Below are 285,839 nucleotides of genomic sequence, written 5' to 3'. Positions count from 1 at the left end.
ATTCACTCAAAAATGGTGCCAAAGTGTTGCAAACGATCCCCTGAAAGCTTTTTTGGTGGAAACAGATGGGTTTTTATCATGGGAAAAAGAATTAGCCCTCGACGTCTGAACAACTTTTTTTGAAAAAATCCCTAAGCCGCGCGGTCACAATTTCAGCAAAAATCTGACGTTCTGCAATTCACTCAAAAATGGTGCCAAAGTGTTGCAAACGATCTTTTGAAAGCTTTTTTGGTGGAAACAGATGGGTTTTTACTATGGGAAACAGAATTAGCCCTCGACGTCTGAACAACTTTTTTTGAAAAAATCCCTAAGCCGCGCGGTCACAATTTCAGCAAAAATCTGACGTTCTGCAATTCACTCAAAAATGGTGCCAAAGTGTTGCAAACGATCCCCTGAAAGCTTATTCGGTGGAAACAGATGGGTTTTTACTATGGGAAACAGAATTAGCCCTCGACGTGTGAACAACTTTTTTTGAAAAAATCCCTAAGCCGCGCGGTCACAATTTCATGAAAAATCTGACGTTCTGCAATTCACTCAAAAATGGTGCCAAAGTGTTGCAAACGATCCCCTGAAAGCTTTTTCGGTGGAAACAGATGGGTTTTTACTATGAGAAACAGAATTAGCCCTCGACGTGTGAAAAACTTTTTTTGAAAAAATCCCTAAGCCGCGCGGTCACAATTTCAACAAAAATCTGACGTTCTGCAATTCACTCAAAAATGCTGCCAAAGTGTTGCAAACGATCTCCGGATAGCTTTTTCGGTGGAAACAGATGGGTTTTTATCATGGGAAAAAGAATTAGCCCTCGACATCTGAACAACTATTTTTGAAAAAATCCCTAAGCCGCGCGGTCACAATTTCAGCAAAAATCTGACGTTCTGCAATTCACTCAAAAATGGTGCCAAAGTGTTGCAAACGATCCCCTGAAAGCTTATTCGGTGGAAACAGATGGGTTTTTACTATGGGAAACAGAATTAGCCCTCGACGTGTGAACAACTTTTTTTGAAAAAATCCCTAAGCCTCGCGGTCACAATTTCATGAAAAATCTGACGTTCTGCAATTCACTCAAAAATGGTGCCAAAGTGTTGCAAACGATCCCCTGAAAGCTTTTTCGTTGGAAACAGATGGGTTTTTACTATGAGAAACTGAATTAGCCCTCGACGTGTGAACAACTTTTTTTGAAAAAATCCCTAAGCCGCGCGGTCACAATTTCAGCAAAAATCTGACGTTCTGCAATTCACTCAAAAATGGTGCCAAAGTGTTGCAAACGATCCCCTGAAAGGTTTTTCGGTGGAAACAGATGGGTTTTTATCATGGGAAACAAAATTAGCTCTCGACGTCTGAACAACTTTTTTTGAAAAGATCCCTAAGCCGCGCGGTCGCAATTTCAGCAAAAATCTGACGTTCTGCAATTCACTCAAAAATGGTGCCAAAGTGTTGCAAACGATCGCCTGAAAGCTTTTTCGGTGGAAACAGATGGGTTTTTATCATGGGAAACAAAATTAGCCCTCGACGTCTGAACAACTTTTTTTGAAAAAATCCCTAAGCCGCGCGGTCACAATTTCAGCAAAAATCTGACGTTCTGCAATTCACTCAAAAATGGTGCCAAAGTGTTGCAAACGATCCCCTGAAAGCTTTTTCGGTGGAAACAGATGGGTTTTTACTATGAGAAACAGAATTAGCCCTCGACGTGTGAAAAACTTTTTTTGAAAAAATCCCTAAGCCGCGCGGTCACAATTTCAACAAAAATCTGACGTTCTGCAATTCACTCAAAAATGGTGCCAAAGTGTTGCAAACGATCTCCGGATAGCTTTTTCGGTGGAAACAGATGGGTTTTTATCATGGGAAAAAGAATTAGCCCTCGACATCTGAACAACTATTTTTGAAAAAATCCCTAAGCCGCGCGGTCACAATTTCAGCAAAAATCTGACGTTCTGCAATTCACTCAAAAATGGTGCCAAAGTGTTGCAAACGATCCCCTGAAAGCTTATTCGCTGGAAACAGATGGGTTTTTACTATGGGAAACAGAATTAGCCCTCGACGTCTGAACAACTTTTTTTGAAAAAATCCCTAAGCCGCGCGGTCACAATTTCATCAAAAATCTGACGTTCTGCAATTCACTCAAAAATGGTGCCAAAGTGTTGCAAACGATCCCCTGAAAGCTTTTTCGGTGGAAACAGATGGGTTTTTACTATGAGAAACAGAATTAGCCCTCGACGTGTGAACAACTTTTTTTGAAAAAATCCCTAAGCCGCGCGGTCACAATTTCAGCAAAAATCTGACGTTCTGCAATTCACTCAAAAATGGTGCCAAAGTGTTGCAAACGATCCCCTGAAAGCTTTTTTGGTGGAAACAGATGGGTTTTTATCATGGGAAAAAGAATTAGCCCTCGACGTCTGAACAACTTTTTTGAAAAAATCCCTAAGCCGCGCGGTCACAATTTCAGCAAAAATCTGACGTTCTGCAATTCACTCAAAAATGGTGCCAAAGTGTTGCAAACGATCTCTTGAAAGCTTTTTTGGTGGAAACAGATGGGTTTTTACTATGGGAAACAGAATTAGCCCTCGACGTCTGAACAACTTTTTTTGAAAAAATCCCTAAGCCGCGCGGTCACAATTTCAGCAAAAATCTGACGTTCTGCAATTCACTCAAAAATGGTGCCAAAGTGTTGCAAACGATCCCCTGAAAGGTTTTTCGGTGGAAACAGATGGGTTTTTATCATGGGAAACAAAATTAGCTCTCGACGTCTGAACAACTTTTTTTGAAAAGATCCCTAAGCCGCGCGGTCGCAATTTCAGCAAAAATCTGACGTTCTGCAATTCACTCAAAAATGGTGCCAAAGTGTTGCAAACGATCGCCTGAAAGCTTTTTCGGTGGAAACAGATGGGTTTTTATCATGGGAAACAAAATTAGCCCTCGACGTCTGAACAACTTTTTTTGAAAAAATCCCTAAGCCGCGCGGTCACAATTTCAGCAAAAATCTGACGTTCTGCAATTCACTAAAAAATGGTGCCAGTGTTGCAAACGATCCCCTGAAAGATTTTCGGTGGAAACAGATGGGTTTTTATCATGGGATAAAGAATTAGCCCTCGACGTCTGAACAACTTTTTTTGAAAAAATCCCTAAGCCGCGCGGTCACAATTTCAGCAAAAATCTGACGTTCTGCAATTCACTCAAAAATGGTGCCAAAGTGTTGCAAACGATCGCCTGAAAGCTTTTTCGGTGGAAACAGATGGGTTTTTATCATGGGAAACAAAATTAGCCCTCGACGTCTGAACAACTTTTTTTGAAAAAATCCCTAAGCCGCGCGGTCACAATTTCAGCAAAAATCTGACGTTCTGCAATTCACTAAAAAATGGTGCCAGTGTTGCAAACGATCCCCTGAAAGATTTTCGGTGGAAACAGATGGGTTTTTATCATGGGATAAAGAATTAGCCCTCGACGTCTGAACAACTTTTTTTGAAAAAATCCCTAAGCCGCGCGGTCACAATTTCAGCAAAAATCTGACGTTCTGCAATTCACTCAAAAATGGTGCCAAAGTGTTGCAAACGATCCCCTGAAAGCTTTTTCGGTGGAAACAGATGGGTTTTTACTATGAGAAACAGAATTAGCCCTCGACGTGTGAACAACTTTTTTTGACAAAATCCCTAAGCCGCGCGGTCACAATTTCAACAAAAATCTGACGTTCTGCAATTCACTCAAAAATGGTGCCAAAGTGTTGCAAACGATCCCCTGAAAGCTTTTTCGGTGGAAACAGATGGGTTTTTACTATGAGAAACAGAATTAGCCCTCGACGTGTGAACAACTTTTTTTGAAAAAATCCCTAAGCCGCGCGGTCACAATTTCAACAAAAATCTGACGTTCTGCAATTCACTCAAAAATGGTGCCAAAGTGTTGTAAACGATCTCCGGATAGCTTTTTCGGTGGAAACAGATGGGTTTTTATCATGGGAAAAAGAATTAGCCCTCGACATCTGAACAACTATTTTTGAAAAAATCCCTAAGCCGCGCAGTCACAATTTCACCAAAAATCTGACGTTCTGCAATTCACTCTAAAATGGTGCCAAAGTGTTGCAAACGATCCCCTGAAAGCTTTTTTGGTGGAAACAGATGGGTTTTTACTATGGGAAACAGAATTAGCCCTCGACGTCTGAACAACTTTTTTTGAAAAAATCCCTAAGCCGCGCGGTCACAATTTCAGCAAAAATCTGACGTTCTGCAATTCACTCAAAAATGGTGCCAAAGTGTTGCAAACGATCCCCTGAAAGGTTTTTCGGTGGAAACAGATGGGTTTTTATCATGGGAAACAAAATTAGCTCTCGACGTCTGAACAACTTTTTTTGAAAAGATCCCTAAGCCGCGCGGTCGCAATTTCAGCAAAAATCTGACGTTCTGCAATTCACTCAAAAATGGTGCCAAAGTGTTGCAAACGATCGCCTGAAAGCTTTTTCGGTGGAAACAGATGGGTTTTTATCATGGGAAACAAAATTAGCCCTCGACGTCTGAACAACTTTTTTTGAAAAAATCCCTAAGCCGCGCGGTCACAATTTCAGCAAAAATCTGACGTTCTGCAATTCACTAAAAAATGGTGCCAGTGTTGCAAACGATCCCCTGAAAGATTTTCGGTGGAAACAGATGGGTTTTTATCATGGGATAAAGAATTAGCCCTCGACGTCTGAACAACTTTTTTTGAAAAAATCCCTAAGCCGCGCGGTCACAATTTCAGCAAAAATCTGACGTTCTGCAATTCACTCAAAAATGGTGCCAAAGTGTTGCAAACGATCGCCTGAAAGCTTTTTCGGTGGAAACAGATGGGTTTTTATCATGGGAAACAAAATTAGCCCTCGACGTCTGAACAACTTTTTTTGAAAAAATCCCTAAGCCGCGCGGTCACAATTTCAGCAAAAATCTGACGTTCTGCAATTCACTAAAAAATGGTGCCAGTGTTGCAAACGATCCCCTGAAAGATTTTCGGTGGAAACAGATGGGTTTTTATCATGGGATAAAGAATTAGCCCTCGACGTCTGAACAACTTTTTTTGAAAAAATCCCTAAGCCGCGCGGTCACAATTTCAGCAAAAATCTGACGTTCTGCAATTCACTCAAAAATGGTGCCAAAGTGTTGCAAACGATCCCCTGAAAGCTTTTTCGGTGGAAACAGATGGGTTTTTACTATGAGAAACAGAATTAGCCCTCGACGTGTGAACAACTTTTTTTGACAAAATCCCTAAGCCGCGCGGTCACAATTTCAACAAAAATCTGACGTTCTGCAATTCACTCAAAAATGGTGCCAAAGTGTTGCAAACGATCCCCTGAAAGCTTTTTCGGTGGAAACAGATGGGTTTTTACTATGAGAAACAGAATTAGCCCTCGACGTGTGAACAACTTTTTTTGAAAAAATCCCTAAGCCGCGCGGTCACAATTTCAACAAAAATCTGACGTTCTGCAATTCACTCAAAAATGGTGCCAAAGTGTTGTAAACGATCTCCGGATAGCTTTTTCGGTGGAAACAGATGGGTTTTTATCATGGGAAAAAGAATTAGCCCTCGACATCTGAACAACTATTTTTGAAAAAATCCCTAAGCCGCGCAGTCACAATTTCACCAAAAATCTGACGTTCTGCAATTCACTCTAAAATGGTGCCAAAGTGTTGCAAACGATCCCCTGAAAGCTTTTTCGGTGGAAACAGATGGGTTTTTACTATGAGAAACAGAATTAGCCCTCGACGTGTGAACAACTTTTTTTGAAAAAATCCCTAAGCCGCGCGGTCACAATTTCAGCAGAAATCTGACGTTCTGCAATTCACTCAAAAATAGTGCCAAACATTTGCAAACGATCCCCTGAAAGCTTTTTCGGTGGAAACAGATGGGTTTTAATCATGGGAAACAGAATTAGCCCTCGACGTCTGAACAACTTTTTTTGAAAAAATCCCTAAGCCGCGCGGTCACAATTTCATCAAAAATCTGACATTCTGCAATTCACTCAAAAATCGTGCCAAACTTTTGCAAACGATCCCCTGAAAACTTTTTCGGTGGAAACAGATGGGTTTTTACTATGAGAAACAGAATTTGCCCTCGACGTCTGAACAACTTTTTTTGAAAAAATCCCTAAGCCGCGCGGTCACAATTTCAGCAAAAATCTGACGTTCTGCAATTCACTCAAAAATGGTGCCAAACATTTGCAAACGATCCCCTGAAAGCTTTTTCGGTGGAAACAGATGGGTTTTTATCATGGGAAACAGAATTAGCCCTCGACGTCTGAACAACTTTTTTTGAAAAAATCCCTAAGCCGCGCGGTCACAATTTCACCAAAAATCTGACGTTCTGCAATTCACTAAAAAATGGTGCCAGTGTTGCAAACGATCCCCTGAAAGATTTTCGGTGGAAACAGATGGGTTTTTATCATGGGATAAAGAATTAGCCCTCGACGTCTGAACAACTTTTTTTGAAAAAATCCCTAAGCCGCGCGGTCACAATTTCAGCAAAAATCTGACGTTCTGCAATTCACTCAAAAATGGTGCCAAAGTGTTGCAAACGATCCCCTGAAAGCTTTTTCGGTGGAAACAGATGGGTTTTTACTATGAGAAACAGAATTAGCCCTCGACGTGTGAACAACTTTTTTTGACAAAATCCCTAAGCCGCGCGGTCACAATTTCAACAAAAATCTGACGTTCTGCAATTCACTCAAAAATGGTGCCAAAGTGTTGCAAACGATCCCCTGAAAGCTTTTTCGGTGGAAACAGATGGGTTTTTACTATGAGAAACAGAATTAGCCCTCGACGTGTGAACAACTTTTTTTGAAAAAATCCCTAAGCCGCGCGGTCACAATTTCAACAAAAATCTGACGTTCTGCAATTCACTCAAAAATGGTGCCAAAGTGTTGTAAACGATCTCCGGATAGCTTTTTCGGTGGAAACAGATGGGTTTTTATCATGGGAAAAAGAATTAGCCCTCGACATCTGAACAACTATTTTTGAAAAAATCCCTAAGCCGCGCAGTCACAATTTCACCAAAAATCTGACGTTCTGCAATTCACTCTAAAATGGTGCCAAAGTGTTGCAAACGATCCCCTGAAAGCTTTTTTGGTGGAAACAGATGGGTTTTTACTATGGGAAACAGAATTAGCCCTCGACGTCTGAACAACTTTTTTTGAAAAAATCCCTAAGCCGCGCGGTCACAATTTCAGCAAAAATCTGACGTTCTGCAATTCACTCAAAAATGGTGCCAAAGTGTTGCAAACGATCCCCTGAAAGGTTTTTCGGTGGAAACAGATGGGTTTTTATCATGGGAAACAAAATTAGCTCTCGACGTCTGAACAACTTTTTTTGAAAAGATCCCTAAGCCGCGCGGTCGCAATTTCAGCAAAAATCTGACGTTCTGCAATTCACTCAAAAATGGTGCCAAAGTGTTGCAAACGATCGCCTGAAAGCTTTTTCGGTGGAAACAGATGGGTTTTTATCATGGGAAACAAAATTAGCCCTCGACGTCTGAACAACTTTTTTTGAAAAAATCCCTAAGCCGCGCGGTCACAATTTCAGCAAAAATCTGACGTTCTGCAATTCACTAAAAAATGGTGCCAGTGTTGCAAACGATCCCCTGAAAGATTTTCGGTGGAAACAGATGGGTTTTTATCATGGGATAAAGAATTAGCCCTCGACGTCTGAACAACTTTTTTTGAAAAAATCCCTAAGCCGCGCGGTCACAATTTCAGCAAAAATCTGACGTTCTGCAATTCACTCAAAAATGGTGCCAAAGTGTTGCAAACGATCGCCTGAAAGCTTTTTCGGTGGAAACAGATGGGTTTTTATCATGGGAAACAAAATTAGCCCTCGACGTCTGAACAACTTTTTTTGAAAAAATCCCTAAGCCGCGCGGTCACAATTTCAGCAAAAATCTGACGTTCTGCAATTCACTAAAAAATGGTGCCAGTGTTGCAAACGATCCCCTGAAAGATTTTCGGTGGAAACAGATGGCTTTTTATCATGGGATAAAGAATTAGCCCTCGACGTCTGAACAACTTTTTTTGAAAAAATCCCTAAGCCGCGCGGTCACAATTTCAGCAAAAATCTGACGTTCTGCAATTCACTCAAAAATGGTGCCAAAGTGTTGCAAACGATCCCCTGAAAGCTTTTTCGGTGGAAACAGATGGGTTTTTACTATGAGAAACAGAATTAGCCCTCGACGTGTGAACAACTTTTTTTGACAAAATCCCTAAGCCGCGCGGTCACAATTTCAACAAAAATCTGACGTTCTGCAATTCACTCAAAAATGGTGCCAAAGTGTTGCAAACGATCCCCTGAAAGCTTTTTCGGTGGAAACAGATGGGTTTTTACTATGAGAAACAGAATTAGCCCTCGACGTGTGAACAACTTTTTTTGAAAAAATCCCTAAGCCGCGCGGTCACAATTTCAACAAAAATCTGACGTTCTGCAATTCACTCAAAAATGGTGCCAAAGTGTTGTAAACGATCTCCGGATAGCTTTTTCGGTGGAAACAGATGGGTTTTTATCATGGGAAAAAGAATTAGCCCTCGACATCTGAACAACTATTTTTGAAAAAATCCCTAAGCCGCGCAGTCACAATTTCACCAAAAATCTGACGTTCTGCAATTCACTCTAAAATGGTGCCAAAGTGTTGCAAACGATCCCCTGAAAGCTTTTTCGGTGGAAACAGATGGGTTTTTACTATGAGAAACAGAATTAGCCCTCGACGTGTGAACAACTTTTTTTGAAAAAATCCCTAAGCCGCGCGGTCACAATTTCAGCAGAAATCTGACGTTCTGCAATTCACTCAAAAATAGTGCCAAACATTTGCAAACGATCCCCTGAAAGCTTTTTCGGTGGAAACAGATGGGTTTTAATCATGGGAAACAGAATTAGCCCTCGACGTCTGAACAACTTTTTTTGAAAAAATCCCTAAGCCGCGCGGTCACAATTTCATCAAAAATCTGACATTCTGCAATTCACTCAAAAATCGTGCCAAACTTTTGCAAACGATCCCCTGAAAACTTTTTCGGTGGAAACAGATGGGTTTTTACTATGAGAAACAGAATTTGCCCTCGACGTCTGAACAACTTTTTTTGAAAAAATCCCTAAGCCGCGCGGTCACAATTTCAGCAAAAATCTGACGTTCTGCAATTCACTCAAAAATGGTGCCAAACATTTGCAAACGATCCCCTGAAAGCTTTTTCGGTGGAAACAGATGGGTTTTTATCATGGGAAACAGAATTAGCCCTCGACGTCTGAACAACTTTTTTTGAAAAAATCCCTAAGCCGCGCGGTCACAATTTCACCAAAAATCTGACGTTCTGCAATTCACTCAAAAATGGTGCCAAACATTTGCAAACGATCCCCTGAAAGCTTTTTCGGTGGAAACAGATGGGTTTTTATCATGGGAAACAGAATTAGCCCTCGACGTCTGAACAACTTTTTTTGAAAAAATCCCTAAGCCGCGCGGTCACAATTTCATAAAAAATCTGACGTTCTGCAATTCACTCAAAAATGGTGCCAAAGTGTTGCAAACGATCCCCTGAAAGCTTTTTCGGTGGAAACAGATGGGTTTTTACTATGAGAAACAGAATTAGCCCTCGACGTGTGAACAACTTTTTTTGAAAAAATCCCTAAGCCGCGCGGTCACAATTTCAGCAAAAATCTGACGTTCTGCAATTCACTCAAAAATGGTGCCAAAGTGTTGCAAACGATCTCTGGAAAGCTTTTTTGGTGGAAACAGATGGGTTTTTATCATGGGAAACAGAATTAGCCCTCGACGTCTGAACAACTTTTTTTGAAAAAATCCCTAAGCCGCGCGGTCACAATTTCAGCAAAAATCTGACGTTCTGCAATTCACTCAAAAATGGTGCCAAAGTGTTGCAAACGATCCCCTGAAAGCTTTTTCGGTGGAAACAGATGGGTTTTTACTATGAGAAACAGAATTAGCCCTCGACGTGTGAACAACTTTTTTTGAAAAAATCCCTAAGCCGCGCGGTCACAATTTCAACAAAAATCTGACGTTCTGCAATTCACTCAAAAATGGTGCCAAAGTGTTGTAAACGATCTCCGGATAGCTTTTTCGGTGGAAACAGATGGGTTTTTATCATGGGAAAAAGAATTAGCCCTCGACGTCTGAACAACTTTTTTTGAAAAAATCCCTAAGCCGCGCGGTCACAATTTCATCAAAAATCTGACGTTCTGCAATTCACTCAAAAATGGTGCCAAAGTGTTGCAAACGATCCCCTGAAAGCTTTTTCGGTGGAAACAGATGGGTTTTTACTATGAGAAACAGAATTAGCCCTCGACGTGTGAACAACTTTTTTTGAAAAAATCCCTAAGCCGCGCGGTCACAATTACAGCAAAAATCTGACGTTCTGCAATTCACTCAAAAATGGTGCCAAACATTTGCAAACGATCCCCTGAAAGCTTTTTCGGTGGAAACAGATGGGTTTTAATCATGGGAAACAGAATTAGCCCTCGACGTCTGAACAACTTTTTTTGAAAAAATCCCTAAGCCGCGCGGTCACAATTTCAGCAAAAATCTGACGTTCTGCAATTCACTCAAAAATGGTGCCAAAGTGTTGCAAACGATCTCTGGAAAGCTTTTTTGGTGGAAACAGATGGGTTTTTATCATGGGAAACAGAATTAGCCCTCGACGTCTGAACAACTTTTTTTGAAAAAATCCCTAAGCCGCGCGGTCACAATTTCAGCAAAAATCTGACGTTCTGCAATTCACTCAAAAATGGTGCCAAAGTGTTGCAAACGATCCCCTGAAAGCTTTTTCGGTGGAAACAGATGGGTTTTTACTATGAGAAACAGAATTAGCCCTCGACGTGTGAACAACTTTTTTTGAAAAAATCCCTAAGCCGCGCGGTCACAATTTCAACAAAAATCTGACGTTCTGCAATTCACTCAAAAATGGTGCCAAAGTGTTGTAAACGATCTCCGGATAGCTTTTTCGGTGGAAACAGATGGGTTTTTATCATGGGAAAAAGAATTAGCCCTCGACGTCTGAACAACTTTTTTTGAAAAAATCCCTAAGCCGCGCGGTCACAATTTCATCAAAAATCTGACGTTCTGCAATTCACTCAAAAATGGTGCCAAAGTGTTGCAAACGATCCCCTGAAAGCTTTTTCGGTGGAAACAGATGGGTTTTTACTATGAGAAACAGAATTAGCCCTCGACGTGTGAACAACTTTTTTTGAAAAAATCCCTAAGCCGCGCGGTCACAATTTCAGCAAAAATCTGACGTTCTGCAATTCACTCAAAAATGGTGCCAAACATTTGCAAACGATCCCCTGAAAGCTTTTTCGGTGGAAACAGATGGGTTTTAATCATGGGAAACAGAATTAGCCCTCGACGTGTGAACAACTTTTTTTGAAAAAATCCCTAAGCCGCGCGGTCACAATTTCAGCAAAAATCTGACGTTCTGCAATTCACTCAAAAATGGTGCCAAAGTGTTGCAAACGATCTCTGGAAAGCTTTTTTGGTGGAAACAGATGGGTTTTGATCATGGGAAAAAGAATTAGCCCTCGACGTCTGAACAACTTTTTTTGAAAAAATCCCTAAGCCGCGCGGTCGCAATTTCAGCAAAAATCTGACGTTCTGCAATTCACTCAAAAATGGTGCCAAAGTGTTGCAAACGATCCCCTGAAAGCTTTTTCGGTGGAAACAGATGGGTTTTTACTATGAGAAACAGAATTAGCCCTCGACGTGTGAACAACTTTTTTTGAAAAAATCCCTAAGCCGCGCGGTCACAATTTCAACAAAAATCTGACGTTCTGCAATTCACTCAAAAATGGTGCCAAAGTGTTGTAAACGATCTCCGGATAGCTTTTTCGGTGGAAACAGATGGGTTTTTATCATGGGAAAAAGAATTAGCCCTCGACATCTGAACAACTATTTTTGAAAAAATCCCTAAGCCGCGCGGTCACAATTTCATCAAAAATCTGACGTTCTGCAATTCACTCAAAAATGGTGCCAAAGTGTTGCAAACGATCCCCTGAAAGCTTTTTCGGTGGAAACAGATGGGTTTTTACTATGAGAAACAGAATTAGCCCTCGACGTGTGAACAACTTTTTTTGAAAAAATCCCTAAGCCGCGCGGTCACAATTTCAGCAAAAATCTGACGTTCTGCAATTCACTCATAAATGGTGCCAAACATTTGCAAACGATCCCCTGAAAGCTTTTTCGGTGGAAACAGATGGGTTTTAATCATGGGAAACAGAATTAGCCCTCGACGTCTGAACAACTTTTTTTGAAAAAATCCCTAAGCCGCGCGGTCACAATTTCAGCAAAAATCTGACGTTCTGCAATTCACTAAAAAATGGTGCCAAAGTGTTGCAAACGATCTCTGGAAAGCTTTTTTGGTGGAAACAGATGGGTTTTTATCATGGGAAAAAGAATTAGCCCTCGACGTCTGAACAACTTTTTTTGAAAAAATCCCTAAGCCGCGCGGTCACAATTTCATCAAAAATCTGACGTTCTGCAATTCACTCAAAAATGGTGCCAAAGTGTTGCAAACGATCCCCTGAAAGCTTTTTCGGTGGAAACAGATGGGTTTTTACTATGAGAAACAGAATTAGCCCTCGACGTGTGAACAACTTTTTTTGAAAAAATCCCTAAGCCGCGCGGTCACAATTTCAACAAAAATCTGACGTTCTGCAATTCACTCAAAAATGGTGCCAAAGTGTTGTAAACGATCTCCGGATAGCTTTTTCGGTGGAAACAGATGGGTTTTTATCATAGGAAAAAGCATTAGCCCTCGACATCTGAACAACTATTTTTGAAAAAATCCCTAAGCCGCGCGGTCACAATTTCAGCAAAAATCTGACGTTCTGCAATTCACTCAAAAATGGTGCCAAAGTGTTGCAAACGATCCCCTGAAAGCTTTTTCGGTGGAAACAGATGGGTTTTTACTATGAGAAACAGAATTAGCCCTCGACGTGTGAACAACTTTTTTTGAAAAAATCCCTAAGCCGCGCGGTCACAATTTCAGCAAAAATCTGACGTTCTGCAATTCACTCAAAAATGGTGCCAAACATTTGCAAACGATCCCCTGAAAGCTTTTTCGGTGTAAACAGATGGGTTTTAATCATGGGAAACAGAATTAGCCCTCGACGTCTGAACAACTTTTTATGAAAAAATCCCTAAGCCGCGCGGTCACAATTTCAGCAAAAATCTGACGTTCTGCAATTCACTCAAAAATGGTGCCAAAGTGTTGCAAACGATCTCTGGAAAGCTTTTTTGGTGGAAACAGATGGGTTTTTATCATGGGAAAAAGAATTAGCCCTCGACGTCTGAACAACTTTTTTTGAAAAAATCCCTAAGCCGCGCGGTCACAATTTCATCAAAAATCTGACGTTCTGCAATTCACTCAAAAATGGTGCCAAAGTGTTGCAAACAATCCCCTGAAAGCTTTTTCGGTGGAAACAGATGGGTTTTTACTATGAGAAACAGAATTAGCCCTCGACGTGTGAACAACTTTTTTTGAAAAAATCCCTAAGCCGCGCGGTCACAATTTCAGCAAAAATCTGACGTTCTGCAATTCACTCAAAAATGGTGCCAAAGTGTTGTAAACGATCTCCGGATAGCTTTTTCGGTGGAAACAGATGGGTTTTTATCATAGGAAAAAGCATTAGCCCTCGACATCTGAACAACTATTTTTGAAAAAATCCCTAAGCCGCGCGGTCACAATTTCAGCAAAAATCTGACGTTCTGCAATTCACTCAAAAATGGTGCCAAAGTGTTGCAAACGATCCCCTGAAAGCTTTTTCGGTGGAAACAGATGGGTTTTTACTATGAGAAACAGAATTAGCCCTCGACGTGTGAACAACTTTTTTTGAAAAAATCCCTAAGCCGCGCGGTCACAATTTCAGCAAAAATCTGACGTTCTGCAATTCACTCAAAAATGGTGCCAAACATTTGCAAACGATCCCCTGAAAGCTTTTTCGGTGTAAACAAATGGGTTTTAATCATGGGAAACAGAATTAGCCCTCGACGTCTGAACAACTTTTTTTGAAAAAATCCCTAAGCCGCGCGGTCACAATTTCAGCAAAAATCTGACGTTCTGCAATTCACTCAAAAATGGTGCCAAAGTGTTGCAAACGATCTCTGGAAAGCTTTTTTGGTGGAAACAGATGGGTTTTTATCATGGGAAAAAGAATTAGCCCTCGACGTCTGAACAACTTTTTTTGAAAAAATCCCTAAGCCGCGCGGTCACAATTTCATCAAAAATCTGACGTTCTGCAATTCACTCAAAAATGGTGCCAAAGTGTTGCAAACAATCCCCTGAAAGCTTTTTCGGTGGAAACAGATGGGTTTTTACTATGAGAAACAGAATTAGCCCTCGACGTGTGTGAACAACTTTTTTTGAAAAAATCCCTAAGCCGCGCGGTCACAATTTCAGCAAAAATCTGACGTTCTGCAATTCACTCAAAAATGGTGCCAAACATTTGCAAACGATCCCCTGAAAGCTTTTTCGGTGGAAACAGATGGGTTTTAATCATGGGAAACAGAATTAGCCCTCGACGTCTGAACAACTTTTTTTGAAAAAATCCCTAAGCCGCGCGGTCACAATTTCAGCAAAAATCTGACGTTCTGCAATTCACTCAAAAATGGTGCCAAAGTGTTGCAAACGATCTCTGGAAAGCTTTTTTGGTGGAAACAGATGGGTTTTTATCATGGGAAACAGAATTAGCCCTCGACGTCTGAACAACTTTTTTTGAAAAAATCCCTAAGCCGCGCGGTCACAATTTCAGCAAAAATCTGACGTTCTGCAATTCACTCAAAAATGGTGCCAAAGTGTTGCAAACGATCCCCTGAAAGCTTTTTCGGTGGAAACAGATGGGTTTTTACTATGAGAAACAGAATTAGCCCTCGACGTGTGAACAACTTTTTTTGAAAAAATCCCTAAGCCGCGCGGTCACATTTTCAACAAAAATCTGACGTTCTGCAATTCACTCAAAAATGGTGCCAAAGTGTTGTAAACGATCTCCGGATAGCTTTTTCGGTGGAAACAGATGGGTTTTTATCATAGGAAAAAGCATTAGCCCTCGACATCTGAACAACTATTTTTGAAAAAATCCCTAAGCCGCGCGGTCACAATTTCATCAAAAATCTGACGTTCTGCAATTCACTCAAAAATGGTGCCAAAGTGTTGCAAACAATCCCCTGAAAGCTTTTTCGGTGGAAACAGATGGGTTTTTACTATGAGAAACAGAATTAGCCCTCGACGTGTGAACAACTTTTTTTGAAAAAATCCCTAAGCCGCGCGGTCACAATTTCAGCAAAAATCTGACGTTCTGCAATTCACTCAAAAATGGTGCCAAACATTTGCAAACGATCCCCTGAAAGCTTTTTCGGTGGAAACAGATGGGTTTTAATCATGGGAAACAGAATTAGCCCTCGACGTCTGAACAACTTTTTTTGAAAAAATCCCTAAGCCGCGCGGTCACAATTTCAGCAAAAATCTGACGTTCTGCAATTCACTCAAAAATGGTGCCAAAGTGTTGCAAACGATCTCTGGAAAGCTTTTTTGGTGGAAACAGATGGGTTTTTATCATGGGAAACAGAATTAGCCCTCGACGTCTGAACAACTTTTTTTGAAAAAATCCCTAAGCCGCGCGGTCACAATTTCAGCAAAAATCTGACGTTCTGCAATTCACTCAAAAATGGTGCCAAAGTGTTGCAAACGATCCCCTGAAAGCTTTTTCGGTGGAAACAGATGGGTTTTTACTATGAGAAACAGAATTAGCCCTCGACGTGTGAACAACTTTTTTTGAAAAAATCCCTAAGCCGCGCGGTCACAATTTCAACAAAAATCTGACGTTCTGCAATTCACTCAAAAATGGTGCCAAAGTGTTGTAAACGATCTCGGGATAGCTTTTTCGGTGGAAACAGATGGGTTTTTATCATGGGAAAAAGAATTAGCCCTCGACGTCTGAACAACTTTTTTTGAAAAAATCCCTAAGCCGCGCGGTCACAATTTCAGCAAACATCTGACGTTCTGCAATTCACTCAAAAATGGTGCCAAACATTTGCAAACGATCCCCTGAAAGCTTTTTCGGTGGAAACAGATGGGTTTTAATCATGGGAAACAGAATTAGCCCTCGACGTCTGAACAACTTTTTTTGAAAAAATCCCTAAGCCGCGCGGTCACAATTTCAGCAAAAATCTGACGTTCTGCAATTCACTCAAAAATGGTGCCAAAGTGTTGCAAACGATCTCTGGAAAGCTTTTTTGGTGGAAACAGATGGGTTTTTATCATGGGAAAAAGAATTAGCCCTCGACGTCTGAACAACTTTTTTTGAAAAAATCCCTAAGCCGCGCGGTCACAATTTCATCAAAAATCTGACGTTCTGCAATTCACTCAAAAATGGTGCCAAAGTGTTGCAAACGATCCCCTGAAAGATTTTTCGGTGGAAACAGATGGGTTTTTACTATGAGAAACAGAATTAGCCCTCGACGTGTGAACAACTTTTTTTGAAAAAATCCCTAAGCCGCGCGGTCACAATTTCAACAAAAATCTGACGTTCTGCAATTCACTCAAAAATGGTGCCAAAGTGTTGTAAACGATCTCCGGATAGCTTTTTCGGTGGAAACAGATGGGTTTTTATCATGGGAAAAAGAATTAGCCCTCGACATCTGAACAACTATTTTTGAAAAAATCCCTAAGCCGCGCGGTCACAATTTCAGCAAAAATCTGACGTTCTGCAATTCACTCAAAAATGGTGCCAAAGTGTTGCAAACGATCCCCTGAAAGCTTTTTCGGTGGAAACAGATGGGTTTTTACTATGAGAAACAGAATTAGCCCTCGACGTGTGAACAACTTTTTTTGAAAAAATCCCTAAGCCGCGCGGTCACAATTTCAGCAAAAATCTGACGTTCTGCAATTCACTCAAAAATGGTGCCAAACATTTGCAAACGATCCCCTGAAAGCTTTTTCGGTGGAAACAGATGGGTTTTAATCATGGGAAACAGAATTAGCCCTCGACGTCTGAACAACTTTTTTTGAAAAAATCCCTAAGCCGCGCGGTCACAATTTCAGCAAAAATCTGACGTTCTGCAATTCACTCAAAAATGGTGCCAAAGTGTTGCAAACGATCTCTGGAAAGCTTTTTTGGTGGAAACAGATGGGTTTTTATCATGGGAAAAAGAATTAGCCCTCGACGTCTGAACAACTTTTTTTGAAAAAATCCCTAAGCCGCGCGGTCACAATTTCATCAAAAATCTGACGTTCTGCAATTCACTCAAAAATGGTGCCAAAGTGTTGCAAACAATCCCCTGAAAGCTTTTTCGGTGGAAACAGATGGGTTTTTACTATGAGAAACAGAATTAGCCCTCGACGTGTGAACAACTTTTTTTGAAAAAATCCCTAAGCCGCGCGGTCACAATTTCAGCAAAAATCTGACGTTCTGCAATTCACTCAAAAATGGTGCCAAACATTTGCAAACGATCCCCTGAAAGCTTTTTCGGTGGAAACAGATGGGTTTTAATCATGGGAAACAGAATTAGCCCTCGACGTCTGAACAACTTTTTTTGAAAAAATCCCTAAGCCGCGCGGTCACAATTTCAGCAAAAATCTGACGTTCTGCAATTCACTCAAAAATGGTGCCAAAGTGTTGCAAACGATCTCTGGAAAGCTTTTTTGGTGGAAACAGATTGGTTTTTATCATGGGAAACAGAATTAGCCCTCGACGTCTGAACAACTTTTTTTGAAAAAATCCCTAAGCCGCGCGGTCACAATTTCAGCAAAAATCTGACGTTCTGCAATTCACTCAAAAATGGTGCCAAAGTGTTGCAAACGATCCCCTGAAAGCTTTTTCGGTGGAAACAGATGGGTTTTTACTATGAGAAACAGAATTAGCCCTCGACGTGTGAACAACTTTTTTTGAAAAAATCCCTAAGCCGCGCGGTCACAATTTCAACAAAAATCTGACGTTCTGCAATTCACTCAAAAATGGTGCCAAAGTGTTGTAAACGATCTCCGGATAGCTTTTTCGGTGGAAACAGATGGGTTTTTATCATGGGAAAAAGAATTAGCCCTCGACGTCTGAACAACTTTTTTTGAAAAAATCCCTAAGCCGCGCGGTCACAATTTCATCAAAAATCTGACGTTCTGCAATTCACTCAAAAATGGTGCCAAACATTTGCAAACGATCCCCTGAAAGCTTTTTCGGTGGAAACAGATGGGTTTTAATCATGGGAAACAGAATTAGCCCTCGACGTCTGAACAACTTTTTTTGAAAAAATCCCTAAGCCGCGCGATCACAATTTCAGCAAAAATCTGACGTTCTGCAATTCACTCAAAAATGGTGCCAAAGTGTTGCAAACGATCTCTGGAAAGCTTTTTTGGTGGAAACAGATGGGTTTTTATCATGGGAAAAAGAATTAGCCCTCGACGTCTGAACAACTTTTTTTGAAAAAATCCCTAAGCCGCGCGGTCACAATTTCATCAAAAATCTGACGTTCTGCAATTCACTCAAAAATGGTGCCAAAGTGTTGCAAACGATCCCCTGAAAGCTTTTTCGGTGGAAACAGATGGGTTTTTACTATGAGAAACAGAATTAGCCCTCGACGTGTGAACAACTTTTTTTGAAAAAATCCCTAAGCCGCGCGGTCACAATTTCAACAAAAATCTGACGTTCTGCAATTCACTCAAAAATGGTGCCAAAGTGTTGTAAACGATCTCTTGAAAGCTTTTTTGGTGGAAACAGATGGGTTTTTATCATGGGAAGCAGAATTAGCCCTCGACGTCTGAACAACTTTTTTTGAAAAAATCCCTAAGCCGCGCGGTCACAATTTCATCAAAAATCTGACGTTCTGCAATTCACTCAAAAATGGTGCCAAAGTGTTGCAAACGATCTCTGGAAAGCTTTTTTGGTGGAAACAGATGGGTTTTTATCATGGGAAAAAGAATTAGCCCTCGACGTCTGAACAACTTTTTTTGAAAAAATCCCTAAGCCGCGCGGTCACAATTTCATCAAAAATCTGACGTTCTGCAATTCACTCAAAAATGGTGCCAAAGTGTTGCAAACGATCCCCTGAAAGCTTTTTCGGTGGAAACAGATGGGTTTTTACTATGAGAAACAGAATTAGCCCTCGACGTGTGAACAACTTTTTTTGAAAAAATCCCTAAGCCGCGCGGTCACAATTTCAACAAAAATCTGACGTTCTGCAATTCACTCAAAAATGGTGCCAAAGTGTTGTAAACGATCCCCGGATAGCTTTTTCGGTGGAAACAGATGGGTTTTTATCATAGGAAAAAGAATTAGCCCTCGACATCTGAACAACTATTTTTGAAAAAATACCTAAGCCGCGCGGTCACAATTTCATCAAAAATCTGACGTTCTGCAATTCACTCAAAAATGGTGCCAAAGTGTTGCAAACGATCCCCTGAAAGCTTTTTCGGTGGAAACAGATGGGTTTTTACTATGAGAAACAGAATTAGCCCTCGACGTGTGAACAACTTTTTTTGAAAAAATCCCTAAGCCGCGCGGTCACAATTTCAGCAAAAATCTGACGTTCTGCAATTCACTCAAAAATGGTGCCAAACATTTGCAAACGATCCCCTGAAAGCTTTTTCGGTGGAAACAGATGGGTTTTAATCATGGGAAACAGAATTAGCCCTCGACGTCTGAACAACTTTTTTTGAAAAAATCCCTAAGCCGCGCGGTCACAATTTCAGCAAAAATCTGACGTTCTGCAATTCACTCAAAAATGGTGCCAAAGTGTTGCAAACGATCCCCTGAAAGCTTTTTCGGTGGAAACAGATGGGTTTTTACTATGAGAAACAGAATTAGCCCTCGACGTGTGAACAACTTTTTTTGAAAAAATCCCTAAGCCGCGCGGTCACAATTTCAACAAAAATCTGACGTTCTGCAATTCACTCAAAAATGGTGCCAAAGTGTTGTAAACGATCTCCGGATAGCTTTTTCGGTGGAAACAGATGGGTTTTTATCATGGGAAAAAGAATTAGCCCTCGACGTCTGAACAACTTTTTTTGAAAAAATCCCTAAGCCGCGCGGTCACAATTTCATCAAAAATCTGACGTTCTGCAATTCACTCAAAAATGGTGCCAAACATTTGCAAACGATCCCCTGAAAGCTTTTTCGGTGGAAACAGATGGGTTTTAATCATGGGAAACAGAATTAGCCCTCGACGTCTGAACAACTTTTTTTGAAAAAATCCCTAAGCCGCGCGGTCACAATTTCAGCAAAAATCTGACGTTCTGCAATTCACTCAAAAATGGTGCCAAAGTGTTGCAAACGATCTCTGGAAAGCTTTTTTGGTGGAAACAGATGGGTTTTTATCATGGGAAAAAGAATTAGCCCTCGACGTCTGAAGAACTTTTTTTGAAAAAATCCCTAAGCCGCGCGGTCACAATTTCATTAAAAATCTGACGTTCTGCAATTCACTCAAAAATGGTGCCAAAGTGTTGCAAACGATCCCCTGAAAGCTTTTTCGGTGGAAACAGATGGGTTTTTACTATGAGAAACAGAATTAGCCCTCGACGTGTGAACAACTTTTTTTGAAAAAATCCCTAAGCCGCGCGGTCACAATTTCAACAAAAATCTGACGTTCTGCAATTCACTCAAAAATGGTGCCAAAGTGTTGTAAACGATCTCCGGATAGCTTTTTCGGTGGAAACAGATGGGTTTTTATCATGGGAAAAAGAATTAGCCCTCGACGTCTGAACAACTTTTTTTGAAAAAATCCCTAAGCCGCGCGGTCACAATTTCATCAAAAATCTGACGTTCTGCAATTCACTCAAAAATGGTGCCAAAGTGTTGCAAACGATCTCTGGAAAGCTTTTTTGGTGGAAACAGATGGGTTTTTATCATGGGAAAAAGAATTAGCCCTCGACGTCTGAACAACTTTTTTTGAAAAAATCCCTAAGCCGCGCGGTCACAATTTCATCAAAAATCTGACGTTCTGCAATTCACTCAAAAATGGTGCCAAAGTGTTGCAAACGATCCCCTGAAAGCTTTTTCGGTGGAAACAGATGGGTTTTTACTATGAGAAACAGAATTAGCCCTCGACGTGTGAACAACTTTTTTTGAAAAAATCCCTAAGCCGCGCGGTCACAATTTCAACAAAAATCTGACGTTCTGCAATTCACTCAAAAATGGTGCCAAAGTGTTGTAAACGATCCCCGGATAGCTTTTTCGGTGGAAACAGATGGGTTTTTATCATAGGAAAAAGAATTAGCCCTCGACATCTGAACAACTATTTTTGAAAAAATCCCTAAGCCGCGCGGTCACAATTTCATCAAAAATCTGACGTTCTGCAATTCACTCAAAAATGGTGCCAAAGTGTTGCAAACGATCCCCTGAAAGCTTTTTCGGTGGAAACAGATGGGTTTTTACTATGAGAAACAGAATTAGCCCTCGACGTGTGAACAACTTTTTTTGAAAAAATCCCTAAGCCGCGCGGTCACAATTTCAGCAAAAATCTGACGTTCTGCAATTCACTCAAAAATGGTGCCAAACATTTGCAAACGATCCCCTGAAAGCTTTTTCGGTGGAAACAGATGGGTTTTAATCATGGGAAACAGAATTAGCCCTCGACGTCTGAACAACTTTTTTTGAAAAAATCCCTAAGCCGCGCGGTCACAATTTCAGCAAAAATCTGAAGTTCTGCAATTCACTCAAAAATGGTGCCAAAGTGTTGCAAACGATCTCTGGAAAGCTTTTTTGGTGGAAACAGATGGGTTTTTATCATGGGAAAAAGAATTAGCCCTCGACGTCTGAACAACTTTTTTTGAAAAAATCCCTAAGCCGCGCGGTCACAATTTCATCAAAAATCTGACGTTCTGCAATTCACTCAAAAATGGTGCCAAAGTGTTGTAAACGATCTCCGGATAGCTTTTTCGGTGGAAACAGATGGGTTTTTATCATGGGAAAAAGAATTAGCCCTCGACGTCTGAACAACTTTTTTTGAAAAAATCCCTAAGCCGCGCGGTCACAATTTCATCAAAAATCTGACGTTCTGCAATTCACTCAAAAATGGTGCCAAACATTTGCAAACGATCCCCTGAAAGCTTTTTCGGTGGAAACAGATGGGTTTTAATCATGGGAAACAGAATTAGCCCTCGACGTCTGAACAACTTTTTTTGAAAAAATCCCTAAGCCGCGCGATCACAATTTCAGCAAAAATCTGACGTTCTGCAATTCACTCAAAAATGGTGCCAAAGTGTTGCAAACGATCTCTGGAAAGCTTTTTTGGTGGAAACAGATGGGTTTTTATCATGGGAAAAAGAATTAGCCCTCGACGTCTGAACAACTTTTTTTGAAAAAATCCCTAAGCCGCGCGGTCACAATTTCATCAAAAATCTGACGTTCTGCAATTCACTCAAAAATGGTGCCAAAGTGTTGCAAACGATCCCCTGAAAGCTTTTTCGGTGGAAACAGATGGGTTTTTACTATGAGAAACAGAATTAGCCCTCGACGTGTGAACAACTTTTTTTGAAAAAATCCCTAAGCCGCGCGGTCACAATTTCAACAAAAATCTGACGTTCTGCAATTCACTCAAAAATGGTGCCAAAGTGTTGTAAACGATCTCCGGATAGCTTTTTCGGTGGAAACAGATGGGTTTTTATCATGGGAAAAAGAATTAGCCCTCGACGTCTGAACAACTTTTTTTGAAAAAATCCCTAAGCCGCGCGGTCACAATTTCATCAAAAATCTGACGTTCTGCAATTCACTCGAAAATGGTGCCAAAGTGTTGCAAACGATCTCTGGAAAGCTTTTTTGGTGGAAACAGATGGGTTTTTATCATGGGAAAAAGAATTAGCCCTCGACATCTGAACAACTATTTTTGAAAAAATCCCTAAGCCGCGCGGTCACAATTTCATCAAAAATCTGACGTTCTGCAATTCACTCAAAAATGGTGCCAAAGTGTTGTAAACGATCTCCGGATAGCTTTTTCGGTGGAAACAGATGGGTTTTTATCATGGGAAAAAGAATTAGCCCTCGACGTCTGAACAACTTTTTTTGAAAAAATCCCTAAGCCGCGCGGTCACAATTTCATCAAAAATCTGACGTTCTGCAATTCACTCAAAAATGGTGCCAAACATTTGCAAACGATCCCCTGAAAGCTTTTTCGGTGGAAACAGATGGGTTTTAATCATGGGAAACAGAATTAGCCCTCGACGTCTGAACAACTTTTTTTGAAAAAATCCCTAAGCCGCGCGATCACAATTTCAGCAAAAATCTGACGTTCTGCAATTCACTCAAAAATGGTGCCAAAGTGTTGCAAACGATCTCTGGAAAGCTTTTTTGGTGGAATCAGATGGGTTTTTATCATGGGAAAAAGAATTAGCCCTCGACGTCTGAACAACTTTTTTTGAAAAAATCCCTAAGCCGCGCGGTCACAATTTCATCAAAAATCTGACGTTCTGCAATTCACTCAAAAATGGTGCCAAAGTGTTGCAAACGATCCCCTGAAAGCTTTTTCGGTGGAAACAGATGGGTTTTTACTATGAGAAACAGAATTAGCCCTCGACGTGTGAACAACTTTTTTTGAAAAAATCCCTAAGCCGCGCGGTCACAATTTCAACAAAAATCTGACGTTCTGCAATTCACTCAAAAATGGTGCCAAAGTGTTGTAAACGATCTCCGGATAGCTTTTTCGGTGGAAACAGATGGGTTTTTATCATGGGAAAAAGAATTAGCCCTCGACGTCTGAACAACTTTTTTTGAAAAAATCCCTAAGCCGCGCGGTCACAATTTCATCAAAAATCTGACGTTCTGCAATTCACTCGAAAATGGTGCCAAAGTGTTGCAAACGATCTCTGGAAAGCTTTTTTGGTGGAAACAGATGGGTTTTTATCATGGGAAAAAGAATTAGCCCTCGACATCTGAACAACTATTTTTGAAAAAATCCCTAAGCCGCGCGGTCACAATTTCAGCAAAAATCTGACGTTCTGCAATTCACTCAAAAATGGTGCCAAAGTGTTGCAAACGATCTCTGGAAAGCTTTTTTGGTGGAAACAGATGGGTTTTTATCATGGGAAAAAGAATTAGCCCTCGACGTCTGAACAACTTTTTTTGAAAAAATCCCTAAGCCGCGCGGTCACAATTTCAGCAAAAATCTGACGTTCTGCAATTCACTCAAAAATGGTGCCAAAGTGTTGCAAACGATCTCTGGAAAGCTTTTTTGGTGGAAACAGATCGGTTTTTATCATGGGAAAAAGAATTAGCCCTCGACGTCTGAACACCTTTTTTTGAAAAAATCCCTAAGCCGCGCGGTCACAATTTCAGCAAAAATCTGACGTTCTGCAATTCACTCAAAAATGGTGCCAAACATTTGCAAACGATCCCCTGAAAGCTTTTTCGGTGGAAACAGATGGGTTTTAATCATGGGAAACAGAATTAGCCCTCGACGTCTGAACAACTTTTTTTGAAAAAATCCCTAAGCCGCGCGGTCACAATTTCAGCAAAAATCTGACGTTCTGCAATTCACTCAAAAATGGTGCCAAAGTGTTGCAAACGATCTCTGGAAAGCTTTTTTGGTGGAAACAGATGGGTTTTTATCATGGGAAAAAGAATTAGCCCTCGACGTCTGAACAACTTTTTTTGAAAAAATCCCTAAGTCGCGCGGTCACAATTTCATCAAAAATCTGACGTTCTGCAATTCACTCAAAAATGGTGCCAAAGTGTTGCAAACAATCCCCTGAAAGCTTTTTCGGTGGAAACAGATGGGTTTTTACTATGAGAAACAGAATTAGCCCTCGACGTGTGAACAACTTTTTTTGAAAAAATCCCTAAGCCGCGCGGTCACAATTTCAACAAAAATCTGACGTTCTGCAATTCACTCAAAAATGGTGCCAAAGTGTTGTAAACGATCTCCGGATAGCTTTTTCGGTGGAAACAGATGGGTTTTTATCATGGGAAAAAGAATTAGCCCTCGACATCTGAACAACTTTTTTTGAAAAAATCCCTAAGCCGCGCGGTCACAATTTCATCAAAAATCTGACGTTCTGCAATTCACTCAAAAATGGTGCCAAAGTGTTGCAAAAGATCCCCTGAAAGCTTTTTCGGTGGAAACAGATGGGTTTTTACTATGAGAAACAGAATTAGCCCTCGACGTGTGAACAACTTTTTTTGAAAAAATCCCTAAGCCGCACGGTCACAATTTCAGCAAAAATCTGACGTTCTGCAATTCACTCAAAAATGGTGCCAAACATTTGCAAACGATCCCCTGAAAGCTTTTTCGGTGGAAACAGATGGGTTTTAATCATGGGAAACAGAATTAGCCCTCGACGTCTGACCAACTTTTTTTGAAAAAATCCCTAAGCCGCGCGGTCACAATTTCAGCAAAAATCTGACGTTCTGCAATTCACTCAAAAATGGTGCCAAAGTGTTGCAAACGATCTCTGGAAAGCTTTTTTGGTGGAAACAGATGGGTTTTTACTATTAGAAACAGAATTAGCCCTCGACGTCTGGACAACTTTTTTTGAAAAAATCCCTAAGCCGCGCGGTCACAATTTCAGCAAAAATCTGACGTTCTGCAATTCAATCAAAAATGGTGCCAAAGTGTTGCAAACGATCCCCTGAAAGCTTTTTCGGTGGAAACAGATGGGTTTTTATCATGGGAAACAGAATTAGCCCTCGACGTCTGAACAACTTTTTTTGAAAAAATCCCTAAGCCGCGCGGTCACAATTTCACCAAAAATCTGACGTTCTGCAATTCACTCAAAAATGGTGCCAAAGTGTTGCAAACGATCCCCTGAAAGCTTTTTCGGTGGAAACAGATGGGTTTTTACTATGAGAAACAGAATTAGCCCTCGACGTGTGAACAACTTTTTTTGAAAAAATCCCTAAGCCGCGCGGTCACAATTTCAGCAAAAATCTGACGTTCTGCAATTCACTCAAAAATGGTGCCAAACATTTGCAAACGATCCCCTGAAAGCTTTTTCGGTGGAAACAGATGGGTTTTAATCATGGGAAACAGAATTAGCCCTCGACGTCTGAACAACTTTTTTTGAAAAATCCCTAAGCCGCGCGGTCACAATTTCAGCAAAAATCTGACGTTCTGCAATTCACTCAAAAATGGTGCCAAAGTGTTGCAAACGATTTCTGGAAAGCTTTTTTGGTGGAAACAGATGGGTTTTTATCATGGGAAAAAGAATTAGCCCTCGACGTCTGAACAACTTTTTTTGAAAAAATCCCTAAGCCGCGCGGTCACAATTTCACCAAAAATCTGACGTTCTGCAATTCACTCAAAAATGGTGCCAAAGTGTTGCAAACGATCCCCTGAAAGCTTTTTCGGTGGAAACAGATGGGTTTTTACTATGAGAAACAGAATTAGCCCTCGACGAGTGAACAACTTTTTTTGAAAAAATCCCTAAGCCGCGCGGTCACAATTTCAGCAAAAATCTGACGTTCTGCAATTCACTCAAAAATGGTGCCAAAGTGTTGCAAACGATCTCTGGAAAGCTTTTTTGGTGGAAACAGATGGGTTTTTACTATTAGAAACAGAATTAGCCCTCGACGTCTGGACAACTTTTTTTGAAAAAATCCCTAAGCCGCGCGGTCACAATTTCAGCAAAAATCTGACGTTCTGCAATTCACTCAAAAATGGTGCCAAAGTGTTGCAAACGATCCCCTGAAAGCTTTTTCGGTGGAAACAGATGGGTTTTTATCATGGGAAACAGAATTAGCCCTCGACGTCTGAACAACTTTTTTTGAAAAAATCCCTAAGCCGCGCGGTCACAATTTCACCAAAAATCTGACGTTCTGCAATTCACTCAAAAATGGTGCCAAAGTGTTGCAAACGATCCCCTGAAAGCTTTTTCGGTGGAAACAGATGGGTTTTTACTATGAGAAACAGAATTAGCCCTCGACGAGTGAACAACTTTTTTTGAAAAAATCCCTAAGCCGCGCGGTCACAATTTCAGCAAAAATCTGACGTTCTGCAATTCACTCAAAAATGGTGCCAAAGTGTTGCAAACGATCTCTGGAAAGCTTTTTTGGTGGAAACAGATGGGTTTTTATCATGGGAAAAAGAATTAGCCCTCGACGTCTGAACAACTTTTTTTGAAAAAATCCCTAAGCCGCGCGGTCACAATTTCATCAAAAATCTGACGTTCTGCAATTCACTCAAAAATGGTGCCAAAGCGTTGCAAACGATCCCCTGAAAGCTTTTTCGGTGGAAACAGATGGGTTTTTACTATGAGAAACAGAATTAGCCCTCGACGTGTGAACAACTTTTTTTGAAAAAATCCCTAAGCAGCGCGGTCACAATTTCAGCAAAAATCTGACGTTCTGCAATTCACTCAAAAATGGTGCCAAACATTTGCAAACGATCCCCTGAAAGCTTTTTCGGTGGAAACAGATGGGTTTTCATCATGGGAAACAGAATTAGCCCTCGACGTCTGAACAACTTTTTTTGAAAAAATCCCTAAGCCGCGCGGTCACAATTTCAGCAAAAATCTGACGTTCTGCAATTCACTCAAAAATGGTGCCAAAGTGTTGCAAACGATCTCTGGAAAGCTTTTTTGGTGGAAACAGATCGGTTTTTATCATGGGAAAAAGAATTAGCCCTCGACGTCTGAACACCTTTTTTTGAAAAAATCCCTAAGCCGCGCGGTCACAATTTCATCAAAAATCTGACGTTCTGCAATTCACTCAAAAATGGTGCCAAAGTGTTGCAAACGATCCCCTGAAAGCTTTTTCGGTGGAAACAGATGGGTTTTTACTATGAGAAACAGAATTAGCCCTCGACGTCTGAACAACTTTTTTTGAAAAAATCCCTAAGCCGCGCGGTCACAATTTCAGCAAAAATCTGACGTTCTGCAATTCACTCAAAAATGGTGCCAAACATTTGCAAACGATCCCCTGAAAGCCTTTTCGGTGGAAACAGATGGGTTTTTATCATGGGAAACAGAATTAGCCCTCGACGTCTGAACAACTTTTTTTGAAAAAATCCCTAAGCCGCGCGGTCACAATTTCATGAAAAATCTGACGTTCTGCAATTCACTCAAAAATGGTGCCAAAGTGTTGCAAACGATCTCCTGAAAGCTTTTTCGGTGGAAACAGATGGGTTTTTATCATGGGAAACAGAATTAGCCCTCGACGTCTGAACAACTTTTTTTGAAAAAATCCCTAAGCCGCGCGGTCACAATTTCACCAAAAATCTGACGTTCTGCAATTCACTCAAAAATGGTGCCAAAGTGTTGCAAACGATCCCCTGAAAGCTTTTTCGGTGGAAACAGATGGGTTTTTATCATGGGAAACAGAATTAGCCCTCGACGTCTGAACAACTTTTTTTGAAAAATCCCTAAGCCGCGCGGTCACAATTTCAGCAAAAATCTGACGTTCTGCAATTCACTCAAAAATGGTGCCAAAGTGTTGCAAACGATCTCTGGAAAGCTTTTTCGGTGGAAACAGATGGGTTTTTATCATGGGAAAAAGAATTAGCCCTCGACGTCTGAACAACTTTTTTTGAAAAAATCCCTAAGCCGCGCGGTCACAATTTCATCAAAAATCTGACGTTCTGCAATTCACTCAAAAATGGTGCCAAAGCGTTGCAAACGATCCCCTGAAAGCTTTTTCGGTGGAAACAGATGGGTTTTTACTATGAGAAACAGAATTAGCCCTTGACGTGTGAACAACTTTTTTTGAAAAAATCCCTAAGCCGCGCGGTCACAATTTCAGCAAAAATCTGACGTTCTGCAATTCACTCAAAAATGGTGCCAAACATTTGCAAACGATCCCCTGAAAGCTTTTTCGGTGGAAACAGATGGGTTTTAATCATGGGAAACAGAATTAGCCCTCGACGTCTGAACAACTTTTTTTGAAAAAATCCCTAAGCCGCGCGGTCACAATTTCAGCAAAAATCTGACGTTCTGCAATTCACTCAAAAATGGTGCCAAAGTGTTGCAAACGATCTCTGGAAAGCTTTTTTGGTGGAAACAGATCGGTTTTTATCATGGGAAAAAGAATTAGCCCTCGACGTCTGAACACCTTTTTTTGAAAAAATCCCTAAGCCGCGCGGTCACAATTTCAGCAAAAATCTGACGTTCTGCAATTCACTCAAAAATGGTGCCAAAGTGTTGCAAACGATCCCCTGAAAGCTTTTTCGGTGGAAACAGATGGGTTTTTACTATGAGAAACAGAATTAGCCCTCGACGTCTGAACAACTTTTTTTGAAAAAATCCCTAAGCCGCGCGGTCACAATTTCAGCAAAAATCTGACGTTCTGCAATTCACTCAAAAATGGTGCCAAACATTTGCAAACGATCCCCTGAAAGCTTTTTCGGTGGAAACAGATGGGTTTTTATCATGGGAAACAGAATTAGCCCTCGACGTCTGAACAACTTTTTTTGAAAAAATCCCTAAGCCGCGCGGTCACAATTTCATGAAAAATCTGACGTTCTGCAATTCACTCAAAAATGGTGCCAAAGTGTTGCAAACGATCTCCTGAAAGCTTTTTCGGTGGAAACAGATGGGTTTTTATCATGGGAAACAGAATTAGCCCTCGACGTCTGAACAACTTTTTTTGAAAAAATCCCTAAGCCGCGCGGTCACAATTTCACCAAAAATCTGACGTTCTGCAATTCACTCAAAAATGGTGCCAAAGTGTTGCAAACGATCCCCTGAAAGCTTTTTCGGTGGAAACAGATGGGTTTTTATCATGGGAAACAGAATTAGCCCTCGACGTCTGAACAACTTTTTTTGAAAAATCCCTAAGCCGCGCGGTCACAATTTCAGCAAAAATCTGACGTTCTGCAATTCACTCAAAAATGGTGCCAAAGTGTTGCAAACGATCTCTGGAAAGCTTTTTTGGTGGAAACAGATGGGTTTTTATCATGGGAAAAAGAATTAGCCCTCGACGTCTGAACAACTTTTTTTGAAAAAATCCCTAAGCCGCGCGGTCACAATTTCATCAAAAATCTGACGTTCTGCAATTCACTCAAAAATGGTGCCAAAGCGTTGCAAACGATCCCCTGAAAGCTTTTTCGGTGGAAACAGATGGGTTTTTACTATGAGAAACAGAATTAGCCCTCGACGTGTGAACAACTTTTTTTGAAAAAATCCCTAAGCCGCGCGGTCACAATTTCAGCAAAAATCTGACGTTCTGCAATTCACTCAAAAATGGTGCCAAACATTTGCAAACGATCCCCTGAAAGCTTTTTCGGTGGAAACAGATGGGTTTTAATCATGGGAAACAGAATTAGCCCTCGACGTCTGAACAACTTTTTTTGAAAAAATCCCTAAGCCGCGCGGTCACAATTTCAGCAAAAATCTGACGTTCTGCAATTCACTCAAAAATGGTGCCAAAGTGTTGCAAACGATCTCTGGAAAGCTTTTTTGGTGGAAACAGATCGGTTTTTATCATGGGAAAAAGAATTAGCCCTCGACGTCTGAACACCTTTTTTTGAAAAAATCCCTAAGCCGCGCGGTCACAATTTCATCAAAAATCTGACGTTCTGCAATTCACTCAAAAATGGTGCCAAAGTGTTGCAAACGATCCCCTGAAAGCTTTTTCGGTGGAAACAGATGGGTTTTTACTATGAGAAACAGAATTAGCCCTCGACGTCTGAACAACTTTTTTTGAAAAAATCCCTAAGCCGCGCGGTCACAATTTCAGCAAAAATCTGACGTTCTGCAATTCACTCAAAAATGGTGCCAAACATTTGCAAACGATCCCCTGAAAGCCTTTTCGGTGGAAACAGATGGGTTTTTATCATGGGAAACAGAATTAGCCCTCGACGTCTGAACAACTTTTTTTGAAAAAATCCCTAAGCCGCGCGGTCACAATTTCATGAAAAATCTGACGTTCTGCAATTCACTCAAAAATGGTGCCAAAGTGTTGCAAACGATCTCCTGAAAGCTTTTTCGGTGGAAACAGATGGGTTTTTATCATGGGAAACAGAATTAGCCCTCGACGTCTGAACAACTTTTTTTGAAAAAATCCCTAAGCCGCGCGGTCACAATTTCACCAAAAATCTGACGTTCTGCAATTCACTCAAAAATGGTGCCAAAGTGTTGCAAACGATCCCCTGAAAGCTTTTTCGGTGGAAACAGATGGGTTTTTATCATGGGAAACAGAATTAGCCCTCGACGTCTGAACAACTTTTTTTGAAAAATCCCTAAGCCGCGCGGTCACAATTTCAGCAAAAATCTGACGTTCTGCAATTCACTCAAAAATGGTGCCAAAGTGTTGCAAACGATCTCTGGAAAGCTTTTTCGGTGGAAACAGATGGGTTTTTATCATGGGAAAAAGAATTAGCCCTCGACGTCTGAACAACTTTTTTTGAAAAAATCCCTAAGCCGCGCGGTCACAATTTCATCAAAAATCTGACGTTCTGCAATTCACTCAAAAATGGTGCCAAAGCGTTGCAAACGATCCCCTGAAAGCTTTTTCGGTGGAAACAGATGGGTTTTTACTATGAGAAACAGAATTAGCCCTCGACGTGTGAACAACTTTTTTTGAAAAAATCCCTAAGCCGCGCGGTCACAATTTCAGCAAAAATCTGACGTTCTGCAATTCACTCAAAAATGGTGCCAAACATTTGCAAACGATCCCCTGAAAGCTTTTTCGGTGGAAACAGATGGGTTTTAATCATGGGAAACAGAATTAGCCCTCGACGTCTGAACAACTTTTTTTGAAAAAATCCCTAAGCCGCGCGGTCACAATTTCAGCAAAAATCTGACGTTCTGCAATTCACTCAAAAATGGTGCCAAAGTGTTGCAAACGATCTCTGGAAAGCTTTTTTGGTGGAAACAGATCGGTTTTTATCATGGGAAAAAGAATTAGCCCTCGACGTCTGAACACCTTTTTTTGAAAAAATCCCTAAGCCGCGCGGTCACAATTTCAGCAAAAATCTGACGTTCTGCAATTCACTCAAAAATGGTGCCAAAGTGTTGCAAACGATCCCCTGAAAGCTTTTTCGGTGGAAACAGATGGGTTTTTACTATGAGAAACAGAATTAGCCCTCGACGTCTGAACAACTTTTTTTGAAAAAATCCCTAAGCCGCGCGGTCACAATTTCAGCAAAAATCTGACGTTCTGCAATTCACTCAAAAATGGTGCCAAACATTTGCAAACGATCCCCTGAAAGCTTTTTCGGTGGAAACAGATGGGTTTTTATCATGGGAAACAGAATTAGCCCTCGACGTCTGAACAACTTTTTTTGAAAAAATCCCTAAGCCGCGCGGTCACAATTTCATGAAAAATCTGACGTTCTGCAATTCACTCAAAAATGGTGCCAAAGTGTTGCAAACGATCTCCTGAAAGCTTTTTCGGTGGAAACAGATGGGTTTTTATCATGGGAAACAGAATTAGCCCTCGACGTCTGAACAACTTTTTTTGAAAAAATCCCTAAGCCGCGCGGTCACAATTTCACCAAAAATCTGACGTTCTGCAATTCACTCAAAAATGGTGCCAAAGTGTTGCAAACGATCCCCTGAAAGCTTTTTCGGTGGAAACAGATGGGTTTTTATCATGGGAAACAGAATTAGCCCTCGACGTCTGAACAACTTTTTTTGAAAAATCCCTAAGCCGCGCGGTCACAATTTCAGCAAAAATCTGACGTTCTGCAATTCACTCAAAAATGGTGCCAAAGTGTTGCAAACGATCTCTGGAAAGCTTTTTTGGTGGAAACAGATGGGTTTTTATCATGGGAAAAAGAATTAGCCCTCGACGTCTGAACAACTTTTTTTGAAAAAATCCCTAAGCCGCGCGGTCACAATTTCATCAAAAATCTGACGTTCTGCAATTCACTCAAAAATGGTGCCAAAGCGTTGCAAACGATCCCCTGAAAGCTTTTTCGGTGGAAACAGATGGGTTTTTACTATGAGAAACAGAATTAGCCCTCGACGTGTGAACAACTTTTTTTGAAAAAATCCCTAAGCCGCGCGGTCACAATTTCAGCAAAAATCTGACGTTCTGCAATTCACTCAAAAATGGTGCCAAACATTTGCAAACGATCCCCTGAAAGCTTTTTCGGTGGAAACAGATGGGTTTTAATCATGGGAAACAGAATTAGCCCTCGACGTCTGAACAACTTTTTTTGAAAAAATCCCTAAGCCGCGCGGTCACAATTTCAGCAAAAATCTGACGTTCTGCAATTCACTCAAAAATGGTGCCAAAGTGTTGCAAACGATCTCCTGAAAGCTTTTTCGGTGGAAACAGATGGGTTTTTATCATGGGAAACAGAATTAGCCCTCGACGTCTGAACAACTTTTTTTGAAAAAATCCCTAAGCCGCGCGGTCACAATTTCACCAAAAATCTGACGTTCTGCAATTCACTCAAAAATGGTGCCAAAGTGTTGCAAACGATCCCCTGAAAGCTTTTTCGGTGGAAACAGATGGGTTTTTATCATGGGAAACAGAATTAGCCCTCGACGTCTGAACAACTTTTTTTGAAAAATCCCTAAGCCGCGCGGTCACAATTTCAGCAAAAATCTGACGTTCTGCAATTCACTCAAAAATGGTGCCAAAGTGTTGCAAACGATCTCTGGAAAGCTTTTTTGGTGGAAACAGATGGGTTTTTATCATGGGAAAAAGAATTAGCCCTCGACGTCTGAACAACTTTTTTTGAAAAAATCCCTAAGCCGCGCGGTCACAATTTCATCAAAAATCTGACGTTCTGCAATTCACTCAAAAATGGTGCCAAAGCGTTGCAAACGATCCCCTGAAAGCTTTTTCGGTGGAAACAGATGGGTTTTTACTATGAGAAACAGAATTAGCCCTCGACGTGTGAACAACTTTTTTTGAAAAAATCCCTAAGCCGCGCGGTCACAATTTCAGCAAAAATCTGACGTTCTGCAATTCACTCAAAAATGGTGCCAAACATTTGCAAACGATCCCCTGAAAGCTTTTTCGGTGGAAACAGATGGGTTTTAATCATGGGAAACAGAATTAGCCCTCGACGTCTGAACAACTTTTTTTGAAAAAATCCCTAAGCCGCGCGGTCACAATTTCAGCAAAAATCTGACGTTCTGCAATTCACTCAAAAATGGTGCCAAAGTGTTGCAAATTGATCTCTGGAAAGCTTTTTTGGTGGAAACAGATCGGTTTTTATCATGGGAAAAAGAATTAGCCCTCGACGTCTGAACACCTTTTTTTGAAAAAATCCCTAAGCCGCGCGGTCACAATTTCAGCAAAAATCTGACGTTCTGCAATTCACTCAAAAATGGTGCCAAAGTGTTGCAAACGATCCCCTGAAAGCTTTTTCGGTGGAAACAGATGGGTTTTTACTATGAGAAACAGAATTAGCCCTCGACGTCTGAACAACTTTTTTTGAAAAAATCCCTAAGCCGCGCGGTCACAATTTCAGCAAAAATCTGACGTTCTGCAATTCACTCAAAAATGGTGCCAAACATTTGCAAACGATCCCCTGAAAGCTTTTTCGGTGGAAACAGATGGGTTTTTATCATGGGAAACAGAATTAGCCCTCGACGTCTGAACAACTTTTTTTGAAAAAATCCCTAAGCCGCGCGGTCACAATTTCATGAAAAATCTGACGTTCTGCAATTCACTCAAAAATGGTGCCAAAGTGTTGCAAACGATCTCCTGAAAGCTTTTTCGGTGGAAACAGATGGGTTTTTATCATGGGAAACAGAATTAGCCCTCGACGTCTGAACAACTTTTTTTGAAAAAATCCCTAAGCCGCGCGGTCACAATTTCACCAAAAATCTGACGTTCTGCAATTCACTCAAAAATGGTGCCAAAGTGTTGCAAACGATCCCCTGAAAGCTTTTTCGGTGGAAACAGATGGGTTTTTACTATGAGAAACAGAATTAGCCCTCGACGTCTGAACAACTTTTTTTGAAAAAATCCCTAAGCCGCGCGGTCACAATTTCAGCAAAAATCTGACGTTCTGCAATTCACTCAAAAATGGTGCCAAAGTGTTGCAAACGATCTCTGGAAAGCTTTTTCGGTGGAAACAGATGGGTTTTTATCATGGGAAAAAGAATTAGCCCTCGACGTCTGAACACCTTTTTTTGAAAAAATCCCTAAGCCGCGCGGTCACAATTTCATCAAAAATCTGACGTTCTGCAATTCACTCAAAAATGGTGCCAAAGCGTTGCAAACGATCCCCTGAAAGCTTTTTCGGTGGAAACAGATGGGTTTTTATCATGGGAAACAGAATTAGCCCTCGACGTCTGAACAACTTTTTTTGAAAAAATCCCTAAGCCGCGCGGTCACAATTTCACCAAAAATCTGACGTTCTGCAATTCACTCAAAAATGGTGCCAAAGTGTTGCAAACGATCCCCTGAAAGCTTTTTCGGTGGAAACAGATGGGTTTTTATCATGGGAAACAGAATTAGCCCTCGACGTCTGAACAACTTTTTTTGAAAAATCCCTAAGCCGCGCGGTCACAATTTCAGCAAAAATCTGACGTTCTGCAATTCACTCAAAAATGGTGCCAAAGTGTTGCAAACGATCTCTGGAAAGCTTTTTCGGTGGAAACAGATGGGTTTTTATCATGGGAAAAAGAATTAGCCCTCGACGTCTGAACAACTTTTTTTGAAAAAATCCCTAAGCCGCGCGGTCACAATTTCATCAAAAATCTGACGTTCTGCAATTCACTCAAAAATGGTGCCAAAGCGTTGCAAACGATCCCCTGAAAGCTTTTTCGGTGGAAACAGATGGGTTTTTATCATGGGAAACAGAATTAGCCCTCGACGTCTGAACAACTTTTTTTGAAAAAATCCCTAAGCCGCGCGGTCACAATTTCACCAAAAATCTGACGTTCTGCAATTCACTCAAAAATGGTGCCAAAGTGTTGCAAACGATCCCCTGAAAGCTTTTTCGGTGGAAACAGATGGGTTTTTACTATGAGAAACAGAATTAGCCCTCGACGAGTGAACAACTTTTTTTGAAAAAATCCCTAAGCCGCGCGGTCACAATTTCAGCAAAAATCTGACGTTCTGCAATTCACTCAAAAATGGTGCCAAAGTGTTGCAAACGATCTCTGGAAAGCTTTTTTGGTGGAAACAGATGGGTTTTTATCATGGGAAAAAGAATTAGCCCTCGACGTCTGAACAACTTTTTTTGAAAAAATCCCTAAGCCGCGCGGTCACAATTTCATCAAAAATCTGACGTTCTGCAATTCACTCAAAAATGGTGCCAAAGCGTTGCAAACGATCCCCTGAAAGCTTTTTCGGTGGAAACAGATGGGTTTTTACTATGAGAAACAGAATTAGCCCTCGACGTGTGAACAACTTTTTTTGAAAAAATCCCTAAGCAGCGCGGTCACAATTTCAGCAAAAATCTGACGTTCTGCAATTCACTCAAAAATGGTGCCAAACATTTGCAAACGATCCCCTGAAAGCTTTTTCGGTGGAAACAGATGGGTTTTCATCATGGGAAACAGAATTAGCCCTCGACGTCTGAACAACTTTTTTTGAAAAAATCCCTAAGCCGCGCGGTCACAATTTCAGCAAAAATCTGACGTTCTGCAATTCACTCAAAAATGGTGCCAAAGTGTTGCAAACGATCTCTGGAAAGCTTTTTTGGTGGAAACAGATCGGTTTTTATCATGGGAAAAAGAATTAGCCCTCGACGTCTGAACACCTTTTTTTGAAAAAATCCCTAAGCCGCGCGGTCACAATTTCATCAAAAATCTGACGTTCTGCAATTCACTCAAAAATGGTGCCAAAGTGTTGCAAACGATCCCCTGAAAGCTTTTTCGGTGGAAACAGATGGGTTTTTACTATGAGAAACAGAATTAGCCCTCGACGTCTGAACAACTTTTTTTGAAAAAATCCCTAAGCCGCGCGGTCACAATTTCAGCAAAAATCTGACGTTCTGCAATTCACTCAAAAATGGTGCCAAACATTTGCAAACGATCCCCTGAAAGCCTTTTCGGTGGAAACAGATGGGTTTTTATCATGGGAAACAGAATTAGCCCTCGACGTCTGAACAACTTTTTTTGAAAAAATCCCTAAGCCGCGCGGTCACAATTTCATGAAAAATCTGACGTTCTGCAATTCACTCAAAAATGGTGCCAAAGTGTTGCAAACGATCTCCTGAAAGCTTTTTCGGTGGAAACAGATGGGTTTTTATCATGGGAAACAGAATTAGCCCTCGACGTCTGAACAACTTTTTTTGAAAAAATCCCTAAGCCGCGCGGTCACAATTTCACCAAAAATCTGACGTTCTGCAATTCACTCAAAAATGGTGCCAAAGTGTTGCAAACGATCCCCTGAAAGCTTTTTCGGTGGAAACAGATGGGTTTTTATCATGGGAAACAGAATTAGCCCTCGACGTCTGAACAACTTTTTTTGAAAAATCCCTAAGCCGCGCGGTCACAATTTCAGCAAAAATCTGACGTTCTGCAATTCACTCAAAAATGGTGCCAAAGTGTTGCAAACGATCTCTGGAAAGCTTTTTCGGTGGAAACAGATGGGTTTTTATCATGGGAAAAAGAATTAGCCCTCGACGTCTGAACAACTTTTTTTGAAAAAATCCCTAAGCCGCGCGGTCACAATTTCATCAAAAATCTGACGTTCTGCAATTCACTCAAAAATGGTGCCAAAGCGTTGCAAACGATCCCCTGAAAGCTTTTTCGGTGGAAACAGATGGGTTTTTACTATGAGAAACAGAATTAGCCCTCGACGTGTGAACAACTTTTTTTGAAAAAATCCCTAAGCCGCGCGGTCACAATTTCAGCAAAAATCTGACGTTCTGCAATTCACTCAAAAATGGTGCCAAACATTTGCAAACGATCCCCTGAAAGCTTTTTCGGTGGAAACAGATGGGTTTTAATCATGGGAAACAGAATTAGCCCTCGACGTCTGAACAACTTTTTTTGAAAAAATACCTAAGCCGCGCGGTCACAATTTCAGCAAAAATCTGACGTTCTGCAATTCACTCAAAAATGGTGCCAAAGTGTTGCAAACGATCTCTGGAAAGCTTTTTTGGTGGAAACAGATCGGTTTTTATCATGGGAAAAAGAATTAGCCCTCGACGTCTGAACACCTTTTTTTGAAAAAATCCCTAAGCCGCGCGGTCACAATTTCAGCAAAAATCTGACGTTCTGCAATTCACTCAAAAATGGTGCCAAAGTGTTGCAAACGATCCCCTGAAAGCTTTTTCGGTGGAAACAGATGGGTTTTTACTATGAGAAACAGAATTAGCCCTCGACGTCTGAACAACTTTTTTTGAAAAAATCCCTAAGCCGCGCGGTCACAATTTCAGCAAAAATCTGACGTTCGGCAATTCACTCAAAAATGGTGCCAAACATTTGCAAACGATCCCCTGAAAGCTTTTTCGGTGGAAACAGATGGGTTTTTATCATGGGAAACAGAATTAGCCCTCGACGTCTGAACAACTTTTTTTGAAAAAATCCCTAAGCCGCGCGGTCACAATTTCATGAAAAATCTGACGTTCTGCAATTCACTCAAAAATGGTGCCAAAGTGTTGCAAACGATCTCCTGAAAGCTTTTTCGGTGGAAACAGATGGGTTTTTATCATGGGAAACAGAATTAGCCCTCGACGTCTGAACAACTTTTTTTGAAAAAATCCCTAAGCCGCGCGGTCACAATTTCACCAAAAATCTGACGTTCTGCAATTCACTCAAAAATGGTGCCAAAGTGTTGCAAACGATCCCCTGAAAGCTTTTTCGGTGGAAACAGATGGGTTTTTATCATGGGAAACAGAATTAGCCCTCGACGTCTGAACAACTTTTTTTGAAAAATCCCTAAGCCGCGCGGTCACAATTTCAGCAAAAATCTGACGTTCTGCAATTCACTCAAAAATGGTGCCAAAGTGTTGCAAACGATCTCTGGAAAGCTTTTTTGGTGGAAACAGATGGGTTTTTATCATGGGAAAAAGAATTAGCCCTCGACGTCTGAACAACTTTTTTTGAAAAAATCCCTAAGCCGCGCGGTCACAATTTCATCAAAAATCTGACGTTCTGCAATTCACTCAAAAATGGTGCCAAAGCGTTGCAAACGATCCCCTGAAAGCTTTTTCGGTGGAAACAGATGGGTTTTTACTATGAGAAACAGAATTAGCCCTCGACGTGTGAACAACTTTTTTTGAAAAAATCCCTAAGCCGCGCGGTCACAATTTCAGCAAAAATCTGACGTTCTGCAATTCACTCAAAAATGGTGCCAAACATTTGCAAACGATCCCCTGAAAGCTTTTTCGGTGGAAACAGATGGGTTTTAATCATGGGAAACAGAATTAGCCCTCGACGTCTGAACAACTTTTTTTGAAAAAATCCCTAAGCCGCGCGGTCACAATTTCAGCAAAAATCTGACGTTCTGCAATTCACTCAAAAATGGTGCCAAAGTGTTGCAAACGATCTCTGGAAAGCTTTTTTGGTGGAAACAGATCGGTTTTTATCATGGGAAAAAGAATTAGCCCTCGACGTCTGAACACCTTTTTTTGAAAAAATCCCTAAGCCGCGCGGTCACAATTTCAGCAAAAATCTGACGTTCTGCAATTCACTCAAAAATGGTGCCAAAGTGTTGCAAACGATCCCCTGAAAGCTTTTTCGGTGGAAACAGATGGGTTTTTACTATGAGAAACAGAATTAGCCCTCGACGTCTGAACAACTTTTTTTGAAAAAATCCCTAAGCCGCGCGGTCACAATTTCAGCAAAAATCTGACGTTCTGCAATTCACTCAAAAATGGTGCCAAACATTTGCAAACGATCCCCTGAAAGCTTTTTCGGTGGAAACAGATGGGTTTTTATCATGGGAAACAGAATTAGCCCTCGACGTCTGAACAACTTTTTTTGAAAAAATCCCTAAGCCGCGCGGTCACAATTTCATGAAAAATCTGACGTTCTGCAATTCACTCAAAAATGGTGCCAAAGTGTTGCAAACGATCTCCTGAAAGCTTTTTCGGTGGAAACAGATGGGTTTTTATCATGGGAAACAGAATTAGCCCTCGACGTCTGAACAACTTTTTTTGAAAAAATCCCTAAGCCGCGCGGTCACAATTTCACCAAAAATCTGACGTTCTGCAATTCACTCAAAAATGGTGCCAAAGTGTTGCAAACGATCCCCTGAAAGCTTTTTCGGTGGAAACAGATGGGTTTTTACTATGAGAAACAGAATTAGCCCTCGACGTCTGAACAACTTTTTTTGAAAAAATCCCTAAGCCGCGCGGTCACAATTTCAGCAAAAATCTGACGTTCTGCAATTCACTCAAAAATGGTGCCAAAGTGTTGCAAACGATCTCTGGAAAGCTTTTTCGGTGGAAACAGATGGGTTTTTATCATGGGAAAAAGAATTAGCCCTCGACGTCTGAACACCTTTTTTTGAAAAAATCCCTAAGCCGCGCGGTCACAATTTCATCAAAAATCTGACGTTCTGCAATTCACTCAAAAATGGTGCCAAAGCGTTGCAAACGATCCCCTGAAAGCTTTTTCGGTGGAAACAGATGGGTTTTTACTATGAGAAACAGAATTAGCCCTCGACGTGTGAACAACTTTTTTTGAAAAAATCCCTAAGCCGCGCGGTCACAATTTCAGCAAAAATCTGACGTTCTGCAATTCACTCAAAAATGGTGCCAAACATTTGCAAACGATCCCCTGAAAGCTTTTTCGGTGGAAACAGATGGGTTTTAATCATGGGAAACAGAATTAGCCCTCGACGTCTGAACAACTTTTTTTGAAAAAATCCCTAAGCCGCGCGGTCACAATTTCAGCAAAAATCTGACGTTCTGCAATTCACTCAAAAATGGTGCCAAAGTGTTGCAAACGATCTCTGGAAAGCTTTTTTGGTGGAAACAGATCGGTTTTTATCATGGGAAAAAGAATTAGCCCTCGACGTCTGAACACCTTTTTTTGAAAAAATCCCTAAGCCGCGCGGTCACAATTTCATCAAAAATCTGACGTTCTGCAATTCACTCAAAAATGGTGCCAAAGTGTTGCAAACGATCCCCTGAAAGCTTTTTCGGTGGAAACAGATGGGTTTTTACTATGAGAAACAGAATTAGCCCTCGACGTCTGAACAACTTTTTTTGAAAAAATCCCTAAGCCGCGCGGTCACAATTTCAGCAAAAATCTGACGTTCTGCAATTCACTCAAAAATGGTGCCAAACATTTGCAAACGATCCCCTGAAAGCTTTTTCGGTGGAAACAGATGGGTTTTTATCATGGGAAAAAGAATTAGCCCTCGACGTCTGAACAACTTTTTTTGAAAAAATCCCTAAGCCGCGCGGTCACAATTTCATCAAAAATCTGACGTTCTGCAATTCACTCAAAAATGGTGCCAAAGCGTTGCAAACGATCCCCTGAAAACTTTTTCGGTGGAAACAGATGGGTTTTTACTATGAGAAACAGAATTAGCCCTCGACGTGTGAACAACTTTTTTTGAAAAAATCCCTAAGCCGCGCGGTCACAATTTCAGCAAAAATCTGACGTTCTGCAATTCACTCAAAAATGGTGCCAAACATTTGCAAACGATCCCCTGAAAGCTTTTTCGGTGGAAACAGATGGGTTTTAATCATGGGAAACAGAATTAGCCCTCGACGTCTGAACAACTTTTTTTGAAAAAATCCCTAAGCCGCGCGGTCACAATTTCAGCAAAAATCTGACGTTCTGCAATTCACTCAAAAATGGTGCCAAAGTGTTGCAAACGATCTCTGGAAAGCTTTTTTGGTGGAAACAGATCGGTTTTTATCATGGGAAAAAGAATTAGCCCTCGACGTCTGAACACCTTTTTTTGAAAAAATCCCTAAGCCGCGCGGTCACAATTTCATCAAAAATCTGACGTTCTGCAATTCACTCAAAAATGGTGCCAAAGTGTTGCAAACGATCCCCTGAAAGCTTTTTCGGTGGAAACAGATGGGTTTTTACTATGAGAAACAGAATTAGCCCTCGACGTCTGAACAACTTTTTTTGAAAAAATCCCTAAGCCGCGCGGTCACAATTTCAGCAAAAATCTGACGTTCTGCAATTCACTCAAAAATGGTGCCAAACATTTGCAAACGATCCCCTGAAAGCTTTTTCGGTGGAAACAGATGGGTTTTTATCATGGGAAACAGAATTAGCCCTCGACGTCTGAACAACTTTTTTTGAAAAAATCCCTAAGCCGCGCGGTCACAATTTCATGAAAAATCTGACGTTCTGCAATTCACTCAAAAATGGTGCCAAAGTGTTGCAAACGATCTCCTGAAAGCTTTTTCGGTGGAAACAGATGGGTTTTTATCATGGGAAACAGAATTAGCCCTCGACGTCTGAACAACTTTTTTTGAAAAAATCCCTAAGCCGCGCGGTCACAATTTCACCAAAAATCGGACGTTCTGCAATTCACTCAAAAATGGTGCCAAAGTGTTGCAAACGATCCCCTGAAAGCTTTTTCGGTGGAAACAGATGGGTTTTTACTATGAGAAACAGAATTAGCCCTCGACGTGTGAACAACTTTTTTTGAAAAAATCCCTAAGCCGCGCGGTCACAATTTCAGCAGAAATCTGACGTTCTGCAATTCACTCAAAAATGGTGCCAAAGTGTTGCAAACGATCTCCTGAAAGCTTTTTCGGTGGAAACAGATGGGTTTTTATCATGGGAAACAAAATTAGCCCTCGACGTCTGAACAACTTTTTTTGAAAAAATCCCTAAGCCGCGCGGTCACAATTTCAACAAAAATCTGACGTTCTGCAATTCACTCAAAAATGGTGCCAAACATTTGCAAACGATCCCCTGAAAGCTTTTTCGGTGGAAACAGATGGGTTTTTATCATGGGAAACAGAATTAGCCCTCGACGTCTGAACAACTTTTTTAGAAAAAATCCCTAAGCCGCTCGGTCACAATTTCAACAAAAATCTGACGTTCTGCAATTCACTCAAAAATGGTGCCAAAGTGTTGCAAACGATCCCCTGAAAGCTTTTTCGGTGGAAACAGATGGGTTTTTACTATGAGAAACAGAATTAGCCCTCGACGTGTGAACAACTTTTTTTGACAAAATCCCTAAGCCGCGCGGTCACAATTTCAACAAAAATCTGACGTTCTGCAATTCACTCAAAAATGGTGCCAAAGTGTTGCAAACGATCCCCTGAAAGCTTTTTCGGTGGAAACAGATGGGTTTTTACTATGAGAAACAGAATTAGCCCTCGACGTGTGAACAACTTTTTTTGAAAAAATCCCTAAGCCGCGCGGTCACAATTTCAACAAAAATCTGACGTTCTGCAATTCACTCAAAAATGGTGCCAAAGTGTTGCAAACGATCTCCGGATAGCTTTTTCGGTGGAAACAGATGGGTTTTTACTATGAGAAACAGAATTAGCCCTCGACGTCTGAACAACTTTTTTTGAAAAAATCCCTAAGCCGCGCGGTCACAATTTCATCAAAAATCTGACGTTCTGCAATTCACTCAAAAATGGTGCCAAAGCGTTGCAAACGATCCCCTGAAAGCTTTTTCGGTGGAAACAGATGGGTTTTTACTATGAGAAACAGAATTAGCCCTCGACGTGTGAACAACTTTTTTTGAAAAAATCCCTAAGCCGCGCGGTCACAATTTCAGCAAAAATCTGACGTTCTGCAATTCACTCAAAAATGGTGCCAAACATTTGCAAACGATCCCCTGAAAGCTTTTTCGGTGGAAACAGATGGGTTTTTATCATGGGAAACAGAATTAGCCCTCGACGTCTGAACAACTTTTTTTGAAAAAATCCCTAAGCCGCGCGGTCACAATTTCACCAAAAATCTGACGTTCTGCAATTCACTCAAAAATGGTGCCAAAGTGTTGCAAACGATCCCCTGAAAGCTTTTTCGGTGGAAACAGATGGGTTTTTACTATGAGAAACAGAATTAGCCCTCGACGTGTGAACAACTTTTTTTGAAAAAATCCCTAAGCCGCGCGGTCACAATTTCAGCAAAAATGTGACGTTCTGCAATTCACTCAAAAATGGTGCCAAACATTTGCAAACGATCCCCTGAAAGCTTTTTCGGTGGAAACAGATGGGTTTTAATCATGGGAAACAGAATTAGCCCTCGACGTCTGAACAACTTTTTTTGAAAAAATCCCTAAGCCGCGCGGTCACAATTTCAGCAAAAATCTGACGTTCTGCAATTCACTCAAAAATGGTGCCAAAGTGTTGCAAACGATCTCTGGAAAGCTTTTTTGGTGGAAACAGATGGGTTTTTATCATGGGAAAAAGAATTAGCCCTCGACGTCTGAACAACTTTTTTTGAAAAAATCCCTAAGCCGCGCGGTCACAATTTCATCAAAAATCTGACGTTCTGCAATTCACTCAAAAATGGTGCCAAAGCGTTGCAAACGATCCCCTGAAAGCTTTTTCGGTGGAAACAGATGGGTTTTTACTATGAGAAACAGAATTAGCCCTCGACGTGTGAACAACTTTTTTTGAAAAAATCCCTAAGCCGCGCGGTCACAATTTCAGCAAAAATCTGACGTTCTGCAATTCACTCAAAAATGGTGCCAAACATTTGCAAACGATCCCCTGAAAGCTTTTTCGGTGGAAACAGATGGGTTTTAATCATGGGAAACAGAATTAGCCCTCGACGTCTGAACAACTTTTTTTGAAAAAATCCCTAAGCCGCGCGGTCACAATTTCAGCAAAAATCTGACGTTCTGCAATTCACTCAAAAATGGTGCCAAAGTGTTGCAAACGATCTCTGGAAAGCTTTTTTGGTGGAAACAGATCGGTTTTTATCATGGGAAAAAGAATTAGCCCTCGACGTCTGAACACCTTTTTTTGAAAAAATCCCTAAGCCGCGCGGTCACAATTTCATCAAAAATCTGACGTTCTGCAATTCACTCAAAAATGGTGCCAAAGTGTTGCAAACGATCCCCTGAAAGCTTTTTCGGTGGAAACAGATGGGTTTTTACTATGAGAAACAGAATTAGCCCTCGACGTCTGAACAACTTTTTTTGAAAAAATCCCTAAGCCGCGCGGTCACAATTTCAGCAAAAATCTGACGTTCTGCAATTCACTCAAAAATGGTGCCAAACATTTGCAAACGATCCCCTGAAAGCTTTTTCGGTGGAAACAGATGGGTTTTTATCATGGGAAACAGAATTAGCCCTCGACGTCTGAACAACTTTTTTTGAAAAAATCCCTAAGCCGCGCGGTCACAATTTCATGAAAAATCTGACGTTCTGCAATTCACTCAAAAATGGTGCCAAAGTGTTGCAAACGATCTCCTGAAAGCTTTTTCGGTGGAAACAGATGGGTTTTTATCATGGGAAACAAAATTAGCCCTCGACGTCTGAACAACTTTTTTTGAAAAAATCCCTAAGCCGCGCGGTCACAATTTCAGCAAAAATCTGACGTTCTGCAATTCACTCAAAAATGGTGCCAAAGTGTTGCAAACGATCCCCTGAAAGCTTTTTCGGTGGAAACAGATGGGTTTTTACTATGAGAAACAGAATTAGCCCTCGACGTGTGAACAACTTTTTTTGAAAAAATCCCTAAGCCGCGCGGTCACAATTTCAGCAAAAATCTGACGTTCTGCAATTCACTCAAAAATGGTGCCAAAGTGTTGCAAACGATCCCCTGAAAGCTTTTTCGGTGGAAACAGATGGGTTTTTACTATGAGAAACAGAATTAGCCCTCGACGTGTGAACAACTTTTTTTGAAAAAATCCCTAAGCCGAGCGGTCACAATTTCAGCAGAAATCTGACGTTCTGCAATTCACTCAAAAATGGTGCCAAACATTTGCAAACAATCCCCTGAAAGCTTTTTCGGTGGAAACAGATGGGTTTTAATCATGGGAAACAGAATTAGCCCTCGACGTCTGAACAACTTTTTTTGAAAAAATCCCTAAGCCGCGCGGTCACAATTTCAGCAAAAATCTGACGTTCTGCAATTCACTCAAAAATGGTGCCAAACATTTGCAAACGATCCCCTGAAAGCTTTTTCGGTGGAAACAGATGGGTTTTTATCATGGGAAACAGAATTAGCCCTCGACGTCTGAACAAGTTTTTTTGAAAAAATCCCTAAGCCGCGCGGTCACAATTTCAGCAAAAATCTGACGTTCTGCAATTCACTCAAAAATGGTGCCAAAGTGTTGCAAACGATCTCCTGAAAGCTTTTTCGGTGGAAACAGATGGGTTTTTATCATGGGAAACAAAACTAGCCCTCGACGTCTGAACAACTTTTTTTGAAAAAATCCCTGAGCCGCGCGGTCACAATTTCATCAAAAATCTGACGTTCTGCAATTCACTCAAAAATGGTGCCAAACATTTGCAAACGATCCCCTGAAAGCTTATTCGGTGGAAACAGATGGGTTTTTACTATGGGAAACAGAATTAGCCCTCGACGTGTGAACAACTTTTTTTGAAAAAATCCCTAAGCCACGCGGTCACAATTTCATGAAAAATATGACGTTCTGCAATTCACTCATAAATGGTGCCAAAGTGTTGCAAACGATCCCCTGAAAGCTTTTTCGGTGGAAACAGATGGGTTTTTACTATGAGAAAGAGAATTAGCCCTCGACGTGTGAACAACTTTTTTTGAAAAAATCCCTAAGCCGCGCGGTCACAATTTCATCAAAAATCTGACGTTCTGCAATTCACTCAAAAATGGTGCCAAAGTGTTGCAAACATTCCACTGAAAGCTTTTTCGGTGGAAACAGATGGGTTTTTACTATGAGAAACAGAATTAGCCCTCGACGTCTGAACAACTTTTTTTGAAAAAATCCCTTAGCCGCGCGGTCACAATTTCAGCAAAAATCTGACGTTCTGCAATTCACTCAAAAATGGTGCCAAAGTGTTGCAAACAATCTCCTGAAAGCTTTTTCGGTGGAAACAGATGGGTTTTTATCATGGGAAACAGAATTAGCCCTCGACGTCTGAACAACTTTTTTTGAAAAAATCCCTAAGCCGCGCGGTCACAATTTCAGCAAAAATCTGACGTTCTGCAATTCACTCAAAAATGGTGCCAAAGGGTTGCAAACGATCCCCTGAAAGCTTTTTCGGTGGAAAAAGATGGGTTTTTATCATGCGAAACAGAATTAGCCCTTTACGTCGGAACAACTTTTTTTGAAAAAATCCCTAAGCCGCGCGGTCACAATTTCAGCAAAAATCTGACGTTCTGCAATTCACTCAAAAATGGTGCCAAAGTGTTGCAAACAATCTCCTGAAAGCTTTTTCGGTGGAAACAGATGGGTTTTTATCATGGGAAACAGAATTAGCCCTCGACGTCTGAACAACTTTTTTTGAAAAAATCCCTAAGCCGCGCGGTCACAATTTCAGCAAAAATCTGACGTTCTGCAATTCACTCAAAAATGGTGACAAAGTGTTGCAAACGATCCCCTGAACGCTTTTTCGGCGGAAACAGATGGGTTTTTATCATGGGAAACAGAATTAGCCCTCGACGTCTGAAAAACTTTTTTTGAAAAAATCCCTAAGCCCCGCGGTCACAATTTCAGCAAAAATCTGACGTTCTGCAATTCACTCAAAAATGGTGCCAAAGTGTTGCAAACGATCCCCTGAAAGCTTTTTCGGTGGAAAAAGATGGGTTTTTATCATGGGAAACAGAATTAGCCCTTTACGTCGGAACAACTTTTTTTGAAAAAATCCCTAAGCCGCGCGGTCACAATTTCAGCAAAAATCTGGCGTTCTGCAATTCACTCAAAAATGGTGACAACGTGTTGCAAACGATCCCCTGAAAACTTTTTCGGTGGAAACAGATGGGTTTTTACTATGGGAAACAGAATTAGCCCTCAAAGTCAGAACAACTTTTTTTGAAAAAATCCCTAAGCCGCGCGGTCACAATTTCAGCAAAAATCTGACGTTCTGCAATTCACTCAAAAATGGTGCCAAAGTGTTGCAAAGAATCTCCTGAAAGCTTTTTCGGTGGAAACAGATGGGTTTTTATCACGGGAAACAGAATTAGCCCTCGACGTCTGAACAACTTTTTTTGAAAAAATCCCTAAGCCGCGCGCTCACAATTTCAGCAAAAATCTGACGTTCTGCAATTCACTCAAAAATGGTGCCAAAGTGTTGCAAACGATCTCCTGAAAGCTTTTTCGGTGGAAACAGATGGGTTTTTATCATGGGAAACAGAATTAGCCCTCGACGTCAGAACAACTTTTTTTGAAAAAATCCCTAAGCCGCGCGGTCACAATTTCAGCAAAAATCTGACGTTCTGCAATTCACTCAAAAATGGTGCCAAAGTGTTGCAAACAATCTCCTGAAAGCTTTTTCGGTGGAAACAGATGGGTTTTTATCATGGGAAACAGAATTAGCCCTTTACGTCGGAAAAACTTTTTTTGAAAAAATCCCTAAGCCGCGCGGTCACAATTTCAGCAAAAATCTGACGTTCTGCAATTCACTCAAAAATGGTGCCAAAGTGTTGCAAACAATCTCCTGAAAGCTTTTTCGGTGGAAACAGATGGGTTTTTATCATGGGAAACAGAATTAGCCCTCGACGTCTGAACAACTTTTTTTGAAAAAATCCCTAAGCCGCGCGGTCACAATTTCAGCAAAAATCTGACGTTCTGCAATTCACTCAAAAATGGTGCCAAAGTGTTGCAAACAATCTCCTGAAAGCTTTTTCGGTGGAAACAGATGGGTTTTTATCATGGGAAACAGAATTAGCCCTTTACGTCGGAACAACTTTTTTTGAAAAAATCCCTAAGCCGCGCGGTCACAATTTCAGCAAAAATCTGACGTTCTGCAATTCACTCAAAAATGGTGCCAAAGTGTTGCAAACAATCTCCTGAAAGCTTTTTCGGTGGAAACAGATGGGTTTTTATTATGGGAAACAGAATTAGCCCTCGACGTCTGAACAACTTTTTTTGAAAAAATCCCTAAGCCGCGCGGTCACAATTTCAGCAAAAATCTGACGTTCTGCAATTCACTCAAAAAAGGTGCCAAAGTGTTGCAAACGATCCCCTGAAAGCTTTTTCGGCGGAAACAGAAGGGTTTTTATCATGGGAAACAGAATTAGCCCTCGACGTCTGAAAAACTTTTTTTGAAAAAATCACTAAGCCGCGCAGTCACAATTTCAGCAAAAATCTGACGTTCTGCAATTCACTCAAAAATGGTGACAAAGTGTTGCAAACGATCCCCTGAAAGCTTTTTCGGTGGAAACAGATGGGTTTTTACTATGGGAAACAGAATTAGCCCTCAAAGTCAGAACAACTTTTTTTGAAAAAATCCCTAAGCCGCGCGGTCACAATTTCAGCAAAAATCTGACGTTCTGCAATTCACTCAAAAATGGTGCCAAAGTGTTGGAAACGATCCCCTGAAAGCTTTTTAGGTGGAAACAGATGGGTTTTTATCATGGGAAACAGAATTAGCCCTCGACGTCAGAACAACTTTTTTTGAAAAAATCCCTAAGCCGCGCGGTCACAATTTCAGCAAAAATCTGACGTTCTGCAATTCACTCAAAAATGGTGCCAAAGTGTTGCAAACAATCTCCTGAAAGCTTTTTCGGTGGAAACAGATGGGTTTTTACTATGGGAAACAGAATTAGCCCTCGACGTCTGAACAACTTTTTTTGAAAAAATCCCTAAGCCGCGCGGTCACAATTTCAGCAAAAATCTGACGTTCTGCAATTCACTCAAAAAAGGTGCCAAAGTGTTGCAAACGATCCCCTGAAAGCTTTTTCGGCGGAAACAGAAGGGTTTTTATCATGGGAAACAGAATTAGCCCTCGACGTCTGAAAAACTTTTTTTGAAAAAATCACTAAGCCGCGCGGTCACAATTTCAGCAAAAATCTGACGTTCTGCAATTCACTCAAAAATGGTGACAAAGTGTTGCAAACGATCCCCTGAAAGCTTTTTCGGTGGAAACAGATGGGTTTTTACTATGGGAAACAGAATTAGCCCTCAAAGTTAGAACAACTTTTTTTGAAAAAATCCCTAAGCCGCGCGGTCACAATTTCAGCAAAAATCTGACGTTCTGCAATTCATTCAAAAATGGTGCCAAAGTGTTGCAAACGATCCCCTGAAAGCTTTTTCGGTGGAAACAGATGGGTTTTTATCATGGGAAACAGAATTAGCCCTCGACGTCTGAACAACTTTTTTTGAAAAAATCCCAAAGCCGCGCGGTCACAATTTCAGCAAAAATCTGACGTTCTGCAATTCTCTCAAAAATGGTGCCAAAGTGTTGCAAAGAATCTCCTGAAAGCTTTTTCGGTGGAAACAGATGGGTTTTTATCATGGGAAACAGAATTAGCCCTTTAGGTCTGAACAACTTTTTTTGAAAAAAAATCCCTAAGCCGCGCGGTCACAATTTCAGCAAAAATCTGACGTTCTGCAATTCACTCAAAAATGGTGCCAAAGTGTTGCAAACGATCTCCTGAAAGCTTTTTTGGTGGAAACAGATGGGTTTTTACCATGGGAAACAGAATTAGCCCTCGACGTCTGAACAACTTTTTTTGAAAAAATCCCTAAGCCGCGCGGTCACAATTTCAGCAAAAATCTGACGTTCTGCAATTCACTCAAAAATGGTGCCAAAGTGTTGCAAACGATCCCCTGAAAGCTTTTTCAGTGGAAACAGATGGGTTTTTATCATGGGAAACAGAATTAGCCCTCGACGTCTGAACAACTTTTTTTGAAAAAATCCCTCAGCCGCGCGGTCACAATTTCAGCAAAAATCTGACGTTCTGCAATTCACTCAAAAAAGGTGCCAAAGTGTTGCAAACGATCTCCTGAAAGCTTTTTCGGTGGAAACAGATGGGTTTTTACCATGGGAAACAGAATTAGCCCTCGATGTCTGAACAACTTTTTTTGAAAAAATCCCTAAGCCGCGCGGTCACAATTTCCGCAAAAATCTGACGTTCTGCAATTCACTCAAAAATGGTGCCAAAGTGTTGCAAACGATCTCCTGAAAGCTTTTTCAGTGGAAAAAGATGGGTTTTTATCATGGGAAACAGAATTAGCCCTCGACGTCTGAACAACTTTTTTTGAAAAAATCCCTAAGCCGCGCGGTCACAATTTCCGCAAAAATCTGAAGTTCTGCAATTCACTCAAAAATGGTGCCAAAGTGTTGCAAACGATCTCCTGAAAGCTTTTTCGGTGGAAACAGATGGGTTTTTACCATGGGAAACAGAATTAGCCCTCAACGTCTGAACAACTTTTTTTGAAAAAATCCCTAAGCCGCGCGGTCACAATTTCAGCAAAAATCTGACGTTCTGCAATTCACTCAAAAATGGTGCCAAAGTGTTGCAAACGATCCCCTGAAAGCTTTTTCAGTGGAAACAGATGGGTTTTTATCATGGGAAACAGAATTAGCCCTCGACGTCTGAACAACTTTTTTTGAAAAAATCCCTCAGCCGCGGTCACAATTTCAGCAAAAATCTGACGTTCTGCAATTCACTCAAAAAAGGTGCCAAAGTGTTGCAAACGATCTCCTGAAAGCTTTTTCGGTGGAAACAGATGGGTTTTTACCATGGGAAACAGAATTAGCCCTCGACGTCTGAACAACTTTTTTTGAAAAAATCCCTAAGCCGCGCGGTCACAATTTCCGCAAAAATCTGACATTCTGCAATTCACTCAAAAATGGTGCCAAAGTGTTGCAAACGATCTCCTGAAAGGTTTTTCGGAGGAAACAGATGGGTTTTTACTATGGGAAACAGAATTAGCCCTCGACGTCTGAACAACTTTTTTTGAAAAAATCCCTAAGCCGCGCGGTCACAATTTCAGCAAAAGTGTTGCAAACGATCTCCTGAAAGCTTTTTCGGTGGAAACAGATGGGTTTTTATCATGGGAAACAGAATTAGCCCTCGACGTCTGAAAAACTTTTTTTGAAAAAATCCGTAAGCCGCATTGTCACAATTTCAGCAAAAATCTGACGTTCTGCAATTCACTCAAAAAAGGTGCCAAACATTTGCATACGATCCCCTGAAAGCTTTTTCGGTGGAAACAGATGGGTTTTTACTATGGGAAACAGAATTAGCCCTCGACGTCTGAACAACTTTTTTTGAAAAAATCCCTAAGCCGCGCGGTCACAATTTCAGCAAAAATCTGACGTTCTGCAATTCACTCAAAAATGGTGCCAAACTGTTGCAAACGATCCCCTGAAAGCTTTTTCGGTGGAAACAGATGGGTTTTTATCATGGGAAACAGAATTAGCCTTTGACGTCTGAACAACTTTTTTTGAAAAAATCCCTAAGCCGCGCAGTCACAATTTCAGCAAAAATCTGACGTTCTGCAATTCACTCAAAAATGGTGCCAAACATTTGCAAACGATCCCCTGAAAGCTTTTTCGGTGGAAACAGATGGGTTTTTATCATGGGAAACAGAATTAGCCCTCGACGTCTGAACAACTTTTTTTGAAAAAATCCCTAAGCCGCGCGGTCACAATTTCAGCAAAAATCTGACGTTCTGCAATTCACTCAAAAAAGGTGCCAAACATTTGCAAACGATCCCCTGAAAGCTTTTTTGGTGGAAACAGATGGGTTTTTACTATGGGAAACAGAATTAGCCCTCGACGTCTGAACAACTTTTTTTGAAAAAATCCCTAAGCCGCGCGGTCACAATTTCCGCAAAAATCTGACATTCTGCAATTCACTCAAAAATGGTGCCAAAGTGTTGCAAACGATCTCCTGAAAGCTTTTTCGGAGGAAACAGATGGGTTTTTACTATGGGAAACAGAATTAGCCCTCGACGTCTGAACAACTTTTTTTGAAAAAATCCCTAAGCCGCGCGGTCACAATTTCAGCAAAAGTGTTGCAAACGATCTCCTGAAAGCTTTTTCGGTGGAAACAGATGAGTTTTTATCATGGGAAACAGAATTAGCCCTCGACGTCTGAACAACTTTTTTTGAAAAAATCCCTCAGCCGCGCGGTCACAATTTCAGCAAAAATCTGACGTTCTGCAATTCACTCAAAAAAGGTGCCAAAGTGTTGCAAATGATCTCCTGAAAGCTTTTTCGGTGGAAACAGATGGGTTTTTACCATGGGAAACAGAATTAGCCCTCGACGTCTGAACAACTTTTTTTGAAAAAATCCCTAAGCCGCGCGGTTACAATTTTAGCAAAAATCTGACGTTCTGCCATTCACTCAAAAATGGTGCCAAACTGTTGCAAACGATCCCCTGAAAGTTTTATCGGTGGAAACAAATGGGTGTTTATCATGGGAAACAGAATTAGCCCTCGACGTCTGAACAACTTTTTTTGAAAAATCCCTAAGCCGCGCGGGTCACAATTTCAGCAAAAATATGACGTTCGGCAATTCACTCAAAAACGGTGCCAAACTGTTGCAAACGATCCCCTGAAAGCTTCTTCGGTGGAAACAGATGGGTTTTTATCATGGGAAACAGAATTAGCCCTCGACGTATGAACAACTTTTTTTGAAAAAATCCCTAAGCCGCGCGGTTACAATTTTAGCAAAAATCTGACGTTCTGCCATTCACTCAAAAATGGTGCCAAACTGTTGGAAACGATCCCCTGAAAGCTTTTTCGGTGGAAACAGATGGGTTTTTATTATGGCAAACAGAATAAGCCCTCGACGTCTGAACAACTTTTTTTTTGAAAAAATCCCTAAGCCGCGCGGTCACAATTTCCGCAAAAATCTGACTTTCTGCAATTCACTCAAAAATGGTGCCAAAGTGTTGCAAATGATCTCCTGAAAGCTTTTTCGGAGGAAACAGATGGGTTTTTACTATGGGAAACAGAATTAGCCCTCAAAGTCAGAACAACTTTTTTTGAAAAAATCCCTAAGCCGCGCGGTCACAATTTCAGCAAAAATCTGACGTTCTGCCATTCACTCAAAAATGGTGCCAAACTGTTGGAAACGATCCCCTGAAAGCTTTGTCGGTGGAAACAGATGGGTTTTTATTATGGCAAACAGAATAAGCCCTCGACGTCTGAACAACTTTTTTTTTGAAAAAATCCCTAAGCCGCGCGGTCACAATTTCCGCAAAAATCTGACTTTCTGCAATTCACTCAAAAATGGTGCCAAAGTGTTGCAAACGATCTCCTGAAAGCTTTTTCGGAGGAAACAGATGGGTTTTTACTATGGGAAACAGAATTAGCCCTCAAAGTCAGAACAACTTTTTTTGAAAAAATCCCTAAGCCGCGCGGTCACAATTTCAGCAAAAATCTGACGTTCTGCCATTCACTCAAAAATGGTCCCAAACTGTTGCAAACGATCCCCTGAAAGTTTTATCGGTGGAAACAAATGGGTGTTTATCATGGGAAACAGAATTAGCCCTCGACGTCTGAACAACTTTTTTTGAAAAATCCCTAAGCCGCGCGGGTCACAATTTCAGCAAAAATATGACGTTCGGCAATTCACTCAAAAACGGTGCCAAACTGTTGCAAACGATCCCCTGAAAGCTTCTTCGGTGGAAACAGATGGGTTTTTATCATGGGAAACAGAATTAGCCCTCGACGTATGAACAACTTTTTTTGAGAAAATCCCGAAACCGCGCGGTCACAACTTCATCAAAAATCTGACGTTCTGCCATTCACTGAAAAATGGTGCCAAACTGTTGCAAACGATCCCCTGAAAGTTTTATCGGTGTAAACAAATGGGTGTTTATCATGGGAAACAGAATTAGCCCTTGACGTCTGAACAACTTTTTTTGAAAAAATCCCTAAGCCGCGCGGTCACAATTTCAGCAAAAATCTGACGTTCTGCCATTCACTGAAAAATGGTGCCAAACTGTTGCAAACAATCCCCTGAAAGCTTTTTCGGTGGAAACAGATGGGTTTTTATCATGGGAAACAGAATTAGCCTTCGACGTCTGAACAACTTTTTTTGAAAAAATCCGTAAGCCGCGCGGTGACAATTTCAGCAAAAATCTGACGTTCTGCCATTCACTCAAAATTGGTGCCAAACTGTTGCAAACGATTCCCTGAAAGTTTTATCGGTGGAAACAAATGAGTGTTTATCATGGGAAACAAAAATAGCCGTCGACGTCTGAACAACTTTTTTTGAAAAAATCCCTAACGTTCTGCAATTCAGTCCTAAATCAGAATTAGCCCTCGATGTTTGGCACCATTTTTGAGTGAATTGCAGAACGTCAGATTTTTGCTGAAATTGTGACCGCGCGGCTTAGGGATTTTTTCAAAAAAAGTTGTTCAGACTTCAAGGGCTAATTCTGTTTCCCATGATAAAAACCCATCTGTTTCCACCGAAAAAGCTTTCAGGGGATCGTTTGCAACAATATGGCACCATTTTTGAGTGAATTGCAGAACGTGATATTTTTGCTGAAATTGTGACCGCGCGGCTTAGGGATTTTTTCAAAAAAAGTTGTTCAGACGTCGAGGGCTAATTCTGTTTCCCATAGTAAAAACCCATCTGTTTCCACCGAAAAAGTTTCAGGGGATTGTTTGCAACAGTTTCGCTCCATTTTTGAGTGAATTGCAGAACATCAGGTTTTTGCTGAAATTGTGACCGCGCGGCTTAGGGATTTTTTCAAAAATTGTTGTTCAGACGTCGAGGGCTAATTCTGTTTCCCATGATAAAAACCCATCTGTTTCCACCAATAAACCTTTCAAGGGATCGTTTGCAACAGTTTGGCACCATTTTTGAGTGAATAGCAGAACGTAAGATTTTTACTGAAATTTTGACCGCGCAGCTTGGGGATTTTTTCTAAAAAAGTTGTTTAGACGTCGAGGGCTAATTCTGTTTCCCATGATAAAAACCCATCTGTTTCCACCCAAAAAGCTTTCAGGGGATCGTTTGCAACAGTTTGGCACCATTTTTGAGTGAATTGCAAAACATCAGATTTTTGCTGAAATTTTGACCGAGCGGATTAGGGATTTTTTCAAAAATAGTTGTTCAGACGTCGAGGGCTAATTCTGTTTCCCATGATAAAAACCCATTAGTTTCCACCCAAAAAGCTTTCAGGGGATCGTTTGCAACAGTTTGGCAGCATTTTTGAGTAAATGGCAGAACGTCAGATTTTTGCTGAAATTGTGACCGCGCGGCTTGGGGATTTTTTCAAAAATAGTTGTTCAGACGTCGAGGGCTAATTCTGTTTCCCATGATAAAAACCCATCTGTTTCCACCGAAAAAGCTTTCAGGGGATCGTTTGCAACAGTTTGGCACCATTTTTTAGTGAATGGCAGAACGTAAGATTTGTGCTGAAATTGTGATCGCGCGGCTTAGGTATTTTTTCAAAAAAATAAGCTGCTAATAACCTTTTAGCAGCTAATCTGCTAATCCCTTAAGCCTTTAATAGCCGTTAAACCGCTAATAGCGCTAATCCGCTAATGGGCTTGCTTCGCAAGACGAAAAAAACCGCAGGACGAAGAGACTCGCGGAACGGATTCTTTTCGTGTTGCCAGGCACCACTGTATAAAATATATTTGCAGTCTACGTTGGCTTTAGGACAAGATATTTGAATCTTGTTTCCCTCTCTTATAAAGTGCTTAGCTTAATTCTTTCTCGAAGAAACGTATCACAAAAAAGTGGATATAAATTATTTTATTTTAAACATGTGTTACTATAAACCAAGATTTAAACATTCATTTAAAATGTTTTTAAACTTCTGCAGTGGAAAAGTTCTATGGAAAAGTTATACAAACAGGTTTTTAAAGGGATAGCACTAAATTTTAGAGACAGGTTTTACAAGAGATTGAAAAAATTGTATATATTGAATAGTAGGGTTAGTAGTTACTGCTAGAATTGAATTAGTGTTAAGGCCGGAGGAAGTTACGAGTGTGCCATCTCAAGACCTGCTTCACATTTCTTAACCATGGTTAGGAATGTGAGCATTATGTCTGTACTGGAGCAAGATTCAGAGATGTTTATTTTATTTGAAAATGAAGAATACACACACAATAAAAGACCACCTTATTCTTAGAACTTACACTTGCAGATTAAAGGCATATTAAGAAACCTAAGCAAAGAAAACCACTTTGATGGTCACATCCATAAACCAAATAGATGACCAAGCATTATTCACTGTTAAAATACATCACACCTTATACACCCATGAGACCCTTTTCTATTCAATACAGCTATTATTAGTTGCATCAAAAGCAATGTCGCTCGTGTTGTTTCTGATCATTTCAAAGAAACCTTAAAATTGTGCCATAATCACTCTTGACCTTGTTGGGTACAGAGTTTGCGCAGTGCACTGTTGTGTCTGTAGATGAAGCCAATGCCTTCAGCTCCGAATTCTTCAAGTTGTTCAAGTGAAGAAACGCAAGGGTTGTGGTCTTTCAACATATCTGGCAACTGACACACCTTCTTTTGTATGCGGCTGGACCGTCTCACAGGAGTTAAAAATTTCAGATCCTTGATTGCAGGATGGTTACCGTCACCTTGCATTTTTTTATTTGTGCTTGGAGATCAATGAGGGAGAGAAAAGAGGTAGGCCATGAATACAAAATATTTGCAAGATTACAACTTGTTATAACGCAAGCAGACATTAAGTTTGACACTGGATATTACTTAAGCTATTCTCTCTACAGCACTGATCTCAAATTGGCAGCCCAACAATGTTTGATGCACTAGGTCTGTTGTGACAGAGAGGCCACATATAAACTGAACTGGAGAGCTGGGTAAGATTAGGACTTCTTGTGGTTCATTGGCATGATCTTTCTCAGTTGCAAGTTTTACTTTGATACAGTCGTACCCCGCAAGACGAATGCCTCGGAAGACAAAAAAACTCGCTAGATGAAAGGGTTTTTCGTTTTCTGAGGTGCTTCGCGAGACGGATTTTTCTAAGGGCTTGCTTCGCTAGACGTAACAGCCCTGCCTCTCCTGTCATGGCGACGGTCACTGCACGCACGCACGCTCGCTTCCCCGCTCCTCCGGCTCCCTCCCACCTTCCTGCTGACGGCTCCTCCGGCCCTCCGGCCGACCTTCCGACCGCCTCGCGCCGCTGCCCACCGCCCTCGCGCGCTCCCCTCAGGAGCCGTTGCCGCCAGCGCTGCAGCCGGAGTCGCGCTCCTGAGCCCGGCCGCCCTCCAGCAGCCGCGTCGCACGGTGTCCACAAGGCACAGGTGAGTCCAAGGACCGGCTGCGGCAGCTGCCCTGCTTCTCCCCACCCCTCCCCGCCGTGGTGCTTTGCAAGACGAAGAAACTCGCTCTACGAAAAAACTCACGGAACGAATTAATTTCGTCTTGCGAGGCACCACTGTATTCTTTGAAAGGCTTGCAAAATAAATGAATAAATAAGCCATACCTGGCAGACTCACCACCCCCAAATTCTTACTGAGTTCTCCATTCAGCTTGAGATTGAACAAAGGTGTCAAATATAGTGACCCACCCACATTAGAAAGCAGATAGAGAATGCAAACCTTACCTTATCAAGGAGGGAGTAGTTGACAAGTTATACTTAATTAAGTACGAGCCCCCTTTGTCAGTTTCAGGAGTTGGGAACTCTAGTATTCTCTCTCCCTCTGCATTGCCGCTATCCTGCTCTTCTTTTCTGAGAACTGTAGGATTCTCTTCTTTATTTTGGTGCCTTTCTTCAACCGCAATGCTCTCTTGTTCAGACTTCAAACAAACCTCTGCTTTTTGAGAAGTCACTTCATTACCAGACTCCATCTTGTTATTGACATTTAATTCCTTGAAAGCGTTTTCTATCTTCTCTTCATCCAAATGAACTTCGGCCTCATGATTTAGAGTGATTTCTTTTTCCACACATTCCTCTGAAAATAGAAAGACACTGTCATAAGTCAAGGTGACCCAGAACTTTTTCCTGTGAAAAAAATGAAATTCAGGGGTTAACTTACTCAATGTAGACTAGTACCATATCTTTTGATAGTTAAATCACATTCACAGTAGAATTTGTAGCACATTTTTGTTACAAAAATAGGATGAATGGTTGTATTTCCAAACAAGTTGAGACTATACGTTCAAAATAAGTATCGATAAAACCTGATAAAGAATGGTCCATCTTTTCAGAAAGGTAATTTTAAAATGAAGGCAACAAGCAGAATCACAGTATAGTAAACCAAGGACAGAAATATCTTCACTGACTATACATTTCAGCTTTTAGAATGTGGAACAATAGCAACAGTTGCAGCTAAGAAAGTTAGGAGCCAGATGCTTGAAGGCAGTGTTTTTCAACCACTTTTCCACGGCACACTAGTGTGGCGCGCGATGTTGCCTGGTGTGCCGTGGGGAAAATGGAAAAATGCGAAAGATTTTTTTTTTTTAAAAGTCAAATTTTCGCCCACTGGACAAGCGCCGGACTGTGCCCACCCTATTTTCCATACATCCTGGGTGGGGATCAGATCAGATGAGATTGGATGAGAGTGGACAGGCGGTCCGCTCTCATCCGATTCCCCATAGAGAGCAGCGGGGCTCTGACATCTCCCTCTCCGCACACAGTGCGGAGACGGAGCTGTCATCCGCCGGCTCAGCGGGGATCAGTGGATCGATCCCCGCTGAGCAGAGAACGGTCTGCCACGTTTTTGTTTGCCATTAAAGAAAAAAAATTATACCATGCTTGAATGTTAAACCATGCTTCTTTGTGTTTATTTGATTCCTATTCAAGAGAATTACTTTATATATAGTCAATATAGGCACAGAGTTAAATTTTTTAACATTTTCTAATGGTGGTGTGCTTCGTGATTTTTTTCATGAAACAAGTGTGCCTTTCCCAAAAAAGGTTGAAAAACACTGCTTTAAGGAACGAAGGCAAAAGAGGGAAAAAAGTTAGTATGTTCATAATTGCACTCAAATTAGTGGGCGCAGATAATCTCCAGTTAAAGTTTCTGCTTTATTATTAAACTACAGTGGTACCTCTGGTTACGTACTTAATTCGTTCTGGAGGTCCGTTCTTAACCTGAAACTGTTCTTAACCTGAAGCACCACTTTAGCTAATGGGGCCTCCCGCTGTTGCTGCTGCGCCGCCGTGTGATTTCTGTTCTCATCCTGAAGCAAAGTTCTTAACCCAAGGTACTATTTCTGGGTTAGCGGAGTCTGTAACCTGAAGCGTATGTAACCCAAGGTACCACTGTATTAATTTAAGGGCAACAGGTTGGGAGTTGGGGAGTGTGACCATATTAAATTAAAAATTGTTAATCTTACCAGATTTAGATATTATTTTTGTTTTCTTCATAACATCTGCTAATGTACGCCGTAACTCATCCTTGGGCTAAAAGAAATTTTAGAAAGAAAGAAATGTGATTTTGTTAGTACCAGATCATGCCCAAGTCAATTGTAATTAGCCAAGACTGGGAAGACTCAAGACTAAATTCCCACTTGGCCATGAAACTCACTAGGTGATTTTGGAGCTATCTACTTCACAGAGTTGTTGTGAGGACAAAATACTACATTATGTACACCACCTTGTGTTCCTTGAATTAAAAGTCAATAAAAATAAGCTTTTACGTGGTAGAGGACACAACCACGGAATTTTAGAAAATAAAGCCGCATCTGCAGAATGCATAAAAATTACTCTAATTAAATATAAATGCTAACACAATAACATTTAATAATTCTTACCTGTGCTCCTGCCAGAATTGCCTTTTCATAGATAGCAAGGACCTTTTCAATGGAGCGAAACTGTTCGAGACGCATCTGGCATACCCAGTATTTGGCAAATTTCTTTGCATCTGGCACAGACAAGGTCAGCTTTTCCAAAGTGGAATGTATGTCATCACCTGGATAACCCTAAAGACAGATTATATGTTGGCTTACTTTTTAAAAGTTGTTACGTAATATGAATTCCAGAGGTTGCTGGTTAATCTGTTGCAGTGAACACTGAACTCTTGCAGCACTTTTTATAGACTAGCAGATTTATTGTGGTATATGTTTTCAAAGACTACGGACCATGTCTTCAAAGCCTAGGGTACAGGAGAGACCCAGTGCCTCCCCATATTTAGCACAGAACTTGGGGAAGATCTCGTCTGTTGCAACCCACCCTAAATAAGCACGCTGGACCTCTCTGTCCTCTGCAATACAGCTTGTGCTGACTAAGCGCCAGTCAACAGAACTAAAGATCGTTACCAGTGACTAACAAATCTGTGGACCACCAGTTACTCCTCTTATTGTTCATCTTAAATTGAAAGTGGGTTAGGCCTGCAAGGGGGAGCCAATAACATCTTTATCCCTCCTCATGAATTATTCCCCATGTTCTGCAAGGGGTTTATCTCCTAAGCAAATATCTAACAGCAGAATTTTTCCCTCAGGAGCCATCTGTTCGGATTATATTCTGCCTCCTACTTGTGTGATCACCTCAAAATGAAAGCAACTCATGTGACTATTTTGCACAGCATGAATTCATCTGGTCCCATGTATAATGGAGAAGTTCTTGCAAACAGCAGGATTTTATCATTAAGGAACCTAGAAACACAGAAAGCTTAAAGGTAAAGAGACCCCTGACCATTAGGTCCAGTTGTGACTGACTCTGGGGTTGCGGCGCTCATCTCGCTTTATTGGCTGAGGGAGCCAGCTACAGCTTCCGGGTCATGTGGCCAGCATGACTAAGCTGCTTCTGACGAACCAGAGCAGCGCATGGAAACACCCTTTACCTTCCCGCTGGAGCGGTATCTATTTATCTACTAGCACTCTGATGTGCTTTCGAACTGCTAGGTTGGCAAGAGCTGGGACCAAGCAACGGGAGCTCACCCCGTCGCAGGGATTCGAACCGCTGTCCTTCTGATCGGCAAGTCCTAGGCTCTGTGGTTTAACCCACAGCGCCACCTGTGGAAGCTTGCCTTATACTAAATCAAACCTTTGGCCCATCTAGCTCAGTATTGTCTCTACAGTGACTGACAGCAGCGCTCCAGGATTTCAGAGTGGCAGTCTCTCTCGGCACTACCTGGATATGAGAATGACTGAACCTAGTAGGACGTTCTGCATGCAAAGCAGACGTTCTACCACTGAGGTATAACAAATCATCCGTTAAAAATGTCTCCCAAAACAACCCAATTTTCCCTTAAATTCCAACATGGTCTTGACTTTTATGGTCTTACAGAGCTGAATGAAAGTATTGAACATATACAAAAGCTAGTTTCCTCATGACTGTGGCTTAACAGAGGCCTCACCTCCTCAATTAAGTGCAGACATTCCACAAGGGTCTTATTGACGCTGTCACTCAGTAGTCCTTGTTCATCTTCATCTGCAAGGGCAGACCAGAAGGATTCAACTGGTTCTTTTATAGTTTGATGAAAGGATTCTCTTTCAGGCAGAGTATAAACAGATATGGGTGGCGGCAGCTTCTTTAGCCCTGTCAATGGTGGCCGTTCAGCTGTTCGGGTTCTACAAACGAGTCAGTATATTAGTAAGTTATCAACATTCTGCTTTGCCCCATCATAATGTAATTAGGAATAGGCCATGCAGCAGACCCAATACAGATGTAACCCAATGACGCCCAAATGCCTAAAGGTAAAGGTACACCTGATCATTAGGTCCAGTCGTGGCTGACTCTGGGGTTGTGGTGCTCATCTCGCTTTATTGGCCGAGGGAGTCAGCGTACAGCTTCCGGGTCATGTGGCCAGCATGACTAAGCCGCTTCTGGCGAACCAGAGCAGTGCACAGAAATGTCGTTTACCTTCCTGCTGGAGCGGTACCTATTTATCTACTTGCACTTTGATGTGCTTTTGAACTGCTAGGTTGGCAGGAGCTGGGACAGAGCAACGGGAGCTCATCCCATCGCGGGGATTCAAACCGCCGTCCTTCTGATCAGCAAGTTCTAGGCTCTGTGGTTTAACCCACAGCGCCACCCGCGTCCCTGCCCAAATGCCTAACCATGGGTAAATAACTGGTAGTAAACAACAGGTAGGTTTGATTTGAGGAAAATGGACTGGTATGCCAAATTGGACCCCAATGTGGGCCAAGCGTGGCCTGCAGGCCAGAGGATCCCCACCTCTGTATAGTATCAGTATCCTAAACCTAAAAACTTGACCTCAAAAGAATTTGGCTTGTTTTATTTTTGGACAAAATAACTTGTGCATATCCTAAATTTACAGAGATCTAAGCAAATGTTATCCCCACACCTTTCTATTACCTTATTCCTTTTGCAGGTTTCGCTGGATTATGTTTTCTGACGCCGTCAGCTGATTTCAAAGCTGAGACAGCACGAGCTTCAGAAACAGGTCCTGTTAAATGTGGTCCAAGTCCAGTTTTTGTTGGAGCATTTTTCTTTGTTCTGTGCACAGATCTGTTAGCACTGACGAGCTTCCCATTCCCATTAGGATTTCTTTGGGATGCCCCATTATTCACTGGTGTTCTATTGATAGTTTTTGTCTCATGGTTCAGAATGGGCTTCGGCTGGCCAACAGGCACCTTCACAGGAGGCCTGGCTTGAAGTGAGAGAACAGCTGCAGGTTTGGCAATAGCAACAGACTTAGAAGTATTAGCTGTGCTGGTGACTCTATCATCCCTATTGCCTGTAGTGCTGCTTGTGGATTGAGTCCTCACTGCTGATTTAGGGGCAGCAGCCATGGTGTGCCTCCTATTCTCATGTTCTGGTTTTCTTCTGAATGAGTTTATTTTAGATTCTACTATCCTACCACAATATGAGCCAAGAGCACGCTTCTCTGAAAGGGGTGGAACAAAGATGGGTGGTGCAGCTGTTTTCAGCACTTTCTCTTTTCCATTTCTTTTGAGTAAGGAGGTCTGGTTAAAGGACATGTGCTGGCTTTTCGTTTTAGCTGGTTCAAAAACAACTGCCAGGGGGCTACAGTTTGTTTTTGTACTAGCCAGAGGGCTACAGTTTTCAGCCATAGAAATCTGCTTCAATATGATAGGAGACTTTAAAGCTTTTGGAGAAGCTAAGTTTTCCTCCAAGATGTCATCCACATGGGTCCATGGAGGTCCAACTGCATTTTCTTTGTTTTCCTGAAATATTAAATTAACATTATAGGCCTTTTTCTCTACGTTTTCCAACATAAAGGGGGTGCACATAGCCACTTGAAAAACAAAACAGTTATAAGCATATTTGCTTTACTTTTTCCTTAAAAAGGAAAATGATATTATTTCAACACCATTATTTCTTATATTATCACAGTGTACTATACTCCGGAGAATAATACTAGCAGGTGATTAGATATGCCAGACAACAATCTCTAGATCTAATTCTGTTGTTAGAAACAAATGAAAGCTAGAAGCTAAATGACAACTTAAACCTAGGTTATGGGCACAACAATGGAATGTCTAGGCACATGGTTTTTTTTACAACAAGAATACAAAGCTGAAAACGAATGAACTGCAACTAAAATATTATGTTCATTTTCCACATGGTCTAGTCCAGGCATGTCCAACTCCCAAGAGACTGCAGTCTACTCCCAATATAAAAATACTGGCAGTGATCTCCCCATTGTCATTGAAGGATGAACCAAAGCGACACAGCGAGGGCATCATTCCTGTTTTAATTAACAAAAGCGATAAGGGTCCCGCGATCGACTGCGATCAGCAGGGGATCTACCTGTCGATTGCAGTCGACCTGTTGGACATGTCTCGTCTAGTCCTTCCCCTGCCCACTCCCCTAATATTCTTAAGTCTTCTCCAGTCTTCAGAGAGCAGCTGGAAGTGGGGAGGCAGAAAAAGGTCTGCCTTTCCTTCCACTCTGCAGTTTTAACCAGAAATCTTAGGCACAGAGCTTAGAAACTGCTCGCACTAATGAAATTCCTTGTTGCAAAATGCGCTTAGAACAATGGGAATTTCGAACACTGCTCCCCACCCCATTTTCACTGTATGTAAAGCAATCAATCAAGAACTGTGAAACAGTATGTATGGGTATGCAGATGTGTGTGTAATATAAATGTAACGAGCAAGAAAAAAGCCGGCTTAGACTTTTTATTAGTTAATTTATAGTTAACATTTTTAAACAAGTTATAAAAGCTACTAATGCATTATTAGAGTTATGATCTGGAAATTCCTGGGCTTATAAATAAATTTAGCTGTCTGTCTTTTAGAAACAGATTCCTTATTCTCTTCTTTAACTACAAACTAGTATAATCCACCTTGAGTCCAAAATTCAAGTGAATGAATACAAGAGATATATACTTACAGGACTTTCCATTTTTTGCTTCGCCAATAAAATTGTCCTGCAGCTTTTGCTTGGTAAGCTGTTAGGAGAACAAAAAAATAAGAGCTGAGCACCAGGATAGCTTAACAAGAGGGCATTCCCAAAGCTTTGACAACACAACTGAAAAAAAGCCTTATCCTGCATACCCACACTTCAGACACAGCTGTAAACTATGGACACTATCCTGTCATAAGCATCGCGTTCATCCATTTCTATGAGCCTAGGAGGAGCATGGGAACTGAGCCTCTGCCAACTGATCTAAAGAGGGAACGCAGGGTCCTCTGCACAGAGGAGGGCAGCCTATGGGGACGCGGCATGCAAAGGAGATCCTGACAGCTTGCAAGTCTGAGCCCCACATCCTGGCTGTCATAGCACCGGAGACTGACGCGTTTTCGAAGAGAGAATTAAGAGAAGCCTTATGTCTCTGCGGATCTCATCATGAATATGGGGATGCCGCAGGGGTGCGTGCTGAGACCGCTTTTATATACGCTCTATACAGCTGACTATGCCCCCAAATACCCCAGTAATAAGATCATTAAGTTTGCCGATGATACAACGTTGGTTTAATCACGGCTGGAGAGGAGGAGGACCTGTTGATGGCATTTTACCATTGTATTGTGGAGAGTGTATTAACTTATGGTCTGTGTGTGTGGTTTGGGAGCTGCACGGCCACGGAAAAAACAATGCTGTCCAGGGTTGTAAAGACTGCAGAGAAAATAATTGGGTGCACTCTTCCCACCTTAGATCAAATCTATGCTGTCAGATGCCATAGGAAAGCTGCAGTGATAGCACAGGATAGTACGCACCCCGGAAATGATCTCTTTCAGCTTCTGCCTTCTGGAAGAAGGTATAGGGTTATAAAGACCAGGACTAGCCGCCTGAGAAACAGTTTCTACGTAAATGCAGTTCTGGTTCTAAACGCAGCATAAGGAGTCTCTATAGTATATTGTATTTTAAAATGGGGTTTCTGAGTTTTTAGGGGGTTTTGAATGTTTTATGTAGATTTTCAATTTCATTGTTCCTTATGGGACAATGACAATAAAGATATCGTATCGTTGTGAACCGCCCTGAGATCTACGGACGAAGGGCGGTATAGATATGCAGATAACACAACCTTGACGGCAGAAAGTGAGGAGGAATTAAAGAACCTTTTAATGAGGGTGAAAGAGGAGAGCGCAAAATATGGTCTGAAGCTCAACATCAAAAAAACAAAGATCATGGCCACTGGTCCCATCAAATCCTGGCAAATAGAAGGGGAAGAAATGGAGGCAGTGAGAGATTTTACTTTCTTGGTCTCCATGATCACTGCAGATGGTGACAGCAGCCGCAAAATTAAAAGACGCCTGCTTCTTGGGAGAAAAGCAATGACAAACCTAGACAGCATCTTAAAAAGCAGAGACATCACCTTGCCAACAAAGGTCTGTATAGTAAAAGCTATGGTTTCCCAGTAGTGATGTATGGAAGTGAGAGCTGGGCCATAAAGAAGGCTGATCGCCGAAGAATGGATGCTTTTGAATTATGGTGCTGGAGGAGACTCTTGAGAGTCGCATGGACTGCAAGAAGATCAAACCTCTCTATTCTTAAGGAAATCAGCCCCGAGTGCTCCCTGGAAGGACAGATCGTGAAGCTGAGGCTCCAAGACTTTGGCCACCTCATGAGAAGAGAAGACTCCCTGGAAAAGACCCTGATGTTGGGAAAGATGGAGGGCGCAAGGAGAAGGGGACGACAGAGGACGAGATGGTGGGACAGTGTTCTCGAAGCTACCACCATGAGTTTGACCAAACTGCGGGAGGCAGTGGAAGACAGAAGTGCCTGGCGTGCTCTGGTCCAGGGGGTCAGGAAGAGTCGGACACGACTAAACAACAATCACAACGTTGATGATGATGATGATAATAATAATAATAATAATAATAATAATAATAATATGGGGAACACGCGCCCAAGCGACAACGGTCTCCCTGAATGCATGACCCCGGGCCAAGGGGTAAAAGTCTGTTTTACCTGCTTGTGGAGGAACCACAGACGACTCACCACCCCTCCCTGAAAATTATTATTATTATTAAATAAGCTTGCGTTATCGCGCTCACCTGCGGGAGGAGCTCGACTGGACTTAACCGCCGCCCTCGTCGCCGCAACCGCCACTCTACTTCGCAGCGGCTCGCAACTTCGGTTTAAATCACGCGCGAGGCGAAACGGTCTTCCGGAACGCGATTGGCCTGAGAGCTTGAAATCGTCCAATTAGAATGAACGTGGGGGGGGGGGGAGATGCGGTGCTATTGGAACGGCCGACTCCGCCCACAGCACCGCCCCCTCACTTCCATATATGGGGCGAGAGCGGTTACTCCAGGCCGGTTTCTGCTTCAAACGAGGAAAGTGCGCATGAGCGGGAAGGGCAAATACTTTTCAACGGTCCGTTCAGGTTCCTAGCGTGGGAAGAGGCGGGTGGATGCATGCAAATCCTTACCAAGAAAGGAGGGTTAGATGTATGGAGGGAATTTTTAAATTATTATTTGCATTTGTGTGTAATTTAAATGTTGGTGTTAATTGCATTCATTGTGCATGGAATTGTCTCTTGAGCTGTCTCTTCATCTGACTAAATAATAATAATAAATTTGTATTTATACCCCGCCCTCCCCGGCCAGAGCTGGGCTCAGGGCGGCTAACACCAGTAAAATTACAATTAAAAAAAAAACCAACAACTTAAAATACAGGTTAAAATATAATTGAAAATGCAGCCTCATTTTAATAGTAGTAGTAATAATAATAACGATTTTTATTTATACCCCACCCTCCCCAGCTAAGGCTGGGCTCAGGGCGGCTAACAAGCAATAATAAAAACAAGTTCAATGAGTACAACTTAAAAACAAAATTAAAACACAATATTAAAATATTAATATGTAGTAGACTTAGGTAGTTAGGAGTGTATAGTTTGTGATGCAGCAGCAGCAGCATCCTGTAACTTCATGCTTGGAGTGAATCATCTGGTCACTTGAGGCAATAAAAGGCCTGCTTTGAACTGTGTGCGGGCAAAGAGATGGATGTTACTGTTGTTTATCACATTTGTATACATGGATCATAATGGAGAAATACAGTCTCTGAAAACACAAAATACATAATAAAACAAGAGCAAAAGCAAACGTAACCCATCCACCCAGTTTAATAGGTTATAGATTGTTTAATTAGTCAAGGGCCTAGGAGAAGGTGAATACTTTTGATTGATTGTGGAGGCGGGATGTGACATCCTTTTCTATATTTGAACATGGCTATCATATCACCCCTTAACCTCCCCTTCTCCAGGCTAAACATGCCCAGCTCCCTTAGCCGTTCCTCATAAGGCATCGTTTCCAGGCCTTTGACCATTTTGGTTGCCCTCCTCTGGACACGTTCCAGTTTGTCAGTGTCCTTCTTGAACTGTGGTGCCCAGAACTGGACACAGTACTCCAGGTGAGGTCTGACCAGAGCAGAATACAGTGGCACTATTACTTCCCTTGATCTAGATGCTATACTCCTATTGATGCAGCCCAGAATTGCATTGGCTTTTTTAGCTGCCACGTCACACTGTTGGCTCATGTCAAGTTTGGGGTCAACCAAGACTCCTAGATCCTTTTCACATGCAGTGGCGTAGCGTGCGTTGTCAGCACCCGGGGCAAGGCAAGTAATTTGCACCCCCTAACCCGTGGATTTGCGCCCCCTAACCCTAACCCCCAGATGTTGCGCCCGGTGTGGCCGGCACCCCCCTGCACCCCCCACGCTATGCCACTGTTCACATGTACTGCTCTCAAGCCAGGTGTCAACTTCCTGGAGTCCTTTTTCATAGCTTTGGAATGGTTGATTTTATATTACTGTATTTTTAAAGCTAGATAACTTCACTGAGCTGTCAAGATGAAAAGATGCATTCAGACATAATATTTGTAGCATTTAATTTTAAAGATGTGCCCGCCCCCTCAGCCCCCGTCATTTCCATAAGATAGTAAAGACAGTAAACAGGAATTGATTGAGGAGGCGGGATGCGCGTGCGCGCGCGCCGTTCCCCTTTCTCCTCCTCCGCCCGCCCCAAGGCGGCCTCCTCGTCGCTGCTTCGCCCATTTCCCCGCCTCCCGCTCCCCTTCCGATACGGGGAGGTGCCGGAGGGCGGCTCCACCATCCCCGCTGCCTGCCTGCCGAGGGAGGGAGGCCGGCCTTGGCCTAAGCGCCATGGACCGCTTCGGCTGGACCAACGGCCTCCTGGAGATCCACGAGAACCTGGTCACGCAGCAGCGCGGCGTCCGCCTCTACGACGGCGAGGAGAAGGTCGGGGGAGCCGGCCGGGGCGCGGGGCAGGCGGGCCTGGGCTAAGGCAGGCAAGGCAGGGGCGCGGGCTGGAGGAAGCAGGCAGAGCTTTCCTCTTTTAGAGGTCCTTATTGCCCTGAGGAGGATTTTTAACAAGAAAAAAATATCCCGCAGAAAATGGAGGGAAGGCGCTCTGCATCTAGAAAGCTAGGGTGTCAGGGGGAGATAGGCTGCTGCCCCTCTCCGCTCCGTTTTCTACCTGCAGGGAGTATTTTGCCAGGCACTGTGAAATGAAATACCCTCAACAGAATTGGGTGGAGCTTCGGCTGATTTCTCCTACCTGTCGCAGGTATTGGAACTGTAGATCATCCCTAGGCAAGGTGTCCAGAAGTATAGTTTTGTTTTGTTTTTCCCCCCAATTTTTTAAAATTTCTTTTCACAAAATTATAAACAAGTAAACAAACATAAATCATAACCTTATTAAAATTGCACTTATTAACATTGTTAAGTGACTTCCTCGCTTCCCCTTGAATTTCAGTGCATATCCTTTTAACGGTTTTCCAAATCATAGTTCTTGTAAATTTAACTTAAACCTTAACATCCTTGAATCTTTTCATTTTGAAATTAAACATATTAATTCATCACTTAACTTATATAAAATCTTAAGCCGATCAAATATCTGCAAGCTATTTTCATTTAGTCAGAAGTATAGTTTTGGATTGAATGGAGCTTTGTAGTATCGGGAAGCATCAAGCAAGGTAGTGAATTTGTTGCAGAAGGGTGTGGATTGTGGTTCTCTCCCCCATTACAGTACACATTTCAGTGTCTTCCTCTACATTCCAGCTTTGTTTTTGAATCAGAGGTTATCAATACAGCATCTTTTTAAAGTTTTCATGCCTGTGTCTTAAGTAGGTTAGGCTTGCTAAAATATCTGGATTTTCCCGTAGCGTTCATACACAGATCACATGTGGAGTTTTTTATTTTCTTTATTATCACGCTGTAATAGCATCTCACCTTTGAAATCAGAATAAATGAAGAAAATCACACTGAAACAGTGTCAGAGCAAAGCAAGTCATTGAGATCCTTTGCACAGTGCAGTTGGTGGTAGATAGCCCTGTTTGGAGCAGGCTGTGAGGTCCTCCTTGCCTGCCTCACTCTCCAGTTCCTTTCCACAGGACAGCTTGCACCTCTGGTTTAGAGAAAGCTTAGTCAATTGACTTAAATGCAAAGTCAGGCAATGAAGGAGCAATGCAAGTGCACAAGGTCTCATCACCACACACTGCAAGGGTAACAACTGCACCAAGAAGCCTACAAAAAGTTTGCCTCATTTTATTATGAATTTCACAGTATCTGTGGTTCATATGCATTGAAGCTACTTCATTCTAATTGCTGTCTGGTATTCCTGGGAAATAGTACTTGAATGCCACCTTAAACGTCAAAAGAAGCACCTCTCATTTTGCTACAGGAAGTAACAGATTATAGGTAGGGACCTGAATTTCAAGATTTCAAAGGCGGAAGCACCCATGAACCTGTTGCTCATGCTTGCTTCAACCAGTTCTGCCTACCTGTACAATCTAGAAGGAGCTGAAGCAAAAGCTGATAATTGAAATTTCAAATGGAGAAGGGCCATGGTTCAGTGGTAGAGCAATCTGCATTGCATACAGAAGGCTCTAAGCCTGATCCCTGATATATGCTGGTGGCCCCTTATACCAGTGCTGACATGGTATAAGGCATTTTCCTGTATTCTTAAGCTTTGGTGCCCACCAAAACTGCTCTAGAAGCTAATCCAGCCCTCCAGATTTGAGGGGGGAGTAGAGGGAGATGCCCCGCTGTAATAACAGATGCCCTGCTCACTCAGGGTTTTTAGTAATATCCAGCAAGTACTCTGCATGATTTTTAAATTACCGGTATGTATTGGACAAAAACTGGATGAAACTTAGATAAACTGAAATATATCTTCCTTACCCAGGTAAAGTTTGATACGGGCATATTGCTTCTGAGTACGCACAGATTGATCTGGAGAGATCAGAAAAATCATGTAAGTTTCAGCACTCTGGTATGTCTGTAATTTCCATATAATATGCAAAAGAACAGTAAAGTTAATTTGCCTGTGAGCAAACTGTCTCCCCCAAACAAACCATGTGCCGTAAGAACACACCTTGGAACACACCCTGGTTATGGCCTGTGGTATGTTTTGGAGCAAGACATAGCACAAATCTGGGCTCAGACATAGTGCTAAGCCAAAACATTGGCTATATTCCCTTTGCTCTGTCTGCAGCAGAACCTGGGGGTGAGCGAAGTGGCTGCTATTACTAAATGTGAACCAACACACATGCCTGCTCATGCTAAACCATAATTTGACTTGGCATTACATGTAAAGCAACTCAATTTAGGGTTTAGACAACATGCTGCATTCTGATTAATCCAAAATGAAAGCGAAAATTTCTGATCTCCTTGCAGCCTCTCTAAAGGAGAAGGGAGGGTTTGGGGTGTGTGCAAGCCCAAGGGGAGGTTTATTACTGTTTTCAGCATTTGACTAGTTAGCTGTGGGGGACATGATTTAGAGAATTGTGAGTTAGCAGCCTTGCATCTTCACAGGGTTTTACTGTCTTTAGCCAATCTTCTACTACCATAACCATTAATAATTCAAACAAAAGCAATACCCCCCCCCCCCGTTTAAAAGGCCTTAGATTAATTTTATTCTTTGCTAATTAAACAATTAATTTCAATAATAAAAATTCACGAGGATTACAGCTTTGGAAATGATGAAATAAAATAGATCTATGTAATCTGAGGTACAGAGATTTAAACTGGAGATGTTAATAAGCCCAAAATGTTTGCAGTTACAGCACCAAAAACAGTAAAAAGCAGTTTATATTTGCAGGATAGCTTAGGCAAAAAAAATGGGTTATTTTGAGCAATGTGTTGCTGTTGTTATTTCATATCCATGGGAGCTTTTTTCTCCACACACCTGTGTATGAGTAGCAAAAATGGTCTAGAATGTCAAGAATTCTACACATGAAATGCTTCAGTGCAGAACTTAGTGCAAAAACAATACTGTGATTCTATAGTCTTAAAATAAGAGCAGGATTCAATTAAAATGTCTTTGTTTTTATTCTCTCTATTGCTGCTTTTAGGAATGTTGTATGGCTATTCCTCTTTCCCAAATTATCTTCATTGAAGAACAAGCAGCCGGGATAGGAAAAAGGTAGTACTGTGAGTTTATAGCAAAATCTGTTATGTTGGGGACAGTCGCTTCCCTGGGTTATTTGGAATATTCAGTATTTCACAAGCATCCAATCCATAACGCATCCTTATTTCCCTTTCTCAGAACCTTATTCAAGGATGAGTGGGGTTCTCGGCAGTGGCGCCCTCCCTGTGGATACAAGGCTGCCTTCAGATGTCTATGGAAAGTCATATAATTGTTTATCTTCTTGACATCTGATGGGAGAGCATTCCACATGGCAGGCACTACTACCGAGAAGGCTCTCGGCCTGGTTCCCTGTAACTTCACTTCTCTCAATTAGGGAACCGCTAGAAGGACCTTGGAGCTGGACCTCAGTGTCTGGGCTGAACAATGCGGGTGGAGACGCTGCTGTTCTAATTTGTTCTACGATACATGTAACCCACCTTGGGTCTGCTTGTAAAGGGTAGACATATACCATATTTTTCGCCCTATAGGACGCACTTTTTCCCCTCCAAAAATGAAGGGGAAATGTGTGTGCGTCCTATGGGGCGAATGCAGGCTTTCGCTGGAGCCTGGAGAGCGAGAGGGGTCGGTGCCCGCCGGGCTCCCAAGGCTTGCAGGCAGCAGGCGGGAGGTCCCGCAGGGCGCGCAAGGCTTGGGGCGGCAGCCTGCAGCCCGAAGCACGGGGCGCACTTGCGGGCAGATGTCCGCAAGCCTTGCATGCCCGGCAGGAGGTCCCGTAGGCTCGCAAGGGTTGTGGGCGGCAGCCTGTTCTGGGGGCTTCCCCCGCCCCAGCCCCGCGGCTGGTGGGGGGAAAATATTTTTTTATAAAAAAATTTCCCCCCAAAAAACTAGGTGCGTCCTATGGGCTGGTGCGCCCTATAGGACGAAAAATACGGTAAGTTGAATTGATCAGCCTGTTGCTGTAGCCTCTAGTAGTGCTGACTACTTAGTCCAGAGAGCTTGGCATGTTTCCCTTCCATGAGCATTGCAGCTTTTCCACTAGCAGCCATCAAGGTAAAGGTAAAGGGACCCCTGACCGTTAGGTCCAGTGACGGACAACTCTGGGGTTGTGCACTCATCTCGCTTTACTGGCCGAGGGAGCCGGCGTTTGTCCGCAGACAGTTTTTCCGGGTCATGTGGCCAGCATGACTAAGCCGCTTCTGGCAAACTAGAGCAGCTCACGGAAACGCCGTTTACCTTCCCGCTGGAGCCGACCTTCTGATTGGCAAGTCCTAGGCCCTGTGGTTTAGACCACAGCGCCACCTGCATCCCGCTGGCCATCAAAGTATCTTGTAAAAAATATTATCATTTACCTATGTGCAGTGTGATAGCGTGGGATGTGGGTTGTGCTGCGGGTTAAACCACAGAGCCTAGGACTTGCAGATCAGAAGGTCGGTGGTTCGAATCCCCGTGACGGGGTGAGCTCCCATTGCTCGGTCCCTGCTCCTGCCAACCTAGCAGTTTGAAAGCACGTCAAAGTGCAAGTAGATAAATAGGTACCCGTCCGGCGGGAAGGTAAATGGCATTTCCATGCGCTGCTCTGGTTTGCCAGAAGCGGCTTAGTGATGCTGGCCACATGACCCGGAAGCTGTACGCCGGCTTTCTCGGCCAATAAAGCAAGATGAGCGCCACAACCCCAGAGTCAGTCATGACTGGAGCTAATGGTCAGGGGTCCCTTTACCTTTACCTTAGTGTGAAAAGAAGTGACAGTGCACAGCTACTGCACTGTCCTCCAAGTTGTGATTGTACTGTTGCTTGCTGGAACCAGCTAGGGCAGGGGAGAGGAAGCACTCGCTCGGTGGCAGCGGCGGGTACGGCTACATGCACACTTTTGCCCTGCTGCCATCCCAGCACTTCTGCCATCAGCGCCGTACCCCTCTCCATCCCTGTTCCAGAAGCTGGCAGGGCTGCCACTGGCAGAAGCTGCTGCGCCTAACCTCATGGGTATGTTTAGCCTGGTGAAGAGGAGACCGAGAGATGATATGATAGCAATGTTCAAATATCTAAAGGGCTGCCGCATGGAGGATTGGAGGAAGCTCCACAGGCTAGGACCCAAATCAATGGATTCAAGTTATAATAAAGGAGATTCTGACTAAACATCAGAGCTGTTTGATAGTGGAATGGACTCCCATGAGAGGTGATGGACTTCCTTGGCTATCTGCCATGTATGCTTAAATTGGGATTCCTGCATTGTAGGGGGTTGGACTAGATGGCCCTAAGGGTCCCATCCAATTCTGCAATTCTATAAGTTCCTTTTTGTCTGCCTTGAATCTCCTGTTACATATATAGAGAGATGAAATACAGTGGTGCCCCGCAAGACGAATGCCTCGCAAGACGGAAAACCCGCTAGACGAAAGGGTTTTCCGTTTTTTGATGCGCTTCGCAGGACGAATTTCCCTGTGGGCTTGCTTCGCAAGACGAAAATGTCTTGCGAGTCTTGAGATTTTTTTCCGCTCCCCACCCCCTTTTTCTAAGCTGCTAAACCGCTAATAGCCTTTTAGCAGCTAATCCGCTAATCCCTTTAGCCGCTAATAGCCGCTAAACTGCTAATAGCGCTAAGCCGCTAATAGGGTTGCTTCGCAAGACGAAAAAACCGCTAGACGAAGAGACTCGCAGAACGAATTAATTTCGTCTTGCGAGGCACCACTGTATTCTGAAAACTATTTGATGTTTAAAATTCTTAACAACTGAATGAATTCTTGAAAATTTATAAGAAACATGTTATATTACATTCCACCAGCTATATTTTTAGCCTGTGATAACAGACTACATAAAACTTTAAAAATCTACATTTGTTAATATTTAGGAACCGGCCATGCTTTTTTATAACTACTAGCACATAAAGATTTTCTCTCTTCCTCTTCCCATCTCTTCAGTGCGAAAATAGTGGTTCATCTTCATCCAGTTCCTTCCAGCAAGGAGCCTGGCCCTTTCCAGAGTAGTAAATACTCGTATATCAAACTTTCTTTCAAAGAACATGGACAGATTGAGGTATATATGTATTTTTAGCCTGATGGGGGTGAGGTGATATTGGGATGGGTTTTATAAATTTCATTTGTGTAAAGATAAAACCTGGGAACTCTCAGCATGGTTAAAATGAAATTTATGCAAGACTTAAATGGGTAAAAAATATATATCATTATACGGGCATTACTGTTTATTACTGTTGTGTCTTGCTTGTAACATGCTGGTATGAACTGCTAAACTTTTGAGATCTGTAAAGATAAGTGATGAAGTGAAACTCAGTCCGTTACACATTTGTAGCTTTGAGAAATTACTTTTATGAAATTGCCTTTATTTAGAAAATACTAAATATATTTAAATCTACTTCAGTGCATCCTTGGAATTAACCCCCCTCCTTTCCTCCTTTCTTTTTTTAAACCTCTGCACAGTTCTACAGAAGGCTATCAGAAGAAATGACTCAGCGGAGGTGGGAGAACATGCCAGCTTCTCAGACCATTGATGTTACCAGAGGCTCACAGGTGTTTATGCAGTTTCTGATTAATGGACCTCTGCTTTCAAATACAGTGGTGCCCCGCAAGACGAAGGCCTCGCAAGATTCCTGGGGTTTTTTTCCGCTCCCCACCCCCTTTTTCTAAGGCACTAAGCTGCTAATAGCCTTTTAGCAGCTAATCCCTTAAGCCTTTAATAGCCGCTAAACCGCTAATAGCGCTAATCCGCTAATGGGCTTGCTTCGCAAGACGAAAAAACCGCTAGACGAAGAGACTCACGGAACGGATTCTTTTCGTCTTGCGAGGCACCACTGTAAGCATTTCAATAAGTATCCTTTTTGCTTTACGCAGCTGTTTTATTATGTAACACTCTCCCCCACACCCCATAATGTTAATTGAAATTGGCTATTTTTGACAGGTAATGTAATTTGAAAACATGAAGCTGATTATATACAGTGGTACCTCGGGTTAAGTACTTAATTCTTTCCGGAGGTCCGTTCTTAACCTGAAGCACCAATTTAGCTAATGGGGCCTCCTGCTGCTGCCGCGCCGCTGGAGCACGATTTCTGTTCTCATCCTGCAGCAAAGTTCTTAACCCGAGGTGCTATTTCTGGGTTAGCGGAGTCTGTAACCTGAAGCGTATGTAACCTGCAGCGTATGTAACCCAAGGTACCACTGTAGTTGCATTTAGATTAGACATAGCACTAAATGAGGTGCACTAAATGTGTGACCCAACGGCCCGTCTCAGGCCACAGAATATTTAGGGGGCCCCACCTCTCCTTGAAATTTTTTTTGGGGGGGCCTTGCACCCCCCTGGATGGCACCCCTGGTTGTTTCTAAATATACCCCATTTCCCTGATCTCACAGATGTTATAAGGTAGGCACAGACTTTACTTGTGTCCAAAAGGAGGGAACTCATAAGTACTTCCTTCATAACCCTTTTTTTATGTATTTTTTTTTTTTCAGACAGGGAGAATAAGAGCTGCAGGAATTGTAGGCATTGAGAGAAAATTAGAAGAAAGAAGAAAAGAGATGGATAAAAACATTTCCGAGGTGAGTAATGGAATTTCATGTGCAGATTTTTTTTGTAACTCTTTTGAGTCGTTGGAAGCTGCTGATAGGGAGAGTCTGAAAATATATTTGGATCCCAGTCATTGTGTTTGGGAGCCAGATGTGTTATATATTTAAATATATATATATATAATTTTTAAATAGGACCGGTGCTTACGGCTTTTGCAAAGGATGTATCCCCCCTCTACAAATGCAGTTATTGTAGCACAAGATAGAGGTTTCTTATCATGAAGTGAATGCTGCTTTTGTGGAAAATTTCTTTTCCTCCAGTGCTTGCATAGCGTAATTTGTTACCGTATTTTTCGCTCTATAAGACGCACCAGACCACAAGACGCACCTAGTTTTTGGAGGAGGAAAACAAGAAAAAAAATATCTGAATCTCAGAAGCCAGAACAGCAAGAGGGATCGCTGCGCAGTGAAAGCAGCAATCCCTCTTGCTGTTCTGGCTTCTGGGATAGCTGTACAGCCTGCATTCGCTCCATAAGACGCATACACATTTCCCCTTGCTTTTTAGGAGGGAAAAAGTGAGTCTTATAGAGCAAAAAATATGGTATTTGGGAAAGTTAACGTTAGTTTAAGTTGTCTGTTGTTGCTTCAGTTTTCTGTGCACTGCTTAGAGATAGTTTTAATAAATTAAGCAGTATAGAAATTATATGGTCAAGTAATTAAAAATACCACTCCTTCTCTAGCCAGTACATCAGTTTCAGTCGTGAGAGCTGCGTGCAACATACCTGTATAAGCGTCACATATAAATGCCTGTGGTGTAACTCTGTGTCTTTCACACCACCTTAAAATGTTCTAAACTTTAGAGCAGAGCCTTCCAAACTTTTCATGTTGGTTGACACACTTTATAGACATTCATCATTTCACAACACATTACAGTGGTGCCTCGGGTTAAGTACTTAATTCGTTCCGGAGGTCCGTTCTTAACCTGAAGCACCACTTTAGCTAATGGGGCCTCCTGCTGCTGCCGCGCCTCCGGAGCACGATTTCTGTTCTCATCCTGAAGCAAAGTTCTTAACCCAAGGTACTATTTCTGGGTTAGCGGAGTCTGTAACCTGAAGGGTATGTAACCTGAAGTGTATGTAACCCGAGGTACCACTGTAATTTAGTTTTACTAATCCCTTTCCAGCCCCAGAAGGAATGCAAAGGAGCGTTTGTGCCACACACCTACGCACTGCAGCCAGCACACTAATGTGTCACAATTCACAGTGTGCCTTTGCACATAAGTCTGTGGGTTGGGCTAGTCTGATGTGAGAGAATCTGTTAAGAGGAGTCAGTCAAACATCTGAGATAATCAGTCAGAAGGTATTAGGAAGGTATAGGCCGGTAAAGAAACTAAGGTTAATAAACGTGACAAGAAAATTATCTGAGAAACCATAAACTTGTTAATGCTTATAAAATAAACTTGTTTATTTGGTTTAATTTTAACAACTGTCTGGACTCAGTGTGTACCCGAGAGTAACAGGTTGGTGGCAGCAGGGAAGCGAGCACAGTGGTGGCACCGGGATCAATAGACTGTCAAACGTCTGGGGACCATATGTTTTAGAAATCTGCACTGTCTTGCTGCTTTGCTCCTTGAGTTTTGTGCCTTCCAGCCTCAGCATCGCAGGGCATGTTTCCAGTGTTAATTTTTATAAAGAGTCAAACCTATATAGCAGGCATAGGCAAACTCGGCCGTCCAGATGTTTTGAGACTACAATTTCCATCATCACTGACCACTGGTCCTGTTAGCTAGGGATTATGGGAGTTGTAGTCCCAAAACATCTGGAGGGCCGAGTTTGCCTATGCCTGCTATATAGCAATCCTTTCCTCCTCCGTTGCTTTGGACAAAGGTATTGCCATGGTATCACTGGATCAGGCCTGGCTGACGCAAAACATTGTACATAGAGAAAAAATGCAGGCTTTTCCAATTGACCGAAGAGACCCCAAAGCATTTTCTAAGGGTTAGAAAAACAAAGAGCCGTTTAAGGCCATATGAATGCACCCTAGCCAGTGGCAAGAGGCAGAAGGAAGAAGGGGGATTGGGAATTCTATAAACATGAGGGTTTATCTTTCCTAATAATTTGCTTCCTGGTATTTGTAACAGCTTGTTTTTGTTTATCACTTCTGGCTATTGTGATTTTTGTTTCTAGTGGTAGAATTTCCTTGTTTTCAGAACAAGAAGATTACACCCACATCATTGCCACTCCTTATTGTTTACTGCAACAAATTGATCTCTGTCGTTTTTATAAGGATTTACTTGCTCTCCTCTTTTTACAACTGGCACATACAAATTTAGGGTGGAGCTGAACAATATAGGAACCCCTTGTTCTCTTTAACTGTGTGGTGGGGACGCAGGTGGCGCTGTGGGTTAAACCATAGAGCCTAGGACTTGCCGATCAGAAGGTCGGCGGTTCGAATCCCCACGACAGGGTGAGCTCCCGTTGCTCGGTCCCTGCTCCTGCCAACCTAGTAGTTCGAAAGCACGTCAAAGTGCAAGTAGATAAATAGGTACCACTCCAGCGGGAAGGTAAACGGCGTTTCCGTGCGCTGATCTGGTTCGCCAGAAGTGGCTTAGTCATGCTGGCCACATGACCCGGAAGCTGTACGCCGGCTCCCTCGGCCAATAAAGCGAGATGAGCGCCGCAACCCCAGAGTCAGTCACGACTGGACCTAATGGTCAGGGTTCCTTTTACCTTTACCTTTACCTATCAGGGAGGGCTGGTGGAGGAAGAGCCATGAGGCTACTGTTTTCAGCCGAAGCAGCCAATTTTCTTGTGCCACCAGTAGAAAATCTGCCTTGTATGCAGAAGATTCTAGGTACAATAACCTGCAGCTGCCGGTAGGGCTGGGAGACAGCCCTGTTTGAAATCCAGAAGAGTTTGCCTGTCAGAGTAGACAATACTAAACTAGATAGACCAATGTTCTGACTCAGTATGAGGTGATTTTCTGTGCCCCCGTGTTGTTCTCTTCCACTCTGTTTATCAGAGGATAAAAGAAGTCAAACTGTGGATGTTGAAAACATAGGGAAATCTGCTTTGCACTTATCAATCAGTTTATTTCAGAACTTGTGCCCTGCGTTACAAAATGGGTTTCCTGCACCTGCTGGTTGCTGCTGATAAAAATTCATTCCCTTAGTTCTTTGTTTTTCTGAGGAAATTCCTGTTAGGTGTGTGCACATTCTCCTTTGTACTTGGGCGTGAATCAATTAGACAGGGGAATAATTATTTACAGCATGCCCTTTATTTATCTAGATCTGTTTTTCTCTCTTTGCTGGCTTGTTTTTCTGCATGTTACTGACAACATGCATAAGATGCTAAAGGTCTGATCATTTCCATTAGGTTACAATAGTGAATTTGGTGAATAATTGGAGAGGCAATGTTTCATGCAATAATGTCTTGTTAAATGCTAAATGCTTCCAGATTTTGATGAGATGTCAGGTTTATGTTTGCAGTTCATGGTTTTAAATTGTTTGCAATACTTGTGTTGGCTTTAGCTGTTTTGATTTTCCCCCAATTAGTTTTAGTGTTGTTTATCATGTTGTTTCATATTGTATTTTTAATGGTCTGCAAACTGCCCAGAGAACTCCAGTTATATGGGTGGTATACATCTGTAATTATTCATTACATTTCTAACCTGTCTTTTCTTCAGGGAACTCATAGATGGGATATGTGGTACAGTGGTGCCCCGCAAGACGGAAAACCCACTAGACAAAAGGGTTTTCCGTTTTGGAGGTGCTTCGCAGGACGAATTTGCTATGGGCTTGCTTCGCAAGATGAAAATGTCTTGCGATTCCTGGGGGGTTTTTTTCGCTCCCCACCCCCTTTTTCTAAGGCACTAAGCTGCTAATAGCCTTTTAGCAGCTAATCCGCTAATCCCTTAAGCCTTTAATAGCCGCTAATAGCCGCTAAACCGCTAATCCGCTAATGGGCTTGCTTCGCAAGACAAAAAAACAGCTAGACGAAGAGACTCACGGAACGGATTCTTTTCGTCTTGCGAGGCACCACTGTACTTTCCTTTTTTAATTAGCCTTGCCTATGAATATTTAAATGGGACGTGGGTGGCCAACATAGCAGTTTGAAAGCACGTCAAGTGCAAGTAGATAAATAGGTACTGCTCTGATGGGAAGGTAAACGGCATTTCCATGCGCTGCTCTTGTTCGCCAGAAGCGGCTTAGTCATGCTGGCCACATGACCTGGAAGCTGTACGCCGGCTCCCTCGGCCAATAAAGCAAGATGAGCGCCGCAACCCCAGAGTCTGTCACGACTGGACCTAATGGTCAGGGGTCCCTTTACCTTTACCTATGAATATTTAAATATAAGTACAAGCTTTTGAAATCTGAGTATTAAAGGTCATTTACTGCCAACCCTTGACTTAAAATGACCCCACCCTCTTATCTGGAAGGTGAGGACCTCTTAACGCACAGCGTGCTATTCATACAGAAACAGTCTGCTCAGGTTACAAAGCACAGGGCTAGAATCTTCTTAATTGCAGTTTTAAAGCACATGGTCTTACAATGCTAGAAACTAATTATTTTCAGGGCTTTGATTTTGGAGGGAAGGCAGCGGTGGAAGAAATATTTCAATGATGCAATGAGACTGTCTTTCTATAAGTGAGGAACACATTACCAAGTGTGTGTCTGATTATTGCAGGCTTTTGAAGACCTCAGCAAGCTAATGGAAAAGGTAAAGTATCACTTTTTACCTCTCTGAATTTAAATTGGCTAGGCCCCATCCAGAGAACCATGAGTAAACAGAATGTTGAGCATGCCCGGCTGAATGTCGCAGATAACATGTGATGGTGTCTGAAGGATCCGCTTCTAAGTTGACTTGACTTGACCAGGCTTGACTACTGTAATTCGCTCCACGCGGGGCTGCCCTTGAAGCTATCCCAGAAACTCCAGCGGGTGCAGAATGCTGCAGCAAGGCTCCTCACGGGGTCCCTACCATGGGAGCATATTCACCCAGTGCTTTTCCAGCTGCACTGGCCCCTGGTGGAGTACAGGGTCAGATTTAAGGTGCTGGTTTTGACCTTTAAAGCCTTTCACGGCCTAGGACCCTCGTACCTAAGGGACCGCCTCTCCTGGTATGCCCCACAGAGAGCCTCAAGGTCCATAAATGGCAACACCCTAGTGGTCCCGGGCCCTAAGGAAATTAGATTAGCCTCAACCAGAGCCAGGGCCTTTTCAACACTGGCTCCAGCCTGGTGGAACGCTCTGCCTCATGAGACCAAGGCCCTGCAGGATCTGATTTATTTCCGCAGGGCTTGTAAGACAGAGTTGTTCCACCTGGCCTTTGGCTTGGAGCCAATTTGATTCCCTCCCTCTCTTTCTTTTTTCCTTTCCTTTCTCCTCCTGCGATGAGGCTACATTTTAATATTTTAATGTTTCAATATTTTAATGTTGTATTTTAATTTTGTTTTTAAGTTGTAATCATTCAACTTGTTTTTTTTATTGTTTGTTAGCTGCCCTGAGCCCTGCCTTGGCTGGGGATGGCGGGGTATAAATAAAAATTATTATTATTATTATTATTATTATTATTATTATTATTAAGTTGGTAAGAAGCAGGGGGATGTGGCTCGGACTCCACCCCATCCCATAGCAAATCATCTTGGAGGAAGTCGTGATTGAATCTTCTTACACTAATGATTAGCATTACATTTGTGAGAGAAGGAATGCTCAGACTGAGTCCAGAAGCTCCCTTTCTCTAGCTATCACCTTGTGCTAATAGTTGGGGTACTTCCAGACAGTCTGTTTATTGAGCATTCATCCTGATTTGTTTGCAGAGAGATTGGATGTTATGTCAAAGGAAGTGTTACTTCCAGTGCGTTTCCTTATGGCAAAAAAAATATCCAACATTTTGGAGACGTGGGTTTGTGGTGCAAGACTACCCAATCAAATCTAATTGTGCAGCCTGAATTGGTTAGGTTGTGACTGAATCCTACCTGAAATTAGCCACAGTCTGGAAGTGGCCTTGATTAAATCTACACATGGAAGCCCCTCAAAGCTTGATTCTGCATCCGAGGCTCATGGCAAAGCATTCTGTCTTCAACAGCTGCGTCTTGTCTCTCTGTTGTGTCTTAAAAGGCAAAGGAAATGGTGGAACTGTCCAAATCGATTGCTAACAAGATCAAAGAAAAGCAAGGGGACATCACGGAAGATGAGGTCAGTTAATATTTTAATGCGCTAGACGCCAACGCACTCTGAGAAACATGGACTTAAGCTGCCATGATAATATACCGTATTTTTTGCTCTATAAGACTCACTTTTTCCCTCCTAAAAAGTAAGGGGAAATGTGTGTGCGTCCTATGGAGCGAATGCAGGCTGCGCAGCTATCCCAGAAGCCAGAACAGCAAGAGGGATTGCTGCTTTCACTGCGCAGCGATCCCTCTTGCTGTTCTGGCTTCTGAGATTCAGAATATTTTTTTTCTTGTTTTCCTCCTCCAAAAACTGGGTGCGTCTTGTGGTCCGCTGCGTCTTATACAGCGAAAAATACGGTATATAATGCTGCCAAACTCTGAATTGGTAATATGGCATAACAAATGCTGGTGATCTATGAAACTTCACTGCAGTGTTTTGCCTCATCCATACCCACAACCTCGCCTGTAAATGAAAATAAGCATTCACATGCACCTGCAGTCTTCTCTCGCTCACTCACAATAATGCTGGTATTGATGCTTAATTTATTGGCTGCTTCCCGAACATGGAATAGTCTCATGAGAAATCTGTCCCAGCTGGCTGAGGGTCTTCCTTGCAAGTAGATTGATTTCCAGAGAGCAGTCTTTTGTAGGTGAGGAAAAGGTGACTTGGCAATCCACGGCAGCGTCTTTCCTACTTGGGGAATGCTGTCAACATCCACTAGGACCCTCGTACCTACGGGACCACCTCTCCTGGTATGCCCCACAGAGGAACTTACGGTCTTCAAATAAAAACATCTTGAAGGTCCCAGGCCACAGAGAGGTTAGGCTGGCCTCAACTAGAGCCAGGGCTTTTTCGGCTGCGGCTCCAACCTGGTGGAACGCTCTGTCACAAGAGACTAGGGCCCTGCAGGACTTGACATCTTTCCGCAGGGCCTGCAAGACAGAGCTGTTCCACCAGGCCTTTGGTCAGGGCGCAGCCTGACTCCCTCCTTTGGCAATCTTTACAAAACTTTAGTTTATGGTTGCCATAAATTTTGATTTTAATTAATTTTTATAATGTTTTTATAATGTTGCACTATTTTAGTGTTGTTAGCCGCCCTGAGCCCGGCTTCGGCTGGGGAGGGCGGGATATAAATAAAATTTATTATTATTGTTGTTGTTGTTATTATTATTATTATTATTATTATTATTATTATTATTCTCCCACATGCTGAGTCCTGGCCATTTCCTACACCCAAGCCTTTCTTCTCTTGGCCTCCAAAAAACAGCACCTGTTCTTTGCTGGGCAAGGGATATGATAGGTGCATTTCGTTTTCTTTGGGGAATTTTAAGAGTGATCTTGAGCGGAGATGGGGGATATAGCACAGGTCATAATTTTAGGCAGACCTATGACTCCTCAGTTATCTCCCTGTTTTAGTACATTAGGAACTTCCTAGTACTTCTGGTTTGAAGCTCAACATCAAAAAAACGAAGATCATGGCCACTGGTCCCATCACCTCCTGGCAAATAGAAGGGGAGGAAATGGAGGCAGTGAGAGATTTTACTTTCTTGGGCTCCATGATCACTGCAAATGGTGACAGCAGCCGCGAAATTAAAAGACGCCTGCATCTTGGGAGAAAAGCAATGACAAACCTAGACAGCATCTTAAAAAGCAGAGACATCACCTTGCCAACAAAGGTCCCTATAGTTAGAGCTATGGTTTTCCCAGTAGTGATGTATGGAAGTGAGAGCTGGACCATAAAGAAGGCTGATCGCTGAAGAATTGATGCTTTTGAATTCTGGTGCTGGAGGAAACTCTTGAGAGTCCCATGGACTGCAAGAAGATCAAACCTATCCATTCTTAAGGAAATTTGCCCTGAGTGCTCTCTGGAAGGACAGATCGTTGAAGCTGAGGCTCCAATACTTTGGCCACCTCCTGAGAAGAGAAGACTCTCTGGAAAAGACCCTGATGTTGGGAAAGATGGAGGGCACAAGGAGAAGGGGATGACAAAGGACAAGATGGTTGGACAGTGTTCTCGAAGCTACCAGCATGAGTTTGACCAAACTGTGGGAGGCAGTGGAAGACAGGAGTGCCTGGCGTACTCTGGTCCATGGGGTCACGAAGAGTCAGACATGACTAAACAATTAAACAACAACAGTACTTCTAGAACTTCCGTCCTAGGGAATGAAACAACTCCCATACGAGGAAAGGTTGCAACATTTGGTGGTGTTGTTTTAGTTTAGAGAAAAGGCAAGTAAGAAGCAACAGGACTGAACTGCATAACATGATGCATGATACAGAGAAAGGGGATAAAGATAAGTTCCCCCACCCCACCTCATAACACTGGAACTTAGGAACATCTGGTGAAGCTGAATGTTGAAAGATTCAGGTTGGGCAAACTGCCCACAGGAGGAAGGGATGGCTGGCCACCAACTTGGATGGCTTTGAAAGAGGATTAGACAAATGTGGAGGATGAGGCTGTTGGCTGCGTTCTGTGTCCACCGCCAGAAGCACTGTGCTTCGCTGGAAACCACAGGAGAGGAGGAAGAAGAAGAAGAAGAGTTTGGATTTGATATCCCGCCTTTCACTCCCTTTAAGGAGTCTCAAAGCAGCTAACATTCTCCTTTCCCTTCCTCCCCCACAACAAACACTCTGTGAGGTGAGTAGGGCTGAGAGACTTCAGAGAAGTGTGACTGGCCCAAGGTCACCCAGCAGCTGCATGTGGAGGAGCAGAGACGCGAACCCAGTTCCCCAGATTACAAGACTACCGCTCTCAACCACTACACCACACTGGCTCTCAGAGAGGAGGGTTGCTGCTGGACCTGCTTGCATGCTTCCCATAGGCATCTCTGCTTAAGCAACAGGACTCCTCCCTTGTGTGAGCCTAGCACATCCTAAATCGGCTCCAGAGGGTTGAGAGAACCCCTAGAACAGATTTTGGGTCCATGCGGTACGCGGAGAGGGGGTTAAACTTCCATTGTGCAAGGAGACATCCTTGCTCTGATGGAATGTTTGCCATAGCGCTATGTTGAATTCGACCCTACAAGAACAGGACGCTGGGCTGGATGGGGCACTGGCGTGGACCAGCAGACTCTTCCTATGTTCATTCATCTATCTGGGATACATCTGTTTGTTAAGAATACGGCATCTTTTTTTATTGAAAAGTTAAACAAAACATATTATCCAAAAACATGTCATCCTTAATTCCCCCCTCCCCCCATTTTGTTGCGTCTTCAAATACTTTGTAAAGGGTTCCCATTCATCTTTGAAGTCACAATTATCCTTGCCCCGTAGCTTATGTGTCAATTTTGCCAATTCTGTATAGTCCATCAGTTTTTCTTGCCATGATTCTTTTGTTTGAATTTCTTCAGTCTTCCATCCTTGTGCTATCAGGATTCTCGCAGCCGTTGTTGCATACATGAAGATGTTTTTCAGCTTTTTTGGCAGGTCTTTCCCTACGATCCCTAACAAAAATGCTTCAGGTTTTTAAACAAATGTTAGATGGAACATTTTCTTCAATTCATTGCATATTATTTCCCCCAAAAAATTAATTACATTACAATCCCACCACATATGATAAAATGTTCCCTCCTTTTCTTTACGCTTCCAACATATATTTGAACTAGTTTTGTACATTTCCCCTAACTGCACTGGTGTCATATATCATCTGTACATCAACTTCATATAATTCTTCTTCAACAGGGAACAGTCTGTAAATTTTAAATCAGTTTTCCATAATTTTCCCCAATCTTCCATCATAATGTTGTAACCTACATCTTGTGCCCATTGAAGCATGACTGATTTAACCTCTTCATCTTTCATCTCCCATTCTACTAGTATGCTGCATGTGGCCTTCAGTAATTTTACTTTCCCTTCAATCACTTCCAAAGAATATGGCATCTTGACCCGCATTGTTCTTCCTCCCGCTCTCTCCTATTTCCACAGACCATCAGGTTTAAATCATACCTGTTGAGCATGGGCATAGCTAATCCAGTCACCAGGGAAACACATGGATCCGGAACACATTTCCATATGCAACTGGCAAAGCAATTAGCTGGCATTTTACAGGCACCTTTAGAGGTAAGGCACTCGAGAATCTTAATTTATTTCATATTTACTATGCATATTTTATATTCCTGTGCATATTTACTTTGGACTAAGTATGTAGGCATAGGATTGTAGCCATAACACACTTGATCAAAATTATGACCGAAGGCCTTATTCTGTCCAGTTAGTAGATTAATCAGGGGCACATTTTAAATCTTTGCGGAGTTAAGTAATAGGATTGTGTTAGAAGGGCACTCTAGTAGGCAACTCACAGTTTTAAAAACAACACAAAACGAAGTTGGCATTTCTTTTAGTTAGCATTCCAAACCAGCAGATCTTGCATTTCACATTGAAATTTCCAGAACTTTTTTAGCAGTAAGAGCCACAGGCAACAGAGGCTGACAATGCATAGAAGCAGACATAAATCAGTGCTGTGCATGCAATTTCTCAGCCTCATCTAACATGATTGTGCATGCACAGCCTTATTTTTAAAAATAAAAATCCACCTCATCAGCTGTTTTGAGAGGAGGAATGGGGGATGGAAACAGTCCCATTTCCTCACCGTATGGTGATCAACAGGAGTTCAGGTTTTTAAAAGTAGGAGCTGAGCACATGTAGCTCTGATGTCTCTGTACATGCCCTGTTGGATCAGAACTATTGCTAATATGCTTCTTTAAAATGGGACTTTCTTCAGTGGCGATACTCCTTTGAGAGCAGATTTAAACAATAGGTGCCACAGAATAATTTTTCAATCCAGTGATAAAGATGTAAAATGGATATTGAAGGAGAACTGGGAAATTGCTCAGAAGCTACCGTATTTTTTGCTCTATAGGACGCACTTTTTCCCCTTCAAAAATGAAGCGGAAATGTGTGTGCGTCCTATGGAGCGAAGACGCCATAGCCCCGCGACCCTCTCCTGGCTGGAGAGGTGACACACAGCTATGGCAGGAGCCTCTATAGCCGCGCATCACCTCTCCAGCCGGGAGAGCGCGTGCGGGGGGCTAAAGAAGCCCCCCGCGACCCTCTCCCGGCTGGAGAGGTGACGCGCGGCTATGGCAGGAGCCTCTCTGCTGCGCCTTTCCGCTGCTCCCAGACCTGCTCTTTGGGGCTGGTGGTGGACTTCCCCCTGCCAGCCCCAAAGAGCAGGTTGAAAGGAACCTGAAGCCTGGAGAGCGAGAGGGGTCGGTGCGCACCGACCCCTCTCGCTCTCCAGGCTTCCAAGGTAGCCGCCTGAACGCACCTTAAACGGCACCTTGTTTTAGAGCGGGAAAACAAGAGGGGGAAAATTCTCCCCCTCTATGCGCAGCGCCTCCTGCCGCTTCGCTGAAGGGGCGCTGGGCAGAGAGGAGGAGAATTTTTTTTTTTTGTTCTCCCCCCTCTAAAACAAGGTGCGTCCTATTGTCCGGTGCGTCCTATGGTGCGAAAAATACGGTACATTATTTGCCTCTGTTACCACTGCCGAGTACACAGGAGATCCACACCGGCAATGTTTGTACATTCACTTTAAATCATGGTAAGCTTAACTATGGTTGAAAGGGGAACATGCATTGTTCTGTTGCACAGGGTGAAAAATCACAGGAACTTCACTCCTCCCCTGCTTCTACCATGCTGCTGGGAACTAAGCCATGATTTTTGGCTTTCTCCAAACAAACCACAAGTTGTAACCAAGATTCTTGACTTAACATACATCATTTGTTTAGGGAAAGCTAACCACAAACCTGGGTTTGGATGTGATGCCAAGCCGTGCTGGTGACTTAGCGGCACAGCAAGAAGGAACAGAGCATCTCTGATTTTTCACTCCATGCACATTGGCTTAACTATTGTTTGAAAGTAAGATAAGAAAGTAAGCAGGCCCTTGGATCATTGGAGCAGTGTCTAATAGAAAAAGAAGATGTCCTTTTAGAAACTACCGACAAATTTCCAGGAATATGTTTACTGCAGCTTCTGTGCCATTTGCATTTCCAGATACAGTGGTTCCTCGGGTTAAGTACTTAATTCGTTCCGGAGGTCTGTACTTAACCTGAAACTGTTCTTAACATGAAGCACCACTTTAGCTAATGGGGCCTCCTGCCGCCGCCAGAGCATGATTTCTGTTCTCATCCTGAAGCAAAGTTCTTAACCTGAATCACTATTTCTGGGTTAGCGTAGTCTGTAACCTGAAGCGTATGTAATAATAATAATAATAATAATAATAATAATAATAATAATAATTTATTATTTGTACCCCACCCATCTGGCTGGGTTTCCCCAGCCACTCTGGGCGGCTTCCACAGAGACCAAAAATACACTAAAATGTAACCTGAGGCGTATGTAACCCGAGGTACCACTGTATGTTTTCTGCTTGGGCGTGTTGATGTGGTCAACTAGCCAATCATATCTTCTTAGAGACAGCAGGCTGGATGTTCTAAATTGGTTCTCTCTTACCAACTCGTATTGTGTCCACAGGAGCGGGGAGGAATAATGTCACTCACAGAGGTTTATTGCTTGGTGAATCGTGCTCGAGGCTTGGAGGTGAGGAACCTTGTTGCATTTCCTCAAAAGTTGGCTTGATCAACTTAATGCTTCTCCAAGTAGCCAAAACTGAAATAATGTTGTTTCTGTAGGAGATGGGGAAATATTTCTTCCCTTTGGTGTCTAGCTGTTACCCTTTTCTTTAAAAGAACATTATAAAAATAGTGCTAACAAGACAGGATAATTTTCCAGAGTAAATTCCATCCAATAATGTGCTACAGAATAATGAAGTGGGGATGTCTTGAAGGCATTAAGGCGGGGGCGGGCGTACCTTTGACCTTCCAGATGTTCGTGGACTCCAGCTCCCATCAGCTCTAGCCAGGATGGCTAATGATCAGGGATTATGGGAGTTCCCGCAACATCTGGAGGTGGACTGGACCTTGCATTGAGTTCCCAAGATTCCATGGTGAAGCATTGGACAGTTTTTAGTATTTTTGAAATAAAACGAAGGCTTGTAAAATACCTGAAGTGCAGTTACGTTCTGAGGGCACGGAGATGGATGTCAATAAATTTTTAAAAATATGTGGAGTGAGCAAAACAGATTGGGAAGAGAAGATTTAAAAGTTTTGCTATTCACATAGCTGAAGCCTGTTGCATGAGAGCCAGAAGTACTGTCCGCTTTATTTCTTGCAGACTGACTAGCAAGCAAGTGCCAAAAGGAATACTTTCTGAATTGCACAGATGTCTTGCATTGCAGAGCAGCCAGATAAGTCCACAGAGAGCGAGAGCAGTCTAGTCCAACTATTATGCATTTCAGATTACGAGACCTACAAGACTAGCACATAATACGCAACTTGGCTTGAAACATAAGCTAAAAAGCATTTGGTGTGTTCTGCCATCGCTGCAGTAAAACTTTACTTTCCTTAGCAAAGTATGTGTGTGGGTTTCTTTGATTCGAGCTCAACAGACTGGTGACTGTTTAGGGAGCTGGGCATGTTTAGCCTGGAGGAGAGGAGGTTAAGGGGTGATATGATAGCCATGTTCAAATATATAAAAGGATGTCACATAGAGGAGGGAGAAAGGTTGTTTTCTGCTGCTCCAGAGAAGCGGACACGGAGCAATGGATCCAAACTACAAGAAAGAAGATTCCACCTAAACATTAGGAAGAACTTCCTGACAGTAAGAGCTGTCCGACAGTGGAATTTGCTGCCAAGGAGTGTGGTGGAGTCTCCTTCTTTGGAGGTCTTTAAGCAGAGGCTTGACAACCATATGTCAGGAGTGCTCTGATGGTGTTTCCTGCTTGGCAGGGGGTTGGACTCGATGGCCCTTGTGGTCTCTTCCAACTCTAGGATTCTAGGTCAGTAGTGAGGAACATGTGGACCTTCAGCTGCTGTTGGACTACAATTCCCATCATCCCTATCTCTTGGCCATGTTTACTAGGAGCAATGGGAGTTGTAGTTTAGCAGCGTTTGGAGGGTCACAGGTTTCCCATGCTTGGTGTGTGCTATGAGGTCACTGGTATTTGTCATGTTACAGAATGCCAGCAAAACATTGAAACCAAATAAATGTGTGTTTCAAATTATTAGGGGCCTTTGTCCTATGAGACTGCTATACTCCCTTTCTAATGTGTAGTTTGACTCGGAGACAATTCCTATGACTGTATTTTCAGGTGTAAATATCCACATGAGTAATGTATGAACCACTCCTATATGTGTGGTTACCTTCATTATTTCTTAGGATTTACATATTTTGTTTGAAGGAGTAGTAGGGATTGTTAATACATGTAAGCACTCTTCAGATTTGAATTGACACTGGTGAATTTTACTGCTTCTGTATTCACACCACAATGCAAAAAAAAAAAAGTGTTCTAAGAGGCAACTGTGAGAATAAGACATGCTTGCAATGTGATTAACGTAACTGATTTCTCACCCCTTTAGCTGCTCTCGCCTGAAGATCTAGTAAATGCGTGTAAGATGTTGGAAGCACTAAAATTACCTCTCAGGTGAGAATCCTTTAGAATTTAATTTTAACTCATCTTTTCCCCTTTCCTATCCCCCAGAAATGGTGTGATGGGGCTTGTTCCCCCATCCTCCTTCCATTATGCAGACTTCTTTAGAACCAAGAAGTAGCACGAAGCAACCAGGCACATGGCTGCAGTTATGCTATCTTCTGTCAAATGCCCACTTAAGGTTTGGTGTTTGCCTCGTCCTTACCACCTGATTTTTTGAAAAACCCGGCAGCTGTATGTGAGCTGTAGTTGTCAAGTAGTGTGGGCGCATATCTACATTTTTGAAGGTCATGGTGTTAAGTCTTTCTTCTTGCCACTTGATGATGATGGTGGTGATGATGATAATGATGATGATGATGATGATGATTATTATTATTATTATTATTTATACCCCGCCCATCTGGCTGGGTTTCCCCAACCACTCTGAGCGGCTCCCAGCAAAATACAGTGGTACCTTGGTTTGCATACGTCTTGGTTTGCATACGTTTTGGATTTCAAACCCAGAAGTGCATGTCCCGGTTTGCAACCTTTTTTTGCATTACAACCCGTTTTTTTGGATTACGAACAAACATTTTTTTGAGGCCCCATTGGTGAAAGTGCGCCTTGGGTTACAACCTGTTTTGGTTTACAAACAGACCTCCAGAATGGATTATGGTTGTAAACCAAGGTACCACTGTAGTAAAAACACGATGAAACATCAAACATTAAAAGCTTCCCTAAACAGGGCTGTCTTCAGATGTCTTCTAAAAGTCAGATAGTTGTTTATTTCCTTGACATCTGATGGGAGGGCATTCCACAGGGTGGGAGCCACTACCGAGAAGGCCCTATTCATCAGTGAATGGGGACCTGAATCAAAGGAAATAGTTGACAGCACTGCTTCCTTGCATACTCAGGATTGCAGAAACCACACCAGGCTAGAGTGTCAGTTTTTTTACTACCTTGTTCTTATATCTTTTAAACAATATCCTGAGGAAGGGAGTGGGTCACAAGCACACTGTACATTTAAAGCACATTATTTTCCCCAAAGAATCTGTAATTTTTAAGGGTGCTGGGAATTGGAGGAATGTGAGCGGTAAACTACTGTTGTTGCTGTTGTTGTTGTTGTTGTTGTTGTTGAGCATTCTTTGGGGGGACCAGTGTGCTTTAAATGTATTGTGTTGATGTGACTGGAGGAGCTAGTTTCAGGTGTTGGGGATCTGGAATGAAAGTCCTCATGGCTCTTTGTGCTATGGGGCCTGGATAGCTCAGTTGGTTAGACCATGGTGCTGATAACACCAAGGTTGCAGGTTCGATCCCTGTATGGACCAGCTGCATGTTCCTGCATTACAGGGGGTTGGACTAGATGATCCTCAGGGTCCCTTCCAACTGTACAGTTCTATGATTCTGGGGACAGATGGGGCAAGGGAGTCTTAGGAGAGCTCCTTAAGCCACAGCACGGGCTGGCAAACTAAGGCCCGGGGGCCAGATCCGGCCCAATCACCTTCTCAATCCGGCCCGCGGACGGTCCAGGAATCAGCATGTTTTCACATGAGTAGAATGTGTCCTTTTATTCAAAATGCATCTCTGGGTTATTTGTGGGGCATAGGAATTCATTCATTTCCCCCCCAAAAAATATACTCTGGTCCCCCACAAGGTCGGAGGAACAGTGGACCAGCCCCCTGCTGAAAAAGTCCTCTGACCCCTGAGCCACAGGATGGTGAGAGGAAGTAGAACAATGAAAAGCAGGATGGAGATATGAAGAAGAAAGGGGAAAAAACAGAATTGAGACTGTGCGCCTTTTGAAAGAAAGGAAGTTGGCAAGATTGTGGAGAAACCTGCCAGTTGAGAATTCTTCTTTCTTTACCTCCTTGTGACCTGGAAATGCTAAGGGGCAAGAAGGGCCCATAAAGCACTGGGGAGAGTTGTAAATGGGACTAAATTTTACTTATCAATTTGAGCTAATCAACCAATTCTTTGGCTACAGGCTTCTAGTTACGGTTTGTATTTTTCCTCGAGTTTAGGCTGCGTATATTTGACAGCGGCGTTATGGTGATTGAGTTGCAGTCTCACAACGAAGAGGAGATGGTGGCTTCTGCCTTAGAGACGGTATGTAAACGCTTTATTTTCTCAAGCAATCTGTTAAAGAAACAGTGATTCTTTCTGTTGTTGTCGCCAAGCTTCAAATCTATGTCCTGTTCCCTTTTGTAAATCACACATACACAGAGACCCGCACGTTTTTACATGTCAGAAGAATAGACACCCACCTGCTTCAAGCTCAGCGTAGCTGGATACAGTCAAGACAGATCTCTTGTCTCTGTATTCCCATTGCCTGACTTTACGCAAAAGATGGGTGATTTTCTGCAGTATTCGTCCCTTGTTCCTGATGTATATTTTGCTCCAGGAGGCTTAGTTTGGTCAGAATCAAGCGTACACTTCCAGAGTTAATGCTAGATACATTTGTTGTTGTTTAGTCGTGTCTGACTCTTCGTGACCCCATAGACCACAGCACACTAGGCACTCCTGTCTTCCACTGCCTCCCGCAGTTTGGTCAAACTCATGCTGGCAGCTTTGAGAACACTGTCCAGCCATCACATCCTCTGTCGTCCCCTTCTCCTTGTGCCCTCCATCTTTCCCAGCATCAGGGTCCTTTCCAGGGAGTCTTCTCTTCTCAGGAGGTGGCCAAAGTATTGGGGCCTCAGCTTCAGGATCTGTCCTTCCAGTGAGCACTCAGGGCTGATTTTCTTAAGAATGGATAGGTTTGATCTTCTTGCAGGCCATGGGATTCTCAAGAGTCTCCTCCAGCACCATAATTCAAAAGCACCAATTCTTCGGCGATCAGCCTTCTTGATGGTCCAGCTCTCACTTCCATACATCACTACTGGGAAAACCATAGCTTTAACTATACGGACGTTTGTTGGCAAGGTGATGTCTCTGCTAGATGCATTACTGCTGGTTAATGAGCCACTATAGCTGCTAGAGGGCTGTGAAAATTTGTGTCCCCATGACTCGTCTCCCCATGTACTATATGAAACCAAAGAGGCACATTGTTTGCCAGGTGTGAATTCCCCCCCCCCCCCAGCTCTCCTACCTTACTAAACTGTGTTGATCCTGTCCCTCCAACCTCCATCTCTGCTCCCTTTCCCAGCCGGACAGCTGCCAAAAGGGGCAAGAGGCTGCAAAGCCCCAGCACCTCCCTTTCATGTCAACCTGTACGTTGAGCACGGGTTGGACAGAATGGCCTCCCAATACCCTTGCCAGTTCTGTGATTCTGGTGTCAAAACGAGTGTGCCCGTGCATATAAAGAGTATAGGATACGGTACATGTGTTCTCACCCTGCAGCCATGACTGCTTGTGTATCTTCTCTGTAAGCATACTGAGAACGTTCTTCTGGGATATCAGTCACAGAAGCAGGCTATCTTGCCTTCCTCCAGTATCGTAGGGCTTCTGCTGAATTCTACGAACTTTCAGCAGCAGATTTCCAGTACAGGTTTTTACCCGAAGTTTCTTAAATCCTAACTAAATGTTTGCTAAGCAGGAAAGGCCTGGTATTTGACCTGCAGGTTAGGGACGCATTCCTACTTCAAGGGACTTCCTGTTACTGGAGTGGAAAGGCGGGACTGAAAAAAAATGACCGCTGCTTCACAAGTTGTGAAGACGAATTGTTCCGTCACATTTTCTGTAAAGAGCTATGTCTCATTGTATATGAGGTTATCCTACCTTTCGTCTTGCGACAAACCCGAGAAGGTGAGAGATGGTGACTTTCACAGGGCCATGAAGAGATCATCATAGTCAAATAAGGATTTGAATCCAGGACTCCATAATCAAAATCCAGCACTCTCCATCCCTTTGTCATTTAGCAGATACTAAATGCACAAAAACAGGCACAGTGTTCCTTATAACGTGTGAGATCTGTATCTGTCTTTGGGACAGTGTATAATTGGAACCTTAGTTGTACTGGATCAACATACCATGGATGCAGAGTTTACACTTAGTTTAAAAGGGAGGGGGAGAGAGAGAGAGAGAGACCATCATGACTCTTACATATTACAGATTACAGATTACATGCCATGAACAGACCTCTCTACCTGTTGAAGTGTGTGTGCATGTGTATGTATAATTGTCTTAAGTTAAGGATAAATTTGTGAGGTTGCAAAACTATTGTGTCAGTCCCATCTTTTGAAACACGATGAAAAGAAAGCATTTAAGCTATGTCTACTTCTTGGCTAGGGACGCGGGTGGCGCTGTGGGTAAAAGCCTCAGCGCCTAGGGCTTGCCGATCGAAAGGTCGGCGGTTCGAATCCCCGCGGCGGGGTGCACTACCATTGTTCGGTCCCAGCGCCTGCCAACCTAGCAGTTCGTAAGCAGTCCCGGGTGCAAGTAGATAAATAGGGACCGCTTACTAGCGGGAAGGTAAACGGCGTTTCCGTGTGCGGCTCTGGCTCGCCAGAGCAGCGATGTCACGCTGGCCACGTGACCCGGAAGTGTCTCTGGACAGCGCTGGCCCCCAGCCTCGAGTGAGATGGGCGCACAACCCTAGAGTCTGTCAAGACTGGCCCGTACGGGCAGGGGTACCTTTACCTTTTACTTCTTGGCTATTTTTGTAGGGAAGATCAATCCAATTAACACATAAATAGCTAATAGTATTTGAACTTCAATGAACATTAAATTAACACAAAAAGTTATGTAAGTAAGTTTACAAATGGTATGTTGGTCACTGTGGAATTACCCATGCAAAGCTTTTATTTTATAATTTTTGTCCTATAGGTCTCTGAAAAGGGATCTCTCACAGCAGAAGAGTTTGCAAAGCTCGTGGGAATGTCTGTACTTTTAGCTAAAGAAAGGTAAACAAATAAACAACAAATTTTCCTTCATTTTTAACAGCCCAAGACATCTATTAAAAATAACACAAGTACTTCTTTTTCTTTTTCTAGGCTGCTTCTAGCTGAAAAGATGGGCCAACTTTGCAGAGATGATTCTGTAGAAGGCTTGAGATTCTACCCAAATTTATTTCTCACACAGAGTTAATGATACGTTAGCTCTGTCTTCCCCTCCGTTCAAATATGCTTGCCACATGTAAGCTGGACCAAAAGAAGCCAAATTATCTACCTAGTGATGGTGCGCAAACATTTCCTGAGCTGGTGGTGGGCCCTGTGTGGAAAGAGGAAGAAAGGGGAACATCAAAATGTGCATCAATTATGTTATGTTACAACTGTGTGCAGGTCGTGTGGGATAATTAATGCAGAGGACTAATTTGAAACTTTTTTCTTAAGAGGACAGATTTGCTACACTAGAAACCTTGTGCTGTTAAATTACAGAGGAAGGCAGTTAAGTGATTCAGGAAAGGTGGGGATGTTATTGTGACCTACTTGCAAGAGTAGACGGAGCACAAAACGTGCTGCTTGCTTAGTACATTTTCCCCTATTCCATTTTTACTATGGACTTTGTATCTACAACTCCAAAGCAATTATGTTTTCAGTAGCGTTCGTTCACTGGTGTGAACGAAACACGATACAGAGTGTGTTTGCCCTTTCCAGTTACTACTGAATAATTCAGTTTGAAAGTGCCTACATTTCAGGGGGGGAATCTTCCTGGGTATGTTTGCCTATAAACTTTCTTCAGAGGAAGGATTAATCTGTATTATAAAAAACGTAGACACCAGCGTGTTGCTTTGTGCTGAATGTTAAGACAATAAGCATTGTGAACTCAGATTTCCTTCCTTTCATGCTTTGATTCTCGGCTCCATGATGTTGCTATTTTTGTCTTCTTTTGCCTAGCTATGAGGAATTTTGCCAGCTATTCGGAGACCTTTTCTGCCAGCTGCCTTTTTTAAATACTCTTTCTTTCAAAAACAAGTCATTCATTTGAGCACCAATTCTCTATCAGGGTGGAAGTTATCACTGCGTCGGTGTCTATGAAAGACAAACCCATTTTAATAGGGAGAATTCCTTAGCGTCATATGTGATGTGTTCTTACACCATTAATTATGTTTTACCAAATACCAGTAATCCTGTTGGAGTTGTGTGTTTGCTTTGTGTTCTGGAAGATGTGTCATTATAATGTCTGATATGAATAGATATTTTAAGTACAGCTGCAATATTTAGTTTATTAATTGGCTAGATTGGCTGATTAAAAACCTTTTGATCAACTAAAAAGTTGTCTCATATTAATTTATCAACATAAGAAAGAGTCTCCAGAAAAACAGTGGTTTCAAGTCATGGGGAATTTCTTCCTCCACTCTCCAAGCAGGAATGTGTCACTTAAAACATGTGCTGTCATTTGTCCTGTGGCACCAACTGGGATGGAGCAGGGATAGCAGGATCTCTGAGAGGGAAATTCCCATAGTAGACAAGGAGTCAGCTGGCTAGCTGAACCAGAGGCAGAATAATAATCAGGGGGTTGAACTCTGGCCCCAGTCACTAAGGACACGCTGCTGTTTGCAACTAGTGTAAATAGAGCACACACTTTCATCTTCTCATCCGGAACAAGAACCATACAAATGACTGATCCCACCCCTCTTTAAAAGTTAAGCAGGAGGGGGGTGGTGTCAAGTGTTGGGACGACATCTTAGTTACTCTTTCGTCATGTACCTTAGAGCTCTGTTGTAGGCTTATGAATCATGTCCCCTGTAAAGGTAAACGGTAAAGGACCTCTGGGCGGTTAAGTCCAGCCAAAGGCAACATGGGTGCGACGCTCATCTGACTTGAAGCCAAGGGAGCCGGCGTTGGTCCACAGACAGCTTTCCATGTCCCCTGTACCTTGAGGTAATGCCTAGACCGTGTGCTGATGTCTTCAAGAAAACACTTGGTTTTCCTGGAACTAAGAGTCAGAGTACCATGTCCTGAGAGTAGGAATCAGAACAGTCACCAACTTAAAAACACAGGTTCCATGCTTCTTCCTCTTCTAAACTATTTTAATCACATACACACTTCACACAGGCATACTTGTTCAACTAACTTAAAAAAATTAATTGGTTAACAGTCTTTGGCTGTTAACGTATACACAATTTCCTCTGAGCAAGGTTTGTTGAATACGGTGAACCTCATTATTAGGTAAACGCATAGGATTGAATGCCCTAGAATACAAATTGTAATGTAATAAAAGAAGCAATAAAAATGCAGTTCAAACACAATATGAATATTTTAATGTGATGGATGTGCTGTCTCCTAACTTCAGCCATAAATCCACACAGACCACTGATCTTACTGTATTATTGTTAAATGGACAAATAAAGCAATTTGTTAGAAGTTAGTCCTGAAATATATTTGCCGTATAATATTGTGAATCACCAACAGGTAGATCTCACCACTGTTTCCCCATTGTTAAAGCTTTCTATTAAGGGCTTTTGACTAATTGGTATGGAAAAACTACTTTGTGTAACAGGCATTGGTTCTACATCTTTTTAAATAGGGTGTTTTGTCACTGTTTCCTTCAAGAAACTGCTGATTGGGGTTTTGTGGGGTTACGAAAAGAACTCCAGACGCTGCATAAATCAACAGCTTTTAGCATTCATGTTGGGGGGTGTGTGTGTGTGTGTGTGTGTCTGTGACAGATAATCTCTCTCCAGTTCAGTAGTAGGAAAATGGAAGTCTTTGTTATGTGAGGCAAAACATGTAGCGCACTTCACATGACCAAGCTGTGAGTGGAGCAGTACGTGACACAATTTGACATGTGGTGCATTATTTCCCAAATTGGTGCCCTCCATATGTTTTGGACTCCAATTCCAACCAGGAGTGCCAACTTGAATAAAATATTGGGTGGCCCAGTAAGGTTACCATAACTTCTATCACAGAGCTTCAGTATGCAGATGAGAATGTAGTGCACACACACACAGAGGATAACCTCCAAACCATCTTAAATATCTTCGCAGAAGCTTACAAAAAGCTTGGCCTATCACTCAACATCCAAAAAACCAAAGTGCTGCACCAACAAGCGCAAAACCCCTCTGCAGCGCCACAAATCCAACTCAGTGGTGTAACATTGGAAAACGTTGATCACTTCTCCTACCCAGGCAGTTATCTTTCCACAAGGGCCAACACTGGTGCTGAAATCTAGCATCGTCTGAGCTCTCACAGTGCAGCTTTCTCCTGAATGAAGTGCAGAGTGTTTGAGGACCGGGACATTTGCAGAGAAACCGAAATGCTTGTTTACAAAGCTATTTTACTATGAACCTTATGTATGTTTGTGAAACATGGGCCACTTATAAACGTCATCTCCAACTCTTCGAAAGATTCCAGCAACGGTGTCCCTGAAAAAATTACATATCACTTGGGAAGACAGACAAACTAATGCCAGTGTACTGGAAAAAAGCAAATATCACCAGTGTCGAAGCAATGATTATTCAAAATCAGCTTTGTTGGACTGGTCATGTTCAGATGCCTGATTATCGTCTTCTACAGCAACTACTCTATTCCGAACTTAAAAATGGAAAGCGTAATGCTGGTGGTCAACAAAAGAGGTTTAAAGACTGTCTCAAGGCAAATCTAAAAAATGTAGTATAAACACTGACAACTGGGAAACACTGGCCTGCGAGTGCTCCAGTTGGAGAACAGCCTTGACCATGGACTTTGAAGACACTCGAACTCAGGATGAAAGGGAGAAACGCACTAAGACAACGGCGTGCTTGGCAAATGCTCGCCATTATCAACTCCTGCCCGGAAACCTATGTCCCCACTGTGGAAGGACGTGCAGCTCCAGAATTGGCCTCCAGTCGTTTACGGACTCACTGTTAAGACCATGTTCATGGAAGACAATGAACGAGGTGATTGCCAAAGAAGATGGCACACACATCATCTGAATGGCAATGCCCATTACCTTGGGGACCCCTCATTTTTTGGGGAGGGGCGAAGGGACCTCTGCATAGCTGTCAACATTTCCCTTTTCTTGCGAGGAATCCTATTGGGAATAAGATAATTTCCCTTTAAAAAAGGGAAACGTTGACAGCTAGTGTATTTTTCATCTTTGTTGGAAGCCGCCCAGAGTGGCTGGGGAAACCCAGCCAGATGGGCGGGGTACAAATAATAAATTATTATTATTATTATTATTATTATTATTATTATTATTATTACTACTACTACTACTACTACTACTACTACTATGCTCTGCCTCTAGGAATAGGCTCCTATGTATGACTTCAGCCTCATGCTTTCTTGTATTAATTCTGCAGATGAGGCAATGCTGAGCATTTCCCTGTCGTCTCTCTTTCCCCTCACCGAGGGGGCAAGACGTTTGCTTTCCAGGGAGGTGGCACACTGGGTACTTGGCACTGAGCGCCCTTGAGGTGGAGAGGTAGAGACTGCTGCGTCCTAAGCCCGTCGAAGGCCGCCTCTTTCCTGGGGGCGGTCGGGCTGCGCGCCCTCCTTCCCTCGCTGCGCCAGCGCGCTCCGCTAGGGCGGGCCAGCCGGCTGCGCTTCCCGTCGGTTCCTTTGCGCCACGCCCGGCCCGGGAGGCGCATCTCCGCCCGTTGGAAGGGAGAGACACTGGCCGGGGAGAGTCCCTGCGCGGCGGCTCTGGCTCCGGACATGCGCGCCCACCGTGAGGAGAGTCCGGCCAGAGTTGGTCGGCGAGCTCCGCCGCCAAAGCCCTTCACCTGACGCCCAAGTGAGCTCGCGCGTCTTGCACGTGGGAACGGTCCCGGAGAGGAAAGTTTGGAGTCGGGCAAAGAGAGTCGAGTCGCCGGCCAAGCTTGGCTAAAGAAGGAAGAGGGTCCCTCGGCGTTGCCGTGCCATCTCCCGCATGTCCTCTCCAGATTTGGCACGATTTAATTCTCGTAATGTAGAGGAAGAAATACTTGGAATTGGGTAAGTATTTTAATTTTTTAAAAATTAAATCTGTATATGTATCAGATTTGCACCCGAAGATCTCAGGGCTGTTCATAGCATAAAAACACAGAATGCATAATGAAAACAAGAACAAAACAAGCCACAAAAAGGACAAAGAATGGCTGGTTAAACTCGTAGAATTGTAGAGTTGGAAGGGACCTCAGGGTCATCTAGTCCAACCCCCTACAATGCAGGAATCTCTTTGCCCAACATGCGGCTTGAACCCACAACCCTGAGGTTAAGAGTCTCCTGCTCTAGGAACCGGGAGAAACAATACCCTCGATTTTATCTTTAAATGTGCTCTTAGCTGTTGCTCCTTAAAGGGCTATGAGGAGTAATCAACTTCTGCAGTGCCTAATACAGGGAGCTTATTCCCAGTAAAACAGTGGAGCTGAAGAAACATGTGCAAGATTGCCCTGTTAATGTTATTTTTATTGCTGTTGACTGCTTTGTGGTTTTGTGACTGTGTTTTATAGGTTCGGTTGAAATGCACCTGCTTTTATTATACCTGCTTTTGCAGTATAGAGCAGCTAGCCTGTGCTTAAATTTGTTTTGAGGTATTTTAATTTGCCATTTAACATGACTGGGTTTTTTTCCCCTCTTGTCTACTCGTTTTCCAAAAAAAAAAAGACACCTCCTTGCACTGCAGTTAGCTTCCACCTCCATTCCATCATAACTCTGTTTTAAGTGATCTGGAATGAGTTGTGATATTAGCTCTCATTTATGTACCTGAGAGCAAATGGTTGTATCTTCCAGTCACATAGGTGAGTTCTGGGATTATCCAAGCCACTTTGTGGAGTGCAGAGTTTAGCTCCTTATTTGCAGAGCTGTGTGCCCACACTTTGGGCTTGTCCACATTTCACCATTATTTTTAGCTGTTAGTCCTTGTTTTCTCCATTTCAATTATACTGTGTTCACACTTCTGTTTACTACACACTCATTGTGCTTCCAGTGTTGAGTTTTCAATCCGCATTCACACAGTTATCCAAAAAGCATATGCATCCTGTTATAAGATACTGCTTTTTAAAGTGTTGTTCCTCAAACCAGCTGATAGGAGTCTTTAAGCAATTCCTAATTCATTTCTAGCCAAGGTGTGCACACCTTTTGCATAAGGTAAAGGCATCCCATTCTACTCAATACCATCTGATGTATGTGCTGTGAAACGCACTGAGGGAAAATCTTCTCTGCACTCCAGGATTGCCAACTTGAATAAAATATTATTGGGGCCCAGGTAAGTCCCGCCCCACATAGTCAATGAAATGACGCAGTGCACACACACCATTTGAATGGGAACGCCCCTCATTTTTTTATTGTGGGGGCTGGAGTCCCTAGAAGTTGACTCCTTCGCTGCACTGTAAGGCTGGAATGTGAACACAGCAGTCCACACCTGCGTGTGTTTGAATTTGTATATGAGGAACAACTTTCGCCTTTCCAAAGGTGAATTGGGCTCACTGCCTTGACCAATGCACAGTCACTTGCAAGTATTTGGCCAGTCTTGTAGGCAAATATCCTTGCACACATTACCACAAAGGTGGAGGCACCTATTTATTGTATTTTTTAATGTGCCAATACCATTTTTAATTGTTTGTGTGGATCATGCAGTAAGATCTTGGCCGTGCGCCTGTAAATTTCATTTACGGGTGGCTTGTGGTTTTCAGTATAATTTCATCCTGTGGACAGATACTCACTACAATAGCAGCAGTATCTGATTTTCCCCAGTGCAGTCAGAGAGGCATGAGCTGTTTGTGGATTGTTTTCCTTCCTTCTGTGTCGCTCATACTTCCCTTTTTAAACAATGGGTGGGCCTCACTTTTCCTGAGTACCACCAGTACAAATCTTGTTGGTCTCTGGGAGTTTATGCTGTAACCACGGCTAGCAGAATTCTAGCTTTAGATTTGCTGTTGGGATTGACAGCTGTTTGTGCATTTATGTGCATCAATTTTCTATATTGAAATAATTCGACTATGTAATCCTAAAAGAAGCATGTTCACTTGAGAGGGTTAAGATGATCTTGGTGTCGTTTTGTGGCATGCTAAAAATACAACAGTAGCTTACACTTCTCTAGCACTTTTCTCTAATCCTCACAGAGAATATGCTGTGAATATCTGTGAATATTCTGTGCTACCCATGCTTCTGTGCAAAAGGAAAGATCATGGTTCACAGGGAAATGTCTCACTATCGGTTTTTCATATCTTGACCCTAACACTTCCTATGGTAGGCCAGGGTGTGCCAAAAGCTGACACCAGTGCTGTGTCACACTCTGGCACAGTTTGCATGCAATGCTAATCACAAGTGAGTGAGCGTGCAAGAAATGAAAATAGTAGTTCCTTCACTCCTCCTGCAGTCCTATTGCTGCTATACTACTCAGAACAAAGCCATGATTTGCCTTTAGCGTTAGGTGCAAACCAGTGCAAACATGGTTTGTCATGTTTCAGACAAACCATGAAGTGTAGCCAAGCAAAACAGGTTCACACATAAAACTAAACCAAACCATGGCTTAGCTCTGGTTAGCGAGACAGCAGCAGGACCAGGAGAGGAACGAGGTGGTCGCCATCTTCATTCTGTGTGTCGTGGTCCCATCCCAAAACACAATGACAGTGGCTCTTACTCGAGAGTAAGGAAGAGAACTTTATTCAGGTTATAACAGTAACAGGCTCAGCACCAAGCACAAGGTCCAGAAGTCAGGATTCCAAGGTACACAAGCAAGGCAAGGGATGCAGGACCGAACTGAATCAACCAAGATGTCCCAATGGTTGTCATACCCCCCTGCCAAGTTTTTGAAGATGAGGCAGGAGTGAGCTCACTCACAGGACTGCCACAGGGTCAGGTGTGTGTCCCACCTGGGCAGGTGCATCTGCTCCCTCTTACGCAGGTGGTGCTTGGTTCTTGGCAACAAGACTGCATCCTGCTTTACTGATTCCAGCGTCTCTGGCTCCCCTTTTTCCACTTGGCCTTCTGTTGGATTATTGAGCCAGTGTGGTGTAGTGGTTGAGAGCGGTAGTCTTGTAATCTGGGGAACCGGATTCGCTTCCCCGCTCCTCCACATGCAGCTGCTAGGTGACCTTGGGCCAGTCACACTTCCTTGAAGTCTCTCAGCCCCACTCACCTCACAGAGTGTTTGTTGTGGGGGAGGAAGGGAAAGGAGAATGTTAGCTGCTTTGAGACTCCTTCGGGTAGTGATAAAGCGGGATATCAAATCCAAACTCTTCTTCTTCTTCTTCTTCTTCTTCTTCTTGAAGTCCTCCCCCTTCCCCAATGACACCTTGTGCTCTGAAGGAGGGGTGATGGAGAGCAACATCAGATCTGCTTCCCTGTCTCCAACACCTTGAGTCACAAGGGGAAGACTTCTCTCCCGAGATACCAGCCTTCAAGCCCCGCCCCCTCAGCCCCCTCCTCCTCCTCCTATCATCTGGGTCTGCCAAACTATGGCAGAACCTCACAGAACCAAGGGAGCCATGACACCATGCATTTGGACACAAACTTAGCCATCACTTGGCTTAGAATCAATATGGAAGCCAGGTCAATTTGGTAATCGATTGAAGCTGCAACAACATTACACTCCCAGTGTTCAAAAGTAGCTAGGCACCAGGTATTTTTTGTGACTGGCACGGGTTCAGTTGTGATCCATGTGGTCCAGGTGGGCGGCCGATGTCTTCATCTGGATGGTCCCTCCAGCTTTCTTAAGCAGAAAAGCTCATTTATTGCATTTACCGTATTTATTGCTCTATAAGACTCACTTTTTCCCTCCTAAAAAGTAAGGGGAAATGTGTGTGCATCTTATGGAGCGGATGCAGGCTGCGCAGCTATCCCAGAAGCCAGAATAGCAAGAGGGATTGCTGCTTTCACTGCGCAGCGATCCCTCTTGCTCTTCTGGCTTCTGAGATTCAGAATTTTTTTTTCTTGTTTTCCTCCTCCAAAAAGTAGGTGCGTCTTGTGGTCTGGTGCGTCTTACAGAGCGGAAAATACGGTATATCCCAACTTTTCACCCAGTGAGCTTCATGTCTGAGTGGGGATTTGAACCCTGGTCTCCCAGGTCCTGGTCCAGCACTCTAACCAATACACCCCCTTGGCTCTCTAGAGTTCTTCTGCTACAGGGCAGCAATATAAGTAGGTAAATAAAGATGTGGAAAGCAAAATGTCACTTAGGGAAAGATCTGAAATATTTACTTTGAAGCTTGAATTTGTTTTGTTCTGGATTGTTTTATTTGATGTTTTAAAGTGTTCTAAACTGCTTTGGGGATGCGGGTGGTGCTGTGGGTTAAACCACAGAGCCTAGGACTTGCCGATCAGAAAGTCGGCGGTTCGAATCTCCGTGACGGGGTGAGCTCCCGTTGCTTGGTCCCTGCTCCTGCCAACCTAGCAGTTCGAAAGCACGTCAAAGTGCAAGTAGATAAATAGGTACCACTCCGGCGGGAAGGTAAATGGCGTTTCTGTGCACTGCTCTGGTTCGCCAGAAGCGGCTTACTCATGCTGGCCACATGACCCGGAAGCTGTGCTCCGGCTCCCTCAGCCAATAAAGCGAGATGAGTGCCACAACCCCAGAGTCGGTCACAACTGGACCTAATGGTTAGGAGTCCCTTTACCCTTTACCTTTAAACTACTTTGAATTTTTTCCCCTTTAAAATATAAAGCAGTACAGTGGTACCTCGGGTTACATACGCTTCAGGTTACATATGCTTCAGCTTACACACTCCACTAACCCAGAAATAGTGTTTCAGGTTTAGAACTTCGCTTCAGGATAAGAACAGAAATTGGGCTCCGGCGGCACGGCAGCAGCAGGAGGCCCCATTAGCTAAAGTGTTGCTTCAGGTTAAGAACAGTTTCAGGTTAGGAACGGACCTCTGGAACGAATTAAGTACTTAACCTGAGGTACCACTGTATAGAAATGAAATGAATAATAATAGCAATAATAAATTTCGGGGGGGGGGGGGAGCACATAGGCATTCTGTTGTGGCGACCGTAACCTAGGTTTAAGGTGCCAGCCATTTGGCAATCAGCTTACATATCTGAGTTTCTAATGCTGTACACTCCTGTCACCAATAAAAGCGTTAAGACTATGTTGGCAGTCTTATTATGAGACACCTATGAGTTGCATGTGGCAAGCCTATGCATGTTGACTTGAAAGGAAGCCCTGCCGTGTTCAATGAGACTGGTTTCCATGCGTAGGATTGCAGCCTGAGGTCCAGAAATACAGAGCTGTGTCAACCACCTAGACATCCATGCAGTGACGTAGCGTGGGTTGTCAGCACCCGGGGCAAGGCAAGTAATTTCCGCCCCCTAACCCGGGGCAAGGCAAGTAATTTGCGCCCCCCCCCCCGCTGCACTGTCCCTCCCCCAGATAGTCCCTCGCTCTCTCTCCGCACTGCACCGCACGCCTGGCACCCCCCCCCCCCACAGTGGGCGGCGACCCGGCGGCTCGGATCGGATTCACACAGCCAGCACTGCAGTGAGAGAGAGTGAGTGAGCCAGGAAGGGGCAGAGAGCTGCGAGTGCGAGCGCCCCCCCCCAGATGTTGCGCCCAGTGCGGCCGGCCCCCCCTGCACCCCCCACGCTACGCCACTGCATCCATGCAATCTTGCGCCCGCTTTAAAAACAATCAGTTCAGTCTGGCTATGTGCTCTTGCACCAATGGAAGTAGCAGGCTATCGGTATAATAGATACCGTCTGGGCAGTGTTCATGCGTAGGATTATGTGTCTTTATGATGTGTCAGTTGCCTCACACAACCGATTTAAATTGGTTTCTCAGCTGCTAAAATGTTAGAGTTACTTCTATGTGCTTCCAAAGATCGGAGCAAAGAAAAGTCCAGCTTCTATGTGACAAGAGTCTCTCTTCCTGATTGCCTGTTTGTGTGAAGTTATTCTAGGCTGCTAAAAGCAGCAACTCTGTGTGTATATCCACTTTAGCGCACATTTATAATCCAAGTACTTAAACTTGAGATACCATCTATTATTGTAACTCGGTGAAGTCAAGAGCATGGTGAAATAGTTGTTGCGTGTATCCAATGAGCAGAAGAAAAAGCATTTGTCAAAATAAATTTCACAGTGTTGCTCTTCGAGGCAAATCTTAAAAGGCTGTTCAGAAAAATCCTCTGGTTGTTTTTTTTTACTGTAGTTGCAAAGACAGAACAGACATTGGACCTGGAACAGGACATGAGGAATAAAAGGAACAGGGAGCCCTTCTGATCAGAATGAAACAGATGTTGAAAGATTTTTCAAATCTACTGCTAGTCGTGCTCTGTGATTATGGTGAGTATTCAGTGTAAGCCATTGGAGTCAATTCACTATGGTTATTTTGGAATCTCTTATAAATGGGAGGCTTGATGTGAAAAGAAAAAGAAAGAAAGAAATGGAAATAAAGTGTTATAATCACGTATCTGTTTGCACCTGTAAAGAATACTATGCACAGCCTTCTAAAGTTTCTTAGGAAAAAATGGAAAGGACTATAGCTGTGTTTTTCTCTAGCAGTACAGTGGTGCCTCGCAAGACGAAATTAATTCGTTCCGCGAATTTTTTCGTTGTGCAAGTTTTTTCGTCTTGCGAAGCACCACTGCATTTAAACACTGACAATGGCGGGGAGGGGCGGGGAGAAGCAGGACAGCTGCTGCAGCCGGTACCTCAGACTCACCTGCGCCTTGTGGCCACTGTGCGACGCGGCTGCTGGAGGGTGGCGGGGCTCAGGAGCACGACTCCAGGGAGAGAGAGGCGCTGGCGGCAACGGCTCTCTGAGGGGAGCGCGCGAGGGGGGTGGGCAGCGGCGCGAGGCACTAACCGTCAGCCGGAAGGTGGGAGGGAGCCGGAGGAGCGGGGAAGCAAGCGTGTGTGCGTGCAGTGACCGTCGCCATGACACAAGAGGCAGGGCCGTTTCGTCTAGCGAAGCAAGCCCTTAGGAAAATCCGTCTTGCGAAGCACCTCAGAAAATGAAAAACCCTTTCGACTAGCGAGTTTTTCGTCTTCCGAGGCATTCGTCTTGCGGGGCACCACTGTATTGCTGGAAAGTCAGATCTTGCTCCAGCCAACACTTCATTTCACGGGTGGAAAATCTCTAGTCTAAGGACCAATTCCCCCAAACCTCGTCCATCAGCTGAGATCAGTCACCATCTTTTCTACCTTCTTCCCGCCCCCTTCATAGTAGAAGCTATTCCTTTTCTTTTCAGTGACTGAAGATTCTCACCCGACCTTCTTTTTCTCCAAGCTAAGCATTTCCAGACCATAGCTCCTTCAACCTTTTCCCCTCTAATTTTGTTTTGTGCAGTTTTAAAAAAATGTACCCAAAATAGAGTACACCAGAGACGGCGTTAAGAGGTATTGCTGAGAAATACACATTACGTGGCTGGAAATAATGTACTGATACTTATTTATAGCATTTCTGCTGCACTCTTCAGCTGGAAAGGGCTCCCAGAGCAGCTTGCGGATATCAGTAATAACGGCTTACATTCTGAAAGGCATGACACTAAAGGGGAGAAAGGATTGGGGGGTGGGACCCAAACTCTAGCACTCGTTATTAGTTACACATTTGTTTAAAGGTAAAGGGACCCCTGACCATTAGGTCCAGTCGTGACCGACTCTGGGGTTGCAGCGCTCATCTCGCTTTATTGGCCAAGGGAGCCGGCATACAGCTTCCGGGTCATGTGGCCAGCATGACTAAGCCCCTTCTTGCGAACCAGAGCAGCGCACGGAAATGCCGATTACCTTCCCACTGGAGTGGTACCTATTTATCTACTTGCACTTTGAAGTGCTTTCGAACTGCTGGATTGGCAGGGGCGGAGCAACGGGAGCTCACCCCGTCACGGGGATTCGAACCGCCGACCTTCTGATCGGCAAGTCCTAGGCTCTGTGGTTTAACCCTCAGCGCCACCTATGTCTCTACATATTTGTTTAGTTCCCAGCAATTGAAATACCTTCTCAGAACTGGCTACTGTGCAGCTGGATGCTGGCTTTTTGGGGTGGGGCTTTGTCCTTCTGGGGCCCAGCCATTATCTCATCAGGCCTGCATGAAAATCAGCTCTTGGGTGTCCAGGTAACACCACGGTCCCTAGAGCTGATGGATCCGCTGCAGGAGGATGCTTATCGTTCAAGAATTAGCCCTCTGCCCCAATCTTCCTAGAATTTGCCATGATGGGCAGGTGAGGTCTCCAGGCTTCATTCAGGAAGCTTATTAGAATTTGTTGGCATCTCCTCACCGCTGCCACAGCAGGGAAGACTCAGAGGTGACCCTGGTGACACCCACCAGCAGGGGTGGAACTACTACGAAACTAATGCAGTTTAAATTTCAGGGCCCCTAGGCCTGGAGGGTCCCCAGAAGCAGCTTCAGTCCACACTGCAAATTTACAAAACAGATATTTGAAGCAACTTAACCCTCACCGATGGGACGCGGGTGGTGCTGTGGGTAAAAGCCTCAGCACCTAGGGCTTGCTGATCGAAAGGTCGGTGGTTCGAATCCCAGCGGCAGGGTGCGCTCCTGTTGTTCGGCCCCAGCGCCTGCCAACCTAGCAGTTCGAAAGCACTCTCGGGTGCAAGTAGATAAATAGAGACCGCTTACTAGCGGGAAGGTAAACGGCGTTTCCGTGTGCGGCTCTGGCTTGCCAGAGCAGCGATGTCACGCTGGCCACGTGACCCGGAAGTGTCTCCGGACAGCGCTGGCCCCCGGCCTCTTGAGTGAGATGGGCGCACAACCCTAGAGTCTGTCAAGACTGGCCCGTACGGGCAGGGGTACCTTTACCTTTACCTTAACCCTCACCGATCAATCAAAAGTTTGTTGCAGATCCCAGTTCCTGCTTTCACATTTGCTATATGAGCATGTGAGAGCAGGCAAATAGCCAGATACGGTGCTGATGTGTAACTCAGCATCAATTCCCTGCTCTGCCCCCCCAGCAAAGGAATATATGTATCTGGACACACACACCCTGCCAGAATCAAGCCAGCTGCAAAAGCTCAGATTTCACCTATTGGACTCCTATGCATGTTGAACAGGCTAGAGGACAGGATAGATCTCTGTGAGTCACCACAGGGAATAGATAATAGAGGGTTCTGCCTTGTGGGAGGCCGAATCCTTCGCTTCTGGCTTTTGTCGGTTCTAATTTTCGCGTCTAAATCCCTTCTCTTTTTCTCTGTGATGCAAAGGCTGAATGAAATATTCATAAGCTCTGTCACAAAAGAAGCCTTCAAAAAGAGCGCTGCAGCATATTGTCCCGTTTTTTCAACTTGGGTGGTATTTTCTAGAATTCCGCTTCAGACGCCACCTCCCCTTTCATTTTTATCTCAACTAATATGCAATGTAAATGAAGCATTAATGGGTCAAGGTGAAGGCAGGAACGGCAATGGCTTGCAGAGCTCAAAGGCGGTGGTGGGTGGGGAAACTGCTCACCAAAAATTCTTCTTTTCCTGCCCCGTTGGTTAAATAATTCGGAAGTAGACAGGTGAGCTCATCACCCACAGACTTCAGAGTCCTTTATTGCAGTGAAGATGCTCCAGGTTCCTCAGGCCTTTCCAGCTTTCCAAATGGTATGATGTTTTAAGACTTTAGAATACTAAGGGCTATTTTTGTGTTAGAGGTCAACTCTGTTCTCTTGTATCTTTCTTTCATATCCACCTTGTTGTTGTTGTTTAGTCGTTTAGTCGTGTCCAACTCTTTGTGACCCCCTGGACCAGAGCACGCCAGGCACTCCCGTCTTCCACTGCCTCCCGCAGTTTGGTCAAACTCATGCTGGTAGCTTCGAGAACACTGTCCAACCATCTCGTCCTCTGTCGTCCCCTTCTCCTTGTGCCCTCCATCTTTCCCAACATCAGGGTCTTTTCCAGGGAGTCTTCTCTTCTCATGAGGTGGCCAAAGTATTGGAGCCTCAGCTTCACAATCTGTCCTTCCAGTGAGCACTCAGGGCTGATTTCCTTCAGAATAGAGAGGTTTGATCTTCTTGCAGTCCATGGGGCTCTCAAGAGTCTCCTCCAGCACCATAATTCAAAAGCATCAATTCTTCGGCAATGAGCCTTCTTTATGGTCCAGCTATCACTTCCATACATCACTACTGGGAAACCATAGCTTTTACTATACGGACCTTTGTTGGCAAGGTGATGTCCCTGCTTTTTAAGATGCTGTCTAGGTTTGTCATTGCTTTTCTCCCAAGAAGCAGGCGTCTTTTAATTTCATGGTTGCTGTCACCATCATATCCATGTTAGGGAATATTAAAGGGAAATACTGTGGGGGTGGAGATGTGGAATAATTTGTAAGGTTTGTGGGAGGAGCAAAATATTTTAAAAATGTTAACTGAATATATTTTCTCCGCTAAAAATACTGGGGTGAGTTCATAGGGGAAATGCTGGAAAGGGTTAAATTTTGCTGATAGGGATAAGTGAACACCTCCCATTCATGGCCAGCATGATAGGCTGAACTTTACAGTTGACTGTAAGATACTAAGGAGTTCAGAAAGTGTTACCAATGGTTGAATAAAATCTTGTTTTCTCCATGCTCTCTCACACATTTCCCTTTATTAATACTTCACAAAATTGCATGTAAGCAAATTTTGATGCGTTGTCTAGAAGTTTGATATTGTTTTAAAAGTTTGCATATCTATGTGGAAGTCTTCTGAGATAGGCATTAGGACCAAAAGCATTATGGGTGCAGAGTCATTTCTGCTGTGGATTTGGTAGTAACTTGGAGCCATGCATGTAACGAATTGGGCAAATTTAGGCTTCTAAAGCCCCTTATAACCAGCTGCATCTGCCTGTTGCTGAGTAACTGACCACCAGGAGGTTGAAACTGAGAATGTTTTTGGGAGCTGTTTGTTAGTGCAGAGTGTGAAGGTTACATTGGATTTCCTTAAAAAAAAAACCCTCTTAAATCTCCCTATCTCCTCCCCTTCTCCTTGTGTTGATTCTTTCTATTCAACTATTGACCTTGTCAAATACCTTCTTTTCAGTTCTTGGAGCAGTGGAGTATCTCCTCTTGGAGCAAGCAACTCACGTAGCCTTGAGCAATGGCACTGTGTCGGTTAGCTTCCAGAATTATTATGACAGCAACGTGACATTGAAAAATGGTTCCATCCTGCTCATAGATGCCAGCACCAATCAAACTGTCACCAGAAAACAGCTTCTGCAAAACCAGGACCAAGATATTGTTGTCTTTGAGTGCTTCTATTTTAAGAGTGCCGGGAACTACTGGTTCAGAATGGACAACCAGTGGAACGGAGAGAAGACCCCACTGAGTGTTGTCTGGCCTGTATTCCGCTTTGATTTGAGGAGGTCTTCTGAAGCGGTTGAGTCTTCCCTTCAGCTCAGGCTGTTTACCGATGAATATTTGTGTCCGGTGAATAAGACGGTGGTTTCTCTGGATGTTATACTGACCAGCCGCTTCTATGAACTAGGAAAACAGATCTCGAATGAGACTGTGGGACTGAGAACTAGCAAAGAGCTTTCTCTCGCCAGGTCCCAGTGGGTGACACTTGACTGTCGCTTGGTTGGCCAAGAAGCCTACATGACTGTATTCCTGAAATCGGCAGAGACCAAGTCAGTCATTGCTTCGGAAGGCCCTATTGATCTCGTGAGCAGATTTGGATACAGGCTGGTCGTGGCAGGAGAAGTGACATGTGAGTCTTCGGTTGTGGTTTCTGTCATTCCTCCTCCCTGCACTTCTGCTGGTGGGAACGTTGCTGTGTTCAAAGACCTTGGGCCTTCTGGCCAGAGGGCGTTAAGGCTGCAGGGAAGTGTCGCAAATCCAAAGGACGGCCAGATAGAATTCAACTGCACATTGTTCGACGAGGGCGCAAACAAATACTGCTTTGAATTTAGCCTTTTGCACAGAGACAATGCCCCACCGAGAGCGAGGGAATGTGCACTAATCCAAAGGAATGTTGGTCTGTATTACCTTTTGAGAAAGGCTTCATTTGAAAACCCAAAGGATTATGAGATGTCTTTGTGATTGCATGCCGTGCATCTGTGCGCCGTAGAGCCTGGAATATGATTGCATTTGCAGCGTGACCCCCCCCCCCCTATGCAGAGCTGTGAGCACAGGATAGGACCCCCATAAAACACGATGATAAAGCCCTTTCACTGCCCCTTAACTAGGCGAGCAGCAGGGAGACCAGACAATGGCTGGCAGGTGACAAGAATGGGAGGCAATGACGGGGAAGAGGTTTGTAATACCTTATGGGAAACGCCTCTTGTAGTGGAGAGCGGTAATCTCAGCTTTTTGCTCATTTTCTAAAATGCCATGTCTTATTCTGATAAGAATAAGAATTTTATTACTGTATTTTCCGGCGTATAAGACGACTGGGCGTATAAGACGACCCCCCCCCCCCAACTTTTCCAGTTAAAATATAGAGTTTGGGATATACTCGCCGTATAAGACTACCCCTCTTCCAACGCACACCAAATAAAAATTAAAAAAACAGTCTCCAGTCTGGCTTGGAAATCCGCTCCACTTCCCAGTGGCAGGGGGTTTCTGGGGCCAATTTTCAAGCGTATTTCTGCTTCATCTAGAGAGCTTGGTGTCTTCTGATTTAATTTGCTGTCGTTTTAGCCTTTGGTGGGAGAGCTGCTGCTGTAGCCGGCGTATAAGATGACCCCTGACTTTTGAGAAGATTTTCCTGGGTTAAAAAGTAGTCTTATGCGCCAGAAAATACAGTATTTATACCCCGCCCATCTGGCTGGGTTTCCCCAGCCACTCTGAATGGCTTACAACATATCCAAAAACATAATAAAAACATAAATCCTTAAAAACTTCCCTAAACTGCGCTGCCTTCAGATGTCTTCTAAAAGTCAGATAGTTGTTTGTTTCCTTGACACCTGATAGGGGGCCGTGTTCCACAGGGAGGGCGCCACTACCAAGAAGGCCCTGTGATTCATCTCCCTGCTTTGCCAAAAGGGATTCTAGATAGCCTTGGGCAAGGCACTGTGAGCATCAGCTCAGAAAGGCAGTCCCCAAACCCTTAGAGAAAAGGGCTTGGGGAAAAGGTGTAACCTAGTGGTAGAGCATCGCTGGTCACATGCAGAAGGTCCCAGGTTCAATCTCTGGCATCTCCAGGGTAGGGCTGCGAAAGACTCCATAGCTCAGGCGCTGATAACGCCAAGGTTGCAGGTTCGATTCCCGTTAAGGGACAGCTGGATATTCTTGCACTGCAGGGGGTTGGACTAGATGATTCCAGCTCTGTGATTCTGTGTGAACAATATTGAGCTCTACGGACCAGTGGCCTGACTCTGTGTACAGCAGCTTCTTCTGTTCCTATGTCAGAAGACTGCTTGGTGTGTGCTCATAGTGTGTTTGGAGACATGCACCTCCCCTTTACAATTTATAGCAGCAAACCGCGAGTAGGGCACTTGCAGTGTAAAGTCTGAAGCACGTCTGGTTGTCAGCTTAGCTTGCCCTGCAGAGTTCTTGGGAGGAAATGAACACCAGGCGATTGGTAATAAGGGGGCAGCTGTGAAGATGCTTGATCACATTTGCCTAAGGGAATTGCCTGTGCTCTTATTCCACTTGTAAAGGTAAAGGGACCCCTGACCATTAGGTCCAGTCGTGACTGACTCTGGGGTTGCGGTTCTCATCTTGCTTTACTGGCCAAGGGAGCCGGCATACAGCTTCCGGGTCATGTGGCCAGCATAACTAAGCCGCTTCTGGCAAACCAGAGCAGCACACGGAAACGCCGTTCACCTTCCCACCGGAGCGGTACCTATTTATCTACTTGATGTGCTTTTAAACTGCTAGATTGGCAGGAGCAGGGACTGAGCAACGGGAGCTCACCCCGTCATGGGGATTTGAACCGCCGACCTTCTGATCAGCAAGTCCTAGGCTTTGTGGTTTAACCCACAGCGCCACCCGCATCCCTTATTCCACATGTACTGGGCACTATAAGATTGACTACAGAGCCCAAACGCAGGCTGTGGGGCACTGCTTTAGCATGTTTCTGTGCTTCAGTTGCTATCAATGCAGAGGTTGCACTTTGAGGAAAATGTCAATTCCAACCATCTGATTGAGTGTTAGCTGGGAAAGGTGTGGATGGCTGCAGGCTTCTTCAAGCCTCCTTTCAGAAGGGCAGGGCAGCCTCACCCCTGCCATTAGCTGGCAATTGCTCCAGAAACCATTCCCAACGCTGATTACGTAGCTGCCTGTTGCCTAATCTCTAGCTTCTCTTCCTTTTGAAGAGGGCATGGCAAGCTCCCTTGAAGCTTCAGGCACAGTTAGGAAGACAGGACACGTCACCGCTGGGAGAATCCACCTAATTCATTAGCAGTGGGTGCAGCCTAGGAGTGCCATCTCTTCATATTCATCTTTTCCCTGTGCTTCTTAGCAGCGTGGCATGCAGATTCCTTGCATTGCAGGGAGTTGGACCAGATGACCTCGTTGTCTCTTCCAATTCTACAGTTCCATGTTAAAACAGGGAAGTGGTCCTCCCAGATGTTGGACTACTACAGTTCCCATTCCTCCCCCCCCACCCCCGGCCATGCTGTCTGAGGCTGGCGAGGGTTGGAATCCAAAAACACCTGGAGCTTCACAGGTTCCTCAATTCTCACACACACACACCATTTTTCATCTCCATGTCAACAAAAGATCCACCTGCTTATTTTCTCCTGTTAAAGTGAGGTCACCTTTTCCACACCTGTTTTCTCTTTGGTCCCATCAGCCACCTGCCTTCTGCTCTCATTTGCTGCTTAGGAAAATGAATGTTTTGGTGGGTGACGAGATGAGCAGAAAGAAGAAGCTGTAGGTACAGCTTTTCTTGAGCAGGGAAGGGGGGAAATAGTAATAATAATGATGATGATAACAATAATAATAATAATATATTATTTATACCCCACCCATCTAGCTGGGCTTCCCCAACCACTCTGGGCGGCTTCCAACAAAATATTAAAATACAGTAATGCATCAAACATTAAAAGATTCCCTAAACAGGCTTTTCACTGGCCAGCATCTCAGACCTTTCAGTTGCATAACTAAGGACTCTGTGTTACTGAGGAACACAACAGGTGTGTTTATGAGTCTACACTAATGTGTTCTGCTTGCACCCATCAGTCCCATCCTGGTGGCTGTGGTTCTTTCATTTGGGCTGTGAGGGGTTACCAGTGGACCTCCAGGTGTTGTTGGACCACAATGCCCACAATGCTTGACAATTGACCACACTGCCTGGGATGTTGGAGGACAACAACAACTGAAGTACCACAGGTTCCCCATCCCTGATTCAGAGGTTGCTTCTTGTCTGGGTGGAGTCATCTGCAGGTGTGCAGGTGACCTCAACGCAGCTGTGACCTCCATATTTTTCTCCTCTGCATCTTTATTATGTAGCATCTTAAAGGTAAAGGTAAAGGGACCCCTGACTATTAGGTCCAGTCGCAGACGACTCTGGGGTTGCGGCGCTCATCTCGCTTTATTGGCCGAGGAAGCCGGCGTACAGCTTCCGGGTCATGTGGCTAGCATGACTAAGCCGCTTCTGGTGAACCAGAGCAGCACACGGAAATGCCATTTACCTTCCCGCCGGAGCGGTACCTATTTATCTACTTGCACTTTGACATGCTTTCGAACTGCTAGGTTGGCAGGAGCAGGGACCGAGCAACGGGAGCTCACCCCGTCGCGGGAATTCAAACCGCCGACCTTCTGATCAGCAAGTCCTAGGCTCTGGTTTAACCCACAGCGCCTCCCGTGTCCCTTATGTAGCATCTTAGCACGGTGCTAATGTGGCACATGGGCCAAATGAAACTCAGTCCAGATGAGGCTGAAGCAGTGTTGACCTGCAGCTCTTTTGACCTAGGGCTGAGACAGCATCTGACTTTGGGGCTGGTTCCCACACGTACATACTCGAAATTTCTTAACACTTGATATGTGCTAGCTTAATGAGTGAACTTGGGGACGCGGGTGGCGCTGTGGGTTAAAGCCTCAGTGCCTAGGGCTTGCCGATTGAAAGGTCGGCGGTTCGAATCCCCGCGGCGGGGTGTGCTCCCGCTGTTCGGTCCCAGCGCCTGCCAACCTAGCATTTCGAAAGCACCCCTGGGTGCAAGTAGATAAATAGGGACCGCTTACTAGCGGGAAGGTAAACGGTGTTTCCGTGTGCGGCTCTGGCTCGCCAGAGCAGCGATGTCACGCTGGCCACGTGACCCGGAAGTGTCTTCGGACAGCGCTGGCCCTTGGCCTCTTTGAGTGAGATGGGCGCACAACCCTAGAGTCTGTCAAGACTGGCCCGTACGGGCAGGGGTACCTTTACCTTTACCTTAATGAGTGAACTGCGCTACCTGAGAAGTATTGTGTTTGAGTTGACTTTGGGTGATAATAGTTTCTACCTGTGGTGTTGTGGTCTCATTTGCTTATGTAATTTAGGAAGCAAGGGTTGTATTCAACAGTGATCTAAGTTGCTTGTTCCATAAGCGCAAGGATTTCTCTTGTGCAACAAAACGTTCTGCCCCTGATACCTCCCAACCCTCCAGCTCAGATTTGGGAATAGCTTTGGTGCACATGCAGAGGGGGACAGGGAAGATCCCATTGTACCTAGCAATAATCCTTGCACAGTTATTTAGTTAATGTTGCTCTTAGAGATCTGCCTTACATCCAGTCTTCTTACGACTGGCAGTGGCTTACCAAGATCTCAGGAAGAGATCACTCTGCTGCTTGGTATTTTACTGCTAACATGAATTGCCAAGGATTGAACCTGGAATACACACAAAACTTAGGCTCAGCACTGAGCTATGGCCCACCCTTATGTATGTATGTATGTATGTATGTATGTATGCATGTATGTATGTATTTATTTGTTCATTTATTTTAAAGCGTTTATATACCACTTAATATTTCTGAAATCTGCATGAAAAACATAAACAAGGGAATTAAAACAAAAGCAGCACAAAACCTGTAAAGGAGTAGTACAAGGGCATATGGAAACAATAATTCAGACAAATGAAAAGGGTCCAATGTTATGTGTTACATGTGTTTATAGTCTATCGTCTTGCAAAACACCAGGGCAGTGTACAACAGCATAAAAAACATTTAAAAGCAATGCATATCAATCATTAAAATGACTGGCTAATTTAGGGACATTTTAGACAACTGCATAGGCCTATGGGCATGAAAAAAAGTCAACAAGAAATGGCTGAAAGCAAAAGGCAAGATGTGTTTTTACAAGACGTCCGAAGCAACTGATGTTTGCAGCTTTATGTATGGCAGAGTTGAGAAGGGCATCCCATAATACAGACAGAACAGTGGCCAGCTTCCAGGTCACTGCTCTGCTGCTACTTAGATGTTGTCACTTGATGCTGTAATCAGTAAGTGAAGAGCTGAACTAGTCCTTGGACCGGAAGGCAAATTGCAACCGGAATGCTTCATTTCCCCACAAGGTGGAGACTTCTATCCAATTTAGACATTCCCAGTGTCAGTCACGCCCTCACATCTTCAAGCCAGGACTATTGCGACACACGCTGGATACAGAAAACCGTCTGCAGCTGGGGTCGAAGGCAAAAACTTACTTCTCCAGAGGGTTGGGCCACAATATGTTTGTTGCTCAGAGTGCCTGGTACGTCATGAGCACTCTGCTTTTCTGAGAGGTATTGTGTTCAATAATAGTTCTGTTTATTGTGTCTTGGTCTCATTTGCTTATGTAAGTTATGAACTTGCCAATACATGGCTGACCGCATCTGTCTTCCATACAGTGTGTAGGGTAGATGACAGAAGAGGCATTGCTGTTACCCCTGGCAACCAGGCCTGTGATATTTGATAGGTGGACTGGTCAGCTCACCGCAAGGACACACTTTCTGGAAAGGCCGCTCAGCCTGCAAAGTGTTGCCCTTCAGGTGACCCCCCGTAGTTAGTTTGGGTACAGTGGCAATGGAGGACCTGTGAGGCCTTTCAGATGACTTCCATCAGCCCCTGCCAGCATGGCAAATTGGGCAGGCATGATGGGTGTTGTAGTCCAACAACATATGAAAAGCCACAGGTTCTCCATCCCTGGTGTAAGGCTGCTATCTGCATTGTGGTGAATCACACAGGTCCTTTGCTTTCGCCACCTCCTGCTGTATCCAGCCCTCATTTTACAGTCCTGTTCGCGTGCGGGAGAACTTCCTGCAAGAGATTGAAAGACAGGATCCACCTACTAATATCTCATAACTGGATCAGCCTACTAAGAGAAGGCTGTGGGTCAGATTTGAATGTACCCGTTTCCAAGGCTAGCAATTTTCTGTCTCTCTAATGGAAGGTATCCCTCCAGTAATGCAGAGTTTGTGTATTCGCAGGATCCTGGGGACTTTGGCAGGCCTGGAGCCCCTGTAGTGTGACTTGTGGGGACGGCACCCGAGAGCGCTATCGAGAATGTCTCGCGTCTTTCCCGTTCCCTATAAAGCAAGGCTGCGCTGGGAGACAGCAAGAAACCTCTCTCTGCTCCTTGGAGGAATGCTCCAGTACGTAGTCTTTATGTTGAGATTGCATTCTCACTCACAGTGAGTCTGGGGAAAGGGCAGGATAGCTGTTGAATAGTGGGTGGACATAGCAGACGACAGAGCGATTCTTCCAAAGCAGCTCTTTATTTGTAAGCTGGAACAGAACTGAACAGCAAACAGCTCAGTCAGCCTGCTTTTATAGGCAGCCAGCTGTCAACAATGTAGCAACAGCAACCCAGGGTTTCCCCCCTAAAATAACTGACGTGGACCTGAGTGAAAACTACATACACAATACTCCTGGTGGCCAGGGTGAGAACTTCAATACATAACAATAGCAATAAATAAGACGGCAATAATATTATTATTCTCCTCACCTCTTCGTGTCAGTGAATACAAGCTATGTCCATCCCAGTGTGTTTTGTGTGGGGACAATTGTCTTTGTGAAACCTCAGGACAGGCAGAAGTGAAGGAAGAAGACCCAAGGGTAGAGCTAAAATGTTTTATAGGCAGACACGTATAGGCAACGTGAAGGTGTCATGTAAGAATGACATACACATCTGCAGAATGCCGATGCCTGAACTACTGTGGTTAAGTTTTCCATGTCCAGAAAGGGCTGTAACTGCCTGTGGCGATCACACAGGGTCCCCGGACGTTTAATGGTCTATTGATCCCTGTGCCACCACTGCGCTCGCTTCCCCGCTGCCACCAACCCATTACTGTCGGGTAAAACACTGAGTCCAGACAGTTGTTAAAAGTGAACCATATAAACAAGTTTATTTTATAAGCCTTAACAAGTTTATGGTTTTTCAGATAATATTTCTGCAGTATCTTAACTTTAGTGGGACGCGGGTGGCGCTGTGGGTAAAACCTCAGCGCCTAGGACTTGCCGATCGCATGGTCGGCGGTTCGAATCCCCGTGGTGGGGTGCGCTCCCGTCGTTCCATCCCAGCACCTGCCAACCTAGCAGTTCGAAAGCACCCCCGGGTGCAAGTAGATAAATAGGGACCGCTTACTAGCGGGAAGGTAAACTGCGTTTCCGTGTGCTGTGCTGGTTCGCCAGAGCAGCTTCGTCACGCTGGCCACGTGACCCGGAAGTGTCTGCGGACAGCACTGGCTCCCGGCCTATAGAGTGAGATGAGCGCACAACCCTAGAGTCTGGCAAGACTGGCCCGTACGGGCAGGGGTACCTGTACCTTTTTTCCCCTTAACTTTGATTTCTTTACTGGCCTATACCTTCCTAATACCTTCTGACTGATTATCTCAACTGTTTGACTGACTCCTCTTAACAAATTCTCTCCCTCTCTCACATCAGACTAGCCCAACCCACAGACATATCTTCTCTGTCTCTTCTAACTCCAGACCATCTTCTCAACCACCCTAACTCTAACTGCCTACTCCTCCAAAAACCCTCTATGCTTAAACTTTATACACAATTAACTCCGCCCCTTGGGTTCCCATTGGTTAGTCCTTTTACAATTAGTTAACCCTTTCCTTATAAACCCAGTATGATGTCACACACCTAGGAGGGCAAACGTCACACTGCCATACGGGGTGCAGCTAGTAAAAGATGTCTGTACCCATTGAGGCTCTCCTGCCCACCTAGCAGTTCAAAAGCATGAAGTGCAAGTAGATAAATAGGTACCACTCCAGCAGGAAGGTAAACGGCGTTTCCGTGCGCTGCTCTGGTTCTGCCAGAAGCGGCTTAGTCATGCTGGCCACATGACCCGGAAGCTGTACGCCGGCTCCTTTGGCCAATAAAGCGAGATGAGAGCCACATCCCCAGAGTCGTCCGCGACTGGACCTAACGATCAGGGGTCCCTTTACCTTTACCCATTGAGGCTACCTGGGCCTCCAGCGATTCAGGCAAAGGGCAACCCCATCCAGAGCAGGCAGTTGGCCCATTTCTTGAACACAGGAACCACTCACCCACAGCACTTCTGTCTTGCCAGGATTCAGGCTCCATCCCACCATTGTATCCAGGAACCAGGCTAAGGACTGCACAAAAACCCTTGATTCAGATGTTATGGAGAAATAGAGCGGAGTGCCACCAGTATCCTGATGGTGCCTTGTCCCCAAACCCTGGCAGACTCTTGGCTCTCAAATTTCAGAGGCGCCTTGTGCAACACTAAAATTCATCCCCCCACACCACCCTAAAGCTACCTCTACCCCAAACTCTTAAGGACTGTGTCCAGCGGCTTCCTCAGATCAAAAGACAGAACATGAAGGTTCAAGGAACCTTTTCCCTAGGAATGTGATGAGCATTGATACCTGTTCAGCAATATACCAGTAAATCTTTATCTTCTGGGACTGCTTCATGTGTGTAGTTCTGTTTTTTGGGTTGCATTAAGGTGATGGCCAGGTTGCTGTTTAAAGTATTGATTAAGGTCTGAAGTGCTTTTGTTGAACTCCTGCATTGAAATTATTTTTTGTACGCTGCCCTGGATACTAACCAGTTAACAAGGGCAGTTAACAAACTGAGTGAACAAATAAATGAATAAAGTAGGCTGGGAGATGTTGGGTTTGAGCAGAGTTTGGGCAGAGCTGAATCCAAGCAGGGAGGAAGGTATCAAGGCTAGACATGAACTCAAGCTGCAGCAACCAAGATGATAGGCAACTTCTCAGCCAATGAAAGTATGAGTATCGGATCATATAGATCCAATATCAAGGCATTTGTGATAAGAATATTGGATCTATATGTAGCATTTACAGGAGCCCTGGCCTGCCCTCCTGCAATTTGCTGCTCTAGAAGTCTTTTCAATTAGAGACCCCGACTCACTCTAGGCAATGATGGAGAACAGTTTCTTGCCCTTTGTTTCATGGGTTTTGTATTTGGGGAAATACCTTGTAAATTGACATCTGTTCAGCAAGTTACCTTTTTCATTTCAGCCACTAAACCTGTACCCATCACACCACCGTACCCTTCTGAAGACGGCCAGAAAGCCAGTAATAATCTAGTAACCATCACTGGCATATCCTTGTGTTTATCCATCATCTTTGCTACTGTCCTGATTGCCCTATGGAGGAAGCTTTGCAGGACCCAGAAGTGCAGCACCCCTGTGCGCTGCGACCCCACCCACTCGCCCAGCTTCCGGAAGAACTCCGACGAGGAGGACATCTGCCAAGATGAGAGACAGCAGCGAGAGAGTTTTTCTGAGGGAGAAGCTGCTTGTTCGCTTTCTGGTGAACCTCCAGATATGCCCTTGAGCTCCAGGAGAAGTCTTTATTTTGCTCCGGAAGGAGGAGGGGAAGGAGGAGCTTCTGCTAGCGAAAGCTTTGAGTCCACAGCTCAGAAATTAATCCCCCCCATTTTCAGCTACCGCCTTGCGCAACAGCAGCTGAAGGAAATGAAGAAGAGAGGCCTCACCGAAACAACAAAGGTCTATCGTGTTTCTCAGAACCCTTTGACAGACACGGTGCTCAACAGCTCTGTGAGCACAGAGAACCAGGAGGCGGCAGCTGGAAGCAAATTCAGAATCAAGTCTCCTTTTCTGGAGCAGCCCCCTGGCCACCCCATATCCTTAGGAGACAGGCACTGTTCTAGGGCGGATTTTAAGCTGCCTCAGGCCACTCCTACCTTGAGCCCTTGTCAGTCTCTCATTAGAAGAGCTCACCCTAGATACCTCGAGAACCAAGGAGAGCCATTGGAGAGGGTCTGTCCAAGAAGTTCGCAGTTCAGAAGAACAGCCAGCTTTCATGAAACCAGAAAAGCCAAGCCGTTCCGGAAGAGAAGCATGTCCACCCTGACACCGTGCCAGACCCACCTCTACCATGGCAGAGCCAGAACGTGGAGTCGTGCCCCGGAAGGAGAGCACCGGCCTAAATCTAAAAGCACCAGTGAGAGCATTGAAGAGTTTGAGCTGTATTATAGTACTCCTTTAACCACTGAATCAATGGCCTATGGAACACACTACACCCATAAATGGGAACCCTCATCAGGGAAGAAACTAGAATCGGTCACCAGACGCCAACCAGTGGTCCAGGAACTGTGCGTTGATAGATCAGAGCAGAAGAGAAATGTTAGAGGGCCTTCCCTGGGCCACGTGGATGCTTGGAAGAATGAATGTGCTGTGGTGGCTCTCAAAGATATGCATCAAAGAGGAGGTACTCTGAGCCCTACGCAGTACAGAAGGAGCAAGTGCCAGAGCTTCCCATCTGATCCTGAATACCACTTCTATGACAACACTTCTTTTGGTCTGGCTGAATTGGAACAGCAAACTATTGATCTGCCTGGGTATTTTGCGTCCGATGAAGGTGGTGGAATAAATACCTTAAGCATTGACCATTTGGTGCTCTGAGTGTCTTGCCGCCATCTTGTAGCAAGACAGAACCTGTGGGCTGATATGAATGGTGGCCAAAAATGAAATAAATGGGCTTTCTAAAAGCACCACTGGTCAAATTCCATCTCATAGTGGGGGAATGAAGCCCAGCTGTTGTTTCGTTTCACATTTCTCCCCCTGCTTCCTCAACCACTTCAGAGCAGCAAGCAGGAAATGATGCCTTCACATATATAAATAAGCTTCCACTAAATTATTCTGCACTGCGAACCTCCGTGACTCAGTCATAGTTCGACTTCCATGTTCAAAGTACCTCAGAGCCTTCTCAAAAACAAAACTTAGGATCTGATTCTCCATGCTGCTTTTCCCTGACACAGCTGTTCACAGGACTGACTTGTGAGAATACCAGTAGTCAGGGCTTTTTTCCAGCCGGAACTTGCCGGAACTCAGTTCTGGCACCTGTCAGGTGGGTGTCATTGCCATTCTAAGAGAACGAGGGAGGTGTTCATGGTGAGTTCCGGCACTTCTTTTTCTAGAATAATTGTGCTGCCAATAGTAGTTGACCCAGCCCCTCCTTCATGATTGTAGCAACTACCGTCTTGTGAATCCATCCTCTCATTTGTCCACAGACCTTGTTAGTTGACTGGGAAGGTGTGGCGGTTTGTACGGTTGTCTCACCGACTATTGACCTGTACACCACTAATCCGCTGCCACCAACCAGGTCCTCCCTGGTAAAATCACTTCAGCCTCAGTCAGGTTCTCAATTAATAAAGAAGAGTGTATTTTATTTCAGACACAAACAAACTTTAACGGCATTCCCAACGTTGCTCTTTACTTTCTTAGTCTTATTTTCCTCTCCCTGTCTCTTCTACCTCCCCACACTCAAGAACCCACAGCCCTAACTGTGTCTCTATTACCAGCTGCATTCCAACTGCCTTTCCCCACCAGCCAACCCACTAAACCAACCAACTACCCACCAACAACTCCCAACAAACTCCTTCCAGAACTGGTTTTATATTCCCATTGACTCCACCCCCCGGGTCCTGACTGGGCAACCTGTTTAAGTATTTCATCTCCAGCACTCTCTCATATGTTAATCATCACAGAAGGGTCTATGCATGGCATTGGCAAGGTGGCATCCCTGCATCATAGAATTCTGAAGCCCATCAGATGAGACTTGACTCTCTTTAGGAAGCTGCCAGTCAGACCATAGATTCATCTAGTTTAGCATTGCCTAGATCATCCTACCTAAGTTCCCATTACTACAAAACTTCTGGAGGGCATGAGGTTAGCGAGATCTGGTCCACACAAACCACTATATCATGGGTAGGCAAACTAAGGCCTGGGTCCCGGATCTGGCCCAATCACCTTGTAAATCTGGCCCGCGGATGGTCGGGAATCAGCGTGTTTTTACATGAGTAGAATGTGTCCTTTTATTTAAAATGCATCTCTGGGTTATTTGTGGGGCCTGCCTGGTGTTTTTACATGAGTAGAATGTGTGCTTTTATTGAAAATGCATCTCTGGGTTATTTGTGGTTCATAGGAATTCATTAGTTCCGCTCCCCCCAAAAATATAGTCCGACCCACCACAGGGTCTGAGGGATGGTGGACTGGCCCCCTGCTGAAAAAGTTTGCTGACCCCTGTACTATATCATGGCAGCTATACCTGTCCGATAGGCTTTCAGATCACAGAATCATAGAATCATAGAGTTGGAAGAGACCACAAGGGCCATCGAGTCCAACCCCCTGCCAAGCAGGAAATCTTGCAAGGTGCCTGTCATAATTTCCATGACTAGTAACAAAGTTCTGCTTCAGGGAATAATGACCTTTAAAAACATGGTTCTCAGGAGGTGAAACATTTCCATACCCAAAGAAGCTACCGCTCCATCAGTTCTACCTGGTTTACAATTTTGGGCTTGCTTTCGCATCTTGTGTCGTAATGAATGATTGTCTTATAAGTTTCTCCCTTCTGAGAGCCCTAACAATATACACGGAAGCTATAAGTGATAACGAAATAACGTTAGTGGCATTTAAAGAAGCTCTGTAACAAAATAAGAAATATTGTAAAAAAGGAAAATAGAAGTGGGGGGTTGGCATAAAGGCAATAGCAAAATTTGGAAATGTATAATTAAAGAAGATATAATTTGGATGATTGGCAGAGAGGCTGAAGGAAGTCTAAAAATGGAAAAAATTATAGAAGTTGTGATGTGATGTAATTTGTATTTTCTTTTGATGGAAAATTAATAAAATATAATTATAAAAAAACACAATATACACGGAAGCAAAAAGGTTTTAACGCTTTAATACAAATTTTAGACAAGGGTGGAAATAAAGCAGCGTTTTATTTTTGTTGCATCGTATGCGATAGGCTCTTTTGTTGCAGTGACATCTTTCCACCTTCATTTCATCCAAAAATTTCTGCAAAGCAGTTAATCACTTTCACATTTACTGGGAATTGTTCTCACTGTCTTTGCATTTTAGCAGAAACCTGAGACAGCTAGCCCCAAGACTATACTCAGCCCTCAGTGGCCTCATAGGCTTTTATTAGAATTGTAAAAGCACGTTTTCATTTACTCAATAAAAAAAAAAGGGATATGTGAAAATGTATAGTATAGCAAGTCTTCTGCTTTATTAGGCGTCTGTCAAGGCTCACCACTCCCCTCCCTTTGCCTTGAGAAATAAATCGGAGACAAAAGGCAAATTAAGAGGTGGGCTCAAATACAATACAGATAAACAGGATGTGCATCCTATAATCAGAGAAGGATAGCAGGCTAGGCTATGCCTAGTTACTGCCAACACAAGAACAAGGTTTTACCATTATTAACAGAACTGCAGCTTCTTCCATACACTCGAAATGTTCTGGTGGGCTTTATACAGTGAGCAAAAAATTAACTTACATTCTTGCAAGTTTGAACTTTTATCCCCCTACCCCTTTTCTGCCATTACCTCTTTTTCACAAAATGGTTCATTCTTTGCAGTAAATCAAAATACAGTGGTGCCCCACAAGACGAATGCCTCGCAAGACGGAAAACCCGCTAGACGAAAGGGTTTTCCGTTTTTCAATGCGCTTCGCAGGACGAATTTCCCTGTGGGCTTGCTTCGCAAGACGAAAATGTCTTGCGATTCTTGCGATTTTTTTTCGCTCCCCACCCCCTTTTTCTAAGGCACTAAGCTGCTAATAGCCTTTTAGCAGCTAATCTGCTAATCCCTTAAGCCTTTAATAGCCGCTAATAGCCGCTAAACCGCTAATAGCGCTAATCCGCTAATAGGGTTGCTTCGCAAGATGAAAAAACCGCTAGACGAAGAGACTCGCGGAACGGATTCTTTTCGTTTTGTGAGGCACCACTGTATTGCAAATGTTTTGAGTTACAGAGGAAAAAACATGAATATGGAAAGTAGAAGAAAGGGCTTGCAGAATCCATTGTTTTCCCTAACAGGCTTCCTACCTAGACATCTCACCTGCTTGCCAGTCTTTTCAAAACAAGGTGAGAGGGCTCCTCTTTTTCCTGGCCTTCCTTCCTAGGCCAGATTGACCCATACCTCCCATCTCTCAGCAATCCACCTCAGTCTGTATTTCTTTCTAAACATGGGGAAATGTAACATGAGAACCACACCTTCGAGCATGGCTTATTTGCTGGAAGAACAGCAGAAGTGGCCCAGTTCCAGCTCCTGTCACTTGTTATAACAACAATAATAATTTTATTATTTATATCCCACCCTTCTGGCTGGGTTTCCCCAGCCACTCTAGACAGCCCCCAGCAAAATAGTAAAAACACGACAAAACATCAAACATTAAAATTTTCCCTAAACAGGGCTGCCTTCAAATGTCTTCTAAAAGTCAGATAGTTGTTTTATTTCTTTGACATCTGAAGGGAAGGTGTTCGACAGGGAAGGTGCCACTACCGAGAAGGCCCTCTGCCTAGTTATTGTTGTGAATAAGCTGACTTAGGCTGAAGACAGTATATATAAACCCCTCAAACCCGTCATATTTTTCTTTTCCTCAGATGCATAGTTGGGGCGTGTTAGTCGGCTTCTCCATCTCCACTCTCTCCATCCACAAAGGACGTAGGCCTGATTTTCATGGATGTGTGTTTCAGGGAATACCACAGCCCCCGCCATGTTGACCAAACCACTCCGTTATCCAAGGGGCCAGAGTATTTCCCATTTCTGTGATATTGCCCGTTGAGATTTGCTGCATGGCATCTTGCGGAAGTGGAAAGGGGGGGGGGGAGGAGAGGTTGTTAATCAAGTGCAAGAGAATGGCCCCAATGCACAAAGCTAAAAAGACTTTATTATGGAAATCTGAAATTAAGATAATACCTTCTGCTCTTCTAAGCTAAGACCCAATTCAATTTATGATGTACTTTAAATACTTCGTTGACATGTTAGAAGTCCCCACTCAACTTGTCCTCTTATGTAAAACCCACAATTTCCTCCCATTGTAAGAACTATATAAAATGTGCTTTGTTTTTATATTTGTGCTGGCTCTGCTTGCATTTTCTTGACCAAATGCTCTTCCCATTTTTTTTTATCATGGCGTGTACAGTGGTGCCTCGCAAGACGAAATTAATTCGTTCCGCGAGTCTCTTCGTCTAGCGGTTTTTTCGTCTTGCGAAGCAACCCTATTAGCGGATTAGCGCTATTAGCGGTTTAGCGGCTATTAAAGGTTTAAGGGATTAGCGGATTAGCTGCTAAAAGGCTATTAGCGGTTTAGCAGCTTAGAAAAAGGGGGTGGGGAGCGAAAAAAAATCTCAAGACTCGCAAGACATTTTCGTCTTGCGAAGCAAGTCCATAGGGAAATTCGTCCTGCGAAGCGCATCGAAAAATGGAAAACCCTTTAGTCTAGCGGGTTTTCCGTCTTGCGAGGCATTCGTCTTGCGGGGTATCACTGTATATGCCTCCTTTCCTCCAAGGATCTGAAAGCAGCACACATGGTCTCCCATCTCCATTTTGTCCTCACACCAGCTTTGTAAGGTACCGTATTTTTTGCTCTATAAGACGCACTTTTCCCCTCCTAAAAAGTAAGGGGAAATGTGTGTGCGTCTTATGGAGTGCATGCAGGCTGCGCAGCTATCCCAGAAGCCAGAACAGCAAGAGGGATCCGTGCGCACCCATCCTGGCTTCAGGGATAGCCGCCCAAAGCCTCCTGAGCGCTCCTCCTCCTGTGCGCCGGAGGCTTTGCGTTGCTTTCGCTGAAGCCAGGAAAGCAAGAGGGATCGGTGGGCACCGATCCCTCTCGGTCTCCTGGCTTTGCTTCACTGGAGAGGCGCTGCACAGCTTTCCCTCTCTGCGCAGCGCCCCTTCAGCGAAGCGGGAGGAGAAACAGAGCCCCTTCCATTTCTCCTCCTGCTTCACTGGAGAGGCGCTAAGCAGAGAGGGAGAGAATATTTTTTTCTTGTTCTCCTCCTCTAAAACTAGGTGCGTCTTATGGTCGGGTAAGTCTTATAGAGCGAAAAATACGGTAAATTACGTTTGAGAGATGGTGACTGGTCCAAGGTCCTCCCATGATCTTCATGGCTGAGTGAGTGGGGATTTTAATCCTGACCTCCCTGGTTCTAGCCCAACGCTCTTAACCGCCATACAACACTGGCATTGTACCAGTTAAGAGAAACAGCTATGTTCACGTTGGCAGGGGAAATAGTGAAAAGTTCAAAGCGGAAGTCACAGACTGATGGCAATTACTGTATCTGTTTATTAATTGATATTTAGTTAAAGCATGCTGCATTTCCCATGAGATTCATGCATTGCCGGGAGTTGAGCTGGATAGCACTCGTGGTCCCTTCGAACTCTACAAATCTGCAATTCTGTGATTTGAAAGTCTAAAAAGTTGGGTGAGGCCAAGGTGGAAAAGTAACCCAGAGCACTGCTCAGCTCAGTGGTGGAGAAGCAGATGCCATGTTCACACATACACACACACACACACGTTTTAATGAAGGGTGAAAGCAGTGCTTTTTTCCCTGGGGGTACGCACACCCCTAAACCTTTTGTGAATCTAAGTTTGGTCTCGTTGAGGGGCAGTATTTCAATATAAGTAGGACAATGAGAGTGCCCCTAAACATTTTTTTAGAAGAAAAGCACTGGATGAAAGTATAATTCTCATGTACATGAATAACATTTGTTGACATTTGCATCCCTTTAAGTAGCAGTCGTTTTTTCTAAAGATGTTGACATCTTTGTCAAGCCAGTGTGGTGTAGTGGTTAAGAGCGGTAGTCTCGTAATCTGGTGAACCAGGTTTGATTCCCCGCTCCTCCACATGCAGCTGCTGGGTGACCTTGGGCCAGTCACACTTCTCTGAAGTCTCTCAGCCCCACTCACCTCACAGAGTGTTTGTTGTGGGGGAGGAAGGGAAAGGAGAATGTGAGCCGCTTTGAGACTCCTTAAAGGGGAGTGAAAGGCGGGATATCAAATCCAAACTCTTCTTCTTCTTCTTCTGTAAAGGTTTGTGTGGATTTATTCATTTGCATTGGTCTCCTGCCTTTCCTCCTAGAAGCTCAAGTTGGTATACATGGGTCTTCCCCACCTATTACACTCTCACAAACAACCCTGTGAGGTAGGTTAGGCTGAAAAGTGATGATTTCATAGCTGAGTTGGCGATTTGAACCTGATATAACTCAGTACTGGCTTGCCAGAATTAGTAATACACATATTTATCTCTGACTCTGACAGACCGAGGAGATCCAGAGCAGATGCACAAGAGAGGAAGAGCTGCTTAGACGTGGCAGGTCTTCATTTGGGTTTTCAGGGCTAGTTAAGTCATCCCTCAACTCACCTGTTAAACCACCAGCCACATCTGTTCTCTTCTGCACAGCTCCCTGTTAGGAACCTGTCATTGTCCCTGTCAGGAGCTGAGAACGGCATCCCATTGAGTGACGCAGACCACTGGCTCTCAAAGTTGCTCCCTCCGGACAAAGCATCCCCAGCAGTCCCAGAAAAGGTGCCAAAGCCCATCTGGTAATTATTCTGCCGCAGAAACAAATGTTATTAGGTGTCAGGTACAGGTGGCCAGTTAACCCAAACTGCGAGTCAGCAGAATTGTTCATCTTTTCATCATGAAAGTCTCAAAGAACTTATCTGTTGTTTGTCCCCTCCATCTGGGATTCGGAGAAAAAGAGGCGACTGCGTTATAATCGCTCCAGCTTTTCTTTTTAAACAAACAACCTTTTTACACCTCTAATTTCTTAAGTGTTAACGTTCCCATCTCTAAAATAGGCAGATGTTTTCTGCACAACGTTTACACAGTTAGCCTTCATGATATAATGCACATCATGGTGTAATGCATATCATATGTGGCTGGATTAATTTTCGGGTGTTACGTGCTCTGCACACACGGCATTTTCCTTTTTTCCAGTTGTGCACAGATTGTGGTTGCTGGATATGTTTGTTGACTGGTAACAGGAGACTTGTAAATACATGCAATAGATGGATGGGGGGGGGACATGATAGATGTTGACTCTTGCTTTTAGTTTTCATATGTGTACAAGCTCCCTGATTTGCAGCCCAAACTGAGTGATGCTGTCTTAAAATCTTCTGGTTCTTATATCCACAAGATCTTTAACTTAAATGTGCATATTCTCCCCCAGCCTCTATCCTGCTTGCCAGCAACTTACGTGCATTTAACTTGTGAGCATTTAGCTCTACACACTTCACAAATAAAATAAATTTCGAAATGGGGTGGAAAGGGGCCAGGCATACTGGGGGAAAAGACTCTGGCAATCCCACCAGCCATTGAACCCAATATGTTTTGACTATATGCAATTTTGGCTTTAGGTTTGATCCCTAGATTGTAAACCCCACATAAGTTGTGGGCTTACTGTCCACATGATAAACGTATTTTATGCTCCAGTGACTCACACTCTCATTCTTGATCTGGAAATTATCATAAATTGCGTGTCGTCTCTTCCCATTCCAGTCCATCAGGTCAATTTTCAATGATTTTTCTCCTGCAACATAAACATGATGAACTCCCTTGGGTCCAACACACAGTATTGCAAATGAAATGCAAGGGTTTATTGGTGCCTTCAGACTATACGCATGTCACATCACCGTAACCTAATTATATGCAGAGAGATAAACAGTGTATGTGTGTTGGGTGCACCGTAATCAGGAAAACAGTCCAAGGAGGAGGCATTAAGAACCCCTCTTGGCCCATCCCATGCTTCAAAATAAAATTGGAGCCCACATGGCTGCACTAAAACTCTTTTGTTTTGTTTGTTTTAAAGCCAACAAGAGACACTAAACATACCTCTAGCATCACATCTAGCTCAAATGCAATATTTTGGGCTCTATCAAGATGGAAGAAAGCAGTGAAGAGATTGGAAGATCTTCCTCTCTTCAATGGCTGGTAGGGGAAGTTAGCTTATTAGGGTTAAAATTACTTCATAAAGATTCATCTAGACAGAACGAGGATCCTTACCTTCAAGTAGCAGATCATGTATTTTATCATTACCCAGCCAATACTCATCACCCTTGCTCTGAAACTGTCCAAACCCTTCTTTGTAATCATCCCAATTTCTGCAAGGAGGAGAGACACACATGTCATGGTTGGCTATTCCGCTGTATCTGGAGAGTTCCAGGTTGGCTATCTAATGTGCTTTTCCAAAGCGTTACAAGGCATTAAGAGGCAACAAATTGACTTTGGTTCAACTCAAAACATTTGCACATACCTGTATGCAGTGCTTTTTTTGCTAGAAAAATAGGTGCTGGCACTCACTGGTTACTTCCTGTATGACCTAACCGTATGACACTGCCTGTATGACCTAACATGGCGCGCCATCCAATTTTGTAGGTCATGGTCTCCCCTATTCTCAGCAATAAGGAAACCGTTAAGTGACAGATAAGTGCTGGAAATGCAAAGAGGTGGACGGAACGTTCTTCCACATGTGGTGGACTTCTAAAAGGGTAAAAGAGTATTGGGAAATAATCCACAATAAATTGAAAAAAATGTTTAAAAGTACTTTTCCAAAAAAACACACCACATAGTCCTTTTTGTTGGGGATAATTCAGACTGAAATTCCCAGGTGTAAAAAAAATGTTACTTATGTATGCTACTACTGTGGCCCGTGTTTTGTTAGCCCCAAAATGGAAAATGAGCGAGGTCCCAACCAAAGAAGAATGGCAATTTAGGTTGACAGAATACGCCCAGCTTGCAGACTTAACATAAAATAAGAGAACAAGAAGAACATAGATTGGAATATATGGGAAACAACTGTGTGACCTGAAAACGTTGGCAGCTTTAAGATAAATTCAACCGTGTAAATAAATTTTGATGGATGCAATAATGGAATACTGAATGGTTTGGTTTTTGTAAAATATGCAGGGATTTATGATATGCAAAATGTACCATGGAAAGAGAAGAAGGGAAGTCATTGATATTTTAAGGATGTTTAAATGAGTATTTTAAATTGTAAAACAGAAAATTTAATAAAAATTATTAAAAAAGGAAACCATTTATGTGTGCTGTTAACTGCACTCAGCGACGCACCTGTAGAAATTCTCTTTTCCGTTTCTGCGCCGTTGGATCACAGTCCACCCTCCTCCGTCTGACATGTCACAGAAGGCAAGGAAAGGTTCTCTGTCTGCTCTAGGCTTAATTCGGTAGTATCCACTCTCCGTCTTTCCGCTGTTAAATACCATTGCACAATCTAAGCAAAGCAATGCAAGACGGAGAGGCAACAAATTTAGGACTGAAAACATGCAAGCGCGAGAAGGGGACTGGCCAATAAAGAGCGTGTCTATCTCAAAGATTAAAGAAAACACGCAAGCCTTTCAGAAGAACAGACCTTGCCACAAATTTTATCTACCTTGGTTATAGACTAAGAGACTTCCACTCGTCAAGGGCAAAAGCATGTCCAGCTGTGTGGTCCTCATGGCAGAGAAAACCTTGCTCTTTTGTCTGTGGTAGTTGTTCCCCAGGAGGTCTTTCAGCTGCAGTGCATATAGCTGGGATAAATCTTGGAGTGTTTTTAGCTTCTGCTGTAGTTTGCCGTTTTCTACCAGGCAGTCATCCCTTTCCTGAAAGTGAGAAGGAAATTACCATTCCCTTTTATGCAACTGCAGGACGCGGGGATTAAACCACAGAGCCTACGACTTGCTGATCAGAAGGTTGGCGGTTCAAATCCCCGCAACAGGGTGAGCTCCCGTTGCTCGGTCCCTGCTCCTGCCAACCTAGCAGTTCGAAAGCACGTCAAAGTGCAAGTAGATAAATAGGTACCGCTTCGGCGGGAAGGTAAACGGCGTTTCCGTGCGCTGCTCTGCTTCACCAGAAGCGACTTAGTCATGCTGGCCATATGAGCCGGAAGCTGTACGCCGGCTCCCTTGGCCAATAAAGCGAGATGAGCGCCGCAACCCCAGAGCTGGTCACGATTGGACCTAATGGTCAGGGGTCCCTTTACCTTTACCTTTTTATGCAACTGCAGTCAGGGTGAGTTGGAAGGTATTGGTTGTTGTCAGTGCCGGATTTACGTATAAGCTAAACAAGTTATAGCTGAGGGCCCCACTTTCTTGGGGGGCCCAAAAAAATTTAACGGGGAAAAAGCGATGTATATTTCAAAAATATAAAAAACAAAACAAATAAAACCTACATACAGGAACAGTGTTTTGTGTAGGCGCCTATGATGTAAGTCATGGGCCCCACCTGCTAGCCTGCTCCCTAAAATATCATTCATTTGCTCATTTCTACGGTATATATAGGGTGCCTACATTCTGCATGGACTGGTTACATGGCAACATGTGCAAGTGGCTTTAGATACCTATTAGGTCCATAAATTACCATATGGCATATATTCAACACAAAAAACAGCGAAAATTTGTTGTTGACAAAGGATAGCTGGACATAAAAAGGGCCCCGTTACCTTCAGTAGCTTAGGGCCTCATCAAACCTAAATCCGCCCCTGGTTGTTGTGTTCTATAGTTTTCCCCGTATATTTCTCGGGGTGGGGGGGGGGAGATTTCTCAGGATTGTCCTCCTTATAGGGAGAAGGTTTGCAGTCCAAATTTCACTGCACAACACAGGATCCAGGGTGCTGGGTTTATACCAGTAGCGACTCCTTGAATTGGGCCCAGCAACAAACAGGCAGCCAGTATAGCTCTCCAAGGATCTGCCATATACGATCTTGCCTTAAAATTAAAAGCCTGGCAGCTGTATTTTACACCATCTGCAGCTTCTACACTGTCTTCAAGGGTATCCCTGCATAGATAGCATTGCCGTACTGCAGTCATGAGGTTAATACAGGCGTGGATAACTGTGGCCAGGCTATTCACGTCCAGGAGTGGCTGTAGCTGGTGAACTAGCCAGAGCCAGAAAAAAAAAGATATGAACCCAACGGCTGTAAATGTTGTCATGAAGAGTGGCAAGTTCACAGTGTTTATTTAGGATTTGCTTTGATTTTGGCCTTATCTCCGTTCGCTGCTGTGTTTTACCACTCCTTTTGTAGATTTTAAAAGTGTTGACCCGACAAGTTTTGTACGACTTTTTCTGGATGCTGCCTTGCGATGGATTTTGTCCTGGAAGGTGCAATATCAATATTCTAATAAGTAAAAAAATAAACAAGCTGCTACATACCAGAAGCCGAGGTGCAGGAGAACAAAAGGGTTTTAGGAGTAGCAGCAGCAGCCACCGAATCATCATCGCATTCATTTTTTAGAGCTGGAGGGGAAAATGGCATCTTGTTTTATGCTATGACAATCATGGGTCGTCTATCCCTTCCCTATTGCCATTATACTTTTTTTCTGAAGCAACATGCGAACTGAAAGACAGCTATCCTTCAAAATGCACACCTACCCAAATATGGTGTTGGAATTCCCAAAGCAATGTTTCCAAAAACAGGTATATTAGTGAAAATAACAGTTGAGAAATGCATTACATTATGGGAAATTGCTTGCAAAAATGAGTATGTTAAGCAAAAAGTGTATATTGTTCAAAACTGACAAAAACGCAGGTGGTTTTCATGAGGATTTTTCTTTGTTTAAAAAAGTACCGTAAATGGCTGCAAAATGTGGAGAGTTGAATTTAAGACTGCCAAAAAATACCGTATTTTTTGCACCATAACACTCACTTTTTTTCCTCCTAGAAAGTAAGGGGAAATGTCTGTGCGTGTTATGGAGGAAATGCCTACGGGTGGCATGCCTACGGATTTTCCTCCTCTAAAAACTATGTGTGTGTTATGGTCGGGTGCGTGTTATAAAGCGAAAAATATGGTAAAAAAAACAAAAACCTGAGAAACCAAAATTGAAAAATCATTGCATCCCTACCTGGGACTAAGCCCAATTGAATTCAATAGAACTTGCTTATGTTTAGACAAGAATCCTGACAAGACAGAAGTACTGTTTTTGGGGGACAGGAGGCGGGCAGGTGTGGAGGATTCCCTGGTCCTGAATGGAGTAACTGTGCCCCTGAAGGACCAGGTGCGCAGCCTGGGAGTCATTTTGGACTCACAGCTGTCTATGGAGGCACAGGTGAAATCTGTATCCAGGGCAGCTGTTTACCAGCTCCATCTGGTACGTAGGCTGAGACCCTATCTGCCTGCAGACTGTCTTGCCAGAGTGGTGCATGCTCTGGTTATCTCCCGCTTGGACTACTGCAATGCGCTCTACGTGGGGCTACCTTTGAAGGTGACCCGAAAACTGCAACTAATCCAGAATGTGGCAGCTAGACTGGTGACTGGGAGCGGCCGCCGAGACCATATAACACCGGTCTTGAAAGACCTACATTGGCTCCCAGTACGTTTCCGAGCACAATTCAAAGTGTTGGTGCTGACCTTTAAAGCCCTAAACGGCCTTGGTCCAGTATATCTCAAGGAGCGTCTCCACCCCCATCGTTCTTCCCGGACACTGAGGTCCAGCTCCGAGGGCCTTCTGGTGGTTCCCTCACTGCGACAGGCCAAGTGACAGGGAACCAGGCAGAGGGCCTTCTCGGTAGTGGCGCCCGCCCTGTGGAACGCCCTCCCATCAGATGTCAAAGCGATAAACAACTACCTGACATTCAGAAGACATCTGAAGGCAGCCCTGTTCAGGGAAGTTTTTAATATGTGACATTTTAGTGTATTTTTCATCTTTGTTGGAAGCCACCCAGAGTGGCTGGGGAAACCCAGCCAGATGGGTGGGGTACAAATAATAAATTATTATTATTATTATTATTATTATTATTATTATTATTATTATCATTATTAGACTTACTTCACTTAGGCTGCAATTTCTAAGTATCTAACACTTGATTGCAAATGTTTGTGTCCTATGCACACTAAAGTAAAATGGGAACTAGCCCTACAAGAACGGAGGTGAAAGTGAAGGCAACAAGTAGAGAGTGAAGGAAGTTCTTTCTGTTGTAAAGAAAAAAACACAGTTGTCACAACAAACTAAGAACATTTTGTTCTTTTTGAAAGGGCCCCTGAGATTCTGGAAGCCGTGGACTGAGCATCTGCCAAATACACTCCCTCTTCTAGGAACAGGCAAGCCTCGGTCTACGGCTAGTTCCTTCCCAACTATTTTATAATAACGGCTAATTTGTATTAGTTCAGGACAAAACTTCTAGCATTCACACTCATTCCTCTGGCTGCAATGTGGGTTAATAACATATGTCCCCCCCCCCACATATTAAAAAGTTTTAATCAAAAGTCCTAGTCACATGGGCGTACCTGGGGGAGGCAGGCTGGCAGTTGCCGCTCCCCAAGATCCACAAAAATTAGTGAAAAGCATTTAAAGGAAGTCTGCCCCCCCCCAAAAAAAAAGCTCAACAACTTTGGCTGTCCCTCCCCACTAACAAAAATCCTGGCTACACCCATGCCTCATCCACTCAGGGGGTTAAAAACTGGGAAGGCTTCAAAAAAACAGCAATTTCACTGACCTCAGAACCGAGTGTGAAGTTAAAAGGACACTCTTCTCTGGATTCTGCTAAAAAAAAAATAGGTCTAGAAGGTTGGAAATAGTAAAATATGGAAGGAGCAGCCTGCTATCTGGTATGAGTTTAAGAACAAAACATCAGATGGTAGTTTTCAATGAATTAAAATAACATAAAAAGGAAATCAAGCAAGAGGTAAATTAAACCAATTTGGATTTAGGCAAAGTATCTTAATTTAGAGATTAGAGGTGTCCAGGGGGAACATATAATCTTCTTTTGTAAATAATTATCACAGATGTTTTAGATATGGAGCATCCTGATTGACTTAAACCACAGTCCTAGACTAAGTAATTCTGATGGATGCATGTGGAAGATCTCAAACCAGAGACCCCAGTATTCTTACTCTAACACCTTTGTTATGTACTGAGTTGAATAGGATCCAAAAGGCAGCAGTCTGCTTGGTCCTAGAACAATAGGATTCAGAATGCAGCAGTCCGATTGGTCCTAGAACAATAGGATCCAGAATGCAGCAGTCTGATTGGTCCACAGGAGCCACCCAATCCAGCTCCAGGTAGAAGGGAATCCGCAACCTGATTGGCCTTCAGGAGAATCTGGAATTAGCCAATCATGTGGGGCCCACTGTGTAAATAATGTACGGTGTATAAGGCAGACATTCTGGGGGAACTTCCATTCTTCCTCACCACTATGAGCTGAATAAAGAGCATGAAATCCCCTCTCGACTCAGATTATATTTCATCCTCCCTCCCTCATGTTTACTTCCGCCTTGGATCTTGAGCCTTGGGTATTTTGGACCACACACTCACTTCTGGTCCTCTTAGACTGATAGCCAGTTCCTCCGACTCCCGGAATCTGACTGCCAGGCACCTGACTTTTGGTATAATTTTTTTTTTTAATAAATATTTTATTGAGTTTTACATAAAAGATGAAACAACAAAAAATGAACAACAACCAAAACAGAAGAAATACATAATTACACAAACACAAAACGACAAAAAGTATAAAAAAGACAAAAATAAAAACAGTTTTATCTTCATAATGTTCCTTGAGTTAACTTATTTCTCCGACTTCCCCAGACCTCCCTTCCCTGTATTCCAAGTCATATATTCAAACAACAAATCCCTTCCCTCTGTCTTAATTAATTTTTATCTTAATTTGAATATCTTAATATAACTTAATCTTCTTGTATCGTAAAATATTAGATCTTTTAATTTTTAAACTTTTTACTAATAACCTTTTACATTCAATCTGATGTCATTCTAACATTCATTAATCTTATAATATTTCTGTAGATAATCTTTAAACTTCCTCCAATCTTCTTTCACCGTCTCTTCTCCCTGGTCTCTGATTCTGCCAGTCATTTCACTGACTTTTGGTATAAATCCACCACTAAAGCACTAACATAGTGTCAATTTCCTGTTCCAAAAATATGTCGTGGGGGGGGGGGAACCTACTCGTCTGAAGGGGCTCATAAATAATGTCAGTGCAGGACCCTAATAGAGGGAGCCACATTTAACAAGTGTTTGACTTCTATGTGAAGCTTAACAAGATTTAAGGCAACAAACCTTGGCTGGGAAGAAAGTTGTGGGAGGGAGGGGGTTGCAATGGGAGAATTAACAGATGATGGAGAGGTAAAATACCTGTCTGCTGCTTCTCTGCTACAGATTACGTCCTTCTCACCTGTCACTGCTTTAGCTGTCTTCAGTAGAAATCAAGGCTGCCAGAGCTGGGTCTGCTGCCGACTGTATAGTTTGGTCCTCAGGGATAGCTACAAGAGGGATACATGTTGAATCAGAGAATTGTAGAGTTGGAAGGGGCCTTGAGGGTCATCTAGCCAAACCCCCTGCAATGCTGGAACTTCAACACACAGTACCCCATCCAACTTGAAACTGGACCAGGCCCTACTTAGCTTTGTAAACGAGCTAGCAGTTTTAGGATAACTTGCACCCCGGTTTCCTAATACAGTGGTACCTCAGGTTACATACGCTTCAGGTTACATACGCTTCAGGTTACATACACTTCAGGTTACAGACTCTGCTAACCCAGAAATAGTACCTCGGGTTAAGAACTTTGCTGCAGGATGAGAACAGAAATCGTGCTCTGGTGGCACGGCAGCAGTTGGAGACCCCATTAGCTAAAGTGGTGCTTCAGGTTAAGAACAGTTTCAGGTTAAGAACGGACCTCCGGAACGAATTAAGTACTTAACCCGAGGTACCACTGTAGTGACAACAACAAAAATTCAGGAAAAAAATTCAGGAAAGCTTGTTTAATGTACAGGTTTGTGTTTCCCCCATCACTTCCATGAATGTCTAAATAATGCAATCATTAAAGAGCTAAAACTTACACTGAATTGTTGCCGGGGTTTGTGTGTGTGTGTATAAAATGCAGCAGAAGGCTTTAAGTGAAAAATATTAACTTACCTCATTTGTTATAGTCGGATGCATCAAAGCACCTGAGAGTCTGGATCTGCATGACAAGAATTTTGCTTTCTAAGCCTCAGTAGAGATGGCAACTTCAAAAATGTAACTGCAGAAAAATCTATCCCTAAAAAAACAACCCCAAATGTCTTGAAAGACCTGCAAAGGAACACTTGGAGCTCCCTCTGCTGACTGTAAAGTATTTTAAAAATCCAAACCACTCTTATTTTCTGAGTCCTTGAGTTGAAATGTTAGGAAGTAAGATTATTTCTTTGATGACGACAACAAAAAAGTAACTTAAAATACTGATATGGCACAGAGGAACAGATTTCTTGAGAGAACCCTTACTGTGAAAATGACAGAGAGTTGCAACGTTGCAAAACTGAAAAAGGAACTGTGGCACATATATGGTGGAATTGTTTAAACATCAAGCAATTTTGGGAAACAATATACAATGAAATGAAAAAAATGTTCAGATATTCATTTAGGAAAACATCAGAAGGTTTTCTATTGGGAATAGTACCAGGAAATCTAAAGGAAGAAGACAAGACATTATATTTATATGCAACAGTAGCCGCAAGGCTATTGATTGTGAAAAATTGGAAAAGTGGTATTATACCGACAAAAACAGAGTGGCTTGCCAAACTATTGGAGTATTATAATATATCCAAAACAATGGGAGAAATTGGAAGGATCTCAAAAGGGAAGATAGAGAGGGACTGGAAGGTGTTTAAAGGATACTTGCAAAACTATATTGAAAAATCAGAACTCCTATTAGAATAAACAAGTTCCATTATAAATACTGAAATACTAAATAAGATGGATAACAATGTGTAACAGAAAAAGAAGCAGAAAATTGGTTTAAAAGTATGTGAAATAAAGCAATAGAGGTGGAAAGAAATTGCAATTGAGTAGATTGGAAGTTTATCACAAGGGTGGGGGGAGGGGTGGTGGTGGGAAAATGAAGTATTTGTGGGATTGAGTGTGGGTATGTATGAATATTTTTAAGGATTGTATGAAATGTATGTTTGTATATTCATAACATGTATGTATTAATGTTGAATTATTTTAATTTAAAAATAAAATAAAATTTAAAAATAAAATGACAGAGAGAACTGCTTCAAAGCAGAAGAAGAAGAAGAAGAGTTTGGATTTGATATCCTGCCTTTCACTCCCTTTAAGGAGTCTCAAAGCGGCTAACATTCTCCTTTCCCTTCCTCCCTCACAACAAACACTCTGTGAGGTGAGTGGGGCTGAGAGACTTCAGAGAAGTGTGACTGGCCCAAAGTCACCCAGCAGCTGCATATGGAGGAGCGGGGAAGCAACCCCGGTTCCCCAGATTGCAAGACTACCGCTCTTAACCACTACACCACACTGGCTCTCAAGCAAATAGAGAAATGCTAATATCATTTGACTTATCGTGGCTAATACATGAAACTGCTGATAATGCACACTCAAAATCTGATCAGAGAAATTGGGGGGGGGGGAGGGGGAACAAACACAAATGATCGAGTACTTAAGAGCATCTTTCCATACCCTGAAACCTTTCTCCGATGAAAATAGGGACATCCCAAGGAAAAGCGGGACAAATCAGAAACCAGGACAGCTTCTGTAAATCCAAGACTGCCCCTGGAAAACAGGGACACTTGGAGGGTCTGTTTTCCTACACAGTAGTAACTGAGGCTCCCAGCCTGTGTGTGTTTATGCAAATATGCATGGGGTTTGTGTGTGCCAAACTGGGTCTTTGGCCCAGGTAAAAGAAAGCCTAATTTCACCCCTGGTTCCACCAATTCTGGTTTTGCCACGCCTGCTGGGTTTTAAAAGGGGCGACGCTGAGCCTAAAGAGGAGGAAGCTGTCAGGTAGTAAATACATAAGTAAAAAGCCAAGCAGGTGGAGGTTAGCTGAGACAAGACGGCTTGAGCATACAGTATTACAATGAACCTGGCCCAACTGCACTGGCTGCCAATCAAGTTTCCAGGCCCAATTCAAAGTGCTGGTTTTGACCTATAAAGCCTTAAACAGCTCAGGATCGCAATGCCTCAAACGTCAGGGTTGTATATACAGTGGTACCTCGGGTTAAGAACTTAATTCGTTCCGAAGGTCCGTTCTTAACCTGAGACACCGCTTTAGCTAATGGGGCCTCCCGCTGTTACGCAATTTCTGTTCTCATCCTGAAGCAAAGTTCTTAACCCGAGGTACTATTTCTGGGTTAGCGGAGTCTGTAACCTGAAGCATCTGCAACCTGAAGCGTCTGTAACCCGAGGTACCACTGTATGTGCAAGCAAACCATCTATCATAAAGACACTTCAGTCTTAACTCTGCCTCTTTTCCAAAAGGAAACAGACGCTGGATAAGCGCACCTGGAAATCTGGCATCGCTTGGAGACTGAAGTGGCGTGTGCAAAACCAATGGCAGCTGCAGACAACCAGGGTTTCCCCCCAAAAACCAGGGTTTCCCCCAAAAGTGGGTTGCCAGCTGTTTTTTGGACTCCAATTCCCATCATCCCTGCTAGCTAGGGATGATGGGAGTCGTAGTCAGCTGGAGACCCAAGTTTGAGAAAGTCTGACCTCCAGGGCCGCAGGCTTTGCTCCAGGCGACCAGGAGGCCCCTTCCAAAGCGCTGGCCCTTTTGCAATGCGGACGCGGCCTTATCGCGCGCCAAGGAGCAGCAGCAGCAGCAGCAGCCGCCCCGGGATAATGGTGGCCTCTCGGTGGCCCTGGCAACGGCGTTCCAGGGCCAGGGAGGCTGGAACCCGGCGCGGTTGACTGCGCCCCCCGCCGGCTGACCGGCCGCGCCGCCGCCCCGGCCCCATAAATCAGGCGCGAATCTGGATCAGGTGGAGTCTCCGCCAGGCCGGCATGAAGCTGCGCTTGGCGACGCCCGGCTCTCCCCGCCGCCGCCGGTCGCTCGGCGGGTTTCCTTTAGCCCTGAGGCGACGGGCAGGGAGCCTTTAGCGCGGCGCCGGAGAGACTCGCGGGAGGCGAGAGGTGAGGCGACGCGCAAAAGTGGCCTCTCCAAACGCGCGGCGCTTTTTGCGCCTTGGTTTTGCGCCCGTGCGGCTGGAGGAGATCCGAGGGATTCCTCCCCGGCAGCTGAAAGGGGGGCTTTTGTTCCCCCATGATTTATTTTCTCCCAGTTCTAGGTCACTCGACCCACAATAGGACTCCTTTAGTCTCCTATTGTGTCTCCTTTAGTTTCCTTGCCGCGCCGCGCTGACAACTTTTCAGGCGTGCGTAAAAACGGGGAAAGCTTTTTCTCTCGCTTCCCGCCTCCCCCCGGTCCCATTTCCTTCTCCCTCCCCCTCCGAGGCTGCTCTCTAACCACCTACCTGCTTGTCACGAGTTTCGACCCCCCCTCCCCGCCCTTGGAAGGGTTTCATTATTGGAGCTGAGCTTGTCGCCTGCGGAGGTAAATGACTTATTGCTCTGCTTCGACTCGGGGTGGGTGGGATGGGAAAGCAAACCAAACCTGCGTTAACTGCAGAGGCAGAATTGACCAGGTGGGGGGAGAAGCCCCTGTCGTGACTTTCAGGCGTTTGGAAGCACGGACAGCCCACCCAAAAAAAACTTTGTGAAAATGATCCCTTCGCGAGGGCAAGGAGTAATAGGGGTGGAGATGGGCCGAAAGTCCCAATGAAATGATTTCTTGAAGGGGGAGGATATACTAAGAAAGGACTGATTCTCACAGGGACATGGGTAGGAGAACGACGCCCCCAAAGGTTGCAGTTTTTTCCTCTGTCCTGGGTGTGTTTTAGGGGAGCCTTGACAAAAGCCAACGTTGGCATGGAAAGAGGAGTCTTAACTTGGGTCTGTGTTCATGTGCAAAATCTTAGTGCCCACAAAGGCTTTCACAGGTGTCCCAAAGCTTTCATTTAAACAAACGGGGCAGGGAGTAGGTATCTAGCCCTCCTGGAAAGTTATGCAGCGAAAAGTACAAATGCCGCCTAAGCACACATTTCTGTACTGGTTTGTTGGTTGGAGAACTGCAACACAAAATAGGGAGAAGTTTGAATTTCAGAGGGCTGCTGTGTTTCTTTCCCAACCCTGTTTCTGAGTAAACATGAGCAGGATTTAGCTGCAAGGGACTCTCTTATTCTTTCCAACATTTGTTGACAGAAGTGTTCTTGTACTCTTTGTGCCACAGGTTGGGAATTGAATGAAACATGAATACCTTTCTGTATGAACCCCACTCCTCCCAGAAATCTAGTGCTTCAACCCTTCTCCCTTACATACTTGTATCAGGGAGGAATCTAGGCTGGAACTCTGACATTCTAGTTTTCTATATGCAGAGAATCCTTTTTGTATGGGGGCTTATTAAATCCCCAGAGCATTCCCCCCACCCCCATTGCTTCAAGCGATGCAGTCAAGGCACAGACTGACCAGGTCAGGAGGCTTGGCTGACATTAAGCAAACCACTGCTTCCTGGGTCTCAGCCTCATTGTTTGCATTGTGGTGGTCATGAGCTTGACCTGCTTTGCAGGGGTGATGTGCAAGCTGGTGAGCAAATGTATACGAAGCTCTTTGATCCAATTCATAATGTGTTGTGTGAATCCTGTTTTTCTGCAGAATGAGGCTCTGTGGAGCAAAGTGTAGTGCAGTTCAGGCTGTGTGTACACTCCTGTTTACTCTGTGTCTTCTATTGTTCCACCGCTGGTTTGTGAAGCCTCATACACTGGACAATATTAGCTGCAATCCACACCTGTTCTGTAGCTTCTTGAGAAATACTGCATTTTGATGAATTCCACCCCCATCCCCACCCAGCTTTGATCTGATTTTAAAATATAAGTAAGACTTAAACCCCAGGCACTGTGGTCTAAACCACTGCGCTGCTTGGGCTTGCCGATCGGAAGGTCGGCGGTTCGAATCCCCGCAACGGGGTGAGCTCACGTTGCTTGGTCCCAGCTCCTGCCAACCTAGCAGTTTGAAAGCACGTCAAAGTGCAAGTAGATAAATAGGTACCACTCAAGCGGAAGGTAAACGGCATTTCCGTGCGTTGCTCTGGTTCGCCAGAAGCGGCTTAGTCATGCTGGCCACATGACCCGGAAACTGTCTGCAGACAAACGCTGTGTCCCTTGGCCAGTAAAGCAAGATGAGCGCTGCAACCCCAGAGTCGTTCGCGACTGGACTTAACCGTCAGGGGTCCATTTACCTTTACCTAAATGGGGTTACGGTTGCAGCCTGGTGTATATAAAGCCAACTTCTGGGGTATCCTATTTTGCCCCAACAGGGAAACCATCTGTTTTGTTTTGCTCCGAAAACCACAAGAGAAAAATGGAAACCGAAAGAGATGGACAACATGTGGTGGCCCATGACACTCAAGTGTGAGTTTTCCTGAATCTTTTTCTTAATGGGGACATGGACCATTAATAATGTAGGGATATTCTTCACAGCTGTGAGCAGGTCAGTGAAGTGGGGTAAGTGAAGGGCAAGCGACAACAATTAACTACAACGTCGTTTGCTGCTCTTGCTCAGGCTGCACAGAAATGACGTCTTGGTTCCTGAAATTTATTCTGATGGTGCAGATAAAACATAACTGAGAGAATTCTACATAATGTACTAGTGTGCGAAAAAGGGACGCGGGTGGCGCTGTGGGTTAAACCACAGAGCCTAGGACTTGCTGATCAGAAGGTCGGTGGTTCAAATCCCCGCGACGGAGTGAGCTCCCGTTGCTCGGTCCCAGCTCCTGCCAACATAGAAGTTCGAAAGCACGTCAAAGTGCAAGTAGATAAATAGGTACTGCTGCGGCGGGAAGGTAAACAGTGTTTCCGTGCACTGCTCTGGTTCGCCAGAAGCGGCTTAGTCATGCTGGCCACATGACCCGGAAGCTGTACGCCGGCTCCCTCGGCCTATAGAGCGAGATGAGCGCCGCAACCCCAGAGTCGTCCGTGACTGGACCTAATGGTCAGGGGTCCCTTTACCTTTACCTTTTTAGTGTGCGAAATCAGTCAAGGGATCCCCAGGCAGGCACCTTCAGATGGTGGTGATGTCAGGCACCACCCTGATGCCCAGACATCTTCACTTGGTTGCAAGTGGCCGATAGCCAGGTACAAAACGCGCCTGGTGAATTTAGAACACTGAGGTCAGTGTGTGGTTGCAGCAGTGTAGAAGTCACATGCTGCAGAAGGCTGGACGCCACAAAATGCCCTCTCTGCTCATGCCTCTTGTGATCCCTGATCCTGATCTGCTGCTTCCAGTGCTTGAAGTCTTGTGAGAAAAGAGATGGGTGTAAAGTGGTGGCAGTGGCGTAGCGTGGGGGTGCAGGGGGGGCCAGGCGCAACATCTGGGGGGGGCGCGCTCGCACTCGCACCTCTCTGCCCCTACCTGGCTCGCTCACTCTCACTGCAGTGCTGGCTGTGCGAATCCGATCCGAGCCGCCAGGTCGCCACCCACTGTGGAGGGGAGGGTGCCAGGTGTGTGGTGCGGTGCGGAGAGAGAGCGAGGGACTATCTGGGGGAGGGACAGTGCAGCGGGGGGGCACAAATTACTTGCCTTGCCCCGGGTTAGGGGCGCAAATTACTTGCCTTGCCCCGGGTGCTGACAACCCACGCTACGCCACTGAGTGGTGGTAGCCTTTCACTCAGTAAAAATGAGAACCTGACACAACGGCTTTCCATTAAGCTTTCACCGCAGGCTGGTACACGCTCACTGCTGAAATCCGTTAACTTTCAGGGAGGAGGTGAGCTTGTTGACTGCTTGTTAACCCCCATCACTTTAGCTCTTATTTCTTGTTGCAAGAAGGAATTCTGTTAATATATCTGCTTCCCCAATTAATTCCCTGGCAGAAGTCGGATCAGGGAGTTTGAAATGGATCTTGACGATGGTGTTGATAAAGAGGAAGCTGAATCAGACTCTTCTACAGAGTGAGTTGAACTTTGAGAAAATGTGCCAGACAAGTAGGAGTGATGGGTTACCTCTTCATCGCCTTCTCTCTGCTTTTTTAAATTGAGCTTGCTGAAATGACAGTATTCGTTTTGCCAGCTCCGACTGTCACAAAACTTAACAGTTGTTGGGTTGAAATAAACAACAGACGAGTGACAAGTGTCATACGGGAGGCATCATCCGAGCATGTCTCGGGGAGTCCCTTTTATTGAATATTACAGCATTGCCACCTATGTGCTTGTTGCTGATTGGTTAACACAAAGACAAAGCAAGGGTTGCATATAGGCTGCATATAGGCTTTAATCATCAATAGATTAAAGGTTTGGGAAAGGAACACAGAGTTAGACAGGTATGAAAACCTCCATTACTAAACTATCACTAATGATTGATATACAGTGGTGCCCCGCAAGACGTATGCCTCGCAAGACGGAAAACCCGCAAGACGAAAGGGTTTTCCGTTTTCAGAGGCGCTTCGCAAGACGAATTTCCCTATGGGCTTGCTTCGCAAGACGAAAATGTCAAAAAATTTTGAGGTTTTTTCCCGCTCCCCAACCCCTTTTTCTAAAGCGCTAAGCTGCTAATAGCCTTTTAGCAGCTAATCCGCTAATCCCTTAAGCCTTTAATAGCCGTTAATAGCCCTTAAACTGCCAATAGCGCTAATCCGCTAATGGGCTTGCTTCGCAAGACGAAAAAAACGCAAGACGAAAATACTCGCGGAATGGATTCTTTTCATCTTGCGAGGCACCACTGTACTCCTTTATTAAACTACTGATTGACATAGCAAAACTTAAAAGGGCATAACCATCGCATTCCATAGCTGTGGTCAACCACGCATTAAGGACAGGAACAGGTGAACTTAATATGAACTGAACATTCTAGGCAGAAAAAACTTCCCATCAAACAGTATCCTATATGGCAGAGGTTTCTACCTTTTTTTCCTGCCCAATGACCGCATGGCGTCCAGTTTGCACCCCTGTGGTTTGTGACGTTGGTCACAATCCATATCTGTCCTTGAGAAATATGCTGCATTCTGATGTGTTTTCCCCGAGCCAGCTTTGATCCAAATTGAGAAAAGGAACGACCTAGTTGCAGTTTAAGCCAGTAATGGGATCGCAGCCTAGAACCAGGAGTCCTGGAAAAGCAATGTTTTTAAAAATGAAAAGCTTTGAATGTAGTGGGTATACAGGTGTCCATATTGCCACAATCATATAGCTGAACTACAGAAATCACTGACTTTAACCGCTATAAAAATAGCTGCCACTACTTACGGACTTGAGAAGTACTTTTTTGTTGCATTGCAATTAAGCATTTGCTTGTGATTTATGTGCCTTGTTTTATATGCTGCTGCTTTATGTATATGATTTATGTTTTATTGGCATTGTTTTACAATGAAGGGCAGGATAGAAATATTTCAGGTGAAATACCTTTTTATTTGGTAGGCTTGATTTGTTCAGTTACTATTTCTTTGAAACTCTGATCATAATCCTAATAATAATAATAATAATAATTTCCCTTTCTCCCCCTGAACCAGCCTAATAAAGAAAAAAGTCTCCCAGTTTGTGATGTCTTTAGGATTCAGGTAAGTATTACCACAACATGAACATCAGTGAAGCATGGGAAGGCAGTTGTAGATTGGCAAACTGATACCTTACAGCTTTCTACTTACAGAACTGCGAACATGAAAATTGCTCTCATTTAAGGAAAGCAACTTTGATTCATTCGTTTTCCAAGCCAACCAACTTTCGGTGGCTTAAGCATAATTTCTAAGCACATCAAACGCTTGCAATGTGGAATGTTTCCAGCTGAGTAACATTTGCCCAAATCTGTATTGCACACAAGTCTGCTTCCTGGTTGTACGACACATAACGGGATATCAGTTTTCTGGAAACCTGAGATCAGCCAAGATACTTGCATTAGTAAGTTGCTTTGCTCTTCAATACTGCAAATTGGTTGGCACACCTTTCTGCCTGCTGAACACGTGGACTCCTCTACAGACCAAAGCTGAATTGGTGGACAAAGATTGCCCAGTTCTTTATTGTGTTAAATAGGTCTTCATAAAAGCACATTTGTCTATCCCTTTTCCAGGAGTAATATTTGCACTACAATGAAGGAAAATTATTTTTATTTCCATTTGCATGATTCTTGCCTTGAAGTGACCGTCTTTCTCCTTTTCTTCCCCATTCCCTTCGCTTGTTTTAGGATTTTTGGAATTGTGCTTATTTTTGTGGACATCTCACTTGTGATTCTGTCTCTAATGATTGCTCACAAATACCACTCTCTTGATGTCATGATTGGAAATATCTCTCTGGCCATAGCATTCTTCTTCCTCTTTGATGTCCTCCTGCGAGTGTCCATTGAAGGGTAAGAGCAGGAACCATTGTAAAGCTGTGCTGCTGTGAAACTCTTGTGCTTTTAGCTGCATAAGTTTTCATCAAATAAGGCATTGACCTTGCATTCAGAGGGCTAGCAGAGAGGTCTGAAAGTTCCCCATAAAACCCCTTTGCAGCAGTATTCTTACTGCATCTGAAATAGGGAGAAAGGCTTAAAAAATGTTCTTTAGGAAACGGTAAGAACAAGTGAAGCCTGTTGTGCTGACTGCAGCTGTTCAGAATCCCACCACCTTTTTTCAGGATATTATGTTCTATATACACACACACACGATTCAGTCCCCTCCCCGCATTTTATTCTTCCCCAGCAGTCAATATTCTGTAGCCACTGAGCATTCTCATTCCTAATTAATTGGTCATGGGTATTGGGGTGTCTTTTGTTTTTTCTTTTGAGAGAGTGGGGGTTTGCCCCCTTAGGTTTTTTTCCCTTTAATAATTTTTGCACTTCTGGAAATCTCCCTTCCCAAAGCTTACAGATTCCTTCTCTTGTTTCTTAGCCTCATTTTGTCTATGCCAGGGTGGACTTTGTTAATCTTTTGTAATACAGTGCCCTGTGCGAGGCCAATATTTTGTGCCCCCAAATTACGGGCCTGCTCAATTTTGCATCCCCTCAGCTCAGCGCACTGTGCAAAGGAACCACCCGCACCGGCCGAAATCCTGCGCTGTCAGAATGCAGTATCTGAGTTGGCTGTTAGCGTGCATAGTTGAGCTATTCTTTTTGTGCCCTACCCCCAATATGATGCGCACCCGTGTTATGGCTCGTTCAGTCTCATATGGCTCATATTGGCATTCTCTCGTAACTCTTGTGTACAGGCCCAGTTCTGGGAATGAGCAGACCTTACTTTATCCCAACCTTTCTGGGATAAGGGGCACGTTTGGAATTTGCCGTGCATGACACTCACAAAATGGCCGCATGGCACAACATAAAATGGCCGTCACATCTAGAAAAGCAGGAAAAGGCAAGGCCACTGAGTGTGTTCAGTGTAGCAGAAGCTGAACCGGTGCAAATGGGAACAGGAAGACCAAACAGTCTTCTGTGCATTGTGCCTTCAAAGGGAAAATTGCAGAGGTCTTATGCAGTTGCCATAGGAGGCTCTGGAGGGCACATTGGTGCCCATGGGTGCCCTGTTGCTAACCCCTGCAGGTGGCCTCCGCTGAACAGGGCTTTCCAGGACTAACCGTGGTTTATACGCTGCAGCATGATACTTGGACCAATGTTTCCTTGCAAAATTGACTTCTTAAGCCCCTACATATGCTAAATGTTGAATAATCCTAGGTGGTCTACAAGGTACAGTGGTACCTCAGGTTAAGTACTTAATTTGTTCTGGAGGTCCGTACTTAACCTGAAACTGTTCTTAACCTGAAGCACCACTTTAGCTAATAGGGCCTCCTGCTTCTGCCACGCCGCCGGATCACGATTTCTGTTCTCATCCCGAAGCAAAGAAGCACTATTTCTGGGTTAGCGGAGTCTGTAACCTGAAGTGTATGTAACCTGAGGTACCACTGTACTTGTCAAAGTGAGCAGTTGCTGCTAAATCATTTTTGCTAGTTGTCTTTTGCAAATCTCTCTTTCATTTCAGCTTCGAAAAGTACTTTGAATCCAAGCTAAATATTCTGGATGCTATCATTGTTGGGGTCACGCTGCTGATCGATTTTGTGTACGCCGTCTCTGACTTCAGCGGAATAAGCCTCATTCCAAGGCAAGGAGAGTGCAGAATCTTCTTCCTTCTCTCTCTCCAGAGCCAGTGTGGTGTAGTGGTGTAGTGGTTGGGAGCGGTAGTCTTGTAATCTGGTGAACCGGGTTCGCTTCCCCGCTCCTCCACATGCAGCTGCTGGGTGACCTTGGGCCAGTCACACTTCCTTGAAGTCTCTCAGCCCCACTCACCTCACAGAGTGTTTGTTGTGGGGGAGGAAGGGAAAGGAGATTGTTAGCCGCTTTGAGACTCCTTCGGGTAGTGATTAAGCGGGATATCAAATCCAAACTCTTCTTCTTCTTCTTCTTCTTCTTCTCTCCCTCTTCCCTCCTTCCTTTCAAAGATGTCTGTTTTTCTTCTTTGGTGGTGAAGACAAAATGCAAACAAGCATGTGGATAATTTGGCTTTTAAAAGTGCTGGATGTTGAGTGGGGCTGCTAATGTAATCAGATCTTTTGGTGAAGGGTGGTATATAAATTTAACAAATAAATACAAATTTAAAAACATTGCCCCCTAACAGGCACCTTGTGATCACATCCAACCTTTGGGCCTCTCCAGCTTCGTTTCTGTCTCTTATTTGTGTTCAAAACCTCATCATGCAATTTATTTGTTTCATTAAATTTATAATACCTCCCTTCACCAGGGGATCACAGGGCATTTTACAGTGTAAGAGTGGTTCTTTTTTGTTTAATGGTATATCATGATGTTTTAAACCATAAAAGCTTTAAAAAATAACCACGAAACAGTCCCTGTATTTCAGTTGCTTTTCTCTTTCCCTTGTCCATCATGTTGTCCTCATTTCGTTAGATTTAGTGTACTGTGCTTCTTAATTGGTTATCTAGCCACTGATATCTTGTCAATATTCTAGCTTTTTGAATGAATGGTCTCCTAACAGCACTCAGCACCCTTAAAGTGCTTTCAGTATATGGTGTGGATTATTTATTTGCACCTAAACATCAGGTAGGGACGTGGGTGGCGCTGTGGGTTAAACCACAGAGCCTAGGACTTGCTGATCAGAAGGTCGGCGGTTCGAATCCCTGCGACAGGGTGAGCTCCTGTTGTTCGGTCACAGCTCCTGCCAACCTAGCAGTTCGAAAGCACGTCAAAGTGCAAGTAGATATAATAGGTACTACTCCAGTGGGAAGGTAAACGACGTTTCCATGCGCTGCTCTGGTTCGCCAGAAGCGGCTTAGTCCTGCTGGCCACATGATCTGGAAGCTGTACACCGGCTCCCTTGGCTAATAAAGTGAGATGAGCACCGCAACCCCAGAGTCGGTCACGACTGGACCTAATGGTCAGGGGTCCCTTTACCTTTATAAACAACATAAGGTGCTCTTTATTTATGATAAGATCTGGTCACAGATGCTTAGCATACTGATAACTGTGCAGTTTGCAAGGACTGCACACTGACCTGGCATGGCTACGAACACCTCCATCTAGAAAGACTCTTGAAGCTGGAGCTATGCTGTGCATTGTAGACAGACATAAACATGTCTCCTCTTGCGAGCTTTTCATATTGTTATGCTGACCACTTTTTTCTCTCCCTTTTCACCAGAGCGGTTATTATTTTTCGTATCCTGAGGGTTATAATTCTGATACGAATATTTCGACTGGCATCGGAGAAGGAACGACTGGAAAAGCTCACAAGGAGGATAGTAAGCAACACAGGGTCTTGTCAACTATGGGAGCGAGACACAAGGTCTTTCCCTCTGGGGGGAGGCACATGCAGTTATCTTGGCTGCTTGCCTTTCTTCTCCTGTTTCTGTTTGACTTTTTTATATTACAGTCATACCTCGTGTTGTGTTTGCTTCAGGTTGAGCATTTTCAGGTTGCGCTCTGCAGCGACCCGGAAGTACTGGAAAGGGTTACTTCCGGGTTTCGCTGCTTGCGCATGAGCAGACGCTCAAACTGATGTCACGCGCATGTGCAGAAGTGACGAATCACGATACTCGCACGCGCAGACGCGGGTTGCGTTCTGCTCATGTTGCGAACAGGGCTCCAGAACGGATCCCGTTCGCAACCAGAGGTTTGTTTAGGGAAGCTTTTAATGTTTGATGTATCGCAGTATTTTAATATTCTTTTGGAAGCCGCCCAGAGTGGCTGGGGAAACCCAGACAGATGGGCGGGGTATAAATAATAAATTATTGTTACCACTATCCAAGAGTTTGTATTGCACTTTAGTAGACATCCCCAATATGTTTTACATAAACAAATCAATATCAACATTAAAATATCTAATTGTTGTATTTCTATTTTAAGTTGACTTGAAGGACTCTAATTAATAGGCAGCATAGAAATGCTTTAAAAATGTAGAACAATCAAGATCAGTCATACTTGCATGATTCGGAGTGCAGATATTCAGATTTCTCGCCTTATATTTAAGACTTTGGCTGCTGTTCTAATTTTTTAAGCCGCCATGGGCAGCCTTGGAAATAGTGACATCTGTCAGACTAAACTAGCCTATTTGTTTCCCAGCTTCCCTCTTTAATTTTCTTCTATGTGTGTTGCTGGCAGGTATCAGAAAACAAAAGGCGTTACACAAAAGATGGCTTTGATCTGGACCTCACGTATGTCACTGGTGTGTATAGTAACTTGGTGAAAGGGAAGAAGTTGATCATTATGAACTTTTCTCATGGGAGCTTGGAGAGATCTGGGCAGCCAAGAATTGTGGAAGAAAACTAAGTGTGTGTGCGTGTCTGCCACGGCCTCCTTTTCTCTTGTCCTCTCCTGGCCTTGCTTCTGGGGCAGCTACTAACTGGGGAGACATGGCAATGCGTGACTTTTGCTTGGTTATCGCTTCTCTGAAGGAAGTGAATAAGTGCCTAGGCAGATGGTCCTGGGCAGTTAAAGTCTAACCACATACAGCCAAGGCACTCAAGAGGCACGTAAACGCTGCTTTTGCCACTCTGCCAATGGAACAGGCTTTGACCTTGTGGTCATACTGCTCCTCTTTTGCATCTTGGAATTACTGTATTTTTCGCTCCGTAAGATGCACTTTTCCCCCTCCTAAAAAGTAAGGGGAAATGTGTGTGCGTCTTATGGAGCAAATGCAGACAGAAGGCTCTGCTCAACGCTCCCTTTAAAGAGCCACGCAGAGCATGTGCACGGCTCTTGGGCGCTTTTCCCCAGGGAAAAGCCTGCAAGCGCCGCACACACGCTCCATGCGGCTCGTGAAAGGGAGCGCTGAGCAGAACCTGGGATGCGTACAGGCTCTGCTCAGCACTCCCTTTAAAGAACATTTTTTTCCTGGCATTCCCCCTCTAAAAACTAGGTGCGTCTTATGGTCAGGTGCGTCTTGTGGAGCGAAAAATATGGTAGCTCTTGATTGCTGATCTAAATGACAAGACAGACTTGCGGCGCTAACACCTACAGTAGAGACTTTGCTTAAATGTGAAATGGTGCTGTGGACCAGTGGTCCTGGCAGAGGCTAGAGTGCTGGTCCAATAGGAGGAAAACAAAGCATTCACCACTGTCACATGGTAGTCTGCTTACCCTAATGTCTAGGTCTTGTGTGTGCAGGCTGTGGGTTCCATGTACAAGGAGCCAACACTGAAAAGGCATACCAGAACTTTTCTTTCTCCATCAGTGAAGAATCTCGAACCTGTTTAAATGTATATAATTCCATCTGTGTGCCTCTCTGTTGTCTAAGGGGCTTAAGGCAGCTGGGTAGGAATCCTATTTTTGTGTTATAAGAACCCTACGAGGGAAGCTGGTCTGAGATACAGTGATCTGCTCAGCAAAGCTAACCAGTTAGCCTTATAACTGAATGGGAACTTGAACCTGCTTCTCTCTGACCGAAAGCCCCAGCACAAGAGTTGGATAAAATTCTTACACGACTGTGTATACACGCAGCCTGTGTTCACAAATGGTCCATGGGTTTACGCTGTTTTAAAGTTGGATTTAAAGGGGGAAATTGAGATAGCATAGAAGAAGCTTCTTAGTTTGTCTTGTAAAAGTCTAGTGGTACATGAGGAGGAACGCCTGAGCTGCCAGAAGACTGATCTCTGTGAAAACAAATACTTTTGAACTGAAATACTGCAAGTTATGAACCAGCAAATGTGTTGCTGTCTCGTTAGACTTATTACAGCCTTTATGTGTGTGTGTTTCTATCTCTCAGCTCGTGTTATAGCAATGTCCTTTCCATCTTCTGGGAAGCAGTCTTGGTACAGGAATCCTATAAAGGTAGCATAAATTCTGAAAGTCTGTGCAAATAGTTCTCACTGTATAAATATGGCATGTTGCTTTTTTAATTGATACGGTTTTTTGTTTTTTATTCCACACTTGTAATTTAAGAGAAATTACGCCCTTTCTTCAACTTCCTGCAGTGAGGGGTTGATAACATGATAATTTACTTACATCTTGATTGCTGTAATTAGAAACTAGATAAACAACTAAAATATTTGCTTAATTGGTGGCGATTTGTTTTCCTTCCTTTCCTTGCCAGATCTAATGCCAGGCTGTTGGCATTGTGTGTCTTCCCTGACATTGTTCTCCATGATCAGAGGGTCAGAGTTAGGATTTGTTTTGGGCCTTCAAAAATGGGTGTGCTATGTCTTAGAATTATCAGCCAATAAGCTGCAGGCGTTAAACATTTTCTTCTCCACACTACCTTTTTAAGCAACTCAAAAGTCTGGTCGGATCCACACCATCCATTTTAACACACACATGGCTTCCCACAAATAATCCTGGGAACTGTAGTGAAGGGTGCTGGGAATTGTGGCTCTTTGAGGGGTAGATTGTTGCAGTTCCCAGCATTCTTTGGGGAAAGTGTTGAGTGCTTTGAACATGCTTTAAATGTATGGTGTAGAGGTGACAGTAGACTTAAATTTTGCCTAGATGTCTACCTAAGCCAGTCTTCTTTGGGCTACATCTCTGAATATTGACCATGTTGGCAGTGGCTTATGGATGTCCAACAAGATTAGGAATGCATCACATTGACTTCCTCTGCTTTCATTGGTTCTTAATGTGTATTTAATCTCCCTGCTGAGGCTAAGCCTAACACATTGCTGGAATCCAACCACATCTACAGCAATATGTTCGCACTGAAGACCTCTTTGCACATGGGGAGATCTCAATTTTGCTTGAATTGGCTTCTCTGAATTCTGAAATGGGTTTCACAAATGCATTGCCTCATCATTGGGTCCTAATGCTTCTGGCGTCCTTTGAATATCTCCTCCTGCTTTTATAGGAAGTTGCAAGGTTTTTGGATACGAAACATGAAGGCCACTACAAAGTCTACAACCTTTGCAGTAAGCATCTCCTATTTAAACCGTTTTTAATTTAGTTATGCATAGAATAAAGCTTGCAAAGGAGGCATCTTACTTCTGAGCATATACCATAACGGCCTTAAATTTCAATCTGTGTCCTCTTTTTCACATTTTGACCTCTTAAGTCACCCCCTCTCCATATCGCTTAAAGTTGGGTTATACCAAATGTTTCATTTGTTCAAATGACTTCTTCATGCCATGCATCATAGTGGCAACTAAAGGGCTTCCTGTGAGCCTGATTTGGCCACCAAGTCTAACAAACTCTTTTCTGAAATAAAGTGTGTGGCTTTCATAGTACTTGACGTTTCATAGTTCTAGTTACAGGTAGGTAGCCGTGTTGTTCTGCCGTAGTCGAAACAAAATAAAAGAAGGGAATTTTTAAATTTTGTTTTGACTTTTCAGTGCTTCAGTAGCAACCGTTTTAACAAGCTGTTACTATTTCTTTTTAGCGCCATGTTTTTATTGTTTGTGTTATGCATTTTGTACATCAGCCTGAACTTCTTTTGAAGATGGGTGGCTTCTAAATACCTTTCCATGAATAAAAGAAGAAGTAGTAAACACTTCTTAATTCCTGTTTTCCACAGTCAGGGCCAGGGCCAGCTCTGAGCAATGTGCTTTCTGGTGGGCTTCCTCAGGTTAACCTGACAGTGTCAGCAGCACTGCAAAGGTGTCTGAGAACAAGCATTATAATTTCATACAATGCCTCAGAAAACTCTGGGGCCTTGTGGGAAATGGTGGCTTGTAGACTTGACTGCCTAGCATTGAGGCAGCAGGTGGGCCTTGCTGAGGCACTAGGGTGCAAGGAGCCACTATAGGATGCAAGTGCTGACTCTGGGCCTGTCCCTAATAATAGTGAAGTCCAGGAAAAAGAAGAGGCTCTTGCAGTTCACTGTTGTTACTTTTAACCACTACCACTAAATCATTGCATCCCTACCTAGGACTAAGCCCAATTGAATTCAATAGAACTTGCTTATGTTTAGACAAGAATCCTGACAAGACAGAAGTACTGTTTTTGGGGGACAGGAGGCGGGCAGGTGTGGAGAATTCCCTGGTCCTGAATGGGGTAACTGTGCCCCTGAAGGACCAGGTGCGCAGCCTGGGAGTCATTTTGGACTCACAGCTGTCCACGGAGGCACAGGTCAATTCTGTGTCCAGGGCAGCTGTCTACCAGCTCCATCTGGTACGCAGGCTGAGACCCTATCTGCCCACAGACTGTCTTGCCAGAGTGGTGCATGCTCTGGTTATCTCCCGCTTGGACTACTGCAATGCGCTCTACGTGGGGCTACCTTTGAAGGTGACCCGGAAACTACAACTAATCCAGAATGCGGCAGCTAGACTGGTGACTGGGGGCGGCCGCCGAGACCATATAACACCGGTCTTAAAAGACCTACATTGGCTCCCAGTACGTTTCCGAGCACAATTCAAAGTGTTGGTGCTGACCTTTAAAGCCCCAAACAGCCTCGGTCCAGTATACCTGAAGGAGCGTCTCCACCCCCATCATCCAGCCCGGACACTGAGGTCCAGCGCTGAGGGCCTTCTGGCGGTTCCCTCATTGCGAGAAGTGAGGTTACAGGGAACCAGGCAGAGGGCCTTCTCAGTGGTGGCGCCTGCCCTGTCGAACGCCCTCCCTTCAGATGTCAAGGCAATAAACAACTACCTGACATTCAGAAGACATCTGAAGGCAGCCCTGTTCAGGGAAGTTTTTAATATTTAACGTTGTATTGTTTTTAACAGTTGATTGGGAGCCTCCCAGAGTGGCTGGGGAAACTCAGCCAGATGGGTGGGGTATAAATAATAAATTATTATTATATTGTTATTATTATTATAATAACCACATTTCACAGACTCGTCCCTCCCTCCCTGGGTGACTTCACCTGTAAGAGTGATCCCCAGAAGTTTTGGTTGTGTTTGCTTATGTAGATATTTAATGAAAAACATAAAGAAAATTTAACAAGAAACATCCCCATGAACCACTATGCTTAGCATTGTGAGACAGAACACACAACATTTCCAATTTGATACAGTGGAGCTGTGAACACCGTAATGCTATGGAAGCTGTAAATTTGAAATAACCACTTTGTATCTGCGAAATGGGGCTGTGCCTTCTCCCCCATCACTTGAGGGGAGGGAAACAATATATTTTTGACAGGTGTGGTTTTGTTTTTCTAACCCCACTCAAGGCATTCAGTTGAACAAAAAGCTGCTGTTTGGGGTTGATTTAAATGCTCAATATCCAGACATGTAGAAGCTGACGTGAGTTTTTAATCTGTTTTTAGCTTAGCTGATTTTAATTGTATTTTGATTATTATTTTTTAATACCTGGTTTTAGTTTGGTCTTCTATTGGTTGTTTTTTTTTTCTTTTTTTTTTTGGTAAATTGCTTAGTGATTCTATTTACAATCAAACACTGAATAATTTTTTTAAAATAAAAAAATTTTATATACCCTACCCCTCTCCTGCAGGTGAACAAGGCTATGACCCAAAGATATTCCATTACAGGGTGGAGAGAATATTTATTGATGACCATAATGTTCCCACTCTGGAGTAAGTATAATTTCAAGGTGCTTCTGTGTGCATATAAGGAGAGAAAAATTAAATAAAAAGACCCATCAGGGCAGCTGAAGAACGCAAATGGCTCTAGTCCATGAGAAACCAGTTCAGAGAAAATCAAAAAGCACGGTGCCAATGTTTTTTTTGTAAATGGCATTGAAACAAGACATTTCCAAGCCAGATGAGATTTAACTTGGTTGATGTTTTTCATTTATGTATGGATCACTTTCAAAAATCTCTAAGCAATGTCCAAAAATTAGTATAAAATTATCAATAATACACAGAAAACAAATTCAAGACAAATATGCATAACTAAATTATTGTCTGAGTTGGCTTGCTGGAATAATGTTTTTTAGTCAACTTCTTAAAAGTGTTTTAGTGAGGGCCTAGGAAGTTCCAAAGGGACACGGCCTAGGGCTTGCTGATCAGAAGGTCGGCGGTTCGAATCCCCACGACGGGGTGAGCTCCCGTTGCTCGGTCCCTGATCCTGCCAACCTAGCAGTTCGAAAGCATGCCAAAGTGCAAGTAAATAAATAGGTACCTCTCCAGTGGGAAGGTAAACGGCGTTTCCGTGTGCTGCTCTGGTTTGCCTGAAGTGGCTTAGTCATGCTGGCCACATGACCCGGAAGCTGTACGCCGGCTCCCTCGGCCAATAAAGCGAGATGAGTGCCGCAACCCCAGAGTCGGCCACGACTGGACCTAATGGTCAGGGATCCCTTTACCTTTACTAGGAAGTTCCAAAGTACTGGAGCTGCCACCACAAAAGATCAGTCTGCTTGTGAATGTTGTTTGGTACTTGTAATATTACAAGTTCCACAGACTAAAAGGGGTCGGGCACGTACACAAGCCAACCTTTCAGGTAAACTGATCCCAAGCTGCTAAGGGCTTATTACTGCTCTGATAAAATGATTTTGTGTTAGGTCCCCGGTCCCCCCCCCCCCGAACATCTCAGAAAAGAAAAATTAAGTGAGATTCCTCTTTCTGCCCTTAAGGGAGATGGTCCAATTCACGCATAGCGTGATGGAATGGATGCTACAAGATGAAAACAATGTCATAGCAATACATTGCAAAGGAGGCAAAGGTAAGTAAGTCCTTTTTAGTGGAAACATTGACATGGAGCTGAAGGAGGTTGAACTTTTTTTTTAAAGGTGTTTTGTTTTCTGTTTCTAGTTTACAAAAGCTTCTGGTGTTCCAGTATTAAATGATCACCGTTATTTTTCTGAAATAAGGTAGTTGAGGCAGAATGAGGTGAGAAACTGCCTTATTGCCAGGTCAGACTTGTTCAGTATATGACTGTGAAGTGAATTTCCAGGGTTTCAGGCAAGTTCGCAGCCCGGTTTGGAGATGACAGTGTTCTTCCACTGAGCTACAGTCCAAAGAATTACCTGGTCCATCACAGCTCTTGGTCCCTCTTCAAAATTTTGGATTGAGGAACTCAGAGCTGGTTATATTTTGCTACTTAAAAGCTGCTATTTTAAAGGAAGGTGACTTGGAAGACTTCAAAAGTTGGAACTCTTGAACAAAAACTGCAACTTAATTAAGTTAACCATGTACAGTGGTACCTCGGGTTACATACGCTTCAGGTTACAGACTCCGCTAACCCAGAAATAGTGCTTCAGGTTAAGAACTTTGCTTCAGGATGAGAACAGAAATCATGCTCTGGCAGCACGGCAGCAGCAGGAGGCCCCATTAGCTAAAGTGGTGCTTCAGGTTAAGATCAGTTTCAGGTTAAGTACGGACCTCTGGAACGAATTAAGTACTTAACCTGAGGTACCACTGTAACTTAAATCCATTGGTATAGGCCCTACCCTCTAGAGTAGAAGAAAACAAGCTTGTTCCATCTTCCACGCGACAGCCCTTTAGATATTTGAAGATGGCTACCATATCTCCTCTCAGTCTCCTCTTTGCCAGGCTAAACATCCCCAGCTCCCCCAACCATTCTTTGTAATTCACATGATAGAATTATAGAGTTGGAAGGGACTGCAGGGATCATCTAGTCCAGCCCTCTGCAACGCAGGAATCTTTTGCCCAATGTGGGGTTCAATCTTGGGGTCGTGAGTTCAAGAGTCTCACGCTCTACTGACTGAGCTATCTCTTGTGTAGCATAATCTGAATGTGCTAGTGGTTCCCTTCTTGAGTACAACTTGAATCCAACCCTGATGGCTTTCCTCTGAAGTCTTGATTCCCCGCCCCTTTTTTTTTAAATGCAGGTAGAACTGGCACCATGATTTGCATCTGGCTTATTGAGAACAGCCTGTTTGAAAGTGCAAAGGTACGTAAAGCGATGGCACACATTAAATCTTCCCTTTGAACTTGTGTGCTTTAATTCTCTCAAAGACCAAAGAGTGGCTTTTTTCTGTGTGCAGAGAATGCTGAAGAATCTCTTCCACCTGGGTTGCAATTCATTTAAGTGGCATGACAACCTGAAGTTTATATACATGGTTCAGCTCAGTTGCAGGAGGTGTGTGCCTTGTTTATACTACCATAACCCCTATTGCCAGAAATGCCCAATGCACAGAGTGAAGGCTCATCCCTCAGTGCAATTTGGCTGAACCACATAGTAAGCAGTATGCAGACACTGCTAGCACCATGTGGAATTTTTTCTGTCACTTCCAAGGGAAATGTTTGATCGAGTCCAGAGCTGGGGTGCCCTAGGCCCAGGTTCTGAATACAGCCTTCAGGCCTTTCTTGCTTGCCTGGATTTTTGAGAGTAGTGTACGTAGAAATTAGCCTGCTGTACAAAGGTAAAATTCGCATTGATTCCTCCACCTACTTTTGCCTCTGCCTTGCCTACCACTGTCATGCGACTTCCTGGAAGATTGCTCAGAAAGGAATGCAGCTCTCAGATGGGAAAATGATGAAATTTGACTGGTAAACATGCTACTTAACCCCAGGGTTGTTGCTGCAAAAATTCCAGCAGTGTCTTTTGGGAGAGGAGGAAAAGGAGGTGGTGAATTTGCCCTCCCCCCCCCCTTCCGAGTGTTGTGGGATCTATGGCTTGAATACTATGGCTGTGCATACATTACCGCTTACTCTGGTTCCAGTGAATTCCCACTCCTATTTTTTTTAAATCCATGTACACACTACAGGCATTCCATAGTTTCTTTTGAAGTACAGTGGTGCCTCGCAAGACGAAATTAATTCGTTCCGCGAGTCTCTTCGTCTAGCGGTTTTTTCGTCTTGCGAAGCAACCCTATTAGCGGATTAGCGCTATTAGCGGTTTAGCGGCTATTAGCGGCTATTAAAGGCTTAAGGGATTAGCGGATTAGCTGCTAAAAGGCTATTAGCGGTTTAGCGGCTTAGAAAAAGGGGGTGGGGAGTGAAAAAAAATCTCAAGACTCGCAAGACATTTTCGTCTTGCGAAGCAAGCCCATAGGGAAATTCGTCCTGCGAAGCGCATCGAAAAACGGAGAACCCTTTCGTCTAGCGGGTTTTCCGTCTTGCGAGGCATTCGTCTTGCGGGGCACCACTGTATCACATTTTGATGTGATTTCCCCCAAGCCAGCTTTGCTCCAGTTTGGGAGCTGTAGGCTTGCTCAATGCACAGCGAATCCCAGGTGTGTACAACTGAAACGAAGAGGATTTCGGCAGGAAGAGACAAGGCAGGGAAAACCAGCCTGGTAATACTGGTCGTTGAAGAGCATAGAAGATGGAGGGAGAGGAGCTTCATTAGGAACAAGCAATTGACACAAAAGAATCTCCCCCATGACTCTAACGTATCGAAGATCTTCCTGTAAACAATACCATCAGAGAAAGCAATGGTTCTGGAGATGAATGTTGTGTTATAAGCCACTAATGTGTACATAGCCAATCTGTACGCAGGAGCAAACTTCACGTTCCCCAGACATGGACTTTCCCAGCTCCTTTTAACTCTGCAGCCTCTTGTCTCCTGTTATGTACTGAGTTGAATAGGATCCAAACTGCAGCAGTCTGATTGGTCCTAGAACAATAGGATCCAAAATGCAGCAGTCTGATTGGTCCTAGAATAATGCAGCAGTATGATTGGTTGGCAGGAACCACCCAATCATGCTCCAGATAGAAGTGAATCCACAACCTGATTGGCTTACAGTAGAATTCCGGAATTAGCCAATCATGGGCAGCCCATTGTGTAAATAATGTATATAAAGCAGATACTTTGAGGGGACTTTCATTCATTCCTCCTCACCACTATGAGCTGAATAAAGAGCATGAAATCACTTTGCGACTCTGAGTATATTTCATCTCCCTTGAAAACCTGCTTTTGGAGGAACCGTGGGAATGGTGTAAGGGAGCAGATGAAAGAGGAAGTTGGCAAAATCCACCCCACTCTAACTTGAACAGAGGGAAAACTTGGCCTCCAAACCTGTGTCTCTAAAATAACACTTTATAGTTCCTTGGTTTAAAACAAAACACTACAAGATATGGTGACACCTGTTATCATCTTCCTTTTTTTAGGAAAGTTTACAGTACTTTGGTAAAAGAAGAACCGATGAAAGCACAAGCTCCAAGTTTCAGGGTGTTGAAACTCCATCACAGGTAAGAGTCTACAATGACGTCTCGGTTAAAGACACTGGAACCAGTATCGTAGCAAGGGATTAACACAACTTGCAGAATGTCACGATTTAGCTCTATAACTGACCATTTTTCCTGCACCACCCTTCTCATACCCCTGCGTTTCTGGATGGCACCTAGAGTGCCTTCAGTCCAGCGAACAACCTATAACACTTTGGTGTTATAACAGGGGTCAGCAAACTTGCTGCGCTTTGGGCCGGTGTCTCCAGCGGCAATCGCATGGCGGGCCAGAGGGCGGGGGAGCGCGTGCCCATATGCATGCGCACATGCTATTTCCGGCGCACTTCCGGGTTGGAGGAGCACTGGAAATAGCTTGTGTGCATGTGCACGGGCCTCCGACCCAGATGTGCACCGGAAATAACGCTTGCGCATGCGCAAATAACACACATGCGCACAAGCTATTTCTGGTGCTCCTCCGACCCAGAAGTGGGCAGTCGTGCAGCGCCGGTAAGCACGGGCGGCAGGGGTTGCTGTGAGCCAGATAAACGAGTCCCTCGGGCCTTATCCGGCCCACGGGCCTTAGTTTGGGGATCCCTGTTGTTATGTACTGAAGTTCTCACCCTGGGCCAGCAGGGGGATACTGTAGATAGTTCAGGTCCACATATGCAAATAAGGGGTCGAAAGTGACGTTCAGTGATTGGATAGTTACAGAAAGTTGTTACAATTACATTGTACTGGAGCTCTATATAAGCAGACTGGCTGAACCCTTCAGTTCAGTTCTGTTCTGGCCTGTGAATAAACAAGAGCTGTTTGAAGAATCGCTGTGTCGTCTGATATGTTCACCCACAACTTAACACCTGTGTTATAACATATGATGAGTCCAGGATTTGGGAGTGTTTGGGTAAGGCAAGGCTTGCAGTGATGGGGTTTGAAGGTCACCTTCTCTTGCAGCCAAAAGGTTGCTCTTACTTCAGGGTTGAGTTGGGAGATTTGCTTTTAGCTTTGAAAACGCTATAGCTTGTTTGTAACTTATTTCTCAAGGCGCGCTCAAATTTTCTTTGCAGAATAGGTACGTTGAGTATTACGCAACCTTGAAATGGAAGTACAACCTGCAGCTGCCAAAAGCGAGACCACTTGAAATAAAAAGCATAAAGCTTTACGCTATCCATGGTAAGCGCTGCTAAAATGCTGTAGGATTTCTAGTGGCAACTTGTTGTGATGCAAGTTTACTTTTTAAAGAGTTTGCAGTAGACAATTTGTTTTTATTTTTTTAAATAATATTTATTAGAAGTTTAATAGTTACAGGGGAAAAAAACAAAAGAGAGAAAGAAACAATAAAAGATTTAACAAACAATACATCAAAAAGAAAAAGAAAAAAAACAATACATCAAAACAACTAGAGAAACAAAAATATTTAAAAAACACATCCCATATTTCCATATCTTTACCTTTCATTTACTTGTTTCATCGACCTCCTCACACCTCCCTTTTTTGTATTCTAGTTCAATTAGCTATTTCAGCAAATCCTTTCCCTCTTTTTCAATTTTTTCTTCTATAATTTATCTTAACACAATCTAACTTTAAATTTTCCACTTCGGCCCATTAACAATCAGCTTTTGCTTAATTCTTTATAACATTTCTGCTAAAACCATATAACTTCATTCCAGCATTCTTCTAGCATTCATTAATTTTGCAATATTTCTGTAAATATACTCTGAATTTTTTCCAGTCTTCTTCCATCGACTCTTCTCCCTGCTCTCGGATTCTGCCAGTCATTTCCGCCAATTCCATGTAGTCCATGAGTTTGCAGTAGACAATTCAGCATCAGTCCTTGAAATTCAGCCTAATCATTGTCCTGCTATCACTATTTAACCTTTTTTTAAAAAAACTTTTTTTAGGAGTTGGGAAAGGCAATGGGAGTGATTTGAAGGTGAAGATAATAATGGAAAAGCAAGTGGTATTTCATTGTGTTTGTGCAACCCAAGAAAACTGCCAGGTAAGAGACTCCCGGGTTAGTTTTAAAAAGTCTGTCATGAGTGGCTGGCGTAATAAATTGTTACCTGTCTAGAGTTTTTGCAACTGGTGGTATATTTAAGATTCTTTCTGTGCGATGGATCTCTTAATCCCTATAATTAATTTGCTGGACGTGCTTTGGGGGTATGTTTTTGATGCAAGGAGAGCAAATGTTTTGAGCATTCTAAAAGTGAAGCATTCTAGAATTGTGGAAAATGCAGTGTTTCTCACAAATGGCCCTTGTTCTTATAATTGTGCGGAATCATAATCATAATTTATTATATCTACCCCGCCCATCAGGTTGGGTTTCCCCCGCCACTCTGGGTGGCTTTCAACAGAACGTTAAAAACAGAATAAAACTTCAGACTTTAAAAACTTCCCTAAACAGGGCTGCCTTCAGATGTCTTCTAAACGTCAGATAGTTGTTTATTTCCTTGACATCTGATGGGAGGGCTTTCCACAGGGCGGGCGCCACCACCAAGAAGGCCCTCTGCCTGGTTCCCTGTAACTTGACTTCTTGCAGGGAGTGAACCACCAGAAAGCCTTCAGAGCTGGACCTCAGTGTCCGGGCTGAATGATGGGGGTGGAGAAGCTCCTTCAGGTATACTGGGCTGAGGCCATTTAGGACTTTAAAGGTCAGCACCAACACTTTGAATTGTGCTTGGAAACGTACTGGGAGCCAATGTAGGTCTTTCAGGACCGGTGTTATATGGTCTCGGTGGCCACTCCCAGTCATCAGTCTAGCTGTGGCATTCTGAATAAATTGCATGGATGTCACAGGTGCTCTTGGGATGAGATTATTGGCAGGCAGCCCAGCTACTCTGTAATTCCTGCATCATTTAACACATTTTGCACATTTTCTAGAAGCTAAGCTTCTTCTGAACTGGAGTTAGGACTGGCAGCCTTTTAAACAAAACGGGGGGGGGGGGCAATGACCACATATCGGTTCCACCACCCCCAGTTAATATATATTACATAAATACAGCATATTTGTTAGATTGGGACATACAGGAATAACAAGATGAAATGCAGTAGGCAGGAATTTTTCCCCCTAAAATGCCTTACATTTTAAAAGAAAAGCATGGATGGAAGAAAAGGTGTCCATCTTCTAGCTAAACAGAATTTGGTAGTATATTGTGCTCTAAATTCTTCCCTCAACAGCAATGCCTGTGAACCTTACTTTCCAGCTGTGTTCTCCTAAGTAGTAATAGATTAACAGGAGGGAGTGTTGCTAGGCGATTTGAGGAGTAGCCAAGAATTTTATGTTTTAATGGGGCCAAAGGAAAGTTACCAGACCAAATTAGTTTTCAGAGGGCAAATTAAGTTGGGTCATTGGGGAGGGGGCTGCTGGGACCTTACTTGCCAAGCTGCCCCAGTAGGAGGCTATAGTTGATTCAGTAGATAAAAATTCATGCATTTTGTAACAAGAATATTTCATCGTGTCCCATCTACTTTCAGTTGTTCTTCGATGGCGAAAATGACTGGGTAGTAATTGCTTTTGAATGCTGCCCCGTAGTTAGCAAAGATGTGAAAGTCAGATTCGAATCTTCTTCATCTGTAAGTAAATGAACTGTGGATCTTTTGCATTTCAGTCACACAGCAGTTGTGTCCTCTGTAGCCATTGCTGACCCATCTCAAACACAAGGTTCGCTTCGTTAAACACACCTTCTGGCCTTTATTTATTTCAGATATTTAAATCCTGCTTTAACATTCAGAATTACAGTGGTGCCTCGCAAGACGAAAAGAATCCATTCCGCGAGTCTCTTCGTCAAGCGGTTTTTTCGTCTTGCGAAGCAAGCCCATTAGCGGATTAGCAGATTAGTGCTATTAGCGGTTTAGTGGCTATTAGCGGCTATTAAAGGCTTAAGGGATTAGCGGATTAGCTGCTAAAAGGCTATTAGCAGCTTAGTGCCTTAGAAAAAGGGGGTGGGGAGCGGGGAAAAACCCCCCAGGAATCGCAAGACATTTTCGTCTTGCGAAGTAAGCCCATAGAGAAATTTGTTTTACGAAGCACCTCCAAAACGGAAAACCCTTTCGTCTAGCGGGTTTTCCGTCTTGCGAGGCATTCGTCTTGCGGGGCACCACTGTATAAAAGTGGATAGGGAATTGTTGGTTTTTATAACCTGCCTTTTGACCCAGTGGAATCTAAATCCTGAAAACTATGATGACACTAAAGATGCAGGAAGACCTTGAGAAATGGAATGTGACTTGTGATATTTCAGAAAATAAAGGAGGTGTTATTGAAGGGAATATTTGATTTAGTCCCAGTTTATTGTGGAAACAAAACAACTAACACAGTGGTATCTTGGGTTAAGTACTTAATTCGTTCCGGAGGTCCGTTCTTAACCTGAAACTGTTCTTAACCTGAAGCACCACTTTAGCTAATGGGGCCTCCTGCTGCTGCCGTGCCACCAGAGCACGATTTCTGTTCTCATCCTGAAGCAAAGTTCTTAACCTGAAGCGCTATTTCTGGGTTAGCGGAGTCTGTAAGCTGAAGCGTATGTAACCTGAGGTACCACTGTATTGGAAACTAGCTTGACATAGAAAAGGCCCGGTCATAGGTATCAGAGGATGAGTTATTTGGCAGATGCAATGACAGGCACCAAATATAATAAATCACATTAAATGTTAAATTAAACAGCTGGTGTAATGGCTCAGAGTGAAGTCTTGTCTCCCTTGTTTGAATATTGTATGTAGCATGAACTCACAATGAAGACTTAGGTAACATGCTCTAGGCTGTACTCTGCGCTTAGAGAGAACTGCCTTCTGGGATGTGTTGTGATTGTGACGGGGTTAATGCACGTGACGCATTTTGAACATGGGAAAGCACTATACAAAGGTTAGTAGGCATTAAACATTCCATCTTTTTGCCTTTTAAAATACAGGCTATACCAAAAGGCTACGATGACTGCGCTTTCTTCTTTTGGTTCCACACAGCCTTTGTAGAGGACAACAGGTAAGCTGTAATGACCGACATCAGAGGCCTGTGACAAAAAGCTAAGATGCCCTCAAACTTTGGCTGGCTTGGGAACCAGGTGTGACAAACTTTTATCTGTGTGAAGAAATGGGCCCAATACAAGTCTCCGTTATCAAGAGAAAGGCTTTGCTTTCTTCCATGGGACTGCAATATATTTATAAAAGGTAAACAACCAACCCTTTCCCCTCACATGACCCCACAGAAGAAAGTAGAGCCTGTCATTTGCTACTGGGGACTTGCCTTGAGCCTAGCTCTTCAGAAAGATACAGGCTAAAAAATACCGTATTTTTTGCTCTATAAGACTCACTTTTTCCCTCCTAAAAAGTAAGGAGAAATGTGTGTGCGTCTTATGGAGCGAATGCAGGCTGTGCAGCTATCCCAGAAGCCAGAACAGCAAGAGGGATTGCTGCTTTCACTGCGCAGTGACCCCTCTTGCTATTCTGGCTTCTGAGATTCATAATTTCCCCCCCCCTTGTTTTCCTCCTCCAAAAACTAGGTGCGTCTTGTGGTCTGGTGCGTCTTATAGAGCGAAAAATACGGTACCGTCTCTGCTTTGTTGGGGAAGAGGGCATGAGTTCAAGTCTCTGAAGGTTTTTCTTACATTGAAATGCACTGTTGGGCGAGTCTCCAATAAAGGAAGTTGGTTGAGTGAAGAACTGAGTAATCAATTTCCTTTCAGGGATGGAGGCCTCATTGCTCACTACTGAACCATTGCTGCTGATAAACACGATGTAGGAGAAATTAAAGATTAAGCAGCCATGTTGCTACTTTTAAGTAGCAGGAATAGGAACACTTGCTCATCTGTCTCAAGGGGCATGCAATCAGACTCGCCCTGTATTGGAAAGGAATCATTATCTACCCCAGTTGCAGGTCAGCATGTTATATAATAGGGACGCAGGTGGCGCTGTGGGTTAAACCACAGAGCCTAGGATTTGCCAATCAGAAGGTTGGCAGTTCGAATCCCCGCGACGGGGTGAGCTCCCGTTGCTCGGTCCCTGCTCCTGCCAACCTAGCAGTTCAAAAGCACGTCAAAGTGCAAGTAGATAAATAGATACTGCTCCGGCGGGAAGGTAAACGACGTTTCCATACGCTGCTCTGGTTCGCCAGCACTTAGTCGTGCTGGCCACATGACCCGGAAGCTGTACGCCGGCTCCCTCGGCCAATAAAGCGAGATGAGCGCTGCAACCCCAGAGTTGGCCACGACTGGACCTAATGGTCAGGGTTACCTTTGCCTTTATGTTATGTAATATATGAAGGGACAGAGGGAGTCTACTGAGTCAGAATGCTAGCAGAATTTCACTAGCTTGACAACAAATTAAAAGTCACTATTAACTCATAAAGCAGAATGAGCTGTACATTCTCTTTTTGGGGGTGCAACAAGGGACATCAGAAACAGAAGAAATGGCCACAACTTGCACATTCATCCAACGTCAGGAACAGAAACCATGCAAGCGAATATAAGTGCTATTTGCTTTTGTTGTTCTTAGTCCACAAATGTTACTTTCTGCATGGTTTCTGATGTGTCGCTTTCATTGACACTGATCACATAATTCATTACATTGGTTTTGGCCACAGTGGGGAGAGTGAGGTGAGCTATAACCTATAGCATAGTGGAATGGAATGGAAACGATGGTGAGAAATGGAGGACAGAACAGAAATGGCTGCCTCATAGCTGCAACTACTACCGTAGCTCATCAACGCTAGAATGACTGAGCACAAGCTTGAGGACAAGTCCCCAGCAAATGGGAGGCAGCCGTGCTTTTGTGCTAAAAATGGATTGTGTGGGAGTTGAAGACAGCATTTACAGATGAGGTACATGCTGCCGTGTTCTGCCAGTAACTACTTGGTGTTATATTTCCAGTGTGACTTTTTCAGGTGTTCTGTTTCTGTGTTGGATCAACATGCCAGGGGTTGGTGGCAAGGATAGCTGTGCTATCACCTCCCATGAGTTGGGAATGGTAACAGTGGCGTAGCGTGGGGGGTGCAGGGGGGGCCGGCCGCAACATCTTGGGGGGGGGGCACGCTCGCACTCGCAGCTCTCTGTCCCTACCTGGCTCACTCACTCTCTCACTGCAGTGCTGGCTGTGCGAATCCGATCCGAGCCGCCGGGTCGCCGCCCACTGTGGAGGGGAGGGTGCCAGGCGTGCGGTGCGGAGAGAGAGCGAGGGACTATCTGGGGGAGGGACAGTGCAGCGGGGGGGGGGGGCGCAAATTACTTGCCTTGCCCCGGGTGCTGACAACCCATGCTACGCCACTGAATGGTAACTTATGCAAGGGGGAGCCCCTTCTTTGTGCCATAGGTTCCATTTGAAGTTCTCCGGGGTTCTGAATGGTGTGGGAAGCTCCTCCACCATCGGTTGATCAAATGCAGAAGGAAAATGCTTGAACATGTGCCATTCCCTGCACATGGATTTACATGCTCTTCGTTGAACTTAATACTTCCCTCCCCACTTTCCCCAGGCTTTACCTTTCTAGAAATGAAATTGATAACCTACACAAGCCAAGGATGTGGAAGACTTTCAGGGAAGACTTTGCTGTGGAGCTGTACTTTGGTGAATGCTAACCAGAAGTGAACAGTGGCAAGTTTTAAAACACAATATTCCATTTCCTTCCCAGGATCATGATGCTCTGCTACCGCTGTGGTATTGCCTTCTAAATCTCATTTGTGTCTGTATAGGACATTGCAGAACTGAATATTGAACACAGAGCTTGCCTAGCTATTTTGTGTGTGTTGCTTATAATGATTAAAACAATTAATTTTGTCAGCTTGTTTGTGTCTCTATGTGAAAAACAGTTTCCAGTGTTTCAAACTCTACCCACCCCCTTCCCATCTTCTCAGGTGGCTGATCTCAATACAAACTCTGTGGTATGTGGACAGTGCATGGTCTTCTTCTGAATGAGACCATTAGACGTTGCTTCGGTCACCAAGACCTGACTAGCTATGTTAAGATTCGCCCATTTAATCCTAGCAGCAATTTTCATTTAATCAAACTGAGCATTTATAAGAGGGATGGGCAGCCTGCAGCTCACTGGATATTTTTGGCGCTCTCAACTCCCACAATTCCTAACCATTGGCTGTGCTCACTGGGGTTAGTCATAGCTGGGAATGCAATATCTCAGCATTGTGAAAAGAATGCTTTTAGTACCCTTTTTCTGCTGATGTGGCGTGGATGTTCCCGGAACTGGGAGGCTCAGGATACAGAAGAAGAAGAAGAAGAAGAGGAGTTTGGATTTGATATCCCGCCTTTCACTCCCCTTCAGGAGTCTCAAAGCGGCTAACATTCTCCTTTCCCTTCCTCCCCCACAACAAACACTCTGTGAGGTGAGTGGGGCTGAGAGACTTCATAGAAGTGTGACTGGCCCAAGGTCACCCAGCAGCTGCATGTGGAGGAGCGGAGACGCGAACCCGGTTCCCCAGATAACGAGACTACCGCTCTTAACCACTACACCACACTGGCTCTCTCGGCCATTTTATTGTTATACTGACAGCGGACTCCCTTCCTGGGCATGTTATTTGGAATTGGAAGTTGCTCAGCCTTGTTGTAAGCTGCTTGCACAGAGGTTTGGCTCAGGGACTTAACTTCAGCAGTTTGATATTATTATTATTATTATTACAGGTTACCTCTAAAGCAGAGATGGTGGCCTGCTAGATTACGTTGGAAATGCAAGTCCCGCGAGTCCAGCAATAATGAATGTGACTAGTGTTGTGGCTCTGCAGCTATTGCTTGACGGCAGGTTCCTCATGCCTGATTTAATGGCGCAGAATACAACCCAGTCATCCTACCCAACCCATTGCAATAGCAGTCAAATTGAAACGTTTTGCTCAATCCTTGAAGAGGCTCATGGAGCCAACTAGACTCCTGAATTCTAGACCTCACGTGGGATTAGAGTTGACCTGAAGGATAGCAAATTTGAGGGGGTTTTTTTGACAGTACTAAGTGGGCTCCCATTTACTTAAAGGTAAAGGGACCCCTGACCGTTAGGTCCAGTCGTGGACAACTCGGGGGTTGCGGTACTCATCTCGCTCTATAGGTCGAGGGAGCCGGCGTTTGACTGCAGACAACTTCCGGGTCATGTGGCCAGCATGACCAAGCCGCTTCTGGCGAACCAGAGCAGTGCACGGAAACGCCGTTTACCTTCCTGCCGGAGTGGTACCTACTTATCTACTTGCACTTTACATGCTTTCGAACTGCTAGGTGGGAAGGAGCTGGGACTGAACGGGAGCTCACCCCTTCGCAGGGATTCAAACTGCTGACCTTCCGGTCGGCAAGCCCTAGGCTCTGTGGTTTAGACCACAGCGCCACCCGCGTCCCTTTACAGCAGCTTAAGCCATATTCAATTTGCTGTCTTTAAAAAGACATAAACCTTCTCTGCCACTTTTACACACCAGTAATTCTCCCTTATTTTGTTTCTTCCTAAAGGAAAAGGCAATATTACTTTTAAGATATTCTGAGAAGTGTGCACACAAAAGATGGAGCAAAACTGCTCTGTAGAACTCTGTAGCGAAACAGAAAACTCAGATGTGAATATAAGCTACTGCACTTAACTGCAAGATTCATTTTCTTGATTTCACTAGCAACATAAGAGCGGTGACATTGGGGGTAGCATATATGGGGCAGCTTGTGCTTCCATGCATTAGCTACTATTTAGTGCTGGTTTATGGGGACGCGGGTGGCGCTGTGGTCTAAACCACTGAGCCTCTTGGGCTTGCCAGTCGGAAGGCCGGCAGTTTGAATCCATGTGATGGGGTGAGCTCCCATTGCTCAGGCTCCCTCGGCCTGAAAAGCGAGTAGAGTACAGTACCCCATAGTCACCTTTGACTGGACTTAACCATCCAGGGGTCCTTTACCTTTTTACTTTTACCTTCCCTTTTAGTGCTGGTGAGTCACATAAGCAAATTTGCCAAGCCAGTTGTATAGAATTCTTAATGTTGTTTGGCTTCCCAACAGATTAAGTCCGGACAGGTGTTTCTCTGCTCTTAAGGCATGGAAGTTACTATAACCTGACAGAATTAAATGTGTTACTTTAACATGCTTTTTTAAAAAACAACAACACAGCATTGCTTGTATAGCTCTTATATTAGTTGACCACCCAAGCTCTCCTAAGAGATCTTATTATCTGCAGTTGTCTAGGCACTGAACCACACAAAGTTTAGAAAAAACCCCAACATATTTATTTAAAACATGATACTTTAAAAAATAAAACCAGAATCTTTAAAACTTGATTTTTTGTTTTGTTCTTGCAGCAGCTCTCATGACCTATAAAGGTTTCCAATGATTTTAAGTCTACAATAAAAAATATTACATATCAAACTGGTTCATCATCAGTTTCCGACTGTATTCATAGGCAAGGAACAATGCACCATTGGCTGGGAAAGCTCGGATCATTGTAGGTTTCAGTCCCGAATACAAGGCAAAAACACCTGTCAATAAGAGTTAAAGTGTTAACAAAAGCTGCTGCTTGGAACCAGTCTCCCTCCTGTTTCTTAAAAGCTTAGGTGCAACTACAGCATTTTTAAAAACGAGGAATAATGGCATTATTTATATATAGAATAGTATAAACTACCCATGACCCTGAGATTGTCTCATGCTATCACAGAGGGCTTACATACTGCTATTCAGAGTAAATCCATTGAAATTAATGGACCCAAGTTAGTCATAGCCATTAATTTTACTGGGTCTACTCTTGAGTAAAAGTTAGTTGCATGCAACCCATACTGCTTAATACCAAAATGGGATTCATTTATGGTGAGGATTGCCGTAACACAGGCACAGGCAAACAGCCCTCCAGATGTTTTGGGACTACAACTCCCATCATCCCCTAGCTAACAGGACCAGTGGTCAGGGATGGTGGGAGCTGTAGTCCCAAAACATCTGGAGGGCCGAGTTTGCCTATGCCTGCCTTAGCAGGAATTAGAGGCAGAGATAATAGATTAGTAGATAATATATAAATAAAAACAAATATATAAAGGCTATGGAACACAAGACATTTAGTTCTAGGTATAGTCCACAATTTGTGTCAGTACAGATTCCTTGATATTCCCCGTCCCATAGCCCTGGTTGCAGTTTCATTTTCTAACCTTCTTTCCGGAGCACACTTGCAAAGGTTACCATGAAGCCTGCCTGTTTTCCAGCCATGGAAAGAACCTGAATTCTAGATTTGATGCAGTCAATGGGATATACAGCAATCCAGAGACACATGCCACCGAAACCGCCGCTGATCATCAGTGCCACAGGACCTACAAAACCAAGCAGAGGTGGCCTAAGACGTCTCGGCACCTGAAGCAAAACATCCATCCGTTTCCCTCACTCTAGTAGTGTAAAAACAAATTCTACACACACACACACACACGGCCACAACATGTACAAAAACTACAAGATGCATTAAATCTCCGAGGGAAGGTCAGCAGGCAGATATAGATTTGACACATGGGGAGTTAATTTTAATCGTATGCTACCTGTCTTTCCATTCCTACTTCATTGTCCCTTTGGCCTTTCTTGGGATGTGCTCTCAGCTGAGCCTCTGTGTGTACTGCTAGCCAGCTGTTGAGATGACTGCTGTATTGCAGGGAATGAGGACAACACTTGTCTCTCTCAAATGCTCTTGCTTTGGGGCAGGTGAGTCCAAATGCAAAACTCTGGTGATGTCAAAGAGCAGGTGTAGAATTCATCTCTACAACCATAAGATACGTAGGATGTGCATCCTCTTAACACCCCATCACTAGTGCTACATGTAAAAATATATTCCAGTAATCCAGTTTCATAAGAAATTGTCCAATTGCCAATCAGTGTATTTTGAAACAGCACGGCTGACTGCAGAACCAAGTCAATGCACTTCATAAACATTCGTTTATGGAAGGAATTGGAGAAGTTTCATTCCCAACATTAGAAATACTGTAAAAAACCCTATGGAAGGTTGCTCTATCAGAACGATTTAGACTCATTTGAACACCCTTAACAAGTCAAACAACATACCTAATTCCTCTTTTGGCCTTCCGAATGCAAAAAACGTTCGGCTCAGTTCATAGCCTCCGAAGAACAAAAAATAGCCTGGGATTTCGCGCAGCAAAGTGCTGGACCATCCACGGTAGAATCCAAAGGGACCGTCCTTTTTCAGAACACCTTTCACTACTGACCAAACTGTACTAAGAGAGGATACAAAACTGTCAGAACAGTTACGTAAATGGAAACTGACTGTGTGAATTATTATTTTTTGAAAGAGGGGGGCCATTTGCTCAAGGCCTTGTACCCACATGGCTGGCAGAAGCACAATTAGGAACGTCAAGCTCCTGTCCTAGAACATGGTGGGATAACGAAATAGTCACAGAAAATTAAATCGGAGGCTTCCGTTCCTCAAGAATCAAGTCCAGCTTTATCAGTGGTTTTGTACGATGTAGACAAGCAAATGTCCAGTCACTGGTTATCTCAGATGAAAATTTTCGTCTTGAGTTGCCAAACCACTTGTAAGATATGCCCAGGATCGCAGTCTGAGCTCTAGATACATCTGAGGCCAAGCTCTACAGCAGGGCTTCCCAAACTTGAGTCTCCAGCTGTTTTTGGACTACAACACCCATCATCCCTGACCATCATCCTGCTCGCTAGGGATGATGGGAGTTGTAGTCTCAAAACAGCTGGAGAACCAAGTTTGGAAAACACTGCTCTACAGGAATAAGTGAATCACAGCCTCCTGTTGAAGGGAGAAACTTGACATAATTAGGATAGATGCATGGGGATCCTTGAATAAACACCCCATTTTTATGAAATCACCATCTCTTACAATAATAATAATAATTTATTATTTGTACCCCGCCCATCTGCCTGGGTTTACCCAGCCACTCTGGGCGGCTTCCACAGAGACCAAAAATGTGGTTTGGGCAGGGATATATACACACACAACTGCCCAAGCTTATCGCAGGGCCTTTTGCTTCTGGACTGGGATGTGGCCTATGGAGGCCAGGAAGCAACTCTGTATATATAAAATAATTCCATTCCCATACAGGAGATTCTTGAGCACTTGCCATTGCGGAAGCCAAACAGCCAGGGGGGAATTCTGAGCTTTACTTCTCTGCCATGCCTTTGCCTGCAATTCAGCTACAGCAAAGATGCCTCATCCCCAAGACTGAGCCGGCAACAATTCATACTCTGTTTCAGGCAGCAATCATGGCAGCCTTTTATCCAAAGGATCATGCTTGCCATCAAGGGTAGCAGAATCTCAGGCCATGGACCTTGTTAGGTAAAGGGACCCCTGACCATTAGGTCCAGTCGTGGCCGACTCTGGGGTTGCGGTGCTCATCTCGCTTATTGGCCGAGGGAGCCGGCGTACTGCTTCCAGGTCATGTGGCCAGCATGACTAAGCCGCTTCTGGCGAACCAGAGCAGCGCATGGAAACACCATTTACCTTCCCGCCGGAGCGGTACCTATCTATCTACTTGCACTTTGACGTGCTTTCGAACTGCTAGGTTGGCAGGAGCAGGGACCAAGCAACGGGAGCTCACCCCGTCGCGGGGATCCGAACCGTCAACCTTCTGATCGGCAAGTCCTAGCCAAACGAAGCCTCAAGGAAAACCACCGTCACCTCTCCGCTGGGAAGCGCTGAGCAAAGGCGAGTCCCCAGGCAACGCGGCCGATTTGATCGGCACAAGGCATGCAAGTCCCCCCCCTCCAGTCGTTCTTAGACTCCTTATTGGGTGAGCAACGCAGCCAAGCAACACAGTTGGAGCCTCCCTCCTCCCTGGCCGGCAGGGAGGGAGGGAGAGGAGCTGCTTCCTTTGAAACCCGGGAAATTTAAGGGACGTCATCAATAAGGGACAGCAGCGGGACACGGCGCTGGGATAAGGGACTGTCCCACCAAATAAGGGACAGTTGACAGCTAAAATTTCCGGAGGAGGTGTGTGCAGCTTCCCAATGGCTGCAGGAGCTTCCTGCAGCCAATGGGAAGCCGGCCAGCATTGCGGAAGGTAGTCCCTGCTCTGCTCTGTGCTGGTTTAGCGTGGCACACGGGAGCCAACCGACCAAGCGGCCAGCGGGGGTCTATAGGCCGGTTAAACGACCCCCATGGGCTGCTTATGGCCCATGGGCCTTAGGTTGCTGACCCCTGTTCTAAACAATACTTACTTGTGTCCGTGCACAATCTTCCCAGATAACTGCATTTCGTGCATGGCCTGCAGGCGACACTTCACGAGTTCTGTGGGACAGAGGACCAAGGTGGCAAAGGCAGAAGCAAAGGAGCCAGCAGCAGCATTTTGAAGGTCACTGCAAGAAAGACAAATTGTATTTGGCACACGGGAGTTAGAATCTTTGACCTGCATCACCACGGTGGCCAGGCAGAGTTCCAGTTCTCCCTGCAGAGGAGCACCTTAGAACAACAGAATGGTCCCACACACAGAAGCAGGGGGCATTGTTAGTACAAGGACCAGGGCATCTGGCTTCCAGTGCAGAATCAGGATAGGAAGAGATGTACAGTGGTGCCTCGCAAGACGAAATTAATTCGTTCTGCGATTTTTTTCGTCTTGTGAATTTTTCGTCTTGCGAAACACGGTTTCCCATAGGAATGCATTGACGGTTTTAAGAAAAAGGCGCAAAATGTTTTCGTCTTGCGAAGCAAGCCCATAGGGAAATTCGTCTTGCGAAGCAACTCAAAAAACAAAAAACTCTTTCGTCTTGCGAGTTTTTTGTCTTGCGAGGCATTCGTCTTGCGAGGTACCACTGTACTGAATCAAGCATTCCATCCCAGCTGTCAGGCAGGATATGGTATAACTGAAATATCATTGGTTGACGCCTTTCCTATCAAACTCCTCTAGCAAATTTGTAAGGAATTTCCCAGCCACAAGACGCAACTTATTCCATAAAGCTACAATGGGGTGATTCCAACTAAGACTCAAAACAGATTCACTAAAATTAATGGACCGAATTTAGTCATTTCCATTGGTTTCAGTGGGTCCACTCTGACAAACATTGGATACAACTCAATTATGTTAAAATTTCATCTACGTCCTCTCTCTCTTAATCTTCCTTCCTCTGTTAAACATGTTTGAGAACAGAATCACATACAGCTAATATATTTCTTCATATAGTGTATGCCGATGTTGCTTTTGTTTTTCCATAACTGTTCTGTTATCTAAAATATTAACGTATTATATGATTCCCGCCCCCTTTCCCTTATGCATTGTAGTTTAAAAAATAAATAAAATAATCAAGTCATACATTGTGCAGCTAGTAAAAGGACTGTGCTCCTAGCCCTGCCTTTTTGATACTTATTTTTAGCATCTCCTAGTGACAAGTAGGGACGCGGGTGGCGCTGTGGGTTAAACCACAGAGCCTAGGATTTGCCAATCAGCAGATTGGCGGTTCGAATCCCCACAACGGGGTGAGCTCCCGTTGCTCAGTCCCTGCTCCTGCCAACCTAGCAGTCTGAAAGCACGTCAAAGTGCAAGTAGATAAATAGGTACCGCTCCAGCGGGAAGGTAAACGGCATTTCTGTGCACTGCTCTGGTTTGCCAGAAGCGGCTTAGTCATGCTGGCCACATGACCCGGAGGCTGTACGCCGGCTCCCTCAGCCAGTAAAGCGAGATGAGCACCGCAACCCCAGAGTCGGCCACGATTGGACCTAATGGTCAGGGGTCCCTTTACCTTTGGTGACAAGAATGGTATATGAGGGAATACGAAAGTCGGTCACCAACCTCAACTCTGCTTTCCTGTCTAGTCCAACGATTCTCCTCACAATGTTTTGACAAAAGCCGTAACACATGAAGAGCACTGCGTTTTCAGCAATGTTAGCGACCAGAGCCGGTGTGGTGCCCTTGTAGAAGCCTCGAAACCCCACTTGCTTGTAAGTCTTCACAAAACAGTCCACAAGCCCTCGGTACATGGCAGGGAATGTCTGCATTTTCACCTTGGCGGTATCGAATGGCTGGCCAGTAATCACACAGGCAGTGCCACCTGCACAAAAAAGCAACAATCATTTGCAAACATGAGAAGTCTCCCTGCGACAGCACAAATTTAATCTCTTCACTCACCAATGCCCCTTATGGATTAAGGTTTTAAATGAGTTTCCTTAAGTAATATATTGTTTCAGCTATATTTTGTAAACCATCCTGGAATCTTAACAGAGGAAGGGCAGTTTTTTAAAAAAATGAAACAAAGCAAATAAGGCAAAATGAAATGAGTTTCTGAGAGAGCTAAAATTATGACTGAGAAAAAGCGATGTGGCATGCTTAAAAGTAGCAACTGCTAGAATGAATAGGCACTGCACTACTTAATTCTTGAGAATACTACCAATTAATTTCCTTTCAGTACAAATGCACGTGCTGCAAAGCTGTAATATCAAGAGCCAGAATGACTTGAGTCCAACAGTACAGTGGTACCTTGGTTCTTGAACGAAATCCGTTCCGGAAGCCCATTCAGCTTCCGAAACATTTGAAAACCGAGGCACGGCTTCCCATTGGTTGCAAGAGCTTCTTGCACTCAGTGGAAGCCGCATCACATGTTCGGGTTGCGAAAAACATTCGAAAACAGAAGCATTTACTTCTGGGTTTTCGGCTTTCGAGAACTGAAATGCAAAATGGAGGCATTTGGGAACCGAGGTTCCATTGTAGTTAAATAACCACATCCTCTCTGAACAACTGTACTTCAGCGTTGTCAGGGGGTGGGGGAGAGGGATGGGATAGCCTCACTATGAGGCCCTGAGCTCCTTGGAAAAACGATGGGACACGTGTAAGAAATGTCATATAATAACAACCTGATACTATATGATGCTTCTTCTGAACAGTGTTTGCAAAACAGTGGGCAGCAACAGCCTGATTTTTTCCTAATCCTCATCCCCCCCCTCCCAGTGCACAGTGCGCACACACATTGGTGCAAAATGGCTTGTTGTTGTTGTTGTTTAGTCATTTAGTAGTGTCCGACTCTTCGTGACCCCATGGACCAGAGCACACCAGGCACTCCTGTCTTCCACTGTCTCCCGCAGTTTGGTCAAACTCATGTTTGTAGCTTCAAAAACACTGTCCAACCATCTCGTCCTCTGTCGTCCCCTTCTCCTTGTGCCCTCCATCTTTCCCAACATCAGGGTCTTTTCCAGGGAGTCTTCTCTTCTCATGAGGTGGCCAAAGTCTTGGAGCCTCAGCTTCAGGATCGGTCCTTCCAGTGAGCACTCAGGGCTGATTTCCTTCAGAATGGATAGGTTTGATCTTTGATCTTCTTGCAGTCCATGGGACTCTCAAGAGTCTCCTCCATCACCAGAATTCAAAAGCATCAATTCTTCTGCGATCAGCCTTCTTTATGGTCCAGCTCTCACTTCCATACATAACTACTGGAAAACCATAGCTTTAACTATATGCACCTTTGTTGCCAAGGTGATGTCTCTGCTTTTTAAGATGCTGTCTAGGTTTGTCACTGCTTTTCTCCCAAGAAGCAGGCATCTTCTAATTTCGTGGCTGCTGTCACCATCTGCAGTGATCATGGAGCCCAAGAAAGTAAAATCTCTCACTGCCTCCATTTTCCCCCCTTCTATTTGCCAGGAGGTGATGGGCCCAGTGGCCATGATCTTCATTTTTTTGATGTTGAGCTTCAGACCATATTTTGCGCTCTCCTCCTTCACCCTCATTAAAAGGTTCTTTAATTCATCCTCACTTTCTGCCATCAAGGTTGTGTCATCTGCACAGAGACCTATATTGTGGAGGCCCTGTCTCCCTAAGGCCAAAGGCCCAGAGTGGCTGAATTTGGAGAAAATAGTGCTGGCTTCACTCCTGGCCCATGAAACCATGCTCTCCCAAGCCGGCCCACACAAAAAGCTTGATCCCCACACCCTAAACAAATCCATGCCTCATGGAGGCTCCTCAGAGCAAAGCTATGTACCCAACCAAAAATAAGTGCTTGTCCTGAAGTCAATGGCGGAGCGTAGGCCCATGCTGCCCAGGCCAGGTGCACTTCTGAGGGGGGGGGCGTGGTGTGGAGGGCCCTCAGGGGGCCGGAGCATAGCGTGTGTCCTGCCGCCGGGGGCGGAGTAAGCCACCTATGGGGCCATTCGGCACACCGCCCGCAACTCCCAAGCCTCCCCCAAGCTGTCAAAATGAAGGGGGAAGGGGGAAATACCGCTGGCATTTCAGTTCATTTCCGGCGAAATGAAAAAGGTATTTAAATATACCTTTCTGAAGAAACCAGAGGCATTTCTCCTGGGCATGGTTGGCCAATTGGTGTTAAAGAAGGATAGAACTTTCTTTATGTATGCTACAACGGCAGCAAGAATACTTATCGCGAAGTACTGGAAGACACAAGAATTACCCACTTTGGAAGAATGGCAGATGAAGGTGATGGACTATATGGACTTGGCGGAAATGACCGGCAGAATCCGAGACCAGGGAGAAGAGTCAGTGGAAGAAGATTGGAAGAAATTTAAAGACTACTTACAGAAACATTGTAAAATTAATGAATATTACAATGATGCTGGATTGAAGTTAAGCGGGATTTTTTAGCAACAATGTTAAGGAATATGTAAAAATGGATTGTTAAAGGTGATAATTTAAAGCTATAATATATTATGATAAAAGATTAAGATAAAATTAAAGAGGGAAAGGATTTGCTGAATTAACCAATTGAATTGGAATGCAAGGAGGAGAGGTGTGGGGAGGTCAGGGAAACAAGTAAATGAAAAATATGAAATGGAAAGACTGATTTGTTTTTAAAGGTTTTTATTTTGTATTTTTTTCTCTTTTTTTCTCTTTTTATTTTTATTTTTCTTCTTTAATCTTTGTAATATATTGAAAACTTTAATAAATATCTTATAATAATAATAAAAAAGGAAATACCGCGGCGCAACTCTCCCCTTTTCCCAACGGCTTGGGGGAAGATTGGGAGTTGTGGCTGCACCGAATGTCACCCGCCTCAGTGAGGGCACCTGGGACGGTCTGCCCACCTTCCTAGGCCCCTGCCTGAAGTCACAGCTCTTGGAAGCCATTCTGAACTTGGAGAGATGTGAGCAGCTAGCAATTGTGAAAGCAACAGTGACCAACTTACTGCTAGAACAGTTGCCTCTTTTTTTTTGCTAGGAGAGGGAAGATACAACAAAAAAAAGCAACATCAGCAGGTTTTACGTTTAGGCTAACTTTCAAAGAAAAATTAACAGCTGTTCTTGTGAAACAATGCTATTACCATAAAAAAAACCTGTGATTTATTTTATCCTCACCACAGCACTGTGAAGGAGGTTAGGCTGACAGTAACTCAACATCACCTAATAAGCTACATGGCTTAGTGAAGATTTGAACCCGGGTCTTGAAGCTCCCAGTCTGGCACTCAGCTGGGTTCCTGACTGGAGATGCCTGCAGTTACAGCGGGCAGGCAGTGGGAGAAACCTTTATATAAAACAAAACACTTTTATATAAAATAAAACACACCCTGATGAAATAAAAAACCAGTAAGATGCTATTTACACAGGAGTTGGAATATTTGACTGCAGACTAATAGGAGGTCAACTGACTGGTGTACTAACCCTGTATTGGTTCAATAACGTGAAACACAGAAAACAAATTTATCTTGTCTCCGGTTGCCTTTATTGCTCAACATTTATTTGTGACGTATTTTGAAATGTTCATGAAAGCTAACACTAAATGAATTCAGAGCCACAGTTGGAAAACTATTAAGACGGACATGTTTACACTTTTACCTTTCAGCAATAGCCAAGATTTCACTGAAGGAAAGCAACACAACGGAAGCTGCTGATGCATGGTGAAGTCAACATGTTCTCTCCCTCAGCACGTTTAAGGCCCTTTCATTGCTGTCACCTGGAGAAGGGCTATCAGTTTCTAAAGGATCTTGCGAAAATAGGATTTCCTCAGACTTACCTACAGCCCCTGCTGTGAGGTCAATGGCAGCTTGGATGACAGGGTTTGTTTTCATGTTTCTCACTGGTTTTGTGGTGGCTCTAAATCATCAGGTTTGCTGCAGCCCACAGGGAGATATGATGGGTACCTCTAAAAGGGTGAAAAGAAGAAAATGATTGTGCCTGCACACTGAACAACATCAAATGAAAGAATGAAAGGATTAACAAACATAGAACAAGACTTGAGTATGATATAGTTTTAGATTTTAGACTTACAGTTATGAGAAAAATAAAGTACACCCTCTTTGAATTCTGTAGTTTTACACATCAGGACATAATAATAATAAACCTGTTCCTTAGCAGATCTTAAAATTAGGTGAATACAACCTCAGGTGAACAACACCACATGACATATTACACTGTGGGCCAAAATTCCTCCATAACAGGAGGCAGGGGGACAACACCACCTTGCTGAGGGTAAGAATCTTACCAATATCAACAACCCACCATTGTCACATACACATTCAAAACTTTATCCAGTTATCATCCCCATACGTCTAGGCCTGTCATGAGTGTGTGTACATAGTTATACAAATTATTGTATGCATGGATATGATAGTTTAAGATACATTAAGATTCAGGGACCAGGAGAAGGCTGTGAGAATGTATGGTCCATTTATTAAATAAACAATCTAGGTAGATTAGGAACATTACAGACAAAAAGCACACTATAAAAGGGAAGCATTTAGCACACACTAAACTGTGCTGCAGTAACATTATCCCATAATCCCACGTGTTTCCCCCAGTCCTTCTAATTCCTAATGCAACCTACTTAAACACAAGTACTAGGTAAGTCATGCTGGTTCTGCAAGAATTGCCAAAATGATTCAGACAAAGCCAAATTAAAAAGTGCAATGGGGAACATTTTCATGCATCAACTGTACTCAACCCTTACCAAAGTGAGCCTGCAAAACAAAAGAACAAAACTTGAACATCCTTTCCAGTAACACCACAGGCGGGGAACAGCTTTTTTTAAAAAAAGAGATTGTTGTACAATCCTTAAGCATTCAATATTTTTTTAAAAAAACTTTTATCTCCATCAACACCATCAGTCCAGTGCCAGGACTGGAGTGCCCTATGTCTGGATGGAAAGGGGAAGCTCATGTAGTCAATTAACCACTTTGGTTAATCAATTGGTTATTGTTTTTTTATTATTATTATAAACCACTTTTACTGCCACAAAAAATGGATTTCTAGCCTCTTTTCCAGTTTCGGATGTTGCTGCCATTCCAACAGAAAAACAACTCAGCAATCTCTTTAGAGGGGATGGGAAGCTTACTACTGTACTGTAATCTCAATGAACTACCAAAACCAAAAGGATACCATACTTATGGGTGAATTTGAACTAGTGAAAAAGCACTTATTGCTGATGTAAGTAAGATGACACACCCAATTTTCAGTGATCTCCCCTATCAATCACTCTCATGCCCAACTTTCCATAGGCATCTGGTTGGACATAGAAGTCGTTAAAAAATGATTGCCAAGTGCAATCATTTAATATCATCATTTCACATTATAACTGTTTAGCATTGCCAGAAGGTCAGACTAAAATCCTTGGTTTCCCTAAAGCGCTTTATGTGCATCTTCATCAAATGCAGACTTGCCAAGCCCCCAAAATAACAGCAGATGGGAATCCTCACCCCCAAAACCTCATTTTTTAAAGACCCGTCACCGGAGAAATTTGCAGAAAATTTAAGTTGCATCCCCTAAAATGACACGCCTGCTGCTGCCAGAGCAAGGGCACCAGGCAAGTTTGGGGGCCTTGCGAGGCAGGGCGGCGCAAAGGGGGCTCTGGGGCTTCCCAGGCAGGATTACGCACGGGCGCAAAATGCGCGCCCGGCCTGGGCAGAGGTGCCTCTCGAAACAGCTGCTCCCCAAGAGGCGCCCGGCTGGTGCGCCACGTGGGCGCCTGTTGCTGCAGCAGCAGCAGCAGCGCGCCCCCCTCGCCGCCTTACCTGCAGCCGCTGCGCCTCGCCACCTGCTCGTCCGCATCGCCTGTCCCGGACCCCTCGGGGTGCCCGCCGCGGATCCTTTATAAAGCAGCCGGCTTTGGAGACGCGCGCCCGGCAAAAAGAGCAGCAGGAGGAGGAGGAGCTGGCGCTGCGCGGCCTGGGAAGCGGAACCCGACGCCCGCCCCGCCAGGGGGCGAAGCTGGCCGGCGGCTCCGCAGTCGCCCGGGAGGCGGGAACGAAGGCGGACGCCCAGGCGGGCTGGGAAAGAGGCCTCCGAGTCTGCGCTCCAAGCGATGCCCCCCATAACCTCTCCACTCTCTCTCTGTGTGTGTGTGTGTGTGTGTGTGTATATTTAATTTTTCTGATTTACAATTTAAAGTACTCGTTTTTACATCCTTAAGATATCAGTGACTTCCCTTCTTTCCCACTTTCCATGGTTCATTTTACATATCATAAATCCCTGCATACGGTGGTACCTCAGGTTAAGTACTTAATTCGTTCCAGAGGTCCGTTCTTAACCTGAAACTGTTCTTAACCTGAAGCACCACTTTAGCTGATGGGGCCTCCCGCTGCTGTCCCTTTACCTTTACCTTTAAAGCTGGTTCTGTCTGATCTAGTGTATACAGTTCATAATCACGATTCAATAAGGCTAGGCTTTTGTCCTTCAGGAGAAACATTAAAATACACTTGATCTGACTTTTAAATGATCTTTTATTGCTTTCCAGAAAATAGAACAATGAAAACAACAACAAAAAAAGAAATAAAAAGGACAAGAGGAGTCACAGCATTAGTCCTAAACATCCATGCAGTTACCTCTATGCTGCTAAACCTTTATATGACTATGCCCACAGATTTGGTTGGTGTTTAGGACAGTTCCTCTAGCTTATATTGCCACTAAAAGAAACATTATTAATTATTTGTATCTCTGGCAACTCTTTTAAAAGGAAAGCGACCCATAGAAAAACTTGGCCCGTTGATACCATGCTTTCTTGAAGGCTGGCTCCTAGCTTTATAATCCCTCCACACCTGTGCTTAATTTTGTGCTTTACCAAATTTTGGGCAGGCTTCTTCGTTCCCTGGCCCTCATTCCCACAAGTGTGCTGGTCAACTCTACAAAGTGGACCTTTATCACTTTTCCTCCTCATATCTGCTTATTTTTGTGCAGCCTCCAGGTGTCAAAAATTGCCTTCGGTTGGGATATTTCTTTGGTTTGATGCAAACTGGAAGAAGCAGTGACAGGCAGAAAGGAGGGGTGTTGCATTTTTCACCATGATCAGGATATGCAAATAATGCTTCCCTAAGGTAAAGGTAAAGGGACCCCTGACCATTAGATCCAGTCGTGACCGACTCTGGGGTTGCGGCACTCATCTCGCTTTATTGGCCGAGGGAGCCGGCGTACAGCTTCCGAGTCATGTGGCCAGCATGACTAAGCCGCTTCTGGCAAACCAAAGCAGCACATGGAAATGCCGTTTACCTTCCCACTGGAGCGGTACCTATTTATCTACTTGCACTTTGATGTGCTTTCCAACTGCTAGGTTGGCAGGAGCAGGGACTGAGCAACGGGAGCTCACCCTGTCACAGGGATTCAAACCGCTGACCTTCTGATCAGCAAGTCCTAGGCTCTGTGGTTTAACCCACAGCGCCACCCATGTCCCTATAATCCTTCCCTACCTGCCTCAAAAAAAACCACGAACCTTTTTATGCAGGTTTTCTTTTCTTTCTTTTTTTCCTCACAAAAGAATCCCACTTTTTTATTGTGCATATGGTAAAATATTGATAAGCGCAGAGAAAGAATGTGTAAAATATTGATAAACGCAAAAGAGTAGAAAAGGGATATACCAATGTGGAAGGGGGGGGGGGGAGATAGAATAAAGCCATACCATTAGCAAATACAAGTTCATACAATGAGGTTTCCAAGATAAAATGTGTATTTTTGTTTTGTTTTTTTCATTGAAATAACTGTACAGAATTTGTGAAATTTGCCAGAATATACTTTTTTAAGTAAAAGCAAACAAAAAGCCACAAGCAAGAACTTTGCAAGACAGAGGTTGAACAGATAATTTGGGGTGGGGGTGGAGTGAAAAGCGTGAAAAGACTTTTACTGTCAAGTAGCATCTACCGGAGAGCATGAAGAACAGGGTGCATTACACAGAAGGACAAAGAAAGAAATCACAGGTTCTGGAAACTTGGATGCATAGGAACTGTGAAGAGGTGCAAGGCAAAAGAACACTTGTTTGTCTGAAGAAACCAGAGGCCTTTCTCCTGGGCATGGTCGGCCAATTGGTGTTAAAGAAAGATAGAACTTTTTTTATGTATGCCACAACAGCAGCAAGAATACTGATCGCAAAGTACTGGAAGACACAAGAGCTACCCACCCGGGAAGAATGGCAGATGAAGCTGATGGACTATATGGAAATGGCAGAAATGACTGGCAGAATCCGAGAACAGGGAGAGGAGTCGGTGGAAGAAGATTGGAAAAAATTTAAAGTGTATTTACAGAAATACTGCAAAATTAATGAATGTTAGAAGAATATTGGAATGAAGTTACATGGTTCTAGCAGAAGTGTTCTTAAGAATTATATGAAAATTAATTATTAATGTGTCAAAGTGGAAAATTTTAAGGTTAAATTGTGTTAGGATAAATTAGAGAATAAAAATTGAAGAAGAGGGAAAGGATTTGTTGAACCAGCTAATATGAACTAGAATACAAAAAGGGAGGTGCAAGGATGTCGAGGAAATAAGTAAATGAAAGATATAGATATGAAACGTGGATGTGTCTTTAAATGTCTTTGTTTTCTTTTTTGTTGTATTGTATCTTTTTATTGTTGATGTATTGTCTGTTGTGTTTATGTATTGTTTTTCTCTACTTTTTTTTCTTCTTTTTATAACTATAAAACATTTAATAAATATTTTTTTTAAAAAAAAAAAAAAGAACACTTGTTTGGTCACGTTACAAAAATTGCCACCATGGCTCTTCTATTTAAAGTTTTATGTACTACAGCCTACCTGACTGGATTGTTTTTTCTTTTTCTTTAAAAATGTTAACATATCCAGATTCTTTCTTTCTTAAGTTTTTGACTTGGTGGTGGTTGCTGTTAGGAGACAGAGTTCCCTCCAAGCAATGAGAATGTCATCTTATTCTCCAAGGAGAGAATAGTGAATGGATTCCCAGCAGGAAAAGCCACCAATTCATCAAAGAAAACAGAACCTTTTTATTAGGTAAAAGGTAAAGGGACCCCTGACCATTAGGTCCAGTCGTGGCCGACTCTGGGGTTGCGGCGCTCATCTCGCTTTACTGGCCGAGGGAGCTGGCGTACAGCTTCCGGGTCAGGTGGCCAGCAGGACTAAGCCGCTTCTGGCGAACCAGAGCAGCACACGGAAACGCCGTTTACCTTCCCGCTGGAGCGGTACCTATTTATCTACTTGCACTTTGATGTGCTTTCAAACTGCTAGGTTGGCAGGAGCAGGGACCGAGGAACGGGAGCTCACCCCGTCGTGGGGTTTCGAACTGCCGACCTTCTGATTGGCAAGTCCTAGGCTCTGTGGTTTAACCCACAGCGCCACCTGCATCCCTATTACATAACATGCTGACCTGCAATTGGGGTAGATAATGATTCCTTTCCAATACAGGGCGAGTCTGATTGCATGCCCCTGGAGACAAATGAGCAAGTGTTCCTATTCCTGCTACTTAAAAGTAGCAATATGGCTGCTTAATCTTTAATTTCTCCTACATCGTGTTTATCAGCAGCAATGCTTCAGTAGTGAGCAATGAGGCCTCCATCCCTGAAAGGAAATTGATTTCTCAATTCTTCACTCAACCAACTTCCTTTATTGGAGACTCGCCCAACAGTGCATTTCAATGTAAGAAAAACCTTCAGAGACTTGAACTCATGGCCTCTTCCCCAACAAAGCAGAGACAGTATTTTTTAGCCTCTATCTTTCTGAAGAGCTAGTCTCAAGGCAAGTCCCCAGTAGCAAATGACAGGCTCTACTTTCTTTTACCTTCCCGCCAGAGCGGTACCTATTTATCTACTTGCACTTTGACGTGCTTTCGAACTGCTAGGTTGGCAGGAGAAGGGACCGGGGAACGGGAGCTCACCCCGTCACGGGGATTCGAACTGCCGACCTTCTGATCGGCAAGTCCTAGGCTCTGTGGTTTAACCCACAGCGCCACCCGCATCCCCCCAACCCCCCGCTATATTTGCCCAGTTTGGAGGCAAGCCAAAGAGAGAAGTTATTTGATCCAAGACTAGCCGACATCACCTTCTCAAAGGTTGCTTTGTTTCCTGGCAAATGGGTCTTCAAAAAACAAAGACAGAGACACCCCCCAGCAGTCTCTGAAGTGATGCTGAAAGCATTTTAACAGTCACTCTTCCAAAGTTTAATTGTTTTGTCGTTTTCTAGAGCTGCTGAGGCAATGATGTTCTCCGTTGGATGGCAAGCTGTAGAGATCACAACATCTGTATGCCCTTGCAGCTTCTGTACAATCTCTTTTGTTTGGAGGTTCCAAATGTAAACCAAGTTGTCCTCCGAACCGGACACGATCCACTTTCCACCAGTAACAGAGAAGTTGGCAAAGATGCAGTACTTCTCGGTCTTGTGGCCTGTGTAGGTCTTTAGGCACTTGCCTTTGCTGTAATCCCAAAGCTTAAGAGTGTTGTCCAGCGTTGCAGCTAGAATATATTTGCCATTGGGAGAGAACTTCACAAAAGACACAGGGGGATTGTCATCCTCAACCAGTGTTTTCAAGCACTGTCCTGAAGCTGTATCCCAGATTCGGCAGAGGCCATCATAGCTGCTGGACACTATCAGGGAGCCATCACGGTTAAAGTGCACTGCTGAAACTGGGTCAGAATGGGCTGGCAAGGTTTTTAGGCACTTCCCGGTTTGGACTTCCCATATCCTCACACTCTCATCAAAGGATCCTGAGACAATGAGGTTGGACTGTGGGTTGAAATTGCAGCAGAAGGCATAGTTGATGTGACCCTGCAGGGTTTTCAAGCAATTCCCTGAGCTCACATCCCAAATTTTGAGAGTTTTGTCATCTGAGGCAGATACAAGGAGGTTTGAATCAGATGACCAAGCAACATCAGAGATTTCCAGCTTGTGGCCAGATATGGTTTTCTCAAATTTGCCGTCATAGGCGCTCCAGATTTTTATAAGCGTATCGGCTGAAGAACTGGCCAGCCACTCCCCATTGGGACTGAATTTCACTGATGAGACAGCTTTTGTGTGTCCTGCCAGCGTGAACTTCAGGTCATAGTTTGGTTTTACAGGGGCAGGCTTGCCCTGATTGGTTGAAGAGGTGGATGTTGATTGTGTTTTGGTTGATTCTGAATCTGGCTTCTCTTCCATTGCCATGGCTGTGAAAACTAGCATGCCAGGATCTGAGCACTTCACAGGATGGAAGTGCAAGCCAGTTCAAAGGAGGGTGGGCAGTTCCAAGCTCCAGTTCCAAGTGGGCTGGGGCAACTTCAGAGCTGCAAATTCTCCACTCAGCTATTAAGCTCACTGGCTGCGACCTTGGGGACCCAGTCACTGCCTCTCAGCCTGTTATGTACCAAAGTTCTCACCCTGGGCCAACAGGAGGATACTGTAGATAGTTTTCACTCAGGTCCACATATGCAAATAAGGGATTGAAAGTGACGTTCAGTGATTGGATAGTTACAGAAAGTGCTTACTGTTGCGTTGTAGTGGAGCTTTATATAAGCAGGCTGGCTGAACCCTTCAGTTCAGTTCTGTTCTGGCCTGTGAATAAACAAGAGCTGTTTGAAGAATCGCTGTGTCGTCTGATATGTTCACCTACAACTTAACACAGCCTGACCTATGTCACATGGTTGCCGTGCAGATAGAATAGGGAGGTGGGCAGAAAGAACCACTTACAGTACACCACTTCAAGCTCCCTTAAAAGCATGGCTAGAGGCGCCGCTTTCTCTGCCGCCGCCACCTTCACCTCAGAGCTTGGCGGGAAAAGCAGTGGCGGCACCTCTCGCTTAAGGAAGGGGGATACCCAGGGCCTTGCGCAGGTGCACTGAACAGACGCAGCTGGGGAAAAGCGACGCACACTCACGGCGCCCACGCTCGCTGCAGCTCGAGGAAAACCGACGGTAGCAGTGGTGGCTTTGTGCAGGTCTTCTGTGTTTATACTAAAGCATACCTTTAAAGCACATTGGAAACACAGTTTTCTCCCCTCTACCCCCCCCCCCCCGAAATCTGGGTACTGTAGTTTGTTAAGAGTTACTGCAAATTGTAATTCTGTGAGGGCTAAACTACAGTGCCCAGAATTCTTTGGTGGTGGAGAATGTGCTTTGGATGTGCTTTAAAGATGTAGTGTGTAGGAAGCAGTCGTGTGACTTCCGTCCCATGAAATGTCACGGGGCTTGCCCCATGGGTTATAATTGTAAAGTTCCGGAGAATCTAGATGAGATTCAGAATTTTCACTCCCTTAGGATTTCCCCAAACTTGTGCCACAGCTTTTCCATACTGGTTCTATGCTTGCTCACCTGGAGTTCCCACCCATTTCAACAGAACTTTCCCTCAGTCTAAAATCCCAGCCTTATTCTACTGGCTTGTCATCGCTTGGCAAATGCGCCCACTGGCAAGACGAGCAGGTTTTCTTAGAAGTATGTTCAACGAACTCTCCTTAGTGAACAGTAAAAATAGTTAAAGCAGGAAGGAAATAAACAAGGGCAAGTCAGTATGGAGAGAAAGGAAAGAGGAGGACGGGGAAGGAGCAAGAGATGCGTGAAGCATGAAAGGAAAACCTCTGACAGTAAGAGCCGTTTGACAGTGGAAAGGTTTTTAAGCAGAGCTTGGCTGACCATCTGTCATGGAGGCTTTAGCTGAGATTCTTCCAGCTCTACAATCCTATGATTCTATGACCTGCAACGAGAAACTGGGTCGACTTACCTAAATGTCCGCCCCTAGCCGCCAGGGGGAAGCGTGCTGAATCCATAAAGCATCCTATTTGCAAAATGCCCATAAGGATAAGAGGAAGAAATAGCCAAATACGGATTTATAGGACGCTTGGCTCTAGGTCTTAGGGCATGATTTGCACGTTGGTTCCTTGTGATGCCAACTCCCTGAAGTCTTGCATTGTATAGATTCCTTGGAAGGCGTACCAGCCAAAATGCCCGCTTTTGCCCAGTTCGAGAAACGAAAAAAACACTGCCCAAAACTCCCCTCGGGCGGCGGAGTCGGCGGGGTGCTCATTTAAGCGACGGAACCTAACACCTGCGCTTGCGCGTTCCGGCCGGACGGATGAGAGCGTGGCGACGCTTTACTCCGGAAGTGCCTTAGGACGCGGGACGGTTAACGGCAGCGGACCGGAAGTGGTGGGGGAGCGAGCTGCTCCGTCGGCCTCCTCGTTGCTCTGGGGAACAATGTGGCGGAGGAGCGTCCTCCTTCCCGGGAGCTTCTGCGCTGGCCTTCGCCCGGGAGCGCGGCTGCAGAGGGCCGTGCCTTGGGGCAGGTACGGCTGCGGAGGGTGGGAAGGCGACTCCTCACCTGGGGAGGCTGAGACTCCGCGCTCCTCTCCCAAGGACACCCAAATTTCTCCCTCAGGATATGTGCAGCACACAGAAATTGGAGGAGGGAGGAAAGCCCTGTTTAGGGAAGCTTTTAATACTGTATTTTAATATTTTGCTGGAAGCACCCCAGAGTGGGGAAACCCAGCCTGATGGGCGGGGGGTGTGTGTGTGTGTGTGTGTTGTTGTTGTAGTAGTAGTACAAGGGCAGCATTTCCCAAACTCATGTCTCCATCTGCTTTGGACTACAGTTCCCACCATCCCCGGTACTGCCAGATAGTGATCGTGTGAGTTGTAGTCCAGCAACAGCTGGAGATCCAAGTTTGGTAAACACTGTACAGTGGTACCTCGCAAGACGAAAGCCTCGGAAGACAAAAAACTCGCAAGACGAAAGAGTTTTTCGTTTTCTGAGTTGCTTTGCAAGACGGATTTCCCTATGGGCTTGCTTTGCAAGACGAAACGTCTTGCGCCTTTTTTTAAAAACCGCAAATGCATTCCTATGGGAAACTGTCAATACACAGTGGTGCTTCGCAAGACGAAAAAACTCGCAGAACGAATTAATTTCGTCTTGCGAGGCACCACCGTACTGTACTCCTTCAGGTAGTGATAAAGCGGGATATCAAATCCAAACTCCTCCTCTTCTACTACTAGTGGAGAAGGTCTTGCACTTCCTTCCACTCCTACAGTGGTACCTCTGGTTACATACACTTCAGGTTACATACGCTTCAGGTTACAGACTCCGCTAACCCAGAAATAGTGCTTCAGGTTAAGAACTTTGCTTCAGGATGAGAACAGAAATCGTGCTCCAGCGGCACGGCAGCAGCAGGAGGCCCCATTAGCTAAAGTGGTGCTTCAGGTTAAGAACAGTTTCAGGTTAAGTACGGACCACTGGAACGAATTAGGTACGTAACCCGAGGTACCACTGTACAAGTATTCAGATACATGTCTCCCCCAGCTTCATACTTTTGATGAGGGAAATGCAACAAACATGCCCACCACTGTAAAATGTGTGCCGGCCTTCAGAGAATTAGGTAAAGGGGCCCCTGACCATTAGGTCCAGTCACGGACGACTCTGGGGTTGTGGTTCTCATCTCGCTTTATTGGCCGAGGGAGCCGGCGTACAGCTTCTGGGTCATGTGGCCAGCATGACTAAGCCGCTTCTGGCGAACCAGAGCAGTGCACGGAAACGCCGTTTGCCTTCCCGTCGGAGCGGTACCTATTTATCTACTTGCACTTTGACGTTCTTTCAAACTGCTAGGTTGGCAGGAGCAGGGACCAAACAACAGGAGCTCACCCCGTTGCAGGGATTCGAACCGCCAACCTTCTGATTGGCAAGTCCCAGGCTCTGTGGTTTAACCCACAGCGCCACCCACGTCCCAATAACAACAACAACAATGTTGTTGTTGTTGTACAAGGGCAGCGTTTCCCAAACTCTGTTCTCCATCTGCTTTGGACTACAGTTCCCATCAGCTCTGGTACTGCCAGATAGTGATTGTGGGAGTTGTAGTCCAGCAACGGCTGGAGATCCAAGTTTGGGAAATGCTGTACAGTACTATACTCCTTCAGGTAGTGATAAAGCGGGATATGAAATCCAAACTACTACTAGTGGAGAAGGTCTTGCACTGCCTTCCACTACTAATGTGTTGGGTTGGTTGAATCTGGGCCTCAAGCACTGCAGTCTTGTTGTACTTGGTGCTACCATGTCTTCATTTGCCATGGGAATTAGATTGTAGAACAGAATTTCTGAGTGGCCAATATTTTATTTGCTTGTTAATTATGCTGTTTTAAATGTGCATTCTGCTGTTGACCTGCTTTGTAATGATTTATTTTGAAATCTTCAAGATAAAATATTTTAATTTCCTGTTAATTGTGTTGCTTTATATTTGACTTTCTTCAGTAATGTTTTATTCCCTGTTGTTTTATTCGATATGTTAATTTAGGTTGTCAACCCCTTTCAGATTAAAAATATAAAGTGGTATAGAAATGAGTAATAATAATAATAATAACCCCCACTTTCCATATCATTTTAGTAAGACGCACAAGTACTTAGGCACCAGCCCTGTTTTGTGTACCAAAGAAGATGACCCTACTCCTCCAGTCAATATCAAAGATACAGAAACTTCACCAAACCAGGAGAAGAAACAGCAAGCAACCACAAAGAAGAATTTGCTAAATATCATTAGTGAAATGAAAGTAGAAATCAGTACAAAGAAGAAGTTCCAGATGTTGAAAGCCCAGAAGGTTAAGGATCAAACAACGAACTTGCCAGAAAATATGGAGAGTACAAGTAGCATGTTCCAGAAAGCCACAGAAGACAAAGCTAAGAGGTAAATCTCTGGATGTGTGTCTCTCATTCTCTCTTGTCCATAAGTAGCATGGATTTTGGAAAGTACATTCATTGGGAGGTGTAGCTAAGAATGTTATCAACTCTTAGAGAAAAATATGGAATGCTTGATAAAAGGGCAACAATAGTCATGAGTTCTCTCCCTTTCAGACTGAGTGAACCACTTTTGTAAAAGGCTGAGAGGAGGGACCTCCCATTTATGCCCCCTTTTTTGGTTTTTCTGTAGAAAGTGGCTTATTTGTTGGTCCTAGATAATACATTATGAACTATCCTCCTTTGTTGTTGTTGTTTAGTCGTTTAGTCGTGTCCGACTCTTCGTCTTCTTGATGTCTTCTGCTTCTGTTAGGTCCTTACCACTTTTGTCCTTTATTATGGTAATCTTTGTACGAAATGTTCCTTTCATATCTCCAGTTTTCTTGAACAGATCTCTGGTTCTTCCCATTCTGTTGTTTTCCTCTATTTCTTTGCATTGCTCGTTTAAGAAGGCCTTCTTGTCTCTCCTTGCTATTTTTTGGAAATCTGCATTCGATTTCCTGTATCTTTCACTATCTCCCTCGCATTTTCCTTGCCTCCTCTCCCCCGCTATTTGTAAGGCCTTGTTGGACAGCCACTTTGCTTTCTTGCATTTCCTTTTCATTGGGATGGTTTTCGTTGCTGCCTCCTGTATTACGAGCCTCCATCCATAGTTCTTCAGGCACTCTGTCCAGCAAATCTAAATCCTTAAACCTGTTCCTCACTTCCACTGTGTATTCATAAGGGATTTGATTTAGATTGTATCTTACCGGCTTACTATCCTCCTAGATATTGGCAATGCTGGTGTGTGAAAAAGCTTAAGAGAGTGGGCTTCTCCCACATTACCTCAGCAGTGCAGAAAGGAGCTATCCCGGTTAAGCTCTTCAGTTGTTGGATTCTCAACATCCATCAACCCCAGGCAGCATAGCCAATAGTCAGGGATGCTACGTGTTGCAGCCCAGCGATATCATGAGCCTAGGAGCCTAGATCATGAGCCTAGGGGGATCATGTCGCTGCATGTCGCTAGCCTAGGAGCCTAGATCATGAGCCTAGGGGGATCATGTTGCTGCAGCCCAGCGATATCATGAGATCATGAGCCTAGGAGCCTAGATCATGAGCCTAGGGGGATCATGTTGATATTTTAGCAGGTACTTACAAACTTGAGTCCACAAAACATGCTTTCTTCTACTTTATTAGCTGTATAAAAATAGGCAGTATTAGAAAACATGTAGTAATTACACAGTAGCTTGTCTAACTGTGTCTATTTTCATATGAATACAATGTGGGAAACAAATGAACAAAGAAAAAATAGCACCTGTTCTTTTAATCTGTTTCGGCCCAGTATACCTGAAGTAGCGTCTCCACCCCCATCGTTCTGCCGAGACACTGAGGTCCAGCTCCGAGGGCCTTCTGGCGGTTCCCTCGCTGCGAGATGTGAGGTTATAGGGAACCAGACAAAGCGCTTTCTCGGTGGTGGCACCCGCCCTGTGAAACGGCCTCCCATCAGATGTCAAGGAAATAAACAACTATCTGACTTTTAGAAGACATCTGAAGGCAGCTCTGTTTAGGGAAGTTTTAAATATTTGATGTTTTATTCTGTTTTTAATCTGTTGGGAGCTGCCCAGAGTAGCTAGGGAAACCCAGCTGGATGGGTGGGGTGGGTATGTATGTATGTATGTATATATGAATGAATAAATAAGTTGTTGTTGTTATTCCAACAGTGAAACCCTCAATCCAGAGCTGGTGGCAGCAGCCTCTGCTGTTGCATCGTCCCTCCCTTTTGACAGGAAAAGGACAGTTTCAGAATTGGTTCAACTACTGAAAAAGCAGAAGGAAGTCAGTGATGCACGTAAAAGCGAAGAAGTAACTGACATAAGGTTTGCAAACTACATGCTGTTCCCAATAGTATATTGTGATATTTGTCACACTGTTGGTCAAAACACAAAATGAAGGAGGTTGCTGATACAGTGGTACCTCGGGTTAAGTACTTAATTCGTTCCGGAGGTCTGTGTGTATCTGTGTGTGTGTGTATATGTGTATACACACACACACACAGGTGTGTGTATATATGTATATATTTAAATTTTCTGATTTACAATTTAAAGTACTCATTTTTACATCCTTAAGATATCAGTGACTTCCCTTCTGCACTTTCCATGGTTCATTTTACATATCATAAATGCCTGCATACAGTGGTACCTCAGGTTAAGTACTTCGTTCCAGAGGTCCATTCTTAACCTGAAACTGTTCTTAACCTGAAGCACCACTTTAGCTAATGGGGCCTCCCACTGCTGCCATGTTCCCAGAGCACAATTTCTGTTCTCATCCTGAAGCAAAGTTCTTAACCTGAAGCACTATTTCTGGGTTGGCAGAGTCTGTAACCTGAAGCGTATGTAACCCGAGGTACCACTGTATTTGCTTTGTTTTGCTTTGAAATGTGAACCCTGCTTTTGGAGATGAAGGACTGTAAGTGGCTTTATACATAGAATTTTTTGGTTTTATTATGATGCTTTGAATAGGTTAAGGTAAAAGGCCCTGGATGGTTAAGTCCAGTCAAATTTGACTTAGGGGGGTGGCACTCATCTCCGCTTTCAGGCCCAGGGAGTTGGCGCTTGTCCACTGACAGCTTTTCTGGGTCATGTGGCCAGTATGACTAAATTGTTTCTGGCACAACGGGATACCATGATGAGTGCCAGAGTGCACAGAAATGCTGTTTACCTTCCCGCCGCAGCAGTTCCTATTTATTTACTTGCGCTGGTATACTTTCAAACTGCTAGGTTGGCAGGAGCTGGGACAAAGCAACAAGAGCTCCTTCCATTGTGCAGATTTGAACTGCTTACCTTACAGTCGGCAGGCCCAAGAGGCTCGATGGTTTAGACCAGTCATCCCCAACCTGCGGCCCTCCAGATGTTTTGGCCTACAACTCCCATGATCCCTAGCTAACAGGACCAGTGGTCAGGGATGATGGGAACTGTAGTCCAAAACATCTGGAGGGCCAAAGTTTGGGGATGCCTGGTTTAGACCACAGCGCCACCTTTGTCCCTAATGTTTTGAATACACAATAAACATCCTATTTTTTGTTTTAGCTGTTCAAGAGAAGCAACATTTAAACACAAATTTATGGAGTAGCTTTGTCAGTATTTCAAAACCATGGCTGCTTCCTGTCTTAAGATGAACTGTCGCACACATGATGCTTGTGAACAGAAGTATCACAATCATGATTCACAGCCATTAGTTATAAGCAACTCCTGCCAGATCTCCAGGTTTTCTCTATACTCATGGGGACCACACTTGTGCTATGAAATTTCATTCCATTTCTATTTTTCCAGTTTGAGATAATCCCTTTAATAGTGCCTAATCTCCAGTCCAGATACTATATATTAGCAGTAAGAATAACAGTACCTTGTGGCACCTGAAAGGCTAGCAGAATTTTTAAGCTATTCCTTTGGAAGGTATAATAGCAGTGTTTCCTAACTCAATGACATCCCCATATTTTATTAGAATTCTCTTATTTCCCTCCTAACTGTCAGTAATAAGAATGATGCATAAAAAAGGTTTTGTTACTGGGCACTACTGGTTGCTCTTATCCAACTTAAATATTTGCCTGTTAGCAAAATCTTTTGGCACTTCTCCATTATAGTTCCCTATCAAATAAAACAGTGGCTGTGTTAATATCCACCAATCCCATTTTAAGTACCAAGTAGGTTAGGTCTATTGCACAACCCTCTTTCATAAGGGCCAGTTACCTTTTCAAATATAAAGAAGGGGATCACTGCTGTACCTTCTTCATTATGGGCTCATTCAGCACTTCCTTTTGTGCTACACTTCCCAGGCAGAGGTCCGCACTTAAAAGACCTGTGTCCGGGCGGTTTGGTTTTTGTCCCTGGCCTGCACTTTCCTTAGGAAAACACATGCTTTACTGCCGAATCAGATCAAATGGCACTAGGGTTTGCCATTTGCTCTGTTTCAGTGGTAAAATGCAGGTTTTCCCAGGGAAAGTGCTGGGACAAAAAGCAAACAAAAAACACCATTTGGAAAGGGAGCTTTCTGCCAGTAAATCCTAGCTAAGCTGTTCTCCGTTTGTAGTAGCATGTATTACCAGTGGGTGTCACTGCTTTACAGAGTCTTCATCCATCAGTTTGTTTTGCAGAGCAGGAAGCGCTGAATGTTTGCTAAATGGAAATAACAACAGTGCAGAATTTTGAGGAGGAATGAGGTTTCTCTCAGTGAGTGGAAATTATGGCGTCATTTTACAAAAACATCAAAGGGTTGAGCTTCATTACAAACAAAATCTAGAATTTAGGAGACATCCTGAACGTCCCAGCCTTCACATTAAAGGTGATAGTTATTATTCCAAGAAATTCGTGATCTTTACGATCCAGTTTGACAGATTTAATGATCTGATGAATCCCACCCCCACCCCACCCCTCAAGCAAGAAATCTGGGCCTTGTCCATGTAACATGTATTTTGTTGACTTCCAGCTCAGAGGTTTAGTCTGTCCACAGAAAGTGAGGCATGTTGCAAGGCAGTAACATTTTGCTTGGAGGAAAGAAGAGCTTCTTTCAAAGGAGTTTGCTCTGCTTGTTACTATGACTGCCAAGAAAGATGCACGGATAGCCACATGATGAAGGAAGCAAACTGTACCATCCTTGCCAGGTCAACTTAACTGTGATTTTTTTCTGATTTGGTCATCACACTGACCACAAGTGATGACAACAACAAGAGCAGAGTCTAGCACTCTTGTTTTTTTCCACAGTCAGAATCTAAAGAAATGATTGAATTTCATTTCATTGTTGAGTACGGAAAGCATTCAAACATCAGGCTGTGCTATCCTGGCTTTTGCTGCCATAAAGATATTCAAATCTGATACTTCTGGAGAAGTATTCTTTTTAAATATTTTCCAAGAACATTTTTGTCAAATATATTCAAATCAGAGTCTTTTTGTGTGTATATGTTCAGAATTTGCAATCTGCTTACTGTCAGAGATAAAATAATTATCATTCTCTTTGCCCAAGTATTTATTTAAATCCTGTATACTTGTCATATCCTGGCCGGTGTTCTAGACAGCTCTTGATCATCATAAACCACCTTGGATCATTGTGATTTTGACACTTTTGCTACAGTCTCACTTGGAGTTGTCTGAACTGTGTGTTAAGAGGCAATTGCTCCTTGTCTGTTGAAGGTTTGGCCCTTACATTAGTAGGCCTCATTGGCCTTCTCCCCCTTACCCTCAAAATACCCACTGAAGAGATGCAGTGTGTGGTTTAGCAATCACACGCCAAAGGAAACCCTGCCTCCAAACCCATTTCTCTCTACCTTGTGACCACCTAGGCCTACAAATGGTGTCTACCGAGGAGGCATTTTTCAGCCCCTGTCTGCTTACTTTTGTCAGCCATCACAATTAAATCTCCCCTTCATTCTTGATCCTGCCTTGCATTTGTGTGCTATTGTCTGCTACCAGCGAAGACATGTGTTCTGAGGGAGCAGTAGGATGTTTTACACAGACACCCATATTTTTGTGCAAGAATTAAGGAAGTGCAGAGCCTCCTATTCCGCCCCCCCCCATCACTCCTCTAGCACATCTATACACAGAAACCCATTTTACCATTGTGAGATGAGAAAGTAAAATGGCTTGAACAGGAGCAACAGAATGTTGCACTGAAACTCACAGATCGTGCCGCAGAGCTCATAGCAATAATAATAATAATAATAATAATAATAATAATAATAATAATATAATTTATTATTTATACCCCGCCCATCTGGCTGGGTTTCCCCAGCCACTCTGGGCGGCTTCCAACAAAACACTAAAATACAATAACCTATTAAACATTAAAAGCTTCCCTAAACAGGGCTGCCTTTAGATGTCTTCTAAAAGTTGGGTAGTTATTTTTCTCTATGGTGGGAGGGCGTTCTACAGGGCGGGTGCCACTACCGAGAAGGCCCTCTGCCTGGTTCCCTGTAACTTGGCTTCTCGCAGCGAGGGAACCGCCAGAAGGCCCTCGGCGCTGGACCTCAGTGTCCGGGCAGAACAATGGAGGTGGAGACGCTCCTTCAGGTATACTGGACCGAGGCCTTTTAGGGCTTTAACGGTCAGCACCAACACTTTGAATTGTGCTCGGAAATGTACTGGGAGCCAGTGTTTTAGCAAGGTTTTGATATGGTGGTGATAGTGGCAAATGTGGTTCACTTCTCTGCTGCCATTGCAGTCAACATGCTGTTGTTGACTGGAAACAATTGGGTGATGAGGGGGCCTGTGAACTACCTGAACTGCTTCACCTGGAGGGGAAGTAATTTACAGGTCTTACCAGCCAGCCAGGTGGAGCCTAAGCCTGAGGCACTGCCTGCTTGTCACTCCTGCAGTTTTACTTTTATGACCCTTGAGAATGTGTTGACTAGTGCTTAGGACTAGCTATGCCATCACATATAGCCTAGATCCCTTTCTCTACTTGAGAATTGGCTGTTTCAAAGTGTTCTGTGTGCTGCTTCCTTCACTAGTCGGAGGTTTTGCTTGATGTAAAGCTCTTAATTCTTCTCAGAAGTTGGGACGTATGTGTATAGTCAAACTGCGTTGATGTAGCTGAACTGGTGAGAGAGTCAGTTTTATTGTATGTAGCCAAAGGCCTTTACAGTAGATGACAGTGAATAAAAGGAAACTTTCATCTAAAATCATGCATAGCTGCACCGATTATCTGTTGGCATCCATTCTCAATTCAGTGTACAAGATTAAATTAACAAGTTCTGCTAGCAAGGGCTTTTGCTAGTGCAATAAGGCTTTCCCCTCCCTATGCCACTCCTTGGTTCTGGGGTTTGGGGAGAATCTCCAGAACAAGACACAGTTAGAGGAAAGGGGGTATTGTTCTGTCTGGCAAGCTTAAATGTTTGTGTTTGTCATAGCCCTATGCTGAATTCTTCCTAATACGCTCTTACTGACCTACAATGCCCTTCAAAGTCTGCAATCTGCATATCTAGGAAACAAATTCTTCCCACGAATGCTCTCTTCCTTCACCACCTTTGCAGATCTGTTGTTAGAAAACAAAACATCGGGGGGGGGGGGGAGAGCAAGGCTTTCTCTATAGCAGTCCAGACGTTTTAGAAGTCATGCCCTTGTAACAGCTATATGTCTCAGTTGACATGTGGAGGAAATCCATGTTCTAGTTCTAGCAAGATTTTTAGGGAGTGGAGCACCCCGTGACATTGTTGCTTTGGGTGATTGGTTCAGGGGTGTGGATGGCAACCTTAAGCGTTTTACTGCAGGCTAATTATATTGTAGGGATGCGGGTGGCGCTGTGGGTTAAACCACAGAGCCTAGGACTTGCCGATCAGAAGGTCGGCGGTTTGAATCCCCGTGACGGGGTGAGCTGTTGATCTGTCCCAGCTCTTGCCAACCTAGCAGTTCGAAAGCACGTCAAAGTGCAAGTAGATAAATAGGTACCGCTCTGGCAGGAAGGTAAACGTTGTTTCTGTGCACTGTTCTGGTTTGCCAGAAGCGGCTTAGTCATGCTGGCCACATGACCTGGAAGCTGTACGCCGGCTCCCTTGGCCAATAAAGCGAGATGAGCACCGCAACCCCAAAGTCGGCCACGACTGGACCTAATGGTCAGGGGTCCCTTTACCTTTACCTAATTATATTGTAAACTGAGAATTATTTTGTTAAACTGGGAAACAGGTGGGAGATACGGGGTGTGTGGGGGGTTTTTAACGTAACCGAATATCACAGGAAGGTAGATAATGTGAAAAGAGTATTGCTGGGCTGTACTGAGCATGTTGCTTAACAGACACTGATCTTAATTTCAGCAACATCGTTGCAAACATGAAGATTGGGAGAAATCCACCGGCAAGGGATGCTGCTAGCCCAACCAATCAAATTCGGTTTGATGATGATGGACGAGGTTATATGCATGACAGAACACTTGCTGGTAGAATGAGAAGGTACTTCTCCTAGTTTTCCTTGGCATATTCTACTTCCTGATAGAAAGCATCTTTGTTACACTCAAAAGGGGTTATATGGTGATGGTCAAATGCCAGTTGGCACATTCAGTGAAAGATGCTGAATAATAATAGTAATAATAATAATAATTTATTATTTGTACCCCGCCCATCTGGCTGGGCCTCCCCAGCCACTCTGGGCGGCCTCCAACAAAGATGAAAAATACACTAAAATGTCACACATTAAAAACTTCCCTGAACAGGGCTGCCTTCAGATGTCTTCTGAATGTCAGGTAGCTGTTTATCGCTTTGCCATCTGATGGGAGGGCATTCCACAGGGTGGGCGCCACTACTGAGAAGGCCCTCTGCCTGGTTCCCTGTAACTTGGCCTCTCGCTGTGAGGGAACCGCCAGAAGGCCCTCGGAGCTGGACCTCAGTGTCCGGGCAAAACGATGGAGGTGGACTGTGCTGTGTTTGAGTTCAGATGACATCCAGAGCATTTAGTCTGAAAGACCTATCCTACGACCCCCCTTGGGTGTTAAGATCAGCAGAGAGGGGCCTTCTTGGGAATTCCAATGCCCTAAGAAGTTTGTTTATTTATTTTCATTTATTTTTATTAATTTTCCAAAAAAATTAAACAAACATACATACATCCTGTTTGAATCTTGGTAACATTATTAAGTGACTTACTCAAATCCCCTTGGTTGAATTTCATTATATGTCCTTTTAACAGTTTTCCAAAATCAATTTTCTCAAAAAATTAACTCGATCACTTAACATCTTTCATTCTTTCTAATTTAGCTTTAAACATCTTAAATCCTATCCTTTTTAATCCTAAGCCTATCTAATATTTGCAAGCTTTTCCAGTTAAGTTATTTTAACATATTTAACTAAATAGTCTTTAAATTCCGTCCATTCTTCCTGGTACTCCTCCTCCTTCCGGTCGCAGACTCTTCCATTCAGGTCGGCTAGCTCCGAAAAGTCCATCAGCTTCATCTGCCAATCTTCCACTGTTGGTACTTCTTGTGTTTTCCAATTCTTTGCTAACAGAATTCTTGCTGCGGTTGTACCCTAAGAAGTTTAGGTGTTGTTGACCAGGAGAAGGCATTCTCTGTGGCAGCTCCTCTGTTGTCAAATTCCCTCCCTACAGGGGTTACACCTGCCACCTTCATTATATGCCTTCCACCATATGATGAATACTTGGCCTTTGACGCATGAGACATGTGTTTTGGGGACCCACCCTATTCCTGTGACTAGTTTGCTTTTCATGCTGAAGTTTGGATTGTTGTGAGTTACACTGGGTCCTGGGCGGGTAATAAATATAAATAATAACAAATTCCTATGTAGTTCTGGGCTCACTACCTCTGAGAAGTGGAGCACTGTTTTGGCCTAAAAACAATTTTATAAACAACTTTTGAAATGTTAGTAGTCTTGGTAAATAACTTTACTTGCATTTGTTTGGAGAGTACAGAGCAATGCAGGCTGATGAATCCTGCCCTCAACCACTGGGAATCTTCTTATTCAACAAGCCCTCTGGTTTTTTGAAGTTTTATCATTCATTGCCTGTGTACTTGCAAGTGCATCTTTGTAGTCATAAGGGCTAGGAGATTGTTTTGTTCATTAAGAACAGGAAAAAGAAGAGAAGAAGAAGAAGAGTTTGGATTTGATATCCTGCCTTTCACTCCCTTTAAGGAGTCTCAAAGCGGCTAACATTCTCCTTTCCCTTCCTCCCCCATAACAAGCACTCTGTGAGGTGAGTGGGGCTGAGAGACTTCAAAGAAGTGTGACTGGCCCAAGGTCACCCAGCAGCTGCATGTGGAGGAGCGGAGACGCGAACCCGGTTCCCCAGACTTACGAGACTACCGCTCTTAACCACTACACCACACTGGCTCTATACACAAAGTAGTATAAACAGGCTGTTCAGTAAGTGCATATTCTGGCATCACATTTAGGAACTCACCTGGGTTTGTGCAATACAGATTCACAGTGGAACCCTAGGCAGAACACTTGTTGTTGTTGTTTAGTCGTGTCCGACTCTTCGTGACCCCATGGACCAGAGCACGCCAGACACTCCTGTCTTCCACTGCCTCCCGCAGTTTGGTCAGACTCATGTTTGTAGCTTCGAGAACACTATCCAACCATCTCGTCTTCTGTTGTCCCCATCTCCTTGTGCCCTCCATGTTTCCCAACATCAGGGACTTTTCCAGGGAGTCTTCTCTTCTCATGAGGTGGCCAAAGTACTGGAGCTTCAGCTTCAGGATCTGTCCTTCCAGTGAGCACTCAGGGCTGATTTCCTTAAGAATGGATAAGTTTGATCTTCTTGCAGTCCACGGGACTCTCCAGAGTCTCCTCCAGCACCGTAATTCAAAAGCATCAATTCTTCGGCGATCAGCCTTCTTTATGGTCCAGCTCTCACTTCCATACATCACTACTAGAAAAACCATGGCTTTAACTATACAGACCTTTGTTGGCAAGGTGATGTCTCTGCTATTACACTATTACTGCTATTTTAATAGACCCCCCCCCCTATTTTTTTTCCTAGAAAAGGACTGTTTTCAGGGAAAAGACTTGATATTTTTACTCCTACTTCTGAAACAGAAGAAGCACTTGAAACAGGTGAGTTGAAAAATGGTAGGAACAAAAAAGCAAACAAGATAATTTAATATAACAAAACTCAACCTGTGGCAAGACAGTGTTGCCCTAGGGAAGTGGCTTGTGTGCTATGTCTCCGTAGCTTAGAAAAGATGAAATTCTTAATGGAATCTGGTTCTCAAAGCTGCCTCACTGTAAAATGAATAATTTTGATGCTGGAAAGAATTAATAATCGTCTGTGAATCTTTGTGTGCAGCTCAACCTTTGTGGCGATTTCGTTGGTATGTTTTGGGCGGCCAGCTTAAAGCTGCACATCCATGTGGTACAAAAAGCTGGGTTTGCAGTCAACACTGCACATTCCTGGCTGCAAAGGGAGAATTGGAAGCACCTTTAGAGCATGCGTCCAACGCTTTCCTTTGAAGTTGGGTCACCTGACAAAATGATTGACAGGTGATTGTTGGGTGGGAGGTCTCACCCCCATCAAACCCTGATCCACAGGACCTGCGGGAGCTCAGAATCTGGGCCACTAGCTAGCTGTTGATCACCGTCCTGGCTGTACATAGTAGAAATAGAGCTCATTGAACTTAATTGGCTTTTTACTATTTACTAGATTGTGCCAAAGAAAGCTGCCAATTTTCTTATATTAGTTGCACACAGTTAACACAACGTGTATAAAATTTGTCTAGAAGTGCTAAATACTAGCTTTTCCTCCAATCTGAATTGGGGAGAAATATATGATTTATTATGAATCCAAGTATTTGATCCTAAGTTGTTGTAAAGGTTTGTTTCTGGGGTTAGATGGGATTTTGGGGGGGGGGGGTTCCTGAGGGTCTCTCATCAACCTCCCTCAAGCTCTTTCACACTTTTGAATACATTCAGTTACTTACATGTGGAATTCACAATCCACAAAATCTGTATTACTAGAACTGCCCAATTGTATCCCAACTTTCTTAGAAGAGAGACGGGTGAAATTCCTGATACATTATTTTGTTTCCAGGTAATTAAGTCCTTCGACGTTTATGTTGAACTAGGTACTGTGGACCTAATTCGGAGAAAATGGGGACCTTTCATTGGGACTGAAGCATATGACAACTTTTTCTATACTGTGCTCCTGTTCCATATAATAGTAACAATGATATCAAGCGAACACCCATTCCCTTTCATGCCAGATTCTGAAAATATTGTGATTTCTGTTAACCCAACCAGTCTTGAGGCTAGTAAAGTACAGGCAACTCTGTGTGGAAAATGAGGAGAAAAAGCCATGTGCTGAAAAGGCAACTCCTTGTTTTTAATATTATGACCTGAGAATAAGTTTGTTTTCATAATTCTGGCACTGAATGGGCTTATATTGCAGCAGCACAAAGAAGCAGCTAGTACAGACTTTTGAAACTGCAGCTCTTCTGGGTTTTGTTAAAGTTAGCAATCCTGGATGGACTTCCGGGTTGGCGCTTCTGGTAATGGCGGATTTGGGAGATGGTGGAATGAACTTATATGACTTTAGTAGAAATATGATAAGGATTTAAGATTTTAGGATTTAAGATTTAAGGTGGTTTTTTTTAGATTGAAGTATAGATAAATTTTAAGATTTTGATAGGAAGATAAGGTTAAAATAGATTAAGATAATTAAACGATAGTAAGCAGTGGAAGATGGAAAGGATTTGCTGACTTAATTATTAACTGGAATACAAAAAAGGGAGGTGGGAGGAGGTCGTGGAAATAAGTCATTGAAGGATAGAGTTGTGAAAAATGGATGTGTTTTTAAATGTTTTTGTTTTTTCTCTAGTGGGGTGGAGGTATTGTCTTATTTTTTTTTACTTTTTTGATGTATTTCTTAATTTTTTTATTTTTTTCTCTTTTTTATATATATACTGTGTTTTTTCGTTTTTTCTCTTCTGTAATTATAAAACTTTTAATAAATATCATTTAAAAAAAGTTAGCAATCCTGATTGTTTTTTTTTTCATCTCCAGCTAGCAGCAATTGAATGGCAAATCTTGGCTTGTTGGCTTATTTGTTTCCTTTTATAAACAGTGACACCACCAACACTTTGGGATCTGGAGCTTGCTAAAGAAATTGAGGCTGTCTGTCAGCAAGGACCTCAGAATGGCTTTGAGGAGATGATACAGTGGACTAAGGAGGGGAAACTATGGGAATTTCCCATCAACAACGAAGCTGGTATGTGCCTTGAAAAGTTCTTGGCTTGTCCGGTTTTGCTTTCTTCGGCATTTTCTTCAGAAATTTTGGACTATAACTCTTCATCAGCTTTAGCCAGCACAGGGCTTGGTGGGAATTGTAGTTCAGAATATGTGGAGGGCACCACGATGGGGAAGGTTGTACTGTACTAATTTATCAAAGATGTGAGGAATTGCTCTTGGAAGTTTCATACTAGGTTTTGTTGTTTTGTTTTTATAATCTTTATGGGAAAAAATGAAGTATAAAATTATAAGTGTACAAGGCAAAATAAGAGATGAAAAGAATAGAATAAAAAAAAACCTGTGTAAAAAAACAAAACAAAAACAGTATAAATATTAAAGGTAAAGGTAAAGGTACCCCTGCCCGTACGGGCCAGTCTTGACAGACTCTAGGGTTGTGCGCCCATCTCACTCAAAGAGGCCGGGGGCCAGCGCTGTCCGAAGACACTTCCGGGTCACGTGGCCAGCGTGACATCGCTGCTCTGGCAAGTCAGAGCCGCACACAGAAACGCCGTTTACCTTCCCGCTAGTAAGTGGTCCCTATTTATCTACTTGCACCCGAGAGTGCTTTCGAACTGCTAGGTTGGCAGGCGCTGGGACCGAACAACGGGAGCGCACCCTGCTGCGGGGATTCGAACCGCCGACCTTTCAATTGGCAAGCCCTAGGCACTGAGGCTTTAACCCACAGCGCCACCCGCGTCCCAGTATAAATATTACATGATGGTTATTGTAGCTAACCTAAACTTAGCCTAATGCAGTGTTTATAGAAGTGAATTCCAAATATCATAAAATTTTCCATGGCAAGTCTACGTTTGTATGCAGCTGGTTCAAGAGCTGCAACTTTGTACATATCTTCTACCCATTCATTGAAGGGAGCTGAAAACACAGTACTTCCAAATGAACACAATTCACACATCTTGGGGGCCAACTCCCAAGAGGCTGCGATCTACTCACAAAGTTAAAAACTGGCAGTGAAAAAGTCAAAGTTGTTGAGCGTTTTTTAGGAAGGAAAGCACTTTTTTGGAGGGGTTCAGGTCAAAGTGTTTTTAGGGAGGAGGAAAGCCCTGTTTTTTAGGACTGCAAGGAAAAAAGCTTATTTTTGGGGAACCAAAGTTGTCGAGCTGCTTTGGGGGGAGCCAGTGATCTACCATAGATGTCCAGTGATCCACCGGTAGATCACAATCTACCCGTTGGATGCGCCTGGCCTATCAAATAATAAATACACTTTGCAGTTCAGTCACAAGCGGGGCCATAATCTTATTATAGTTGGTAGAAGCATAGTAAATTTAAATTACCAGGAGCAATGCAGCAGAGCAGTGGTTTGCCTCAAAATACTTTAAAAGCCTTTCTTCCCCCTAACCAGTCAGTTGTTACACTGAATTTTAAAGCTGTTTTGCATTTTAAAAGACTTAAAACATCAAGATGGCTTTTTAAAGTTCAGGAATATCAATTAATATGGATAACAAGCTTTTAAGCCATTTAGTGATGCATTTTCTAATTCTGGTGTTTTGCTAAATTGATTTAGTGAAACAAAATTCATAGGCATATCATGACTTGGTCAGAGAATCTTTAATTCTTGGTGAAGCAAATTAGTTCTGTGACTGGAATAAATTACATGACTCAATAAAATGAATTGGAAATGAATTGGAGTAGCTCCACTGAAATCAATGGAATTCATGTTAGTCATGACTCAGTCCCATTGATCAGTGAGTTTATTGTAAGTATGGCTAAGTTTGGATCCCACTTTATACATATTTTGCAATTTCAACATTTTCTGGGACAAAATAATGGTGGCAAGGAAGGGGATGGTATATATGGAAGATAAATTCCACTAAACCTTTTCTGTGTTCATTCTCTGGCTAACAGCTTAACTGTTAATTTTGCAGTGATCTGACAGTTATTGTGGTTGACTTTGTTAGGACTTGAAGATGATGCGGAATTTTATGAGCATATATTTCTGGATAAATACTTGGAAGACTTCCCCAAGGAGGAATCAATTCGCCATTTCATGGAACTTGTAACCTGTGGACTTTCCAAAAACCCATACTTAAGCGTTCAAGAAAAGGTAGAACATATAGCATGGTTCCGGAATTACTTCAAGGAAAAGGAAGAGCTGCTTAAGGAAATTGAAGCACATCGGAAGGAAGTCTTGCTTCAAATGGAGAATCAATCGAAGTGAAAACCTCTGAAAGAAAATGATGCGCTTATGTAAATACATATTGGACACTTACAGAAGCTAATGTGGAAAGAGATGAACTGATAAAAAATATTATTAAAACCGCTGGTCACGGCTGTTATTTTAGGAGAAGATGTTGGTCAGCATTTCATCAATACCAAAATTGGGCAACCACTTCATAATTCTTTTTGCAGATTGTTCTCCATAATCTTTGATGCAGTTGACATGGAAGTGGATCACAGAAAAGGTCCAGCTTGTATTCAGATCGTAAACCTGACTGATAAAACTTCTTCCAGTGAGATATGAATGGTATGTGTATCTTGAAGGCCATAAACAACTCCTTTTCTTTAAACTCTAGTAAAACCACTTAGATTTAACTTTAGCTTGACCATTAGGTCCAGTCGTGACCGACTCTGGGGTTGCGGCGCTCATCTCGCTTTATTGGCCGATGGAGCCGGCGTTTGTCCACAGACAGCTTCCGGGTCATGTGGCCAGCATGACTAAGCCGCTTCTGGCGAACCAGAGCAGCGCACGGAAACGCCGTTTACCTTCCCGCCGGAGCGGTACCTATTTATCTACTTGCACTTTGACATGTTTTCGAACTGCTAGGTGGGCAGGAGCAGGGACCGAACAACGGGCGCTCACCCCGTTGCGGGGATTCGAACCGCCGACCTTCTGATCGGCAAGTCCTAGGCTCTGTGGTTTAACCCACAGCACCGCCCACGTCCCTTTTAGCTTGAATACCCTCATCCAAATTAACCATCCTTTCCAAAAACTGGTTCTGATCAAAATTTGCTGCTCCAGGGTCTGATGAATATAAGAAAGAGAGCTGTGTGATCTCACTCATACGTATATCTGTATAAAATAACTAGGGGCTGCCAGCCCCCCATACCAACTCACTTCCTCCCTTTACACCTCACAAAAATGTCCCATCCCATCACAACTCCCAAGTCCCTATATGCCTTCACAGCTCCTCTGTATCCCTTCATCCCTGTTGTTTGAAACACAGTTGTTCAAATAGCCCAATTTAAAACCACTTTTGCTCCCCTCCCACAACCTGACTTCATGCAATTCCAGGACTGAGATGTGGCCCTACCAGTGGCGTAGCGTGGGTTATCAGCACCCGGGGCAAGGCAAGTAATTTGCGCCCCCCGCTGCACTGTCCCTCCCCCAGATAGTCCCTCGCTCTCTCTCCGCACTGCACCGCACCGCACGCCTGGCACCCCCCCCTCCACAGTGGGCGGCGGCTCGGATCGGATTCGCACAGCCAGCACTGCAGTGAGAGAGAGTGAGTGAGCCAGGTAGGGGCAGAGAGCTGCGAGTGCGAGCGCGCCCCCCCCCCAAATGTTGCGCCCGGTGCGGCCGGCCCCCCCTGCACCCCCCACTCTATGCCACTGGGCCCTACAAATCCTCCAGTGGGGCTGTGTGATGATAGCCTTACATTTTTATGTATATAGGAAGATAATGGGGTAGAATTGAATCGTGAAGGATGTGACAGCAACTTCTGCCCCTATTATTTCTTTTTAAAAAACCAAAACATCCAGATAGCGTCTGAATTAACTCAGCACCGCTTCCTTTAATTCGACCACATCTTGCTGCTGCTTGATGAATCAGTTTCTGAAGGTTCCCCTTTCACTGAAGAATAGAAAAGGGTTGAATCATGATATTCTCTCCCACAAGATGTCAGCATTTATCTATTTTCCTAGGCTTGACGTAGGCTTCCTCTCCTCAGACTTTAATGAAGAGTAACCTAGCGATAATCGTACAACAACCTGCAAGAGATGTTACTATTACAAAATGAGTCAGGGGGAAAAACTGACAAAAAATCCAGTCTCTGCCATGTTCCTTGGTAGCTGCTTTTAACTCTTAAATTCTGCAGCATTTTCTTCAAAGCCAGATGAAATACATTGGGAGTGTATCCCCGTGATCCTCATAGAACTCTAGCCCATTGGTTGCCATTTGATTTTAGAATATTGATTTTAGAATGCTGTGTTACTTTTATTGCTATTAGCCGCTCTGAGCCTGGCTTTGGCTGGGGAGGGCGGGATATAAATAAAATTATTATTATTATTATTATTATTATCATCATCATCATCCATGCAGCCCAGAAAGCCTAGTACAATAAAACTTGGGAAGGGCTAGTATGGAAACTTTAAAAGGAGTGGGGATAGGCTCCTTCATGAAGAAGTGTGAGATATAAATTAATTAAATAAATGCAAATAGAAAGCCTTCCTTTATGCCTTCTTTCTTGGCCTGACCAGAGGCAACAAATTTAGCAGCAAACCAAATAGAAACCTGTTAGTGCAAATGTTCATTTATGTTCCCACCACTAGAACCGCTCTGCAAACAACAGGCGTATGCTATCAGCACTTGCTATCTTGCTGACTGTTGGTAGTTGGTAGGATTGTTTTTGAGAATGTGCAGCTGTGCTTCTGACAAGGGAATAGACTGCAGGAACCGACACTTATCAACTGTTGCCAAGTTGTTAATATTCAGATGACAGTTCTTCTGTGCGCTGGATAACATAGCTGCTCAGAAAGCTAAAAAGAAGGGATCGGCACATTGGCGAGATAGGGATAATCATGCTTTGAACACTTAGACATATATCTAAAATACATTGTCTGTGGCCAAAAACGGAATAAAGACAAAATAGCGGAGAGCCACCATTTGTCCTGGAAACCACAGGGTGAATGGCAGTTTTCTGTAGCGGCTGAGTATTTATTTATTTTTTAAATAATATTTATTAAAGGTTTAAAGATTACAAAAAAAGTAAGAAGAAAAAAGAATAAACAATACAGATCAATACATTACAGTACATAAAAAAACCAAAAAACACAATACATCAAACAAAAACAATTAAAAAAACATCCAATATTTATCAATATATTTCATTAACTTATTTCCTCGACCTCCTCACACCTCCCTTTTTTGTATTCTAGTTATTAATTATTTCAGCAAATCCTTTCCACCTTTCACTGATTTCTGTCATTTAATTATCTTAATTTATTTTAACCTTATCTTATCAAAACCCTAAAACTTATTTGTACTCAACTCCTTATAATGTTTCTACTAAAGCCATGTAATTTCATTCCAACAATTTCCTAACATTCATTAATTTTACAATATTTCTCTAAATAAATTTTTAATTTTTCCCCCAATCTTTTTCCACCATCTCTTCTCCCTGGTCTCGGATTCTGTCAGTCCTTTCTATCAGTTCCATATAGTCCATCAACCTGGTGATCTTCTGTCCGAGGCTCTTAACTCTTTTCCATGTCCCTTCTGCAGATCTTCTTCATATTTATGCATACACTTTACTTTATCTTCTGCTGAACTTGTTCTCAGTTTCCTTCCTTTGGCACTGAGGAGTAGGTCTCGGGGAAACTCCAACCTAACAATGCCTTTGTTCCTTCTCAACAAGTCAGCCCATTCTCCATAGTCAAAACTAAAATCCAAAAGATATTTCAGAGCATGTTTCAAAGTCCCTTCGAGGCTAAAGGCCTCTACGACTCCAATCTCCCCCTGACCCAAATCCAAATCCCAAAGGCCAGAACATCCCTGCATAAGGGAATCTATCCAACTTTCCTTCTCCAATCCAAGCGGGACTCCATCCCTCCGAATCTGACTTTTGAATTCAATCATAAAGGGCATCAGCTTGAATTCATCAAATTGCCTCAGCGGCTGAGTGTTTAACCCACTTCACAGCCTAAATAGACTATTTCTGAAACACCCTGGGGGAGCAGCTTACCATCCCAGTGAACATTTACGGCGCAGACCACATTACATTATTGCATTTTCAGGGTCTGTTGTTGTACAACTTAGATTAGGAGTTCCAAAACTGGTCCATGAGATTCATTTATTTGCTCCGCAATGTGTCCGTGTTAAATAATGTTATTGATTTTTCATATTCAGTATCTTACACTGTACTTTATTATATTGCAGTTTGAATTTTATGGAAGGCAAATTGTTACATATTTGCCTTCCATAGAATTCAAATTGCAGTACAGTAACATACAATAAAAAGCACATACCACACAGCATATGACAATTGCTACAACCTGAAGAAAAATACAGTGGTACCTCGGGTTACATATGCTTCAGGTTACAGATGCTTCAGGTTACAGACTCTGCTAACCCAGAAATATTACCTCGGGTTAAGAACTTTGCTTCAGGATGAGAACAGAAATCGTGCAGTAGCGGCGCAGGGGCAGCAGGAGGCCCCATTAGCTAAAATGCTGCTTCAGGTTAAGAACGGACCTCCAGAACGAATTAAGTTCTTAACCCAAGGTACCACTGTAATTAGATGGGTCACCAAGATCATCAGCAGTATTCAAGGGGTCTATGCAGAGAGGGGAGAATTTTGGGAATCGTCTTAAATCCTTGTAGCTATAGTTTTTGCTTTCTGGAAAGAACCTCAGTGATGAGTGAGTTGATTACCTTCCTCTTGCCAGGGATACAGTCATACCTCGGGTTGACGTAGCTTCGGGTTGCGCTCGCGCATGCACAGACACTCAAAATGACGTCACGTGCATGCGTGGAAGCGGCGAGTCGCGACCCACGCATGCGCAGACACACAGACACGGGTTGCGTTCGCTTTAGGATGCGAACGGGGCTCCGGAATAATAAAGACCACCAAGGCGGACACTTGTAGGAAATGCAAATAGAAATCAAAAGCAACCGAATATGTCATTGTTGGCTGCCCTGTCTTATCCAATGCAGAGTATATTGCCATAGGAATATAAGAAGAGCCTGCTAGATCAGGCCAGTCACCCATCTAGTCCAGCCAGAGGCTAATCAGATGTCCACTGGAAGCCCCAAAGCAGCACCAAAGTGCAACAGCACTCTACTTGCTCGTGGTTGCCAGAAGCTGGTTTTTAAGGACATACAGTGGTACCTTGGGTGAAGAACATAATTCGTTCTGGAGGCCTGTTCTTAACCTGAAACTGTTCTTAACCTGAGGTACCACTTTAGCTAATGGGGCCTCCCATGGCCACCGTGCCGCCACCGCAAGAGGCCTGAGGTTCCACTGTACTGCCTTTTAACTGTGGAAACAGAATGTAATGATGGCGGCTGGTAGTTGTTGTAGCCATATCCTAAACAAGTTACCTCTGTTGCAATATCCCTCACATGTTATAAGGAGGGGGGGAAACAGAAATTAAGTAAACAAAGCACGAAATTTCAGGACAAGACAGTAGATTTCTGTGACCGAGACCCACACTCAGTCATGCACAGGACCTTGATGTAAAATATACCTGCAGTTTCGAATAAAAAAGCACTTTGAGGACAGATAGGAGTGGAGGGTGCCTTTTCAGCAGGAAACTGCTGCCAGTTTAGAGACATCAAATGCTTTTTTATTTTTTCAAAATAAAACTAGCCAGTCTGAGCATGCTTTTTTCCCCCCAAAGCATGAATAACCCAACACAAGTAAACCACAACCATTAAAATTCATGATTAAATTTTCTGATGAGCTATTTTATTGGAGGGGGCAGCTACACACCAAACAACATAATGGCACAGTTCAGACGTATCATTAAAAGTTTGGTTTGATGTTCTATGCAACAGCTTCTGGTTTGTGTGTTTTCCCCTTCCTTCTTTTCCCCTGGCTCAGCCTTGATCAGGAGATTGGAAGTATCTGTTCCTATTTTTAAGCCAACCAGCAGTCCTTCTGGCATCCGAACTTGGGGAACTCCAGTTGGCTTAGAGAACAAGCCAGGATAATAAACCACAGTTTGATTCTGACACGTTGAACAATCCATAGCAGCTCCCTAAACAGATACCCAAGTGGTGAAGAAGAAGAAGAAGAAGAAGAAGAAGAAGAAGAAGAAGAAGAAGAAGAATTTGGATTTGATATCCCACTTTATCACTACCGAAAGGAGTCTCAAAGTGGCTAACAATCTCCTTTCCCTTCCTCCCCTACAACAAACACTCTGTGAGGTGAGTGGGGCTGAGAGACTTCAGAGAAGTGTGACTGGCCCAAGCAGCTGCATGTGGAGGAGCGGGGAAGCGAACCAGGTTCCCCAGATTACGAATCTAACATTCTTAACCACTACAGCACACTGGCTGAAACCATAGGGGCTGACAACATAGGCTTTGACAACAGTTAGTAGAACAGCACAGCTCTGGTGGCCATAAGACAGCACAATAATAATCTCCATTGATTTCCAATAATCTTTAAAAAGGCCAGTCCAAGTCCGGGGCAGCGAGTGCCCTTGGGCCTTATCCCTCACCCCCTTAGAGCAGGAGGGCACGAATAGGCAGAAGGGGGGCTGCGAACAGTGCAAGATGGTGGCGGGGCTGCTGCTGCGGGTGGGGCTGGGCAGACCCCACGGCGGGGGAGTCGTTCTCCTGAACAAGATTGTCTTCACCAGACCAGCTGTTTGTGTTGCAACTGACAAGCGCCATCCTCTGGCGTGTAAAATCCACACATCCCCCAGGAGTTTAGCTGGTTCCAAGGCTGCCTCTCTGCACTGAACAGGTGAGCGAGCCGTCAGTGTCCTCCTACAAAAGCCTGGAAATGATTGGCAAAATATCTGAGGCAGCAGTCACTGATTAATGGTAGGGCCGGCCGTGATCCTTAAATTCCATTTAGAAGCACCTCCTTTAGGAGTAATACGACAGTACTTCGTTATTGTAAAGTTTTGTTTTCAATACTCAGATTAATTTCACATGTAGTTGGAATATATTTGTACGCTGATTTAGCACAGATTCTCTTTCCCTCCAGCAAGGTCTACATCTTTCAGGTTGTTACGAAGGAGACTTCACAGACACTTGCTGCGTCTGCACTTTTTCCAACCGAGTCATCATCTCTGAGCGGTAAATGTAGCCATCCTTACTGAAAATCTGAACCGCTAGTTATATGTGTGATGAAATTGCAACATAAGCAATTTTGCCCACTTGCCTTCCTTCCAAACACACAAAGGCAAGCAGACAAGCAAGGAGGGTTTGAGAGAGAGAGAGAGAGAGAGAGAGAGAATGAGAATAAGTAAACCTGACTAATTTCTAAAGTTTCTGGGTTTATATCTGGCAGCCTTCAATGCAAAAAAACCCCCCTGTTCTACCAAATCTATTTTATGAAGTTATATGTGCTTACATGTGCACAAAGCGCTTGCATCAAACACAACACAGTAGATCTATAGTGTTGTGGCGGGGTGCAGCAGGTAAGAGAAAGCAGCAAAAATTTGGTACCTGCCTCTTGGGAGCAGAAGTGCCTTCCCCTTGTGACACACAACCTTTAGAATCAAGATGCTGCTGCTATTATTATTATTATTATTATTATTATTATTATTATTATTACTACACACCACCCATTTGACTAGATTGCCGCAAGCCCAGCCACTCTGGGCTGCTCCCAACAAAATATTTAAAACATGGTAAAACACCAACCAAGGACGCAGGTGGTGCTGTGGGTTAAACCACAGAGCCTAGGACTTGCTGATCAGAAGGTTGGCAGTTCGATTCCCCGCGACGGGGTGAGCTCCCGTTGCTCAGTCCCACCTCCTGCCAACCTAGCAGTTCGAAAGCACGTCAAAGTGCAAGTAGATAAATAGGTACCGCTCCGGTGGGAAGGTAAACGGCGTTTCTGTGCACTGATCTGGTTCGCCAGAAGTGGCTTAGTCATGCTGGCCACATGACCCGGAAGCTGTATGCCGGCTCCCTCAACCAATAAAGCGAGATGAGCGCTGCAGCCCCAGAGTCAGCCACGACTTGACCTAATGGTCAGGGGTCCATTTACCTTTTAAAACACCAACCATAAAAAATTCCCTGAACAGAGCTGCTTTCAGATGTCTTCTAAAAGTCAGACAGTTCTTTATTTCCTTGACATCTGCTGGGAGAGCGTTCTACAGGGCGGGCACCACTACTGAGAAGGCCCTCTGCCTGGTTCCCTGCAACCTCACTTCCCGTAGGAAGGGAACAGCCAGAAGGCCCTTGGAGCTGGACCTCAGGGTCCGGGCTGGTAATAATAATAAGAAACACACACACAAACAAATCTGTTCTGATATGGCAGAACCACAGAAAGGATAGACTTAACATGAAAAAGGACAGGTTTTGCATTTCTGCTTTGAAAGTTCAGCTGAGCCATAAATTCACCAGGTAGTCTTGGGCATGCAAGTGTCTCTTGAGCTCAGTGAAACATTTTTTAAAAAAGTCATGGTGAGGACTGTGGAATGAGTGAGATAAGGGGAAACCCAGCCAGATGGGCAGGGTATAAATAATAAATTACTACTACTACTACTACTACTACTACTACTACTACTAATTATTATTATTATTATTGGAGATGCTGTCTACATTGATCAAAGTATCTGTGACACTTTAAATAAACCAAGTGCCCTACTACCAATAATAATAGTACCCAACTGAAATAAATAGGGGTTGGCAGATGTGTTTCTGGTTTATGTTCCTGTGCACTGCCCCCACCTTAAGTTTTGCCTGACTGCACATTTGGTGGCTGCAATTCAGCTAGTGGGAGGTTATTCCAGTGGCGTAGCGTGGGTTGTCAGCACCCGGGGCAAGGCAAGTAATTTGCGCCCCCCCCCCCGCTGCACTGTCCATCCCCCAGATAGTCCCTCGCTCTCTCTCCACACCGCACCGCACGCCTGGCACCCTCCCCTCCACAGTGGGCGGCGACCCGGCGGCTCGGATCGGATTCGCACAGCCAGCACTGCAGTGAGAGAGAGTGAGTGAGCCAGGTAGGGGCAGAGAGCTGCGAGTGCGAGCGCCCCCCCCAGATGTTGCGCCCGGTGCGGCCGCCCCCCCCTGCACCGCCCACGCTACGCCACTGGGTTATTCATCTTGCTTTCCCATGGTTTTAGATCTATGTTTGGCTCTTGTGAACTTTTTAGAGTTCACCGTATGTTTAAATGCATAAAGGCACCGGCCATGTAGAAAACAGGAAGAAAACATCAGTAAAATAAATAAAAGAGCTGTGATGCATCATATAGAATTACTGCTGCAGATTCCCCCTTACAAAGCTGAACAACAATTCAAGTTCTTCCATTAAAAAAAAAGAAATGAACTGGCGTAGTCAGTCACCACATGTACTGTTTCTAGTTTCTTGTTTAAACATTAAAATTATTCCCATCTACAAAGGCACCTTGCACAGGGAGTCCCTTTTTGACTTTCCAGCATGACCAAATAGAAAAACAAATCATGAATGTGCTTCAAAACGTGTTAGGTGGGGTAATACTATAATGAATCTTCTGTGCATCAAAACAGCAACGTGACACCCTGGAAAATGCACATGATATTAATGTTGTGTTCTCTGGCGTTTTCGCCTTTCCATATGGGCGAACCACATGATGCCAACTGTTTTGCAACTCGATCTACCTTTACCTCTTGTGACTACACATGGCACCTCTAAAACAGATGAACCGGGTTTTCTGAATAAAATGTCTTATTCACTATTTATGAAATGCCTTACTGAGTTTCGGTCAAAAGATACTCGGCGTGTTGGAACAGCAAGCGGAAAATAATGTGCTCAAACACTATTCGCGTGGCATTCCCAGAAAGATGCTTTCTGGTGTTTTGATTACCGTGTCCAGATGGCAATGGCTTTCGGCCGAGCTGACTTGATAGGGGTTGGGGGTGAAACCCGTAACCGAGATGTGCTGTGAACCTCTGGAACAAGGTTGTGAAGCTCCCCATTAAAAAAACAACAACCCCAAAACTATTAATAAACCATGCATTTGTTATTGAAATGTATTATTCAATTGGTTTGATGTTGTATGCTAAGAATGATCATGGATGAGATGATTGTGATATGCAATGGGTCAGATAAGTCACGTTACTGATAATTCTCTATGATTTGGCCAGGGGTTTGAGCAGTTCTGACATGACATGATAATAATATGTGCAAGGGGCAAATCCATCCATGGTGCCAAAAAATAAAATAAAATAAAATTCCAAGAATTAATGTGCATCATGAAGATTGACGCATGTCCCTTTTCTGCATCTTTTTGCATGTACTTGTGTAAAGGTAAAGGGACCCCTGACCATTAGGTCCAGTCGTGACCGACTCTGGGGTTGCGGCGCTCATCTTGCTTTATTGGCAGAGGGAGCCAGTGTACAGCTTCCGGGTCATGTGGCCAGCATGACTAAGTCGCTTCTGGTGAACCAGAGCAGCTCACGGAAACACCGTTTACCTTCCCGCCGGAGCGGTACTTGCACTTTGACGTGCTTTCAAACTGCTAGGTTGGCAGGAGCAGGGACAGAGCAACAGGAGCTCACCCTGTCGCGGGGATTCAAACCGCCGACCTTCTGACTGGCAAGTCCTAGGCTCTGTGGTTTAACCCACAGCGCCACCCACGTCCCATTGTACTTGTATACCTGCAGTTTAAATATGTCTACCAAATAAGTATTATAATAAAAGCATTGCAGCAAATCAGTCGCCAGACTGTTAATTGGGGCCAGACAGCCCAAGGATATAAGACCGATTCTGGACTGACTGCATTAGTTACCAACTGGTTTCTGGGCTCAGTTCAAAGTGGTGGTAGTTGGAGTTTGGTCAATATATTGCAAAAAGTGTGCAGAAAGAAACAGGCTGGTTGAAACACTCTACTGGTTGAAAGGATAAAGAAAACGTAAGGTTTATTACTCACAGCAAACAAAGCCATTCTAAGTGTAGGTTTTACATGCAGCCAAGAAGTTAATATTAGCACATGCTAACTCGTTCTTGCACCGGCTTGAGCTGAGTAAATTTGAAGAGGAAGCAGGAAGTAAGTAAACGTCTGAAAGGAAGTAATCTACTTTTCCAACAAGTAGTTACTAAAAGAGAAGGGAAACCTTCCTATCTATCACCCCACACTGATTCAGGTAACTTGAACCTCTCTTGGAGGGTTTTTTTGGGGGGGGGGTAGCAATATTTTGTATGTCGCTTTGGAGACATTTTGTAACAAGCAATGAACAAATATTATAATAATAAGTCACGATGATAATAAGCATGCCACCCCTTTTGACACACTTTTATGCTTTTCGGCAGACTGAAAGCTGTGTATTGCAGACAAAATTGTGCATCTTAGGAGAAATTCGCCCTAAAATGCCAATTTATTTTCACGAGGACTTCTTTAAAGAAATGGCAAACTGATCTGGAAATGTGGATGCCGGAACTTAAAGACTGCAAAAATGAGAAACCGAGAGAAACTGAAATTGTCAGATTTGGCTACCCCTAGCAATGTGTAAGTGTTAAAAGAAAATGTGGTGAAAATGATGTATAGACGGTATATTACACCAGTTAAGTTAGCAAAAATGTATAAAACCAGCAATAAATGTTGGAAATGTAAGGAAAAAGAAGGAACATTTTATCACATGTGGTGGGAATGCAAAAAGATGAAATGCTTCTGGGAGATGATATATAATGAGATGGAAAAAATGTTGAAATATACATTTATAAAGAAACCAGAAGCATTTCTCTTGGGTATGGTTGGAAATGATATAAATACAAAGGAAAGTAAGCTTTTTTCATATGCAGTAACAGCAGCAAGAATACTATTGGCCCAAAAATGGAAGCAAGAAGAATTACCAACGGTGGAAGAATGGAGGATGAAATTAATGGACTATGCAGAACTTGACAAACTAACAGGAAGGATCCAAAACCGGCTGGACCAGAAGTTCACCGAAGACTGGAGTAAATTTACGGACTATTTGAAGAGTATTTATGATGACCAGACGACGTTTGTAGGTTTGCAAGAAGTTATGTGACGAGTATTAATGGAAATATTGTTAAAACGGAAAAGGAGAGAAGACAGGATAAGAGATATAAAGTATTAAGTTAGGAAATGCATAAGAAGTGATGTAAGACGGAGGATTATCAGAAGTGCTGATGGAAGTCCAGTAAGATTGTATTGGTGATAATTTTGTGTGGTACGTTTTATAATTTTGTATGTTAAAAAATAATATATATATTTTTAAAAGCAATGTGTAAGTGTCCACTCTAGGATTAGAAGTAGAAACTGGGCAGGAAACTGTTTGCATGAATCTGCTCCCCCCACCCCCCATAATTTTAACAGCTTCAAACATAATAGCTCAGTCAGCAGCCCATGGGTTGTGGGTTCCTGCGTTTCAGCGGGTTGGACTAAATGACCCTCGTGGTCTCTTCCAAAACTACTATTCTATGATTCTATGACTGTTCTTTAGTCCACTGTTCTTTTGCTATAGTTCTGCCACATTGATCATCCTATCCTTAAACCTCTGTGAAAGTTTTCCATCATCCATGTACTATCTGTTTCGATTCACAGAGCTTGGAATGCTATTCATGTTCTAAAACTGACAACTACCCTTGGTGGATTTCATTTTTAAAGTAACGCATTGCGAAAACACACCAGCTGGTCACCCTTGCTGCTGCTGCTGCTGCTAGTGAAATAAACAAAAGGTTCTGGATCTGATTCATAGTAATCAAAAGATCAGTCCTCAGCTCATTACTATGACCGCTGCAGGAAGAATCACAAGATCACATAGTTCATGGTTCTTCAGGGACACCATTTCAAATTTCACAGTGGGTGGGGCGTGATTCACAGTCGAGTTCAAAGGGCTGTTCTTGGAGACTTTCAAGTAAAAATGGCAAAAAGGCATATAGTAAAATGCTTGGGCGTTTAGTAAAATGCTCTTCTGAGAAATTTGTGCGTTTGTGTCTTGTGATGCCGTCCAAAATTCCAGTAAAGACAGTTGCAGATTATGATTAGGCAATTTATTTTGGAATCCAGAATACTGAAAATGACATTCAGAGTGACCCAGAAAAGGATAAAAGCTGTCAGACTGAGAGTTTCTAATATAAGTTATTACTGTCAGGCATCAGTGGTACAGTGATAAGATAAACTGATGTTTCACTGCCAAGCAGAACAAATGAGAATCCAGAGGTAGTCCGGGTATGTCTGCTTAAAACAGAAAAGTGATTTTGTTATGAGTTTTGTTGTTGTTGTTGTTGTTGTTGTTTAGTCGTTTAGTCGTGTCCGACTCTTCGTGACCCCATGGACCAGAGCACGCCAGGCACTCCTGTCTTCCACTGCCTCCCGCAGTTTGGTCAGACTCATGTTTGTAGCTTCGAGAACACTGTCCAACCATCTCATCCTCTGTCGTCCCCTTCTCCTTGTGCCCTCCATCTTTCCCAACATCAGGGTCTTTTCCAGGGAGTCTTCTCTTCTCATGAGGTGGCCAAAGTATTGGAGCCTCAGCTTCACAATCTGTCCTTCCAGTGAGCACTCAGGGCTGATTTCCTTCAGAATGGATAGGTTTGATCTTCTTGCAGTCCATGGGACTCTCAAGAGTCTCCTCCAGCACCATAATTCAAAAGCATCAATTCTTCGGCGATCAGCCTTCTTGATGGTCCAGCTCTCACTTCCATACATCACTACCGGGAAGTGATTTTTTTAGATTTTTGGGGGGTTTTTAGGCAACTACAATAACAACAAACATAGCTTTAAAAAACTGCTTTGAGGGGTTTATGATGTTCAGCATCCCCATGCTGAAATCTGAAAAGGCATTCCTACAAGAACCAGTTCCCAGAAAGTATAATACAGTTTCAGCACACCATTGTCAGAAGCAATTAAATTATGTGTGGGATAACCAACCTCATATAGCCAACATGCTGAAGTCTAATTAATGCATGAAGGGGTTAAGGCTTAACTAGGTCACACCCTCTCACCTGGGGAGGGAGGTAATCATGCTTGTAAAGAAGTCTGAACTGATTGCTCCAGGTTCAGACCACATGGCTCTTACAAGCCATTTTTCTTGTGTTCCTACACCAATAATTTAGGGACTTTCAAGACTGTAACTATGCCAAGTTCTACTATGTGTGCAGGTTTTTCTGAATGCTGTATGGAAAAGCACCTGAATCTGACCTTTGGAGAGTTTGTAAGTAAACCATTTTAACAGATGTCAAAGAGAAAAACTACTACCAGACTTTTAGAAGACATCTGAAGGCAGCCCTGTTTAGGGAAGCTTTTAATGTTTAATAGACTATTGTATTTTAATATTCTGTTGGAAGCCATCCAGAGTGGCTGGGGAAACCCAGCCAGATGGGCGGGGTATAAATAATAAATTATTATTATTATTAGTCTAACAGCCCATATTTCCATGCTTTACTTTTATGCATATTCTGTAATCTAAAATCTCTGCTGGAGTTCTCTCACCAAAAGAGTACTTCCCCCAAACTTGGATCTTGGAATCCAAGGAATTCGCCTTTTTTGTATGCCTACTGTTTTCCTTGTCAGCAACATTATGTACTGGGTCTGCATGCCAAAGGGATATGTGTGTATGCTCTATACTGAAAATATTTCCATAATTCTCATTAGGTGCAAAAAGTTGCAATCATAAATACACTTCTGCTTTTTGCCATATATTTGTGTGTGTACAGAAAATAAATATATTTAACAGTTTATCATAACATTTAACATGCAATCGTTGGTATCCAATGTTGTACCATTTAGTTGCTTCTAGGAATGGTGTGTTGAAAGTGTTAGTTGACCAGAAATATAGGTGGTCTATGGGTGGAGTGTGTGGGATGGATTAACAAGATTTGATCTTGACTCTGCACCAACCTTTCTCAACCTTGGGTCCCCATATGTTGGACTACAATCCCCATCATTCCTGAGCCCTGCCTCTGCTAGCCAGGGACGATGGGAGTTGTAGTCCAACAATATCTGGGCACCCATGGTTGAGAAAGGCTGCTCTACACTGCCTACAGCAGGCTTCTTCAACCTCGGCCCTCCAGATGTTTTGAGACTACAATTCCCATCATCCTTGACCACTGGTCCTGCTAGCAAGGGATCATGGGAATTGTAGGCCAAAAACATCTGGAGGGCCGAGGTTGAGGAAGCCTGGCCTAGAGATCTCTGCTTCTCTCTGTTAAATCCAGATTCCATTGCATTTCATTATAAACTGCACAGCGATGTTATTGAAGCCAAGCCACACTTTTCTTTGACCTCACAACCTGACCACATTCCTCTTTCTCTGTGTTATGTACTGACGTTCTCACCCTGGGCCAGCAGGGGGATACTGTAGATAGTTTTCACTCAGGTCCACATATGTAAATAAGGGATTGAAAGTGACGTTCAGTGATTGGATAGTTACAGAAAGTTGTTACAGTTGCGTTGTACTGGAGCTCTATATAAGCAGGCTGGCTGAACCCTTCAGTTCAGTTCTGTTCTGGCTTGTGAATAAACAAGAGCTGTTTGAAGAATCGCTGTGTCATCTGAAATGTTCACCCACAACTTAACATTCTGTATGGTAGCGAGGCTGCCCCTTTTGCATTTTGACTCAGCCCTGACTACACAGCGTACAAATCGTACCTTTGTGGGCCACCACATTTGAGAGCTGGGCTTGGAATAGTTTCAGGCCACAGCATAAGTCGTATGAGTCAAGTTTCCTGTCTGTTACCAGCCACTTGGGTGGGTAGCGCAATTGCGTGAAGAGAGGACAGCTGGGCAGGCTTTGCAGTGCAGCACAGCACACACATCTTCTGATATTTCTCAGAACAAACAGATTATACTGTAAAAGAAACTGAGAGGAGGCTCTAATAATGAATTCTTTCGCCACCCCCAATCTGAAAGAGAGTGGCAGAGATCCGTCATGGCCACATCTCCTACAGTTCTCTTATACCTTTCACAACTCTGCTTTAAACCCTGAAGATATTCCACCCGTGTATTAATTTTCTCATTTCTAAGAGATCCAATAACTTAGACTTCTGCTCACAGATATCCAGTGTGAAGAATGCCATTTCAGGTTTCTGATTCTCATTCTGGAACGTTTTTGCCAATATGTGAAAAACAGGCTGTTTTAGGAGCCCTGGTTGTGTGCAGGGCTTTTTTCAGATGGAACTTGCCAGAGGTCAGTTCTGGCACCTCTCAGGTGGGCACCATTGCCATTATAAGAGAACCAGAAAAACAGAACTGGTTGTGTGGTTTTGCTTTACATCTTGAATATCACATAATGTCTAGTATAAGTGCAGCAAAAGAAAAGATTGCACAACTGTATTCTGTGGGCTTCTAGCACATTGTTGGCATGTTCAGTCATAGGTCTGGGCTGTTTGAAGGTGTTGATTCCTTTTGGTTTGATTGAGGTGAGGCAGTTACCACACCTGGGGGCTATTCCCTCTGAAATAAAATGGCCACGCTGGTTTAAACATAGAGGCTGCCACCTTGCTTGTGGCAAGTATTCACTATTGTTAGTATTGTTGTTTGTGTTTTCTGTTTCTTACCTTTTCCAGGCACCCATATTCTTGTACAGAGTTGTCAGACATGCAAACCTTAGCTTTCAAGTGTGATTTCTTCTGGCTAACTTTAAAGTATTGTCCTGCAAGGAGAATGGTTTAAGCACTGTTATTAAATGTGCAAAGGTGGAGTCCCTAATTGAGAAGGAAAGTCTCCAGACTTACCTTATGGCAAGAAACCCATCATAAACCTTCCATCACTAAACTCCTTAACAATTATGGTTTTGGAGCATTGACTACGGGCTGTTCAAACGCTAGGGGTGTGGCTACAACTGTGGCTTCAAGGTGCCCTTTTGCAGCACTTGAGACCACTATTTAGGCCCCAATATGTTTACCTACAAGGGACGCGGGTGCACTGTGGGTTAAACCACAGAGCCTAGGACTTGCCGACCAGAAGGTCGGCGGTCTGAATCCCCGCGGCGGGGTGAGCGCCTGTCTTCCGGTCGCAGCTCCTGCCAACTTGCAGTTTGAAAGCACGTCAAAGTGCAAGTAGATAAATAGGTACCGCTCCGGCAGGAAGGTAAATGGCGTTTCTGTGTGTTGCTCTGGTTCGCCAGAAGCGGCTTAATCATGCTGGCCACATGACCCGGAAGCTGTACACCGGCTGCCTTGGCCAATAAAGCGAGATGAGCACTGCAACCCCAGAGTCGGTCACGACTGGACCTAATGGTCAGGGGTCCCTTTACCTTTATGTTTACCTATATGCTCTTGTTTATGGGTCCTTATGAGACAAGCAACTTACTCTAGCCATATATTAATCTCCTAATTTACACAAAAAGTATTTTCTCTCTCAGTTGTTGGACAATTTCAAACTGAGGCAACTGTTAGCCGCTGGTTGCTTGAATTAAACTATGAACTCTGTTTTGGACAGAAGCTATGTTGTTTTTTAGTTGTTTAGTTGTGTCTGACTCTTCGTGACCCCAAGGACCAGAGCACGCCAGGCACTCCTGTCTTCCACTGCCTCCCGCAGTTTGGTCAAACTCATGCTGGTAGCTTCGAGAACACTGTCCTACCATCTCGTCCTGTCGTCCCCTTCTCCTTGTGCCCTCCATCTTTCCCAACATCAGGGTCTTTTTCAGGGAGCCTTCTCTTCTCATGAGGTGGCTAAAGTATTGGAATCTCAGCTTCAGGATCTGTCCTTCTAGTGAGCACCGAGGGCTGATTTCCTTAAGAATGGAGGGGTTTGATCTTATTGCAGTCCATGGGACTCTCAAGAGTCTCCTCCAGCACCATAATTCAGAAGCACCAATTCTTTGGTGATCAGCCTTCTTTATGGAAGAAGCTATAGACCAAGTCAAAGAGAGACTGATTTAGGTATAGAAATTAGTGAAGAGCAACGGAATGCTATGTGACATGGAAAACTATTTTTCTCTGCCTCTACTTTATTAAGAGAGTGAGTTACTAGAATAGAATCATAGAGTTGGAAGAGACCACAAGGGCCATCGAGTCCAACCCCCTGCCAAGCAGGAAAAAGATGATGTAAAGATGGTGTCTGATTCCAGTTCAGATGAATTAGATAAACGATACTCTGCTGAAGGAGACGTAGTGAGAGAAGCATTTTTCTTCACACGTGGTGGAACTGCCCTCAAGTTAACCCTTATTGGTTTCAAGTGTTCCGGACCTTATCTAACATTACTCGGCAATCTGTCTTTTATCTATCATTGAGGATGTGAGCAACAAACTCATACACAGATATCTGCTTTCATTTTTCTTCGCATATGCCAGACATGAAATTGCTAAAAATTAGAAGGGAGCTTGAAGATTCTTCATATCTTTAATTTAATATAATTTCAAATATATCTTAAGCAGAAAGGCTTACATAACCAAACATTCTCCAGAAAAGTTTAATCAAGCAGGATTTATTTGTAGATGTTTGTTGTATTCACAACAAGTTGTACCAATCCACATACTCTACCTGTTTGGCAGGTCAGATTTAGGAGACCTGCCATTGAATTAAACCACCTGTAATGTTCTTGATAAGGGACGTGGGTGGCGCTGTGGGTTAAACCACAGAGCCTAGGGCTTGCTGATCAGAAGGTCAGCGGTTTGAATCCCCGCAACAGGGTGAGCCCCCTTTGCGTGGTCCCTGCTCCTGCCAACCTAGCAGTCGAAAGCACGTCAAAGTGCAAGTAGATAAATAGGTACCGCTCCAGCGGGAAGGTGAACAGTGTTTCCGTGCGCTGCTCTGGTTTGCCAGAAGCGGCTTAGTCATGCTGGCCATGTGACCCGGAAGCTGTACACCGGCTCCCTCAGCCAATAAAGCGAGATGAGCGCCGCAACCCCAGAGTTGTCCGCAACTGGACCTAACGGTCAGGGGTCCCTTTACCTTTAATGTTCTTGATATGTAGGATGAGACATTTTGCCATGCATTCTTCGCCTTGACTTCTGGGATATTGTTTATTATTAATCAACTGCTTTCTTCGTTCTAGCATTGTTAAAAAAAGAAGCAAACCTTTCATGCCACTTAGTTTTTATGATGCTGGGGTATTTTTGGGGGGTGTCGGTGGTGGCATCTCCCTCCTGAGGGTTTTCCCCTGTAGATGTTTCTGCAGGGCCAGCCATATGATTAGACAGAGTGAGGTGGCTGCTCCAGATTATAGATGCTGGAGAGCTGGGACTGGAAGTGACCTGTTTAAGGACAGAACTCTGTATGCGCCACCTGGTATACATTTCACCCCCTTTCCTAGCTTGCATCTCACAGGTGCAGTAAAGGTCACTGTCCTGTTGTCAGTGAGGAAGTTAAGATTTGACTGCCATTTTAGTTGGCTTTTGTACATGGAATGGAGACGGATGACCTACTGTCATTTGCCTCAGGCGGCAACATTTATTGGGCCGGTCTTTCCGTTTGGAAGCCCACCAGGCTATAAACAGCCCAGGCCTGTTCTTCTACTTGCTTTCCCCTGCAAAAGATGGCAAAACACAGCAGGAAAAGCCCCGCTGCCCTTCAGCAAGGTTGGAGCTTGTCTCCTGTTATGTACTGAGTTGAATAGGATCCAAAATGCAGCAGTCTGATTGGTCCTAGAACAATAGGATCCAAAATGCAGCAGTCTGATTGGTCCTAGAACAATAGGATCCAAAATGCAGCAGTCTGATTGGTCCTAGAACAATGCAGCAAGATGATTGGTCTGCGGGAGCTACCCAATCCAGCTCCAGATGGAAGTGAATCCACAACCTGATTGGCCTACAGGAGAATTCCGGAATTAGCCAATCAGGTGCAGCCCATTGTGTAAATAATGTATATAAAGCAGATACTTTGAGGAGACTTTCATTCCTCCTCACCACTATGAGCTGAATAAAGAGCATGAAATCCACTTTCGGCTCTGAGTATATTTCACTCCCATTGTGAGTAGACAGCAACTGGAGAATATAAATCCCCACTCCACCAGATATTTAGAAATAACGGCAGCCTGTCGTCTTGGCCACCTTCTCCCCCTTTCAGAAGACTGTCTTTAAAGAAGTGAAGCAGGGTGATTTAAAGGTTCGCAAAAGGATCTTGCAGGCTGTTGGCTCTCACATATGAAACAGATAAATGCCTGCTGGGACCACCACAGGAATTCCACTTGGAAAGTTAGGAGAGCTGTGGTAGAGCTTGCTTACATTTATGTGCACATCATATGCTTACTTTGGTACCCAAAGACTCCTCCTTGTACTTTGGTTTGAATAACAATATTCTGCAGCAAGGGAAATATAGTAGTATTTCTCTCAACAGGCGAAAGGTCCACTGCTGATAGAGGGTAACACCCTGTGCTGAGGTTGTATTGAAGTATTTCTTAGCTAAGGATAAATAGTCTTAGACAAAGAGTGAGGAAAAGGCTACCTTGTCCTCTTTAAAGGGAGATAAATGGTGGGCTGGAGACGAAGAGGCCAAAAGAACTAGCATTCTCTGCAGGTGTTTTGTTTAATTCCTTACAAATACCAAAGTCACAGTACCTTTTTTCACCCTTCAGAGTGAAATTTTATGAGGAGCCACTTCCATTCCTTCAAGTCATTCACATTATGTTGAATGATACAGTTGTACCTCAGGTTAAGAACTTAATTGTTCCTGAGGTACCGCTTTAGCTAATGGGGCCTCCCGCTGCACGATTTCCGTTCTCATCCTGAAGCAAAGTTCTTAACCTGAGGTACTATTTCTGGGTTAGCAGAGTCTGTAACCTGAAGCGCCTGTAACCCGAGGTACCACTGTACTGTTAATAGCTTAGTGAAGAAGAAGAAGAAATGAAACCTTTATGACTGTGCAAAAGTTGTAGAAACACAATCTGGCGACATGCCTGAATTTAAGGCAGTCAGTATTAGGCCATTAGTTAAGTTCACAAAGGGACGCGGGTGGCGCTGTGGTCTAAACCATTGAGCCTCTTGGGCTTGCAGATCAGAAGGTCGGCGGTTCGAATCCCCACACCGGGGCGAGCGCCCATTGCTTGGTCCCAGCTCCTGCCAACCTAGCCGTTCAAAAGCATGCCAAAAAGTGCAAGTAGATAAATAGGTACCACTCTGGCGGGAAGGTAAATGGCTTTTGCATGCGCTGTTCTGGTTCGCCAGAAGCGGCTTAGTCATGCTGGCCACATGACCCTGAAAAACTGTCTGCAGAAAAACACCAGCTCCCTCAGCCTGTAAAGCGAGATGAGCACTGCAACCCCAGAGTCGTCTGCAGCTGGACTTAACTGTCAGAGGTCCTTTATCTTTTCCTTTTAAGTTCACAAATGTTTAGGGCAAAAAGAGCACTGCCCCATCAACTTCAGTCTGCCCTGCTGCCTGCCCTCTTACAACCGGTCCAGAGGGTGGCAGTGCCTGCTAGCTCCCTCCTAATGACTCTCAGTGTTGTGTTGTTGCAGAATTCAGCAGGGAGGAGGATGGGGACAAAACTGGAATTAGTTGGCTGCTCCCATAATTGGTGCTGGCTACACCTGCTTTGACAATCCTAGACAGCATCTTAAAAAGCAGAAACATCAACTTGCCAACAAAGGTCTATATAGTTAAAGCTATGGTTTTCCCAGTAGTGATGTATGGAAGTGAGAGCTGGACCATAAAGAAGGCTGATGGCCGAAGAATTGATGCTTTTGAATTATGGTGCTGGAGGAGACTCTTGAGAGCCCCATGGACTGCAAGAAGATCAAACCTCTCCATTCTGAAGGAAATCAGCCCTGAGTGCTCACTGGAAGGACAGATCCTGAAGCTGAGGCTCCAATACTTTGGCCACCTCATGAGAAGAGACGCCTCCCTGGAAAAGACCCTGATGTTGGGAAAGATGGAGGGCACAGGGAGAAGGGGACGACAGAGAACGAGATGGTTGGACAGGGTTCTTGAAGCTACCAGTATGAGTTTGACCAAACTGCGGGAGGCAGTGGAAGACAGGAGTGCCTGGCGTGCTCTGGTCCAGGGGGTCACAAAGAGTTAGACATAACTATACGACTAAACAACAACAACACCTGCTTCTGTATTACAGTCCCAATGTGGGCAGCATGTAGATACATAGGGCAAGGGGGTCTGGAAGATTGTGTTGGACATCTGGCAATAAGCCATTGGGAAGTGACCCTAGCTGTGGAACGGCTTGTCTTTACATGAGAGGAAGACTCTGTCTTGCTGTTTTCCATGCAGGATAAAAGACATAATTGGCAGGCATTTGGTTTGTTTACAGCACAATCATATACGTATCTGCTCAGAAGCAAGTTCATGGGGGCTTTTACCCAGGAAAATGGTTACAGGATTGCAGAGTTAATAATTTGGGGGCTGTTTATATAGTTGTTGCTTTTTTTATTACAGTGGTACCTCGGGTTACATACACTTCAGGTTACATACGCTTCAGGTTACAGACTCCGCTAACCCAGAAATAGTACCTCGGGTTAAGAACTTTGCTTCAGGATGAGAACAGAAATCGGGCTCTGGCAGCAGTGGGAGGCCCCATTAGCTAAAGTGGTGCTTCAGGTTAAGAACAGTTTCAGGTTAAGAACAGACATCCAGAACGAATTAAGTTCTTAACCCGCGGTACCACTGTATTGTGTGCTTTTTGAGTGTTGTATGCCACTTTGAATGTCGGGAAAGCTGCCGATAAATGTTTTAGACAAAGAAATAAAAAAGTTTTCAGGTGCAGGCTGTCTGCACCAGAATTGTTCTGTCTCCTGTTTGCTTGACGCCATCTGACAGAGAGGACATCTGTATGCCAGCAGCTGTAAACTCAGGAATGTTTTAATACCCAACCAGGTTCCAGTTGCCTGCCAATTTCCAAGAGAGGACCACCAAAATGATCTAGCCCAACTCTGCTAATAGTTTCAGTATCAAATAAGTGGTTCCATCCCCAAGCCACTGAACACGTAACATTCAGGGGGACATGCTTCCATTAACTGTTCAATCGATGCCATTTAAAATACTAGATTTCTCCCCTGCCTCCCTATTTATTCAGCACATACAGCAACTTTATAAGCTTGGAACCAGGGAACTGCCATTCTTTTATGTAAACTTGTGTGTGTTTTTTTCCTTTGTGGAAAGTGAGACAATGGCAACACAACCTGCTGCACTGTTAACCTGAGTTCAATGGTTATTGCATCCTGCTAAGTGTGCATAGCCTTACATTTATATGGTGGAACACTCATAATTCCTTTTTAAAAATGAAGCAAGGGGAAGAAAATATAGTTGAAATCTTTACACAACCATGAAGCTCACTAGGCCAGTTGTCTATTTCTCTCTCAGCCTAACCTGTCACACAGGGTTACTGTGAGCCAGTTACATCCACTGCTGGAAGATCGCAATCTTCCTGCTGTCATTCTCACCTTGACCTCTGATACTATTGTAATGTGCGCTCAGGGAGGTTGTGAAGACGGTCTGGAAACTTCAGCGAGTGGAAAATGTGGTCACTCACCAAATGAGGTGAGGCAGGTGGTTGCTAGGGAGCGGGGCCTTTTCAGTGGTGGCACCTCAGCTGTGAAAAGCCCTCCCCAGAGAGGGTTGTATAGCACTCAGATTGCAGACTTTGGGGCCTAGTTAAAGAGCTTAAAAAAAAAATTCCCCCTTCTTATTTTTAGTTACATGTTTTTAGTGTGCTTTTAGTTCGTTTGCAATGGTTGTGTTGGTTGCACTGTTAATTGTTAATAATGTTTTAGAAAAATAGAATCATAGAGTTGGAAGGAAAAATGAGGGTCCTCTAAGCCAACCCCCTGCAATGCAGGAATCTGAAAACACGTTCCCCCATCCAATTTGAAACCAAACTGGACCTTGCTTAGCTTTGCAAGTGTGCCAGCAGTTTTATTTCACTATATGTCCAGGACAAGGCTTTTTCCCACAGCTGGAACGCACCAGAACATAGTTCCGGCACCTCAGGTGGGCGCCACTGCCATTCTAAGAGAACGAGAGAGGTGTTTACGGTGAATTCCGGCACCTCTTTCTCTAGAAAAACAGCACTGGTCAAGAGCAGTGTGGTATAATGGTTAGGGTCAAGCTGAGACCTGGGGTCCAATCCCTACGTGGCCATGCTCACTAGGTGACAAAGGGCTGTTCATGGCCTCTCCGCCGTGCCTACCTCACAAGGTTGTTCTTAGGATTAAATGGGGGGGGGGGGGTAAACTATGCACACCACCTGAAAGGTGGAATATAAATACAATAAACAAGTAAAGTAAAAATAGATTTATTTATACCATCTGTAAACTACCCAAAGCCAGACGTTGGGTAAGGAGGAGGAGTATCAGGAAGAATGGACTAAATTTAATGATTATTTAGTTAAATATGTCAAGTTAAATTAATGGGAAACAGCTTGCAGATACTTAATTGGCTTAGGATTTTATATAAGTTAAGTGATGAATTAATATGTTTAATTTCATAATGTGAAGATCTAAGGATTATAAATTTTATAAGAACTGTGATTTGGAAACCCGTTAAAAGGCTATGCATTGAAATTCAACCAAAGGGAAGCGAGGAAGTCACTTAACAATGTTAATAAGTGCAATTTTAATAAGGTTATGAGTTTGTTTATAATTTTGTGAAAACCAATAAAAATTTCTTTTTGGGGGGGGAAGTCAGACGTGGGTAAACACAAGTACAAACGAACCACAGGTAACTGAAGTCGGGGACCCCGCCCTGGCGCACCTTCTTCCCCGGCTAGGCGTGCCCTGCCCCGGGATTCCGCGGCGCCCTCCGCCCTCTCGCATCCTGCCTGCCGAAACCTCGCTCGCTTCCACGGCCGCAGCAACCACATCCTAACCCCACCGCCTCTCCCTCACACGCTACCGACGTTAGCGCACACACGTGTACTGTGTAGGAAAGCGACACCCGACGGAGCAGCGGCAAGAAAGCAAGCAGGCGGGCCTTGCCCGGTTTGGTTCCCCGGCCATCGCGGGCGCCTCTCTCCGCCCTTCCCCTCAGCCAAACCGACCGGCGCTTCCCCTCCCGGGAGCGGGAAAGCGCTGGCCCGCCCGGCCTCCCTCAGGCTCCGCCTCAGAGCAGCGCCTCCAGGGGCGTTTCGGGCCGCCCTCGAGGCCGCGTCCCTCGCCTCGGGGCAAAAGGGGCGGCCCCAGGAGTGAGGGCGCTTGTTGTGTCAGAGAGGCGAGCGCGGCTTCTGAGGGAGCTGCTTTTTTCCCCCGCGGAGGCGCAACAGGAGGCCGAGCGAGGGAAGACGCAACTGTACCTCTCCTGCTTCTCCGCCGTCGCCTCCTTCGTTTCCCGCCATGGCCGAGGCTCCTCAGCCCGTGGAGACGGACCCCGACTTCCAGCCGCTGCCTCGCCCGCGCTCCTGCACTTGGCCGCTGCCCCGCCCGGAGCTCGCGCCGCCCAGCCCGGGGCAGACCCCGGCTCCCACCCCGGCCAGGGCCGCTTCTCCGCCCCGCTGCGGGAGGGTGGCCGCGGCCCTGTGCGCCTCGCCCGGAGGAGACCTGCTCAGCCTGCTGGAGGCTGGCGGCGGAGAGGGCTTTGAGGCGGCCGCTGCCGCCGCCGCCGACCTAGGCACCCCGGGAGGCTGCCTCTGCGGGGACTTCCCGTGCCTCCAGCACCAGCAGCAGCAGCAGCCGCCGTCGGGCCCGGCCTTGGCCTCGGCGTCGGGGCCCCGCAAGAGCAGCTCGTCCCGGCGCAACGCCTGGGGCAACTTGTCCTACGCGGACCTCATCACCAAGGCCATCGAGAGCGCCCCGGAGAAGCGGCTCACGCTGTCCCAGATCTACGAGTGGATGGTCAAGAACGTGCCCTACTTCAAGGACAAGGGCGACAGCAACAGCTCCGCCGGGTGGAAGGTCAGCAGGCGCGCGCGGCGGGGGGAAGAACGGGGCGGTTTTATTTTATTTTTGCAAAAAAAAAGTTTGCAAAGTTTGCTTTGGCGTGCATGCAAGGGAAAGTGGCCGGGCTCTGCAAGCTCTGCCTCCCTCCTCAACGGCCCGCGTTGATAGGGCAGCAAAGGGGAGGGTGAAGGTGAAGGGATTGCGGCAGGGTTTTGCCTCCCCTTTTCCTCGCCACCCCAGCAGACCCGGGAGTTGCCGGCTGGTCCGCCTGCGTCGCCTTTTCCCTCTGCGCCACTTGCATCCCGACGCTTAGGGCATGCCCAGGCCGAGGGGGTTTGGTTTGCCCGTGTTTTTGATCTCTGTTCTGAACCCCCCTGGCTCTGGGACGTGGGAGAATGCTAAGCACTCGGTGTATCCGAGTAGACGGCCGGTCCCCAGATAGTTCTGTGCCTTCCTGCCTTTGTCAAAGTTGGTCGAGCTGGATGTGTAACTCGGCGCACAGCTGGCTGCAAGTTCGAGCTGTGTCATTTCCTCTGGCAGATTTGAGAGGCCCTTAAAAGTGACGGTGATTCGATCCTACTTAGGGTCGAGTTTGGGGAGGCAGCTTATTGCTCTGTTTAGGCTAAAGCCATAGATAGCAGATTGAATGTGTGGTGTGTGAACAAATTCGAGGTTGGCACCCTGCTTTTGATTGATTTATTATAACTCTGTGCTGCTTTTCATTCAGATGAACACCAAAGCGGCTTCCAAACAACAACAACATAATAGAACATCACAAATACAGCATAAAGCATATAGAATAATTAACAAATCATCGGTAAAACAATTGCAATCTATAAAAAGCTGTTAACAAAACTAAAGCTAAACATCAAAATTAAAGCAAAAGTTATAGCACATGATTAACAAATCAGTACGGCATTTATAATCTATAAAACAATATTAACAGGGTTAATAATACAGCAACCAAAAGATCAACTAAGTACTGCTTATGTTATATATAAACACTCTCCACACCCACATTATTAAGTTGGTCTCAGCATATGCTCCTTTCCTGAATTCTGTTCTGATGGTAATGCCAAGAAATGCATGTTAATTTCTGCACAGCTAGCTTTGAGAGACTACATAGTAGTATAAATGAATAGAACAATTTCTGTCTGAAAAAATCTAAACTTACTTTACTAAGGAAACAGTTGCCACACACTCATTTACTAATACAGTAATGTATCTCTGTGTAGATATCCCCTGGTATAAAGTAAAACATGTTGGGATACTTAACCTTTTAATCTTCCTTACAGAGGAAGTTGCTGATTTATTTTGTGGCTGGATAGCATCTGTTGGACCCTGAAATGCTCATTGGCTAGTGAGGGATCTATTAAGGGGTTTCTTAGGGAAAATATTTTTCAACAGAGCACAGGTAGTTAAGTGGTTTTCTCTGGCATTTATTTATTGCCAAAATAGGACAATCTAAATTAATACACTAAGCAAAATTACTGGAGATTGGCAATAGATGTCAGATAACTGTAAACAAAAAAGGAGGCATACAACTGACCCAATATGCTAAGGATAAGGAATTGACAATCTCTCTGCCAATCTGATCTTTGGTTGTGCTGTGTGATCCTTTCACTTTCCAACCCCAGAAGAAAAGGAGGAATGTGAGTAAGCTGCGTTTTGGGCAATGAGATTTGGTAGCATTTCATTTGGAAGAGGGAAATGGAAGTATTGGCCTTTCCACCCCCTCCCCCACTCTTTCAGAGGGAAAAACAAAACCCTAGTTGCTAATGAGGTGCTTTTCACTTGGTACCCCACATATGAAATCAATTCTTGGCTGAGTTAATGCCATGACTGTTTAGCCGTGTGTTAGCTAAGTTGTAGAAATCAAGTTTCCATTTTCAGATAAGCTAACTGCGTATGATGTACATCTTTTTCTGTTGAAAAAGGTTGGACTGTAACTCCAGCAACAGTACTTAGAAATACAATAAATCCTGCCGAAGATTTTCTGTTTCAGTAAGAGGGAATAGGGAAGCTTTGAGAGAGTTCACAAGCGGATATTCAGTGGTCAATATTAAGCTACATATATCAACACTTCTGTGGTTTAATTTTTTTATGTGCCGAGCCCCGAATTTAATTTATTCATCTGTTATTTACCTTATATGATCACATAACAACGCTGCATGTATTTGATAGCCAGGTTGGTACATATGAATTTTCCCTTGTGGAAAAAATAGTTTTTACTGGCTCAGGATAAAATGTAGGTGTTTACCCAGGTAAATACTGTCATATGGTAAAGCTAAGCAAGGCATTTGCTGCTGATTGCTACATAAGTCAGTGCTTCCTGTGCTGGTAGACTAATTAGGCACAAGTAATGGCCACACACTTTATTGATGCCAAGCTAAAGCTAGACTTTGGCTGATTCTACACAATTTGCATTCTGCCATTTTCATCCTTGATGTGAAACCTGCCTTTGACATATTGTTGCAGTATACAGACTTAGAAATAATGATGCATTCAAAATAAAAGAAAGATTGATTTGTGGCTTCTCTTGGGAGCTTCTCTCTAGGAGCTTTAAATGCCTGTTTATTTTAATGAAAAATGGGAGTCTTAGGAAGCTATGCAACTTTACTAGGCGGATACAAAAATACTTTGTAGTTTTTCTATTGCTTACAAGCATAATGAACCTCCTACTAACTTAATTCACAGGAGCTCTGCTTGATGCTAACCTCTAAGATACAGTGCACGTGTTTGCATGATCATAAACAGCAATTGTTTTCTACACTGATATGCACTTTTCCCCCCAAATTTTTTTATTGATTTTCCACATTTATAACAAATATAACATATAAAAGACACAAAACAAAACACATTACAATACTAAAAGAAAAAAGAAGGAAAAATAAAAACACTTCTAAAATCCAAATTAACTTTCATTGTTATCTGACTTCCTCAAATCCCCCTTAACTGAATTGCATTGTGACTCCTTTGTAAGAGTTTTCCAAGATCATCTTTCTAATAAAATTAACTCCTTCAATTTACTATCTTCATCTCTTTTCTTATTGGCTTAAGTCCATATTACTATACAACATTCTTATTCTAACCCTAGGCCTATTTGATACTTTCGGTACCTTCTAATTATCTTATATTACAATATTTAACTAGATAATCTTTAAATTTCTTCCTACACTGATATGCTTTCAGCAAAGTAGATGTCCTTAAGCTTTGTAGTATTGTCTCATATTTGACCTGGAGGACTCATTGAGATGGTTGCATTCCTTAATAAGTCAGAGTAGAATTTGCCCCTTTTATGATTTTTGATTAGTCATGTACTGGATTGCTTTTCTAATGAGAGCACTGCCCTATCGCTTCCATCAGTTGCTTGCAGTTTTATTGTATCACCTGTGGTGTCATCAGTTGAACTTGCCTCGGTTATTTTTCTATTGATGGCAGGTGCCCCCCATACCATCTGCCTTATATGCCTTTAAGCTGGCACCAACCCATAACTTAACGTGACCCCCCCCCCCCGGAAGTTAACATTTTAAATTGCATTTGTTTTAGATTTCTATTAAGCAGCTCCCCACAATTATTTTAAGAAGATTTTGTATACAGTGGTACCTTGGGTTACATACGCTTCAGGTTACATACGCTTCAGGTTACAGACTCCGCTAACCCAGAAATAGTGCTTCAGGTTAAGAACAGAAATCTTGCTCCAGCTGCGTAGCAGCAGCAGGAGGCCCCATTAGCTAAAGTGGTGCTTCAGGTTAAGAACAGTTTCAGGTTAAGAACGGACTTCCGGAACGAATTAAGTACTTAACCCGAGGTAGCACTGTACTTTTTTGTTAAGTTCTGCAGTTGTAAAGGGAGGTGAAGAAAGGAATGCTAAAACACATTTGGTTATACAGTATATTTTGTGGCATCTTAAAAAGTTAATACAGTGGTACCTCGGGTTAAGTACTTAATTCGTTCTGGAGGTTCGTTCTTAACCTGAAACTGTTCTTAACTTGAAGCACCACTTTAGCTAATGGGGCTTCCTGCTGCCTCCGTGCCGCCAGAGCACGATTTCTGTTCTCATCCTGAAGCAAAGTTCTTAACCCCAGGTACTATTTCTGGGTTAGCGGAGTCTGTAACCTGAAGCGTCTGTAACCCGAAGCATATGTAACCCGAGGTACCACTGTAGATGGGATAAGCTTCTGTGGTCCAGAGCCCAAAAACAGTAACACATCCCAATGAGAACTGTTTGCTTATACTGTCATACTGTTTGTGAATTATCTGCACCAGTTGAATCTTGTCAGGAAGTACAGTGATTGAAATCTGTATAGTACTTTTGGTGATTTTACTTACTAAATCTAGTCTTAGTGATCCTATGCTCTTGTGTATCTGAAGAAGTGTGCATGCTTATACCCAGAGCTAACTTACCGTAGTTGGTCTCTAAGGTGCTACTGGACAATTTTTTAAATTTATTATGTCTTTTACCATTAGTCAAAAACAATTATCCATTCCTAGTGGCATTTATGTGAATTCTGGTTAAGTAAATCCTAGTAATCTAGTTTTACTTGTTTCTCTGGACGGAAAAATGAGGCAGGATTATAACTGGTTGCCAAAACAGGAATATCAATATCTGAATATTAGTTTTAGGTATTTCATATTTTTTTCCTCTAAATAGAAGGGAGGTTGTGCAATAAAATTGGTTACTCTCCAGTAATGAGGGCTCCTGACATCACCCTTAAGGAATTGATTCTGTTGCCCAAAAATTTCCATTTTCTCAGTGTTTAGTGGACAATATGATCCTCCCCTCCCCACAACATTAGAGGCCGAGTTCTCTTCTTTGGTGACTCTTAAGCACACTGACATTTCTCTATTTTTTTAAAAAAGGGGCTAAACATCAGGAAAAGCTACCCTTTTTCATAACCACTATTTGAAAAGAAAAGGGCCCCATTGCTAGAACACACCCCGCCCTGGTTATTATGATTTTTAATGGCAATATGGTTGCTGCCACCCTGGCAGCAGTGCTGTTTTGGGAGTCCATAAATGTGTTTGGCAGGTGCTAGCCATAAATCTTAACTGAGCCAGCTGTCTCTGGTTGCCCAACACAAAGTGAGAGTCCTCTTCCGTTCTCTGCGTCTCTCTCACCACATACACATGGCAAATAACTTTAAAAGGTGGAAGAATCTCTCACTTTAAACTGGACAGGAGACACAGACCCTTCTTGTCCCGCAAGTATTCTGACAAACTATTTTTATTGATTTAGTAGGTTTTATGGAGAACTTGCAGGAAGGGAGGAGTCAGTCTCTCGCTTCACATCAGGCTTTGGAGACACCTCAAAGGGCTGAGGATCTTTCATTGATTCCAAGTGTCTTTAAATCCCAGTGTGAAGTGAGCAATGAATCCCTTTTCTCGTCTGCATGTTTTTCTGCACATGCCAGAGGCATATGCATAAGAAAGTGCTCTGCTGATAATTCCTTTGTCTGCAAACTGGGTTTCCTGGTTGCTTTTTGACGCTTTGCCTATATCCCTCATTAGAGTGGAAGAAGTGACAGCTGCTCACAGGAAACAAGGACTTGGCAGTGATTTGGCAGCATTGTTTTCCCCGCCCCAAAGTGGAATCAAAGCAATAAATTTATACTCCTTCAAACTGTCTTCTTGTATGGGAAAGCATTTGTTGTTGTTGTTCTTTCTTTAAAAATTGTACTTGTACTAGGAACAGAAAAGTAAACTGCCCAGGGTTGTTATTCCCATATTGAAGATGAGGGTGAGGCTTAGAGATACTGTCAGTGTTGTAGGTTGGGCATAGTTCATTGTTATCTCCATATTGCAGGCTTGGCTAGTGGGAGAAGGTGTTGAGAGGGTGAGTAGTTTACAAGAACCTGGAATTGTAGTCCGTTAGTGGTCCCTGCGTTTCAGGCTGCTGAGAGGGGCTGAGATTGATAGCAGGTTTCTAATTAAGGTTTGAATATCTGATATCTACTGCCTCTGTACTAGTGAAATACAATTCCACAGTAAGGTAAAGGTAAAGGGACCCCTGACCATTAGGTCCAGTCGTGGCCGACTCTGGGGTTGTGGCGCTCATCTCGCTTTACTGGCCGAGGGAGCCGGCGTACAGCTTCCAGGTCATGTGGCCAGCATGACTAAGCCATTTCTGGCGAACCAGAGCAGTGCACAGAAATGCCGTTTACCTTCCTGCTGGAGTGGTACCTATTTATCTACTTGCACTTCCTGCTTTCAAACTGCTGGGTTGGCAGGAGCAGGGACCGAGCAACGGGAGCTCACCCCGTCGTGGGGATTCGAACCGCCGACCTTCTGATCAGCAAGTCCTAGGCTCTGTGGTTTAACCCACAGTGCAACCCGCGTCCCTTTACAATTGTACAGTACACCTGTGCTATTAACATTAGCAGAAGTTGTGGTGGGGATGTGCTGCTCATCCCCAGCTGTGTCAGTGTGGTTGGCACAATGCGAATTCAGGCGCAGGAGTGCCAGATGGGCTTCACCAGCATGCTTGCACCACACTGACCTCACCACTTTATTTATTTTGCCTCTCCTGCACTCTGTCCCAGTATATAGCAGCAACTCGGCTGGAGGGAGGTCAGGTGAGTGGTACAGCTCCACCACACCTTCCTCTATGGTTTATTAAGATACAGATAGAGTGGTTGCATAACAGGATATGCAGATGTCACGTGAACACGTTTTGCCAAGTGCTCATTGCATAGTCAGATTCGAAATAAACTATACAGCAGTAGAAGATGTATCACACAAGTCATACGCCAGGTTGTGGCAAGGGCTGCCTCCTTTGCCGGTTCAGGTCTCTCTCTCCCCCCCCCCCCCACTTGCAAGCAAGATATTGACTGAAGGCAGATGCCTTGTACTCCTTTAACTTGCATGGAGATGTGCTGTGCAGAAACCGATGGGAGATGACAAATTAATTTAGAAAGAGGAGGGCATAGGGCACCCTGCTTTTTCCATCTCTGCATCTAGAAGGCTTTGGAAAGAGGAGGTTCTGGAAAGGGCAACCAAAATGAGCAAGGGGATGAAGGAACTCTGCTAAGAGGAAAGTTTTAACAACATTTGGGGCTGTAATGTTTTACAGAAAAGGCAAAGAGACCTAAGAGAGGTGTATAAAATTGTGGAGGAACTGGACAGAGAAAAATTGTTCTCCCTGTCTCAAAACACTAGAACTTGGGGACATCGGGTGAAGTTGAATGTTGGAAATTTCAGGACAAAGAAAAGTATAGAATCATAGAAGTGTAGAGTTGGAAAGGGACCCGAGGGTCATCTAAGTCCAGCCCCCTGCAGGAATCTCAATTAGATCATACATGACAGGTGGCCATCCAACCTCTTCTTAAAAACCTCCATGGGAGGAGAGTCCGCCACCTCTTGTGGGAGTCAGTTCCACAGTTGAACAGCTCTTACTGTCAGAAAGTTATACTGATGCTTAGCCAGAATCTCCTTTCTTGTACAGTAACTTGAATCCATCGGTTTGGGTCCTAGCCTCCAGAGTGGGAGAGAACAAGTACTTTTTTCCCACAAGGCACGTACTTAAATTATGGAATTTGCTCCCACTAGAGATAGAGATCGCTGCCCGTGTGGATATTTTTAAAAGAGGATTACTGTACACAAAATCGATCAAGGATAAGACTGTCTGTGGAAACTAGACAGGATGGCTGTGTTCTGTCTCCACCGCTGGAGGCTGGACAATCTGAATTGCACACAGATTCTGGGCTTCCATAGTCCTAGTCTAGGGGTTCTGGACGTAGATGGGCCTTTGGCACGACCAGCAGGCTCTTCTTAGGTTCTTACTCGTGTGGTTGCCATTGGTGGCGGCTACAAAATGACTCACAACCAAGGCCAACCAAAATTTAGGGAACTTGGTCTACCCACATTACATTGAGGTGGGATATTTATAGTGTAGGATTTAGTACAAAGATCGCGCCAAGAGGAGGGATAGTCTTGTAGGGAGTTTCAAGATTTAACAGCAGAATCTTAGTCAGTTTGAAGAGTTTAGCAAGAATGTTCTGGCAAGTTGCTTAGCCCTCTGTTGGCAGCTTGTTTGATTTCTGTGCACGCTTGTGAGCGTGTGCAATGGAGGCATAGACTGCTCTGCCAGTCTTCCCACTAACCCTCTTACTCTTACTGCGTGGAATTCCATGCAGTTCCCTGCAGGCAGTTCTTTGTTGCCTGTGGCTACAAGGCTAATGCTGGCTTACGCACAAGGCTGGAATAAGGAATGTGTTCTTAAATACCCACTTTCCTTCTAGATATGAAAAACAGGTGAAAAGCAAAGCAGTGTTTGTTTCTGATTTCAGAAACAAGTAACAGTGTGATGTTTCTTCATTTTAATATAAGTTGTACATCTCTAGAGTTTAATTTTCTTGGACTGCTTTGCAAAGTTACTTTACATCCTCTTTATCGACGTAGTAAAAACCACAGAAGATTGAATAGGTCTCAAGCTAGGAAATAGAGGAATATTTTCAACTTTAATAATAATTAATAATAATAATAATGGGATAGTGTTTCTGTATTATTTGCTGCCGTGTTGAAGAATAAGACCGACAAGTTAGTTGCAGTCTTGTTTAGGAAACTGCTCTTTATCTGGAAATCATGATGGAGGGTGTTAATTAGAATGAGGACACAAATGTGATTTTGACACCTGTCTGCTGCTGCACAACTTGAAAAGCTGCAGTGCTAATAGTAGCTTTCATTCTGTGTCATAATGGGTTGAACTGAAGTCAACAACACAATTCAGGGGCCTTAAATGGGGACAACGTTCAAGAGACCTTAGAATTTTCCCCCTGCTAATTTCTTTCCCGAATTATCTCCCAGCTTTCCGTAGAAGAGGGTTTAAAACTTTTATCAGTCTAAACTGTATAGAAAATCTTGCATGGTGTTTTCTGCTTATCTTTATGGTCCTAAATATTCCTGTGACACTGGCTGTTCACTTCTATATGTCCTCTTGTGCTACAGCAGTTAGGTGGTGGGTGGCCTTGAGCAAATCACTGCCTGGTATGTCTTGCAGGGTAGTGTTGGGGGTGAAATGAGAGTATCTTGTGTGTACCTTCCTGAACATGTTGTAGGAAAGTTTTAGAACACGTGGTCAACAAATAAATAACAGTGGTTTGTGGGGTGATGAACTGCGTCAGCCTTCAGGCAATGATCTAATCAATTCCAGTTCATAGTGATCTTGTCCTGTATGACATCTTTCTGGTTTTGCCCCGTAGGTTTTTGCAGAGCTCTTCAGCCAGTTATGCAGTACTGATGCAATTGCAAAGGCGAGCACTATTTTATACACACACAAAAACTGAAGAGGTTGTGAACTGGAATAAATACGTAACGTCAGCATCCAATAATTGTTCAGAGGCAATTTTTAAACTGTTTTCTTTTTTATTTGAGCAATTTAGTAGGCTTAAGTTCTGCCTTTCCTCCGTCACAGAACTCAAGATGGCATACATGGGATTTTGGGGTTGTCTCTCATCCAGACCCAAACTTGCTTAGCTTAAGTAAGATGGCTGCATCCTGTGCCCTCAGACCAGTTCCTGATTCTGCCTCCACCTTCCCCATTCTATTTCCTCTGACTGTTCCTCATTTCCCACATGCTACCTTCTACTGTAGTGATGCTACCTTTATGTGCCTGCTCAGCAGTTCAGAGCCATTCAGGATAGTTCCACTGCACTGTTTCTAGCGGGATATATTGCAGTTCTGTGACAACTGCATGTGGTTTCCCTCTCCTGGCTCTAGATATCTACAGAGTGTCAGAGCCCAGGCACTTGTTGAGCAATAGCACTGCTTTTCTGAATAGGAAGAAGCGTCAAGATGGGCATTCAGGTATTGCTGGGTGTGGGGAGAGAGAGAAGAAAATGCATTGTGCCACTTGGCTGCTTTCCTTGAAAGGGCTGCTAAATGCACAGTTGTTAAAGTGGATTATTTAAATAAGGTTAAATTTTGTACTTTAACCAGCCATGCTAAAGAAATCCTGCAAATCTGATATCCCTACTGCACATTTCTTTACAAGATCACAGCCTACTTTTTATGGTGTGTTTTTTTTTGGGGGGGGGGTGTCTCCTGTTCTGGGCTGGGGGATTTACTGACAAATATATTCTGATTTGACCCTTGAATAGCTTCTCAGATCCCCAGGTGTCTATATTTCTTCTTTGGCATGGTGGTGAGCTTTATTGATCTTCCTCTAATTATTTTTTAATGGTAAAATAATGCTTTACATAGTGCAGTTTTGACACCCCAAAATGAGAGGAAATCAACTGCCTCACCTCCACGGGAAAAGAAACTGATATTGAGATAATTATATAGGCCTTTTCAAGGGTCAAATCAGAGGCTATTTGTTACTTATCTGATCTGAATCATCAGAAAGCAGTAAAACTGGCTGCACCTTTCAATGAGATTAGAAGGGACCTTTGTGGACTGGAACTTACTTATGAGTAGACATTATAGAAGGGCCTTGGCTAGGAGTAGAGCCTTGGTTGGTGATGTAACAGCATCTTAAATGCTGTGTGAACCCTACATTTAAATTCCACATCCAGGTAATTTTAGAAAAGCAACTCCTCAGCTTCACTGAAGAGTTCTAGTACAGAAACTCCTCGTGACATTTAAAACATTTCCTCAGTGCAATTAAGCGGTGCTACAAGGAAACTAATCAGTGTAGAACACTCCCATTCATTTTGCTCCTCCCTAGTAACCAGGTTAAATGCAACGTAAAGACTTGACATAGATGTATTTTGAAATTTGTGATTTTAATTGATGTTGGCACAGGGCAATAGACATATGGACACATGGGGTGCTTTGAGTAAGAGACCTGAAAGGTTTGGGATAGGGCACCGGTGAAGATCTCACAGGAGGACTCAGACAGAAATGGAAGCAGGGCCACAAATATAACACAAAATGGTATACAAAGGTTCAAGCTGGGGTGCCCATCTGGAAGAGGCTGGAAGGGACATTCATGGGAGCAGCAAGGAGCCAGGCAGACAAGGAAACTGGAAGTCTGGGAGGAAAACAAGTAGGGAAACCAAAGGATGGCTGGGCTGACTGGTCTTCTAAGAGACCAGCCTAGATAGATAGATAGATAGATAGATATAGAATCTGGCTGGTACAATTAAGGAGAACCAATATCTGTGTTGGATAGAGCTCTTAGGAGGACACACTGCCTGTTTTTCTTCACTCTGCAATTTCACATAGCTTATAATAAGGGGTAACCTTTTAACAAATAGGAGCCTCCTAGTTTGAGTGGTGGAAGATCTTGATAACTACACAGAGAAGTGGACCACATCCACACGACATGTTTAAAGCACTATTGTGCCACTTTAACTGTCATGGCTTCCCCAAAAGAATTCTGTGGTTTGGTGAGGGTGCTGAGAGTAGTAACGAAACATGCATTTTCCTCACAGAACTACAATTCTTATAGTTCCCTGGGAAGAAGGATTGACTCTTATACAACTTACGGAATTGTAGCCCTAAAAGGGAAAGTTAATTTATTTTATTAACACAATTTATTACGTACCAGTTGATTGTAATAACACCTCTAAGTGGTTTACGATAAGTATTAAGAATATTAATGAAAACTATTAAAAATATGTGGAGAGCATTAAAATTGGAGAGATTAGGGCCCGAAGGGTTTCCATCTTGACAATTCCTTTATTCCTTCTCAACAAGTCCGCCCATGCTCCATATTCAGGACTGAAGTCCAAAAAATGTTTCAGGACATGCTCCAAAGTCCCTTTGAGGCTAAAGGCCTCCACATCTCCAATCTCCCCCTGGCCCAGATCCGAATCACGAAGTCCAGAGCCTCCCTTCATAGGGGAGTCTGTCCAACTTTCCTTCTCCAACCAAGCAGGGCACCGTCTCTCCAAGTCTGACTTTCAAACTCCATCACCCCGGGCATCAACTTATATCCATCAAATTGTTTCTGTGAGTGTGAAACCTCCACTTGTATTTCTTGAGATGCAAAAGCAGTTTTTTCCATCCTCTTCTCCACAGCTTTCGAGATGGGTTCCTGAGTCAAATCCCAAGTATTTTCTATATAAATGTTCACTTTTTGTCCAAAATCAGTTATTTTGTAATTTTGTATTCTTCTCCGTTTTTCTCTTTTTTCTTTTTTTCCTTTTTTTGGTGTAACTTCTAAACTTTTAATAAATATTATTTTTTTAAAAATTGGAGAGATTAAAACATGTCAGAAACTAGGCATCTGGATAGGGTTGCCTTTTAAAAATGCTTTAAGCAGGCGCTGAAAAGACATATGTCAGTAGGCAGGGAGTTCCAAAGTCTTCTTGCTGCCAGGCTAAAAGTTTGATCTTACAACTGCAAACATTTATTACGTGGCACCTGTAGAAATTCCTCTTCCACAGATTGCAGCAGTTGAATGGGCACATAGGGAGTAAGACAAATAAGCTGGCTCCACACTGTTAATAACACCTTGAACTTTGCGCGGTAACAAATCAGGAACCAAAATGCAAAAAATAAAAATGAATTGATACAAATCAGCAACCGGTGCAGATCACTTAGTAGCGGTGTTATATGTTGACAAGGTCTCATCCTGTCAGCAATCGTGCTACAGCATCCTGCACTAACTGCTGTTTCTGGGTCAAGCACAAGAGAAGCCACTCAGGGAGGGTATTGCAAGTATGTGGTAATCCAATCTTGAAGTTGCCAGTGCCTGAACCACAGTGGTCAAGCTCTCCCGGTTCAGGAATAGTCGTCGTGCAGGTACAGCTAGTAAAATATGTTTTTAGTTACTGAAGCTACCTAGGCCTGCAGTTACAAAGCTGCACCCAGTAGCACCTTCAGATTGCATGCTTCCTCCTTCAGGGGTAGTGCCAAGTGTAGGAAGCTCCCAGAATTCCTTGGGAGAAGCCGTGACTGTTAAATTGGTATAATAGTGTTTTAAATGCCTGGTGAGGCTGTGCTTTTGGAAATGGATAGTTGTGGTTTCCAAGTAATTAGTGTACAGTGGTACCTCTTGATGCGAATGCGATCCATTCTAGAGCCCCGTTCGCATCTAGAAGCAAACGTAACCAGCGACAGCACGTCTGCACACACGCACGTCGCTTTTTTCCGCTTCTGCGCATGCGTGTGACGACATTTTGAGCGTCTGCGCATGCGCAAGCAGCGAAATCCGGAAGTAACACACTCCGTTACTTCCGGGTTGCCGTGGAGCGCAACTCGAACGCGCTCATCCCGAAGCACATTCAACCCGAGGTATGACTGTACTGGATCATGGCATGGTGGAAACATCTTGTCCATGTCAGTTGTTTTCTTGTCCAAAGTAAAACTCCAATACAGGATATTTATGTACAGTTGTACCTCGGGTTACAGACGCTTCAGGTTGCGTTTTTTTTGGGTTACGGACCGCTGAAACCCGGAAGTACCGGAATGGGTTACTTCCGGGTTTCTGTGGTCACGCATGTGCAGAAGCGCTAAATTGCACATGTGCAGAAGCGCCGAATTGCAATGCTAACGTGCGCAGACGCGGGTTGCGATCGCTGCGGCTTGCGAATGTGCATCCCGCATGGATCACGTTCGGAACCCGAGCGTCCACTGTATATAGAAGTTAACCTGTTCTTCATCTGTAAAGATTCCTTGTGTGGTTTGCCTTGGATCAATAACAAGCAGGACAGTCCCTGTTCTCAGGCTTGCAGTCTAACATGCATGAAAAAAGGGATGAAGAGGAAAACAAGCAAACTCATGTGCCAGCTCTTTAAGCTGCAAAGTTCTTATAACAACCAGCTTGTTAGAAAACAATTGTAGAAGAGGAGCAAAATGGATATGATTTCTCAGCAGAGCTGGTTGAGTCGCCTTGCTTCCTGTCTCTCCCTCTGTTGCAGCCTTAAAAAGTCCAGATTGTTCTGTGTGTGTTCATTCATTGGCAGAAAATTACTTATGTCTTACCTGCTGATTAAGTTAGTTGGGATGCATGTATAGTAGGAATGCATGTACAGATTAAGGAGACAAATATTCTCGTCTGTCCACCTACCACTGGCATAGAAATTAGATTAATTCTAGCAGAAGTAGACTGACACTTAAAAAAACATATTTGGCATGATTTTGGGGTGATCTGGGGACGTTGGCTAATAGAACATACTTTTGCTGTATTCTTTCTCTGATTCTCTTACTGCATTCCCAGGATTAAGCCAACGTAATATTAATTGCATGCAAAGAGATGGTTTCCATAGGGCTTGTAATGAGAATATCTGCACAGGGCACATGCCATAGAGCAGGTGTGCTCTTCCAAAACTCTCTGTATCTACAAATCACAGTGCTTCTGCCCTTAGTTTGTGCTAGTGCCAGGAAAGTTATAAAGTTATTTAGAAGTGTGGGGAAAGGATGCAGTGTTGGCATGAGGTCTTCTACGCCATGCACTGTATTTTTCCATGTACAGTGGTGCCCCGCAAGACGAATGCCTCGCAAGACGGAAAACCCGCTAGACGAAAGGGTTTTCCGTTTTTCAATGCGCTTCGCAGGACGAATTTCCCTATGGGCTTGCTTTGCAAGACGAAAATGTCTTGCGAGTTTTGAGATTTTTTTTCGCTCCCCACCCCCTTTTTCTAAGCCGCTAAACCGCTAATAGCCTTTTAGCAGCTAATCCGCTAATCCCTTAAGCCTTTAATAGCCTTTAATAGCCGCTAAACCGCTAATAGCGCTAAGCCGCTAATAGGGTTGCTTCGCAAGACGAAAAAACCGCTAGACGAAGAGACTCGCGGAACGAATTAATTTCGTCTTGCGGGGCACCACTGTATAAGATGCCCCCGTATAAGATGACCCCTATTTTTTTTAACCCAAAATTAAGAAATTAAGTTGTTTAGCTTTTTTTGGGGGGGGGGGAGGTAACTTCCACCAATCGTTCATCTGCCTGCCCGCCACTGCTGATCGCTTGGCACAGCCACTGCTGATTGCACACCTTACCGCAGCCGCCAATTGTCTGCCCACTCGCTGCCACCAACAGTCCGCCCACCCACTTGCCAACTGCCCCAGCCGCAGCCAATCGCCAGCAGGCCTTGCCACAGCCACCAATCACTTGCCCAATCACAGCTGCCAATCTCCTGCTTGCTGCTGTCATTAATTGCACATCACCCACACCTCTGCATTCACTATCTGTATAAGAAGACATCCAATTTTTGCCTAATTTTTAAAAGCAAAAAGCATTGTCTTATACACGGAAAAAGACGATAATTTTTGCTTGTGGAGGAAGGAGCTGCTCTTTCCATGCTTCCACTTTTATACCATTACTCAATTTTGTGCCACTGTTTAAAAAAATTGGATCATTTTGTCACAGTCAGGAATAGCAGAGGGCAAAAAGAAGAGTGGTATCAGGAAAAGTAGTACAGAGTTATCCTTGGTCCTCAGCAGATGCTGCTCACACTTCTTCAGATTTTCCCCTGCAGCCATAAAAGTTAGATAAAAAGAATGAAATCCAAACCTTAGATTTCTAGGAAAGCATATTCTTTGCAAGGTTTTACCCAAGCAGAACTGCCTAGTTTGTTGTTGCCTACAATTGCAAGAATGTGTTGATTCTACATACCCATTGTGACAGTAATGGTTTTAAAGAGTAGTTGTTGATAGGCACTTCCAGTGCTAGGAAGAAACCACCAAGGATAGTGTTGAATATATTTTATGTGTTTCCACAAACTGTGATGTTCAACAGGATTGAAAGGCACTATCAGACGCTGCTGCTTTGCACCTGAAAATGTCACAGTTTGCTTAGGCAATGAACATCTTGCTCTTTTAACTAGGCCCTGTTCCTTATCTCTGAGCTACACAGGGTGTGTCTCATAAGAAGGCAGCTCAGTCTGCACCGCATCCTGAGACCTGCCACTCTTTGTTCTGATTAGCTCACAATTCACCACCATTTCCGGTTTCATGCTGAAAATGCTGCGCCTCATTAATGAGGTATTTCTGCCATTCGTCTGGATGGAAATGCCTCCTTTTCTTCGCCATTGTTTCCTTTATTAACTGATTATTTTAGTACATTTGTCTATGTAAGCCAAGGGTGGACAACTTTTTTGCTCTGGAGGAGGTGGGGGTAAAGAGGTGAGGCACGTGCTGGCAGTGGGGGCCGGGTTGGCAGTCAGTGTGGGCAGAACATGAGCTCCCTCTCTTGCCCTCCTCAATAATCTCTTGTGCACCCCCTAAAAAAAAACTATCCACTTGTTTTCCCACCCCCATCTTGGTACATGGGAGATTTATTTATTTATTTATTAAAAAATATTTATTAGAGGTTTGGAAATTACAAAAAAAAAGAAAAAGAAAGAAAAGGAAACAATATAAATTTAACAAAACATACATTACAATTACAATAAAAAAAACACTACAACAATACAAAAAAAACCCAAAAAATTAAAAAAAACAATACATTAAACACACACATCCAATATTTCCATATCTTTACCTTTCATTAACTTGGTTCATCGACCTCCTCACACCTCCCTTTTTTGTATTCTATTTCAATTAACTATTTCAGCAAATTCTTTCCATCTTACTCAATTTTTGTTCTATAATTTATCTCAACAGTCTAACCTTAAATTTTTCATTTTATCCCGTTATCAATCCACTTTTAATTACGTCTTTATTACATTTCTGCTAAAACCTGTACATGGGAGATTTAAGGATCCCTTCCCTTTGGCATCGAGATTGCTCCATGCCTCCCTGCTGACAAGTTCATAATGTTGGGAACAGCAAAGGAGCCTTCGAATGGCATGGGAGACAGAATCAGAGGGGAGAGATTTCAACAGAAGTTGGCCACTGGCTCATTGTGGCCTGTGGGTTGTATGTATGGGCTGTAAGCAGAAGCTAGATCTGACCACTTAATGATCCAGGTGACCTGGTATTCACAATTTCTCGTTGAAGTTACCGTGCTATGGCACACTGTGTCCTTTATTAGTGGGTGGGTGCTTGCAGTTGTGATATTAACATGATTTAAAAATAAACAAATTGAAAAGTCCAAAACCTGCCAGTCCTGGGTAGTGGCAAAAATAAATGTGTACGTATGGATAGAAACAAGAATGAAAAATTCCAAAAGCAAAAGGAGAACTTGAATTGCAACCCACACCAAGCAGATATTAACAAGCTTACTGTGTCCCTTTGTGGCTGGAAAATAACCTTGGCTAAGGTCTCACTATGCCTCCATAGTGGTTTGCGGGATTTCTGTTCTGAATTTATTTGCTTCATTAAATTCGAAGCTCCCAAAATTCAAAATGAGTAATTATCATATACATAAAATGAACAAATTACCCCAAAACACAGTAAGAAAATTATCCAAAACTTTTGACATCGAACAGCAGATTAAAAGTGTCATGCTAGAGCTTAAATGCTAGAGCTCGCTCATGAATATTTTTGTGATTGTAAGTAAAGCCCATTTCTTTTTGAAAATATGCAGCCTTCATCAGAGTTCAGAGTTCCACTTTGAAGGAATCCTAGCCAAATGGAAGTAGATTCCTTAAGCACAGTTGGAAAGCACTACACCTTGCTCCCAACTATTCCCCCACAATCTTGGCTGGTACTCAGACATGGACAGCAACAAACAGGAAACTCAGATATGAAAGCTAGGAGCTGAATGGCACCTTAAATCGAGGTTATGGGCGCAACAAGGGGATGTCTAGGTGTGCTATTTTAATAACAAGAATACAAAACTGAAAATGAATGAGCTGCAGCTAAAATATTGTGTTCATTTTTCAAATGGTCTATCTAGTCCTTCCCCTGCCCACCCCCCTAATATTCTTAAGGGGGTCTCTTCTCCAGTCTTCAGAGAGTAGCTGGAAGTGAGGAGGCAGAAAAAAGTCCTCTTTTCCTCCCACTCTGCAGTTTTAATCTGAAATCTCAGGCGCAGTTTTGCACCCAGAGCTCAGAAACTGCTTGCACTAGTGAAACCCCCTGTTGCAAAATGCGCCTAGAACAATGGGAGTTTCGAACACTGGCAACAAGGTGCAGGTTAAAAGCAAGCTCGGCAGGAGGCGAAGAGGGCATTGGGACGTGGAGGAAAATCGCCACCTTTCAGCAATAGCTCTCTAGCGGGAGGCTCCAGCATGGAGGCAAAGCACTGCAGACAAAATTGGTGAGTGGTTGTAACAGGGAGTACAACCCACAGATTCCTGGACAATCCAGAGTTGGAGACCCCACACTGCCCCTTTCCACTGTGGTCCAGCTTTGTCTCTGGTTCTGTCCTGCTCACCTGCCCTCTGCATCTGCTGTGCAAATCTCTCCCTACCTGCTTAACTGGCGGTGTCCCCAGGCACTCCTTTCTCACCTTTGCAGCAAGGATACAGTGAAAGATGGTTGGAGCATTGGTTGAATACACCTTGCATTGGCCAATGCCTCAAGGAACAGCAGCCAGGCTCCCTTGGTAGTGGCAGGTACTCCAGGCCATGCCTCCATTAACTCAAGAATACAGTGGTACCTCGGGTTACAGACACTTCAGGATACAGACACTTCAGGTTACAGACTCTGCTAACCCAGAAATAGTACCTTGGGTTAAGAACTTTGCTTCAGGATGAGAACAGAAATCGTGCAGCGGCATTAGCTAAAGTGGTGTCTCAGGTTAAGGACAGTTTCAGGTTAAGAACGGACTTCCAGAATGAATTAAGTTTTAACCTGAGGTACCACTGTACTGCCTGTGTGGGAGATGGGGTGTGTGTGTGTTGCTCCATGCAACTCTGCACTTGACCTGCCAATTAGTCCGGATCCTTATGTAGCACAACCCACACATAAGAGGAGGCTTTCAGTTCTGTTGTGTTCTTACATTCTGTATTTTTGCTGCTGTATTGTTCTTTTCTCACCTCCTTATCTGCCCTGAGAGCATCATGGTGTGGTTGTGCATTCCAGTGCTTTGTTTCCCCACAAACCGATTTGTAGTAGCTTTTTTTAGAAAAACAAGCAAACAAACAATATACTCATTCTGGAGAAACAAAGCAGCGCAGGAGCTTTGAGAGTTACTGTACCTTTAATTAAGGTTTTTGGCTTGCAGGTCTGCCAGTTCTATTGCTTCCTGCTCAGCCTGGCTAGGGAAATAGTGATTGATTGCTGATTAATTAGCCGGGGTGGGGTCAAGTACAGTATTGATTTCCTTGTATTTTTAAATTGATTTAAAAGCAAAATAGCATGATTTCACTCTAAAAGAAAATAATAATATAAGAAAGCCAGCAATTAAACCCTTCCAAGAGGGAACAAAAGCTGACTAATGGGCTATTGGACCGTCTTGAGGGGCTGGGAGCTGGGGGCACTGTCATACAGTGGTTTCGCTCCTTCCTCCTGGGCCGTGTTCAGAAAGTGGAGGGGGGGGGATGAGTGTTCAGACCCCTGGGCTCTCACTTGTAGGGTGCCTCAGGGTTCTGTCCTCTCCCCCATGCTTTTCAACATTTACATGCAGCCGCTGGGAGAGATCATCAGGAGGTTTGGGCTGGGTGTTCATCAGTATGCAGATGATACCCAGCTCTACCTCTCTTTTAAATCAGAACCAGTGAAGGCGGTGAAGGACCTGTGTGAGTGTCTGGAGGCGGTTGGAGGATGGATGGCGGCTAACAGATTGAGGTTGAATCCTGACAAGACAGAAGTACTGTTTTGGGGGACAGGAGGCGGGCAGGTGTGGAGGATTCCCTGGTCCTGAATGGGGTAACTGTGCCCCTGAAGGACCAGGTGCGCAGCCTGGGAGTCATTTTGGACTCACAGCTGTCCATGGAGGCACAGGTCAAATCTGTATCCAGGGCAGCTGTTTACCAGCTCCATCTGGTATGTAGGCTGAGACCCTATCTGCCTGCGGACTGTCTCGCCAGAGTGGTGCATGCTCTGTTTATCTCCCGTTTGGACTACTGCAATGCGCTCTACGTGGGGCTACCTTTGAAGGTGACTCGGAAACTACAACTAATCCAGAATGCGGCAGCTAGACTGGTGACTGGGAGCGGCCGCCGAGACCCTATAACACCAGTCTTGAAAGACCTACATTGGCTCCCAGTACGTTTCCGAGCACAATTCAAAGTGTTGGTGCTGACCTTTAAAGCCCTAAATGGCCTCGGTCCAGTATACCTGAAGGAGTGTCTCCACCGCCATCGTTCTGCCCGGACGCTGAGGTCTAGCGCCGAGGGCCTTCTGGCGGTTCCCTCATTGTGAGAAGCAAAGTTACAGGGAACCAGGCAGAGGGCCTTCTCGGTAGTGGCGCCCGCCCTGTGGAACGCCCTTCCACCAGATGTCAAAGCGATAAACAACTACCTGACATTCAGATGACATCTGAAGGCAGCCCTGTTCAGGGAAGTTTTTAACGTGTGATATTTTAGTGTATTTTTGGTTTCTATGGAAGCCACCCAGAGTGGCTGGGGAGGCCCAGCCAGATGGGCGGGGTATAAATAATAAATTATTATTATTATTATTACTACTATTAATTGCTATTATTCCATCTTAGTTGAACAGAAATAAATAAAACTGATAGAATTCTCAGGACGACACCTTTAAATTTGCAGTGCAGGGGAACTTTCCAGAGCAGGACTGATTTCTAAACATTATAGAAGGCTCTTGGAAGTGGGGAAGCACATTGCTGGACAATATAGTAGCATATTAAGGGCTATGTGGAACCGGTTTTTCAGTGTAGAGCTTTATATGTCAACTGAAACTATTATCAGAGTTAATGCAGCAGGTGGATATAGGATTGCACCTTTGATTGTGCTTCTTGCAGGTAGAGGAACAGCAAAGCTCAGCGACACTAAAAGGCCCAAAGCCAAAGCAGTCTACACCCAAGCTTTCTCTTAGACCTAAAGGACAAGGTGCTTTATAGCAATGGGCTCGTGCAGCCCTGGCAAAGCATGTTTTGCAAAGTTTCTTCCACTTACAAAATAATTAGCATGCTAATGTTTTCCCTTCTTAATATTGCTTCCTTCTTAAGTTCATTGAATGTGTTGAAAACATGCTTTTCTCTTCCAGTATGAATTGAAGTAAGGGTCTTTGTTTGAATGCAAGTAGCAAGGCAAACTGATTCAGTTATTTTTACACTTTCCTGTAAAAACAGCATCTGTGAGTGCACCACAATGGGTCGTGATGTATTTCCTCTACCAGGATGGAAAATAAGCCATTTATTATTTCAGCTCTGACTTGCTGGGAACCTTTTGACCCTCGGGCCTTTAAAAGCAAAATAATAGGGGATACTAGAACAGCAACTTGGGTGCCAAGTGAAGGGGTTACCTGCTGCTTGTAGTGAGCTACAAACAAGATACTTCTGATTTCTGAAAGATTGTCCTGACCATCAAATTAAATGACCTCTGTGCAGATTTACAGTACTATAGGTAGGCAGGGACTTCATTAAAATGTATTTGTTCTTGAAAAAGGTCTTAAGGTAATTTGCCGAGAAGACAAAGAATCAGACTAGGGAAATGTATGTGGAGGAGCTTCTGGGGGAAGGGAATAGGAAGCCTAGTTATAATCACTCTCCTGGTTTAAGCAGGTACCACTTTAAAGGAACGGTCCAAACCCAAGATGCTCCAGGATGTGTGAGTTAGGATGCGGCAGATCTCTGGCTCAGCTGTCCAGATCCCAGCGGAACCAGACTATGCCAACTTAAGTACCACATCCCAGCTAAGCCAGGGCTCATCTAGGTGAGCCCAGAGCAATGGTGTAATCCTTGAAAAATCAGCAGTCCAGGGAAGGGGTTAGGCAGGGAGGACTTGTGCTGAATTGCAGTTCCTTTCAGCGCAGTCATGTGACCTGGCAACCTGGCAGAACTTGCCTTTATCTTAAAGGCTTGTTTCCTTTATGCCAAGATTAGGCTGGCTCAGCTGGCAGTAGCCACGCTCCTGAACAGGGGTAATTTATGTTGCCTTAATTTATTTAGAGGACACGGGTGGCACTGTGGGTTAAACCACAGAGCCTAGGACTTGCCGTTCAGAAGGTTGGCGGTTCGAATCCCCACGACGCGGTGAGCTCCCGTTGCTCGGTCCCTGCTCCTGCCAACCTAGCAATTCGAAAGCACCTCAAAAAGTGCAAGTAGATAAATAGGAACCGCTCCGGCGGGAAGGTAAACGGCGTTTCCGTGTGCTGCTCTGGTTCACCAGAAGCGGCTTAGTCATGCTGGCCACATGACCTGGCTCCCTCGGCCAATAAAATGAGATGAGCGCCACAATCCCAGAGTTGGTCATGACTGGATCTAATGGTCAGGGGTCCCTTTACTTTTACCAATTTATTTAGGGTTGTTCTTATGTACATGAACTGCAGTGAGCGCTCAAAATAAAAATATAACTTGTCAAATGCTTTGTTGTTCAGGTCCTTTATAATATTTTCTGCTTCACCAAGGGTAATAAAATATGCATGAAATAGAGACAGTAAATATATATGATCACTACTCAGATTTCAGTCTTTTCAATCTGTGTCTGAGGAAATGGAGCAGGATGCCTTATTTATTCAACAGGAGGTTGTCTCAGTAGCCTTGGAAAAATCCTGCAAGAATTGGAGGATTGACTTTAGTGTTCTGGCCAAACTTTCATTGAGTAATTACCGACTGACTTCTAAAATTAACCTAAAATTCTAGCCAAAGAAAGCTCAGCTTTGTTTTCTTTCTCATTAAGTGTTAACAATGGCTGCTGATTTCCACTTTGGGAGCAAGCAACAAGTTCAAAGCTGGTTTTCAGGAAGAAACATCTTTACTCCTGTCAGATTCTGTGAACACAAACACACTTCTGTCTTTCTTTATACTGCAGTTTGGTAGAATGGATAGCATTAGTAGTATAAGTTTGGGTTCTGCAGATGTAGGTTCAATTCCCATCTCAATTCCTAAAACCTCTGCATCCTTCACAACCGAGTGCCTTACAGTTCCCATCATTCCATACCATTGGCCATACTTCATGGGAGCTGGTCCAAAACATCTGGCGGGCACCAAGTTGAGAAACTATAAAGTTGATGCTATCTCTTGAACTAGCCTACCTCATACTTTTATCGTCAAGATAAGGTAATATAATGTGAATTAGCCCTGAGCATCTAGGATAGAAGAAAAGGAAGTTGAAACTAAGAAATTTCCCGTTATATGAAATTTCCCATTATATTCTGCTGACATCAGCAGCAGGGTGAAATAGCATCCAGAAGGATTGAACTCTCCCATCAGCTGATGAGTGGAGGTTTTATAAGGATAAGCTGATGAGCAGGATTAAATCCCTGTTGTGAACTTGTGGGGTGCAGACAACACAGAATTGAACCCCACCTATCAACTAATGTCATTTGCCCATCAGAGTAATGTCAGCTGTCTGGCAGGTGGGCATGGTTTGGGGAAAATGAGCTGCCCCCCCCCCCCCAGTTTACATGAATATAAAAGGAAATCTGCATAACTTCCTTTTGTCCTACCATTGATGCTCAGGATCAGAACAGTAGTTGAAAATATACTTGGAAAGAGTAGAATGACTTTTATGACCTAGTTTTACTCAGGTGTGATGACTTGAGTGTAAGGCATTATGTGGCACAAGAATGATAATTCTGGTGTATTCTGTGGACATATATGACAAATCCAAGGTACATTTCTGCACCTTGAGAGTGTTGCCATCTCCATGAGAAAAGCACAAAGGGCTTTCATTGCTTATGAATTGCTTCTTGCCTTCTTCTGATGACCTTTGGTCTAGTTTGGAGATACTAGAAGAAGCAAGTATAATGCACCTGCTGTCCTAACTCAGTGGTTCTCAACCTGTGGGATGTTGTTGGACTACAACTCCCATCATCCCTGACCACTGGTCATGCTGGATAGGAAATGATGGGAGTTGCAGTCCAACAACATCTGGGGAACCACAGGTTGAGAACCACTCCCTTCTGGTTGACCTGTTCATCTCTTCCCTCAAATGACTGTGACGCAGATGTTCTGCTACAAAACTAACATCACAATCCTATGTAGGTTGACTCATTAGTTAATCCCATTGTAATTGAAATATATACAGTGGTGCCCCGCAAGACGAATGCCTCGCAAGACGGAAAACCCGCTAGACGAAAGGGTTTTCCGTTTTGGAGGTGCTTCGCAGGGCGAATTTCTCTATGGGCTTGCTTCGCAAGACGAAAATGTCTTGCAATTCCTGGGGTGTTTTTTCGCTCCCCACCCCCTTTTTCTAAGGCACTAAGCTGCTAATAGCCTTTTAGCAGCTAATCCGCTAATCCCTTAAGCCTTTAATAGCCGCTAATAGCCGCTAAACCGCTAATAGTGCTAATCCGCTAATGGGCTTGCTTCGCAAGACGAAAAAACCGCTAGACGAAGAGACTCACGGAACGGATTCTTTTCGTCTTGCGAGGCACCACTGTATACAGTACAGTACTTACTTTGCATCAAACCTTAACTGATCTTTCTACTTTGACTCATAAAATACATCATTTACAGCTTAGTAAGAATATAAAGTGATATTCTTTCACATATTTCCGAAATTTAAACCCATAAATCCCATAGTTTTATAAGCACAGTTCCCCTGTGGGTCTTGGTTAGAGCTTTCAGATTGTTCCTCAGAGGCTTTTGAACCCAGAATATTTTTTTTCAGAGTTAGGTAGGCTTGCCTTATGTCAGAAAAATTCCTGACATGCCCTGGTTTTCAGGTGCAGAAATGGGATTTTTGTAGAACTGCCAGGGAAACCCTGGATGTATGGCAACGTGATGGAAAAAACAGCAAAAATCAGGTTTGTACCCAAAAAGCAACTCAATCGCTTAACAAATTTTGTTTCTTCTTCTTTAAAAAAAAGCTCAACAATTTTGGTGGTTTCCTAAAACTTTGGGAGTGTCTGGAATTTTAGTTTTTGAAATGTGGCAAGCCTAGGTTTAGCCCACCTTTTTATGTTCCAGCAAGGCAGGGTAGTAATAAGTTGCTGTTTCTGTGGGTGCCTCTGTCACAATCACTTGAGGGAAGAGGTGAAAATATAAATCACAAGGGAGGGGCCAGGGCAAAACATAACAGATGCAGGCTGCTGTTTATCTCCAGTCTAGATCAAAGGTCACCAGAAGGCAGAGCAGCAATTCACAGTCCGTGGAGGCTCTGTATGCTCCCCGCATGAAGAAAGCAGGACCCTCAGGGTACGGAAATGCATCTTGAATTTGTGGGTTGTATATGTCAGAATTATCATTCTCTAATGCCATGGATTATCTTACATAAACAAATCTTTTAAATCATTGCATTTATCCTAAAAGAGAATAACTCACAAGAGGGTTTTTTGTTCCCCCAAATTTCTAATTTTCATTGTGAAAAGTTCTTAAAAACGAAATTTCCTCCCCTGAAATTTTCAATTTTTAAAAATGTGATTTATTTTGTTTTTGCCCAGGCCCCTCCATCTCTCCTCCTTTCCCGTTTTTTACCTCACTCATCAAAATATCTTTTTAAATTTAACCCCCTCCCAAGTAACTTACTAGACTGAGCATGAACGGTCAGATGACTATCTTTGCTAAAGCAGTGCCGTGTTATCTTTTCTGACTGTTTTACACTCAAGTATTAGGGAATTTTTAGTAGGTTAATTACTAAGCTAACTAAGACATTCAGAAAGGACATGTAGGAATGCAAATGGAGGATAGCCTAGTTACATGCTTCCCTCATATTAAAAAACCCCAAAACCAATTCACTGTCTATGTGATGGCCAAACTTGGCCCTCCAGCTGTTTTGGGACTACAATTCCCATCACCCCCGACCACTGGTCCTGTTAGCTAGGGATGATGGGAGTTGTAGTCCCAAAACAGCTGGAGGGCCAAGTTTAGCCTTTTGTTAAGCTGGTAGGAGTGCCTCCTGTTTCTTAGTCCCGAAGCAGCTTGTGAATGACACTAAGGGGACATATCATTTAGGAGCAGAAACCAACAGCATTACAGAAAGCATACAATTCACGAAGGAAATATGTTCTGTATATGCTCAGGGACTCACTGCCCTTGAGTCCATTTTTGAAAAATTTCGTTAACCTTGGAAAAACTCTGCACATACTCAGGAGCCCCTCATCCATATAGTTATTGTAATTAATCTCTCTTTGTTGCAAAAGACCTTGTAATGTTTGACTGGTCAGATAAACCTATTTTTTGCTCTACTTTCCCCTGCTTGCAACTTCGTATTACATGTAGGTTATTATAATTTTTTTAAGGACTGTATTCCTCATTGTTTGAAATCCAGTGCGTTATTGATCTTAAGACTCAAAGAACAGGCAAAGGAAATATAAGAATGGAAAAAAATAGTTCAAGAAATTGGTAACGGTAACTTTGAAACCTAAAATGTCAGCTTCTGTAGGAGGGTTACTAGTACAATACACGAGACTATAGTTCTGTTATTTGCTTATATTATATATGCAAGAGTAATATACATGGTTGACTGAACAAGGTGAACGTTAGGGTCTTTGGCATGGAACAGGAAGCAGATGGAAGATAATTAATGGCCTGTTTAAAGGGTGACTGACTTTGGAACACCTGTTTTCCTAATTTTAAACCTATTTTGTACAGATTGCCACAGATCTCTTTGTTGCCTTAACACTGCATGTGTGTGTGTGATGGCAGAATTAAGTGGTTTGCTGTCTTATCTGAAGTTTACAAATTTAGTGGAAACAAGTACTCAAACAGTGCTTTCATTTTTCCTTAAAATAGTGGAGAAGCCCACTGGTAGATGCCCTACCTGCTTCGTGGCTCCCGTGATCACCTCTGTCAGTAGGCTAAAAGATGGCATCTATCCTTAACCTTGACCACTGGGAGGAGTGTAGAGAAAATAAACACTATGGTTCACCTGTAGCAGCAAAATCGGGTGCCTTTGTCTGTCCCACCTGCAGTAAAACATTTCTCTCCCCTATCAGTCTCTACAACCACAGCCAGCGCTGTAATTCTCCAATGGTTTGACTTTACCTCCGAAGGTATACTCCTCTATTGTCTCTGGAGAAAGATGGATGGCAGAACATGCGCACACATCCTTCACCTCGTGGGTGCGAAAAGGGAAATGGTGTCCCTGAAGTCAACTATTTTGTACTGGTTATTAGTGAAGTTAACTCTCTAGTCTAGGCAATCAGCTGGCTACCTGCCACCCTTGGCTTTCCTCAGTGCAGCGCCAGGTGCCCCCTGGCACCTCTTGCACCTTCATTTTGATGTAGTGCCACCTTTGCAAAAAGAAGAGGTGTTGGCAGGCAGGCTGGTGCATGTGTGAGCTCAAAGACTCAACCATAAAATGCAGTGCATTGTGTCCTTCAGAATAACTCTCTGGTTGCTGTAGTTTGGCCCCTAATCCTGCACATTTGTCTGCCTGTTCTAGGAGTTGAAGAGCTTTCAATCAACTCTCAGAAAGAGAAATAAATAAAGTGTCTGTGAGTGGGGATGGATGGTGCCAGGGCCCTTGGTCACTTCATGAGACTTCTGTTTTCAGGTCAGATGTCGAAAGATCTGAAACTAGCTGCTAATGTTACAAACTGTGGTTTATTTTTTAAAAAACCAAATAAATCTGTTTTATTGCAGGCTTAAGCTCTGCTTTTGCAAGCTGCCTGTATCTTATCTTTTTTCGTAGAGGTGCTCTGACCTGCTTTGCCCCTGCCCACTTTTGGAGGCTGCCATCATCTTCAAAAGGGTCGCCTGCTCCTCCTCCTAGACCAGGGTTCCCCAAACTTGGGTCTCCAGCTGTTTTTGGACTACAGTTCCCATCATCCCGAACTACTGGCCCTGCTAGCTAGGGATGATGGGAGTTGTAGTCCAAAAACAGCTGGAGACTCCAGGTTTGGGAAACCCTGCTCTAGACTATGCAGGGTTTTCCATACTATGTTTCCTTCACTTGCCCATGGACCAGAAGAGCTTCTGCCTGGCAAGAAATTTTGTGTGTCTCGCTTACATAGTAAGAGTGCTCCACATGTTTAATCTTACTTTAGGAAGGCTCCCAGTGAAAGAGGTTTCGAGCACCTCTTCCTGTTGACAAACACGCAGTACTTTTAATAGAAAAATAAGCTGGTTTCGACGGCTTGCACTTCTGGTGTACTGTTACCTCATTTTTAAAGGGCACAGGCCATCTGAACTTCTAGTGTGCCTATCTACTGAGCCTACATGTAAGCTTAATATCAGCAACTTCAAAGTCTATTTCTTTTCATCCTCTGAAGGACTTCATTTTTAGAAAATGGCCAAGGCAAAACCCATCAGTCAGTGACTGAACTTGGATTTCAAACAGTGTCTCCATATTCCTCCTAATTTGGAAAAAGCTGTTCATCTTTCCAACTCCTTGGCCATGCAAAATTGGTAGATAATACTAGTTCACAAATGTTTTGTGACCATGACTGTTCCTGTGTCCTGGTATAGTTTTCTGTTTTCCAAAAGTTTGATTGTACTTTCTCATATGGTACTGATAGTATCCAGTTTATCATACATAAAGTATTAAATTGTCTTGTTGTGTTGTTGACACAATAACTTACAGATATCACTACAGCTACGAGCAATGATTGTTGGCGCTGTTGATCAATTTGCAGAAAAACTCATGGAAAACAGCTGATATTCCTAGTTTGGTTAAGATATTTGTGTGCAACATGGGCTCAAAACTGCTCAACTACAGGCAATAAAAGACACTGTACTATGGCCAGAAAATTTGGACATGTTCACTACTGATTAGAGCATTGGGCTAGAGCATGGGTAGGCAAACTAAGGCCTGGGGGCCGGATCCGGCACAGTCACCTTCTAAATCTGGCCCGCGGACGGTCCGGGAATCATCGTGTTTTTACACGAGTAGAATGTGTCCTTTTATTTAAAATGCATCTCTGGGTTATTTGTGGGGCACAGGAAGTCATTCATTTCCCCCCTTCAAAATATAGTCTGCCCCCCCCCTCAAGGTCTGAGGGACAGTAGACCGGCCCCCTGCTCAAACAGTTTGCTGACCCCTGGGCTAGAGTCAGGCTAATAATTTGTGAGTTCTCTAGAACAGGCATAGGCAATCTCAGCCTTCCAGATGTTTTGGGACTACAATTCCCATCATCCCTGACCACTGGTCCTGTTAGCTAGGGATCATGGGAGTTGTAGTCCCAAAACATCTGGAGGACCAAGGTTGCCTATGCCTGCTCTAGAATCTTTCATGTCCACTGAGGTGTATTAGATTACAAAGCAAGAGTGCCTGCTAAGGATTTCTCCATTAGTTGAGACCAGTGCTTTTTTTTGCGGGATGCAGGGGGACGCATACCCCTAAACATTTTGTGAATCTTTGTACTTTTGTCCATTTACTGAACAGTGGTGCCCCGCAAGACGAATGCCTCGCAAGACGGAAAACCCGCTAGACGAAAGGGTTTTCCGCTTTTCAATGCGCTTCGCAGGACGAATTTCCCTATGGGCTTGCTTCGCAAGACGAAAATGTCTTGCGAGTCTTGAGATTTTTTTTCGCTCCCCACCCCCTTTTTCTAAGCCGCTAAACCGCTAAAAGCCTTTTAACAGCTAATCCGCTAATCCCTTAAGCCTTTAATAGCCGCTAAACCGCTAATAGCGCTAAGCCGCTAATAGGGTTGCTTCGCAAGACAAAAAAACCGCTAGACGAAGAGATTCGCGGAACGAATTAATTTCGTCTTGCGAGGCACCACCATACTTATTTTTCCTGATTTGAACATCTTGAGTCAAAATGAGAGTACCCCTAAACATTTTTTTTTTGGGGGGGGGGGGAGCACTGGTTGAGACCTTAACTAATCTGTTAGCACAGTCTTTACTTGTGTGTAGATGTAGGATTGAAGCCTTTGTGCTCTTGCTTTATAGGTCTACCTAAGGTTTAGATCCTAGTCTAATATTGTTTACTGAAATCCCAGCAGGCTCTTAGCTGGTCTACTGAGGACTGCAGTCTGCCTTCTGTCCACCCCAGTGGAAAAAATTGATACTACTAATTTCCTTTTGGCTGCCTGGAAAGAAATTGTGGCTAGGCAGACAATAACTTGAAGGAACAAAAATAAACATTTTGAAGCAGAAAATGCATTGCCTGCCAAATGATTTTTTTATTATTATAAAGAAGTGAAAACTGGAGGAAATCTTTTTTTAAAAATGAAAAAGGCCACAAATAACTTTTTAAAAAGCAAAATTGTACTCTTAAAGCAGGCTTCCTCAGCTTCCGCCCTCCAGATGTTTTGAGACTACAGTTCCCATCATCCCTGCCCACTGGTCCTGCTAGCTAGGGATCATGGGAGTTGTAAGCCAAAAAACATCTGGAGGGCCGAGATTGAGGAAGCCTGTCTTAAACCTTGATGCACTGGTGGGGTGTCATATTTTAAAATAAGCAGGTTAAAAGTATTGATAATGTGCTGTTTTATCAGCAATGAAATAAACGCTTTGTGTAAAATAACAGTTAGAAACTACAAATGCTGTATAGAATTATATAGCCTTGTATACACTGCACTGATAAATTCCTAGAGGCAACTTGCAAGCCTTTTGATCTTAGTTGCTGTCTATCCCATTCATATACTTTAAGTTAGTTTTTGTGGTACTGCAGGAAGCCTTCAAAGCAAGCTCTGAGCTCCGCGGAGGATGGGTGGGATAAAAATGAAGCAGACACTGTCTTTCTCATTATGTAGTGTGTGTGTGTGTGTGTGTGTGTGTGTGTCCCCCTTGGTGTTAGTAGTACAGTACTGGAATTTTTTGAGAACAACTCATCCTGTGACGGGAAGGGACGACGGGGGAGTTAGTGTGAAAAAGGGTGCCTCTTCCAGTGTCATTTCCAGTGTGTCATGCCAGTTCTAGCGTGCCTCCATTGAAAACAATGGAGGTTCCTTGGCCCACAGCCCATCAGAAAGGACTGCTGCATTCCTGTTTTATGACTCTGGCGTTGCAGGAAATACTGAATAGCAACAAAGCCTGGGCTAAAGTAGTCTAAGATGTTTTATTTGTCAACGTTAGAAAGGATAGAGCTCTTCTACAAGTGGCATTTTCAAAGTGTTTACATAGGCTAGGATGATAATCAGACGCCAAGCTTCTGTAGCCCTGTGTAACCACTGGCTTCCTTGATCCCTGATCCTCTTAATACCTGCAGTTTTAGTATGCTGCTCATTGTAAATGTAAATATCATAAAAATGTAAACTTGGTTTGTGTGTTTAGTGTGTAAACTGGTGAGGGGTGTGTTACAGAGTGGGTGATGTACAGTATTTCACAAGCTGCACTAGCTTCCTGTCCTTTTTCAGGCAAGTTTGGAAGTGACTGTGTTTCACCTATAAAATCCGTGATAGCCCAGAGATCTCGCATCCCAAAGAAGCGAAGGCCACTGATAAAATCAGTGGACACCACTTTATTGACTGCTCTCTGTATAGCTTGTCTGAATAATAAGAGCATTTTGTAGTGGGTAATTGTGGAATTCCCTCTGCATAGAAATCCTGTATCTTCCAGAAGCACCTTAGAGCTGTGGGTAGTGTTTAGCTACTGGATAGAGTTAAGTAAAGAGATCTGTGAATCATACGAGTTTAGTTGATCAGGCTGTTAATTTGGCATATGAGTAAAAAAAAATCTAAAGCAAGAAATATACTTGCAGATGTGTATAGTAGGTATCACCTTAGAAGAGACATTCCCTCATGTGGGAGAGGATGGAGAATCCCTCTTTAAGATGTATATGTTGCCCAGTTAATCAGGGGTACCATAAGGGACGCAGGTGGCGCTGTGGGTTAAACCACAGAGCCTAGGACTTCCTGATCAGAAGGTTGGCGGTTCGAATCCCCGTGACGGGGTGAGCTCCCGTTGCTCGGTCCCTGCTCCTGCCAACCTAGCAGTTCGAAAGCACGTCAAAGTGCAAGTAGATAAATAGGTACCGCTCCGGCAGGAAGGTAAACGGCGTTTCCGTGCGCTGCTCTGGTTCACCAGAAGCGGCTTAGTCATGCTGGCCACATGACCCGGAAGCTGTACGCCGGCTCCCTCGGCTAATAAAGCGAGATGAGCGCCGCAACCCCAGAGTCAGTCACGACTGGACCTAATGGTCAGGGGTCCCTTTACCTTTACCATCAGACTGAGTTGCTTTTTCTTAAAAAAGAAAAGTGAACTAACATTGCAGTGTTACTTACTGAGAACAGTCACAGTGGGTTTGTTACAATATTTTATACCATTCAATTCCAAGTATGATTTTCTTTCTAAATGGCTTGGGTCATTTGAGCCTCCCCATGCTTGATAACCTCTGGGTAGCATGTTGCACTTTCCAGTGTTCCACTTTTTGCAGGAAGTGAAAATATTGTGTGGTGCAGAGTGAGATTTTTCCAGAGGAAGCTGTTCTACCAAGAGGCCCACTTAAAAATTATCTCCGGGAGTGTGGATAACTGTTTTGCACAGAGTCAGGCCATTGGTATTCTCTACACCAACATTCATTCCCCAGCCTGGTGCTGTCTAGAAGTTTTGGGCAGCCACTGCCATGAATCCTAACCATTGACTATGCAAGTGTGATGGCCTGGGATTCGGACTCGGAGGCTGGACCTGAGGAATCCCAGCCTGCACAGGAGTCCCCACCTCCAGAACCAGCTGAGCTGGGGCTTTAGCCTGAAGGGTCCTCACCTGTGCTGGATCCTCAGGTGCAGGCACCAGCTGAGTCTGCTCTGGCTCCTGAGGTGATGGAGGACCCATTGCCTGCAGGTGCTCCACTCTCAGCCCCGTCAGAGGAAGAGGAGGTTGCCTCTGGGTCCGGTAACCCTCCAGCCTCTCCTGAGCTGTAGAGGCTCAAGGCAAAGAGGCTTTGGGAACTAAGTTCCCGCAGGAGGAGTGCTCGCCTCCAGGCCAGGAGAGGCGAGTCACCTGTGGACCGGGGCCGCCCTATGCCTTGGGGCAGATAAAAGCCAGCCAGGCCGCCCAGTCCCAGGTTGCGGGAGCAACGTTGTTGGTAGCCTGTTCCTGCCTGCACCCTGTCCTGCTCTCCTGCCAGAGTTCCTGACCTCACCCGACTCCAGGCCTTGGACCCCACTTCAGCTTTGACGGACAGCCTCCATACCGCACCTTCGACCTCAGACTGGACTGGGACCTTGCCGCACGGTTAACCCTCGGGACCAGCACAGCAAGCTAGGGCAGGTTGGAGTTGCTGTCCAAAACACCTGGACAGCACCACGTTGTTGATTGTTGTTGAGTATAGACTAACAGCAAGAGACTTTCCCAGCCCTATCTGGAGATGCCAGGGATTTAACTTGGAACCTTCTGCATGGAAATGCTGTGTGCTACCTCTGAGCAATGAGCCCCTTTTCTCTGTCGTTCCACACCAAGTTATAAAACTTCAGTACTGCTGAGCTTTCAATTTTTAGCTTTGTTTGCTTTTATTCTTTTATGTTATACAGCTTGAGCTTTGGTAAAAAAAGCAAACTTCCGCAATGCAATCCAATAAATGTATAATTGGAAGCAAGTCCCATTGAGCTCAATGTGTTTTTCTCCTAAGAAATGGCAACCTTAGCTACTTCCTGGTATTGAATAAATTTCCATTGCTACTTTTTAATTCTCCAAGGCCTTTTATTTTATTTTAAATCTATTTTACGTTTCATTTTCATTTGAAGTGCCTGGGTAGAAAAAAACACTGCAGACATTTTAAAAATGAAATAAAAACTGTAGAACAGAGCTTTCCAAACTTTTCATATTGGTGACACACTTTTTTCTTTATTATTAAATAATATTTTATTAAGATTTTCCATAACGTTACAAAAAGAAAAAAAAATACAAAATACAAAAATAATAAAGAAAAACAATTAAAAACAATTCAATTTTTCATAACATATCTTGCATTTGCTTGTTTCCCGGCCCTCCCCACACCTCCCCTCTTTGTATTCCAATTCAATTTATTTATTCAGCAAATCCTTTCCCTCTTTACTTTATCCTTATCTTGATCTTAATGTGTTATACCTTTAAATTTTCACCTGTTAACATTCCGTTTTTACATATTCCTTCGTACCGTTGTTACTAAAAACCCCTTAACCTCAATCCAACATCATTCTAACATTCATTAATTTTATAATATGTCTGTAAATAGTCTTTAAATTTCTTCCAGTCTTCCTCCACCAACTCTTCTCCCTGGTTTCGGATTCTGCTGGTCATTTCCGCCAGTTCCATATAGTCCATCACCTTCATCTGCCATTCTTCCAAAGTGGGTAGTTCTTGTGTCGTCCCATATTGGTGACACACTTTTTAGACGTGCATCATTTCACAGTAATTCAGTTTTACTACCTCCTTTACAGCCCCGGGAGGAGAGCAGGGATTGTTCTCAGGACACACCTGCACCCTACAGCCGACACACTAACATGTTTGGAAAGCTCTGCTGTAGAACCTCTCCTGACAATGCAACGTGCAGTATAGATGTAGAATAAACAAACCTCCCTACAGTTCTGTTCTCTTGTAATTTCCAATTGCTCCAAATACTACTATAAATAGGACAGAATAATAAAGAATGAGGCAGGCGTGAGGCAGGCGTTCAACTAATCAGAGATGCCGTTCATAACTGACTTTAGAAGTATTAGACTAATTAGGGGGGTGCTCTTTTAAAGGCATTCTTGGAAACCTTAATGTAATGAATGGCCACCTGTGTCCAAAATCTTAATTTTCTTAACTTCGGAGTACCTTTCTGAAAACTTTTTACTGTGCCCTATATATAGTAAATGACAAAGTGAAAGTTTCTAAAATGTGTGTTACAAAGTCAGTATATCCAGTATAACCCGGAATTAACAAAACTGACAACAAAGCCTGTGGTTCAGTTCGTCAATTATAATTATTCCAAAACAATACAAAAGGATGACTGAAATGGAAAATGAGTATGCCTTCCTTCTCAGACATTAAAACTTGTTGTTAGCTGGATAACGTCCACCACTTTAAAAATGACTCACAGTCCTAATACTAATTCTTCTTTGATACATTATTTGAACATAAATGCTAGTATCAAGCTTTGTACTTGATAGTGTGTATATTGAACAGCTGAAGTCCCATTATCCTCTTTAAGATCCACATTTAATGACAACATATCGCAGAAATGGAGAACTTAATAACCTTCCAGATGTTGCTAGACTGCAACAGTCAGTCACTTTGGGCCACTGGTTATCTGGCTAGGGATGAAGAGAGTTGGGATGCAGCACATCTGGAGGGCCAGAGGTTGCCTCTTCCTTCTTGAATTGTCGTTAATCCCATATCTTCCAAGGTGATTTCCTACCTTCCTCATTGCTGCGTTAGCAATAGCAGACCATTCTCTGTAGTAGTTTGCTGCAGCTGTAGACCAGATCTTTTTTCATATATTTCATTTCTGTTTTTGAAGCAACATTTGTTCATTTCATTTCTTCCCAACTGCCTACCCGCCCTTGGCGCAGGAGCCTGACATGAGAAAGTGCTGATTTGGGGATGGGAAGGCAACAATACACCCACAGAGAGCTATGACAGCTGCCACCTCCGTCTATATGAGGAACACAATACTCTTGCTCTCTTTGCTTGTGGTTCACCAAGGGGGAGATGTGCGGCAGATACGTCACTTCATCTGTCTGCTTTTACCAAACATTACCAGGAGGCGTGAAGTGGTGGCAGCCAGGTTTTTTTTACGTAATGTGTAGTTTGGCCAAAAGTGATTTATGGTAAGGTAAGCCTGAGTTTTCTCTCCCCTGGTTGTGTAGTTGCCCACTGAGCCACATTGAGGCCAAAGTAAATGCACTTAACTCCCATCCAAAGGCATTGCACTGCTTAGGTTAAACCAAATGCCCTCTTCTCTACTTGAAATGACATATTGGAGTATTTCTTACAATGTTTGACTTTGTGTCTGAGGTAATGGAAAGGTTGAGGACACTGTGCCTTATTGATTTATCTGTCCTATAACTGTGTCTGGGGAATAAGCTTCTTCTTGGCTGCTGGAATATTTTGATAACTGGTGATCATATTTTTTTAAAAATCACTAGTCCATGAAATACCGTAAGTAGATTAGCTACTGGTTTCCTTAAGACTTGAAAGTAAAGTAAAATTACAGTAAAAATAAAGCCATTGTTCATACTATAAGTGTATTCTATGCACAAAATGAACTATACAATTCAAATTCAAGTAACTTTTACTCAGAGTAGACCCCTTGAAATTAATGAACTTGAGGTGTTTGTCCACATGTTGTCTTGTTCCACTCTTTTCTCCGGATTGCCCCTTGTTCCGATCTAAAAAGGAGGTTTTCCCTTGGAAAGGAATGGGGCAAGGTGAAAACCACTGGGATCCATGCTTTCTAGGTATGGCACAAGTGGAATTATGGATGAGCCCATAGTCATTGATTTCAGTAGGTCTACTCTTGAGTAGAACTTACTCGAATACCATCCCCAAGTTCTCTGTCTAATACACAGTTGCCTGCTTACACGTTTTGGGGTAGCAGGGAAATTCTTTTGGTGGCTGTGTGGTTGGACAGATAAGTCTGGAGAGATTAGGATGCCTGGGGCAGCGGATAATAGCATTTGGATCCTGGAGCCACATGGAACCAATGTGTGCACCTGCCAAAGCGTTTCCAGCTGAAGTTCACAAAATTTGGAGCCCAAATTACTAACCACTGCAAAGCTTTTTTAAAAAATGGATGAAGTTGTTACACACACTGGAAAGACGACACTGGCCAGTGGAATTAGTCGTGAGATTCACAAGTAAATTCAAACTATGGTTTAGCATTACAAAGATGAGCCTAGGGCATTGCTAGGTACTTAAAGGACTCTGGGCACAGGGCCATGACACATCTGCTAATGTACTGTATTTTTCACTCTATAAGACGCACCAGACCATAAGACGCACCTAGTTTTTGGAGGAGGAAAACAAGAAAAAAATACTCTGAAACTCAGAAGCCAGAACAAGAGGGATCGCTGCACAGCGAAATCAGCAATCCCTCTTGCTGTTCTGGCTTCTGGGATAGCTGCGCAGCCTGCATTCGCTCCCTAAGACGCACACACATTGAGTCTTATAGAGCAAAAAATACGGTATATGTACAGATGTCTTTGGGTAGACATCTAAGATGGTGGGTGGCAGGAGATCTGGGCTCCAGTGCAAAAGACCCACGGCTTGGCCAAGCTCTAGCATCTCCCCTGGATGAGGGGCAGAGACAGGAAACTCTTGCTTCCATTTTAGATTAGCTGCAGTTTGGGGTTGTGTCCGAATCCCAAACTGTAGTTCATCGTAGCTGCAGTTTGAAACAAGCCAGCTTCATAAGCAACAGCTGAGGTATGCTTTCAGCCCCTTCCTTACTGGGGAGTGGAGGGCGAGCCTGAGGCTTGCCTAGGTTCATTCTTGTAATGCTACAGCAAAATGGTCTCCTAGGTGTTATTGGCGTCAGCCAGAATGGCCGGGAGACCAAGGATGGTGGAAGCTGCAGCCCAGCAAAATCTGGAGGGTCACAGATTAGCCATTCCTGTGCTAAACAGTGGCTTAGTGTTGCACCCGAAACAGCTCTTTGAGTCTTTCCCACCCTCCTTGAAGTAAAACTTGAACTTATTTTCAGAATAGGCAGTTAAATGTTTAAAATCCAGCACTATTCACTATGAGCAGAATCTTTCTAGACACAAAGCAGCTGACCAATGGCGGCCTCTAAATCCTGTGACTGTACTCACTTGTCCAGCTGTTGAGTTTCAGTGTTTTACGGTGTAGTGTTGTCATGTCGTCCGCTTTTGGCAAAGCTTAATAGACACAACATGTTTGACTATGCTACAATTTTTTTCCAATATTTACCCCGTCTTTCACACTCCCCCCCCCCCCCCCGCAAAGTAGTAAATTATCCTTACTTTAATCTCTCCTGGCTGCGTGAAAAACAGGAATTTATGTAACAGGCACTCTGCTACAAACCTTTTCCTGTTTGGAATTTTGTTGTTGTCGTTGGCAGAATTTGGAGATGGCTTTGCTACTCCATGAGTGACCTTGAATGTCCTCGGTATAAGAATACTAGATTGTAACTTTTCTGATGACTAAGGAAGTCTGAAGCTTCTTTCTGTAAAATCCTAAACGCTTCCATGAACAGATAGGTTTGAAGTTCTGTATAGACATGTATGCGCACGAGAACTCTTGTTTTCATCATAAACACGTAACGCGCTGGAGTAAGTATGCAAAAATTTAAAACAGCACTCTTAATTATTTTTAATCAGTGGGTTTTACTGCTTTCTCGTGAATTCTTTTTGGGTAGAATAGCAGTGGCCCTAATTCTGAGCAAGCAGCCAAGATAAAAGGTTACACTCCAAAGAGTTTTCCAGGCCTCATGGTATATGCATCCTGGATATTCTACAGCAGTTACCTAACCCGTGGCTCCTTCAGGTGTTTTAGACTACAGTTCCCATCATTCCTGCCTGTTAGCCATGCTGCCTAGAGCTGATGGGAGTTCAACAGCATCTGGACTCCAGCTCAGCTGCTCCTTTTCTAAGGGACAAACTAGACATGCTGAGCAATCTGCACATCTTAAGAACATGGTTTGCACCTTTGCATATAAAGCAATAATGGGGGGGGGGGTGTATTTCTCACACATGAAGGAGCATGTTGGCATGTGAACTGAACCCTGATCCCTCCCTCTTCCTTACTTTGCGGTGCTCTGTTGCTTTTATAGTGGTACCTCGGGTTAAGTACTTAATTCATTCCAGAGGTCCGTTCTTAACCTGAAACTGTTCTTAACCTGAAGCACCACTTTAGCTAATGGGGCCTCCTGCTGCTGCCAGAGCCCGATTTCTGTTCTTATCCTGAAGCAAAGTTCTTAACCTGAAGCACTATTTCTGGGTTAGCGGAGTCTGTAACCTGAAGCGTATGTAACCCAAGGTACCACTGTAACCAGATTTTCCCCAATTGAGCTCCAACGACAGCAATAAGAAAACTGCTTAAACCAAGTAACTGTACAGTGGTGCCTCGCAAGACGAAAATAATTCGTTCTGCGAGTTTTTTCGACTTGTGATTTTTTTCGTCTTGCGAAGCACCACTGTGCATTGACGGTTTCCCATAGGAATGCATTGGCGGTTTTAAGAAAAAGGCGCAAGACGTTTTCGTCTTGCGAAGCAAGCCCATAGGGAAATTCGTCTCGCGAAGCAACTCAAAAAAACGAAAAACTCTTTCGTCTTGCGAGTTTTTCGTCTTACGAGGCATTCGTCTTGCGAGGTACCACTGTTCTTGGAGGAAGGTAGAAAAGGGGGTTGGGGTTGCTTCCCTTCCCAGGGAACTCCTTTTTGTGGCCAAGCATGCACCTCCAGAAACATACCTCCTTCATATGCAAACACACTTAAGATACCCATCTATTTTGATCCTTAACCTATGTGTTTTGCAGTTTGCACTTTAGTAAAAACAAAGGTACTGCTTGTTTGTTTTTGTTATCAGACAGGATATACATTTTATAAACCAAGTTTTCTCTAGCTGCTTACAGGCAGAGAAATACAGTTATAGAAAAAAACCATGCATAACCATAACATTTTAAATGCAGGATGAAAATCACCAAAAATAAAACATAGCAGCATCAAAACTTTCCAATATTGGACACTGAAAACATAATCATCCTTAATATCTTTTAAAGTTTATAAGCTTCAAAAATAAAAATGTTTTCACCTGGCTCTATAAACAGGAAAGTGTCAGTTATGGAGAGCAGTCCGTAACTGGAGTGCCACTACTGAAAAGGCCCACTTCTTTGTAGCCATCTGCTGAATCTCATTAGGCAGGAAAACCTGAAGAATGGCTTCTAAAGAAGAACTCAAATCTGGGTTAGTAGGTCCAGGAGGAGCTGATCCTTTAGGTAACCTGATCCTATGCTGTCAGTTGCTTCTAGAGGTTGGGCCCGGCACTATTTTGGGCCAAAAAAGTGTCATTAAATCAGAGCAGATGTGGCTTAAGATGTAAAAGTCTATTTTACCTTGCTTCACTGCTTTTGCTTGGGAGCTAACACCTCCAGCTGAATATCCTTCCCTACCTCTTAAGGTTGTATATGCCTAAGTCTTCTTCCTGGATGGGTTGACTTCCAGCAGGTGGATTATTCATGGGAGCACCTGCTGGACGTGATCATCATGATTCTTTAAAAGCATATAGTGGTTTTTGCCACTAGTATGTTTTGAAGCAGACATCCACAGCTCATCATGGAGCTTGTTTTCCAACTATGCTCATGCAAGAAGAGTGTTTGGCCAGCAGTGTCTATTCATAGAATCATAGAGTTGGAAGAGACCACAAGGGCCATCGAGTCCAACCCCCTGCCAAGCAGGAAACACCATCAGAGCACTCCTGACATATGGTTGTCAAGCCTCTGCTTAAAGACCTCCAAAGAAGGAGACTCCACCACACTCCTTGGCAGCAAATTCCACTGTCGAACACCTCTTACTGTCAGGAAGTTCTTCCTAATGTTTAGGTAGAATCTTCTTTCTTGTAGTTTGGATCCATTGCTCCGTGTCCGCTTCTCTGGAGCAGCAGAATGCCCAGACTCTTGGATACTTGTGGTATTTTTCAGTGGTAGTGAAATCTTTTATTCAGCGGCTGTTCCTTTGGGATACAGTTGCTGCTTAACGCAGGTGCTTTTTGCTGAGGTATACGCAACCTGTGGTTTTTGCCATCAATGCTCTTGTGTCTTGGACTCCGAGTTTAGAGGCACTGTGAGGTCTTTACCCTGTTTCTCATGGGAAGCTGCTTCCATGCTTGTTGTGCAGGATGTGTTGTCCTTGCAGTACAGCTGCCTTGCTTTCATTTCAGCATTTCCTTTTATATTGCAAGGATGTGCCTTTATGTTCCTCCTGTATTACTTCTTCTTTCTCTATTCTTCACTCGGTGGTTTCATGGTACGCACTGCCTTTGAAGAATAAATAACAATAATAGTAAATAAACAAATAACACAATTTACAACAGGAAGAATAGGGTGGGTCCTTAAAAAAATCTCTGGTGCCAAAGGCCAGGGCAAAGAGGTGTGTCTTCAGCATATTACAAAGCTTACATCATGAGATTTGGGGGTTGTTTAGGGCTTTAAACACTAATGTGGGTACCTTGACATGCTACCAGACAGGTGTGAGTTTGGGTCTTCAGGCCAGGGCTATAGTTGCATGGACTCCTTGCAATATTGTGGGTCTAGTGATTAGTGTTCTTATCCATTTTTTCATGTTGATACTGAGGGTTAAGCACAGCTGTCGTCTTAGTATTTCTCCTCTACACTGCCTACAAAATCACCAATTTCCTAGAAATAGGTATACTAAGCAGAGGCTTATCAAACAGGGCAAAGATGGCTGCAATTCACATTTGTCTGTCCTCCATTAACACACATCACAGGAGGAGTTCCCAACACTCTGTTCAGCAGGCCAGGGGACTCTGGAATTCATGCACACCCCACCAAGCTTTTAACAAAATAATAATGAGATTAAGTTTCCTGGCACACCTAAAGCTTGGCTTCACCGAGACCTAAAGAAGGAAAACACCAAATCCACTGGCCCCTGCACTCATTAAGGTCAAGAACTTCCTCCCAAAGGGTGTTCACACATCTTTGCACTTGGTTCCCATGGCAGGAATGAGAAAGTCGCCCCAGCACTGTCAATACATTTTCCTTCCTTTGTTTTAGGGGGAAATATCCTCCCACATATTGCTGAGCCTAGAACAGGAATCTCCAGCTAGAACTCTCTCCTCCCCCAGTTTCCCCTCACCTCCTCAATGTGCGTTATTTTTCATTGGTTTTGAAAGGATTCCAAGGGAGATTGTAGCTTGTAGCTTGTGAATGCTTGTGTTTCCTGTTTCACTGCATTCACCCAGGGAATATTTTGCATGTTGCGAGGCTCAGGAGGGGACCTTGGTCTTCCCTTCATCCCCTTTCACCGCTTTTTGCGTGTGCACTTTTTGACAACAACTACACCTTGTTATCTAAGAGCCAGGATGTCTATAAAGAAGAATCCAAACACCTCTGTGGTCCTGGTGCAAAGGACGGCAGTCCAGATTCAAATCAGGCCCTCTTTGCCTTGGGATAGGTTGTATTTGTGCTTTGGTTCCTATCTCTAGTTCTGCTTCCTTTCTTGCCTCTCTTAACTTGCCAAGCAAGTTAGCTACACAATTTCAGGCAAAACATTACATGACTCCCTCTCTAACCCAGTGTTTGTCTGCATGTTTGTCTGCCATCTACAATTGTCCCATATTCTTATATTTCACTAGCTCCTCTCTCCAGCTTTCGTTGATCTCTCACAATCTGCTCTATCTCTCAGCCATCCTCATCTCCTTCCTGTCCTCTTTATTGACTCGACTGAACAATTGCCAGACAATTCCGATTGATCTGTATATTTTTGGTAATAAACCACAAGTTCAGTTTTTCTAAACTCTGTTGTTCCAATGCTAATTTTCTCTCTTGGAAAGCAAAGGATTGGGGCATGTTTCACTGCTACTCTTGGTTAGCAATCCCAACACTTATTCCTTGGGTAGCAGTATACTGACTTTGTCCTTGTTTGTTGTCTGTTTTAATCAACTGAAAATTTACTTTTTTGACATTGTTTGGAACCGCTTTTAATTGGTAGGGGAAAACTTGGTCAGTGGAGCTGCAAATTAAGGATCCTTTTTAAAGGCCGTTTGGTTATCTTTATATGAAATGCATTGAGGTGATTTTTTTAAAAAAACTTACAGGGTCCCTTAGCAACTCTACAGTTCTATAATTATAATTTGTGTAAAGTTCATTATTCATATAAGGTGTTAGTAAATTCACTCATCCTGTGTGCTTTACAGCAGTTTTTCTGACGCACTTGCTCTGAAATTCATTATTGCTTACTTGTACACTATGACTTTTGAGAATACAGTGGTACCTCGGGTTAAGTACTTAAGTCGTTCCGGAGGTCTGTTCTTAACCTGAAACTGTTCTTAACCTGAAGCACCACTTTAGCTAATGGGGCCTCCCGCTGCCGCTGCTGCTGCGTGATTTCTGTTCTCATCCTGAAGCAAAGTTCCTCTGTAAGTGGAGTCTGTAACCTGAAGTGTATGTAATCTGAAGCGTATGTAACCCGAGGTACCACTGTAATGGCTTGGATAAAGGGGTTACCATTTGTTGGACCAACATTTAGCACTTTAAGCTCTCTGAACAAAATAATGAAATGGTGTGCATGCCCGGAATGATTGGACAGATATTATTATTGGATTACAGATTTTTCTTGAGGTGGCTTTGAGGTTAGGGTTTTAAAACCTTTAAAAACAATACAGCAGTTTTAAATAGAACACCTTTCCTTGAATTATATTTCAAGGTAAAGAACAGGTAACTTTCTTTAAAAGTTTTGGCAGTGGTAGATACACATTTCCACAATACTGGTTCCAGGCACAAATAAAGTATAAGAAGTTGTTGGCATTCAAATTCCAAGGATAGATAGAAACAGCTAATGAGGTTGAAAAACAGAAGACCCTGGGGGTCACTTCCAACTCTACAATCCTGTGAAAACATTTCTATGCGTACAAACCTTCCTTAAACAGGGAACGGTTCACAGCAGAGATGTTGTAGTCTTTCCCCCATTTTACTTAAAAACAATGGGTATTAATTAGGAAGATTAAGTGTTTTTTAATGTACGTAAATTTGCTTTTTCTTCTTTTTTTGTATTTTCTTTTTTTTCTTAATTGTTTTTTCTTTAATTTTCTTTTTGTAGTATGAAATTGTAAATTCTTTGTATAAGTGTGTAATTTAAATTCAATAAAGATTATTTAAAAAAATATGGGTGGAATCCAATGTACTACTAAAGGCAATCGTTCCGGCAGTGTAAAGATGTTTCCTTGTACAGTGGAACACTCTCCTCCCCCTGATGCCTCCAACCTATTCTAATTCAGATTTGGAGAGCACAATGGGGGAAGAAGGGTGGAAACCCATTGTACAAGCAGAAATTCTTGCATTGACTGGAGTTATTAGTAGAATACCGCCCCAAAAGAGCAATTGTGTCTACTACATTGGCGATAAGTGAACTGTTGCATTGGGAAATGTGATTTCAGTAGTTTTCATGCATTTGATGAAATGGCTTTCTAATTGAAGAAAAATACCAGAGATAAGCGTGACTCACCTTTTTCCTTGCCACTTTTTTTCTCCTTCCCAGAATTCAATTCGTCACAACCTCTCACTGCACAGCAAGTTTATCAGAGTACAGAACGAAGGAACAGGAAAAAGCTCTTGGTGGATGCTCAATCCAGAAGGAGGCAAAAGTGGCAAGTCACCCAGGAGAAGGGCCGCATCCATGGACAACAGCAGCAAGTTTGCCAAAAGCAGAGGGAGAGCTGCAAAGAAAAAAGCAGCTCTTCAGGCAGGCCAAGAGGGAAATTGTGACAGCCCAGGCACGCAGTTCTCAAAATGGCCCGCAAGCCCCAGCTCTCACAGCAATGATGACTTTGATAATAACTGGAGCACTTTTAGACCTAGAACCAGCTCCAATGCTAGTACAATCAGTGGAAGACTTTCTCCAATTGTTCCAGAACAAGATGACCTTGGAGAAGCAGATGTACACGCCATGTACCCTCCATCCACAACCAAAATGGCTTCGACTCTCCCAAGCCTTTCTGAGATGAGTAGCTCAGAAAACATGGAGAACCTCCTGGATAACCTCAATCTTTTATCTCCTAACACATCCCTGACCGGATCAACCCAGTCCCCACCCACTACCATGATGCAGCAGTCTCCCGGTTATTCATATACTTCATCCAACACAAGTATAGGTTCGCCCAGTGCCGACTACAGGAAATACAGTTATGCTCAGCCTAGCATGAACTCCTTGTCGCAGATACCTATGCAAGCTCTTCAAGATAGTAAACCAAGCTATGGAAACCTCAGCCAATATAACTGCCCTGTAGGACTTCTGAAGGAGTTGCTTACTTCTGACTCACCTCCACACAACGAGATCTTGGCATCTGTAGAAACTCATGTTTCCCAGCCTAGTGGCCGAGTGCTGGGACAGAATGTATTGATGGCCACTAACTCGGCAATATCACCCTATGGCAGCCAACAGGCCCATAACAAACTAATTTCCCCCAGTGCCCACCCACACCAGGGACACGTCCAACAAACACCAGCAGTTAACAGCCATACCTTGTCTCTCACACTTAGCACTGTGTCTCACGCATCGAGTTTAAACCGTTCCTCCGCCGCGAAAAACTCAGTACAAGTGCCTATGAGCCACCCTATGCAGATGAACAGCATAAACCCTTATACCACTGTGAACAGCTGCAATGGCTATGGAAGACTGGGAATCGTCTCTTTCCACCAGGAGAAGCTTCCCAGTGACTTGGATGACATGTCGATTGAACGATTGGACTGTGATATGGAGTCAATAATTCGGAATGAGCTCATGGATGGGGAAACATTGGATTTTAACTTTGACAGTGTGTTGCCTAACCAAAGCTTGTCGCATGGCGTAAAGACAACAACACACAGCTGGGTTTCGGGATAAGGCTGAAAGGTTGGTTCCCTTTTATTTATACATAACATGGTTATCAGTTCCTGACTCTAAAAGGATGCTCCTGTACCTTCAGCAGGTGTATGGCAGGACAGAGGTGTGACTTCTTCCATTATAATATTGTGCTAATGGGAGAAGCTATGCATACTGTACCCTTCTCTGTCATGAAGGTATAGTGAGGTGGGATGGGAAGTTTTCCAGTGCTATTTCTTTCCATGGGGAAAAAAATCCTTTTCACGAGTTCATTAGTAACAGTAAGCGGGTGGCAAGATTGGTAGTGTCAAAACCTTCGTTTTCATTTACTAAACAGAAGTAAAATAACCATGCTAAATCTCTAGGGCATCAGAAAAATTCTCTGCAAACGTGACAAATTTCCGGTGTGGATTACCCTAACTGCGATAGAAGAAACATTTCCAATTCAAAATTGGAATGAAATGGGAAGATAATATACACCAAAGATAATAAGCAATAATTTGTAGTGTTAGGGATAAGTTCTAGAAGGGAAAGTTTGACACAGTGCTTTACCTTGTTGTTGAACGATGGGGTATGATTTTATAAAACATAGAATGGTGTTTCTGAAGAGTGAGTAAGAGATGAAATGCTGATTCTTGTGATAGGATAGCAGCTTCGGGGGGGGGGGGAAGGTTCAGGGAAGTTAATTGAAACTGGAAATCAGAGATAGCCATAGTAGAGTTGTGAAGGCAAAGGTCTTATTTAGATTACAGTGTCTTGCTCTTTATTCTTAACTTTTTAAAAATGAAAAAATGAAATGGGCTGTTCTACACAAGCTGATTCATGAAATCAGCTTGTGTAGAACAAGCTACCACCTTAGGTGAAACCCCACAGTTTGAAGGTGTCCAAGAGATAAACTACAATTTGTGAGGCTAGTCACTATGTCATTGGAGGAGGTTTTTCAAAGGGCATCATATAGTTATTGGGTGGCAAATTGTCATGTAACTCAGTTTAAATTTGTGCTCTTTTAAATCTGCTGAGACTATTATGCTAAGAGTGAACTTATACCAGTCACTCTGAGGTATGAATTCCTCAATGTTCTCAATTAAAGTTTGTGACACCAAACCGCCTCAGTTTACAATTGAGTCATACATTTACTTTATACCAGTAGAGTATAAAAGAGAAGCATGAAGTGTGGCTTAACAAGGGCGTTGAAATGTAAAGATGCTCAATGCTAAGACATGCAGGGACTATCATATGGGAATTAAAAGCTTGCAAATGTGCCTGCAGGCATGCATTAAGGTGTTCACCCAGGAATGGTCCTTTCCAGGAAAGTCCTTTAAAAGACCAACAAATTCTACAACATTTTATTTAACATGGATTTGCCAATTATTATACTGAAATTGGCTCACATTTATACAACACGGATGTGTTCCATAAAGCAGTGGACTCTTTGCTTCTTGGTTCTCTTAGGTATTTGGATACCACTATATGCATTCTTGTCTTGCATGCTGAATGTTTATCTTTGCTTCCCATCATTGTGTATTTTCTTTCCATTATCCTAGGCTGCAATTTAAAGTACTTCAGACATCTCTGACCGCAGGAAGTGAACAAGGAAGTCCAAAGATGTCCTTCAAGCTCTTTGCTTTTTCTTTTTGTATTTTATTTTCTCATGTCAGACTTGGCAGCAGATACATTTTTCCTGTACAGGATGTTTGCAAGATACTTGCATATTATTTGCTGCTATTGGTAAGAAATGTGCCATTGGAAATGTCTTTATTTGGAAGTGCCAAACTCACTACAGTGTCGTAGGAACGAAGAAAATACTTGCGCATCATGTTTTGCATTGACCCAAGAAAAGGTTAAAGCTTTTAATACTGTGATAGTTTTAAACCTTCATAACTTTCATCCCATATATCTTTTGATCTGATGAACTCAGAGAGAGCTGCAGATAGCCGGATTAACTGTGTATTAAGTGTATTAAAATTGCACATTTTGTATGAGAACACATCGTGGAATATGATCTAACCAAAGTTGTTGGCCATTTGGACTTCCAAATCAGAGAGCAGATTGAAAGCTTTGCTTTGTCGCCTTATGTGTTTGATTATGTAGATTTATTGTGGGGCTGACTTCCTGATTGATTTCAATTTTATTGATCAACTTGAATTTTTGTAATAGGCATATAGATATTTTTCTTACATCTCTACTTTGTTATATGAGCTCCTTAAAAACTTGCAGAATCCAAGATGCCTAATAACATTCATAACATTTTGTATACAGTATTTTAACTAGATTGGGGGGGGGGGTTATATTAGCACTGTGTAAGATTTCTAAAGAGAAGACATTTAGGTGTAATTTTTGGTGGGAGGTGGTTTCCTGGCACAAAGGTGATCTCTTGGTCTATAAATACAGAAAACTTCTATTTCTTATAATTAACACTGACTACCCCAAAGTGTTAAGTGTTGTTAAATGGTTTGTATATTCATATACTCATTTTTGTATTTATTTTACTAGAGTTTTATAATGTTTGTAACTCCAGGAGCAAAAACTTCTCAGCTTAACGTCGCTCTAGCAAATCCATTTTTAGTTTCACTTGTTCTTAATTGTAGGGTCTGCCATTTCTTTTTCCATTGCCTCCTCTTCTTATTTATTCAAAGAGCCTGAAGCTGCTTTATATTACATTATGGTATAAGACCACATCTTGCAGGAAAGAACCTCAGCGACTAACTTTGCAGTCTCAAATCACAGAAATAACAATAGCTTTAGGTGGTGTTTCCTCAAAGCCCTCACAGTTTACTCTCTTTGAAGGGGGTTTAGGAGAGCAAGTTTACAACATAGAGGCAAGTAATTATATAGAATATACAAAATTGTGAGCTATCGTTTTGGTGGCTCCTTGGCATACCAACGTCATTGGGTTTATTAACCACCTTTCGTTGGTCAGAGAAGATGGGAGCTGGAGCCCTGTAACACCTAGCCAGCCACTGTGTCCCCTTTTCAGAATTAGATAAGTTTTGTGGAATACTTTGATGTTTTTTAAGAGAGTGAGGGGTGATGAGCATGTGCCATAAACCATCCATGTGGAGGTTAGGGTACAGTCCCCAAGGTGCCTTTCAACATGTTTACTGGGTGGCACTGTTAAACCACAGAGCCTAGACTTGCTGATCAGAAGGTCGGTGGTTCAAATCCCCGCAACGGGGTGAGCTCCCGTTGCTCGGGTCCTTGCTCCTGCCAACCTAGCAGTTCAAAAGCACGTCAGAGTGCAAGTAGATAAATAGGTACCGCTCCGGCGGGAAGGTAAATGGCGTTTCCGTGCGCTGCTCTGGTTCGCCAGAAGCGGCTTAGTCATGCTGGCTACATGACCCAGAAGCTGTATGCCGGCTCCCTCGGCCAATAAAGCGAGATGAGCGCTGCAGCCCCAGAGTCAGCCACGACTGGACCTAATGGTCAGGGGTCCCTTCGGTGGTCAAAACCTGCTTTTAGCCAGGAAGCATGCATTTCCTTGCCCTTAGCCCCTCTCAGCTTCTTTTCCCCAAGGAATTCCAGTGAGACTTAGTGTCCCATCAAAACATTTAATATATAATATATACCTGGGAGGGAAGAAAAGACATTCCTGAGCTTAGTTAAACATTCATCCGTCTCATCCAGTCTTCAGCTCAGTTTTACCTACACAAAGTTTAGCATATCCCTGAAAGCAGAAAGGTCGTACTTAGCACATTGGACACCCAAAATGTTGAGAGCCTGCTGAATCAGTCCAGTGGCCCATCTAGCTCAACATCCCGTTCTCTCAAGTGGCCAACCAGTTGTTTATCAGAAGCCTGAACTTGGGACCTGGTACAACAGTGCTCTCCCCACACTTGCGATTCCCAATTGCGTAGCCTAGTAAATCTGCTAAGTAGTTTCTAGGGAATCAAAACATTAACGAAGGGGTGGTATAATGCAACAAATCATGTAACTGCGGATTGAATATGCTTCTCGATAGATCTTAATTTCTATAGTACTTTAGATTTAAAAATGTAAATGATGGCTTTGTGGACTGTGTGGATCTTTAATATATACCAAGCAGCCTTGTTTGGGGCTTTTCACACCTCTGTTAGTCTGTGAGAAATGTATTCTGCAACAGAACTGCTCTAATTCTGTAATATATTGTTTGTGTGTTATATTAATTACCTGCATTACTGAGACCTCGGCTTAGATAAACTGACAAAGTTGACTAAAATGGTAATCAGATGTATTCTTGAATGCTGACAGTTCAACAGAGCATCCCCAAGGAAAAGGAGAAAAGATGATTAAAGTGGACCAGTTCTTTTACAGTCTTACAGCACAAATCTGCTTGGAGGTACTTCTTTGGGACTTACTTCCATGGCGGTGTGTGCGAGGATTGCAACCTTAAGTTTGCACTTGATCAATAACTGGATTGGTGTTATTTTGTTAAAATATTTTCAGTTCGCATTATGAAATGTTCAGGCTTGTTAATTTAAAATTAATTTTTAAGCAAGGTAATTTTTCTTTTGTATTTTATAATTGCTAAAAGTAATACTGTGGTTCATGCAAGCAAAAAATAAATAAATATGTAACTCTGCATTAAAACGGGACTTTTGTTATAGAGGGGCCATCTCCCTCGTTCTGCTCATCCCCACTTTCTACATAAGCAGCACTGCTAACATGAAAATACCTTGCATGCTGTTTGTGTGAATTGTAAGAACATGGAGGATTCTCACTGCTATATGCTGCAGAATTTCGTTTGGATATTTGTGGGGGGGGGGAGTGCCTGATGTTTGGAAAAGCATAAAATAATCCTTTGTACAAAGCCATAAATGTGTATATATATATATTGCTTTAATTGTGTTGTCTTTCATATGAAGACTTGGTATGCTGATAAAGGATTCTGCTTCTTTGTTACTTGTGCAAACCCTTCTAATTTATCTCTACTGCAATCCTGTGAGGTGGCTTATTTTTGTGTGGTGTCTTGGGCATCTTTCATTGGCAAAGTGACCTAATTTATTTTATAAAGATATACAAACAAAAATATGAATTACCTATATGTGTAGCTGAAGTTAAGGGGCGAGGGACTTGCTAAAGGCTATGCAGTAAGTCAACAGCTACCGTATTTTTCGCTCTATAAGACGCACCAGACCACAAGACGCACCTAGTTTTTGGAGGAGGAAAACAAGAAAAAAAAATATTCAGAAGCCAGAACAGCAAGAGGGATCGCTGCGCAGTGAAAGCAGCAATCCCTCTTGCTGTTCTGGCTTCTGGGATAGCTGCGCAGCCTGCATTCGCTCCATAAGACGCACACAAATTTCCCCTTACTTTTTAGGAGGGAAAAAGTGAGTCTTATAGAGCAAAAAATACGGTACTTTATTTTTCAGCCCACATTTCAATCCAAAATTGCATTCACTGAACCAAACTTAAGATTGTTCGTGTTCCTCTTTCTCTCATGATCCTCCACACTTCTTTCCT

The 285,839-nt window shown here is 43.6% G+C and overlaps 9 protein-coding genes and 1 long non-coding RNA gene across 20 annotated transcripts; 5 read left to right on the top strand and 5 right to left on the bottom strand.

Moving 5' to 3' along the window:
• Positions 1-56,238: 56,238 nt before the first annotated feature.
• Positions 56,239-66,939, bottom strand: CKAP2 (cytoskeleton associated protein 2). Of its 2 annotated transcripts, XM_083435350.1 has the most exons (8): positions 66,850-66,939; positions 64,745-64,802; positions 62,741-63,573; positions 61,779-61,992; positions 60,235-60,402; positions 59,818-59,884; positions 58,082-58,430; positions 56,239-57,115 (listed from the first exon to the last, which is right to left on the bottom strand). In XM_083435350.1, exons 2-8 carry the CDS (start codon positions 64,754-64,756, stop codon positions 56,869-56,871), a joined length of 1,890 nt encoding a protein of 629 aa, XP_083291476.1. In that variant the 5' UTR covers positions 64,757-64,802; positions 66,850-66,939; the 3' UTR covers positions 56,239-56,868. The 2 variants fall into 2 exon arrangements, with proteins under 2 accessions (XP_083291476.1, XP_083291475.1); XM_083435349.1 differs by lacking the exon at positions 66,850-66,939 and having other exon boundaries at positions 64,745-64,825.
• Positions 66,940-68,806: 1,867 nt separating this feature from the next.
• Positions 68,807-97,481, top strand: VPS36 (vacuolar protein sorting 36 homolog). The gene is made up of 14 exons (XM_083435438.1): positions 68,807-69,052; positions 71,001-71,069; positions 72,169-72,239; positions 75,098-75,212; positions 75,614-75,703; positions 76,640-76,726; positions 81,379-81,411; positions 82,812-82,889; positions 86,790-86,924; positions 89,337-89,402; positions 91,280-91,344; positions 93,351-93,435; positions 96,094-96,170; positions 96,261-97,481. Exons 1-14 carry the CDS (start codon positions 68,957-68,959, stop codon positions 96,352-96,354), a joined length of 1,161 nt encoding a protein of 386 aa, XP_083291564.1. The 5' UTR covers positions 68,807-68,956; the 3' UTR covers positions 96,355-97,481.
• A 3,009-nt stretch (positions 97,482-100,490) lies between these two features.
• On the top strand, positions 100,491-128,235 carry THSD1 (thrombospondin type 1 domain containing 1). 4 transcript variants are annotated; one of them, XR_014509976.1, is made up of 6 exons: positions 100,491-101,126; positions 107,260-107,393; positions 112,061-112,993; positions 119,343-119,507; positions 122,373-124,226; positions 127,765-128,235. XR_014509976.1 is itself a non-coding variant. In XM_083435313.1 (5 exons), the coding sequence occupies exons 2-5, from the start codon at positions 107,336-107,338 to the stop codon at positions 123,779-123,781; spliced, it is 2,565 nt and encodes an 854-aa protein (XP_083291439.1). In that variant the 5' UTR covers positions 106,199-106,327; positions 107,260-107,335; the 3' UTR covers positions 123,782-124,030. The 4 variants fall into 4 exon arrangements, 3 of the variants coding, with proteins under 3 accessions (XP_083291440.1, XP_083291441.1, XP_083291439.1); XM_083435313.1 differs by lacking the exons at positions 100,491-101,126; positions 127,765-128,235 and adding an exon at positions 106,199-106,327 and having other exon boundaries at positions 122,373-124,030; XM_083435314.1 differs by lacking the exons at positions 119,343-119,507; positions 127,765-128,235 and having other exon boundaries at positions 100,612-101,126; positions 122,373-124,030.
• LOC310675278 lies at positions 126,047-273,857 on the bottom strand. Of its 2 annotated transcripts, none has more exons than XR_014510023.1 (2): positions 273,644-273,857; positions 126,047-126,589 (listed from the first exon to the last, which is right to left on the bottom strand). It is a non-coding gene; the product is annotated as an uncharacterized lncRNA (long non-coding RNA). The 2 variants fall into 2 exon arrangements; XR_014510024.1 differs by lacking the exon at positions 273,644-273,857 and adding an exon at positions 185,586-185,662.
• On the bottom strand, positions 127,437-140,174 carry LOC310675207 (fibrinogen-like protein 1). Of its 3 annotated transcripts, none has more exons than XM_083435460.1 (10): positions 140,034-140,174; positions 139,254-139,381; positions 137,602-137,648; positions 135,322-135,405; positions 133,562-133,772; positions 133,243-133,402; positions 132,175-132,272; positions 131,613-131,701; positions 130,531-130,721; positions 127,437-127,963 (listed from the first exon to the last, which is right to left on the bottom strand). In XM_083435460.1, the coding sequence occupies exons 4-10, from the start codon at positions 135,394-135,396 to the stop codon at positions 127,783-127,785; spliced, it is 1,005 nt and encodes a 334-aa protein (XP_083291586.1). In that variant the 5' UTR covers positions 135,397-135,405; positions 137,602-137,648; positions 139,254-139,381; positions 140,034-140,174; the 3' UTR covers positions 127,437-127,782. The 3 variants fall into 3 exon arrangements, with proteins under 3 accessions (XP_083291586.1, XP_083291587.1, XP_083291585.1); XM_083435461.1 differs by having other exon boundaries at positions 137,602-137,645; XM_083435459.1 differs by lacking the exon at positions 137,602-137,648 and having other exon boundaries at positions 140,034-140,173.
• LOC310675167 (phosphatidylinositol 3,4,5-trisphosphate 3-phosphatase TPTE2-like) lies at positions 142,718-171,048 on the top strand. Of its 3 annotated transcripts, none has more exons than XM_083435363.1 (19): positions 142,718-143,018; positions 145,258-145,351; positions 146,813-146,890; positions 148,441-148,488; positions 149,109-149,270; positions 150,877-150,996; positions 152,545-152,644; positions 153,504-153,567; positions 155,107-155,171; positions 156,178-156,238; positions 158,718-158,799; positions 159,798-159,886; positions 161,016-161,077; positions 163,240-163,320; positions 164,361-164,466; positions 165,195-165,292; positions 166,768-166,866; positions 168,195-168,265; positions 170,747-171,048. In XM_083435363.1, exons 2-19 carry the CDS (start codon positions 145,302-145,304, stop codon positions 170,847-170,849), a joined length of 1,539 nt encoding a protein of 512 aa, XP_083291489.1. In that variant the 5' UTR covers positions 142,718-143,018; positions 145,258-145,301; the 3' UTR covers positions 170,850-171,048. The 3 variants fall into 3 exon arrangements, with proteins under 3 accessions (XP_083291489.1, XP_083291491.1, XP_083291490.1); XM_083435365.1 differs by having other exon boundaries at positions 142,776-143,018; positions 146,816-146,890; XM_083435364.1 differs by lacking the exon at positions 142,718-143,018 and adding an exon at positions 143,341-143,439.
• Positions 173,437-185,324, bottom strand: SLC25A15 (solute carrier family 25 member 15). The gene is made up of 7 exons (XM_083435466.1): positions 185,113-185,324; positions 183,120-183,248; positions 178,965-179,223; positions 177,400-177,537; positions 175,261-175,430; positions 174,366-174,524; positions 173,437-173,708 (listed from the first exon to the last, which is right to left on the bottom strand). The coding sequence occupies exons 2-7, from the start codon at positions 183,172-183,174 to the stop codon at positions 173,587-173,589; spliced, it is 903 nt and encodes a 300-aa protein (XP_083291592.1). The 5' UTR covers positions 183,175-183,248; positions 185,113-185,324; the 3' UTR covers positions 173,437-173,586.
• Positions 185,803-192,358, bottom strand: LOC310675208 (WD repeat-containing protein 5-like). 2 transcript variants are annotated; one of them, XM_083435463.1, is made up of 4 exons: positions 192,019-192,358; positions 189,284-190,857; positions 188,059-188,673; positions 185,803-187,347 (listed from the first exon to the last, which is right to left on the bottom strand). In XM_083435463.1, the coding sequence occupies exon 2, from the start codon at positions 190,486-190,488 to the stop codon at positions 189,469-189,471; it is 1,020 nt and encodes a 339-aa protein (XP_083291589.1). In that variant the 5' UTR covers positions 190,489-190,857; positions 192,019-192,358; the 3' UTR covers positions 185,803-187,347; positions 188,059-188,673; positions 189,284-189,468. The 2 variants fall into 2 exon arrangements, with proteins under 2 accessions (XP_083291589.1, XP_083291588.1); XM_083435462.1 differs by having other exon boundaries at positions 185,803-187,338; positions 188,047-188,673; positions 192,019-192,346.
• On the top strand, positions 192,412-209,981 carry MRPS31 (mitochondrial ribosomal protein S31). Its single transcript, XM_083435439.1, has 7 exons — positions 192,412-192,580; positions 194,666-194,962; positions 196,713-196,868; positions 202,790-202,924; positions 205,464-205,537; positions 207,543-207,686; positions 209,623-209,981. The coding sequence occupies exons 1-7, from the start codon at positions 192,492-192,494 to the stop codon at positions 209,880-209,882; spliced, it is 1,155 nt and encodes a 384-aa protein (XP_083291565.1). The 5' UTR covers positions 192,412-192,491; the 3' UTR covers positions 209,883-209,981.
• On the top strand, positions 234,327-285,278 carry FOXO1 (forkhead box O1). The gene is made up of 3 exons (XM_083435354.1): positions 234,327-235,283; positions 279,078-280,430; positions 281,945-285,278. The coding sequence occupies exons 1-2, from the start codon at positions 234,726-234,728 to the stop codon at positions 280,419-280,421; spliced, it is 1,902 nt and encodes a 633-aa protein (XP_083291480.1). The 5' UTR covers positions 234,327-234,725; the 3' UTR covers positions 280,422-280,430; positions 281,945-285,278.
• The last annotated feature ends 561 nt before the right edge of the window (positions 285,279-285,839 follow it).

The sequence above is a fragment of the Podarcis tiliguerta genome, assembly GCF_965153285.1.
Source record: "Podarcis tiliguerta genome assembly, chromosome: 3".
NCBI lineage: Eukaryota > Metazoa > Chordata > Lepidosauria > Squamata > Lacertidae > Podarcis > Podarcis tiliguerta.
Note: the sequence above shows the minus strand (reverse complement) of the source record. Positions and strands in the feature narration are given on the sequence as shown.

Coding starts and splice junctions, on each gene's coding strand:
- MRPS31 (XM_083435439.1), top strand. CDS start 192,492: ATGTGGCGGAGGAGCGTCCTCCTTCCCGGGAGCTTCTGCGCTGGCCTT. Junction 192,581..194,665: donor AGGGCCGTGCCTTGGGGCAG/GTACGGCTGCGG, acceptor ATATCATTTTAG/TAAGACGCACAAGTACTTAG. Junction 202,925..205,463: donor CTTGCTGGTAGAATGAGAAG/GTACTTCTCCTA, acceptor TTTTTTTCCTAG/AAAAGGACTGTTTTCAGGGA.
- VPS36 (XM_083435438.1), top strand. CDS start 68,957: ATGGACCGCTTCGGCTGGACCAACGGCCTCCTGGAGATCCACGAGAAC. Junction 72,240..75,097: donor GCAGCCGGGATAGGAAAAAG/GTAGTACTGTGA, acceptor CCATCTCTTCAG/TGCGAAAATAGTGGTTCATC. Junction 86,925..89,336: donor TTTTACAGGCACCTTTAGAG/GTAAGGCACTCG, acceptor TTGTGTCCACAG/GAGCGGGGAGGAATAATGTC.
- CKAP2 (XM_083435350.1), bottom strand. Junction 60,403..61,778: donor GTCTGCACTTAATTGAGGAG/GTGAGGCCTCTG, acceptor ATCTGTCTTTAG/GGTTATCCAGGTGATGACAT. Junction 57,116..58,081: donor ACTACTCCCTCCTTGATAAG/GTAAGGTTTGCA, acceptor TTGATCTCCAAG/CACAAATAAAAAAATGCAAG.
- LOC310675208 (XM_083435463.1), bottom strand. CDS start 190,488: ATGCTAGTTTTCACAGCCATGGCAATGGAAGAGAAGCCAGATTCAGAA.
- LOC310675167 (XM_083435363.1), top strand. CDS start 145,302: ATGGAAACCGAAAGAGATGGACAACATGTGGTGGCCCATGACACTCAA. Junction 164,467..165,194: donor AAAGCTTTACGCTATCCATG/GTAAGCGCTGCT, acceptor AACTTTTTTTAG/GAGTTGGGAAAGGCAATGGG. Junction 168,266..170,746: donor GCCTTTGTAGAGGACAACAG/GTAAGCTGTAAT, acceptor CACTTTCCCCAG/GCTTTACCTTTCTAGAAATG.
- SLC25A15 (XM_083435466.1), bottom strand. CDS start 183,174: ATGAAAACAAACCCTGTCATCCAAGCTGCCATTGACCTCACAGCAGGG. Junction 179,224..183,119: donor CCTCACAGCAGGGGCTGTAG/GTAAGTCTGAGG, acceptor TTTTTTGTGCAG/GTGGCACTGCCTGTGTGATT. Junction 177,538..178,964: donor GACAGGAAAGCAGAGTTGAG/GTTGGTGACCGA, acceptor TCTTTCTTGCAG/TGACCTTCAAAATGCTGCTG.
- FOXO1 (XM_083435354.1), top strand. CDS start 234,726: ATGGCCGAGGCTCCTCAGCCCGTGGAGACGGACCCCGACTTCCAGCCG. Junction 235,284..279,077: donor ACAGCTCCGCCGGGTGGAAG/GTCAGCAGGCGC, acceptor TCTCCTTCCCAG/AATTCAATTCGTCACAACCT.
- LOC310675207 (XM_083435460.1), bottom strand. CDS start 135,396: ATGAATGCGATGATGATTCGGTGGCTGCTGCTGCTACTCCTAAAACCC. Junction 133,403..133,561: donor TCTCTTAGTCTATAACCAAG/GTAGATAAAATT, acceptor TGCTTTGCTTAG/ATTGTGCAATGGTATTTAAC. Junction 132,273..133,242: donor GGAAAAGAGAATTTCTACAG/GTGCGTCGCTGA, acceptor TCCTCCTTGCAG/AAATTGGGATGATTACAAAG.
- THSD1 (XM_083435313.1), top strand. CDS start 107,336: ATGAAACAGATGTTGAAAGATTTTTCAAATCTACTGCTAGTCGTGCTC. Junction 107,394..112,060: donor AGTCGTGCTCTGTGATTATG/GTGAGTATTCAG, acceptor CCTTCTTTTCAG/TTCTTGGAGCAGTGGAGTAT. Junction 112,994..119,342: donor ACTAATCCAAAGGAATGTTG/GTCTGTATTACC, acceptor GTGTATTCGCAG/GATCCTGGGGACTTTGGCAG.